Source organism: Dysidea avara, chromosome 6, assembly GCF_963678975.1.
Source record: "Dysidea avara chromosome 6, odDysAvar1.4, whole genome shotgun sequence".
Lineage (NCBI taxonomy): Eukaryota > Metazoa > Porifera > Demospongiae > Dictyoceratida > Dysideidae > Dysidea > Dysidea avara.
The window spans coordinates 32529213-32817570 of record NC_089277.1 but is presented as its reverse complement, the minus strand read 5'-3'; the positions used below and the strand labels follow the sequence as shown (position 1 = coordinate 32817570).

Genomic DNA, 288358 nt, shown 5'->3' with positions numbered 1-288358 from the left:
CCTGTAAACTTGAAATACATTCATGTAATTTAAGCAAAAACAAAGATTTATATGCACCTGTATGGTTGACTGACCATCTACAAATGGGCTTATAGTCTAGTTTAAATTTTCAAAACATGCCCTAAGGCAATGATTTTGACATGGCACGATATCTCTAATGATTTTTTATACCTTACTCAACTTTCACAGAAAATTTGGTGCTTTTATCACAAAGTAAATAATTTCATCAAAATTTGTTGCTTAACCACTCTTACAACATAAAAAGACCAATGGCTTCTGCTCCAATTTTCTCAGCTTTGTGACTAATACATATCAAACATAAGCTGATTGGTCCAGTGGTATACTACTGGTGGAGCAGTAGATGTCTGGGTTGGGCCAGTTTGGATAACAGTTGAAATACTTACAGGTGTATCAAACATCATGGTAAGGTAGTTTATTTGTACTTACGATTTAAAATTAGGTACTGGGCAGTCAGCTCAGCTGCTTTGCCAGGGGATGAAAACCCCAAATGGTACAGTCAAATACATACATACATACAGTTTGATAACTAATTGCTTTGTTGATGTACCAAATCCCAGGAAACATTGTGATGGGCTTTGTTATGTGTTGCAGACATATAGCCATTCAGTAACACTTCAAAGACAATGAAATGTTCAGGTTGAAAGTGATGTGTCAAACAAGAAATAAAAATCATCTTAGCCACCTTTGTTGGTACATTTAATATGATAGACAAAGTACATGTATAAAAAAAACATAATGTATACTTGTGCCTCTTAGTGCATCAACAAAAGTAACAATGTCACGATCTGGGTTGTTGATGCCAACCATAAGGAACGTTTTCTCGATATCTGCCGTGAGAGCAAAGGAACATGATGATTAATATATCTACCCCTTAAATAAGAGCTCCATAGTGTAATGTGACCACAATTTCTACTGGACGACAATAATAAACCTAAACCCACAATTACATGTGATTTGTCACACTATAATTGCAACTGGGCCTGCGAAAATAGGGCATGTGGGCACATGATTTTTGCCCACTTTTTCAAACTTCCATTATACATAACGTTTTTTACCATTATGATATGGCAATGCAGTTTTCAGCTCTTAGTTAGCATTTAACTGGGTTTATGATGCAAGTTACAGAATGCAAATATTCTGTTGCAGCACTGCGATATGACCTGTAGAGTAACAGGGTGTAGTTCGTGCTCACATGCCCTATTTTCGCAGGCCCAGTCACAATTATAAGTTGAGTGTGTAAATGTGTGGAGGATAGGTATAAACCAATAATGGTTTGTGATTGATTCTTGATTTTTATGCCACCTTTGCATTCATATTATGATAATTTTAATATAGTACTTTGTTACCAAACTATTATAGTCAATAATGGTGTTTCATGATCATCTTGCTTTGACTGTTTTATTGAAGGCATCGTAATGTGCATTGGGCGATAGTGCTCATGGAGCAATAAGAAAGTTACATTTAAAGTATTTCTTTTGGAAAGTATACAAATATCCTGTTACAGTTTACACATACTATACAGTGACAAGCTATACACACTTTTCCTTCTATGACTTTCTACCATGCTTGTTGAGCAGTTTTCTTTTATCTTATGGAAAGCTAGCAACCCACCTTAGCAGGGGTGCTGAACAACCCATTTACACAATATACAACTGTTACAAGACTGTCTATTTACAACCTCCAGGACAAGACATTTTCTGTACTGATTTACAAAAGGAATGCACATAAACCTGTTATGCTCTTTGTTTTACTGTACAGTACAAATGGATGTTATAGGCTCCTGATGTAAGAAGTAAAACAATGTGATGTACCAGTGTAGTAGTTGGTGTATCATGTTACCAAGAGGGACCATATTACTGTGCTACTAAGTATTTTCTGCCAGTTTAATTTGTATGCAAATGGTTTCATATAGAGAGGTGCTTGTCTTTATTGATTTTGTTGCCTTGGTTGTATAATTGAAAATGGGGTGCTTAGGCAACCATTTAACCATGTAATCATGATATAAAACACAATATACACATGTGCTTCTGTTAGTAATTTTGCACATCCACTAAGACCTCCATATTGTAACTACATTAAATTGATCTATTCATTATTGTGTTCAAATATATGTGATTGGTGACTCTATATAAGTTGAGTGTGTAATTGCATGTAGGTATCCTAGTTGAGTGTAGGTTGTCTGCCTGCCTGCCTGCCTGCATGCATGCATGCCAATTAAGCATACCACTAAGGTTGGTTTTTACTGTTAAATACATTTGACGGGTACCTTTTTGTATACTGCCACACATCCAATGTATGCATCATGGACTTAACTTTTGTTTTCCTTTATTCTTCTTGCTGAGAGCTCAAGATGTCGATTTGCAGTAGCTAGCTATCACATGATGACCTCCCTATGTTTGTAACAGTAATTGTCCACATTTTGCATACTCACTGAGTTAATTGTAGAGGTTCTTCTCATAATGTTCTTCGTTTTTGATGCTATATGTAATGGGCCAAGCAAAGCTAAAAAACATAGCATAATGGCTACTTTACTTTCTCATAAATTGATGTCACGGGTGCATGTTCAGGTGAAACCATTAACATGTCATAATTCTTTTTATGTGGAATATACACTGGTTTACCAGTCATAACAGAAAGTAAGCAAATAAGTAAGCAAAATTTAGGAATTTTAGGGATATTAAGTAGTAAAACAAGGGAGGTTGCCTATGCACCTGAGGATGTACTAGTGCATGGACAAGTAATCCCTAATTCAGTCCACTAGTATATCTGCAGGTGTAGGTGACCTGCCCTTGCTTCACTGCATTTTATGGCCATGATCATGCTTGTACAAGGTGTGTAATATGAGATAAACGTGTTGTGTTCACCACAACATAATATACTCATAAGGCATACTTCAGTATATAGCCATTAGTCTGAACTGTCGTAGTAATATATTTATGACATTGTACAGTACATTCATCATGTTTCACTATATTATACATAGGACAATAAAACACCACTTGATATTATAGCTAAAACAAGAAAACGTGATAACGTGATACAGCTATTGAAGTCCCATGAACAAAAGGTTAGTGCAGCACCATAATGTATGTAATATCTGTACTGCATGCATGTCTGGTATCTGCATAAGTGCTACTTTGAACCACATATATACAAGTGTACGGTATACTTGTATGACAGTAGTTAAGCATATGCCTCTTCCAAAAATTACTTAATACATACATATACATGTTAATACTACTCCCAACTTACCTACAATATCTCATAAGAAGCTTTGTCAGTTTTGGAACTAACATGGGATTGTTATAACTATGTGTAGCTGGATAATATTTCTTCTAAACAGTTGATCATTTTGTAGCAAAAACCAAAAATCTCTAAATAACACCAGAACTACATAAGCTTTTGGCACTGCAGTATATAATGGTTTCAAAACAGCAATATTTACATAGTAAGCTGGCTAGCTTTATTCTTCCAGTGTTACTAATTTCATTTATACATTCTTATTATAAGTGAGGCAACCCTAACTTGTTTTGCATCAAATGTGAATTTAAAAATTCTACTGGAATAAAACTACATGTAGTACCTTTAACTTTTAAAGCCACATAGGCTAAAGTATCATCGCTATACATGGATGATGGTTGTAAACAAAGCTCTATAAATTTTGATGTGCTTATCCTATGGCTATGCAATCAATGTCATTTTACTCATGTAATAATCATTAAATGATACCTAAGGATTTACACTACAAAAGTATGAAGACCAAAACACACTGTGAATTTAAGTTTCACTTTATAAGCACAGTAATGTCTTATGGTTAGGCACCAGCCTATTATGCTGGCATAAATTTGAGCATAATAGGTGCCTGAAAGCATCAAGCATAATGCTAGCATAATAGGCAGAATAATTGTCATACTGTAAGCAAAAATGCATGCCACAGAAAAAGGTTGACTTACAATAACAGAACAGTCAATGCCAGGCTCATATGGCATTAAGTAGTTATTTGACATGACTGTTATTATAGTTTACAATGTAGCCAAATTCTTAATGCATATAACAAGTACATTTTAGTTGTTCATAAGCCAAAGTTTATCATTATCCATTAGAAAGTAACAAAACATGGGAACTGTAGCAAAAGGTTTGAGCATAATTATGAGCATAATAGGCAAAATAAAAAGCATAATAGGCCGGTGCCTACTTATGATTATTACTGTCATGGAGAGAATTGGACATCAAAACTTATGATTGTGTGTTATATGACTATATACTAAATTAATCCTGTCAAAAATTAATGTGTAGGAATTTGAAGTTACAGATGGAAAATTCACTGATCTGAATCAGTTTATAGTACCCCACATAGAGTTAGTATAAGTACACGATAACATTTACTGTAGCAATATGTGACCTAGTCTGGGAAAACCGGTGTTATTACGTATTTAAAAGTATCAAGAAATGCCAGTTTTAAGTGTTTAGAGTATTGTAACTTGCCAATGGTTGAAGCTATGTGTACCACATTTTCACACATTTTACACATATTCCTTACCTTAGAGAGCATCCACTGTACAAGTAGCCAACAGCTAAGTTTCCTGCCATTTTAAATAATTTTTAAATTGACATGATCACTCAGGCCAGCTCCAAAAGGGGTAGGAGGCAGTGGCTGGAGGAGGGCAAGAGGCTGTTTAAAAGATTAAAGACAAAAGCATAGGGATGAATTAAGCCACGTTATTGGCCATCCAGGTCTCAAACTGGCTAATTTGAAAGGAAACTTATACAGCATAGATTCTTTATTCAATTCCATAGAGTTCTATAGCCACACACAGCCATCCCCAGGCTGACCACAGCTCCATTAAAGCCCCAGACTGCATGTACAGATGTGCAGATCGCCACTGTGCTTGGGAAAAGTAGCATAAAATACAGACCAATCATTGACTCAAGTCTAGCTGTATTTTTTGATAGTTTAATTGTGTATCTTTGTGTTCAATTAATCAAATCTGCTGTCATGGACAATAAGATCAGTTTTCCCAGACCCAGTCACATATGATAATGGTGATACAGGGGGTCTAGCAATAGAAAGTGAAGTCTGATGACAGTCAAAATGTTTTACTTTTGAGGAAAAAAATAATGACAAGGCTGTTATGCTTAGCATGGGCAATGTGCTTAGCATGGGCAAGTAAAAGAATTGTCAATGCAATGATTAGTCTCACACCATATAGCAGGTTTTTATTGCGAGGACTTTAATCTCATGTTTTGAGCACTCTGCAAAATTAAAATTTGTGACATATTTTATCACGTGGAGTTCTGTTTATCACTAGGTTTTTAGCACCTGTAGAACTATAGTGTTCAGCAAACCAGGTGCTTGTTTGTGTACATAACAGCTTACTGATTGTTTTGTAATGGCTTGTTCCCCTACACAACACGTGTTTCTTTACCAAACATCGCTGAATGCGGCTGCCTTACCTGTTTCCTGGCAAACTTCAGGCATCTGCATCAATTCATCGTGGATACAAGCACAGATACAAAGAAACAACAAATTTTACTACTTTCCATCTCGTACGTGAACACTTATTATAATGAGTAATAAATCCATGTGAGGAATTTAATGTCACGAATTTAATGTCACGAATTTGTCACCTCGCGAGATTAAGTGTCACATGATTTTATTTTTGTAAGCAAATTTGTCTGCAGGAAAAATCCGCTATATGGTATTAGATGAGTGACTTACTATAGATATACAGATTATTTGTGTGTAGTATCGAGTTGAAAGGTTTTTTATCCATGGATTAAGGCATTGAAAGCCCCTCTTGAGGGACGATTGCAAAACCATTGCTACATGTAAACAACTTATTGCAGGATTTTTATTTGATGAATCTGACTGCATGACTCAAAATTATATCGCATATTACACACTTTGCCATTCTACTATAATGAGCTGAGCTCTGACAAGTGGCAAGTATATAAATATGCATAATATATTTTCTGCTACAAAAAGTCCAAATGCTTTCTTATTAATGCATGGCACAAGTACTGCTCTAAAATTTTGTGTTCATTATAGTTTTGTGCTCATTATAGTTTTGTGCTTGTAAAAGTTTTGTGTTGTGTGTACTTCATTCATTATGTGCTTCAATGGCAACTACACAGGACAAAAATAATACCCCATAATTGCGTGCAAAAAAAAATGACCAGATCTGTGAAAAGAAATCTTATAGCATTTCTAATAACATGTGCTTGGCAACTCATAACTTGACTTGTGAATGAGGTACCACTGAGATTGAAATTTGGTCATGCTATTTTGCCTAATGTAATTATTTTAAGATGGTTTGTTAAAATGTAAAAGTTTTGATTAGTCAGATTTTGAAATTTTGAAAGGCTAAGACCTCTTTTTGTATATCTAGTTGCAAATATTGTTACGTTAAGTATACAATGTCAGTTCCAATACATCATGTCATATCTTTGCTGATATTCTAGTATTCCTATGTATGTACCATACAGTAAAGTAATATTCCGTAACCATTGTTTCTATAGAGAAGAAATTTGCTTGCATCACTTCAGAAAAGCTTAAATAATGCTAAGAATCAACATGGAAAATACCCGTCCGTTTCATTAAGATTTTACTAACTGGTTCTGGAGCAGCTGGTAAAACAAGTTTTAGTAATTTACTAATGAAGAAACCAATCAATAAAGATCATCACAGTACTAAAGTGGTTCAAAGCAAACATGCCATATCAATCACAAAAGCTGCATTAGTTGAGTCAAAACATACACATGGTCAAGAGATTCTTTGGCTTGAAATGGATGATAATGCTCAGATTACTCACCTGAGACAAGTGCTACTTCCATCAAGCACTCCTGAACACCAGAAACTTCACCCACAGAACACACCACCACAGAAAAGGCATAATGAACCTAAGGTAACTGATAATAGGCAGATAAGTGCAATTGATGCTAATATCAAACAAAAATATGAAATAAAACAAGTCACACAGCTTTCAATCACCCAACGATTTGCTGCTTTGTTTCAAAGTTCAGTGAAAAGTGAAAAATTAGAAAGTTTTAAGGCTTTAGCAAAAAATTCTACTTCTAGTATTAGCACACATACAAGCAATTCCACTCCACTAACATATCACCCTGGAGAAGTGCTGAACATTATCACAATACTTGATACAGGTGGGCAGCCTGAGTATATACATTTATTGCCCACAGTAAATATACACCCAATGATAACATTTATTGTTCATGACTTATCCAGAAATCTTGAAGATCAAGTGTTGGTGGAGTACAGTGAACATGGAAAACACATTTTTGAGCCTTATCATCTCCAATACTCCAACTTTGACATGATCAAATTTCTCATGTCATCAAACAATGATGCTTTGGAAAGACCTACATCACAAGTTCCACAGTTGGTGACAGTACCTGGAAATGATACTAATTCATATCTATGTTGTGTGGGGACTCATGCTGACAAAGTTTGTTCAGATGTTGTTCATAAGATTAACAGTAGGCTGGTAAACATGGTTGAGAAGCTTGACTGTAAAGCTACTGTATGGCGAAACAAAGATAGTGGTGTCTTATTCCCAGTAGACAACACAACTGTTGGAAGGGAGAATACAGAAGACCCAACGGCAAAATTAATTCGCAATGAAATTGAAACATTGTCTTTGAAAAAAGATGTCTATGAATTACCCATTACCTGGATGTTATTAGAACTTGAAATACGTCAGGTGTGCACTGGAAGAGGAACAGCTTACATTTCTTTTCAAGAATGTGTCTCAATTGCTTCACAAAGTAACCTGATCACTGATGTGGAGCAAGTGAGAAGTGCTCTACTCTATCATCACCTGTTAGGAGTTTTGTTGTACTACCCTGAGGTGTCTGGTTTGTGTGATTATATCATCATTGATCACCAGTGGCTTTTTGATAGGCTTAGTAAAATAGTGTGTTTTACCTTTAAGAAATCACTTTCAAACCAGTCAGCTACAAACAAGCTTAAGCACAGTGGAATATTGTCAAAAGAACTTCTACAAAGTTTGCAGTGGGAGGATGACTTGAAACAAGATTATTTTGTTTCTCTTCTTGTTGTAATGAAAATAATATCTCCAATACCAAGAGAAGATGGTGATGGAGAGGATTACTTTATTCCGTATGTTCTACCAACCTACACCAGTCAACCAACAGGTGATCTCATACTATCCCAATATGGATGCCTACAAGGTGAACCACTACTGATTCAGTTTGTTTCTAACCTTCTTCCAAGAGGATTTTTCTGTTGTTTAATAGTTGAGATAATGCAACACTTACCAAGAGGCTGGAGTCATTTATTCACCCAAAATGAAGTTTGCCATTCTTTCAGTAATTTGATAACATTTCGTTTGCCACATGCATACCTTCTGTCACTGCTGGACAAATTGTCATATTTGGAAGTTCAAATACGACATGAAGAAAAAGATTATCATAAAAAGTGTCCTATCCACTTGTCAGTACAGGATATTCTTGCTAGTGCATTAGAGAATGTTTGTGAACAATTAAATTTTAACAATGGTCGACTCCAATATGGATTCCATTGTCAATGTGGAAAGTCAGATGATAAACATATAGCAATACTCACCACTTTGTCTCCTCCATTTGATTATGCTCAGTGCAGTCATGGTAAAGTAACATCCACCAAGTTGCAGCATTCTCACATAGTTTGGCTCACAGAGGTGAAGTGTTACAAATTATGTGTTCACATTATGATAAACTGTTTTTATGCAGAAGTTTGATGAAACAGCAAACAGAGCAGCAGAAGATCAAAATGGTCAGTTATTGGGATGCTATTTATACTAACAAGTACACAGTAGCTATGCATTGTTAAAAGCCTCACACACATTCTATCTCTAAAATGTCCATCTCACATATATACCTCTGACTCTTTAAAATATGAATATATGTACAGTAGGATAGATAAAGGAGCTAGTGTTTATTGGAGCTTGTCTGAAGGTTTTTTCATAACACAATTTCAGAGTACTATCAATAGGATTCAACCTCCATTATAACTTTGATTATGAAATAATTATGATTACGTTTTGGCCATAACATTGCTCAGTATAGAGAATGATATGCAAATAAGGATGTACAGTAATAATGTGACATAAAGAATGAGTATTCATATAACCAGTAGGTATTAATTTTGTGTAATTTTAGTAACAATAGGATTCTGGTACAAAAATAGTGTTAGTATAGTAAATTTTGCATTGTGACTCCAGTATGCAGGCAAGTTATGCATCACTAGTCTTCATATACATATACATACAGTACGCATGATACATTGTATACATGAATGTGTGCAGTACTTATGCATGTATGGTTGTGCATTTACATGTTGCAATGGATATGTACATTGGTGTGATTTCTTTACAGATTATGGATTACCAGAATACAAGGTGTTTACCGACTATTATAGTAAACTAGTGGACACCATACCTGCCTGTGATCTCTCTCATTACTTTGTATCAGAGAATGTGATCTCACTGACAGATCATGAGGAGATCACTAAACCAACAACTCCATCACACAGAACTGCTCAACTGCTACTGAACAAAGTGTTATACATGCTAAAGGAACATAAAAGTGTTGACTGTTTTAACAGGATGGTTTCTATCATGGAACATCATGGTGATAGTGCCACTCGTGCTTTATCACAAGAAATTCAATCAAGACTTTTGAAAATTAATAGTTGTCAACAAGGTATTATACACTGTACTAATCAGCATTATTGAAACTACTTATTGTATGTAATATTTTAGACTTGTTAGAGCCACATTCTACCACTCTGGAAGCAGCTCCTCCACTGAATATTGTTCCAGGCCAACTTATCATCGAAGGTCAGTTTGGTGTGTAACTATACCAGTGTATGTGAAATATTTTGTGGCCAGAATAATGAAATCAAGTATAAATGAGTGTATAAGGTGTATACACACTATAGGTGCTGCGGTTAAAGGTAGAATGTGCACACCACCTTCATTAAATCCACAACTATGACAGTCCATCTATGTGATGTCCATATACTTAATACAGAATAGTTGGTAACACATAGCCATTTCTCCTCTTGTTCAGATATGAAAACTACAGTCAGAGAATTCAACACTTCAACAACCACAAAAATCTCTAGGAGTAGTAATTGATTTTACAGTTCTATTAACCCTTAGTTTCCCACACCATAGAAAAATGGACAAAAATTAATGGGTTTAGTGTTTTTAATAATAATATATATTTATATGAAATAATATTATGTAACGGAAATGGTCATAATAGAATTTCTTTTAATAAACAACAATAATTATACATGTAAGCCATCATTGGCAGTGTTTCTACTACATATTGACCTCTCAGAAATCATAATTAATTTTATCGTATATCCCGTTTTTGGTTCTCCCTTGATCCAGCATTCCATGTACCTTATAGTGTGAACAACCACTTATAGACTTCTGGATTTGACACTGCCTATACATAACTGATGCTTTATGTAGCTAGGAACCAGCCTCTTATGCCTATTTTCTCCTGTTTGCTGTAGTGCTCATAAATTTATACTAAGTATTGTGCTCTCAATACGTATCACATTACGTTTAACGTTCAATGTCTTTAATGCAATATGCAATAAAAGGCAGTTACAGTTCAGAGGTGTTGCCAGGAGTTTCTGGAAGGAGTTCGAGCATGGATGCCTTTGTGGAAAGCCTGAGTGCTTCCCCTGGACCACATTTGAATGAAAATGATGCATACACAAATTGTACCCTTGGGCAGAAAGCGTCTGTTGTCGTATAACTAGCTAAACCTACATACTGTTGTTTATGCAGCTTATAGAAACTATAAACCTATTGTAATACTAATCTTCTCTTCCAAATGGCAACATACTGACAGCCAGCTTCACTGAACTCCTTAGCACAAGGTAGCCCTCCACATTTTAGTCCCTTAGTTGGCAATACTTTCTCTGGGTATATATTAGTCTCAGTCAGTCCTCTTGTTGATGGTCAGCAACTTCACACTTGGCTTGTACTCCAATACTTATTTTAAAGACATCACATGCCTGCAACATGTGACAAATAAAATAAACAAAACATTCATCATGTAAACCAACTATTCACAATTTGTGCTAACCTAACACATGCATAATCTGACCACTCAAGTTCATCGCAGCTGCTGCCTTGTAATATGTCTGAATGGTCATTCATCATTTCCACCGTGAATCACATGTGCAATTGATCACAATACTTGATTCAGCATTAATGCCCTCAAATGTAGCGAATAGCCATGCCAGTGTACAAGTAGTTACCGGAGGGCTCCAGGGCTGCATAAGATTTGCTGTAATCACATAACATGACCACTCAAGTTCATCGCAGCTGCTTCCTTGTAATATGTCTCAATAGTCATTCTCCATTACCACCATGCATCGCGTGTGCAATTGATCACGTGATACAACACTTGATTCATGATTGATTCAGGATTAATGCGACCCTCAAAAGTAGTAAAGAGCTGCGCCAGTGTGCAAGTAGCTACTGGAGGGCTCCAGGACTCCAGGGCTGTATAAAATTGCTGTAATTATTACTTTTAAAAAAAATCTGCTTCTGAACGGGAGTTTGTCCTAACCATCTAAACCCCACTGGCTACACCCTTGCAGTTGCTATGTTTTAGGTTAGAAATTGGTTTATGCACTCAAATTAAACAAATTAGTTGGTTGTTATTTTAAGATAATCGATAATTCTGCAATCAGAGATGCATGTACACAGACTAAGTTTCCTGAAATATTCTAAACATTTTGCAAGCATTATTTTTCATGCTTTCAGGTACCTATTATTGTCAAAAATCTGCCAAAATAATAGGCTGCTTGCTGTATGTGTACATGATTAGTAATTTCTTGTATATTGAGTTGATAATATCAATGTGTGAAAGGCTGTGAATTATTTTGAAAGTATCTGTTTACATTACTTGTGCTGCTAAACTACTGTACCTCAAGAAATATTACATTTATTGTATTTTAAGTGGGTGTTTGGTGAGGACTGTTATAAAGACTGTGAAATAATTGGGTATCCTCAACTCTACTTGTTATAGACCTCCAGTCTCCAGAGTATTTGGTGATCATCAAACACTACAGTAAACTGGTTGATACTCTGACTGCTAAGACACTAAGCCATTACTTTGTGTCACACAAGATCATATCAACAAAAGAGGAGGAAGAAATCACAAAGCCTACTACATCATCAGTACGAGCAGCTACTCTATTGCTCAGTAGGGTGATTAATCCCTTGAGGGCAGGGTTTGAAAATTGTACTGACAATTTTTATATATTTCTTAACATCACTGAGCAATATGGAAATGGGGATATTAGACATCTATCAACAACCATCAGAAAGAAAGTGAATCAGATGAAAACAGAAGCTGAAGTGAAAGGTGTGTATGTGTAATGTGGCCTCAAATCAAGTACCCTGTCATAATTGTTTACTTTCCAATATATTTATTCACAAGCAAGTAAATATACAGTTTGTGTAACCTTTGCATAATCCATGTGGATCCTACCCATCTACCTTTTAAAACTTAAGATTAATTATTGATACTGAACCATTTTAATATCTTCTGGTACAATGCAAATACTTGGTCAATTGTTGGCATATATTTATAAAGAGTCATGTGTATATAGTTTGGTCAGTAACAGAAATTTTGTATAATTGGTTTTAAAATGAAATCTGCTGTCTATTTGTATCTTATATGTGTTGCCACTGTGACAGTATACGATACATCGATAGTAGCGATATAACAAGGTGGTGATATGATATTATATAGCCAGTCATTTATATTGATGGTTGTGCAATAGTGGCGCCGCATAGTATAATAATGTGGGGGAGGCCAGACCTATGGCATTTGGCATTTAATTAAGTTATGTGTTGATGGTGAAGTGTGGCAAACAAGCTAACTCCAAAAGTAAACTAGGAGGTTTTTTAGGTTTCAATGTAATGCCAGCCACTTGTCTCAACTGTAAAGCAGTAAAACCTGATAAACAAGAGTAGCTTTTGCTTGTGGTATACATCCAACTTAAACTTACAATGAAGAGTATGCATATGCAAATGTTACAGTTAGTTCTATATTGTGATATACGTTCATATTGTGACATAAACCTTGGTGATATATGATATAGAGTTTTTCTATATCATGGCAGCACTAATATGCATCATTACAAGTTCACATGTAAAGATCTTTGTCAGGAACAGATTTTGCTTCGCGCCACTGGTTTCCATTACCAAAGCAGAACAGTCGCTGTTTCACTCATGCAAGTCATAACTATGGGAAGCTTTATTAATACATTAAATAACACGATTACCATTTTCGGAGGTGCTTGTACATTGGAAGGTTCTGGGAGAAGGGTAGGTAACGACCAGAAATTCATAGGTCACTTCTGAAATTATTTCTGAAAGATGAAATATTGACTAAAATTTTGTACATTTGAAATATGAAAGTTGTTGAATGGATGTTTGAATGAACGTAACAGGAGTTTACAAAAATGTACAAAAATTTAATTATGAATTTGTATATTTTAAGTATATAAAACAAATGCATGACAGCAATTACTACAATTAGAATCCACAAAACAAACTATACTACAATTAAGAAAATACAACTATGGGGAAAGAGGATCAACACCTTGCAGATCCCAATGTCTTTAAGATTTTGTAATTAACAAATATCTATTTTGGAGTAATGGAGTGAAATGTTCTTGAAGGGTGAAAATGGACACATATCTTTAAAAATTCATAGACGATTTTGGCTCTTTACCTACCTCTTCATTCTGAGCAAAGCAGTTTTGTAGTTATATTTATGAGGTACTTTGTACAATAAGTAATCTGCTGTATTTAGTCATTAACTTAGCCATAGCCAAGAATTTTGGCTTCAAATTGTGTTGACTGTTCTATTAGAGTATATCGATCTTTTCATTGAAATAACTGACTAGTTTCCGGAAATCAGTAAAACTCCTTAGAACTGCACCTGGATAAAACAAATAGCACTTCATTATCTGAGCATTATTCTTGGTATCAAGACACACGGTAGTGTGTTGTGCGGCCAAAGAAGCCGGCGCGCCACACCGTGAGTATATTTACAGGAAGAAAGAAAACTTCATTTTCACACCTTTGTATCTCGGTGATCCCTTATCCGATTGCAACTAAATTTGCTACAGAGTTTCCCGCCAGCCAGGGGAGTCTACATTCTAATTTGAAGGAAATCGCTCCAGCCATTTCCGAGATACGAGCTGCCAAAGTTTCGATTTTTTTCTTGGTTTTTTTTTCTTCATGTTTTCGCACACTTGCAAAAATTGCTATAAAACGCAAACATGTACTCCGATTGCCTTGAAATTTGGCACACAGATAGGCAGTCCAACGGCAAACCTTAGCATCAAATGTGGTGCAAATCTGATGAATGGTTCAGGAGTTATGACCGATTATTCATGTAAAACAACTAATATCAATTTGTTGTCACACCTACAGGGTAAACCGCTTCATGGAATGAGTTTAAAATTGCTATGTAGATGGAGTAACCATCGTAGGAGTGTCTTTTGGTAGTTTGAAAGGAATTGAGATAAAGACCATGGAGATATGACACAAAACCCAACCTGTGTCACAATTACGCAATCGAGTTTTATGAATAAAAAATTATTAGTTTTCACGCCTACTAGGCAAACCGCTTAGAGCAATGAGCTGTAAATCGGTGTATAACTGGATGAATCTTCATAGAAAGTCTTCGCAGTACTACAGAAGAATCAGATCACAAACCACTGAGTTATGATTCGAAAGCCAACTCCGTGTAGCAAATGCGAGATGGACATACTCTAATAGAACAGTCACCCTAATAGAGCATTCAGCTAATTTATTTACTCCATTATAGAATTCTATTGCATTACAAGTTATTCTGTAGGGAGTTCAGCTGCAAACAGTTAATAGACAGTTCAGCAAGAAGCAATTCACCCTGCATGTGGAGAGTTAAGCAAATATATCACTGTAGAGATTCAGAACATTACAAGTCACACTGAAGAGAGTTCAGCTATAAACAAGTCATGCACCCTGTAGAGAATTCAGCTACAATTAAGTCACTCTCTAGAGAATTCAGCTACCCACAAGTCACTGTGGAGAGAGTTCAGCTACAAACAAATTGCCCTGTGGAGAGAGTTCAGCTACAAACAAATTGCCCTGTTGAGAGATCAGCTACAAACAAAACACTTTGCAGAGAGTTCAGCTTACAAACAAATCAACCTTTAGAGCGATCAGCAACAAACAAATCAGCTTGTAGAGAGATCAGATCAACCTGCAGAGAGATCAGCTACAAACAAATCAGCTTGTAGAGAGATCAGTTACACACAAATCAACCTGTAGAGAGATAAGGTAGAAATAAATCACCCTGTAGAGAGTTCAGCTACAAAAAATCACCCTGTAGAGACATCAACTAGAAACTAGACACAATGTAAGGAGTTCAGCTACAAGCAATCACCCTGTAGAGAGTTCAGCTAAAACAAATCAACCTGCAGAGAGATCAGCTACACACAAATCAACTTGTAGAGAAATCAGCTACAAAAAATCACCCTGTAGAGACATCAGCTAGAAACTAGACACAATGTAAGGAGTTCAGCTACAAGCAATCACCCTGTAGAGAGTTCAGCTAAAACAAATCAACCTGCAGAGAGATCAGCTACAAACAAATCACCTTATAGACAGTTCAGCTGCAAAAAAAATTACCTTGTAAAGAGATCGGCTACAAACAAATCAACCTGCAGAGAGATCAGCTACACACAAATCAACTTGTAGAGATATCAGCTACAAACAAATCACCCTGTAGAGAGATCAGCTAGAAACTAGACACAATGTAAGGAGTTCAGCTACAAGCAAATCACCCTGTAGAGAGTTCAGCTACAAGCAAATCAATCTGTAGAGTGATCAGCTAGAAACAAATCACCCTGAAGAGAGGTCAGCTACAAAAAATCACCTTCTAGAGAGATCAACTACAAACAAAACACTTTGCAGAGAGTTCAGCTAAAAACAAATCAACCTTTAGAGCAATCAGCAACAAACAAATCAACTTGTAGAGAGATCATCTATAAACAAATCAACCTGCAGAGAGATCAGCTACACACAAATCAACTTGTAGAGAAATCAGCTACAAACAAATCACCCTGTAGAGAGATCAGCTAGAAACTAGACACAATGTAAGGAGTTCAGCTACAAGTAAATCACCCTGTAGAGAGTTCAGCTAAAACAAATCAACCTGCAGAGAGATCAGCTACAAACACATCACCTTATAGATAGTTCAGCTACAAACAAATTACCCTGTAGAGAGATCGGCTACAAATAAATCAACCTGCAGAGAGATCAGCTACACACAAATCACCTTATAGATAGTTCAGCTACAAACAAATTACCCTGTAGAGAGATCGGCTACAAATAAATCACCCTGTAGAGAGATCAGCTAGAAACTAGACACAATGTAAGGAGTTCAGCTACAAGCAAATCACCCTGTAGAGAGTTCAGCTACAAGCAAATCAATCTGTAGAGCGATCAGCTAGAAACAAATCACCCTGAAGAGAGGTCAGCTACAAAAAATCACCTTCTAGAGAGATCAACTACAAACAAAACACTTTGCAGAGAGTTCAGCTAAAAACAAATCAACCTTTAGAGCAATCAGCAACAAACAAATCAACTTGTAGAGAGATCATCTATAAACAAATCAACCTGAAGAGAGATCAGCTACACACAAATCAACTTGTAGAGATATCAACTACAAACAAATCACCCTGTAGAGAGATCAGCTAGAAACCAGATACAATGTAAGGAGTTCAGCTACAAGCAAATCACCCTTTAGTGAGTTCAGCTACAAACAAATCAACCTGCAGTGAGATCACCTACAAAAAAGCACCTTGTACAGAGTTCAGTTACAAACAAATTACCCCGTAGAGAGATCAGCTAGAAGAATTCACCTTGTAGAGAGTTCAGCAACAAGGAAACCACCATATAGAGAGTTCGGCTGCAAACAAATCACCCTGTAGAAAATTCAGTTACAAACAAATCGCCCAGTAGAAAGATCAGCTAGAAGAAGTTACCTTGTAGAGAGTTCAGCTACAAAGAAACCATTTTGTAAAGAGTTCAGCTGCAAACAAATCACCTGTACAGAATTCAGCTACAAACAAATCACCCTGTAGAGAGATCAGCTGGAAGAAGAGTTATATTTCAGCTGCAAACAATTCACCCTGTAGAGAGATCAGCTAGAAGAAGTCACCTTGTAGAGTGTTAAGTTACAAGGAAACCACCATGCAGAGAGTTCTGTAATAAATATATATATTATATATATAACTTGTGCATTTACTGATAAATTCAGAAATTTTTAAAGTATTTAACATCTGCTTCATCTATTCTCTTCCTGTGGTAAAGAAAAAACGATAGGTTAAAAAAGCCCCAAAGCCAGCCATAGTTGGGGTATACAGATACAAAAAGAAGTGAAATCTAATCCAAAACAGCCAAGCTGTAAAAAAAGTGTGCAGCCCTCAAAAAGGCTATGGAGAAAAAAGATGTGAAATCCAAGGTGGCGGCCAAGAAATGGCTGTGCTGGTAGGTTAATGGTAATAATTTTAATAACTACAATTCAGGTGAATTTTGTGCCAAGACCAAGCGGCATCAAATTCACCTGAATTGTTGTTATTAAAATTTTTAACATTAACCTACCATCACAGCCATTTCTTGGCCGCCACTTTGGATTTCACATCTTTTTCACCATAGCCCTTTTGAGGGCCGCACACTTTTTTACAGCTTGGCTGTTTTGGATTAGTTACATTATATATTATGCAATTAAATGATTGCATGGAAGCCTATAATATTGTTTCCCACAAGTATGTGCTTGTTGAAACATTACATATGCACTAATGATAGTAGGTTTTGTGAAGGTATTCTCAATTATATGTGATCATTGTGTGTTACAGGCAGTGGTGATAAGAGTGCAGTACTAACCAAACAGATGGACAACAAATAATCACAACTGAACAATTTTACACATGTTTACACATTATTTAGTAGTTTAGTTATAAAGGGTTTTTTCCTCAGCTGAGGTTTTTCCCTACAAAAATATATTGTTGTTATAGTAACATATACCTACAGCCCATTGTAATAATTATTTATTGTTTTTCACATAATTATGTTATTGAGTTGCACTTTATATTACAAGTTGGTATTCAAAACTTAAAAATGAAAGAAATCTACTTATGCAGGGAAGATTAAGTGTGGAGGGTGCTTTGGTGATTAAATACCTCAGCCTCTTCAAAAACTTTATTATATGTGAGCATGTAGATATTGGTGATGTATGAGGTCTAGAAAACCTCCTCCAAAACTTTAGCAAGGACGCTACAAGTACAATTACATTTTAAGCATAGCAATGAAATGATGGAGTGGGACCCACAGAGTATGCTGGAATGATTTATAAATATTATAATATAAGTGGCAAGAATAATTCCAGAGCAATAGGACAATTTTCAAAAATAATTTCATAAAATAAATTTTACTTGCATTATAATATCTCTTGAAAATATTTCTCAAACACTGCTATTATAGCATATACGTATATATACCTGAAATAAAAGATTAATCATGAGATACTTACTGCAGCAGAGTGCTGCATGCGAATAAAGTAGTCAACCAAATACAGTGTGACTGCTCTATTAGAGTATCTCAATTTTTAAGCTACAATATGTGAATTTTTGAAAGCCACCCATATTGGCACAGTTGCAAAGCTTTCATGCAATCGACAAAGCATGAAATTGAGAATATACTATATTCAGCTTAATAATTATTTTCTGGAATTATTCACAAAGTTTATTCAGGAACTTACAGCAGCTAATTATAGCAGTTATAATGAAAGGCTAATTGTTATGGCAATATAATATGATATATCATACATGGCATGGGAGAGAAAATCATCAAGCATTATGCCAGTACAATAGACAAATAATTTGAGCATAATAAATTGAATCAACACTTGCAATTATAGTACAATGCATACAACATCTAATATTGTTACCTTTGATCTCTGAACCTTAAACTTCTCTTAAGTGACCTTTGCATTGTATGTGCACAATATATGTAGTAATAGTACCAAACATCCTTGTTTTATTTTGATGTTGAAATTCTAATTCTTATGCTTTGTAAATCTTTATTAAGAGCTTTTGGAATACCTTTCCAAAGGAAACTTATAAAATCTTTCAGTTTTAGCTACATATTAAATTGTTGTGGCTGTTAGTGTGCTTTCATTAACAGCTGTGGCTTCAATGATATAAAGTTGAAGTTTGAGCAGTCTAGGAGTTGGTTATAGGTTAAAGAATATTAATGATGGATGTTCTATTAGTGCAGTTGACTGTTCTATTACAGTATTTCAATGTTTAGCAGTGCACCAGTTTTACCCATGAAATATAATTATTTGTGACCGGGTCTGTGAAACAGGGCATGTGGGCACAAACTATACCCTGTCACTCTACAGGTCCTATCTCAGTACTGGAACAGAATATTTACATTTTGTAACTTGCATCATAAAATCAATTAAATACTTACTATGAACTAAAAATTGCATTGCCATAGCATAATGATACATAAGGTTATGAGTGATGAAAATTTGAAAAAAATCATGTGCCCACATGCCCTATTTTTGAAGGCCCAGTCACATTTGTTCCCCTCTTGTTGAATTCTAGAAAAGATTCTATCATAGTTTTTCTCTCTTTTCACTCTTTCTATCTTTGCAATGCCCATATATGCATATTTTAGCTGCTGTATACTGTAGCTTCTACTATATAGCACATAGTAAAATTTAGGAGGCGTGCTTCAACCCCTACCCATGCTCCCCCTAAATCTGCCCTTGTAATAATGCACCAGTGGTATCAGTGGGATGATTATTAAATCTAATAAGATTTCATTGAATTTGCAAATTGCGTATATATATAATTTAACGTGTATGATTTTATTACAATAGATGCCACTCTACAACTTTTATTGAGAATTTTTGTAGGATTGCTACACCATTAATTTTAGGCACCGGCAGAAAAAGTTATGGACAAAAGATTGTTGTATGATGGTTATACAACAAAACTACTACCATGATGTAGATGAGGGAAATATAAAAAGCTCTTGCTCTAATAGATTTGTATAAAGATTACTGACCCAATAAAATATTATGAATAAAGTTGGTTTCATTCTTAAGTCAAAAAATGTATAGCAGAAACTATTGGTGGGAAAGCATGGGATAATGAACAGAACAGGCACTAGGTGACTAACCGTTCATCATGGTTTATTAGAGCATATATTTTTGATTATCAACTGATTGAAGGTTGGTTAGGTTGATTTGTAGCAATGTAACTATTAAACAGTTGAGATATTATTGTCATCCAAAAAGTGAAGATTTAATAGTCAAACATGAGTAAAAAGTCATAAAATTAATATTGAGCATAATTATGAGCATACAGTGTAATAGACAGGATATTTGAGCACAGGTGAAGGCTTGTGCTTATTTTGAATGCAATCACCTAGTTTTTTTTCTATGTACAGCATACATACCTAATTATGAATGATATAGGTATTTTCTTTTAACCATTGCACATTAAAAATCATAAAATTCTCCAATTCTAAACTGTTGGAACAGGCCAAGTCAATGGCTGGATCTTGTAAATTACACCTGTGATGGCTTGATCTGGATCCTCTTACATATCACTGCAGTTCGAAGTAAGGAATAAGACTATGAAGTTGACCATGTTTCTCAGGGATCAGTGTTGCAAGCCTTTTGTGACAACAGTTGCAGCTGAACCAATCCCATCACAGGAGGAATACATCAATGGAGACAAAGTTCCCCTCAGTCTCCACTTCACTTACTCACTCATGACTCAACATACATACATTATCTTCTTATCTAGTAATTATTGGTTTTCCATACTATAATTATGAATCCATCTCCAAGCAGTAATATATTAATTGTGATCATTATTTCTGTCTTTGTTCTCATGGATAGGCTTAAGCCAATTATACTTTGAAAATAGCCTATTATGCTTTTGAGTAGTCCCGAAATTATCCTTTGAAAATCAAGATTATGCTCTATGGCTGGCTGTATATATCAGCCTTTCCTAACTAGTGTATATTGACTGCGCTATTAGAGTATCTCCATCTTATGGTAAATAATTGACCAAAAAACAATTTCAAACAATGTAAAGTAATATTGCACATTTTCTTGATATGAAATGAAGTAATAATGTGTAGTGTGTATGTATTTTTATTAGTTTTTTTGAATTGTGTATTTTTTATTAAAAATCTATTCCTATTTATAATTATGCTGGCATAATATTAATGCTTGATCCCTATTATGCTCAAAATCATGCCAGCACAATTGGCACAAGTCTATGTACCAAAAATAATTTTGCACTTCTCAATGATAGTGTAAAGGTAATAATAATTATTGTAAAGGCTATAAAATTACTTATATAGGTAAATGATACAATGTAAAATGTAATATTAAAAGGTGAAAGATAATGTTCTCTAATAAAGCATGATCATGTCAACCAACTACCTGAATACTCTATTAGAGTTTTGACTGTTCTATTAGAATAGATTAATCTTTTACCATCAGCCTGTGACATGTACACTCACAGGATAATTGCTAGCATTATGCTGAACACTTAGGCATACACACTATTCTCAAATAGTTTAACCAGCATAATAGGCAGATGTCTAATCATCAAGAGACCTCAGTAGAAGTCATCAAATGTTTGTATTAACTCTAGTTTTATCATGACTACTACATAAAATGTATACAGAACAACAACCATCAACTGTAATACACACAATTGGAGTGTACATGTATTATTGCTGATTATGAAGATTTGATGATGGCCTAACCATCACATAAAGTACAATTGTTGACTATCATTGTATTGTGAAGTATTATTGTTCATCATCACATGTACACTGGCAGAAATAGTTTATTGTATCTATCAAATATTTCTTTTAGGAACAATCTGTGTTTACAACATGTATCAGATGTCTTATAGATTTACTCTACGTACCAAGATTGTACCAAATGCACATTGTTAGGCTTCACCAAAATCATTGTTTTGAGTCTTCTACATGTGTGCATGCATCATTTGCAATGGATGATGGTTAGTTAATGGTTTAGGTAATATTTTGCTTTAAACATTCTGGCCACTATAGCTAATATAACCTGTCTATGATTATTCCTTGTTTACATCAGTAATAATATTATTATAATCTTAGTGTCTTTTCAGCAATATATTTTATCATGTTATGTTTGCTTACAGTATATACATTACCATGCATGTAGCTAGCAGGCTGGTTTAAACAGTTATTGCAGTAAGGAGCTTTACAGACAGATACAAGCAAAATACTTACAAATTAGTACAACAGGAGAGAATTTCAAAGAGTGCGTAACTCAAAGTCAAGGTATAGATGCCACTCTGGTTACTGGAACATTGACTACAAGTTAACCACAACAGCTAGTTACAAATTCAAAAATTTTACATAAGAAAATAATTTCTACTGAACATTTGATCAAATTATTATTTAAATGTGGGAATAATGTTTGAAGAACAATAGGTCTGGGGAATCTATTTCCTAGAATAAAAATGACACTTCAAATTATAGCCGCTATGTACGTAGTATTAACTAGTTGGTAAGGAAAACTACTACTGTAATTGATAAGTAATCAGTCAATATACTGATAACCTATAATTAGTATTATAGAGCTCATGAGATGTTATATATATATAGGTCACATAATTACAGTGATAATGTTCACTTGGATAACTACTGATATAATATACTATAGCTTATGTGCAAGCTATATGGTGCGTACATCATGTGTGTACTATAATAAATAATTCCCATGGCCAGCTTGTGTATTCCAGACCTCCTAGGCTTTAGTTTACAATTTTTTTTCTATTTATTAAGGCTTTACAGCACAAGTTCTGAAGGTCTGTAGAACACATGATCCTACAGCATGTTTAATTGTTACACAATAATTGTTTGGAAAGGAGAAAAAATCCATGACTGGATCTGGGCAGCCTCGAACCTGCAGCCTTCCAATTGTGACTGGATTTGCGAAAAGGTACCTTTTCCACACATTTTACAGGCGAGCAAACAAAACAATGTAATGTTTGACTCCGTATACTGATCAACTTGCTCTTAGTTTCAAAATGTAGCCAGATACATCAGCTACACTCATGGAAAATTTCAGGCAATTTTATGCAATGACTAAAACGTTTTGAAGCTTCAAAGATCAAAAAAGTAGTCAAATTTTGTGTGTGAAAAAGGTACCTTTTTCAGTCACAATTAATGTTTGAATGCTAACAGGAGCCTGCCACGCGGTCAGGATGTTTTCTCCTAGTCAATGAATCTTTCAATAATACAAAGTTAATGTGCAGGCTAGGTAATAGTCTAAAATGGCTTAAATATTTTATTTATATTTTATTATTAAATATTTTATTTATTTTATTTAATTGTTTAAATATTTTATCAGTTTCCACATAAATTTGTACTTTCCAACTAAGGGATAATAGGTGAGTAGCTCCTTAATATTATACCAGGCCACCATGATAATTATTATATGTACCATTATCTCAATATTTATCTATGTCAAAAATACGTATATAGCTATGATATGTGTATAAAGTACATGTATGGCAATTCTATATTCATTTGACTCAATGTCACTATGACATGGGATAAGGTGTTGACAATAATTATAACCCTTTCTGAGGGAAGTATGTACCAAGCTTATAGCTTGTGCATGTGTTAAACCAGTTAAGTATATTAACTGAAAAATATCCTTAGTATCAAGCAACATTGTCGACACTGATTTGCAATTTGTAGCTACGTATATGAATCAGTGCCAATGCTGTTGAGTATCAATTCAACAATTTCAACATTCAAACACATCACTAGGCATTTTCTCTATGAAAATAGTATGAAAATTTGTGTAATGTTCATGGAATATTCATACCACCATAGTATGAATTTTAACAGATTCATGATCACATGCGGCTATCGCAAAATTTTTTATGCAGATTTCATGCAATGCTTGTTATGTATAAAAACATTTCATGGCATCATTTCATACACTTTTATACCATGAAATTACATGAAATGTGTGTCGGTCATATTTCATGTAATTTTCATGGTAAAAGTGTATGAAATGATGCCATGAAAATGTTTTCATACACAACAAGCACGTTGCATGAAATTTGCATGAAAATTAAAATTTTGCAGTGGTGTGAATCTGTGAATTTTCATGCCATTTTCATAGAGAAAATGACTAGTAGTGTGCACATATGTATCTCAATTACAGCTTCTCTGTGCATGTTTTGTATAGTCTCATTCATGGATAGCACATATAGCTACACTTAAGGAGCTGTGACATAGAAGGGGAGAGAAACTATTGCCTTACACTGGATCTGCCTTTGCTCAACAATCATGGGTTCATGGCTTTATCTGTCTAACACAATTTTTCTTGGCAGTAGCTATATATAGTATACATGCAGGCACTTAACAGTACATGTTCTCAACCCCATCATGAATGGGAGGCTATTAAACTTGGACTGGACACTGGACTGGATTTTGGAGACTTGTGATCAAATTGAGTCTCTCACTGTTATTTATGCCTACCAATTATGTGGCTGCTACTTAATCAACATTTCAATTTAATCACCTATATAATTAAGTAGCTATAATATTCACTGAAAATCAGGTTACATTGATAGATAACTCTATTGTAATATAGTTTCCTCAAGCAGCTTCTTGTGTAGCTGTGCTCAACTTGCAATCTATTAAGATGCTTATAATTACTGGTCCTAAGTATACTCTTATAGAGCATGCACTCATGCAACTACTCTAAAACACAAAAGAATTTCTAATGTAGCTAATAGTTTACATATAGTTTCTTCTTGACACTCCACGCAGATTATAATTATTCCTCATTGTCTGTAGGGTACAGCCACAAATGCTTACACAGTATTATATGATTCAGTGCTTTGAATTTGCATGTGTGTACCAAATTTTAGTATATAGCTTCAGAATATTTTGAGGTATAGCTATACACTGTAAAATAAGCAGTGAATACTGTGGCAATTCACTGTAATAACTGAAGTGACCACTGCATGGACACCAAAATGCTGACCTAATATGGACACTACTGGTGATAATGGTGTCCATATTGGGATATTTTGGACACTTCAGTTTTTACAACGTTAGCTAATACTGTACCTTTCTCTGACTGCATGTCATTAAGATTTTGTAGTCACACTCACTATTTGCCACCTAGTATTCACTACGTATTTTTTACAGTGTATAATTGACATTTAAATGCATATAACACTTAACTAATCTAATAGAACACACAAAAAAGTATCACCTGCCATTATAATTGCACTCTTAATTTTCTCAGTTTGCGGCCTCTACATGCATGTCTCTGATTGGTCATGCACCATGCATTTCCATGTGGAGGATACAGCCATGAATGTTGTCACAGCATGCAGCAGCTTATTATGCGTTGTGAATGTGTAAACATGTATATATCAAACTTTAGCATTTAACTTATAAGCTAGTAAAGCGTAATGAAGTTCAAATATAACACATCATGAAGCTGTAGCTATAGCGGCTTCATTCAGAAGCTATTATATAATTGACATTTAAGTTAAATGATTCAACTGCTAAACTTTGATCCCTCAATTATCCCCCTTGGGACCAAGGCATGTTAAAATTTTAATGGATAATCAAAGCCCATTCATTTAGCTATATAGCTAGCTACCGAGCCCAGTTCAAATACCAAGTCAAATACTACTCTAATAGAACATACATCTTAAACAAAATACTGTAATAGAGCAGTCATTTCGATGAACGTGCATTCAAATGTAGCTCGGCTTAACAGCCGGAAAGCTGCTAAGGATGCTGCATGCAACTGCGTGGAGAATCGCAAATAATAAATGTGCAAGAGACAACAAGTCACGTGCTGGCACGTGTGCATCAATCAACAATGAAGAAGCTGCTTCACCGAGTGCTTCACGAAGGAGGTGGCCTCCGGTACGTTCCCTTGTTGCTCTTGTTTGCCGTTCCATCCGTATCAACAGAGATTACCTGTGCTGTATGTCATGTATGTCTTTAGCTCGCTATACCCTCCCCAGTGTTTTGTTTTGGTTAGTCACGGTATTAAACTCATGGAGTTTGGTAACTCGTACTAAGTGATAACACACGAGACCAATGTTGTTAACTTCGTTGTTAACAATGTTTCTGTAATATTCTATTTAGTGCTCACCATGCCGCAGGCGTATTGTGGTTCCTTTAACCCGCGACAGTTCAACCATAGATAGTATACCACAGACAACTGCCATGTCAACTATAAGTGTCAATGATGCTGATTTTCTCTGGTGCATAAATTGTCTACTGAAGCAGAACTTTTGGGAGGCCAAGGACAAGTTAGTAACGGTACCATGTACAGCCAGTGTAATTGTTTGCACACAACAAGTTATTGTATGTTACTCACTGTTCTGTCCTTCAAATGTATTGTAGTTGTGTACATCACATGATATGTTTGTTATAAGTTGAAGGTGGAGGCAGATCATAACTGTTGTTGCTCTTTTGGTACATATCTATAACTACATGTTGTTAGAGGATCACCAGCTGGTCTGTGATGTAGTCAACAGTTTTAGTGTAAAGATTATGACTATCTGTATTAACAGGCTTTAGTGCTGGTCCCTAGTGAGATAACATGTACAACAGGGGCGTAGGAAGCATGGGTGCCGTGGGTGCTTGGGCACCCATAAATAATTCCAGTTACATAACTAATGGGGTGTCAGCACATTGTACTATATATTACTGAAAAGATTGCGATACACTAATAGAGCAGTCAATGACTCTAATACAGGAGTGTTACCTACTACAACTGCCTACTCGTATCTACTGGTAGATACTGATTTGGCAAACACTATACAGTGACACGAGCGTAGACACGGCTTTGTACCTTGTAATTCAAACCTTTGCACATGCGCATACAACGCAGTTCAAATTCCTAGGCACAAAAGTGAATAAGGCCATGTCTACTTGAACTACTGTTGCTACCGTATCATATTCGAACACCATCAATATGTACAGTTGTAGTAGACAACATTCCTCTCGAGATAAATGTAAGAACAATAATGCGCATGTGCGAACATTTGAATTACGGAATTTGCAAGAACTTTGCAAACCCCTGTAAAGCAGTCACACTCGTGACCTTTTTTTTTTTTTTTTTTTTTGGTCTTCAGCTTTATCACTGGACACCCATAAGTTAAATATCTTCCTAAGCCCCTGTACAATATTTCACCAGCCAGGAGCATATTATACTGTAGAACCATTAACTGACACTCCTTGTAACTGACACCACCTTATTATGGACACTATGACATGGTTCTTTGTCACAGTTTCATTGCCTACATTATACAAGTACACTGGTATCCTCTGTACACTGGACACATCTTTGTAATGGTTAATGGACAGCTTACAAGTATCCTGTAATACATACTTTTACCTCAAAATAAATGTAAATTATATAGTGACAGTAATTTATTCGTACTACACAGTACTTGCATTTTTTGTTCAATTTACTGAAATGCTATCAACCTTATTATGCTATAATCTGTGTGTACCTGTACATGTGTGCTTACGTATATCTTTACCTTGTGTTGCTGCTTAGTAGCTAGTATTTGTTTTACAAAATTTCATTGTTGGAAATGCTTTACACACATGTCATTATACAGATTCTTTATGATGATGTTACAAGATGTGTATAATACAGCCAAAGAGCTTGGGGATACAGTATAACCTGTTATAGTGTATCTACTACTATGATGTCATCACTTTATAGCCAGTGCAGTAGGCTTGAGTTGCATCACACTTAGATGTTATGGATAGAGAGGCTCTACCAATAGTTGAGGTGTGTGTGTATGTTGGTGTTTGTTGTTAGAAACTCACATTGCCCCAGTCTACCCAGCTGTTTACGTAAATGGAATCTGATGGCAACCTGGTGGGCTGGTGTTACCCGGCTATAACATCGAAAAGAAGCAAATGCTAACTGTCCATATTTCACATAGTGGGTGAGGTCCTTTGGATGCCCACACTTTACATGTGAGACACGACACAGCCTCATGTGGGTCACTAGTCCTTACTACTTCAAAGCTTTGATGAGTGAAATATCACTACATCTTTGATCTAAACTCCCATATTTTTTTACTAAATAAAGATTTTGTTTATCTTCTCCACTATTTTTACAGTGTAATGTTTACTGTACGTGGTACAGGTGTATTTACAGTGTAATTCAGCAATGTTCACACTGCAGACTAAGGTGGTGAAGATGGGGCAATTGTCAGCACTCAAATCACAACCATCGAGAAGAGATCACTCGGTAACATTAAGGGAGCTACCTCAGGTACATATGTTATATAGTAGCAGTAGTATAAGTGTAAATATAGTTAGATCACAACAAGGTAAAATGCCAATAGATCCTTGTGATGCAATCATGGGTATTAAAAGGATGGTAAAGCCATTGATAATAGAGGGATTTACAACAGTGATGTCACTGCAGACAACACTCAATGGACACTACTTCACTTGGTTGCTTAATTAGTTAAAATACCAACAATCATGTCATGGTCCTTAGTAGTAGCATAACAATATCCAGCTTGAATTATTGCACATGTACCATGCATGTTACATGCAAGCTACAGATCTCCTAAACAACATACATGCTGATGCATGTTTTATGTAACATACATGGATTTGTGACACTTTTTACATGAATACTAACATGTCATGTAACATGCATGGTGTTTGTCATCACTATGGTTACTGCTGTATCTATAGGCTACCACTCTGCTATGTGAAGCATTACTAACTACTTGGGAACACCTACAGTATGTTGAAGAGTAATACAGCTTTGACTTGCTAACTGTTTCTCACCATCATATACAACCCAGTGTCGGTTTTCAGGCTTTCTACATACACCACACCAACATGTACTATACATGATACATGTATGGCACTGGAACATGGTCACTTCACTCATGCTACATCATGTCCCTCTCACTGTAACATGATGACATGTTGCATGATACATGCACCTCACATACATGGAGCACTCATGTTACAGTAAATATGCATAGAAGTCACATGGTACAGTATATGCATGTAACATCAGTTTATAGTTTCAGTATCATTAGTGTTCTTCTCCATATCAATATTATGACGTATGTTTTGTACCAGAAAGTAAGACTATAGTAGTGAGGGTATGTGTGGCCGTCTCAGCAAGACCTGCCTAGTTTGTACAATTTCTGAATTACTTGTTATTGTCTCAGCATTATCTACCATGTCCATTGAATGGGTTATGGTGAGTAGTTTTGAAATTGTAGCAGAAGAGTAAAGAAGTCAACTTGTACAGTAACTACTGAAAATAAACTACAGGCACAGCTGTGGTTTTTGTTTGCATTGATCTAAAAAGATGGGATTTAGTTTAAACTGTTCACCATAGTTTGCAAATAAGATTGTAGTCTTATATTCACTTGTACATATAAATTAAGAAATTGGCATTAGGTACTGAGATATGACCTGTTATGTGATGAGGTGTAGTTTAGTGTTGCACCGATATGCATGTTTTCACATTTACCGATATCGATTATTTTCCAATTCTTATAACCGATATACCGATATTAACTGATATTTCTTCAGGACAAGGAAGGAGGACCAGAAAATCATCTGAACTTCAGTTACTTTTGTAATAATGTGATTAATTGCGTGGGTGGCCAGTTTTTATAATGTTTTCTACAGTTTTGCCACTAACCCCTTTCATAGGAAGAAGTACATGTTATAAAACAGCTAATCAAACAGTGTTTTTAGTGGGATTCCAGACCATTTGTGAAGAAAGATTGACTAATTACATGGGCGGCTGATAAATACGCATAGCCCGCTATAGCCTTGCAGCCATATTTTCGCGAACAAACAAGTCTAAGCAGTTATAAAACATTTGCAGCAAATGAAAGTTGTACCACTTACTGCTGCATTCACTGCTTCACCTGTTCATTGCCGTCATTAATGATTTATTGTGAGTTTTGGTTAGTCAGCAAATTTTCTACTTCGTAACTGATATAGATACTTGTAAAATTAGGTAATATTGGCTGTTACCAATAATTCAACCAATGATCGATGTAACACTAGACTGTAGTTAGTGATGTCCACATATCATGTGGTTGGTTGTATGATATATGTGGGGTACTAGTCCTGTCTCAGTAGGATTTACCTGACAAATATCACCTCTGTAGTGCACAAATGTCCTTATGTTTCTGTGGTGTAAATACAGCAACCAAAGTCTTCACATTCACTGTGGGTGTGCATGCGTGAGTGTATGTGTGTGTCTGTGCGTGCATGTGTGCATGCGTGAGTGTATGTGTGTGTCTGTGCGTGCATGTGTACATGCATGGTTATGTGTCACTTATTAAATTTTGTTGAGGATGCATATACAGTGGAACCTCTAATGTTAAGATATATATACAGCCTAAAAAGTGGATTATAATATATCGAAGTTTGGGTGAGATGAAAGCACAAGGAGGGAGTCTAAAGATTTCTTTTGTCTAACTACCACTTGGTTGTTATCCTTGGGAAGTTATACTGACTTGAATTCATTAAAACTGTTTATCTCGAAACTTCTAATGTGCGATTTAATTGGATCATTTTTCCAAAATCCAGTCACAAATACAGATAGTCATAATGTTTTGCTTTTCATTTTTCTATGTTTCTCACTTCCTGTATTTATAGGCTATCTGTAGCCTTTGTCCCTATTGGGTTAGTAGTGAATATAGACCATATTTACAATGTAATTCATTAATTTAATGTAATTATTGTTATTTACAGTGTAGTTCAATAATATTTACACCCTGAGCGGTCAAGGTGACTGTCAGCAATCAAGATGAAGTGGAGGAAGATTTCAAGAGATGATAGAGATTATCAGTTTGGCTGATTGTAAACATGAGAACATCATGTGATACTTTTGAGTGTTACTAAGGTATGTTGGTATTAAATTATAATTAGACAACAACAAGTTGGTCTCTGGTGATACAAAACATCAAAGTGACAATTTTCACCATACGTCAGGCTGTTGACATGTGGCATCAATCATGATGTAGTTTAACTGTTGTTTGACATGTAGGTTATTGTTCAGCCAGTGAAAAATAATATTCTTTTACCAAGGTAGCTACATGCTAACTCTGTACTTGCTGTTTTTGGCCTGAGAAACAAAATTTAATAATAATATTTTAAAGGATTGTTTAATTACATTTGTGCAAACACAGGGTGCTGTGGTTAGCCATTAAAATGTACAGAAACCATTGAGAAATGGACACAAAATCCATTGTCATGTAAAATCTAAAGAAGATAACCGAGTTTTGAATGTAGCACTGGGTACTACATTGATTTCTCCACCTTATAGTGTTTGTTCGCTGCAAATATGCTAAACCACTAGGAGTTATGACTAGGGCTGAGCAATAGTATCGATAGTGCGATATATCGTGATAGTAAGTCACTATCGTTATCGTGATAGTAGGTATATCACTATCGTGATAGTTATGATAAAGCTCAGATCTGCATAAAAATGGTATCAGCAACCCTTCTATATTGTATTACAGTTAGTATTACCAGCTTTCTTACAAAGGAGTGGCCTGTAAAAGCTATACCAAAAGTCCGTATTCATCGGCCACCCACACAGTTAATTAATAAATGTCCTGTTCATGCAAAATAACTTTCTATATGACTGCAAATCATAGCTATACAACTAAGACTTTGTTAAGAGCAAAGTGTTTCATAAACTATCGGGATAGTATTCACTATTGCGATATTTAATGAGTAACTATCGTGATAGTAAAATTTTTACTATTGCTCAGCAGTAGTTATGACCCACTTCACCTGATAAAAATGTTTTCTAGAGATAAAGGACAAAGCAGCTGCTTGTTTCCATAGTCTAGATGAAGTACAGTACATGAACAAGTGTTAGAATCACCTGTACAGTGTATCTGGGCTTGCTGAACATGCTGTTAGCTTGTTAGCTCATCATGGTGATTGTAGCATTTTTTCTTCAATCAATTCACAACAAACGCTATTGTTGAGATTAGCTGCTGTAGCATTCCTGAATGGTTTTCAGACTCTGAAATTACAAATACAACTATGAAAATCCTTGTCACAGTTTGGTAAATTTTGTAACTTTATGGCTTTATAACTCAGGCTTCTTTCGTTGTATTCACCGCAGGTAACCACGAAACAATAGAGACATCACTATAGTTTCTTTCCATGTACAGATAATTGGAACATACTGTATACTTTGTAAGTAATAAAGATTTTACCGTCAGTTATCATCGTTTTCCCATTGGCTTCAATATATTTTGACATTCAACCACAGCGTCCAGTTGTGATAGCAATTAACGTGTTGATGACTTCTTTAGAGCTTACATGTTGAGATGGCCTTGCAAGCAGTTAGTAAGGTAGTACAAGAGGTGGTCTAAATTAGTTAGACTTCACATCACAGAGTTAGTGATAGTGTTCCACTGATAATCAGATTAGTACTGAATCAGAGCTGATACAGAGGGTAGGACAGGCTCATGTTTGTAATAGTGTTGTGCAAGTACTGAAAGTATTTCACATGAGCTGAATAGACCAATTTACAAAAAAGTAAAGGAAGGGGCTTGATACATATTTTAATTCTATTTAGTTTGTTGTTTGCAGTGGTTTGTTGGAACAACATTGCCATTATAGAGTAATTATACTTACAACGATGATGATGTGTGGTGATCATGACTTTCACAGAAACAGTAACAGTGGTCATCAATGATTACAGTACAATTGTGTGGCATATTTTGCTTTCAACTAGTCCTGAAATGAAGGTCAAATTTTAGCATCCAAAGCTTCTTGCAAGAAAGCTAACTGAAGTTTTGTTGATTATATCATGTTAGTAATTACTCCAATCACAACTGATGGGTGTGTCCTATTCTTTGTTGCAGTTGTACAGTAGTAAGGTTCTGTTTAGACTACAAGTACAGCAAAACTTTATCAATGATAGTTGGATGATTCCAGGATGCACAAGGCTTTTTGACTAACTAGACATGCCAGTATCCATGGTTACGAAGCTTTGGAGGGGTATGTGCAACTACCTTCAAAGGTTTCAAAGCTTTATTCCAACCTTGCTTTTAACAGGTACGTAGTTACATATGACCACGTTTAATAAAAAGTATTCTTGTCAGTGCTTTGTATTGCACATGATCTTGTCCAACCATCCCCCTGGAAGCTAACATATTTGTGGTTTTCTAGTACTTCAATTAATGACCACTTGTCCAAGTATTGTCATCTTATGCTAGAATTATATCAAGCTGGAAATAGCGTTGATTGTAATTATAGCATTACACGTGTATGTGGTGTTTATTACACTGATGGAAGTTGGAGGCGTGTATGTGAACCTAATGGTTTTTTTATTAAAGAATAGCCTCACTTTTCTTTTATGACAGCATAGCAGTATTGATTAGGCATAGTTACACCCTAAAATGCCTTCAGAAAGATCCACAGCCCTTCCAACAAGTTTGTATGAAGTTTAATTTTTATTTTAATGAATTAAAAAACTATCAGTCAAACATTGTTATGACTATATGGCCAGAGTTAAGTTTACATCGTTTCAGCTGCTTCTTGTAAATCAGGGACTTTCCGTAGTCATCCTTTGTGACCCATTTCTTATGCTGTTTAAATGTTGTTGTGTAGTAACATGTCATGGCTACAGTACTGTTTATAATGAGAATAGTGTGTAATTTCCATAGTAACTAGATTGATTACAGAGACACTTTTCATACTGTCCTTCACTAGTAACAGTGTATAACAGGTGGTAGATAACTGATAATGAAGTGAAATAGTCACTTTGTGCTGTTTAGTAATTGTTATCAGGAGACATATTCGGTCACACAACAACTAGTTGTTATAATGTGTTTGGTGTCTTCTGGTGTGGTATGTACTGGTTACCAGTAATGAATCATGTTGTTACAAAATGTAAACAAACAAGTATATAATAAAAAAGTTGATGTTGTGCTACTTCTAAAAGCCAGATGTTAGTTGTATAGCTGGAAATGCATTTTACCTAAGGCTTCTGTTTTGTAATAATACAATTATGCATAGATAGTGTAATATAAGATTGGTGGATTGTTTTGTGATTCTCTAATTACATTGCTATATATGCATTGCTAAATGAAGAGCATCGAACAACTTTCAACAGCCTACTTTATTCCACAGACTGGATTCATGGACTGATCTGGAACAGCTTTTAAGCAATAATCCAGGTATTATCCATCTCTTGCAACAATGGAGACACTGCCATCAAACTACAACTGCTGGTACTGCTCTTTCTCACAAATCATGAAACTAGCACGTGTACTAATTAATTAGAATACACTTACGATACATGTATACTAGCAGTGATATAGCATGATAGAGGCTTCCTTTGTTGCTTTAGCACTATCTAGTGTTACAGCTGTAGAGATAAACCAGTAATTATTCTTAGCAGGTAGCTAGGTGGCACCACCAGGCAAGGTAATGGGGCTTTGTGAATAAACTGGCTCATCACTATAGCCCTAACGCTAGCTAGTGTTAAGTGCTCAAGCAACAAAGGAAAACATCTATGCTACAACAATATCCTTTATCACGCTTTATCACTGTGAGTACATGTGCATGCGCTAGTGTCGTATCCATATGACTTGTAAGGAAGAGCAGTACCAGCAATTGTAGTTTGATAGTGGTGTCTCCAGTGTTACAAGAGATGGATAATTCCTGAATTATTGAATGAAGTAGGCCGCTTTCAACAACTTATTATGCACAGAAGTATCTTCTGAACAGTTTTATAGTTTGTCTATAGTGTCTTTTCCTGCAAATTCTCTACAAAACCTCAAGGCTACCCTTCATTTTTGTTTGCATATGTAGGAACACACCCCTTTTGAGTCGAAGAGATACAAATATCCTAGTAGCCTATGAGGCCTGCTATGGTGTTTTTTGGTAGTTAAATACATGAAGAGCCCAATGGGAAGGTGGTTCACAAAGTTCGTAGATAGTTGCTACGTCCATATTTCAAACTGCCTTAGTGTAAATTATCTTTGGTGCAAATGCTGCTTCTGCCCAAGTTTAATACAGGTTTCATTTAGTGTTCGATTTCATAGGCTGACTGCTCTTACCACTAAAACAATTTTCTCACGTGGGTGTGTACGGATAAACATAGATAGGTAGATAGCACACACATGTTGGTATGAAAAGAATTTCAGTAAACCAAGCATGTGCCAACAGCCGTAGCCTTTTGGCCAGCTGTGGGAACATGCCTGGTTTAAAAACAATGAAATAAGGGAGGTCACCTATACCTGCAGGTATACTGGTGGACATTTAGTTATAGACTATTTTTCCATATTCCGAGTGGTAACTTGTTATTGTTACTACCAAGAGTAAATAATAGTAATAGCCACACTGTCATCTAACACACAGGATGAGTTCAAGTCAGGGACCTGGTGATATAAGGAGCTATGTACATAACATTTAATGGGAGATGTGTAGCTTGGTAAGTTGTTCTGCATTCGTTTGAAGGAAGTTTAGTTTGGTAGTCTACCCACTGTATAGCATTAAGTTATTATTGCATTAGATTTTTGACTGTGTCAATTTTCAGACTGGAATTTTACCACTTTCTAATGTTGCAATTCTCCTTGTAGTTGATTTCAGCATAACACCTGTCTGATATAACAGCACAGATGTCTCACATGTAATGAAGAGAAAAAATGTTACTAGTGAGTATTAATTAGAGTATTGGTGAGTATTAATTAGAGTAATTCTGAATATGTATATACATGTTGTAGTGTTTGTGGTTTGGTCACATGTCAGAATAAGTTCAACCCCAACACCTCAGGTAGTCTGGTATAGAACTCATTATCAATATCAAGTATTCTAATATGTAAATTACATGTCATAATTGTTGTATGAGTCTCACAAACCTTCCTAAATGACATTACCACTGTAGTTAGAAATCCTTTGTACAGTGTAACCTCCCTTATCTGGACCTCTATTATTGGGGCACCTCTACAGCCCAGACAGCCCAAATTGGTCATGTGGCTTGTAGTTTATTAACCATAATGAAGTTTGTTTAGATGAAAGCACAAGGAGGGAGTCTAAAGGTTACTGTTTACCTGTTTGGTGGCTTGTTTATTTTACTAATAATAACTACCACTTGGTTGCTAGGTGATAATGCATTTTTACAGCCCAGGGGAGTGATCATGAATGCTCTGTAGTGACTTTCCCCTCTGCCCACTAAACTGCATAGCATTAACTGACAGCAATTATAACAATTTAAGTTAGTCACTTTAGCACATTAGCATGTTATTGTTAGTTACAGACATTTCTGGAATACAGACAGTGGATATATACCAGACCACCCAGATAAGAAAAGTTCCACTGTACTTTACATATGAATCATGCCCCTGGTGATGTGATACAACATGTCTTGCTATAATATGGCACTTGAAATGGCTGCAGTAGAGAAGAAAAGATCAACTTGTTACCAATGGGTAAGTGTTTGTGTTTGTTTACCATATTTACTAGCTTGTATGCACTCACGAATACATAGTACCACAGTGTGCATGGCAGTGTGGTACTATTTGAAGGGTTATATCTTAGTTTCTAAAAATAATTTATATTGTACCAGACCCTCGAATAGTACCGCACTGTACTTTAAATACTCATTACTAGTGTTCTCGTATCTATATGGTATTAATCTCTATGTTGATTTAAGTAAATAAGTGTCCTGGTAAACTTAAAGCCCACAACCATGCTCATACCCCATGCAACCATTATACAACTCAAATGCTATAAGAAATGTCGAAAATAAAGTGTAAAGATGTATTAATTACCTAGCAACCAAGGGGAAAAGAAGCCACCTAAAAGGTAAACAATAACCTTTACCTCCTTGTGCTCATACTTCCTTGTGCTTTCATCTCACCCATCTTCAATATACAACCAACTTGACTAATTTAGTACATCTCAATATGAGAGGTTCCTCTATATAGACATCCTTTCAAATGACGCACACACACACACACACACACACTAGCACACACACACACTAGCACACACACACACACACACACACACACACACACACACACACACACACACACACACACACACACACACACACACACTAGCACACACACACACTAGCACACACACACACTAGCACACACACACACTAGCACACACACACACACTAGCACACACACACACACTAGCACACACACACACTAGCACACACACACACTAGCACACACACACACACTAGCACACACACTAGCACACACACTAGCACACACACACACACACTAGCACACACACACACACTAGCACACACACACACACACTAGCACACACACACACTAGCACACACACACACACACTAGCACACACACACACACACTAGCATACACACACACACTAGCACACACACACACACTAGCACACACACACACACACACACACACACACACACACACACACACACACACACACACACACACACACACACACACACACACACACACACACACTGAGCAAATGTGAAGCTTCGGTTGCCATATACACATTCACAGAAACACTTGTGCACTACTGAGGAGTCAAGAGTCAGTCTAGGTAAATCCGTCAGGAGCAAGACTGGTATCCCGCTTATATGACCTCCCGCATATGACATGTGGACATCACTAAACTACACCTCATCACATAACAGGTCATATCTCAATGCCTAATGCAATATCTGTAACTTGTAATGTATAGCCAAATGGTAGGCTAATAAGAGCATAGCAATGTGTAGTGTAATGGTATAAAAACAAAATGGTCTTAGCTCTGAGGAGATGTCCTTTAATTACAGAGGTGTGGTTAACATGTTAACAAGTGATCTGATTGGTTAATTGTTTGGTATACATTTTGACTGGAATAGTACTACAGTGGTCCCTCGATTATCCGGCCATTGATTAACCGAACTTTCGGTTATCCGAACTGTAGCGATGACTGCTCTATTAGAGTATTTTATATAAAGTGTGCGTTCTATTAGAGTAATTGAGCAAGGCTCTGTATATAAATGAATGGGCTTTGATTGAACTTTTCGATTATCTGAACATACCCAGGGCCCAATAAGTTCGGATAATCGAGGGGTTACTGTACTAACCATTGTAAGATAGAAGCCATATGCATGCCTTTTAGAATGAGCCTACAAAGTTTTTAGTGACCCGATGACATTGTGGCAAGCGCTACCCACATCATCAAAGGAGCACTAAATAGTGTAGAAACTGACGTTGGCTCATTCTAAGTAGTTAGGAAATTTCTTTGAGCAAAGCAGGCAAAGAAAGATTGAGAGAAAGTGACACTGGATACTAGCATCGAGATTTATCCTTAGAGGTGCCAGCACCACACCATAGTAGCTACTATGCTTCGATGAGTACCAATGACACTTGTCTAGTATAGAGAGTAAGCTATAAGAAGTGGAAAAATGGCTGCTAGCATAGAGAGATACCCTTCGAGGTCATTAATTGTGTCAGCGCACACTAATATTGCAGCATGGTGTATAGTAGCTGTACTGAAGCGGTGTGTCGGCTCGTTCTAAGTAGTTTAGAAACTTTGTCTGAGTGAAGCAAGTACAGAAAGAGTGAAAGAAACTAGCAAACTGGCATCAAGATCCACTTTTTGAGTTGATGGTGTCAGCACCACAACTTGTGGTACTAGTGCATTGGCCCAAATGATGCGTGTCTTGTCCAGAAAGTAAGCTAACAGTAAGGCTATTGTGTATTTGCTTTTGCCAATGCTCGTTTGATCAGTGTAGTAAACGACCATGAGCTAGACCACAGGTTACTTAGTAACCCTGCTACAGGTTTATATTGGATTTAATACCCTCATTAAGCCGCTAGACATCAAAGGAAATTATGTGTAAAATTTCTAATCATACAGTAACACAACAGTACTGTAGGATTTTTATTCTGCCAAAAAGTATTAACCAAAGGCCAACTATCCTTCACAACAGCTTGGCAGTGTGGTTAGGCATCATCAAGCCCAAACATGTATAACTGACTATCAAACTGATGCTTTCACCGATGCACAGGTATATACATTTATTCACTGTATCAACTTAAGACAAATAATTTGAGCGTAATAAAAAAAGGAAATCTAAAGTAGTTATACGAGCACTATAATGTTTGCTGCATGGAAACAGCTCCTGTGTCTTACTTCTTGTAACAAAAGTAACACTCCTATAGATTGGTGTGGAAGTGGTGCAATCATTGCATGCATCAGTCAGTATCAGATGCAATACCAACGTCAGTAAGTAGAGTAAAGATCATACTGTATACGCTGTACTAAAATCAGTTTTTTACTAGGAGATGGTAATAATTTTGCTAGCTGAGGATGTTTTGATGGATAGTATACATCATGCTAGTATTCCAAAAATTCTTGTGTCCATTACAGAGAGGTTACACTGTCATACAATATGGATTACTATGACTTGACTATGCATACATCAACAGTGACACATTTGAACACCCGTGTGCCAAGTTACAAATTAAAAGTTACAAATTAGTGAATTTGTTCAGATAGATAAAGACCCGAGCTCAGTTAGATTACTCTAATAGAACATACACTAACATTGTGAACATGTAGCAAATACTCTTATAGAACAGTCACATCAACTGTTCCGATAATGTGTGTGTGTACATACGCACATGAGTATTGTTTTTGTGTACAAAGCTACAGATATTCCATTAGGTACTGAGATATGACTTGTTATGTGATGAGGTGTAGTTTAGTGATGTCCACGTGGCTAGTTATATCATAGTGGATAATATGTGGGGTATTAGTCCTGTCCCAGGAGGATTTACCTGACACATATCACCTTGGTAGTGCACAAATGTCCCTATGTTTCTGTGGTGTGAATACAGCAACCAAAGTCTTCACAATCGCTGGGCCGGTTCTTCTTCATTAAAAAATTGGGGATGGAGTGTTTTATCACTACTAATTTCGGGCAGTTACTTGTGATTGATGGCTGGTATAAGCAAGTGTAGCAGAAAGAACTTATAGTGTTGTAGCGATTGTGTAGTAAAGTGTAATAGAAAGTAGTGTAGCTTAGTTAGGTTATTCTAAAGTGGTTAGTTTTGTGCTTGTTGTACTTAAAGATCACCCTGAGGATCGCCTTAGTGCTGCCTGCCATTGTGATTGCATTCTGGGCAGAATTGCTATGAGGTGAGTATTGTATAAATGCTATAGACAGTATAAATAATAGTAAAATGTTAAGAATGTGACTTTTGCTTATTCCGCTGTTCCGTTATTCCGGGTTTTACTGCTCCTCAAGTGTGCTGTATTCACCCAATTAGCTGCATAACTGTTCTGTATGACTCATACAGTACAGTTATGCAGCTAATTAGTACTGTGTGGACAATATGGTACGCAGTATTGCTTTGATCCTCCCATGCAAACTACAATATGGTATACTGACGTTTGGAGCACAAGGAGGGAGTTTAAAGGTTTCTTTTGTCTAACTACCACTTGGTTGCTAGGTGATATTTTACAGCCCAGGGGAGTGAACATGAATACTCTCCTCCACTAGCAATAACAACATTACTTGTATTCAAATTTGTATGCATTTCTTATTTGTGGACATTTCTGGGAAAAGCACTAAGGTTTTCATCAGCGTTTGAGTTTCATAAAGATTGTATGGGGCATGAGCATGATGGTAGGCTTTGATCATTGCCACAAAACGTTGAGTTTGCCCATTACTGCATTACTCTAACCACTATGCCATCGTACACGTCATTACGCCCATTGAAACACTGATGAAAACATTAGTATTGTAGTATACTCCAGACTGCTCAAATAAGAGAGAAGTTTCACTGTACTGTCACAGTGACCGGTACACTCATAGTTCATGCCTCCACAATATATTCTCCTTACGCGTCATCATGCCATGATATGGTTATATTCTCCTCATACATTACCTGTGTGATTTCTAGCATTTGTGTATAGTGTTAAAAGGTTTCACTGTATGTATATTTGTACTGTGTTTTGGAGGTACATGCACTGTATACTCTGCAAGTAACTTAATGGTTATTAATAGTAATGATCAGTAACTTAATGGTTATTAATAGTAATGATCAAGGAATTTCAAGACAAGATACAATCACTTGAGCTAGAGAGGCAGAGGAGTTCCATCATTTTGGTCAAAAACAACATGAAACTAAACATTGCTTCTAAGTTGTCTGCTGATGGTAAGTGTGTATATTGTGTAGTGTGTGTAGTACAGCATGTGACATGTGTAGTACAAGATGTGACATGTGTAGTACAAGATGTGACATGTGTAGTATGTGTCTATATAAGGGCATCTAACTATAAGGTGAGCATACAACATAAACTATGTGCCATATTCCTTCCACATGTGACCTGTTGATTTTGATTTCAATTTCCCAGGCACTAAACAGTAGCAGCAGCTACCACACACAGGTACAAGGTTGACACATTAATCTATGAGACCAAAGTTCATGACTAACCTTAGAAAATGCTATGCATAGTATGCTTTGATCTTTGGCAGATAATGAGGTCTTTAAAAACCATGAAGAAACCTGCTAGTAGGTTTCTAAAATGGTTAGAAACCTGCTAGCAGATAGACCTCAGCATTGCAAATCTCACTTTTGATCATTGATTTGCTATGCATGCTCTGCAATGCATATACAGGCTAAGAGCCCATAGACCAACAGAGTTTGACCTTCTCCATTCCTTTTATAAGCACACCTACGCCAATTCGATTATGGGAGCTAGACTATAACGTTGTAGGTACATTTGCTATCATAAGCGGAGAATTCCAGAAATATAACAGAGTTCTATTTAATGCCCGTCAATGTTTCAAGTCTGTTTAATATGCTTTTACTGTACTTTAAGCGGACTCCCTATTAAAAGAACTAAATAGGTAAGCTTTCTTGTAGAATGTTTATTTGTTTCTTGTAAAAAAAAAGTTATTTAGGTGTGAAATCGTGTATATACTGGTTTAGTCACAGAAGGCCTAGCGCCAGACCAAGTATTATTAACCATTGACAACAATGTTACCACTTACTTTAAACCCTTGGTAGTGCTGGCTTTAACTTTATTGTCACAGCTAGTAGCTATCACTCTTTGTTTGATCCACCAGCTAACAGAAGCAGTGATAATGTAGCTAGTTACAAGCTTTAATTCGAAAACACGTTCAATCTTTTCTACTGGCCATGGTCGCATGATTTGTTTTAACACTGTGACGATTTTGAAACGACATATAACTCAATCCCACAATGGTTCCACCTACATAGCGATATATATAACGCCCGCATTTTCTAAGTTGGTTAGGAACCAAGCCCTCGGCTCTTCGTGTTTTAAAAACTACGAAGAGCCTTGGTCTAGGTTCCTAACCTATACTTAGAGAGTAGCAGCTTCCTTAGAATCTCTTCATACCTTTGCTCCATAATGTTTCTTGACATATTAAAGTATTAATTCTGTATGTTCTTGGATTATTAAAGGATGCATAGGATGTTTTTTTCACTTCATTGTTTATGGTACTACACTAGAAACATTAGACTGTTCGAGGGAGGGGTGGAGAAAGGGAGGTTATGAAGGCTAAAAGTTGAGTTTGAGACTGTAATTATCATTGTCTAAGTCAGTGTTGTTAAATGTTAGAGTGCCTTTAGAAAGGGTATAGGTTGCCAGTATACATAATTATTTTAGAATTCTGTATAGTACAAGTGTTTATCACATTTGTGAGTAAGATTACCATCTGTGACTGTTGAGACAACAGATGTGCTAGGTATTTGTGTTTAATTGTTGTATCACTACAAGTGTAGCTCCCACTACTTTTGGTATGACAACAATTCCACTATATTATATTCATACAAGTTGTGATGGTACCTTACATGACTGTGTTCTACTGTAGTGAACAACAAGAGTTGGTAAGGATGTTACAAGAGACAAGTGGAGTCCTGAGGAACTATCACAACTAAAGATGAATTGTATAAGATTGAAGTCAGACTGACTAGTAAGGCTGAACACATCAAAATCATCAACACTCAGTTTAAACATCATCAATACAAACGTCTTGCCACTCATCGTAGAAGCTCTTCAGTCACCATTCCTGCTGATGGAGAGGTAGAAATTATAACAACAGTTAAACCAAAACAGTCATCCTGCCCTACTACTAAGAAAAATCGCAAACTTTTGTACAACGTAAAATCTATACAGATAACAATGCAACGAGATGACCTCAGCTGGAACTAGACCATCAACTCTTCCATGTACAACACATATGTTCATGTATATTTTGGCTGTTACGGGTTGGGGATATTACCATTGATATTGTAGCTTATCAAATATAGCAGCTTATCAAACGTTTTCCAGGCCATTTGTAAAGAGTGATCAACAAATTCCATGGGAGGCCAATAAATATTATACACAGCTGCTATATAGCCTTGCAGCCATATTTTGCGCAAACAAACAAGCCTAAAAATTTATACAACAGTTATAGCAAATAAATACTTACTGCTGCATTCACCGTTTTCTTTACTTTTACATGTTGATTGCTGTCATTAATGACTGATTGCGTGTTTCGGTTAATCGGCAAATTTTTCCACTTTGTAACCACTACCGATACTTGTAAAATTAGCTGATATCGGCTGTTATCAATAATTCAACCAATTATCAGTGCAAAACTAGTGTAGCTAGTGATGTCCACATGTCATGTGGCTGGTTGTATATAGTGGAGAATATGTGGGGTAGTAGTCCGGTCCCAGGAGGATTTACCTGACATATCACCTCTGTAATGCACAAATGTCCTTATGTTTCTGTGGTGTGAATACAACAACCAAAGCCTTCACATTCACTCTGGGTGTGCATGTGTGAGTGTGCATGTGTGAGTGTACATGTGTGTGTGTGTGTGTGTGTGTGTGTGTGTGTGTGTGTGTGTGTGTGTGTGTGTGTGTGTGTGTGTGTGTGTGTGTGTGTGTGTGTATTCTTGTGTGTCACTTAATAAATTTTGTTCAGGATGCCTATACAGTGGAACCTCTCATATTAAGATATATATGCAGCCTAAAAAGTGGATTATAGTATTTTGAAGTTTGGGTGAGATGAAAGCACAAGGAGAGTTTCTTTTGTCTAACTACAACTTAGTTGCTAGGTGATAATACATTTTTAGAGCCCAGGGGATGGACCATGAATGCTCTCTTCCACTAGCAATAACAACTTTACATTTCTTAGTTGTGGACGTTTCTGAGAAATGTACTGAAATTTTCATCAGTATTCAAACAACTGTAACGATCGCATGGGCGTGAGCTTATTGTAAGCTTTGATTGTTGAGTTTTCCATTACTGCATTATGCTAACCACATCAAAGTCATGCACATCATTGCACTCATTCGAACACTGATAAAAGCATCAGTGTAGTAGTAGTGTACACCAGTTTGCTCAAATAGGTACTGTACTGTCACTCTGACTTGTACACTCGAGGTTCATTCCTCCATCCCTACGGGGTGGCAAATGTCATTATCCCATAGTATAATTTTGTATTCTTCATATACGTACATTACTCGTATGATTTCTAGGATTTGTGTATAGCAATGTCCCAGGTTCCACTGTCTGCATTTTTGTAAGTGTTTTGGAAGTCTATAACTTAATAGATACATGTAATAGCAGAGATCACTTGAGGCATATATGATCACTTGCGCTATAAAGGCTGAGAAGTTCTGTCATCCTGGTCAGCAAGTTGTTGAACAAAGTAAACATTGACAACAACACGTCAAAGGGAAACTAAACAACTCATCTCAATTGCTTCTGAAAAGGGGATATACAGCCTTGCAACTAATTGTTGTGTTTGTTTGTGTGAGGTTGTGTGTGTGTGAGAGTGAGTGTGTTATGTATACATTTGTATGGGTATGTACATGCGTGTGTACATGCATAACGTGTGTGTAACCTGATATGTGTGTGTGCACGCTCTATAGCTTATTTGTTAAATTTAGGATGCCTGTACAGGTACCTCTCATATCGAGATGTACAGTACATTAGATCCAAATTAGTCGAGTGGCTTGTTAGTGAAGTTAGGATGAGATGAAAGCACAGAGGGAGTCTAAGAGTTGTTGTTTACTGGTTAAGTGACTTGTTTATTCTACATAGTAATTATACTAAATACCTCTTGGTTGCTAGGGGTTTCACTATACTGTCACAGTGACTCGTACACTCATGATTCATGTCTCCATGATATACTGTATTCTCCCTACAAGATGTTATGATGCCATCATGCCACGGTATGATTATATTCTCCTCATATATTGCCAGAGTATTTGTGTATACCAATTACCTGGGATCCACTGTGTGAATATTTGTACATGTGTTTTGGAAGTATGTAACTTAATGAAATTAATACTGTAGCAATGATCAAGGTGTTTGTTGAAGACATTACTGTAACAAGACAAGATACAGTCACTTAAAGTAGAGAGGACAGCTGCTGAAATTAAGTTCTATTGTCTTCGTCAACAAGCTGAACAGCGTAAACAGTCAAAACAAGTCACCTCAGTGTTGGATTGCTTTCTTTTTATAGTATTCTAATGGTAAGTATGTATATTGTGTAGTGTATGTACAGGATGTGACACGTGTCTATTAGGGATCATGTAAATTAGGGATCATGTATGTAAATTAGGGATCATGGAGATTTGGTCCAAAAATCACCCAACACCAGCTTCACAATATCATCCTGGTAGCACCGGGCAGTATTGGTTAGGTACGTAAGTCACACCCCTAGTCTAAGTGCTGTTCCTTAGTTACAACTTTGCTCAGTGTTCTTATACTGTTGTGTTTCTGTTTTTGTAACTACGTATAGTTGTTGTCTAGTGAAACTGTTTGTGTTTCAAGCTTTTATGTAATGCTCAAGGCTAGTAAGGTTGTGGCACACTTTGCTCAAAGGTTCTAGTCTCTCTTTCACTAAACCTGCAAAACTCTATCAATGCCACTAAACTTACAAATTAAAAGATGGCTATTTCTAGCATGTGATGCTATTTCCAGTCCCTATTGAGAGTCATATATCTATGCTGCATTACCACCATTTATCTGAGCTCAGTGATTGTATAAGTCTTCTAAGTGCATGTTATTACATGAGCAGTTCTGCTTTCTATTTATGGTGCTACCATAATTTATGATACAATGTGGCCACATTGTTGTATTAGCAACAGTCGTGTTGGCACTAAGTGGATTGTGTGTGTTTGTTAATATTTGCTATATAATTATTACAAAGAGTGATTACTATATCTCTGTTTCTTTACAAGTTGGGCTTTGATACAGGTGGCCAATTCCACTGTATATTACAATACACCAAATAATGTTTACTATTACAATACACCAAATAATGTTTACTATTACAATACACCAAATAATGTTTACTATTACAATACACCAAATAATGTTTACTATTACAATACACCAAATAATGTTTACAGTATGCACCAAAGTGTGTGATTTACACATGTACATTACATGTGTAATTTGTATATTTCCAGAGACAACATCAAGAGGTATAGAAGGGTCTGATAAGCTGGTCCTGAGGGACAACCTGAGGCCAAGTTATTGGATGAAGAATTAACTTACAAAGACACTCAGACAGTTAGATGAAGAAACATCAATGAAGAGAACAGGAGAGACCATGTTAAAAGTGAGTAGGTACTGAACAACACAAACTATTAAAACATGAGATGAGTTCGTGTTAAACATGAGAACTGTTTTACATGAGCTATTTATGTGACATGTAATAGTGTCATGTATAGGCAAACAGCCAGCCATACAACATGAAGTGAGTATTTGATATTTGGCCCAGTGTTTAGATATCAAGTCATTTCTTCCCACCCATTAAACCACAACAGCTACATACCTCCATACACTGTATATGTGACCTAATATTAGAAAACCATCGATTACACACAATAGTACTTTTGTAATAAAACACATTTAAAAACAATGGGTAAAAACTCAAGATTCAGAAAAAAAATTGCATAACTTTATCACCTTGCTGATTTGTGAAGTGACACTCCAGTGGATAAATCCTGGGCATCATTGTGTTCCCCTATAGGGAGTTCAAAAATCCTTGTTTAATCTTCATACACAGATGGATTTCTGAGATGTTTTTTTTTTTTAAATTTATTGTTATTATCATTTTTTTTTTACATTGCGGTGACGAAAGACTTTATGACAATCTTTCTTCAATGAATTCACCTTTCTTCCTGATTACAGAAAAATACCTTTGGCAAAAACTATACCTTAGTGGATTCACAAATTCATGACGAATACAATGAGCAGATTCAACTCCATACGCCATTGTATCAGTAAGTTATGATGGCTTATAAGCGCCTGTAGATTATTTTCTGGATATCTTCTGTACATATTGATTTATTCACTCGTCCAGCTGTCTACTGCTGTATTTCCCACACTGCTCATCTCGTGAAGCTGAAACTTAGCCAGTCCATTCCTCTGTCCCTGTAGACAGCAAAGAACCAATTAAATGGATTTTGATAAAATAATGTGTGTATATCAATAGTTTTCTAAAATTAGGTCACATATGAGGTGGGTATTAATATACAACATCAACATATTACCTGGTAATCATTTTTGTTTTGTTTCTCCTTAGTAAAACATATTCTCTGCAGATTGAAGGCCGCAGAATGTTTTTCACTACATTCCTTATGGCACTGTAGAAAACATGGCTGCACTGGCTCTAGGTCTGTTGTAATCTTCTCCTATAGATTACTGACACTTACGGTACCGCTCAAATGCAACATAGCACTTGCTCGAGAGTTGATTGCAAGTGGTTTACAAATCAGATACAAACCTCATGGGTGTGTTACAACTAGTGCATAAACAAATGTACTGCATTCTTTCAATGGTTCGAAGTGTGCATCATTTGAATGACATAAGTGAAGTTCGAATTTTGTTAATGCGCAACCTGATCATATTAGCGAGCAGAAGACCGTAAGAATCCAACTGCTCATCACACCATGAATAATTTTCACTATGGGTAGTTATGCTTGAGACTCTGGAAAGTATTAATGGAAGGTGGTTGTACTAGGTGTCTAACAAATTAATTAGCTCGCAGCATGAGTGGCCATGCCCACCACTAATCGCGAAGTGCAGTTGGGACAAGCTGTAGAGGAAGAATATTGAGTTGTGTACTACTGTAAGGTCTTTTAGCAGTAGCTACATCTTGTTTTGTGTTTTCTTCAGCTGCTATATCTTGTTAAACAGACAAATAATGGTGAAAAAATTTCGTTTGCCAAAGGGAGCCAAAACAAAAACTGCATTAAGCTACAATACACTTAAAATTATGCCACCTACATAATATGTAGCTATAGCACCATAAAATATTCATCAAATCTTTGAATGTTGCATTCAAACCTTTGAAGCATAAAATTGATATGCAATAGTTACGTACAACTAGATATAACTTAGAGACCTACAATCTGGTTCAGTTAGCTATAGGGTAAAATAATAATGGATATCAGTTTAACCTAAAAAGTGGGAATAGGTACAACACTAGCTCATTTTTTTCTTAGGCAACTGTACATTAGTCCCCAAAATAACATGGCTATTTTGTGCTTGTGACATCATTGTGGATGAAGTCCACATATACATGGGAGACATTAGCGTGTACCTTCAATTTGAGGCTAATTAGAAGTGATGATGTGCACATGTTGTCAGTATTAGGTGACTACATTACCAGACCCTTGCTGAAAGTTCACCTATGTACTAAGAGAGAGTGGAACCATCCTTTGAAATCCTGGCTAAGTGGTCCCAATATGTCTACATACAATTATATACAATACACTATGCTTGTTATGTATTGGCATGACACAAATCACAAACATACAGTTTTAATGTGATCAGTCTATGTTGTTATAGTGTACAGAAGAGGTTGAAGATGATGGAGGACAAGTTACTAGAGAAGAAACACCAGATAGTTATTACATCACTGTAATGAACAGGTATGTACTGTATATTGTGTGTATTGTGTGTGTATGTACCAACGTTGAAACCGGGTCGGGTCGACCAGGTCACGTTTTCTCCAGGTCATCGGGATCCGACCCGGTTTACAAATTATCCGGGTCTGACCTGGATGGATCATGCGAGACGAAATCGTTCATATGATGATGTGGAAACTTACAAACATTAATCACGTAGCTCTTTCGTGAGCCACTCCCACTTATCGCGTTACAAACATATGCTCAGCTACACCCATTTATTAGTAAGTGCAGTCTGTAACACAAAACTGTGTCTGTTGCTGTCTGCAAGCTTACGTGGAGCCACGCCCACTAATTGATTATTGTACAAGTTGTATATAGTCTAGTCTTGCAGCAGGGTAAGTACTTTTGTGAGCCACACCCACTTTAATAGATTGGGAAATTGTAATACTAGGTATGCACGAAGCCACACCCAATTGCTATCTGTAAATTTGTAGTAGCTACGTGGAACCAAACCCACTGACTGATTTTAAATTATAAACTTTAATACCGGCTTACTCTATATTACATTACTACTCGTTTACTCAACACGAATCAAACGCTCAAAATGTAGTCTCACTTGCTCGAGACTACCCAAAACATAGCTCTTATCGCACGCCTTGGCTTTAATTAATCTGGGTCACATCCGAGTCTGACCTGGATTGCTATCTGGGACAGTGGGTCATCTGGGTCAGCAGTAGTGACCCGGTTTCAATGCTGGTATGTACATACATGACATACTACTATTTGTATCAGTACTGTATAGTAGGGAGAGTGATGGTTTGTTCCCACCAAACAAACAAATAACAAACTAAACAGATGTACACTGTATTGTTCCAGTCTATAAATGTATGAAATGGCCTTTTCCCAGTGAGACTTGCAAAAATCTGCAAAATTGTGGATATTTCTACTAGACTGACTCAATTCACTCACTCATTGTTGCATCTAGAAATCACTACAGTATAAATTACTACGTGCCCAAAAGAAGATTGTTGCTTACAATTGAAAAGCGGCATTCCAAAGGAATACTGTGTACTTGTGCAAATGTTGCTACTTTCGTATCTCATATTTTTTGTATCCCTGGAAGCATTTATTTTTCAAAAGTGCCTATGGCTTTACCCTGGGTGACCAAGTAAACATAATTCAGCTAAGCATAGGGTGGAGCTATTTTCACTAAATGTCAGGTTGAGGTGGTAAGTTGTGCACTTTGCGCTTTGTACAGAATTTGTTTAAATTTTATGTACTATTACAATGATTGGGTATAAAGGTACAGTAGATAAACAAATACATGGAAGGGAAAACTGAGTAATTTTACAACCTAGTAGTGATCAGTTGTTATAACAAATCATCACCTGATGATGTGCAAATTTAATTCTTACATTACCCATACCACTGATATATTGACATTTACGGATTAAATTTAGATAGCGTAAGCAACCAATTAAAAGAATATTTAATCCCGCCACACGTTCCTTCTCATCAGAACATTCCTGGAGCATTATTCTTGGCAGAGGTATTCCACTTGATTTCATCTTCCTGTGTATATACCAAGTTTGTTGTCAAAAGGTGCTCCTCCTGACCAGTAACAGCTGAAAATGTGAAAAGTTGAAGTAACCATTTATCGGAACAATGGCTCAATCACCAGAACTCCATAGGCTTGTGTGTTTCACTTATCAAACAATAGTGCAAAGCTGGTCATGGCCTTGTGTTGGGACCTCACAAAAATCTGAAAGAAATTTCTGTATATTTATGAAGGTCTAACTGACATCCATGTAAAATTTCAGCACGTCAGATCACGTAATGTATGAGCTATGATTTTTGTTGTTGTAAAAATGCACACATAAATTGCTTGATAATTGAACACACAATGGTCCTTTAATGACTGCTGGCTTTGATCATGGCTTGTCTTTTTTCCTTTATTGTTTGGTGACTAACACTGAAGTAGAAATTAACAGTAGACTGCCATGGGCTTTCAAAGTGACGAAGAAAAAGTGCTAGGCTGAACTCGCTTCTGAAAACAGCCCCAAATCTACAGCACGGAAGTTATACGAACAGTTAATCTTTGTCCATTCCTTTATCACTAGAATTACAACCTTTAACAAACAACACACTCTTTGTCAACCATGTCTCTTCTTGGTACCACGGAATTCCACCGTTTTATTAGTATAACACCCGTCCAATAACTGAAGCATGTATTTCCGGTAATTGAGCCCATCCGATAAATGGTTACTTATACACTATTCATAGTATCTATAGTTTCTTCACTTTATTGTAACAGTCCCTACTAGACTGCAAAATATTTTTCCTTCCACTTGTGCTTTGCATATATGCAGATGTATTTGTTCATTAGTTGTTGTCCACAGTACAATGGTCATCACTAACAATAGAAGACGCTAAAATCAACTCAATTCCATCAGCACCAACATTGTCACTACCTGTTCAGAAGAAGAGACATAGATGAAAGGTACATGTACATTAACTTTTATGTTTTCCTTCATACTATTATAACACTTTACAGAAGGTCACACACAGACCACATTCTACCCTACTTGTTCCACTACACACTGTAGAGCAAGATGTGCTGTTTGTAGTAAAGAGGCAAATCTACTGCTGGTATATAAACTGTAATGATACGAATATTTTTTCACTTTAAAATAATTGTATGCAACTTTTACTTTCAATGCTATTATTATTATTCAGAAATAGAATTTGCAAACTAGTCAATATGTTGCTTAGCAATGTCACAAGACAATATCATCACAGGGGAACACCCAGGTGGTTTCATTATGTATAAAATTTTACGCATAATTGGAATGTTAATCAGAGATCCACCATGAAAAGGGTCAACAGGACACACTTCATACCCAGTAAAGCAATGTTTTTTAAACATTGCGCCAATATCAGTTTAGTGTTGGGAGTGTATAAACAGTGGAATGGACTACTGGAATGGTGGAATGGAATTTTTTAAAGTTCATTGTCAGTTTTTACATCCAAATAAGTACAACTCCTCTCCTTAAGTAAGCAAATAAATAGTATTCCCCATTGAAGTCAGCTAATTTAGCATACTTTTCCTCACCACAACACTTGTATGACTTATAACTCAATACTTTATTACTTGTCTGAAACTAACTGTCTTAATGAAGGTTCAGTTCAGTGTGCAATGTGGCACTGCCACAATGAACTTTGGATTAAATTTTGTTTTTCGACAATTGTGGAAAAGGCTCATTGTAGATGCTTACAAGATAGTCTTTCACTTTACCCAAAGATTTATGCTTAGGCTCCTAGGACAGTAGTACCGCTCTGCCTTCTGTTTCGTTTTCACCCTCCAGTGCCTAACTGGTAAAGTTGAAACTATATGAATGAATAATTCGAATGTACTTTTACAATGGGTACAGCTGTACATGTAATCAGCTAGCTACAGTAGCTAACTTTTTATCATTTGTGAACAAGTGTTAAGTCAGGAGTCTTCTTGGTATTCCCAATAACTGCTATGGTGCATGTTCATAACTGACTTTACAGTACATTGCATCGGTAAACTTTGTCTGTGGTGAGGTGAAGTATGCTAAAAGAGCTGACTTCAAGGGGAATCCTATTTATTTGCTTACTTAAGGGGTAGAGTTGTACTTATTTGGATGTAAAAACTGATATTGAACCTTAAAAAATTCCATTCCAGTAGTCCATTCCACTGTTTATACACTCCCCACCAGATCTGGCAAGGTCGATTTCTTGAACTTGACACACTTAAGCAGCGCAATGTATTGAGTGTTAAAAAACAGAGCGTTCCCAAACAAACACTACCTTTTTCTCCAATTAAAGAACATCAAATGTGTGAGCTTGCAAAACTGCTGCTCTGTCTATGAAGACCTACAAGATGCAAAAGGGTATAGTTTTTAGGTTTTTTACACACAAAATATTCGAGAGGAAAACATTCGCGGTTGGCAGCATAATCGCGAATGCTTTCTCCTTCAAAAGTTTGCCATATACAGTAATGTCCTATCAAAGGAGCCCAAAAATCCCAGAGTGTGCATATTTGGTTTACTATTTACTAATAGTAGCTGTCTCTTGGTTGCTAGGAAATTAAACATTCAAGCCACCCAAGAGAGTAACCATAAGTGTACTAATGTCAACCTCTCTGCTGTACAGAAACCTCACAAAATCATAATAGTGTCTCAACACATCGTGTTTATAGCTAGAGTGCTTTACATCAAAGAATGCCTACTACAGGCAGTGTTATAGGCCACCTGTGTCCATGCAAAGTATAAGTGTCCTGCCAAGTTTGGATTTGTCCTAACACTTAAGAATTCTTATTGGGAGCACTGATGTATAGCATTGGAATTTGGCTTAATACTGAAATGAAACTTTTTAATTGAATAAATGGGCTGTATCATGCATTACAGTAAACACCTTTTAATAATTTAATTACAATGTTATACTGAGATATTAGGCCACAAATATGTCACAAGACAAAGAACCAGAAGTACTGTTATTAGACATTTTACAATGGGAAAGGTAGTGAAAGTCTAATGTGCAGGTGGCAATCAGGGGCGTAGCCAGGATTTTTTGAAGGGGGTTCCAGCACCAGTATTGAGTTACTAGAAGCAGGGGTCTGGGGGCGCAGCCCCAGCCGCTGAGAGACTTTCAATATTTTAATAAATCAAAACTCAGCAAATTGCTATATTTTATGCAAAAAGTACATTAATTATGATGCATTAAGTGCCCCTGGGATGACGGTAGTACTAGATAAAGTCACCTAGTGGAAACAAACAGCATAACACATAGAGACACATATAGTAATCTGTAAGTGATGGTTATATCTCACTGTGGTATAGGAGCCATGAATCCACTGATACAAATGGCAATCAAAACAATATAACTATACAAATATGCATAGCATGAATTCATTTTGCATAACACCAGTGATAAATTACTGGAGCTCTATATCTTTAAACACTGCACACCAAAGCTAAGCTATAGCAGTATAAGGTCATGCTAAGTTTTGCATTTAATGTTGGAATGTCTGAAAAACTTCATATGGACATGGATATTTACATGCATATGCATGTTCTATTAGAGTATACCCGACTGCTCTATTAGAGTATATACCTGACTGCTCTATTAGAGTATATACCTGACTGCTCTATTAGAGTATATCGATCTTTTTAACAAATTTTGAAGAGGGCTCATGTTACCTCTGTAAATCCTTCCCTGAGAGATGAATGTAAGTTTTATCAATTGTTGTGCTGTGCCATTATACTATATTGCTCACTCATTTTGTCCTGCCACACTAAATGATGTGTTAGGATCCTGCTTGCAGAAATCTAAATTTTACAGGGGGGGTTCCTGAACCCCCCGAACCCCCCTCCCTACGCCCCTGGCAATACCAAGCTCTATCTCCTTTTCAACTTTATAGTGTTCCAAGCTTAAGATTACTTGAATGTTTTGCTGGAAAACAACTACTTGTGTAGTTGCTTGTAGCTTAACTTGTAGTGCTTCACAATATCAAAGCTCACTGGCTTCATTATGCTTCACTGAAATAAGATCAGTTCAGTTTGTTTACAAAGCTGGGTTAGCAGTACCATGAAACAAACAATGGTATCAATGTTACACTTTCCTGAGTCACTTCTCCACCTGGTAAGACCAGCGTAAATTCACTATCTCTTTTAGACTTGTAACTGGATGTAGCAGAAGTTCTTAATGCATTTCGAGTTGTAGATATAATGTGAAACTAAATTGAATCTATACCAGTACATGCACACTTCTGTCACTTTTAATAGAACCTCACGCATACTAAAGTTTCTTTTTCTGATGTGTTATGACATAATATAGTTGACTATAGCGACATTTCATACCAAATCAACAAAAAAAGAATCCTGACCTCTTTGGATTTTCATGAAATTTGGCATAGACATGGACTCTACTAAGAAACTTTCTCACACCAAAATTTGGCCGATTCTATTGATCTCCCTTTAAGATAATTATGACCACTCCAAGTTTATTGCAAAATACTACACTGGTTTAATAAAATGGCCATAACTTTGTCAGTGATTATCACAAAACCTTTCTGTTTAGAGTTTTGGAATGCTTATTAAATTCTCTTTCAAGTGATATATAATTCATTATAATTACTCAAAAGAAAAGGTCAAACCACAAAAATGTGACTTTTTCCTTTGATCTTACATTTTTCAAAAAAGGATATTTCATTTTTTGTTCAAATTTTCTTCTAATATCCTTCTTTCATGACAGTAAGTTTGAAGTTGGGATGGAAAGTAGATCATGAGTTGTGGCTACATACATAATTTTACATGCTACCGGGAGTATAAGTATGAACACTACTATAACAATACAAACTTTTAAATTAAATTATAGTATGGAATCTCATCAGAACATGACCAAGTTGCAATACACATACAGTTGGAGGCATAGTAAAGAAGTATCATAAGGTGATTAAACAGAAGTATCAATACTCACCATTGTTGAAGACACACGTACCAATATCCCCTGTTGTTATGCATATTGATGCAGTTATGATAACATCATGATTTTGGTGCAAACATCATCAGGAGTCCATAATAGAGATTTTATGAACTCCTGATGCCATATAATGGGAGGGCTTAGTAGCAAATTATCTTATGAAAGGTTTAACAAAATTGTGAAAACTTCACATTAGCATTATGAAGTCGGAGGGTAAATCATTCCTTATTCACCAAATTCGCAAATTCTTCAGCTGTTATTCTGTTGGACATCTGTACATGTCAGCAGACACTACATAATAACAGAAGTTTGGTGGAGAAAATATTTGGTAGAGAATTAGTGAATAAGGAACGATTTACATTGGGACCTATCTAAAGCCTTGGGCCAGTCACCTTCAGGCAGGTGGCTGCTTTTGAAAGGTGGAATAGTGTATAGATATCTCATTTGGAGAATTTATAGTTGGCCCTTATAAAGTGGTATTTCTATACAGTCACTGTACCAAACCAACTTCATAATTGAGGCCTATTGTGAAGTTTCCACAATTCTGCTTAACCTTTCTCTTATAAAACTTGCAGTATCATAAGATAATTTGCTACTAAGCCCTCCCACTATATGGCATCAGGAGTTCATAAAATCTCTATTATGGACTCCTGATGGTGTTTGCACCAAAATCATGTTATTATCAAAGCTGCATCGATATACATAGCAATAGGGGTTATTGTATAATTGGTGTAGCTTCAGCAATGGTGAGTATTGATACTTCTGTTTAATCACCTTATGATACTTCTATACTATGCCTCCAACTGTATGTGTATTGCAACTTGGTCATGTTCTGATGAGATTCCATACTATAATTTAATTTAAAAGTTTGTATTGTTATAGTAGTGTTCATACTTATACTCCCGGTAGCATGTAAAATTACGTATGTAGCCACAACTCATGATCTACATGCCATCCCAACTTCAAACTTACTATCATGAAAGAAGGATATTAGAAGAATATTTGAACAAAAAATGAAAGTAATTGAAATATCCTTTTTTTGAAAAATATAAGATCAAAGGAAAAAGTCACATTTTTGTGGTTTGACCTTTTCCTTTGAGTAATTATAATGAATTATATATCACTTGAAAGAGAATTTAATAAGCATTCTACAACTCTAAACAGAAAGGTTTTGTGATAATCACTGACAAAGTTATGGCCATTTTATTAAACCAGTGTAGTATTTTGCAATAAACTTGGAGTGGTCATAATTATCTTAAAGGGAGATCAATAGAATCGGCCAAATTTTGGTGTGAGAAAGTTTCTTAGTAGAGTCCATGTCTATGCCAAATTTCATGAAAATCCAAAGGGGTCAGGATTTATTTATTTATTTATTTTTTGATTTGGCATGGAATGACCCTATAACCACAATACACTATAGAAAACAAAATCTGACTAAATCACATGCACCAACCTATCCTACTAGTAGCAAGGACTGATAATAGCCAAAGTGTATTTTACTATTTCAGTGGATCTTTCACCTTTAAAATGTGACTGGATCTGCAAGAACCCTATATGTAGCGCACTTGTCAAAGTTTCAGCTCTAGAAGCCCAAGAACTTTTGAAGTTACAGAACTACGAAGTCGCAACAACAGAAAAATCAATTCGTAGGGTGACAATATGAGAAATGATATGTATTTAATTAGATGATCATAGCTTACAAATGCAGTCCAACTTTTTAATTTTTTTTTGACAGTGAACCACATCTCATACTCAACAACTAAATACATACAGGTGTATAGTCATTATTATTAAAATGTCTTAAGTATAGTTCTCCATCCATCCCTCTCTCCATGTAATAATAAATCTGCAGGAAGTTAGCTGCAACTTGCCAGCTACGTATTAGTGGTGTGCGATATCAGGATTTTTATTTCGATATGTTATCAATACGATATTTGGGGTAAAAATCGAAATTTCGATACGATTTTCGATAATCTTTGTGTGGGTGGTGTAATTGCGTGGGCGGCCGATATTATAAATATGCTTGAAATACAATTTACACACAAACTATTGCATAAAACTAATAATAAGCCCAGGAAACTGGTAGACAAGTTTTCAAAGTGGCTAGATAGTACAGAATCAACCTTCATTTCTAGCGTGATTTCGCAATCACACACTAAATACTGTAGATTTATCGAAATATTCTTCGATATTTCGATAATTATCGCAAAATATTACCTTTTCGATAAATATCGAAATCTGCTAAAGCAGTGTCGAAAATCGATACGATAACGATATCGACAAAATTATCGCGAAATCGATATTTTTTCGATGTATCGCACATCACTACTACGTATGAAACGATCTAAGGATTTAAAGTCAAAATGGTTCTGAAATCTTAACTGGTTACAGGGTCATAATCATGAAGTCACTGTGATCTTCTTGTGGTAGTGGTGACAAATTTAGGACTAAAGGTCAATAGATTACCTTGTCCTTCACCAGCTAACAGGCGACATACAACTTACACCATCAGATTCTCCATGAACAGGCAAATCCATTGTGTCTTCCTATACCAGGGCAAAGGCGAAAATGTGAGGAAAAAAAAGCAATAGTGAATCGCTTGTCCAATGCAAAGCAGATTAATGCCCATATCTTCCATCTCATTGTGAGCCTATTACTAACATGTAACAAAGATTTTGGAACTCCTCTTGCTTTTGGGATTACAATGCTACCAAGGTTTTTGGCATTATTACCTTCTTTCATTGTGAAACAGGGCTTAAAAATTTATGGATATTTTTACGATTTTGTAAATAATTTACCCATTGCATTTATTGCATTCTATACTGTAAAATTAGGCTTGCACGAACATATGGGATTCTTGCACAAATGTCCTCCATTCATTGAAAAATTAGTAAAAATATCTTAGAAACTCGCACATACACATGTATGAAGGTGGTTTTATTGAAGAGATGACGACAAACTTCTTTACGTCTACCACATACACATGCCATTGGGGCTACAGAAAGATAAGCAGGCAAATAAATTATGATAACTACAGTTTAACTGGTTTGAGACTGACATCCCTGAGCAATGGTTTAATTAAAACTGGTGTATTTTCTTTGTTTAAAAAATGTGCTTTTAGCACTATACTGTGACAGTGTATGGATGGCTAACCACTACAGTGTTATCAATCAATTATACTATGGTCTGGTTTTTCCAATAATTATTATATTAGAAGTTTGACATGCTCACAAAGCCAGAGGCCAATTTACAGTTTCCATTGTGTTGTTTTCCTTATCTAGGTATGAAAAAAGTAGAATAGGCTTTCCACACTAACTCACGAGTAGACCTGTTTGAAAGCGGTTTCACCAAAAAGCAGACTGGCCATACTCTTACACTTCTAGTATATTAGTACCTGATATTAGGAAATTATCAATACCACATGGAGTTCTTTGGCTGATAGCTATATAGTTACTCTACAACAAGACAATATGAAATGCACAATTTTCTGGTACCCAGATTTGAAGGTTTTCAAGTAGAGAAAAGAAATTTTTAAAAAGCATCCTATTCACTAGTCTGTTTTAGACCACAGCAAGATGAAATGCTAGAATTTCATTGGCTACTTACAGGTATCTAAATCCTTCAGATCCCTTGTTTATGTCTCACTAGATCCCTGTCTCTGGGGCGATATAAAAGATGGCTATTACGCACCTGTAACATTGGCAACACCTGTAACATTGGCTACACATGGACATTTAACTGGATAGCAAGTGCCATAACATGAGTAGCAAGCATTACAAGGTACAGGTAGTCTCACGTGGCCAGGCTTTGTGACCTCTATGGTCTATGGTCAAGATAGGGTCTGGCCACATGAAACTAAGGTACAGGGAGAAGTGTATTGAGTTACATTTCTCATGTCACAAGCAGCTGTGAGGGTACAACAAGCAGCAATGAAGGTACAACAAGCTGTAGTCTAAATTAGTTAGACATCAAAACAAAATACAGGGTTCTACAGAATTTATAAACCCTCAGGCCCTAGCACCCTCGCTTCGCTCGTGTGCCTCAACACAGGGCCTTTAGGGTTTCTAAATTCCTTAGAACTCTGTGTTTTGATGTCCAACTATTATATAGACCCTATGCACACTAGTGATGCTATGATATGAAATGTCACAATATCATGGGATATAATCATGATAGTGAAAATATTAATGAATTGAATGTGTTAACACCAGTCATTCTACATAATACTTAGTTATAACAATGATGTGACAAAGTTGACACTTGTTTTTTAATGCATCACTACATGTTGCCAGAGAAATATCCTCATGTTTTGCAAACAGCAAATCATTTTTCAATAAAATTAATGATTTGTGTATTTATATATATCATGATAATTATTCGTTTTTCTCTATCATGATTATCATAAAACGTTTCTATAATGATTATCGCGATGTACGATGATAGTAAGGCTACTTCAAGTAATCTTTTGTTTCTTGGGCCCGACCAACCCTATTTTTCAGGACAAAAACAACCATGTTAATCACATGATCATCTTGCAAGCGGTGAGAATGCCATGAAGGGGTTGCAAAGTTACTTTTAAGCTGTCATAAAAGTAAGTAATACTCAATACCTAATCATATAGCTGCCTACTAACAAGTGATACAGCAATCATGATGTACCTTAGCCACTGTTTGACTTGCAAAATCATTCTTCAGCTGGCAAAAATAATTTATCTGACCCTGTACTTGGCTGAATTTAGCCTGAAAAAGGAAAAAAGTGACCTAACTTACTTTGTTAACATGCCAAGCCTTTGTGTGCACATGGTCTATATAGACTTTTGTAGTAGTCTGACAGGGGACATTGGAAACAGTGGAAATTGAAAACTGAAACTGAAAAACTGAAACGGAAACACTAAAATTGGTCAAAACTTCATATTAACAGCTACCTCTTAACAAAGACCACCTCTATAATAAGACCACCTCTATAATAAGACCACCTCTAAAATAAGACCACCTCATAGTAGTTATGTCAAATAGGTCCAAAAATATAGCTAAGGTGTACTCATAATGTAATCAAGTATCAATCAATCAGACAGTACTTAAAAGTTGAAATGACAGCTGCAGGGTTGTACAAAAGGATATACTATCTTATCATGCCAAGACCTAAAGTCCATGGTCATGTCACAAATGAAAATGGAGCAATTGCATGCATAATTGAATTTGATAATGGATTTCTCATGAATATTATTGTGCATGATTTAGGAGTTGCATAGTTACAAAATCAACATTAATGATTCTTGACTTTGTGTCTTAATAATTGTTAGGCACATGTAATAAGCATCCTCGAAGATTTAAAAACCTGAGGTGACATCAGTAATTACCTAGGTGCAGGTAATTATTAACAGGTTTTTAAATCCTCGAAGACACCTATCATGAGTGTCTAACTATTACCAAGACACAAAGTCCAAGATCATTAATTTAACTATGCAACTCTTAAATCATGCACAGTTCATGAGAAATCCAGTATCAGCAGAGTAATTGTGCATGCAATTACCCCATTTTCATTGTGACATAACCATGGACTTTAGGTCTTGGTATGGTAAGATAGTATATCCTTATGTACAACCCAGCAGCTGTCGTTTTAACTTTTAAGTACTGTCTGATTAATTGATACTTTATAACATTATGAGTACACCTAATGACCTTTTTGTTGGACCTACTTGACATAACTACTATAATGAGGTGGTCTTATTAGAGGCGGTCTTATTATACAGGTGGTCTTATTACAGAGGTGGTCTTTGTTAAGAGGTAGCTGTTAATATGAAGTTTTGACCAATTTTAGTTTTTCAGTTTCAGTTTTTCCGTTTCAGTTTTTCAGTTTCAGCTTTCAGTTTTCAATTTCCACTGTTTCCAATGTACTGTCTGACAGGTCACATGAAGTTTAGATTAACAACAATAATACCAAAGAAGTCTCACACACAAAATTTTCCTGTGGGGGCATGCCCCCAAACCTTCCCGAACTCCCCTAGTTACAGCATGCCGAGTGTGCTTCACCAGACCTTCCAACTCACCTGCATTCCGCAGGTGACACCAGCATTTAGGGTGTTTCACCAGCTCACCTGCATAATTGAATTATCACCCACATGCCAGTCAGAAACTCACTAAAGACTTCTTCTAAAACACAAGAGCATTCAGGACCTACTGAAACTACATCAGATGAGACACTATTATATATGTGACCTAATTTTGGAAAACCATCCTTTTTGTTACATTGGTCAATTTTCTGTTTTGTAGCTAAAATGATGCACTGGGTGTTTATCCATCTTGTGTCAAAATTTCAGCTTGATATCTTAAAGGGTTCCAGAGATATGGTCACTTTACTGTTTAATAGTGTGTGTGATTAAGTGTGACAAATTGTGACAAATCACTTTGTTTACAAATAATTCCATTCCTACTGTCTAAAAGTATTATAAAGAGACTTCTGATAGTTAAATCAAGTGTTCCTGGTCCCTTTATTCAATTATTGTCTAAGACTTAGTTTTAACCATTCTAGCACCTGAACAAATCACCCCATTTGTAGTGTCCCTGAAATCACTACATGGTCTGATAAAATCATCCATATCTCCTAGCAGAAAGAAGATTTGGTTGTGAAATTTCACAGCAAGAAGGTTTAATAGTTGCTTTATCCAAATGTGCAAAAAAATTAATTTAAAAAATATTGCTGAAATTTTTAATTGAGCTTTCCTGCAAATTTTGCATGTGCCCAAAGGATGGTTTTCCAAAATTGGGTCACATATGATTGTGGGTTTAAATTGCAATCACAAGAGAAGATGTCAAACAGAGTACCAGTGGTGGGAGTTGTTTAAGATGATGATATTCTGGTCGATTATTCTACTGTTCTGTGTTTGATGTGATTTTGTGTGAGTATTAATACTGAGAGGAATTCTAACAAAGGAAAGTGCAGATGTGAGCTGTGACCAGTCTCTGAAGCACTTTGTGTTAAAAGCATAAGGGTCATTCCATACCAAATCAACAAAAAAAAATCCGGACCCTTTTTGATTTTCGTGAAATTTGGCACACACATGGACCTTTTCAAGAACCTTTCTCACACCAAAATTTGGCTCATTTCATAGGTCTCCCTTTAAGTTATGACCACTTAAAGTTTCTGCTGAAAAATTTATATTGCTTACATGTCTTCAATAAAATGGCCATAACTTTGCTTGTGATTGACGTAGAAACACCTGGTTTAGCGTTTTGAAATGCTTATTAAATTCTCTTTCAGGTGATATATAATATTTTATAATTGCTCAAAGGAAAAGGTCAAACCACAAAAATGAGGCCTTTTCCTTTGATCTTAATTTTCTAAAATAAATATTCTTTAATTAAATTTATTTTTGGTTTACATGTTGCTCTAATACCTACCATTCATCATTGCGAGTTTAAAGTTGGGACCAATAGTAGATCATGAGTTATAAGTGTTAATGTGTAGCCTTGTAATCACTGCTGTTTATATGGTTCAAATACGCTAAGATGCAATACCAATTGCAAGTAACTTTATATAATAGTACATCACAATTATTTTATACATTGTTGGTTTGTAAGTAAAATTAATTTGTTTATGTTTTGTAAGAAAACCCAGTAAAAGCTTATACTTAAATACATATACTCAAGTAATTTACCCCTTATCCAGCTTGTATATATTGTTTCTGATTATGACACCAAGTCTATTGTATAGAAGTGAAATATTGAACTTGATGACATTTTCACTAGCTACAGTAACTGCTACTGCTACTGTTAGCATTTAATACTGATTGTTGATATGCAAGTACGTATTTTGATACACAAATGTAGCTATAGTGGAAACTGTCTAAGCCAGTAAGGCCAATTTTTTTTGGCCTTAATAATGTAGGTGGCTATTTATATAGTTTGATGTGTACAAATCTCTTACTTGAAGAATTTAAAGTTGGCCCTTAATAGAAAGGTGGCCTTTCATTACAGGTGGCTGCTAAGACAAGTTCCACTGTAATTTGAAACACTTACAAATAAAACAATGTTATGTAGCTGCAGTCACACAGGCATGAATGTTTCAATATTGTAATCTACTAGAGCTTTTCTAACAAGTAGAAATGAAAGACTGATAGGGACTCGCCGATTATGCTCATTATTTTACCTATTATGCTATGCTGCACTGCTCAAAAATTTACCTATTATGCTTAAATTAATGCTCAATATTTACCTATTATGCTCAACATTTTTACCTCAGTTCCATGTTTTCTAATAACTTTGCACTTTATGGAAAAGCAGTAAGTGGTTGAAGCACAGACTCTAACAATCCTTGCTTGTCAAAATGCATGTCACAGAAAAGATCGATATACTCTAATAGAACAGTCAGCTACCTGATAATTATATTAGAGTTACTGACTGTTCTATTAGAGTATATCGATCTTCTTGTCGGATATGTATTTTGATAAGCAAGAATTTATAGCATTGCACAAGTTTTCTTCCTATTATGCTAGCATTATGCTCAATGCTTTCAGGCATCTATTATGCTCATTATTATGCCAGCATAATCGGCGGGTCCCTAACGACTGATGTTGTATTAACAGTCTTTTCCTTCAAAATTCAATTGTGTACTGATATCAATGTATCAAGTTTCCATGTGAATGATTGTAGAGACTGTCATGCAATATGCACCAGTTTCAGTCTCAACGTTTACTATAACACTTTGATTTAACTTTGAAGTTAGTTGCCTTGACCCTTTCTTTGATCGATTGTTGATGCATTTCACTTAAAGCTATAGATATGCATCAGTGTGCAATTGCTGTAGTGAACCTTTGTACAATGTAATTTCTATGGAACATTTCTATGATTCTATGATTCTCAATTATAGAATCAAATTATGAGCTACATTGCTATTTTTATCATGATACAGTTGATGTATGGAGTTTAAAAGCCAGTTACCTTAGGGCCAAAATTTATGGGCCTTAATGTGCAGGTAGCTGCTTAATACATTTGCATAAGTGTACAGTAACAATTTAAAATTGGTGTTATTGGAGTGGTGGCCTTTCTATACAGGTGGCCACTTTCCACTCTATTCCATCAAATTTTTAATTTGACGAGTAAGACAATGCATTGTGGTTTTAGAAGTGTACATTTTTCCAGCAAAGACATTATTTATAGGTTCAAACATATAAAGGTGGCCTTTAAAGTGGCCATGCAGTAGTAGGCATTCACTTTCAGAGTATGATTCAGAGTGATATACAGTGTAACATATCTTAGCAGCTACCTTAAAGGCCACCATTTTATAAAGGCCAGCTTAAAATAGAATATGTCTACTCTAATGCAACTATACAAAGCAGCTATCTAAGTATTAAGACCAAGAAACTTTGGATATCACTAAGACATGACATTTCGATTCCACTTTACATGTACATATGTATGAATAACTGTCGTTTGCATCCATTATGCACGCGTATAAGATTGGAAACTATCATCATAATCTGTGGCCGAATATTAAGTAAAATTGAAAGAATACATTGGAATATCATTAGTTATACAGTAAATCCTTTATAAATATAGCTACCTCTATAATAAGACCACCTCTATTTTATAGGACACTGAACTTACAGCAAAAACATAATCAGTGATTCTTTTATTAGGCAGCCTTATTATTGCTCCAACTTTCTTGGCTTTAAAAGTGGCTCTGTTAGTATGGTTTCAGTGTAGTGAGCCCTTGTCAATACAAACCCTAACTATTTTAATGCATAAAATGATTTTTGACATACTAATATAAGGTAACTTGCAATTGGTATTGGAAATTACACTGAAAAATACCATACAAATGGCAGTGATTACAAGGCTACACATTAACACTTATAACTCATGATCTACTATTGGTCCCAACTTTAAACTCACAGTGGTGAATGATGGGTATTAGAGCAACATGTAAACCAAAAATAAATTTAATCAAAGAATATATATTTTTGAAAATTAAGATCAAAGGAAAAAGCTACATTTTTGTGGTTTGACCTTTTCCTTTGAGCAATTATAAAACATTATATATCACCTGAAAGTGAATTTAATAAGCATTTAAAAAATCTAAACCAGATGTTTCTACATCAATCACAAGCAAAGTTATTGCCATTTTATTGAAGGCATGTAAGCAAAATAAAATTTTCAGCAGAAACTTTGAGTGGTCATAACTTAAAGGGAGACCTATGAAATGAGCCAGATTTTGGTGTGAGAAAGTTTCTTGAAAGGGGCCATGTTTGTGCCAAATTTCATGAAAATTGAAAGGGGTCCGGATTTTTTTTGTTGATTTTGTATGGAATGACCCATAACAGGAATATTACCTGGTGAGGGGAGTTGATAAAGGTGAAAGTCCAGCCATATCTACATCACATGATGCAAACTGGACATACATGGCAGATGTGTATAGCTATGTTAAGTCATCCAGTAGTTAATAAGCTGCAGTTACAGCAGTGTATAGGTTTAGCTAGGGGCAATACACTTTAACCAATACTAATTGTGTATGATGAATACTTGTTTTTGAGCCCTTATGAATGTGGACTCTGCATACACTTTGTTAACTACAGGGTAGATTCACGCACACAAAGCTATTCAGATATTGGAAAGTCTGGCTTCACACACCTGTTCACATAAGAATATCCTAGATCTCAGGCCTGCCAACCCTCATGGATTTACCGTGAGACTCACAACTTCACTACCAAGCTCAAGGTCCCACAAGTAGTAACTCTAAACCCACAAATTTTTAGTTAAGCCTTCCAATTCTCATGGGTCATCACTGTAAAACTCACGATTTCTTTCAAGCTCAGGCCAGAGTCAAAGCTCTCAGAATTTTCCATGCGAAATGCCCTTTTCCAACCTGTTCCAGTTCTTGAAGGATTTCCCCGGGTTTATAATTGTGGCACAACTAATAATAGAGGCAAGATCACATGATTATAAAGGTGGGAATTGTTGCAAGAACTCACCTTTGGTCTTCTATTTAATTGGAGAGTATTTGGAGCAAGAACTGGAGTTGATTTTAAGCTGTCAGAACTTTGATCAGAGTATACCAACCTGCTTGGTTTGCACACTACACAAGAGGCAAGAGCACCTACTTTTGTGGGTTTGTAGTCTAATGGTACATACTATCATAGGCGGCGGAAAGGGAGGGGCTAGGGGGCTAAAGCCCCCCTCAGAATGATACCACGCCGAAGTTATCCTTCTTGAAGTGGGGCTGAAAACCCGCGATAAATATCGAGATACTCTAATAGAGCAGTCAGTCTAATAAAGCAGTCGCAGTATTAGAGCAGTGTGTAGCGAGCTATGTAAGGATTTTAATGTAGTTTATCAGCTATGAATGCGTAGCTGGTGAGGTGGGCAGCTATTGTCAGCTGATTGCGACCTTTTTTTTGATCTCACCATACCAAACCAGAGACTAAGTCTGGGTCAGCCCAGCCCCCCATCATATCAACTACTTCCTCCGCCCCTGCATACTATGTGTTTGGTTAGTATTTATGACCGGGCCTGTGAAAACAGGCATGTGGACACAAACTACATCCTGTTATGCTACAGGTCATATCTCAGTTTCTGTAACTTGCATCATAAAGCCAATTAAATGCTTACTAAGAACTGAAAATTGCCACCATGGCATTTTGGTAAAAAAGTTATAAGTGATGAAAGTTTGAAAAGGTAAGTAAAAATCATGTGCCCACATTCCCTATTTTCACAGGCCCAGTCACATTTTATTTGCTTTCAGCCTCTAGGATGAAACTAATACATCTCTAAGTCATCATATGATATTATAAGCGCCTAGTGGCTTATATTGAGAATGTTCCATATCCAGTCACATGTTACAATTTCACAGCCATAAAGAGCATAGATAGTATATTCTAGTAGTGCTGTCTATGAAAACAGTAACTGTTTCAACACATAGTGGCTTCTGAGTAAGTACATTTAGCTGGTGAAATAAGACTCTTATGAACACATTAAATTTTACTGCAGGTCTAGCTATTCCAAGCATAGACTAGTGACACACAACACGTTTTAAATGCTAATACAAATGGGTAGCCACTTCAATACTGTCTGCTGAAACACTTGTGACTGGGGTCAAGATTCAATCAAGCAATCAAGGGTGTTTTGTACAGTGAATCAACCAATCAAGATGTCCGCAAAAGGGATGATAAAGCACCTTTGAAAGCTAACTTTTAGCATACACGAGATTTTACTAGTATTTTATATTTTACAGTAGACTATCAAGAATCAAGGCTCTTTTATAGGTAAAATCAAGTGATCAAAGCAAAATTTCGACAATCAAAATTCTCAAGTGATTCCGGTTGCAAGTGTATCAACTGGCAGTTTGGAAATGACTACCACTTGCCATATGAAGATGGGCATGTGTATAATTGGATGGTAAAGGTGGCCTACCTGCCCATTGTATGGGCATGGGGGCTGTGCTGTGTCTGCCTATAATAATGTGCAGATAGTGTGGATGTATAAAGACCAAGTTTAAAGGTTTTTCTGTCTCCTAGGCTGGCAGGCTGAGATCTACCTTTGTCGCCTAAGCCTGAACTCCTTTGAAATTTGTAGATCCGCCATTGATTTAATAAGTACAAACTACAAAAAGTTGAAAACAGCTAGCTATGCAAACATTATACACAAATTTACAGGTGCAACTGTAATTTAAATCGAGTGAACATGCAGTGGCGGATCTAGAGGGGTTTCTCTTTTAAATTTAGCTCAGTGGCAGTCTAAATTTATAAGCATTGTTGCACTGATAAGTTGTCATAGCAGACTATATACTACTGTATTTCATGCATACAGTTGCACTTAACCGACATCATTTATAGCTATTAAACCCTCAGCAACATTTTACCTTTTTCTCCCACAGCATTAAAAACGATCGAGATACTCTAATAGAGCAGTCATGTAGTTACTCTAATAGAGCAATCAAAGCTACAGCTTGTGGTCACCATATTTGCCTGTAGTTAGCTATATAGTATTTACAGTTTAAAGCATTGGATTTATTGCAATTAGTAACTAAAAAATAGCCTAAAATCCGATCTCAGAGCTTCTAAAATCTCAAAATTTTCCCGAGAAATGTCATCAGAAACTCTATTCAGCTATACCTATTCAAAACCCCCCTTTTAAAAATCCTAGATCCTCCACTGACATGTACCTAGCGTAACTAACCTGGCGCACAAGTGATATCATAGAACCTCCTCCATCGTCACATCCAGTCGAAACGTAAGCGTCATAATAACCAGGTTTAATTGCGTGCTGTATCCCACGCAAGCTGACTTGCGGTTGCTGCTACTGTGAGCATGCTCTCACTTTAATTAGCTGTAAGTTCCGTTTCCTGTATGGTATGGCTTCATAACTTGGAAGACATGAAAAGCAATTAAAGGGCTTTAAATTGACACCACACATGTGGGGTTGCGAGCAAGTATCAATCGGAACAAATGAGCAAGATAAGAATCTTGCACTTCATTTTCAGCAGTGGTACAAAATCGTTTCTGCACGTCAATCGCTCTACAAAGCTTATCACTTCTTAGATCAACATAACAAGCCATTAGAATTAAGTGTCCAGCTGTCGCGTAAAGAGTTATACACTGACAACTAACATTACATAAATATTTGATTTAAACAATATTATTATGTATTTGCAGCTGCTGCTGCATAGATCATCTAATGCCACTGATGAAGTCCATAACAGTGCCAGCACTTCTGAAGGTAGTACTCCCAAGCAGTGTATCCTGTGTGGAAGTAAGGATAAGCGAATGACACAATATGGCAACTGGGGATCAAAGGAGCAAAAATTTCTCTTGCTCCATTTAGACTCACCTCCTACTGACAGCAGTTCCATATATGTAAGTCTCACTTCATAGAGGCTCAACGACACCACAATGACCCTTACTTTAAGTGGAAATCCAAATCACCAAGACCTGTTAGAAAGTGCAGTAATCCAAAGTGTAATGAGCCACTTCAAGCAAAACTTATCAAACCTGCATTTGTGACTTCCAATGAGCTCGAGAAGCTGATAGGGGTAAGTCCATCAATAGATAAACCGATTGTATTATGTCAGCACTGTTATAACGCACTATATCGCCAGTTTCATCCACCTAATCCCTGTGCTTCTTGTGGGGCTACACCAAAAGGGAATAAAACATTTTGTCGACATAGTCCAAATGCTTCAGCTGTAAGCAAACATATAACAAATACAGCTGGAATAGCCATGCACCTTTAAGACAATGACTACATATGCACTACTTGTTACAAAATGCACTGCCGTGTAATTAAATCACTGGAAAGGAAACAAAATCCTTAATGGGTCGGATGATGATTCAATAGCAATTTGGAAGCACACGTGTGAGAACACAGCAGATACTGTAACTGAGCCAACAGTTGCTGCTGTTCTGTATGTTGCTAAGCATCTGTTAGTAGGAAAGGCTGTGTTGTTACCTTGGGTTTGTAGGATATTTTTGGAGTCTTATGGGTGGACTGACAGTGGCAATGTTAATTCACTAGAACTGTCCCTGGAGTTAGGTGAAACCAGTGTACAGTTTTCATCTAGGTAGCTGTTACATCAGCTAATAGTTTATCTGGAATCACATTTACTTTACAACTGCGTACACAAAAAAAATTGGCACCGTACTTTACCGTAGTGGGGTAGATCCCATCATCAGTCTTTCATGGGCCTTAAGTACATTGCAGACAAGCAATAGCTGCTACAATGAACCTGCTACAATGAACCTGCTACGTATGATAAATCACTGCTAAGCAAGGAGCAAGTACTAACTTACGCAGGGTGCATTGTCAATGACATGGTACATGAGGAGAACAAGACACAGTCATCTGCCAGCTCACTTATTGATCCATCACAATTTAGCATATTTGAATGTCTCCAGAATGTACATCCACTATTAGTCAAGTTTCTTTTGACAGCCACCAGTACAGCACGTGAATGTCAACACTGCCATATAAGTGAACAGACAAAATTAGCATGTACATTTTTTATAATATGCCTTTTACAATTTAGCACCAACAAGAAACAACCAACCTTCTTTCATCATCTTCTTTCTGATGTAGTTGAAGTATGCAGTGGTTCGTGCCAGTTGATGAGAATTCTAAACAGACTTGGTTGTGTCAGCTCACCAGACACTCATGACAGGTTTGTCACTGAACATGCCCAGCTGAAGCGTCAGACTAGCATATGAAACAAAATCTCTCCAAACGTTTTCACAGTAGCATCAGTGGACAATTTTGACATGCTTCAAAGCTATTTACTGTGGGGATCAGCAACGTAGCTTTCATGGAACAACAGTTGCAAGTGGTCCAACCTGATCCAAATGGCATATTCAGTAGTCAAGGTGCATGTCCATCAATAAACCAGTTGAAGATTCTACAGTGAGTGGTGAAAACAGTGAATCACAGATGGTAAACATTAACAATTCTACATCAGTAAGTAGCATTACAATTACAAACACAAACCTACAAATACTGTTACAAGAAGATCCAGATCAGTGCACTACTAGAAAGCAACAGCATCTAGACAGACTATCGCCATCTAACTCTCCTCACAAGCTAGGAAAAGTGGGACCAAAACGTCCAAGAACAATCCCCGTTAAAAATCTATGTAAGTCTTTACATGAAGCGGTTTCTACTCCATTAGCAGTACTGTCTGTAGTACTCTCACAATTGAAAACTTTAAAGAAAATTCTGAAGAAAAGAATGAGCAAGATGCGTTAAAAACCAAACTTCAATCATATATTGTTCAAAAGTGTATTATGTGACTATTACCCTGAAACAATAACAAAAGATAATTCACTGAGTGAAATGAGGCAGTTTTTATATGAAGAATTGTACACTGGCTTACAGACTCCATCTAATATACATTACCTTGAACTGGTGGACAAAAACCCAGACAGCAGTGAAACAATGTGTGTTATAGCTGAAGACATGCTCGATAAATGTAACGACAAATGTCAGAATGGCTGGGTGCTGCTGGTAGGTGACTGAAAGACATTCAAACTTTTGATGCATATCAAGACACAATACAGTTCAGTGCTACAAAAACTCTAATATTTCCCGGAGATTGGCACATTTAAAAAAACTTTCAACCTATCTTAATGAAAATTTGTTACAATGCTGGACTTAAGGAAATTGCTAGTTCATCAGGTTACCATGGTGCCACATTAAAGTCTCTTGAACACAGCTCAAACTTTAAAAGAACTCACCATTTTCTACTTCAGGTATGGGAAGCCATGTACAGAGAACTTTTTAATACCTACTTTCTTAACAACAGCAAAGATGTACTTGTGAATGGCAAATGTATTCTGTCTAATAGCATCACTGAACAACATTCCCCATGCCACCTAATGGGCAGAATAACACAACTGCTAGAAGATGACCACACTCACAATAAGTTTAAATCATACATTGAACAATTGGCCCTCAATGACAAAACAATAAAATTTTGGTACCAGTTTGTATTCATAGATTGTTTTAGCTACTTGTGCTTATACCTGGCAATCAGAAGCAGCAATTGGAATTTACATTTATCAAGCCTTAAAATGATGAGTCCATTATTTTCAGCATTTAACAGGGACTTTTATGAAAGAATTATACCTTACCATATAGCTGACATTGAGAGCTTTCCATCAGAAGTTTTGCAATGCCTTATAAATGATGGTTTTACTGTCAGTATGTCTGGATGCAGGTGGTGTGCTATTGCATTAGGCGAAGCACATGAAATGTATATAAACAAGGACCTGAAAGCTGCTGTTACACATCCCACAAAGTCAGAACTTCAGAAAACATTATTTTTTAACGACCATAATTAAGGCTTATAAGAATATCATCCATGAGTCATTTCCAGAAAGAAAGAGTAATCAACCACCTTCAAATGCCATCTTAGACAGTACCCCACAAATCTACCAAAGTGAGGAAAATATCAAGCAAATGTGTTCCCTTATTAGAACTAATAATTTATTGACTATAACACATCACACAATAGAGGAATTTTAAATGTTTTTAGTGGAGAAAAGGCTACCCTTGAACAAGAAACGGACATGCTGAACTTTCATCAAATTGGCACACAAGCTTATCTTGACCATATAGAACATCACATTACACCAACCAAGTTCAGTAAAAGCACCACTGAGACGACACAGACTGTTGACGATGAAACCTGCAAAATGTAAAGCTAAGAGAAGAAATCCAAAAGAGCAAGAACAGAAACATTTAATAAAGTGCCTGCATTGTCAGTTAACATGGTGTAAACACTCAAATTTACAATATGATACATTGAATGGTCAGTTTTCAGTGTTACCTCGGGCTATTGCAAATGAAGATGGATACCCTCATAAGGCCAGTAAGAGTAAATGGACTGGTAAATTAACTAGTAGGTATATATCAGCTGATCCTCCAGTTTTTACATCTTACCTACCCTTATCCCCACAGGTTGTTATAATTGATGCCATGTTTATAATTAACACCCGGCCACTACGTCAAACAAAGACTATTTTACATTATACCAAACTACTTTGTAATCAATCTGTTTTGTCCCACTATAAGGCTTATGTTGACGAAGTGCACTTGATATTTGATAAGCCTGGACGACAAAAATTTAATCCTAAACAGTTTGAGCAACACAAGAGGTCCTTACAGCATAAAACAATCAGCGAGTATCAACACATCTCATTGATGCCCCAATCAACTATACCTAGTGGGTGGCAAAACTTTTTGGAATGCAGACAGTGCAAACGATCAATTGTTGAGGCAATTGGTCTGTCAATAATGCAACAAGGCAGATTCTTGTTAAAGAACCACCAACGTTTAGTGGTTGCTGGCTGAACAGGAAATAATGAAGATTTAGCTTGGATCATATGTGCAGATGAAATTATAGCAGATAGCCTATCACAGTATTACTCAAATGTAGAAGAAGCAGACCACAGGATCTGGAGGCACGCCACACAGTCTAGTGCCAACAAATATTTTAATATACTCACCAGACACAGATGTTTATAACATTGGTCTACACCTTGTAAGTCAACCATCAAAGAACTATATCATTCAACTAAATGTACCACACTCATCAGACACGAAGTATCTTTCTATGAGTAACCTGAAAACTGCATTTATGCATGACCCTGATCTAAGTATTGTGCCCAAAGAAAATCTTGGAGCCATTATGCAAACACTTTTTATTAGTACAGGATGTGATTATATCATAGTTTAAGACATTAGGTAAAGCTACTATCCTTAACACATTTTTTTAACACGCAAAGTTTATAAGTGGAAGAGACATGCCAGGTAAGTTATTTGACACCAGTAGGACTACGAAGTACAGTGGATATTTACCCTTTGTACTGTAGTGTCACGGAATATATTATAGTTAAAAGTCTTTATAGCAATATAACAACGGCAATGAATGCAGGGTACAACGCAACTCTATTTATACTACAACAAGAATACATACGAGTATACATGTTTACAAAAGTGCTAGTGGGTATATTACAAAAACAACTGTGTTTACCTATTACAAGATAACCATAAAATAGTGTGTTAATACATGTGTAAATTACAACCCAATTATGCATACACAGTAAACAGTGTGTGTTGCAGGTTTCTATGTAATCAGTGTGTGCATTATGCCACATCTCCCTCCTGAGCTTAGTCATACGTCAATCTGTTAGGAGGTCTAATGTCAGTACCTGTTTGAGTTCTAGTCATGATTCTGTTTCTTGGAGGCTCTGTAGTATGAGGCGATGTTGATGTAATGGAATCATCAGGAATGTCTTGGGCATTGTCATTTGCTGTGTTCAGTCTACGGTTAAGGTGCTGTCTGTTTCTACGCACTTGTCCAGAAGGGGTAGATACAACATAAGATCTTGGAGTGCCAGCATTGGACACAACTCTTCCTGATGTTTGATTGTTACCAGTTCTCACCCACACTGATGAATTGTCAGGTAATGTGTCAGCTGGTCTCACACGATGTTGGCGGTCATAGTTCCTTTTCTGTTTGTCTTTAAAGTCCCTGTCTTTTTGTTGAAAGTCAGGTATGAAGTGCCATTGTGGAGTTAATTGGCTGGCTGTCCGGGGTATGTCAGTCTTGACTTTTCTTCCCATCAACAGCTCTGCAGGACTGTAATTGCACCATGGCAGTGGTGTAGATCGGTAGCTAAGCAATGCCATATATGGATCAGCAGTATGTTTTAGCAAACCTTTCATTGTCTTCACTGTTCTTTCTGCCAGACCATTGCTCTGTGGATAGCGAGGGCTGCTTGTGATATGTCGGAAAGCATAAGTGTTGGCAAACTCTTTCATATCACTGGAATCAAATTGTGGCCCATTATCACTTATTAGCACTGAGGGAACACCATGGCGAGAAAAGATTGCTTTCAGACTAGAGATCACAGCTTTAGATGTGGTAGAATTGAGCTTTATCACTTCAGGGTACCTTGAGAAGTAGTCCACAACTAAAAGGTAGGTTGAGTTATTCAGCTGAAACAAATCGGTTGCTACTTTTTCCCAAAGATGTTTTGGTAAAGGAGTAGGCATCAGCGGTTCCCTGGGGTTGGGAGTCAACTTAACACATTCAGGACATTGTTGTACAAAGTGTTCTAGTTATTTTGAAATACCTGGCCACCAAACTGAAGAAACTGCTCTAAGGCGACATCGCACAATTCCTTGATGACCAGTGTGTATCTTCTGAACGGTTTCTTTTTGTAACTGCTTTGGAACCACTATTCTTCCTCCATATAGTAATAGCTCATCATGAAGGGTAAGGTTACCTTTGACAGTCCAGTAGGGCTTTACTTCAGGATCATTGCAGCTTTTCGGCCATCCTGACTTGCAGTAAGTGATAACTCTGGAGCAAACTGGATCTGCTGCTTGAGCCTTCTGGTACACTTGAAGTCGCTGTTGGCTAGCTGGCAATTGGGAAGTAATGGTGTTAATGAATGACTCTACCTCAGATTGTCTCTGTAAGGTTTGAGTATCATACTCTTCTCTCAGTGGAGCTCTGGAGAGTGTGTCAGCAGTATACAGAAGTTTCCCTGGAACATGTTGAATTGAGTAGCTGAATCGCATCAGTCTCAAACGGAATCTCAACACTCTTGGTGGGAGGTTGTCAAGATGCTTGTTTCCCAATAGTGGAACTAGAGGTTTGTGATCAGTCTTGATACTGATATGTTTTCCAAGGATGTAGGTAGAGAATTTCTCACATGCCCATGTGATAGCAAGAGCTTCTTTCTCAATCTGAGCATATCTAGTTTCTGTCTCTGACATAGATCTAGAAGCATAGGCAACTGGTTGCCATTCTTTCTTTTGATTTTGTAGCAGTACAGCACCAAGTCCATGAGAAGAGGCATCAGCAGAAATTTTTGTATCTGCCTGTGGGTCATACAACGCCAAAACTGTGTGTGCTGTTAGTTCAGCTTTCACCTTGACAAATGATTCTTCTTGAGCTGGCCCCCAGTTCCAGGCTCGTTTGCTGCTGAGTAGTTCTCTCATTGGCTTTGAAAGCTCAGCAATTCGGGGAGAAAATTTTCCCAGTTGATTGACCATCCCCATGAAACGTCTTAGCTCAGAGGTAGACTTGGGTGAAGCCATCTTGTTGATTGCTGCTGTTTTCTGAGGATCAGGAGAGATTCCTTTTCCATCAATAGTGTGACCTAGGAAAGTTAATGAGGTTTTATTGAACTCACACTTGTCCTTGTTGAGTGTCACACCAGCTGCTTGGATTCTTTCCAAGGCTGTTGTCAGTCTAACATCATGTTCCTTCTGGTCTTTCCCAAAGATGAGAATGTCGTCCATCAAGCACAGGACACCTACTAGACCATCAAGAATGGTGCTCATTCTTTTCTGAAAATGTTCTGGAGCACTTGAAATACCAAATGGTAATTTATTAAAACAGTATCGCCTGAATGGCGTAATAAATGTGGTCAACTCACGGGACTCCTTAGCCAGTGGTATCTGCCAGAATCCACTGTTGGCATCTAGTTTGCTCATCACAGTAGCTCCTGTTAGCTGTGCCAGTGTCTCATCTACTCCAGGTAGTGGATGTGTTTCTCTGAGCACACTTTCATTGAGTGGTTTCAAGTCAACACAAATTCTGACATCACCAGATTTCTTGGGAACCACCACCATTCCAGCACACCAAAGGGTTGGTTTGTCCATTTTGGATATAACCCCTAACTTCTCCATGCGTTCCAACTCCTGTTTGACTTTCCCACGGAGTGGTATTGGAACATTTCGTGCAGTGTAGAGAGCATAAGGCTTAGCATCTGGCTTCAATTGGATCTGGTAGTCTCCTTTGAGGGTACCCAGACCTTGAAATAGTTTAGGAAAGCTCTGCTGAACATTCCCGGGCTGTATGCTATCAACCTTAATGAGGAGTTGTAAGGCTGTGATTGCTGGTAGTCCAAGTAAATTGTTTTTCAAGTCCTTTATCACATAGATAGACTGGTTGCAGGATCTCCCATTGTAGGTGAGTTGGACAGATGTTTGGCCCAATACTTTCAGTGGTTGGTTGTTTGGTCCACACAAAACTTTAGCTGACTGCTGTAGCTGAATGCTTTTGAGGGTTTTGAATGTCTTCATCGACACTGCAGTAGCCTCGGCTCCAGTATCAAGCTTAAACACTATCTCCTGGCCATTTATTTTGATAGGAGCAGTCCATGAAGTCCCCTTTGTTTCATGGATAGTGTCTAGAAAACCATTGTCCACTGGTGATTCTTCGGAAAGTGTAGCAACTGCTTTGCTGCGACAAACTGAGCTGTAGTGACCCTTCTTCTTGCATTTGTGACAGATCACGTCCCTGGCTGGGCAGGACTGCTTAGGGTGAGGCCCTTTTCCACAGTAGGAGCACTTTTGACCACGGTTGACTGGCTGCGGCCTGGGTGTTTAGTGGTGAAGGCTTCGGCTATTTGCGGGTCGCTTGAGTGGCTTCCGTGACGTGAAAGCTTGGACGGAAGTTTCCCCATCTGGTTTGCTCAGGATCGCCTGTTGTCCTCTCACAGCTTCTTGTTGCCGAACCAATCGTTTTGCCTTTTCAAGGGTAAGCTCTGAGTCCATCTGCAGCTTTGCTGAGAGTGAGGAATCTCGGATGCCCACGACAATTCGGTCACGGATCAGCTGTTCTTTGAGCACGCCAAATTCACAGTCTGCTGCTAGGCTGTACAAGGAAGTAATGAACTGTTCTGCAGTTTCTGATTCTCCTTGAGAGCGTTGGTTGAACCGGGCCCTTTCGAAGATCACATTCTTCCGGACTTTAAAGAATTCGTCAAATTTCTGTATGACGTCTGCATATTTCTTCCGACTTTCTTGGGTAATGTTCGTTGAGGTCAGCACATCATCGGCTTCTTCCCCAAGACAGTAAAGCAGAGTGCTCACTTGGCGTTCGTCCTTCTCTTTGTCGAGACCTGAAGCTACTCGGTACTGTTCGAAGCGTCTCTTCCACTTCGGCCACTCATCAAGTGAGTTAAACGTGAATGAGGCAGGAGTCTGCAGAATAGCTGCTGGGTATGCCATTTGACCACGTCTCTCAGCTTCTGACACCATGTAGTGTCACGGAATATATTATAGTTAAAAGTCTTTATAGCAATATAACAACGGCAATGAATGCAGGGTACAACGCAACTCTATTTATACTACAACAAGAATACATACGAGTATACATGTTTACAAAAGTGCTAGTGGGTATATTACAAAAACAACTGTGTTTACCTATTACAAGATAACCATAAAATAGTGTGTTAATACATGTGTAAATTACAACCCAATTATGCATACACAGTAAACAGTGTGTGTTGCAGGTTTCTATGTAATCAGTGTGTGCATTATGCCACATGTACGACTTGTGGGCACATGCTACTTCAAAAAAATCTATCTGCATTTAAAGTTAATAGTGACAGCCACCAGGTTCCATTTCACCTTTACAATTCCATAGACTCCACCTTACCTAGTAGAAATAAACACGAACTTTGGCTAACAGAAATCCATAAAGTGGTAGGTGGAAGAATACTGAATGAAGAAGACAGAGTTCCATCTATCACGGCGCTGTGGAGACATTGGCTCCGTTCATGCTGGACTAGTCAGTTGTGGCATAATTCATCAGTAGATGTGTACACATCATTGCCAATACCTGAAGAAAGTGGCTGGAATGAATCACATGATGGGTACACATTTGACTGGGAAGCTCCTGAAATATAGAGTAGAGTTCAAGAGTCAATAGACCGTTTGATGAAGGGGTATAGGGGCAAAAAAGGGGTGTAGCTGCAAAAAAGGGGTGTAGAACAGCTAATTGTGGTTGCAGGAAGAAAGCGAGGCATTGCGGACCAGCTTGTTTGTGTCAAGAATTTTCTAACCTACAAACTGAGACTCCTATTACCAACATAGATGATGAAGACACAAACAGTGACAGTGAAGAACATGAAACTGAAAACAGTGATTTAGATGTAGAAGAGTACAATGTAGAAGAAGAGATTATAACTGAGGACTTTCTAGATGCATGTTATGACATAATATAGGTACACTACATTTTCACATAACTTGTAAACAATAGAAAAAATTTGTTTTGCAGTGTGTGATTGGCTAATTTTACTTACATGTATTACTGATACCCAGCACAACGTTTCTGCGAAGTCCGTCTTCTTTATTCGCTGGATTTTCAGCATGACAACGGCATTACGCAATTCAACTTTCTACTCTAGTACGAGACAATCTCTTCCGGCTCAGTAGAAAACGAATCAGGTTAGAAAACAAACTTCTTTTCTTGCATTTTCCGGCTTAGACTTCAAAAAATAGTAAGAAATGTTCACACTACGAGATACATTACACTGAGTCCATGTTACGCCATTTTAATTGTAACCTTCGCGAAGTTTTAAGGCACTTGCGTTTCGACTGACATCCTTTTCAGTAAATCACGTGAAAATGTGAAATTCATCGCTGGGCGTGGCACGTATATAAAAGCAACTCTCCTTCCGCTGCTTATGCTTCATACAACATGGCGAAAAGAGAGGTTAGACTTTTACGTAACTCTAATAGTATTTGTACAAAGGGTAGCCTGCATGCGTGCAAAAATATGTGTAGCTCAACAAGTACAGTATATTAATTCACTCCAGAATCATTCTATTGATCATACGTTTCCACATATGTCAAATGTAAGGAGTTGTCACTAGCTAGGTCAATGGTCATGCAAGGCAACAAAATCATTCTACATGCATTACTTGTGGGCCGGATGTATCCAAACCCCACAATCAGAAACTATGTCAGTGTGAGTTTACAGGAATTATAATGCAACTCACAAGAAGTAAGGATCTCCAACAAGATCTTTCAAAGTTCCAGCAGATAACAAGTTGCTATGATTGTAATTATGTTTCTTCATAGCTGTTGGGAACACATACCAAGAAAGTAGTTGGTATGTGACCAGACCTGTGAAAATACTATAGGGTGGGCACAAACTACATCCTGCCACACAATCAGTCATATCTTAGTATATAGAATATTTGCATTCTGTAACTTGTATCAAATAGCCATTTAAACATTTAATAAGGGCCGGCAGAAGAGTGCATGACCATAGCATGATATAATAAAAAAAGTTTTGAGTAATGGAAGTTTGAAATGTAGGCAAATTTTATGTCTTATTTTTGCAAGCCCACACTTGTTATGGTACAAGTGCCAATACACATTGGGAAATAAGAAATCAGTAAAGAATTTAAGTCAAACACCGAAACATTTTAAGACACACGAAGTCAAGGTGAATTTTTGCCCAGTCAAGACCTTGACTGTAGTTGCAGATCAACTTGCGTATGTCACATGTGTTGCTATTGGCTATGTGAAGTTAAATTAAATGTCTATTAACTTCAAGGAGAGCATGCGATCCATCTCAGGTTAATAATAAAGTTAAATATTCAAGATGACCAGCACCATGAATCTGATAAGAATCTGAACTAAAATAATTAAATTGCATTATTCCTATGGAATGGTGGAGTTTCTGGCTCAACCAAAAAAACACAGGACAGCGAATTTTGGACTAATTTTACCTTCTCTATACATACTCACTACCTAGTGACGTAGCTAGACTTTTGCCATATGCCAGAGTGGACAGTCATGCAACACACACACACACACATGTATGGACATTTTTACATCACTACGTACTTTGCCTACGCTGCTGACTAATATAACTGAATGCTGCATGTGTCTTAATGTCCAACAAGGAAGAATCTTGAATTAAAGCACAAGGCACTTAACTATAGTGTGGTGACTGCACTGACCACTAAAGCTTTTAGCCTACAAACAAACAAGAAAGAAAATAATTGCTAACTGAACAACCAGTATACCTACTTCATATCATTTGAACTGTCACTAAGTAATATCCACACTACTAGACTGGTACACATGTGTCTAATACTTCTAGGCTACTTCACTCTGATCCCACACTGATACATAACACAAGTGTGGCAGTGCTTTAAAGTGCTTTCTGGTCATCTTAATTTGGAGTGTTCATTTTGTATCCATTAAATATTTGCCCATGAAAGTGTTATACAACACATTAAGGCTTGTGTATAGGAAAAGTGAGTGTCTTGAGGCAAACACAGCACTTGGATTCACCTCATATATACCAGTGGCAGTGGAAGGTGGGTGCTAGAGAGGCTGGAACCCTCCACAACTTTCAGATGAGAGAGGCAGGAGAGCTCCTCTAATAATTACCTTGTGTAACATTATGAGTGTATCATGTGATGAAATATCGGCGTGGTTTCAAAACCTCTATTGTAGAAGGATTCATTGTACATAATTATGTTGTACCTGAAAGATTTTAATTGACAATACTTTGTAAAAATTGCCACCAGATTCAATCTCGTAGTACCTATTTTTCAAAAAATGTTCTGGGGAGCATGTCCCCAGATCCTGGAGTGTGTTTTGCATGTTGAGTGTGTTTTGCACAATGTTGTAATCCCTGCAACCATGAAAAAGCCTCCAGCTATCATACAAGTGTCAGTTCAAAAATTTTTTGAGCCCCCCAAATTTTCTATTTTCTACCTTCCTCAGCCTCTACATACTGTATTAGTCTCTTGATATACTCCTTCCTGTTGTATTCTCTGTACACATACAGTGGTGCTTTAAATATAAGATAATGTTTTCAAGTAAGGACAGAGGTCAAATAGTGACCTCTGGAAATGTCACTCATACTACAATTGATACCATACAATGTAATCATTTGAGGTGGAAAACGTTTGTGGTTGATACATGTTATGAAGGTTCACAGTAAAAACATTCATGGTTGTAAGTAAAACCACAAAATACACAAAAGTTTCCCCCACAGTCTGGATGTGTTGTGTGTTAATACTTTTCTATTTGGATACCTTAGTCATGTGTATTCAATATGTTATGTTATTTTATCATCTCCCATTATGTGTGGGGTAGTCATCCACTTGTTATAGGGATAAAAATTACACCTCTAACTCACCCCACCATGTTGTGTATTGTGTCCAGTAGTGTAGCTGTATAGTACATGACATGTTATTTGTTACATTATATGTACACTATAGTATACCATTGTGGGATTATGTGTTGCTGCTAATAATGGCAGACTCAGTGATGTACAACAACACCTACAGAATGGTGTGGATGTAAATGGGAAATATGTGAGTTGATACAATGTGTAGTGTGTTGGCTTGTATACAAAGTGTTCCCATAAGCATTACCATATATGGTCATGTTTAGTACATATTAATTGGCTATCATTTAAATGGCTAGTATTATATATTTAGTGTAGTATTCACAAATTAACTATAATGTACCATTCAACATGAGATCCAGGTAGTGTGTTGATGAGTTGATATTGTACAAGTAATGTTGTACCAATAGTGTAATACAGTAACAACAGTGACATTGTTGACAATTTGTCACTGTATACTGGTGTTGTGTGTATTTGAAATAATGATTTCTCAATTAAACTTTGGAATTTTGAAGAAGGAATTAGCTATAATTATCACAACTTACATAACTTTTTCCAAATTTCCCAAGTACAATGTTACTATTTACATGTACTATTTAAACCAGGTGTACACACTTGTTAGTGACCACAGGCTGGTTGTTGGTAATACAATTGTGTACACATAACATCACATTGATGAGTACCTATAGTATGTACAAGGTAAGCTGGATCCTAAAAAATAACTAAAAATTAAAGGTGTATTTTTTTTCTCAAGAGAGTAAACATTTCAGTCAACTAGATAATTAATAGTGACAGCCAAGGTGTCAATAACAGACACATGCCGTTTGGCTCCATTACAAGTTCGAAAAGGGCCGTAAGCATTTTATGGCTTCCCAATAGGAAATGTATGCATGGAGAAAATTTTGATTGGCTGTAAATATTATGTCAGACATTTGAACAAAAGATATTGAAATATTTTTTAGCGGGTCAAGAAGCACTACAAATGAGCCTAATTTCAAGATCATGTGTAATTGCATCCATGAGTTACTAAATGTTTTTGGGGACTCAGCTCAACACGTACATACTTATAATACTATTAATGTACTTGACTGTTAGTACCAACATGGATAAAACATTTTATGTATGCTACAGTGAACATGTGAAAAATGTTGGCTGCATTAGCACTGAAAAGACTCTGTAACATTTCTATAACTCTCTATAATGGTGTTGTACTGAAAGTATAACAGCATTCACTGCAAATGACATTGTTAGCTTCATAAACCATCAGAAAGAACATTGGTTGAAATAGGGAATGTCATGAATGTGTGTTTACGACTTAGCAATATCCTTGAGATGTTTATTGAGGTGAGGCTGAGAGAGCCCCACACTAGTCAAAAGATGGTAACGTCAATCCATTCACGTACAATAACAATATTACACAGACAACTTATGAAGCTTATAATACAGTTCATTGTAGGCTGGAAAACTCTTTGTACATTTCCCTATACAACTAGTGCTCACCCTCAACCAAACAAGTATTAGATGCCATACAGAGTGACTGTCTGTGTGTTTGCAATAAGTCGAATGTAACATTGTCAGCTGTCAAGCTTGTTAACACTTGTCTTGTTTGTGTAATGAAAATGACCATATTAAAGTTATATGAATTTGTACAAAGTCTATTATGTGACCAGATTTTACAGAACTGATCCAAATTCCACATCAGGCAAAATCAAACTAACACCACCAGTGGATAGCCACACTATCATACTGCTAGCTTTGATACTCAGTAGTACTCAAACGACTCGAGGCTGGTTTTAAAAGATGTGTTTTCTGGGTGGTGTAGAGATTTTGAATGGTGGTGTCTGGTCTTGTTAAGGGTCTAGCTTGACAAGAATCAGTGGTTAGCTGGTGGATGGACTAAAAATGTTGGCCAGACATTTTTTCTGTTGATTTTGCTACATATCATCTACAAAGGAGCCAGTACAGCCCTGTATTCTCATGTGTGGAGTCTGGACTCCAATCAAGGTCTTCCTCCATTTTGAAGTCTATCCCTTGCCCACCCTGCCACTCCCCACCCTCCACTCCTTTGTGAGTACTCGTGGTACTACTTTGTGGCACGTCAGCTTCTTGGGCTGCACGACACACTATCGTGTGTCTTGATTTGATCTTGTGACCTATCATGTTATACAGGTAGCTATCTAGTACCAGTACCTCCATACAGTGGCACAGTCTAAGCGCCATAAATAATCTTGAGGTGTCTATTATGCTGCTTAAAGAAAGTGTTGATACAGAAATTAATGCCTCGATATGATTTCGTTGTATGAAGAAGACGACAAGCAGCCTGATTGAAGATAAAAGGTGCAGAGGACCTATACTCGTCAGAACCTCAACGGGCACATCTCATTGGTGAGTTTGTTATTGTGTCATAAAATGGAGACCATGCGCTGCTTTGTTTGGCCTCTAGTCTTGTGATTGTAGTCAGTGAGAGAGTGAGGCTAAAATTCGAGTTTGGCGATTGCTAAAAAATTTTATATCCGGTCACCTGTAAGTGTTTCTTGTATTTGATGCTGTTTTATTTATTATATGGACTAGTACTATTCCATAAAGGTGATTTTGATTTCGTAAAATATCTCTAGGGTGATTTTTAAAGGCAGGATTTTGGGCAGCACACAAAAGTTTCACTGCAATCCCTACTTGAATGTAGTGATGTGCGATATGGCTTTTTATGTATATTGCATATTGCGATTATTGCATGCAAAATTATCGCGATTACGATAATTATCACGATAATTAACATTGTTGCATTCATGTAAGTCTATTGATTAATACTGAACACACAAGTTTGAATTACATAGTACAAAACTGTAAACTTGGAAAAAAACAAACCACATTGCTGCTACAAAGTATTAATCACGACAATTGTACCAATGGTTGTACAGCAGACACTGTTACAAAGCATAGAAACTGTGTGTAAGAACAATACAGAAAAAGTATTCACTAAATCATAAAAAATACTAATCAAATAACTGTTTCTGTAAGTTAAACAACATACCTGTACCGAGAGTGTAGTCTGATACAGTCATGGCCACTCGTTAGCATGTAAAAACACCAACATGTTTACATGTTCAGGTAAGAGTCGATTCCTTTTGAGAGTAAGGATGTTGCCAGCTGTTGAAAATATCTCCTCTGATCTCACGCTGGATGCAGGTAGGGATCACATTCTTTGGACTTGTGCTGACAGATTAGGGTAAGTTTCACTCTTTACCTTCCACCACTCTAGAGGGTCACACTCAAGGTCTAGGATTTCCTCGTGACTATACCACAATAACTTGGTCTCAACCTTTTCTCTGTTAGTAAGTGATTGTCCTGTTGGTATGTCATTGTCATCATCGTTAAACAGTATGTTGAGTGCAGTTTTCTTCTTCTTAGGTGGCTGAGCACCAGTGGATTCGCAGAACTGATGTTGCTCCACTTCACTGCAGGACTGATGAGGCTCCGCTTCACTGAACTCACATGACAAAGACTCGTCTGATGCTGCAAGTAACATCTTCACTTTCATTCTTTCAATTGTATCTCTTCTTTCATCATCAGACAGAAAATTAAGTTGCTTAAATCTAGGGTCAAGAAATGCCGTTTCTTGCAACAGTTTAGCAGTGTCTCCTACATAACGCTCCTTTAGGTCTGACTGAATCGCCACCGTAATCTGCTTTAAATTCTCGCTGTCACCTTCTTTCCTATCAAGGTTTGAGCAAAGCTTGTGAATAAGAGGAGAGACAATGCTTATAGTGCCATAGGATGGCCCACTTAGCAACGTAGTAGCAAGAGCAAAAGGCTTCAATATGACCATCAACTCTTCAATCACACTCCATTCTGCTCCATCAGGAAGTAAACTACGTACAATCCTGTCTTGACTATCCAGCAATACAGCACAAAGTGCTTGTTGCTGCTCTACTACCCTTTCCAGCATAGCAAATGTTGAACTCAATCTTGTTTCACATTGCTGTACAAGAGTGTGCTCAGCTACTCCTAACAACTTCTGTTTCTGTCGCAAAGCATATGTGGCCTTAGTTGACTTGTGGAAATGTTCCACAAGTTTGCAAACACGCCCCAAAACACGTGAGACAAACCCAAGCTGTAGTCCTCTATTAATTCTCAGCTGGAGGGTATGCCAATGCATCCAAAGTGAGTGAACTCCAAACTATCCACATCATTCTTAACATTTCTAGCATTATCAGTGATGATTCCAATAACTTTGGTGTCCAATCTCCATTCAGCTATAACAGCCGACAGCTCAGCAGCTATATTGTCGGCAGTGTGAACACTGTTAACCTCACGAATAGCAAGACAAAAACTCTTCATCTCCCAGTCATCACTGACAATATGAGCAGTCACGGCCATGTAGGAGCGGCTATGGCACCCAGTCCACATATCTGTAGTCAGTGAACAGCAGCTAGCATTACTTATTGTATCTGTCACAGAGGCCTTAACACTTTCGTACTTGGCAGGTAATAGTACTCGAGTAAAATGGGCACGAGAGGAAGGCTTGTATCTTGTATCCAGTGTCTGTAGTAGTCGAAGAAACGGAACGCTGTCAACTGTTGTAAGTGGTTCCATGTCTTTGCACACATACTCCATCACCGACTCCTCACATTGCTTAAAACACTGGCTTCCTCGAGTGTAAAGACCTTTCACAAAATAATCCATCGTTTGTTCTTTTTTCTTCGACTTTGGCGTTGATGGAGACGGAGTTGACTTAGCAAGAAGCGAGTACTCTTCATCGTGACTATGCTTAAGGTGGTGAGTTAAGTTTGTCGTATTTCCCGAGTACGGTAAAGTCTGCAAGCAAACCTTGCATACCACTTCTCTTCTGTTCAAAATTGTTCCAGTTCCATCAGTTCTAAATCCGAAATAGCACCACACTTTGCTCTTGCCACTGGGGAGCGGAATTAAGTTAGACGTCATTTTTCCATTGTTCATGAAACGTGATTAGGGCGCATGCGCATGCAGTACCATATCGCGATATAAGCTGTTGGTTAATTGTCATCACGATATTTAAAATATGTCGATATAATCGATTAATCGATTTTATCGCGCATCACTACTTGAATGGTACTACATTGTACTGTTTGATTCAGTTGTACACCCATAATGTCATTGTAATATTATTCAGAAGCATCAAAAAAAATGTTTCTTAAGTTATATCTATAATTAATGGCATAAAAAATAATTAGCTATGAGAGAAAATCTCAAATTGGCATTGTAACATTGTGGGAAAATGCCCAAGTTAGCATGTTTATCTTTTCAGTGCCAAACTAGAGATTTTCCCACATTGCTACAATGTAGAGATTTTCCCTCATGACTTCCATCACATATTGTTTCACTACTTTATATCGTTGGAACCTAACTTAGTTCATAAACTTTTGTTAGAGTATAGCTATAAAATACATACGTGGTTGTGAGGAGAGAAAGCCATTAATCCTTAAATATGACAGTGTTATACAGTATAACTTAAATAACACATGTGAGACCTCAGACACGTGTAGCAATGGGTACAGTCCTTATGTAAGGGTATGGGTATGGTAAGGGTGTAAAAGTAAGTGAAGTTGGCAATTACATAGAGGTTTACAACTAGTCAAAATCTTTTCTTGGAGGCTATGATACTTTGGTAGGCAGCATCATCTAAACATTTTTAAACAGATGACTTGAATGTGCAATCACTTTACAAGCCCTGCGTAATTGCTACCCAATGCTATCACAAGGATACTACAGTCCATTAAGTACCTAAAATATAATTTTGTATAATCTAAATAAATGCTCTCTCTCATTTAAGGAAAGTTTTGATATGGAAAAATAATTCCTTTGTAGCTGGCATGAAGGATGAGATGACTATTTAATTGAAGATAAAAGGAATGGGAAAACACAGAAGGCAGATATTTGTTAAAAGGCACTTCCACCTCTGATGAGTTTATTGCTGTAATGGTGCTAATTGGTGGTAGTGCTACAAATATGAGTCAAGTTATGTTGAAGACCTAATTATTGAGCACATGTTTGCAATGCTATTAAAATGTGACCAGATTTTACAAAACCAATCCAAATTGCACATCATGCAAAATCCAACTACGTAACACCACCATTAAATAGCCACACTATTGTACTAGTTTTCACCCTCAGTACTACTCAAGCTACTTGAGACTGGTTTTAACAGACGTCTTTTCTGGGTGGTATAGAGATGTCGAATGGCAGTATCTGGCCTTGTGAAGGGTCTGGCTTAGCAAGAATCAGTGGTTGGCCAGACATTTTTTCTGTTGATTTTGCTGCATATCAGCCACTAAGGAGACAGCACAGCCCTGTAATCTCATGTCTGGACTCCAATCGTGGTCTTCCTCCATTTTGAACTTTCCCTCCCTGCCAACTCCTCCCTCCACTCCTTTGTGAGCACTCGTAATACTACTTCGATCGTCCAACTGCTCAGATTTCTATCTTATTTGGCAGGAAGCTGTGCAAGCAGCTACAAGTACTGGAAGTGGTCTGAAAGGTAATAGATTGATGCACCTTTTTTGAAAATTTCATATGTGTGCTTACTATCCTTGGCAAGTTATGCTTGAATTCTTTAAAATTATTTATCTTGAACTTCTAAGATACGATTTGGATTGTTTTTCCAAAATCCAGTCACAAATGTGGTCTTACTAATAAGGTAAGATTTTAAAAGTATTTTTTATGTATGTAAATACCTCATTAACAATTTAATAAAATTTTGTATTGTACAGTATGTTAACAGTACCACTTACAGGAATACAACTTGTATGCACCAAATATTGTAAACCCAAACCCACAATTAAATGTGATTTGTCACACTATATAAGTTGAGAGGTTAAATGTGTCAAGGTTAATTAGGTATGGCACTATTATGTGCTGTTTAGAAATATTTTAATGTTTTATGATTCTTCAATTATATTCACAAAACAACTTTATCTTTACTTATTTTCTCTGTTAGTGTATCTATTGCCTAGTATGAGAGATTGTTCTATTAAGGTGTTTCATTTTCATATTGTTTTGATTGTTCTATTAGAGTACTTCAAAGTTACAACAACTAACTTCATGACTATTCTATTAGAGTATGATCTTACAATGTACAAATCTACAAAAAGTGTGGCTTTATGATTATGTATTTAATACTTTTACCAGTGTATGTATCACATTATGTTGAGATAGTTTTATTTGGTATTAAACCTGTTAGTACAGATCACATGATATCTGTACAGTGTGTATGTACTATTACTATCAGTGTGATACATTGTAGACTACATACAAAAGAGATGAAACCAGAAACTAGAAACAACATTACAAGCCCTCTATTATCTTTGGTACCACTCCTCCAGCTTAATCCACTGCATAACTGAGTAGTGAGATTGAGATAATCTAATACAGCAGTCACAACAACAGTGTATTTTATAGCTATGATCTAACAAAAAGAGTTAACAAATTAGTACAACAAAATTTAATAATTATTGATTTAATAATGAAGTAGGGTTCTAGTGATTAAAGTAGTAGTGTAACAAGAGATGATGATAGATATGAGGGAAAATCCCTACTTGGTATTGTAGTTCCACATTGCTACAACACCATGTAGAGGTTTTCACTCATATCTACCGACATCTCTTGTTTCAATACTGTTTATCACTGAAACCCTACTTCATTTTTAATTTAAGATTTTTTTGTTATACTAGTTTATAAACTTTTTTCATAGACGGATCTAGGAGATACTGCTACAAGGGATGAGGGGGGGCAAAAGATAGAATAGTGTTTATTCCATTATGAGAATAATGGAACTCTAGTGCACAAGTTACCTTAGAGTCGGGTTGTTAAGCTCAAGCACTTATAATTTCCATAGTAAACTTTTATAAAAATAATACTATCTTGTAAGGCATGTACGCCTAATAAATAATTATGGTGTTTTTAACACTGAATCGCTACGTTGTAATAGAGTACACTGTAGTTCATGGTAACTGTGCTAGTGTATAAGAATATTTGACTCCATTTCTAGGTGAAATCCTTGGTGATGACAAGAATTATCACAATTCAGAACACTGATTTGCTGTATACAAAGCCAGAGACATAAGCACTCAAGGAGAGATTACTTTTCCAGCATTCTTCCTGTGCATAGCTTTGTCACATGTAAGCCTTGCATTGGGCCATGTGCGCTTATCAGTCATTGTTATTCACAAGAAATATGTATGAGCTTAACAAATAATATGCACTTAATAGACACATGTGCTTAACATTCCAACTCTATGGTATATTCATTTGCATAACTTTGTCTGGCATAACTAGCTGGATGAATGAAAGGAATACACTTTCTAAGACTCTAGTTGGATATCTTCTGAGAAAAAATTTAAAATTAGCCCTCCTATGCTTGAATTCGGGAGCATTTTTGATAGCTATTTAGCTAACATAATGCATGTTTTACAAGGCATACAAAATTGATTATATCAACCTGTTTGATGGTAGAGTGTACTAAACAAAATAAGGTAGTAGCTACTGTTACAAAAATTGTCAGTTAATAGCATTAGAATCGTGTTTGTTCTATTTAAAGTGGTGACTGCTCTATTATTAGAGTATCTCAATCTTTATCACAAAAAACATCGAATTTATTTATCTCATTTTATTCACAGTGTATAGTTTATAACTATTAAGTTGCTTTATATAACTGTTTTCTTCTATTTGCTTGTTGGCTTTCTGTACTTCTGAATATGGTTTGAATAGATGATTCCTGTTTCTAGTGCCAATATAGTCTTGTAAGTCCAAGGAGGGAAAGAGAAGGACCAGAGGGGCAAAGCCCCCTTGGCCCCCTCAGATCCACCACCTATGACCTTTTTGTTAGAGCATAGCTATAAAATACACTGTTGCCATGACTGCTATACTAGAATATCTTGATGTCATTACTCAGTTGCACAGTAGATTAAGTTTGGGGCATGGTACCACAGATAATAAAGGGTGTGTGAAGTTGTTTACTATGTTTGGTGGTATCTTTTCTATGGAGCTGGATCATTTAGGGGCGTAACCTCAACAAGTGGTGTCATGAAGTCTTCTGATCATTTCAGGGGGCATGGTCTAATGCTATTATTACAGTATATCAGCTACTATGGTACTTTGTGTCTATATACACTCCTTCAAGTAAAGTGTTGATACAGAAATTACTGCCTTTGTATGGTTTCCTGGCATGAAGAAGTAGATGACAATTTAATTGAGAATAGCAAAGTACACAGATGTTAGACATTCACTGTTACCAGTACAAAAGGTGCATCCTACCCATGAGTTTTTTGTTGTGACTTAAAGTGGTGGTGGGTGTGAGTTGCTTCATATGGCCTGTAGTTTTGTGAATGTGGTTATGCAGTGAGGCAGTCAGGTGGAGGTGGTCAACACTATACTAAGTAGTGGAGCTAACATATGTGACCAGGTCTGCAAAAACCCCATGTTAGTGCATTTTTTGAATTCCATTTTATTACATTTTCTTTATCTAGATAGCCAAAGGGATGGTCAACTAAAGTTTCAGCTCTAGAAGGCAAGAAACTTCAAAGTTACAGTGCTACAAAGTGGCAACAACAGAAATTGATTCATACAGTGCCAATATGGAAAATAAACTATAGGTGCTTAAGTAAACAATTATAACTTACAATTACAGTCTCTACCAAGATGCAACTTTCATCATTGGGTTCTCCATGAACAGGTGAATCCATTGCTGCCTTTCCTATGACCAGGGCAAAGCAAAAACGTGAGAAGAAATGATTGTGAACCATTCATCCAATACAAGGAAGACTGACACAAAACAAAGATTTTGGAACTACTCTTGCTTTATGCTATCAAAGTTTAAGCATTTATCACTTTCCTTCAGTGTGAAAAAGTGCTTAAAATTTACGGAAATATTATTATGATTTCATAAATACTCCACATTTTTTTTGCATTCTACTATAAAATTAGACTTGTGCGAACATATGGGATTCTTGCAGATCCAGTCACATTATCAGCTGCTACTCCTGTAGGTAGTACAGTAACCACTATAATCACTGCTTGATGTTTGGTCAACAACTGTCACTTAATTACCACAAGACACTACATTCTTATCACCCAAAGTGAAAGTTGAAAAACTAAAATTGAAAAGCTGAAATTGGGTAAATCTTGTAGAACAGGTACTAGTACTCACCTCTGGTTAATTGAGATGTCTATGAGACTAACATAACTATGATTTGGTCTCAGTTAATGAGATCTTTACTTGATGTATACCGTTTAGATCTTTTTATGGCCAAATTCTGTATAATGAAGTGATGTTATTAACAAAATTATATGCACGTGTTGAGCTGAATCCTCAAAAACAATTAATAACTCACGATTGTTACATTGCATGTGTTTCCTGTATTGCTCGATAAGTAGCACCTCTCAATCAGCTAAGAATGTATTAAAGGTGCTTCATTTGAATGTAAGAGACTCCAGTTATGACACTGTAAACTTTTGCCATACACTTCGATGGGGAAGCCTCTAAAGTGCAGCCCTTTGGTGTTCATGTTGACACATGTTTGTGGTGAACTCAGATGTCACACTCCCACCCTCAACACACATAATTTCACTATCTGTTATGTAAGAGGCTGTAATACACTTTTGCAAGAAAATAAACCAGTTTTTGTGTGTGTAAAACAGAGTTGCATGAGTAGAAGAGCTGAGGCCACTGTTGCATTGTATTCAGAAGATAAATGGCCTACTTACATTCAGGGAAAAGAACTTCTTCAGCCAAAATCTGTTATACAGCATTGGTGTACCTGCAAGTGAGCTGCACAACATGTATTTTACTTCACATTTATCACACAGCTGCCCATCATCTTTTATTGTGAATTTGTCATTTTAATCCTTTTCTCATTACTTCGTCACACATGTACACAACTTTTCCAGCCAGCATTTTGTTTTTGAAGTCACATTCCCACAAAACTCTAAAAGTTTCAACAAACGAAATAATACTGTTTGTATGAATTTGGGCTGATAGTACCAATAGTGACTTCCAAACACTCCTGCAGTGATCAAATATACAAGGGATGGTATGTTCAACTTCTGCTAGCATAATAAAGCAATAATATTTTTTTATTAAAGTGCACACACTTACACTTCATCTGTATTTTCAAGTACTTCACAGAGTTTACTTGAGGCATCATCAAGTTGCAACACCATTGCTACAAATATCAAACAATCTTACATCATATGAAGTGAGGTCAGAAGACTTGGACCCACTGCTGCTGCTAGTAGAAGAGTCATCGCTATCACTGTTGATTTGGATGAGGAATTGCTCTAGAAGTTCTTCGTTACCCAAATCTCATCCAAGTACACAACTGGTCTTCCTTCAGTTCTGTTGCACTTCATTCATGATAAATATTTATGACGTTGATGGACTATGCAGGGCTGCTCATAGTATACCCTGTGTATATGTGTAGTGACATAAAGCACAAACTGTTACAATGCTAACCTCTTGTCATTAATCGTCTTGTACTTAAATCCCATATCACTCAACCTATGTTCTACCCCCAGAGAAACACCATCATTCTTAAGTTTGGCCTAAGACACAGTATGTGACAAAGTTCCAGGGTTCAAAATTTAACTTACCGAAATCTTTTAGAGTGATAGATTTGCCTTCCTTCCTACAATGAATGGATCTTCCATCTGATGGCATCTCGGTTGAAACTGTCTGCATCAACACAGACTTGTGAACGTTTGTACCTGGCGATTCCATTGAGCAGGCTTGTGCAAAGTGCTTTTTGTACCTTTACTTGGCATAGATAAGCCTCCTTTCTTGTGGTACTCCATTCTAACCCTTACAATGGATATCTTTGAAATCCTTGTGTGGCATAATGTATGCCAAGACCCAGCAAAGAAGGTATTATTGGTGACCTCTGAGATTCTCTCCTTGATGTTGGCAGAAAAGTTACACTTCTTCGCTCCTTGTTTAAGGTACTCCCATAGTTTCATAAGTAGATGCTTCGTTTGGCTGTTTAACCTCTTTCCAAGGGAGTTTAATTTCGCACTCGCTGATGCTGCACTGGATGACATATTCTCAACAATTAAGTGTGCACCTGTAGCATGAGCTTACAAATAAATGCATCATGAACATCATGTTTAAAGCCTTTGATCTTGTATGGCTTCTTAATCAACAACCCAGGATTCATCTCAAATCGTACGTACTATAGCTAGCTAGCTATCTTATCATAGCAAAGAAATGACTAGCACAAAGCTAATCCACCAGATCCTTTAATCGACATGACAGACATGTGAGGCTATGTGCATTAATGTAATTAACTAGATATCCTCATGAGTCAGTATGATGGTCCCAAAACACACTTCATGGTCTTGTAAATTGTGACCATGTGCTGTTTTCGTTGGTGTTTCTGCAATGTATGCATTACACATCAATTCATGAAATTAAGGAACATCAGCCCCATGAAAAATTTTTTAAATTATCTATCCAGATTAATCATTGAGACTGTTTTATATGTGGTCATGATTCTTAGAAGTGGTCTTAATATAAAGGTGGTCCTTGTAAAGAGGTACTCATTATTAGTAATTTATATACTTTGACCCCACAATTTCATTTTTCAATTTCTAGTGCTTCCAATAGGCCTTTCAATGTCCCACACATACATCAATTGATAAGTACCTGTCTATTCATGTATACGTGTCTGATAGCACAAAAATACTGTAGATAAAACATTTTATTTGCAGTACATTATTAAACATGTGAAATAAACTACTGCAATTTGCTTTATTTTTGTGCAAAAGTATATATTTTTGTATAAGAACAACTGCTCTATTAGAGTTGTTTGATCTTGTGTAAAAATTTTGGTGCAAGAGATTTTCAGACAAATTTTTCATCCAAAAATTATTTTACAATGGAAAAAAAGTAAATTAAGGTAACACTTAAATAATAGTTATACGGGCACAATGTGGAGTCTATGAAATTTATAAACCCAAAGGCCCGGGCTGTAGCGCACGAGCGAAGCGAGGGCGCTACTAAACTAAGGGCCTGAGGGTTTATAAATTTCATAGACTCCACATTGTGCCCATATAACTGCTTTAGACTCTATTTCACATTACACTCAGATTACTTACCTCATCCACGGTTGTTTCTGCTGTAGGCTCTGCAAAAGCGGCTGGTTTTCTTACGATAATACTAGCGCCATGGCAACTAGACGTCCTCACGTGACAAAATAATCGCGCTTGTTAAATCACCGCACGTCAACAACGCATAGCGATTGGACAAACCGGATTTTGAACATATGTTATATTGTGCCTGAAGGCGTGGAGTATATTAGAAAACAAGGTGGAGTATATGAGATTTATTACCCATCCAAAACAGCCTAAATAGAGTCTAATTATAGTTAGAGTTTCTGAGTTCTGAACTGTTAATATTATCTAATCCAAAACAGCCAAGCTGTAAAAAAAGAGTGCGGCCCTGAGAAAGGCTATGGTGAAAAAAGATGTGAAATCCAAGGTGGCGGCCAAGAAATGGCTGTGATGGTAGGTTAATGGTAAAAATTTTGATAACGACAATTCAGGTGAATTTTGTGCCAAGACCAAGCGGCACTAAACTCACCTGAATTGTTGTTATTAAAATTTTTACCATTAACCTACCATCACAGCCATTTCTTGGCCGCCACCTTGGATTTCACATCTTTTTTCACCATAGCCTTTCTGAGGGCCGCACTATTTTTTTACAGCTTGGCTGTTTTGGATTAGATTTCACTTCTTTTTGTATTTGTATACCCCAAAGCCGGCCTATGGCTTGCTTTAGGGCTTTTTAACCTGTCATTGTTTCTTTACTACAGGAAGAAGAAAAGGTGAAGCAGGATGATTTCTTTGTAGCTGACCTCTCTGCAAGGTGATCCTTCTAGCTGATCTTTCTACCGGATGACTTGCTTGTAGCTGAACTCTCTACAGAGTGATTTGTTTCTAGCTGATCTCTCTACAGTGTAACTTGTTTCTAGCTAAACTCTCTACAGGGTGTTTTGTTTGTCTCTACAGGGCAATTTGTTTGCAGCCGAACTCTCTACATGGTAGTTTCTTTGTAGCTGAAGTCTCTACAATGTAACTTCTTCTAGCTGAACTCTCTACAGGGTAACTTGTTTCTAGCTGAACTCTCTACAGGGTGATTTGTTTGTAGCTGAACTCTCTACAAGGTAACTTCTTCTAGCTGATCTTTCTACAGGGTGATTTGTTTGTCTCTACAGGGCAATTTGTTTGCAGCTGAATTCTCTACATGGTAGTTTCTTTGTAGCTGAACTGTCTATAATGTAACTTCTTCTAGCTGATCTTTCTACAGGGTAATTTGTTTGTAGCTGAATTCTCTACAGGGCAATTTGTTTGCAGCTGAACTCTCTACATGGTAGTTTCTTTGTAGCTGAACTCTCTACAATGTGACTTCTTCTAGCTGAACTCTCTACAGGGTGACTTGTTTCTAGCTGATCTCTCTACAGTGTAACTTGTTTCTAGCTGAACTCTCTACAGGTTGATTTGTTTGTAACTGAATTCTCTACAAGGTAACTTCTTCTAGCTGATCTTTCTACAGGGTGATTTGTTTGTAGCTGAATTCTCTACAGGGCAATTTGTTTGCAGCTGAACTCTCTACAATGTAACTTCTTCTAGCTGATCTCTCTACAATGTACCTTCTTCTAGCTGAACTCTCTACAGGGTGACTTGTTTGTAGTTGAACCCTCTACAGGGTGATTTGTTTGTAGCTGAACTCTCTACAAGGTAACTTCTTCTAGCTGATCTTTCTACAGGGTGATTTGTTTGTCTCTACAGGGCAATTTGTTTGTCTCTACAGGGCAATTTGTTTGCAGCTGAACTCTCTACAATGTAACTTCTTCTAGCTGAACTCTCTACAGGGTGACTTGTTTCTAGCTGATCTCTCTACAGTGTAACTTGTTTCTAGCTAAACTCTCTACAGGGTGATTTGTTTGTCTCTACAGGGCAATTTGTTTGCAGCTGAACTCTCTACATGGCAGTTTCTTTGTAGCTGAACTCTCTACAATGTAAATTCTTCTAGCTGAACTCTCTACAGGGTAACTTGTTTCTAGCTGAACTCTCTACAGGGTGATTTGTTTGTAGCTGGACTCTCTACAAGGTAACTTCTAGCTGATCTTCTTCTAGCTGAACTCTCTACAGGGTGACTTGTTTGTAGTTGAACCCTCTACAGGGTGATTTGTTTGTAGCTGAACTCTTTGCATGATTGTTTCTTTGTAACTGAACTCTCTACAATGTGACTTCTTCTAGCTGATCTCTCTACAGGATGACTTGTTTCTAACTGAACTCTCTATAGTGTGATCTGTTCATAGCGGAACTTTCTACTGGGTGATTTGTTTGCAGCTAAACTCTTTGCATGATTGTTTCTTTGTAACTGAACTCTCTACAAGGTAACTTCTTCTAGCTGATCTTTCTACAGGGTGATTTGTTTGTCTCTACAGGGCAATTTGTTTGTCTCTACAGGGCAATTTGTTTGCAGCTGAACTCTCTACATGGTAGTTTCTTTGTAGCTGAACTCTCTACAATGTAACTTCTTCTAGCTGAACTCTCTACAGGGTGACTTGTTTCTAGCTGATCTCTCTACAGTGTAACTTGTTTCTAGCTAAACTCTCTACAGGGTGATTTGTTTGTCTCTACAGGGCAATTTGTTTGCAGCTGAACTCTCTACATGGCAGTTTCTTTGTAGCTGAACTCTCTACAATGTAAATTCTTCTAGCTGAACTCTCTACAGGGTAACTTGTTTCTAGCTGAACTCTCTACAGGGTGATTTGTTTGTAGCTGGACTCTCTACAAGGTAACTTCTAGCTGATCTTCTTCTAGCTGAACTCTCTACAGGGTGACTTGTTTGTAGTTGAACCCTCTACAGGGTGATTTGTTTGTAGCTGAACTCTTTGCATGATTGTTTCTTTGTAACTGAACTCTCTACAAGGTAACTTATTCTAGCTGATCTCTCTACAGGGCAATTTGTTTGTAGCTGAATTCTCTACAGGGTGATTTATTTGAGCTGAACTCTCTACATGATGGCTTCTTTGTAGCTGAACTCTGTATTAGGTATCTTCTTCTAGCTGATCTGACTACAGGGTGACTTGTTTGTAGCTGAATTCCCTACAGAATAACTTGCAATGTAATATAACTGTGTAAATTATACATCCAGCTGAATGCTTTATTAGGGTGACTGTTCTATTAGAGTATCTCGAACTCGCATTTGCTGCACGTAGTTGCCTTTCGAATCATAACTCAGTGATTTGTAATCCGATTCTTCTGTACTACTGCAAGAACTTTCTATGATGATTATTCCAGCTACATACTGATTTTCAGTTCATTGCTCTAAGTGGTTTGCCCGGTAGACACGAAAACTAATAGTTTTTTTATTCATAAAAATCGATCGCGTAATTTTGACACAGGTTGGGTTTTGTGTCATATCTCCATGGTCTTTATCCCGATTCCTTTCAAACCACAAAAAGGCACTCCTACGATGGTTGCTCCATCTACATATCAATTTTCAACTGATTCCTCCAAGGGGTTTACCCTGTAGGCGTGACAGACCTACGACCTTATTTTACGCAAATAATCGGTAATACCTCCGTGAATGTTCATCGGATTCCTACCAAAGTTGGTACGGAGATCCGCCTTAATGAGCCCTTTAAGTGTGCCAAATTTCAGCCCAATCCGAGCATGCATTCGTGTTTTATGGCGAATTTTGCGAAGTGTGCGAAATGAAGAAGATGAAGAAGAAAAAAACGAAGAAATTAAAACGAAATTTTGTTCGCTCGTATCTCGGAAATGGCTGGACCGATTTTCTTCAAATTTGGTATGTAGACTCCCCGAACTGGGCGGCACGTCTCTAGCAAATTTCATTCCAATCGGATAAGGGATCACAGAGCTACATAGGTGTGAAAATTGCGTTTTCTTTCTTCCTGTTAATATACTCACGGTGTGGCGCGCCGGCTTCTTGGGCCGCACGACACACTATCGTGTGTCTTGATAGAGTAGGGCTGGGACGAATATTGAAATTTACCTTCGAATAGTCGCTAATAAAATGTTCGAACATTCGAAGCTTCGGTGCTGGCTTTCAAGTTACAGGTTTTCTTGCATTTATGCACATCCTTCTTAAGTTTTACCTATTTAATAAGTTTGTAATCTCTTCATTGGTTTTGTTCAGTATGTGAATCTACAATGCTCACTAAGCTCTCAAATTCCAAAAGTAAATCACCTGGCCCTCAAGGTATTACTAATGAATGTGAGGTTGTTAATACCATAAGTAATGGAATAACAGAACCACTTAAGAACATGATGGAAAACTTAGTAAAGCCAATTATTGAGGGCCTTCAAAACCTGCACAAGCTGACGCACCAATGGAGACGAATACAACGTCTGGTGATTCCAGACCTTCAGTAATGAAAGACGCTCCTGCACAAATCATTGATGAATATATAGATCGAGAAAATAGAAAATGTAATGTTATTGTTCATAATATGGGTGAAGAGTCTTCCACTAAGGATCACGAAAAGGTTTATTCGCTATTTGAAACAGAATTCAATGTACCTAAGTCAAGTGTAACTAATGTGCTGCGGCTTGGAAAGCCAGGTGGTAGTAAAGCAAGATTACTTTTAGTAACACTAAGTGATGAGCACCACAAGCGCTTAGTTATGAAACAGGCTTCTAAACTCCGAGCAACTGAAAGATGGAATAACATCTATGTAACACCAGATTTAACAATTAAGGAGCGGGAAACCAATAAAGCACTTAGAGAAGAACTAAAACGACGCAAGGACAATGGCGAAAAGAACCTAATAATCAAGAGGGGAAGAATAGTAACAAAGAAAGGTGCTTCCCAGTCTTCCAATTGACTAGATAGCAACAGTAATAATATAGCTAATCATAACTTAGAAATTCTTGATTTATGCCTCCAAGTAATTTCCACTAATGATCATAACCACTCATGCATTAAAATTACAAAGTCTAATAAGTGCAGATCTCTTAACATACTATCACCCAATCATTTAACGAAGGGATCCTTCCTAGTAACTGGCTCCAAGCTAATATCGTACCTGTTTATAAGAAAGGGGATTGATCCATGCCAGTAAATTATAGACCCATCTCACTGACATCTGTATGCTGTAAGGTGATGGAACACATAATTTTCCATTCTATAATGTCACACCTAGAGAAGAATAACATACTTAACTCTTTCCAACATGGATTCAGATCAGGACACTCATGCACCACCCAGCTGCTTACCATTATTGAAGAATTAGCTAATAGTATAGATAGCCACGAACAAGTTGATGTACTTTTCTTAGATTTTGCTAAGACTTTCGACACTGTACCCCACCAACGCCTGCTTAAGAAATTGCAATATTATGGAATTAACGACAGGATACATTGCTGGATTTCTGAATAACTGACAAAACAAACACAAAAAGTACTGGTGAATGGTAACAAATCTGATTTTGTTTCAGTTATTTCTGGTGTCCCACAAGGTAGTGTATTAGGGCCTCTTTTGTTCTTACTATATATAAACGATATTAACAGTAACATTTTGTCATCTATTCGACTTTTTGCGGATGATTGTGTCGTCTGCCGAACAATTAGTAATGAAGATGACGTGGTTCTGTTGCAGAAAGATATTGATGAAATTTCTAGATGGGCACAGAGGTGGCAGATGAAGTTTAATATCAACAAATGTGTCTTACTGAGATTTATGAGACGTCATCTACCTCTCATAAAATAACTATACTTTAAACAACCAGACCATCAAATCCAGCAGCACATATAAGTATTTAGGGATACTTCTAGACAATTCACTCTCATGGGCACCTCACATTAATAACATTACAAACAAAGCCACCAGGATGCTGAATTTTATAAAAAGAAATCTAAGTAAATGTAACAGTAAGGTTAAATCAGACGCTTACACAACACTTGTGCGACCAATTCTTGAATATGCCACTCAAGTCTGGGATCCACATCAACAGAACTTAATTTACAAACTTGAAATGGTTCAGGGGAGAGCAGCAAGGTGGGTGCAGTCAGATTACAGTTTTAAGAGTAGTGTAACAACAATGTTAGATAATCTTAATTGGACCACACTGGAACAGAGACGTGAAGCATCTAGATTATCTTTATTTCACAGAATTACTCACCAGCAGGAGCCAGCATTACAAATACCCAATTACTTTCTGCCACAATCCACCAGCACAAGACAATACCACCCACTCAGACTCATACTGCCAGCAGCCAACACCAACAAATACCAAATGAATTATTTTTACAGAACTATTAAAGAATGGAACAATCTACCCTCCTTATGCTATGACAAAGACTTTGTAATAAATGGACACACTCTAGCTAGTTATCTGTAAATATCCCCAAACCATTTTTATATCTCTTTTCTTTTATTGGATGTAATCAGCATTTTGTTGCCTTCCAATTATCATAATCATAATCATTGGAAAGTGCATAGCAGCAGTACTGAATGACGCGATCGATCGATTGCAAATGGGCGTGTCCGCTACACTGCAATCGTGCATAGGTAAACACCAAGTAATGGCTAAAAGTACGCTTTCCGTGCATTATGTATCACTTTATAAGGTGTTTTAAGGCTGCAAATATGGTAGCAAGCTGAACTGCGATGGTTTTTAAAGTGGGCGTGGCACATGAAGATCGATCGCGAAGAGACGAACATTGATCACGCAAGAGGATAAAGCAGCTGCAATAAAGTAGACGATGTATATTTGTAATTCTTTCGTAGACAATGAGTGCATTACAAAGCTTCGAAGGATACTTTTATAATTCGAAGTTTACTTAACCTTCGAACCCACGAAGTATTCGAAGCTTCGTCTCAGCCCTATTATAGAGTACTATAATATCAAACTTTAAAGATTGTTCAACCTTACTGTGATGTTACACTAGTATAGAGTATGTTTGACATGTTGTGATTGTACTACGTAATTGTTATCATTTTTGCTAGACTGGATGGACTGCACTACATCATGCCAGTGCTTATGGATACCTGGAGGTGGTCAACGCTCTACTAAGTAGTGGAGCTAACATATTAGCTACTAATGATGTAAGTAGTACAGTTACCACCAGTATTATTATGTACTTCTCACATGATCACTACTTCATATTTTGTTGCTAACTGTCACTACATTACCAGAGGACACTATGTTCTTATCACCCAAGTTGGATAGAGTGAAAATTAAATAAAACTGAAATTGAAAAGCTGAAATGGGGTAAATCTTGTAGAAAAGGTACTAGTGCTCACCTCTGGTTATCTGAGATGTCTATGAGACAAACATATTATGGTTTGGTCTCAATTAATGAGATCTTGACTTGATGTTCACTGTATAGTTCTTTTTAGGGCCAAATTCTGTATAATTAAGTGACGTTATTAACAAAGTGAGCTAGCTAGCTAATACCTTATCAGAGCAAATGATATTGTTGGCTTCATAAACCACCAGGAAGAACATTGTTTGAAATAGAGAATGGCATGAATTTGTGTTTACAAATTGTAACAATTGTACTTGAGATATTATGGTGAGCCTGAGCTAGCCCTACACCAGTCAGAAGATTGTATGGTTGATTCATCTATAGGGACAAGAACAATATTACTCAGACAACTTACAAAGCTTATAGTAGAGCTGTTCATTATAGGCTGGCAAAGCCTTTGTACATTGCCCTATGTATGGTACTGTCAAGCGCATCATCATCATCAAGAGTTCAAGTGATCAAAAAAACTTGCTAATTAAAGGGTACAGCACCTGTTTTACTCACAAGAATGAATGAATGATTTACAGCTAACCATCAAAACTCCTTGCATGTCTGCACCTAATATTTATGTTAAATGCAATACTGAGTGTGCAAAAATAGTTAGATCAATTTATCAGATGTGATAAGATAAAGTACAGAAAACAAAACATGTGAAAAATAAAAGTTGCATTGAACCTGTTTAAACAATCGTAGTGTCGTGAAGGAACATTACAATTCATGAATACACCATTTACGTACTGTAGTTTCTGTGACATTATGTATATAACTCCTGCTAACCTGTTTTGGACAGTGAAGTGATTCCTGATGAGTAGTAACAATGCGCTACAGTATTAGGAATAATGTTACTCTCAACAAAATGAATGTTTTTCTAGGGTCAGACATGCAGCTAGTACAATGTTTAGTACTATGTATAAAGTGTTATAGCAAAATAATAATTATAGCTAGAGTTTGTGAGTTCTGAACTGTTAATATTATAGAGTATTATAATATCGAATTTTAATGATTGTTTCAACCTTACTGTGATGTTACACTAGTATAGAGTATGTTATGACATGTTGTGATTGTACTATGTAATTGTTATCATTTTTTCTAGGCTGGATGGACTGCACTACATTGTGCTAGTGCTCGTAGTCGCCTGGAGGTGGTCAACACTCTACTAAGTAGTGGAGCTAACATATTAGCTACTGATAATGTAAGTAGTACAGTTACCACCAGTATTATTATGTACTTCTCACATGATCACTACTTCATATTTTATTGCTAACTGTCACTACATTACCAGAGGACACTATGTTCTTATCACCCAAGTTGGATAGAGTGAAAATTAAGAAAAACTGAAATTGAAAAGCTGAAATGGGGTAAATCTTGTAGAAAAGGTACTAGTGCTCACCTCTGGTTATCTGAGATGTCTATGAGACAAACATATTATGGTTTGGTCTCAATTAATGAGATCTTGACTTGATGTTCACTGCATAGTTCTTTTTAGGGCCAAATTCTGTATAATTAAGTGACGTTATTAACAAAGTGAGCTAGCTAGCTAATACCTTATCAGAGCAAATGATATTGTTGGCTTCATAAACCACCAGGAAGAACATTGTTTGAAATAGAGAATGGCATGAATTTGTGTTTACAAATTGTAACAATTGTACTTGAGATATTATGGTGAGCCTGATCTAGCCCTACACCAGTCAGAAGATTGTATGGTTGATTCATCTATAGGGACAAGAACAATATTACTCAGACAACTTACAAAGCTTATAGTAGAGCTGTTCATTATAGGCTGGCAAAGCCTTTGTACATTGCCCTATGTATGGTACCGTCAAGCGCATCATCATCTTTCAAGAGTTCAAGTGATCAAAAAAACTTGCTAATTAAAGGGTACGACACCTGTTTTACTCACAAGAATGAATGAATGATCTACTTTAATAGCTAACCATCAAAACTCCTTACATGTCTGCACATTATATTTATGTTAAATGCAATACTGAGTGTGTAAAATTAGTTAGATCAATTTATCAGATGTGATAAGAAAAAGTACAGAAAACAAAACATGTGAAAAATAAAAGTTGTGTTGGACCTGTTTAAACCATCGTAGTGTCATGAAGGAATGTTACAATTCGTGAATACACCATTTACGTACTGTAGTTTTTTTATGACATCAGCATTCTGAAAATCTAAATTGCATGTCTTTGTGATTTTCTGTATATGATATATCCAGGGGCATAGTCAGAATTTTCTGGAAGAAGGTTTGGATTTGAAGTGGAATATATTTGGTGGAAGGCCTGGGTGCTTCCCATACACCATGTTTAAATAGAAATGATGCACACACTAAATGTGCCCTTAGGCAGTAACATTAAAAGCTGTTGTTTGTACATCCAACTACTTCACACTGCTGTTTATGCAGCTTATAGAAACTGAAAAGCTTATATAAATTTGTACGTAATCTTTAGTTCCAGACAACATATTGACAGCCAACTTCCTAGCACGTAGGAGGTCTCCACACTTGAGTACTTTAGTTTACAAAACTTTCTTCCAAAGTATTATTATTCTTGACTGGTCCTCCTATTGATGGTCAGTACTTGGCTATATGTATATTCTAGACATCATGTGCCCACAACATGTGACAAATAAACTAAACATTCATCAGATAAATATTCATCAACTCAAGCATCAACTATTCACAGTGTGTGCTAACCCAACACATGTATTTATTTATTAATGCTTTACAGCACAAGTGCTGAAGGTCTGTAGGACACCTGGTCCTACAGCCTGCCCAAAGACTTTAGCTACATTTGGTGTGTTTGAAAAGTTTTAGAAGGGAGAAAAACCCATGACTGGACCTAGGTAGCCTCGAACCTGCAGCCATCCAATTTACGCTCGAATGCTTACAGGAGTCTACCAGGTGGTTAGGATGTTTTCTCCTTGTTATTTTCATGTAATTATATTCATAGGAATTCTAGAACAACCACTCAAGGATATCGCAGCTGCTTCCTTGTAATAAACCTCAACCTATACAGTCCTTCACCATTTCCACCATGCATCATGTGCACAATTAATCACATGATGCAATCATAGGCGATTCTAAGGGGGGGCCAAGGCCCCCCCTGTTAAAAAATAACTTTTAAAAAATCTTGGGGGAAAGTTGCTGTATAGATTGGCATTGTTATTTTTAGCATTTTTCATGTTTTTAGAACAAATTTTAGGCTGTTTTCAAGCCTTTAAATTGCAAAAATCCAGCAGCTTCTGGGGGTTGCACCCCCAGACCCCCCTGAAAATTCTACTTTATACTATAGCCAAACAACAATAGTTATGCTATTCCCTACTGGGCCCCCCCTGTAGGCCAGGTCTAGAATCACCACTGGATGCAATACTGGTTATTTGATTGCTGTAATGCGTGTGACTCTCAGTAGTATAAATTGCTTCACATTACTTCACATTGTGAGGTGCATTGGAAGTTTGTGCTCATGATGCACACTAAGGAAAGTATATTATACAAACTGACCAGGGAATTAGTAATTCTCTGCGTTCCCATCATTATGTTTCAGTCTTATAGCTCATGGTTACATATTAAACCATAGCCAGGGTCAATTACTTGAATGTGCTACTCAGGAAAAGAAGCTACAGTAGAACCTGTATTAACGGTCACCTGAATTAAGCAGTCAGCCATGGTTACAAGGTCTCAAATATTTAGCCATACACAAATGTATGCATGTGTGTTAAGTCTAACATGTGTAATGGCCAGCAACAACTAGTACCAGTGTTGAAACTGGGTCACTACTGCTGACCTGGATGACCCATTGACCCGGATGATAATTATAGCTGAGGCGTGTGATAAGATCTATGTTCCTGTTGAGTAAACGAACAGTTATGTGATAACTAAACCAGTATAAGTTTTAATATAATTTAAAATCAGTCAGTGGGTTTGATTCCACATAGCTACTGTGAGTTTACAGACAGTAATTGGGTGTGGCTCCATGCATACCTAATATTACAATTTCCTGATATATTAAAATGGGTGTGGCTCGAAAAAGTACTTATCCTGCTGTAAGACTAGGCTATATGCAACTCATACAACAATCGATTAGTGGGCGTGGCTCCACGTAAGCTTGCAGACAGCAACGGACACATTTCCACATCGTGAAATGAATAATTTCGTTTCTCATGTTATCCAATCCGGGTCAGGCCCGGATGACCCTGAGAAAATGTGACCCGAATGACCCGACCTTGTTTCAACACTGACTGGTACAACAGGAGCATCAATGCATTAGAATTGAGTCTCATACAGTGGTCAGAATATACATAACTAGCTACAGTATCTGCAGAGAAGAGCTCTTTTTAGTTTTAAAACATGCATTTGATGTCCAAATCTTTAAGGAATTTCTAGTACAATTCCTGCACCATTATTGTAATGTTCTTCTGTTATAATATTTCACAATATGTTACATCTTCATCGTGGTTCAAGAAATTAAAAGCCATTCTTGAAGATATTGTTTGGTACATGACCAGCAGTGCAGCCATCTTGATGATATCAACTAGATGTTTGTCATGACAATTATTCTGCTCCTGTTTAACAACCAACACTTCACCAATGCTAGGTATCCATAGATGTTGATTTGCATGGTAACCACAAAAAACTGAACTAAAATGAATGATTTGCTTGTACTGACAATCCATATTGTCCAGTCACGAGAAATACAGCTGCTAATAACGAGATGGTAGACTCATCTACTTTACAGCTAAGAGTAGAAACACTTTGTCTTTGAAGGACATGGATGTACTTAGACTACGTACTAAAATATCACCCCAAGTAGACATCTAGAGAATTAGCAAAAGCGTTCAATTGTGCAGGCGATACTGAAGACAAAGGATGAAAAACTGAGGATTACAAGTGAAATAAATACAACCATCCTCAGGCTAAGGCCCGACACTCCACGTACAGATCACCACTGGCTTGGAAAAAGTAGCCAGCAAAACCAGACCACTCAAGTCTAGCTGATTTTGATTGTGAAATTAGTTAGTTTATTCATGTAACTTTGTGTTCTTGGTGAAAATTGAATCTGCTGACATGAGCGATAAGACCAGTTTTCCCAGATCCAGTCACATTGGTGACTGACAGTAAATGTAGTACTCTAATGAATGCAAGGACATCAGAGTAGGCATGACCAAAGAGGCCAGCACTTCACCACTTTTTTGATCAGTGTCCAGTTTTATTATTACGCACCTAGCTAGCTAGCTAGTTAACAGTAGCTAGTACTTTGCACAGCCCAAAATTAGTATCTCAAAGTAATTCTCAAAATTTCCTTGATGCATACCCTCAGATCCACCTACACTAAGCCTTATTTACTACTTTCACTTTTACTCTGACACCCCTAAATGACAATAATAACTGTTCATATTATTGTTATATAGCTCTATGATAATATGTTTCACCTGCTCAATAACTGTACAATACACAGTCCTAGTAGTGTAACAACTATTTTGTGTACTGTTGTAGTTAAGCATTAATTGAAATATTTCACCACATGTCATAAGGTATCTGGTATAGTTACATATCAGTGTACAACATTAGGTGGTTATGATTATGTACTCTATATACAGTATGCAGTATCAAGTGTGGTTAGTTAGTGGTACATGTGATAATTGTTTATTGTTATAGGATGGGAATACTCCACTACACTTGGCTGCCTACAATAATAAGTATGATGTGTGTTTAATACTGCTACAACATGGTTCCAGTATGGAAATGAGGAACAAAGTAATTAATGTGTTAGTTTGTTACATATATCACTGTGTGACCTTATTTATGACATCATCAGTTAATTAATGTGTTGAAATTAATTTTTAAATAATGTGCTTACCTGCACTCAGTACTGATAACAGTGTCATTATTGAACAAAGGGTTGTATGTTTAGCATGTATCTCACTAATCACAAAAGGAGATATACCATGTTTGAAGCCAATGAAGAGGTAATAAACATGTTTCTAGTAAATTTGTTAACTTGGAAGTCTTGTCGGTTTGTTATTGTTGAGAGCCTTAGCATGAGATATGTAGTCTAGTAGCTGCTGTAGTACTGAACTTCCGTATTTTATTTATTTATCTCCTTATTTTTCTGTATTTGTTTGTAATGGAAATACATGATACAAGGTGTTGTGCAATTAGTTGGATGGTGTAATGTAGCAAAAGCTATGTAGCTGTTGTACAATCCACTACATGTGAGGAGTTGTTTGATCTGGTGAACATTATTGTTGTTTAGTAGCCTTACAAAAACAGTGGAATTTAGTATTACAATTTTAATCAAGAATGGTTTGTGGTGGCCATACAAGCAAACTTTAGCACTAGCCTACATGTGCTTGTCAGTTATGAAAGTGCAAAATGTATTCATAACCATGTTTTGCCAGTATTATATTTGACTTGAGGGATGCATGAAGCTTTATTAATAGCTTAAAGCATCTGTTTTACTGCTGTATGTACATACTTGAGTAGAAACAATGTCTACATTGTGTTATGACATTGTAACCTTCTTTTGTGTTCACGCATTACCCTGGTGTATGGTTCAAACTAAAAAAATCTGATCAGTTACAATTGTGATAAGAATAGTGAAGCATCTGAGTACACAATACAATGTGAACTTTAAAAAATTAATGAGTAAGGTAAAAGGATGAGTTAGGCCCAAGTTCTATTCAGGCCTCAAGACTAGCTAAAATAAAAGGAAATCCACAGCACAGGTCTTTATTCAACACGACAACACCGTTGAGCTGTGTGGTCACATACAGCCACTGACGAGAGCTCCATTATGGCCCCAGACCACATGTATGGATTACTACCATGCTTGGAAAAAGCAGACCATTCATGTTTAGCTGATTTTAATAATGAAATTTCATAATTTAATCATGTGACTGTGTTCTCTTGGTGAAAAAAAACAAATCTGTTGTCATGGGCGATATCCAGTTGCAATGGCCTACACATCATGATCTAGATATTAGGTCTGCACCAATTCTAGTATTGGTATCGGTATTGGGCCGATACTGCTGTTTTCATGAAGTATCGGAATCGGCCATTATATTGTTGCAAATACCGATTCTTATCACATGCGAGAATAAAATAACGTTTGTTTGTACTTGCTTATTTTACTAGCACAGTGGACGCCTAAAAGCATCAAGTATAACACTAATAGCTAACTACCGGCAAAATCACTGATCTGTGCTGAAACCTACGTGTGAAAATGCTTTACTGAGAAAAAGATCAATATATTCTAATAGAACAGTCAATAACTCTAATAGAGCAATCAGGTAAAAGTGACTTTCAGTATTCTTTTGTAAGCACCATTATGATATTATTATCTACACTTCTCCCAAAGAATACTGGAATATCCACTGGTTTGCATTTCAGTGACTTCCTTTTTTGTGAATCTGATTGGCTACTTCATTATAAACATGAACCATACTGAAAACGTGTACAAGAATACCATGAAATGCAATATATACAGGGCCGCCCAGAGAAATTAAGGGGCCTAGGGCAAAGAGTTAAAGTGGGGCCCCAGAGGCAAGGAAGTTTCCATTCTGAATCACAACTTCACCCAAGCTGTAAGTTGAAGACCAAGGAAAAAAAAAAAAAAAAGGTCACAACCTGCTGACAATGCCAATAACTACCCATCACCAACCATATCTCCTTATCTATAAACTTGCTACACTGCTCCTCTGAAGAATACTGTGACTGCTCTATTAGAGTATTTAGATCTGACTGCTCTATTAGAGTATTTCGATCTTTTAAACAGGTATTCAGGGGGCCTTTCATGGGGCCTCCTGGGGCCCCTTTCAGGCTGGGGCCCAGGGAAAAATTCCCCAGTTGCCCCCCCTGTGGGTGGCCCTGAATATATAATAAATATGTGCACTATGAAGTAACTACTTTAAGGTACTTGGTATCGGTACTTGTACTTGCAGATACTTCCCAGCTGAGTACTTGGTATTTGAAGTATCGGTAAAAAGTGGAATCAGTGCAGCCCTACTAGATATATCTCCCTTCACCACAGTCAATTTACCTGAAAAATAAACACCTTCTCTATATCTAAATATTATTTTCAAAACAATCTATGCATATTTGTAATACACGTGAGGTATACCATGAGCATGCATATCACCTAGTCATAACTTATGTGTAGCTACATCATTTCAATTGGGCTTCTGGAAAACATCATTGAATGACAGTCAATGTGTCACTGTACTAAGTGTGTAAATATGAAGACAAATGTATCATAATGTAATTTATTTAGGAGTATCTTGATATGTAGCCATGATTCTGAACCAGAAATAGTGTGCATATGTATCTGTTGATGTGTAATAAATGTCCATCTCTATTTCATAATGTAGGACAACAAAACACCACTTGATTATGCTAAAACTAAAGGACATCATAAGGTGGTACAGTTGTTGGAGTCATATTCACAAAAGGTTTGTACAGCATAATCATATATTGTATACAACTGAACCTCTGATCTTTTCATTTGGACACCTCTGTTGTCCAGTCAGCTCAAATTAATAATTGGCTGACCCTGACAGTAATAAAGTTTGAATGAGGTCAAAGCACAAGGAGGAAGCCTAAAGGATGCTGTTTACCTGTTAGGTGGCTTGTTTATTTAATAACTAACATTTGATTGCTGGGTGATGACACAGTACACTTTACAGCTCAAAGGAGTGCGACAACAACTATTTTGTAGTAACTTTCACACTGCCTAGTAAAGTGCATAGCACTAACTGAGACAGATATACTTATAGTCTGTTCACGTTCACCTGAGCCCTTGTTTCTTGTTAATAACTCTTATTACATTAGCCAGCTGCCCAAACATTTAGTAGTGTTGTGAAGCTACTGGAACTGTTAATCAAAAAAGTGGTTTGAGAACAAGTGAGTTATGAGGCTTTAAAAATATCCCATAATTTAGTATGGATGATTCAGGCACACAAACATGTTTACAACATGGAAACATGCTTGTTCCAGTACAAAACTATTGGGAGTGAACACATGTTCACCTCTTTGATATTACTATATTTGGCGGGCACAGGTGACAGGTGAATGCGTACTGACTATAGTGTACAGTATTTAGCATGTATGTCTTAGTTATGGACATTTTTGAGGTGTAGACTACAACAATGAGAGAGGTTCCACTATATACATGTGATCCTTGTGCTGTGTGTCTGACACTTGATGTTGTAATAATTATGTATTTGTTTAAACCATGTTCATATATTATATTATGTGTCTATCTTGGCAAAAGTTTACACCACTTCTGAATTTCTTTACATATTTTATCTATTGTGTCCAAAGAATAGATCACTAAAGTTTCAACTTGTTGTGATACACTGTTAGTGGTTTTGAATTATAGTGCTAGACAGTAGGAAGAGCAACAAAATCAATTTGTACTGTGACTATACTTAAAATAACCTACAGGCACTTACATTCATAGCTGTAACTTCTAGTCTACAGCATTAGGATGGATTGGCAGACAAAAAAAGCTTAGTTCTAGCCTCTACGTAGTCACTGATGCATATACATTATGAAGGCTTTTCTTTGAAGAAATACGTGACAATCTGTTTATGTTTATCCAAATGCATGTGAAATGTATATCAATACTGCTATATACAAAACAATTTAAAACAAAGCTTTTTGAGCTGTCAATGAGCAGGTAAATAAGATGGTGTACTGTACATGTTATTCTGGGAAATAATTGCTCAAACATGGAAAGATACCAACCTACCCAATTTGGGATATTTTGCACATGCATTGCAGCTTGTTGTGTGTGATGGTGTGTTGTCTCAAAGAACTGTAATTGATGTCCTTACCATATGTGACCGGGCCTGCGAAAACAAGGCATGTGGGCACAAACTATACCCTGTCTCATATCAGGTCATATCTCAGTTCTGGAGAAGAATATTTGTATTCTGTAACTTGCATCATAAAGCCAATTAAATGCTTACTAAGACCTAAAAATTGCATTGCCATAGCATAATGATATAAAAAGTTCTGAGTGATGGAAGCTTGCAAAATAGGCACAAATCATGTTCCCACATGCCCTATTATTGCAGGCCCAGTCACATATGTAGAAGCACTGCTGGCCAATTATTAAAGAATTTAGGCTTGAGCCAATTACACATCGAAAATATCATTCTTTTAGCAGTGCTGACATACCCTATCACAGCCACCTTCAGATGAGATAGAAGGAAATAAACTATGGCTTTTAGCTCTAAGTGATGGTGTTGGTAGTAAGTCATCAGTATAATTACTGGTAGGTGTCCACGAATCATGAAATTTGTCCAAGAATACAGGACTTCAAGCAGCGACTTTGATCCGGTCTAGTACAACAACCAAATAAGAATTAAGGCACAAACTTGGGAGATTAGTTGGGCTTTATGCCAGGTATTTCTACACCAATTTTCGCATGATTCCACTTAGAAGATTATGAGAATGAGTGTCCGAGTATGCATGATGTCAAAGAATGGATAGTTTACTTTACTAGTGAACTAGTGAATAAATTTAAGCTATGCATGATGTACTCAGATATGACATGTGCAAAGTGTGTTATCTCGTGTATACTGCTACCTGTGTTTTGCTGTTTTCTTGTATGTACACTAGCTTGTTACTGACCACACTCAGCCATTATTTTTCCACGGCACTTCAATAATAGCTGTTCTGTATTGTGATCATTTTCCTAGGAAAAAATGGTTAAAGAGAGAAGTAAAAAAAAATTGACTGAGCCCCGAAATTAAACAGGACATAAAATTCTTCTTCTTTTCCAAACTTTCATGACTCATAACTTTATAGCTACATATGCCATCTTGCTATGGTAATTTATTTCAGCCCTTATCTAACTCTTAATAAGCCTCACAATACAAACTACAGGATACAAATACTCTAATCCAACACTGTGATATGACCTGTTGTGTGACAGTGTGCACGTGTAGTTTGTACTCATGTATCCTGTTTTTGTAGCTCTAATCATAAACAAGCATTGACTCTTTCCTTCCACAAGAAACTGCACTTGTCTATTGACTAAACTATAAAAAAGTTCAGTAAAACTCGAGTATAATTCTTGTGTTGCACCGATATCCAAATTAGTCGATTATTCCAATAACCAGTATTAAGCAACAGAATTAGCTGATACCAATAACCGATCCAATATACACTAACACTCATCCTCATCATTATTAAATGACTCATATTAGTGACATAAGTATTGATATACAGCTCATTCTAGGCTAAAGTGTAAAGTTAGATGTATACCACAAGTAAACGTTACTCATGGTAAACAGGGTTTAAATACATTTTACGACTGCTATACAGCTGAGACAAGTGGCTGGTACTAAAACCTCAGTTTACTGTTGAGCATAGCCTAAACCCTGACAGTTTATTATGGGCATGGCTTGTAGTCACCACTAAACCATCAACACATAACGTAATTAAAATGTCAAATAACTTATGTCTAGCCTCCCCCACATCATTATACTACACAGTGCAGTGGAAATTAACATCAGCTTTGATTTAATCAAAACTGATTAATCAGCTAGTAGCCAATATCGGCAGATACACAGATACACGAGTACTGAACCAATTATCAGTGCAACACTAATAATTCTAAAGTACCATTCATGTTGAAAATTATTTTCTTGACTTTTGGCTTTAACTGAGTATGAATATTGGAGTAAAAGTTAGTAGACATACAAACACTAAACCCACCTTAATTGCATTTATGTAATAAATTTTTCTATGCTTGTACTTTATAATTCACAGTAGATAGCCAAATCACTCTTATTCTATCATGGTGCCTTGCATGATGCCTGAATTAGAAACTACTCTGAAAAAGAACTTCATGTACTGCTTAGCATAGGTCACACATTCTGCAGCTGGTGGTATTAATCAAGGGCATGGCTTGACATGATGCATGAAGTGAGGCATGTAGTCTGTTTGTCAAGCTACTGGTGTAACGTGCATAAATTACTTCACTAAAACTATTTCCCTAGAATACTTGCTTGCACAAAGTCTCTGAACTTTAGTAGCTAGGCCACTTATATTAGACTAGTGTGATCATTGTACAGCACAAGTGGCCTAATGCATGTAATGCAGTTAGTTGTAGACAATTTTATAGAGGAGTTTATAATTCTAATTAATAGAAACATCATGTAAGGCACACCATGATGGAGAAATCTTTGCAGGACTAGTTGCTGTAACATGCAGAGATGTCCAGTTCAAGTATAGTATGTACAAACATCATAAAGTACATAATTCCATGAGACGTTGGATCCCAGTTACAGTGGCGCATCCAGAGGGCACATGCTCCCCCCCACCCTCCCAATCCCTTTCAAAAAAATTGCATATAAGATCGAGATACTCTAATAGAGCAGTCAATCACTCTAATAAAGCAGTCACAGTGTTCACAAGGCAGTGTAACTTACTTAGCTATGAACAAGGATCTGAATAAGGTTCTTTATATACTTTATAGTATACTAGCACTGGTACCTGCCCTACGTGCAGGACACTTTCACATTAACCACCATCATGTAAGCTTATTAATTTAAACACTAAGCAGCAGATTTGCATGTAAGCTAAACCAATAATTATCCCAATTATGTGGTGCTGTCCTATCAGGCAGGCATTGTAATAACATGTTGAGTATTTAAAGTAGTACTAATAATTTTCTTGTAGCTATACTGCAAGCTGAGGTTTGAGCAAAATTAACAGTTGCACATCTACTGGCTATAATTTAGGCAAGTAGTTATTATAGCATCACAAAGAATTGGAGTTACAAAGACAAGGCACTTACTCTAATAAAACACACAGAGAAACAAACATTCACCCAATTGGCCTGCCCTATACCTATCAAATGTGCTACTGTATTCTTTTTCCAATATTCCATATGCTGTGAAGTAATGTCAGGATGCTACGAACTTTGGTACTTTGAGAAAAAAGTACCTGCCCTACGTGCAGGATCATTTCACATACCATATCAACTACAATAACATGAATCAATGCATTGGGAATGAAACATTAAAAATCATGTCCTAAAGTAGCATGCATGTACCTTATTCCACCATCATGCAAGCCTAATAATTAAAGTGATGTGAACATGCAGGTTAACTAAACAGCAGAATTGCATGTAAGCTAAACCAATAATTATCAAGACATGTGCAAATTATGTGGTGCTGTCCTTTCATACAGGCACTGTAATAACATGATCAACATAGAATATTTAAAGCAGTACTATTAATTTTGTTGTAGCTATACTGCAAGCAAAGGTTTATACTTAATACACAGGTACACACTTCCTGGCTATAATTTAGGAAAGTAATTAAAATCACAAAGAATTGGAGTTACAAAGAGAAGGAACTTACTCTAATAGGACACATGGGACAAACACACAGACAAACATTCACCCAATTTGCCTGCCCATGCCTACCCTATACCTATCAAATGTGCTACAGTATACTTTTCCGACAGTTCATATACTGTGATGCAATACCAGGATTATAAACTTACTATGAGAAAAGAAGGTTGAGTAAGAAAAGTATGCACCAAATTTGTCACAGGCGGGAATCAAACCCACACCCTTAACCACAACAACTTCAGGGAGATGCTTTACCAGCTGAGCTGTTAATTGTGTGTTTAGCAATGGAATACAACTAAAGTTTTCTCTACATCATGGCCTTCAACGTGCTGTAGCAGACAACAGGATGCACATAGAAGCTTGCAATAAACTTTGCAATGTAGCCAGATGGTGGGCATTTCATTTTGCGTGTGAATTCTGTCAATATATGCACAGACTGCCAAGTAATTGTCGTCAATAGCTGACATATGAAAAAGTGTGTCATGAAAAGGAAAAAGTTATCATGGGCAGGAATAGAACCCCGGACCTTTGGGTTATTAACAGCTCTACGTGCTAACACTTTGGCTGTTTGTTTGTGGTTTTGACAGGAATGTAACTCAAGTTTTCCTCTACATCATTGCCTTCAACCCTTTATAGAGAACAAATGCAAGCACATAGCGATATTTAACAACAAACGTGGTGTTGCCAAATAATGAGCACTTACGTTAAAGTCCTGTGTGGATACATACTTTGGTTGTCAAGTTTGCGGAGTTAGAGGAAAGAATGCAGACAGACAGACAGCTTTATATATAGATACATTTGGTGAAGGACAGCCATTATTGCTGTGACCTTTTTTTTGCTCTTTAACTTTCAGCAAAGTGTATCCCCTTCCAAACTCTGCATCCACCCCTGAGTTAATCCCTGGGCTCCCAGATCGTTGGACCCAAGTCCACTGTTTATACCAACCCACAGCCTAAATGGTGTTTTATGTTAGTTTCCCTATTTATTTTACTGATAATAACTACCATGTCGTTGCTAGGTGTGATGATAGTACACTTTACAACTCAGAGGGGTTCATAGCTATGAATGTTTCGTAGAAAAATTTACACTAGTTACTAAATTACATAGCGCCAAATGGTAGCAATACACTTTAACATACAATATGTAGCTTGTATTTCTTAGTTAGGGAAATTTCTGAGGATTGCTAAATATATATGGCCTACAATAATAATGAAGTTTGTACTTCAGTTGATGATTCCCCTCATTTAATGCTGCAGTGATTAGCTCTGCTTTGCTTAATTGTGCTTAGCTGTAGCTTGCAATTAGTTTTAATTTTTAGCTATGATTAATTGTGTGTCTTTATCTATTAGGTCATGCTTCTAATATTTTTGAAAGTGCTTTTCTTAAAATTTATTGTAGTGTGTAGGTACTATTTCAACTCTATAGCAACAAATTTTGTTGCCAGTTATATTAGAGTGATTGTTTGATAACTCAAGTTTACTGTTTGCAACTAATTTACAAACTCAGACAATCATACAGAGAGTGCGAGGGGTATATATAGAGTTCAAGTTCTTGCATAAAATCATCACACATCATTAGTGATTGAGGTAGATCGTTCCATAATTTTGCTGCTAAAGTCGTGCAAGAAAGAATGTAAATATGTTTCAGTTCTAATTGGTGGACTGATAGCATAATGACGAGAGTGACCACAAGTACATGAGGTTAAGGGAGTTAGAGTAATTGATGAGACTTCAGCAAGACCGTGAATCAATTTAAAGAGCATGAGTAGTTTAAGACATTTTCTTCTTTTGTTCTAAAGTTGGCCAGGATAGGTGGTCCAGCATGCTGCTGAATCAAGTAAAGTCATTCATAATGAATAGGCTGTACTCTTCTGGACTTTATCTAATTGATATATTTGATATTGTACTAAGACATTATACAATTGCCATTCTGTTTGCAAAACACTCTGATCTAATGCAGCAGTCACTGTTACTTTGGCCACCAAAGTTGGGAGAGATCTGTGCTCTGTTACCCCTTCAATTACAAATGAAGAGTGTTCTGCAGCGAAGGAATTCCATTATCCACCCATTTCTTGTTTCCCGTTTCCTATTTCTCTGTTCCTGGTTTTACCATTACCCTTTTACCAGTGTATGTATCACATTATGTTGAGACTGTTTTATTTGGTATCAAACCTGTTAGTACAGATCACATGATATCTGTACAGTGTGTATGTACTATTACTATCAGTGTGATACATTGTAGACTACATACAAAAAAGATGAAACCAGAAATTAGAAACAACTTTACGAGCCCTGTATTATCTCTGGTACCACACCTCCAGCTTAATCCATTGCATACCTGAGTAGTGAGATCAAGATGCTTTAATACAGCAGTCACAACAACAGTGTATTTTACAATGTATAACAGTGTATAAATGTTTTTTTGATGACAAGTCACCAACCTCATTTGTCATTAATCCTTTTAGATGCTTTACTTAGTGTCCTTGTTTAGCCAGGTAGTCACTAATAGTTAGTTCATGTTCACCTCTCTGTATGCGTTTTCTTTCTTCCTGTCAATATACGGTGTTGGGTGATGGCTTCTTAGCTGCACAACATAGATGTTCACTTCTCCATACCAAAATAGTAATATCAAAGAGGCGAATGTGTTCACTTCCAATAGTTTTGTACTGCATCAAACATGCTATCTGGTAGTCTCATACTGAGATCCCACCCACTGCATTAAATAGAGACTTCTGCAAACTGGTGACTTAGGTTTATGGATCAGCCTCTGCCATAATTGTTTACACATTTTACATATGTGATACGAAAAAGTACAGAAAACAAAACATGTGAAAAATAAAAGTTGCATTAAACCTGTTTAAACCATCGTATTGTCGTGAAGGAACATTACAATTTGTGAATACACCATTTACATACTGTAGTTTTTTTATGACATCAGCATTCTGAAATTCTAAATTACATGTGTTTGTGATTTTCTTTATATGATATATCCAGGGGCATAGTCAGAATTTTCTGGAAGAAGGTTTGGATTTGAAGTGGAATATATTTGGTGGAAGGTCTGGGTGCTTCCCATACACCATGTCTAAATAGAAATGATGCATACACTAAATGTGCCCATAGGCAGTAGCATTAAAAGCTGTGTTTGTGCATCCAACTACTTCACACTGCTGTTTATGCAGCTTGTAGAAACTGAAAAGCTTATATAAATTTATACATAATACTAACTAATCTTTAGTTCCAGACAACATATTGACAGCCAGCTTCCTAGCCCATGAGAGGCCTCCACACTCGAGTGCTTTAGTTTACAAAACTTTCTTCCAAAGTATTATTATTTTTGACCGGTCCTCCTATTGATGGTCAGTACTTGGCTGTTTGTATATTCTAGACATCATGTGCCCACAACATGTTACAAATAAACTAAACATTCATCAAGTAAATATTCATCAACTCGAGCATCAACTATTCACAGTGTGTGCTAACCCAACACATGTATAACACAGCCACTCAAGGTTATCGCAACTGCTACTTTGTAATAAACCTCAACCTATACAGTCCTTCACCATTTCCACCATGCATTATGTGTACAATTAATCACATGATGCAATACTGGTTATTTGATTGCTGTAATGCATGTGACTCTCAGTAGTATAAATTGCTTCACATTATTTCACATTGCGAGCACTGCTTGAAGTTTCTTAGTTTACTAGAGTGGTATATCCCCAGTATATGGAACAGTTAATTGTTTGGAATTTTAGTAGCTTTTCAGTAAACCTGCATTCACTGATGTTTACTGAGAGTTTAAAACTTAGTAAAACAATTATGTTCCATATACTTAAAGTTACTGACATTTTACTATCAGTATAACTGGGCACAACTACAGTAAAGCAGCTTAACAAATTAGTAAACTAAGAACCTTCAAGCAGTGGAGGTGCATTGGGAGTTTGTGCTCATGGTGCACACTAAGGAAAGTATATTATACAAACTGACCAGAGAATTAGTAATTCTCTGCATGCCTGTCATTATGTTTCAGTCTTATAGCTCCTGGTTACATATTAAACTATAGCCAGAGTCAAAATTACTTGAATGTGCTACTCAGGAAAAGAAAATACAGTAGAACCTGTATTAACGGTCACCTGAACTAAGCAGTCAGCCATGGTTACAAGGTCTCAAATATTTAGCCATACACAAATGTATGCATGTGTTTTAAGACTAACATGTGTAATGGCCAGCAACAACTGGTACAACAGGAGCATCAAATGCATTAGAATTGAGTCTCATACAGTGGTCAGAATATACATAACTAGCTACAGTATCTGCAGAGAAGAGTTCTTTTTAGTTTAAAACATGCATTCGATGTCCAAATCTTTAAAAAATTTCTAGTACAAGTCCCCTGCACCATTATTGTAATGTTCTTCTGTTATTTCACAATATATTACGTACATCTTCATCGTGGTTCAAGAAATTAAAAGCCGTTCTTGAAGATATTGTTTGGTACATGACCAACAGTGCAGCCATCCTTGATGATATCAACTACATGTTTGTCATGACAATTATTCTGCTCCTGTTTAACAACCAACACTTCACCAATGCTAGTTGTCCATAGATGTTGATATTCATGGTAACCACAAAAAACTGAACTAAAATGAATGATTTGCTCGTACTGACGATTTGGCTATCCATATTGTCCAGTTACGAGAAGTACAGCTACTAATAACGAGATGGTAGACTCATCTACTTTACAGCTTAGAGTAGAAACACTTTGTCATTGAAGGACATGGATGTACATAGACTACGTACTAAAATATCACCCTAAGTAGACATCTAGAGAATTAGCAAAAGTGTTCAATGGTACAGGCGATACTGAAGAAAAGGGATGAAAAGCTGAGGATTACAAGTGAAATGATGCAGCATTACATTGAAAGCAGAACAGAGAATCTGGCAATGGTGATCTTAATGATGCCGTTAGTAAATGGTTCACATTAGCTAGGTAGTGGTGAGTGGTCCCATGATACAAAACTAATTGCTGCTAAGTATAGTGAGTTAAGGCTTCGAATGGATGGCTTGAAAGTTTTAAGAGATGACACAACATAAAACAGTTTACTGTCTGGTGAAGCAGCAGACATATCAGAAGATACTGTATAAAGTTGGCATGAAAGAATCAAGCATATAATGCAGGTTCAAACCTGAGGATGTTTGGAATATTGATGAACAGGATACTCTTCTAAGAAAACCCTTGCTGAAAAGCACAGCAAATGCCGGTTTTAAGTATTTAGTGTGTTGTAGCTTGCCAATATTTGAAGCTATGTGTGCCAAGTTTTTACACGTTTTGCACCAATTCCTACCTTCCAGAGAATCCACTGTGCAAGTAATCAGCAGTTAAGTTTTCTGCCATTTTAGATAGTACTAAAACCAAGATTGGCTATATCAGGCGAGCTCCAAAAGGGGAGGGAGGTGGGGGTTTGGAAGGAGAACAAGAGGCTGTTAAAAATTAAAAAGGAAGGTGTAGAGATGATCTAGGTCAGATTCAGGTCTCAAAACTGACTTAAATGAAATGAAATTCACAGCACAGGTGCTTGTTCAACTCCAAGGAGCTGCACAGCCACATACAACCATCCTCAGGCTGACCAGGGGTCCATTAAGGCCCGACACTCCACGTACAGATCACCACTGGCTTGGGAAAAGCAGCCAGCAAAACCAGACCACTCAAGTCTAGCTAATTTTGATTGTGAAATTAGTTAGTTTATTCGCGTAACTTTGTGTTCTTGGTGAAAAATTGAATCTGCTGACATGGGCGATATTACCAGTTTTCCCAGATCCAGTCACATTGGTGACTCACAGTAAATGTAGTACTCTAATGATTGCAAGGACATCAGAATAGGCATGGACAATGAGTCCAGCACTTCACCACTTATTTGATCAGTGTCCAGTTTTATTATTAAGCACCTAGCTAGCTAGCTAGCTAACAGTAGCTAGTACTTTGCATAGCCCAAAATTAGTATCTCAAAAGTAATGCTCAAAATTTCCTTGATGCATACCATCAGATCCTCCTAGACTGAGTCTTATTTACTACTTTCACTTTTACTCTGACTCTCCTAAATGAATGTAATAACTGTTCATGTTATTGTTATATACCTCTCTGATAATATGTTTCATCTGTTCAATAACTGTACAATACACAGTCCTAGTAGTGTAACAACTATTTTGTGTACTGTTGTAGTTGGAGCATTTATTGAAATATTTCACCACATGTCATAAGGTATCTGGTATAGTTATCTCACAAGCAAGAATCAACTCGTACTTATTTTCCTTTTTACTATCCACTATTAAATTATGGAACACTGCCAGAAGATGTGGTCAATCAGCCATCTATAAACTGTTTTAAGGACGTTTTGTTAAACCATCTGAATTTACTTTGTATCTGTGTGTTATACTACTTGATGGAGTCCTACACAGTAATAAATAAAAAATAAATAAATAAACAATAGTTCCATATCAGTGTACAACATTAGGTGGTTATGATTATGTACTCTATATACAGTATACAGTATCAAGTGTGGTAGTTAGTGGTAATGTGATAATTGTTTATTGTTATAGGATGGGGATACTCCACTACACTTGGCTGCCTTCTATAATAAGTATGATATGTGTTTAGTATTGCTACAACATGGTGCCAGTGTGGAAATGGAGAACAAAGTAATTAATGTGTTAGTTTGTTACATATATCACTGTATGATCTTATTTATGACATCATCAGTTTCTTCCAATTAATTAATGTGTTGAAATTAATTTTTAAATAATGTGCTTACCTGCACTCAGTACTGATAATAGTGTCATTATTGAACAAAACAATATAAAAATAATTTAGGGTTGTATGTTTAGCATGCAGTGTTGGGAGTAACGCGTTACGTAATATTATTACTTTTGTGGTAACAAAGTAATATAACGAAATACGCTATGAAAACAGGTAATATAACGCAAGATACTTTACTTACAAACGTAACGCGTTACCTAAGTAATATAATTACTGTAACGAGTCTAATATGACGTAATATTATTACTAAAAGTAACGAAGTTACTAATCTCGTTAGTAATCCTCTGAGTAACGCCTGACCACAATGAAGTAACGAGGCCTACTGAATGAAGCTTATTCACTAGCTTCTTACTTATAACCAAGATTAGCACATTGTCCAACAACACAATCATGTCACGTGATAAGGTGGTAGTTTCACACGTGACAGTTTAAGGCTGTGGACACAAAGTAATATAATATGTAATATTATTACAGTTACTTTATTTTATGGGTAATATGTAACTGTAACTAAATAGTTCTGTTGCAAGTAATATGTAATATGTAACTAGTTACTTTTACAAAGTAACATGCCCAACACTGTTAGCATGTATCTCACTAATCAGAAAAGGAGATATAACATGTTTGAAGCCAATGAAGAGGTAATAAACATGTTTCTAGTAAATTTGTCAACTTGGAAGTCTTGTGGGTTTGTTATTGTTGAGAGCCTTAGCCTGAGATATGTAATCTAGTAGCTGATGTAGTACTGAACTTCCATATTTATTTATTTATCTCTTTATTTTTCTGTATTTGTTTGTAATGGAAGTGCATGATACAAGGTGTTGTACAATTAGTTGGATGATGTAATACAGCAAAAGCTATGTAACTGTTGTACAATCCACTACATGTGAGGAGTTGTTTGATCTGGTGAATATTATTGTTGTTCAACAACACTAGTAGCCTTACAAAAGCAGTGGAATTTAGAAAAGCAGTCCTAGTAGTGTAACAACTATTTTGTGTACTGTTGTAGTTGTAGCATTAATTGAAATATTTCATCACATGTCATAAGGTATCTGGTATGGTTACATATTAGTGTACAACATTAGGTGGTTATGATTATGTACTCTATATACAGTATACAGTATCAAGTGTGGTAATTAGCGGTACATGTGATAATTGTTTATTGTTATAGGATGGAGAAACTCCACTACACAAGGCTGCCTACCATGGTAGTTATGATGTATGTTTAATACTGTTACAACATGGTGCCAGTGTGGATACAAAGAACAAAGTAATTATTTTGTCAGTTTGCTATTATATCACTGTGTGAGCTTATTAGTGACATTAGCAGATTCTTCCAATGGATTAATGTGTTAAAATTCTATTTAAATAATGTGATTACCTGCACTCAGTACTGATCATTGTGTCATTATTGAACAAAACAGTATAAAAATAAATCAGGGTTAGATGTTTAGCATTTATCATACAATAAGATCATAGTACTGTAATGAAGGTGTGGGTGTGGCCCACAATAAAATATTACCCAAAAATCTTCCTTGATTTCCCCTCATGATGACATGGCAGTATTGCAGTTGGTTAAAATCTAACCCAAAAGTTCTTTCTGATTAACTCAAAATGTATTTTGTCAGGTTGCTACAAAATTATAAACAAGTTGAATTCTAAAAACCAGGCACCTTGCAGCTTGCTAAGTCATCTGGAATTAACCAACTATGTATTATTATTGTAACAAATAGGGTTTTTGATTGTGTAATAATACATTTATTATTAGTGTGCAATTCTCATATTTTGTAATTCATGAAATGTTCATATTTCTTTTACTTACGTTGCTATGCACTGCTAAGGAAACACTTGTTAAGCAAACCACTTTAGAAGTATCTTCTAAACTGTTATATAGTTTGACTATTGTGTTTTCCCACAAATTCTCTCTACAAAACCTCAAGGCTACGCTTTTTTTCCCATACAGATATGTATAGGGACACACCCATTTTCTAGTCAAAGAGATATGCATTTCCTAGTAGCCTAAGAGGCACGCTATGGTGTTTTTTGGTAGTTAAATACATGAAGAGCCCAATGGGATGGTAGTTCATGAAGTTTGTAGAGAGTTGCTACACCCGTATTTCAAACCAGCAAAAAGAAACCGCCTCAGTGCAAAAGTTGTCTATGCTCAAGTTTAATACGGGCTTCATTTAGTGTTTAATTTTCATAGCTGACTGCTGCACTATAAGGATTTGCTCACATGGGTGTGTATGGACAAACATAGATATAGGTAGATAGATAGATAGATAGATTGGTACACACACACACATTTTACTAAAACAATTTCAATAAACTAGGCGCATGCCCGTAGCCGGCCTTTGGCTTTTGTGTCTGGTTTAAAAAATATTCAACAGAGTTTTCTACTGCCTGCCTGCCTGATGCGTTCAGGTTAGCACAGCGGAAAAGTGGCTACAGTTACAATCCTACTTACACAGAAGCGGTTTGAATTCACTAAAGAAGAAACCTTTGGCATATTAATATCCATACAATACTTGCACTATTATTCTACTTTTAACCTTCCATATAGCAGTGAGATGTACTGCTTTTGTAATGGTATATATGTACAAACATATATATGAAAGTAGACTATTGTAAGTGAGTTACATAGTCTGGCATAGCTGCATGTATATATATATAGGTGAACTAGTCTGGTGGCTATGTCGACCTTGGTGCATCAGTAATACATAGGTGCAGCTGGAATGCAAGTGAACAGCCCATAAGCTTTTAGGAATATAATTATTAGATTCGAGATTGCTGCAGATCATAATCTCACTCATGAATATGAGAATTGTAGCTAGCTTTTAATAAGTAGTTCACAAACAAGTTTAATAAAAGTTAAATTTTAAATTGGAGTAGGGACAATGTAGTACCACTGCAATAAAAAATTACCAAAACAAGCTACATCGGAGTAGTACATAATGTACAAATACTGTAAAACAATAAGAAGTGAATTTCCCTACTGTGCATTTTGATTGTAGAATCTCTGTAGCACAGTAGGGATATTCACTTCTTATTGTTTTACAGTATCTGTGCATTATGTACTACTTTGATGTGGCTCAGTTTCAGTATTTTTTATTGCAGCAGTACTACTACTCTAGTTTAAAATTCCTAACTTATTTCTTTACTTGTCTCACTAATCATAAATTAAAATACATAAACACATTTGAAGCCAATGAATAGCTAATAAACATTTTTATGTGATATTTTAAAGCTTGGAGGTCATGTGGGTTTGTTATTGTTGAGAGCCTTAGCATGAGGCAAGTAATCTAGTAGTGTAGTTTTGAAGTTTCTGTATATTTTTATTTAGTTGCACATGTAGCCACAACATTTGTCTGCAAGTGAAGTGCATGATGCAAGGTGTTGTGCAATGTGTTGGATGATGTAATGCAGCAAGGGTTGTTGTACAATCCACTACATGTGATGAGTCTTTTTATCTGGCCAACTTCATTGTTGTTCAAAAACAATAGCCGCCTTACAAAGTAGTGGTGGTATTTATTATTTTATTAAGAAATTTGTTGATGGTTTATGAAGGCCATACAAACAAACTGTGAGTATCAGTCTACTTATGCCTATCAGCCAGGAAAAGGTATCTGGTATAGTTATCCCACAGCAAGAATCAACTCGTACTTATTTTCCTTGTTACCATCCACTATTAAATTATGGAACACTGCCAGAAGATGTGGTCAATCAGCCATCTATAAACTGTTTTAAGGACGTTTTGTTAAACCATCTGAACTTACTTTGATTGTTTTGTATCTGTGTGATATACTCCTTGATGGAATCCTACACAGTAATAAATAAAAAATAAATAAATAAAAAATAGTTACATATCAGTGTGCAACATAGGTGGTTATGATTATGTACTCTATATACAGTATACAGTATCAAGTGTGGTAGTTAGTGGTACATGTTATAATTGTTTATTGTTATACAAGTGTGGTAGTTAGTGGTACATGTGATAATTGTTTATTGTTATAGGATGGGGAAACTCCACTACACAAGGCTGCCTACCATCATAGTTATGATGTATGTTTAATACTGTTACAACATGGTGCCAGTGTGGATACAAAGAACAAAGTAATTATTTTGTCAGTTTGCTATTATATCACTGTGTGAGCTTATTAGTGACATTAGCAGATTCTTCCAATGGATTAATGTGTTAAAATTCTATTTAAATAATGTGATTACCTGCATTCAGTACTGATCATTGTGTCATTATTGAACAAAACAGTATAAAAATAAATCAGGGTTAGATGTTTAGCATTTATCATATAATAAGATAGTACTGTAATGAAGGTGTGTGTGTGGCCCACAATAAAATATTACCCAAAAACCTTCCTTGATTTCCCCTCATGATGACATGGCAGTATTGCAGTTGGTTAAAATCTAATCCAAAACAGCCAAGCTGTAAAAAAAAGAGTGCGGCCCTGAGAAAGGCTATGGTGAAAAAAGATGTGAAATCCAAGGTGGCGGCCAACAAATGGCTGTGATGGTAGGTTAATGGTAAAAATTTTAATAACGACAATTCAGGTGAATTTTGTGCCAAGACCAAGAGGCACCAAATTCACCTGAATTGTTGTTATTAAAATTTTTACCATTAACCTACCATCACAGCCATTTCTTGGCCGCCACCTTGGATTTCACATCTTTTTTCACCATAGCCTTTCTCAGGGCCGCACTCTTTTTTTACAGCTTGGCTGTTTTGGATTAGATTTCACTTCTTTTTGTATTTGTATGCCCCAAAGCCGGCCTATGGCCGGCTTTAGGGCTTTTTAACCTGTTATTTTTTCTTTACTACAGGAAGAAGAAAAGATGAAGCAGGGTGATTTCTTTGTAGCTGACCTCTCTGCAAGGTGACCCTTCTAGCTGATCTCTCTACCGGATGATTTGTTTGTAGCTGAACTCTCTACAGGGTGGTTTGTTTGTAGCTGAACTCTCTACAAGGTAACTTCTTCTAGCTGATCTTTCTACAGGGTGATTTGTTTGTAGCTGAATTCTCTACAGGGCGATTTGTTGCAGCTAAACTGCTGAACTCTCTACAATGTAACTTCTTCTAGCTGAACTCTCTACGGGTGGCTTGTTTCTAGCTGATCTCTCTACAGGGTGATTTGTTTCTAGCTGAACTCTCTACAGGGTGATTTGTTTGTAGCTGAACTCTCTACAAGGTAACTTCTTCTAGCTGATCTTTCTACAGGGTGATTTGTTTGTAGCTGAATTCTCTACAAGGCAATTTGTTTGCAGCTGAACTCTCTACATGGTAGTTTCTTTGTAGCTGAACTCTCTACAATGTGACTTCTTCTAGCTGAACTTTCTACAGGGTGACTTGTTTCTAGCTGATCTCTCTACAGTGTAACTTGTTTCTAGCTGAACTCTCTACAGGGTGATTTGTTTGTAGCTGAATTCTCTACAAGGTAACTTCTTCTAGCTGATCTTTCTACAGGGTGATTTGTTTGTAGCTGAATTCTCTACAGGCCAATTTGTTTGCAGCTGAACTCTCTACATGGTAGTTTCTTTGTAGCTGAACTCTCTACAATGTAACTTCTTCTAGCTGAACTCTCTACAGGGTGACTTGTTTGTAGTTGAACCCTCTACAGGGTGATTTGTTTGTAGCTGAACTCTCTACAAGGTAGCTTCTTCTAGCTGATCTTTCTACAGGATGATTTGTTTGTCTCTACAGGGCAATTTGTTTGCAACTGAACTCTCTACAAGGTAGTTTCTTTGTAGCTGAACTCTCTACAACGTAATTTCTTATAGCTGAACTCTCTACAGGGTGACTTGTTTCTAACTGAACTCTCTACAGGGTGATTTGTTTGTAGCTGAACTCTCTACAAGGTAACTTCTTCTAGTTGATCTTTCTACAGGGGGATTTGTTTGTAGCTGAATTCTCTACAGGGCAATTTGTTTGCAGCCGAACTCTCTACATGGTAGTTTCTTTGTAACTGAACTCTCTACAATGTAACTTGTTCTAGCTGAACTCTTTACAGGGTGACTTGTTTCTAGCTGATCTCTCTACAGGGTGACTTGTTTCTAGCTGAACTCTCTACAGGGTAATTTGTTTGCAGCTGAGCTCTATACAAGGTAACTTCTTCTAGCTGATCTTTCTACAAGGAGATTTGTTTGTAGCTGAATTCTCTACAGGGCAATTTGTTTGCTGCTGAACTCTCTACATTGTAGTTTCTTGTAGCTGAACTCTCTACAATGTAACTTCTTCTAGCTGAACTCTCTACAGGGTGACTTGTTTGTAGCTGAACCCTCTACAGGATGATTTGTTTCTAGCTGAACTCTCTACAAGGTAACTTCTTCTAGCTGATCTTTCTACAGGGTGATTTGTTTGTAGCTGAATTCTCTACAGGGCGATTTGTTTGCAACTGAACTCTCTACATGGTAGTTTCTTTGTAGCTGAACTCTCTACAATGTAACTTCTTCTAACTGAACTCTCTACGGGTGACTTGTTTCTAGCTGATCTCTCTACAGGGTGACTTGTTTCTAGCTGAACTATCTACAGGGTGATTTGTTTGTAGCTGAACTCTACAATGTAACTTCTTCTAGCTGAACTCTCTACAGGGTGACTTGTTTGTAGTTGAACCCTCTACAGGGTGATTTGTTTCTAGCTGAACTCTCTACAAGGTAACTTCTTCTAGCTGATCTTTCTACAGGATGATTTGTTTGTCTCTACAGGGCAATTTGTTTGCAGCTAAACTCTCTACATGGTAGTTTCTTTGTAGCTGAACTCTCTACAACGTAATTTCTTCTAGCTGAACTCTCTACAGGGTGATTTGTTTCTAACTGAACTCTCTACAGGATGATTTGTTTGTAGCTGAACTCTCTACAAGGTAACTTCTTCTAGACGATCTTTCTACAGGGTAATTTGTTTGTAGCTGAATTCTCTACAAGGCAATTTGTTTGCAGCTGAACTCTGTACATGGTAGTTTCTTTGTAGCTGAACTCTTTACAATGTAACTTCTTCTAGCTGAACTCTCTACAGGGTGACTTGTTTCTAGCTGATCTCTCTACAGGGTGACTTGTTTCAAGCTGAACTCTCTACAGGGTGATTTGTTTGTAGCTGAATTCTCTACAAGGTAACTTCTTCTAGCTGATCTTTCTACAGGGTGATTTGAATTCTCTACAGGGCAATTTGTTTGCAGCTGAACTCTCTACATGGTAGTTTCTTTGTAGCTGAACTCTCTACAATGTAACTTCTTCTAGCTGAACTCTCTACAGGGTGACTTGTTTGTAGTTGAACCCTCTACAGGGTGATTTGTTTGTAGCTGAACTCTCTACAAGGTAGCTTCTTCTAGCTGATCTTTCTACAGGATGATTTGTTTGTTTCTACAGGGCAATTTGTTTGCAGCTGAACTCTCTACATGGTAGTTTCTTTGTAGCTGAACTCTCTACAATGTAACTTCTTCTAGCTGATCTTTGTACAGGGTGATTTGCTTGTAGCTGAACTCTCTACAATGTAACTTCTTCTAGCTGAACTCTCTACAGGATGACTTGTTTGTAGCTGAACCCTCTACATGGTGATTTGTTTCTAGCTGAACTCTCTACAAGGTAACGTCTTCTAGCTGATTTTTCTACAAGGTGATTTGTTTGTAGCTGAATTCTCTACAGGGTGATTTGTTTGCTGCTGAACTCTCTACATGGTAGTTTCTTTGTGCATTCTGAATATGGTGTGAATACATGATTCTTGTTTCTAGTGCCAATATAGTCTTGTAAGTACAAGGAGGGCAAGAGAAGGACCAGAGGAGCAAAGCTCTCCTTGGCCCCCTCAAATCCACCACTTATGACCTTTTTTTAGAGCATAGCTGTAAAATACACTGTTGCCATGACTGCTATATTAGAGCATCTTGATGTCACTACTCAGTTACACAGTAGATTAAGATTGGGGCATGGTACCACAGATAATAAAGGGTGTGTGAAGTTGTTTACTATGTTTGGTGGTATATTTTCTATGGAACTAGATCATTTAGGGGTGTAACCTCAACAAGAGGTGTCATGAAGTGTTCTGATTATTACAGTATATCAGCTACTATGGTACTTTGTGTCTATATACACTCCTTCAAGTAAATTGTTGATACAGAAATTACTGCCTTTGTATGGTTTACTGGCATGAAGAAGTAGATGACAATTAACGTAATTGAGAATAGCAAAGTACACAAAAGTTAGATATTCACTGTTACCACCACAAAAGGTGCATCCCACCCATGAGTTTTTTGTTGTGACTTAAAGTGGTGGTGGGTGTGAGCTGCTTATATGGTCTGTAGTTTTGTGAATGTGGTTATGCAGTGAGGCAGTCAGTTGGAGGTAGTCAACACTCTACTAAGTAGTGGAGCTAACATACGTGACCGGATCTGCAAAAACCCCATGTTAGTGCATTTTTCGAATTCCGTTTTATTACATTTTCTTTATCTAGATAGCCAAAGAGATGGTCAACCAAAGTTTCAGCTCTAGAAAGAAAGAACCTTCAAAGGTACAGTGCTACAAAGTGGCAACAACAGAAATTGATTTATACAGTGCCAATATGGAAAATAAACTACAGGTGCTTAAGTAAACAATTATAACTTACAATTACAGTCTCTACCAAAATGTAACTTTCATCATTGGGTTCTCCATGAACAGGTGAATCCATTGCTGCCTTTCCCATGACCAGGGCAAAGCAAAAACGTGAGAAGAAGTGATTGTGAACCACTCATCCAACACAAGGCAGACTGACATAAAACAAAGATTTTGGAACTTCTCTTGCTTTATGCTATCAAAGTTTAAGCATTTATCACTTTCCTTCAGTGTGAAAAAGTGCTTAAAATTTACGGTAATATTATTTTATGATTTCATAAATACTACATTTTTTTTGCATTCTACTATAAAATTATGCTTGTGCGAACATATGGGATTCTTGCAGATCCAGTCACATTATCAGCTGCTACTCCTGTAGGTAGTACAGTAACCACTATAATCACTGCTTGATGTTTGGTCAACAACTGTCACTTAATTACCACAAGACACTACATTCTTATCACCCAAAGCAAAAGTAGAAAAACTGAAATTGAAAAGCTGAAATCGGGTAAATCTTGTAGAATAGGTACTAGTGTTCACCTCTGGTTAATTGAGATGTCTATGAGACTAACATAACTATGATTTGGTCTCAGTTAATGAGATCTTTACTTGATGTACACTGTTTAGATCTTTTTATGGCCAAATTCTGTATAATGAAGGGATGTTATTAACAAAATTATAGTATGTACGTGTTGAGCTGAATCCTCAAAAACGATTAATAACTCACGATTGTTACATTGCATGTGTTTCCTGTATTGCTCGATAAGTAGCACCTCTCAATCAGCTAAGAATGTATTAAAGGTGCTTCATTTGAATGTAAGAGACTCCAGTTATGACACTGTAAACTTTTGCCATACACTTCGATGGGGAAGCCTCTAAAGTGCAGCCCTTTGGTGTTCATGTTGACACATGTTTGTGGTGAACTCAGATGTCACACTCCCACACTCAACACAGATGATTTCACTATCTGTTATGTAAGAGGCTGTAATAAACTTTTGCAAGAAAATAAACCAGTTTTTGTGTGTGTAAAACAGAGTTGCATGAGTAGAAGAGCTGGGGCCACTGTTGCATTGTATTTAGAAGATAAATGGCCTACTTATGTTCAGGGAAAAAACTTCTTCAGCCTTTCAAGAGGAAAACTCCAAATTATAACAGCTCAAAATCTGTTATGCAGCATTGGTGTACCTGCAAGTGAGCCGAACAACATGTATTTTACTTCACATTTACAACAAAGCTACCCATCATCTTCTACTCCCATTTAGTGAATTTGTCGTTTTAATCCTTTTCTCATCACTTCGTCACAGATGTACACAACTTTTCCAGCCAGCATTTTGTTTTTGAAGTCACATTCCCACAAAACTCTAAAAGTTTCAACAAGCGAAATAACACTGTTTGTATGAGTTTGGGCTGATAGTACCAATAGTGACTTCCAAACACTCCTGCACTGATCAAATATACAAGGGATGGTATGTTCAACTTCTGCTAGCATATAGTAAAGCAATAATTTTTTTTTTATCAAAGTGCACACACTTACACTTCATCTGTATTTTCATGTACTTCACAGAGTTTTATCCCAGTTACCTGAGGCATCATCAAGTTGCAACACCATTGCTGCAAATATCAAACAATCTTACATCATATGAAGTGAGGTCAGAAGACTTGGACCCACTGCTGCTGCTAGTAGAAGAGTCATCACTATCACTGTTGATTTGGATGAGGAATTGCTCTAGAAGTTCTTCATTACCCAAGTCTCATCCAAGTACACAACTGGTCTTCCTTCAGTTCTGTTGCACTTCATTCATGATAAATATGTATGACGCTGATGGACTATGCAGAGCTGCTCATAGTATACCCTGTGTATATGTGTAGTGACATAAAGCACAAACTGTTGCAATGCTAACCTCTTGTCATTAGTCGTCTTGTACTTAAATCCCATATCACTCAACACTCTTTTAAGCTATGTTCTACCCCCAGAGAAAACACCATCATTCTTAAGTTTGGCCTAAGACGGAGTATGTGACAAAGTTCCAGGGTTCAAAATTTAACTTACCTACCTAAATCTGTCAGAGTGATAGATTTTCCTTCCTTCCTAAAATGAATGGATCTTCCATCTGATGGCATCTCGGTTGGAACTGTCTGCATCAACACAGACTTGTGAACATTTGTACCTGTCGATTCAATTGAGCAGACTTGTGCAAAGTGGTTTTTGTACCTTTACTTGGCATAGATAAGCCGCCTTTCTTGTGGTACTCCATTCTAACCCTTACAATGGATATCTTTGAAATCCTTTTGTGGCATAATGTATGCCAAAACCCAGCAAAGAAGGTATTATTGGTGACCTATGAGATTCTCTCCTTGATGTTGGTAGAAAATTTACACTTCTTTGCTCCTTGTTTAAGGTACTCCCATAGTTTCATAAGTAGATGCTTCGTTTGGCTGTTTAACCTCTTTCCAAGGGGGTTTAATTCGCACTCGCTGATTCTGCACTGGATGCCATATTCTCAACAATTAAGTGTGCACCTGTAACATGAGCTTACAAATAAATGCATCATGAACATCATGTTTAAAGCCTTTGATCTTGTATGGCTTCTGAATCAACAACCCAGGATTCATCTCAAATCGTACGTACTATAGCTAGCTAGCTATCTTATCATAGCAAAGAAATGACTAGCACAAAGCTAATCCACCAGACCCTTTAATCGACAAGACAGACATGTGAGGCTATGTACATTAATGTAATTAACTAGATATCCTCATGAGTCATTATGATGGTCCCAAAACACACTTCATGGTCTTGTAAATTGTGACCATGTGCTGTTTTCATTGGTGTTTCTGCAATGTATGTACTACACATCAATTCATGAAATTAAAGAACATCAGCCCCATGAAGTATTTTTTAAATTATCTATCCAGACTAATCATTGAGATTGTTTTATATGTGGTCATGATTCTTAGAAGTGGTCTTAATATAAAGGTGGTCCTTGTAAAGAGGTACTCATTATTAGTAATTTATATGTTTTGACCCCACAATTTCATTTTTCAATTTCTAGTGCTTCCAATAGGCCTTTCAATGTCCCACACATACATCAATTGATAAGTACCTGTCTATTCATGTATACGTGTCTGATAGCACCAAAATACTGTAGATAAAACATTTTATTTGCAGTACATTATTAAACATGTGAAATGAACTACTGCAATTTGCTTTATTTTTGTGCAAAGTATATATTTTTGTATAATAACAACTGCTCTATTAGAGTTGTTTGATCTTGTGTAAAAATTTTGGTGCAAGATATTTTCAGACAAATTTTGCATCCAAAAATTATTTTACAATGGAAAAAAAGTAAATTAAGGTAACACTTAATGATACTTAGTGCTTAATATGTAAGGAGGTACTGATTAGATAATGTTTGGACCAATTTCAGTTTTAAATTTCCACTGTTTACACTTCTCCAAGACAAGTTATAAATAAACATACAGTATTGTACATACAGTACTGTATGTACAATTCTTGTGTTTACATGTGTCATTAGTTTTCTTTTACATATATAGCTAATCAATTAATTGGAATAAGAATAAAGTAGGCTTGTATTGATTATGCCGGCATCATTTTGGGCATAATAGGTGATGAAAAGCATAAATTAATCACCTAGCATAATGGAGCATAATGGAAAAATTTCTGTGACATGTATATAACTCCTGCTAACCTGTTTTGGACAGTGAAGTGATTCCTGATGAGTAGTAACAATGCACTACAGTATTAGGAATAATGTTACTCTCGACAAAATGAATGTTTTTCTAGGGTCAGACATGCAGCTAGTACAATGTTTAGTACTATGTATAAAGTGTTATAGCAAAGTTATAATTATAGCTAGAGTTTGTGAGTTCTGAACTGTTAATATTATAGAGTAGGGCTGGGACGAATATTGAAATTTACCTTCGAATATTCGCTAATAAAATGTTCGAACATTCGAAGCTTCGGTGCTGGCTTTCAAGTTACAGGTTTTCGTGCATTTATGCACATCCTTCTTAAGTTTTACCTATTTAATAAGTTTGTAATCTCTTCATTGGTTTTGTTCAGTATGTGAATCTACAATGCTCACTAAGCTCTCAAATTCCAAAAGTAAATCACCTGGCCCTCAAGGTATTACTAATGAATGTGAGGTTGCTAATACCATAATTAATGGAATAACAGAACCACTTAAGAACATGATGGAAAACTTAGTAAAGCCAATTATTGAGAGTCTTGAACTATTAAGAGGGTCTTCAAGACCTGCACAAGCTGACGCACCAATGGAGACGAATAAAACGTCTGGTGATTCCAGACCTTCAGTAATGAAAGACACTCCTGCACAAATCATTGATGAATAAATAGATCGAGAACATAGAAAATGTAATGTTATTGTTCATAATATGGGTGAAGAGTCTTCCACTAAGGATCACGAAAAGGTTCATTCGCTATTTGAAACAGAATTCAATGTACCAAAGTCAAGTGTAACTAATGTGCTGCGGCTTGGAAAGCCAGGTGGTAGTAAAGCAAGATTACTTTTAGTAACACTAAGTGATGAGCACCACAAGCGCTTAGTTATGAAACAGGCTTCTAAACTCTGAGCAACTGAAAGATGGAATAACATCTATGTAACACCAGATTTAACAATTAAGGAGCGGGAAACCAATAAGGCACTTAGAGAAGAACTAAAACGACGCAAGGACAACGGCAAAAAGAACTTAACATACTATCACCCAATCATTTAACGAAGGGATCCTTCCTAGTAACTGGCTCCAAGCTAATATCGTACCTGTTTATAAGAAAGGGGATTGATCCATGCCAGTAAATTATAGACCCATCTCACTGACATCTGTATGCTGTAAGGTGATGGAACACATAATTTTCCATTCTATAATGTCACACTTAGAGAAGAATAACTTACTTAACTCTTTCCAACATGGATTCAGATCAGGACACTCATGCACCACCCAGCTGCTTACCATTATTGAAGAATTAGCTAATAGTATAGATAGCCACGAACAAGTTGATGTACTTTTCTTAGATTTTGCTAAGACTTTCGACACTGTACCCCACCAACGCCTGCTTAAGAAATTGCAATATTATGGAATTAACGACAGGATACATTGCTGGATTTCTGAATAGCTGACAAAACAAACACAAAGAGTACTGGTGAATGGTAACGAATCTGATTTTGTTTCAGTTATTTCTGGTGTCCCACAAGGTACTGTATTAGGGCCTCTTATGTTCTTACTATATATAAACGATATTATAACAGTAACATCTTGTCATCTATTCGACTTTTTGCGGATGATTGTGTTGTCTGCCGAACGATTAGTAATGAAGATGACGTGGTTCTGTTGCAGAAAGATATTGATGAAATTTCTAGATGGGCACAGAGGTGGCAGATGAAGTTTAATATCAACAAATGTGTCTTACTGAGATTTATGAGACGTCATCTACCTCTCATAAAATAACTATACTTTAAACAACCAGACGATCAAATCCAGCAGCACATATAAGTATTTAGGGATACTTCTAGACAATTCACTCTCATGGGCACCTCACATTAATAACATTACAAACAAAGCCACCAGGATGCTGAATTTTATAAAAAGAAATCTAAGTAAATGTAACAGTAAGGTTAAATCAGACGCTTACACAACACTTGTGCGACCAATTCTTGAATATGCCACTCAAGTCTGGGATCCACATCAACAGAACTTAATTTACAAACTTGAAATGGTTCAGGGGAGAGCAGTGAGGTGGGTGCAGTCAGATTACAGTTTTAAGAGTAGTGTAACAACAATGTTAGATAATCTTAATTGGACCACACTGGAACAGAGACGTGAAACATCTAGATTATCTTTATTTCACAGAATTACTCACCAGCAGGAGCCAGCATTACAAATACCCAATTACTTCTGCCACAATCCACCAGCACAAGACCACCCACTCAGACTCACACTGCCAGCAGCCAACACCAACAAATACCAAATGAATTATTTTTACAGAACTATTAAAGAATGGAACAATCTACCCTCCTTATGCTATGACAAAGACTTTGTAATAAATGCACACACTCTAGCTAGTTATCTGTAAATATCCCCGAACCATTTTTATATCTTTTTTCTTTTATTGGATGTAATCAGCATTTTGTTGCCTTCCAATTATCATAATCATAATCATTGGAAAGTGCATAGCAGCAGTACTGAATGACGCGATCGATCGATTGCAAATGGGCGTGTCCGCTACACTGCAATCGTGCATAGGTAAACACCAAGTAATGGCTAAAAGTACGCTTTCCGTGCATTATGTATCACTTTATAAGGTGTTTTAAGGCTGCAAATATGGTAACAAGCTGAACTGCGATGGTTTTAAAAGTGGGCGTGGCACATGAAGATGGATCGCGAAGAGACGAACATTGATCACGCAAGAGGATAAAGCAGCTGCAATAAAGAAGACGATGTATATTTGTAATTCTTTCGTAGACTATGAGTGCATTACGAAGCTTCGAAGGATACTTTTATAATTCGAAGTTTACTTAACCTTCGAACCCACGAAGCATTCGAAGCTTCGTCCCAGCCCTATTATAGAGTACTATAATATCGAACTTTAAAGATTGTTCAATCTTACTGTGATGTTACACTAATATAGAGTATGTTTGACATGTTGTGATTGTACTACGTAATTGTTATCATTTTTTCTAGTATGGATGGACTGCACTACATCATGCCAGTGCTGGTGGACACCTGGAGGTGGTCAACACTCTACTAAGTAGTGGAGCTAACATATTAGCTACTAATGATGTAAGTAGTACAGTTACCACCAGTATTATTATGTACTTCTCACATGATCACTACTTAATATTTTGTTGCTAACTGTCACTACATTACCAGAGGACTCTACATTCTTATCACCCAAGTTGGATAGAGTGAAAATTGAACTTGAAAAGCTGAAATGGGGTAAATCTTGTAGATTTGGTACTAGTGCTCACCTCTGGTTATCTGAGATGTCTATGAGACTAACATAATTATGGTTTGGTCTCAATTAATGAGATCTTGACCAGGAATGGGGCGAAGTACTTTGGTACTTGTACTTAAGTGTACTTAAGCACACCTTTTAGAGTACTTGTACTTATACTTAAATACTTTTTGTACAAATGTAATGTACTTGTATTTATACTTAAGTTCCAAGCAATGTACTTAAAGTACTTAATGTACTTAGAAGTACTTATAAGTACTTTGAAGTACAATGAAGTACATTTACATGTATACAAACCATGCAAGTGAATAAGTTGTATATTGGCTCAAAGATAATAATTATGTTCCTGGATATGGGATTTTTAACATGGTCAGCTTTTGCTTGAAGTTACCTGCCACTTGCTGAGTTTGCTTTGAAACAGTGTTTAAAAGGTTTTCCATCCAGCCTTCCCCCATCATTTCTCTGATGATCTTGGAAATAGTGGGACTGCTGTTGGACTGTCAGAGTTAATTTTATTAAGAAGCAGGCAGCTATGGCAGCTATGTCAGCTAAGAAGAAGGTTCCAGCTGTGCTCAAGCACTATGAAGTACCTAAAGTCTTGCCAGCAGAGAATTTTAAGGCTAAGTGCAAGTATTGCACCAAGGAAATCACTGGATCTGTTAGGACTACTACAAATTGGTGGAAGCATATGGTAAGAATGCTGTTTATTGTACTTGCCCATTTTAAAATCTTTTAATAGAGACGAGTACACGCAACTCTCTTGAAAGAACAACAGGATAAAGATGAATCACAGTCAAATTCACAGCAAACATTGACACATTTACTGCATCCCTAAAGAAAATACAGCTCACTACACCCAAAGCAGATTTTAGTAACTGATGCAGTAGTCGATTTCGTTGCAGATGACCTCATTCCTCTATCTGTAGTAGAGAGCAAGCGATTCAAATCACTGTTAAGGATCTTAGATTCTCAGTACCAGGTGCCAAGCCGTAAACAATTGTCCACAGTTTTGTTGAAGAAGAAATATGATAAGTTAAAAAGTAGTGTACTAGACAAGCTGAAGAAGACTGATACCATCAACCTAACAATTGATCTCTGGTCAAATCAACAAATGTGATCTTATTTGGGCATTACTGGGCACTATATTTCAGATGACTGGAACCTTGAGTCAGTTATGCTTGCATGCAATCTAGTCAGTGGAAGACATACTGGTGATAACATTATGATGTGGTATGATGAAATCATTTCTGATTTTGGTGTGAGGGAAAAAGTGAAGCACATGCATAATTACTGACAGTGCATCCAATGTAAAGAAGGCGTTTTTGACTCTTCCAGGTTATGAAGATGTTGAAGATCATACAGCCAGTGATGATAGTGAGGCTGAAGGCGAGTCAGAGTTTGAGAGGTGTGATAATGTTTCCCTTGATGAGAGCCAAGTCTTATTTGAACATCATGCCTGTTTTGCACATGTGTTGCAGCTAGTGGTAAAAGATGGTATGGCAAAGGCAGGTCCTGCAGATCAACACAGTCATCAAAAGGTGCTCTAGTTTGGTATCATTTGTGCGCAGGTCAACAGTAGCAGCTGATGTCCTTAAGGATGAAACTAGGCTACAAGCTGAAAATACAACTAGATGGAATTCTCAGCTTAAAATGATACGATCAGTGCTTGCTGTTTCAGATTCGGTGTTGTCACAACTTAAAAATGCTCCCAAGTTAACTACTCATCACATTGAAAACATGGTGTCCAAATACCACTCTGGATTAGTTCATGGACTTAAACAATCATTACATAGGCGTATGCCATATTACGAGGAAAATGAAACATACATTGTAGCTTGTATCCTAGACCCCCGTTTCAAGCTTAGGTGGTGTTCTGATGATGCTGAAAGAGAAAGATCTTTGGATTTGCTTAAAGCAGCGTTAGAAAGATTATCTCCTGCTGCGTCAACTGTAGCTGTCCTTATGTATATGATGTCTAGAATATACATAAGGACAGCCCATAAGCTTTTAGGAATATAATTATTAGATTCGTGATTGCTGCAGATCATAATCTCACTCATGAATATGAGAATTGTAGCTAGCTTTTAATAAGTAGTTCACAAACAAGTTTAATAAAAGTTAAATTTTAAATTGGAGTAGGGACAATGTAGTACCACTGCAATAAAAAATTACCAAAACAAGCTACATCGGAGTACTACATAATGTACAAATACTGTAAAACAATAAGAAGTGAATATCCCTACTGTGCATTTTGATTGTAGAATCTCTGTAGCACAGTAGGGATATTCACTTCTTATTGTTTTACAGTATCTGTGCATTATGTACTACTTTGATGTGGCTCAGTTTCAGTATTTTTTATTGCAGCAGTACTACTACTCTAGCTTAAAATTCCTAACTTATTTCTTTTACTTGTCTCACTAATCATAAATTAAAATACGTTAACACGTTTGAAGCCAATGAATAGCTAATAAACATTTTTATGTGATATTGTAAAGCTTGGAGGTCATGTGGGTTTGTTATTGTTGAGAGCCTTAGCATGAGGCAAGTAATCTAGTAGTGTAGTTTTGAAGTTTCTGTATATTTTTATTTAGTTGCACATAAAGCCACAGCATTTGTCTGCAATGGAAGTGCATGATGCAAGGTGTTGTGCAATGTGTTGGATGATGTAATGCAGCAAGGGTTGTTGTACAATCCACTACATGTGATGAGTCTTTTTATCTGGCCAACTTCATTGTTGTTCAAAAACAATAGCTGCCTTACAAAGTAGTGGTGGTATTTATTATTTTATTAAGAAATTTGTTGATAGTTTATGAAGGCCATACAAACAAACTGTGAGTATCAGTCTACTTATGCCTATCAGCCAGGAAAAGGTATCTGGTATAGTTATCCCACAAGCAAGAATCAACTCGTACTTATTTTCCTTTTTACCATCCACTATTAAATTATGGAACACTGCCAGAAGATGTGGTCAATCAGCCATCTATAAACTGTTTTAAGGACGTTTTGTTAAACCATCTGAATTTACTTTGATTGTTTTGTATCTGTGTGTTAATCTCCTTGATGGAGTCCTACACAGTAATAAATAAAAAATAAATAAATAAAAAATAGTTACATATCAGTGTACAACATTAGGTGGTTATGATTATGTACTCTATATACAGTATACAGTATCAAGTGTGGTAGTTAGTGGTACATGTGATAATTGTTTATTGTTACGTATAGGATGGGGATACTCCACTACACTTGGCTGCCTTCGATAATCAGTATGATGTGTGTTTAGTATTGCTACAACATAGTGCCAGTGTGGAAATGAAGAACAAAGTAATCAATGTGTTAGTTTGTTACATATATCACTGTATGATCTTATTTATGACATCATCAGTTTCTTCCAATTAATTAATGAGTTGAAATTAATTTTTAAATAATGTGCTTACCTGCACTCAGTACTGATAATAGTGTCATTATTGAACATAACAATATAAAAATAATTTAGGGTTGTATGTTTAGCATGTATCTCACTAATCATAAAAGGAGATATAACATGTTTGAAGCCAATGAAGAGGTAATAAACATGTTTCTAGTAAATTTGTCAACTTAGAAGTCTTGTGGGTTTGTTATTGTTGAGAGCCTTAGCCTGAGATATGTAATCTAGTAGCTGATGTAGTACTGAACTTCCATATTTTATTTATTTATCTCTTTATTTTTCTGTATTTGTTTGTAATGGAAGTGCATGATACAAGGTGTTGTACAATTAGTTGGATGATGTAATACAGCAAAAGCTATGTAACTGTTGTACAATCCACTACATGTGAGGAGTTGTTTGATCTGGTGAATATTATCTAATCCAAAACAGCCAAGCTGTAAAAAAAGAGTGCGGCCCTGAGAAAGGCTATGGTGAAAAAAGATGTAAAATCCAAGGTGGCGGCCAAGAAATGGCTGTGATGGTAGGTTAATGGTAAAAATTTTAATAACGACAATTCAGGTGAATTTTGTGCCAAGACCAAGCGGCACCAAATTCACCTGAATTGTTTTTATTAAAATTTTTACCATTAACCTACCATCACAGCCATCACTGCTTGAAGTATCTTAGTTTACTACAGTGGTATATCCCCAGTATATGGAACAGTTAATTGTTTGTTATTTTAGTAGTTTTTCAGTAAACCCGCATTCACTGATGTTTTACTGAGAGTTTAAAACTTAGTAAAATAATTATGTTCCATATACTTATGTTTACTGACACTTTACTATCATTATAACTACAGTAAGGCATCTTAACAAATTAGTAAACTAAGAACCTTCAAGCAGTGCATTTCTTGGCCGCCACCTTGGATTTCACATCTTTTTTCACCATAGCCTTTCTCAGGGCCGCACTCTTTTTTTACAGCTTGGCTGTTTTGGATTAGATTTCACTTCTTTTTGTATTTGTATACCCCAAAAGCCGGCGGCTTTTTAACCTGTCATTTTTTCTTTACTACAGGAAGAAGAAAAGATGAAGCAGGGTGATTTCTTTGTAGCTGACCCCTCTGCAAGGTGACCCTTCTAGCTGATCTCTCTACCGGATGACTTGTTTGTAGCTGAACTCTCTACAAGGTGGTTTGTTTGTAGCTGAACTCTCTACAAGGTAACTTCTTCCAGCTGATCTTTCTACAGGGTGATTTGTTTGTAGCTGAATTCTCTACAGGGCGATTTGTTTGCAGCTAAACTGCTGAACTCTCTACAATGTAACTTCTTCTAGCTGAACTGTCTACGGGTGGCTTGTTTCTAGCTGAACTCTCTACAGGGTGATTTGTTTGTAGCTGAACTCTCTACAAGGTAACTTCTTCTAGCTGATCTTTCTACAGGGTGATTTGTTTGTAGCTGAATTCTCTACGAGGCAATTTGTTTGCAGCTGAACTCTGTACATGGTAGTTTCTTTGTAGCTGAACTCTCTACAATGTGACTTCTTCTAGCTGAACTCTCTACAGGGTGACTTGTTTGTAGCTGATCTCTCTACAGTGTAACTTGTTTCTAGCTGAACTCTCTACAGGGTGATTTGTTTGGAGCTGAATTCTCTACAAGGCAACTTCTTCTAGCTGATCTTTCTACAGGGTGGTTTGTTTGTAGCTGAATTCTCTACAGGGCAATTTGTTTGCAGCTGAACTCTCTACATGGTAGTTTCTTTGTAGCTGAACTCTCTACAATGTAACTTCTTCTAGCTGAACTCTCTACAGGGTGACTTGTTTGTAGTTGAACCCTCTACCGGGTGATTTGTTTGTAGCTGAACTCTCTACAAGGTAACTTCTTCTAGCTGATCTTTCTACAGGATGATTTGTTTGTCTCTACAGGTCAATTTGTTTGCAGCTGAACTCTGTACATGGTAGTTTCTTTGTAGCTGAACTCTCTACAACGTAATTTCTTCTAGCTGAACTCTCTACAGGGTGACTTGTTTCTAACTGAACTCTCTACAGGGTGATTTGTTTGTAGCTGAACTCTCTACAATGTAACTTCTTCTAGCTGAACTCTCTACAGGGTGACTTGTTTCTAGCTGATCTCTCTACAGGGTGACTTGTTTCTAGCTAAACTCTCTACAGGGTGATTTGTTTGTAGCTGAACTCTCTACAAGGTAACTTCTTCTAGCTGATCTTTCTACAAGGTGATTTGTCTGTAGCTGAATTCTCTACAGGGCAATTTGTTTGTTCCTTAACTCTCTACATGGTAGTTTCTTGTAGCTGAACTCTCTACAATGTAACTCCTTCTAGCTGAACTCTCTACCGGTGACTTGTTTCTAGCTGATCTCTCTACAGGGTGACTTGTTTCTAGCTGAACTATCTACAGGGTGATTTGTTTGTAGCTGAACTCTCTACAAAGTGACTTCTTCTAGCTGATCTATCTACAGGATGACTTGTTTCTAACTGAACTCTCTACAGTGTGGTCTGTTCATAGCGGAACTTTTTACTGGGTGATTTGTTTGCAGCTAAACTCTTTGCATGATTGTTTCTTTGTAACTGAACTCTCTACAAGGTAACTTCTTCTAGTTGATCTCTCTACAAGATGACTTGTTTCTAACTGAACTCTCTACAGTGTGATCTGCTCATAGCGGAACTTTTTACTGGGTGATTTGTTTGCAGCTAAACTCTTTGCATGATTGTTTCTTTGTAACTGAACTCTCTACAATGTGACTTCTTCTAGCTGATCTCTCTACAGGATGACTTGTTTCTAACTGAACAAGTCATCCTGTAGAGAGATCAGCTGAAAAAATTGTTCACTTTTTTGATAAAATTGTTCACTTTTGATAAAAGCACCAAACTTGGTGCAACATTAATGTTTGCTTAATTCATATTATTTCATATCAGATGTGTTGCCATTAAAATTACCAATATCATGCTCAAAGAACCTGCAAAGTAAAAATTAATGTGACCAAATTTTAGAAAACCGATCCAAATTGCAAATCAGGCAAAATCAAGCTAACACCACCAGTAGATAGCCACACTGTCATACTACTAGTTTTGACCTTAAGTACTACTCAAACTACTCGAGGTTGGTTTTAACAGATGTCTTGTCCGGGTGGTGTGGAGAGCTCCAATGATGGTTTTTGGCCTTGTAAACTGTCTGGCTTGGCAGGAACCAGCAGTTTACTGATGGGTGGCCTGATATTGTAGGCCAAATGATTTTTCTGTTGATTTCGCTACATATCAGCCACTAAGAAACCTTGTAATCTTGTGTCTGGACTCCAATCGTGGTCTGTCTCCATTTTCTTGCCCACCTCTCCTCCTCCCCTTTGTGAGCACTCATGGTACTAATTTACTCATCCAACTGTAAATTTCATATGTGTGCTTGCTATCCTTGGAAAGTTATGCTGACTTGAATTCTTTAAAACAGTTTATCTCGAAACTTCTAATGTTCTATTTGGAACCCTTTTTCCAAAATTCAGTCCAAATCATAGAAAATGTATTGGAAAAATCATAAAAGTGATAAATAGTAAATAATATTTAAATTTTCATCAGAAAATACGAGAGAGGTATAGTTATGTCCGAAAACTGATCAAGGAAGGTGTCCATCCAGGTCTTTAGCTTGCCATATTAAAGGTATAATATACAGAGCCATAGATGTGCATTATGTTGTTTTTATTGGATCATGTCTGTATTTTTAACACTTAAATATTGGCTCTATTAGAAGCATTTAAATACAGGGTATTTTATCACATTTTGTAGGATTTTCTGATTGCACCTGTAAACTTGAAATGCATTCATGCGATTTAAGCAAAAACAAAGATTTTATATGCACCTGTATGGTTGACTGACCAGCTACAAATGGGCTTATAGTCTAGTTTAAATTTTCAAAATATGCCCTAAGGCAATGAATTTGACATGGCACGATATCTCTAATGATTTGTTATACCTTACTCAACTTTCACAGAAAATTTGGTGCTTTTATCACAAAGTAAATAATTTCATCAAAATTTGTTGCTTAACCACTCTTACAACAGTTTGAACATAAAAAGACCAATGGCTTCTGCTCTAATTTTCTCAGCTTTGTGACTAACACATATCAAACATAAGCTGATTGGCCCAGTGGTATACTACTGGTGGAGCAATAGATCTCTGGGTTGGGCCAGTTTGGATAACAGTTGAAATACTTACAGGTGTATCAAACATCATGGTGAGGTAGTTTATTTGTACTTACAATTTAAGATAAGGTACTGAGCAGTCAGCTCAGCTGGTTTGCCAGGGGGTGAAAACCCCACATGGTACAGTCAAATACATCTAATCCAAAACAGCCAAGCTGTAAAAAAAGTGTGCGGCCCTCAGAAAGGCTATGGTGAAAAAAGATGTGAAATCCAAGGTGGCGGCCAAGAAATGGCTGTGATAGTAGGTTAATGGTAAAAATTTTAATAATGACAATTCAGGTAAATTTTGTGAAGCGGCACAAAAATTCACCTGAATTGTCGTTATTAAAATTTTTACCATTAACCTACCATCACAGCCATTTCTTGGCCGCCACCTTGGATTTCACATCTTTTTTCACCATAGCCTTTCTGAGGGCCGCACACTTTTTTTACAGCTTGGCTGTTTTGGATTAGATTTCATTTCTTTTTGTATTTGTATACCCCAAAGCCGGCCTATGGCCAGCTTTGGGACTTTTTTAACCCATGTTTTTTTTCTTTACTACAGGAAGAAGTAAAGATGAAGTAGATAAACTTTAAATATTTTATCAGTAAATGTACAAATTATATATAAAATACATATGTGACCGGATTTGCAAAAAGGGGCCTTCCACACACATCCAATTTGCCAACTTTGACAATTGATAACTTCAGATTGGAAAGAGCTATTGTCTTGAAATTTGGGCAGTGGTGATTTCTTTGCAGCTGAACTCTCCACATGATGGTTTCTTTGTAGCTGAACTCTCTACAAGGTAACTTTTGCTAGCTGATCTCTCTACAGGGTGATTTGTTTGTAGCTGAATTCTGTACAGGTGATTTGTTTGCAGATGAGCTCTTAACAAAATGGTTTCTTTGTAGCTGAATTCTCTACAAGGTAACTTCTTCTAACTGACCTTTCTACAGGGCAATTTGTTTGTGGCAGAATTTTCTACAGGGTGATTTCTTTGCAGCTGAACTCTCTACATGGTGGTTTCTTTGTAGCTGAACTCTCTACAAGGTAACTTCTTCTAGCTGATCTCTCTACAGGGTGATTAGTTTGTAGCTGAACGATCTACAAGGTAACTTCTTCTAGCTGATCTCTCTACAGGGTGGTTTCTTTGTAGCTGAACTCTCTAAAAGGTAACTTCTTCTAACTGATCTTTCTACAGGGCAATTTGTTTGTGGCTGTATTTTCTACAGGGTGATTTGTTTGCAGCTGAACTCTCTACATGGTGGTTTCTTTGTAGCTGAACTCTCTACAAAGTAATTTCTTCTAGCTGATCTCTCTACGCGGTGATTTGTTTGTAGCTGAATTCTGTACAGGTTATTTGTTTGCAGCTGAGCTCTTTACAGAATGGTTTCTTTGTAGCTGAACTCTCTACAAGGTAACTTCTTCTAACTGATCTTTCTACAGGGCAATTTGTTCGTGGCAGAATTTTATACAGGGTGATTTCTTTGCAGCTGAACTCTCTACATGGTGGTTTCTTTGTAGCTGAACTCTCTACAAGGTAACTTCTTCTAGCTGATCTATCTACAGGGTGATTTGTTTGTAGCTGAACTCTCTACAGGTGATTTGTTTGAAGCTGAACTCTCTAAATGATGGTTTCTTTGTAGCTGAACTCTCTACAAGTTAACTTCTTCTAGCTGATCCCTCTACATGGTGATTTGTTTATAGCTGAATTCTGTATAGGTGATTTGTTTGCAGCTGAGCTCTTTAAATAATGGTTTCTTTGTAGCTGAACTCTCTCAAGGTAACTTCTTCTAGCTGATGTCTTTATAGGGTCACTAGTTTGTAGCTGAATTCTCTACATGGTGGTTTCTTTGTAACTAAACTCTCTACATGGTAACTTTTTCTAGCTCATCTTTCTACAGGGTGATTTATTTGTAGCTGAATTCTTTACAGGTGATTTGTTTGCAGCTGAGCTCTTTAAAGAATGGTTTCTTTGTAGCTGAACTCTCTACAAGGTACCTTCTTCTAGCTGATGTCTCTACAAGGTCACTAGTTTGTAGCTGAGCTCTCTACATGGTGGTTTTTTTTGTAACTGAACTCTCTACAAGGTGACCTCTTCTAGCTGATCTTTCTACAGTGTGATTTGTTTGAAGCCGAACTCTCTACAAGGTAACTTCTTCTAGCTGATCTCTCTACAGGGAGATTTGTTTGTAGCTGAACTCTCTACATGATGGTTTCTTTGTAGCTGAACTCTCTACAAGGTAACTTCTTCTAGCTAATCTCTCTACAGGGAGATTTGTTTGTAGCTGAACTCTCTACATGATGGTTTCTTTGTAGCTGAACTCTCTGCAAGGTAACTTCTTCTATTGATCTCTCCACAGGGCGATTTGTTTGTAGCTGAACTCTCTACATGGTGGTTTCCTTGTAGCTGAACTCTGCAAGGTGATTTTTTCTAGCTGAACTATCTCTTTCCATAGTTGCATGAACTCCCTACAAGGTAACTTCTTCTAGCTGATCTCTCTACAGGGTGACTTGTGTGTAGCTGATCTCTATACAGGTTTCTTATTTCTAGCTGATCTCTTGAATTCTCTTCAGGGTGACTGCTCTATTAGGATGACTGCTCTATTAGAGTATCTCGATCTCGCACTTGTCGCACCAAGTTGGATTTCGTGTTATAACTCCGTAGCTTTAAGTCTGATTCTTCTACACCATTTATGAGCCTTTCTAAGATGATTACTCCATCTGTATAACGATTTTCAAAGCATTACCCTAAGCGGTTTATCTGGTAGGCGTGGCAAGCAGTCGTTTTTTTTTTATTAGCTGATTTCGATTGCGTAATTGTTACACACTGTTGGTTTTTTCGTTGTATCTTCCTGGTTTTTAGCTCGATTTCTTTCAAACCACAAAAGGTTTGAGGTTCAATAGTTAACCTATTCACCCACCGATTTTCAGCTTCTTCCCATACGCGGTTTACCCTGTAGGCGTGACAACATATTGGTGTTATTTTTCGTGAATAATCGCTCATAACTCTTTGCCTGTTTATCGTATTTCAGCCAAAGTTGGTACCAAGATGCGCCTTTATATCCCCCTTCTGTGTGCGAAATTTCAAGGCAATCGGATATGGCGTTCGAGTTTTATAGCAGTTTTTGTAAGTGTGCGACAAGAAAAAGAAAAAAACGAAGAAACTGAGCCGATTTTTGAAGTCGCATATCTCGGGAACGCGCGAAGCGATTTCGCTCAAATTTGGAATGTGGAGTGCTGCAGTTGGAGGGAATGTCCACAGCAAAAATCGTCTTGTTTCATCAAGGAAGCACAGAGCTACGGAGGTGCGAAAATTGCGTTTTCTTTCTTCCTGTCAATATACTCACGGGTGTTACGCGCCGGCTTCTTGGGCCGCACGACACACTACCGTGTGTCTTGATACATACATACATACAGTTCGATAACTAATTGCTTTGTTGATGTACCAAATCCCAGGAAACATTGTGATGGGCTTTGTTATGTGTTGCAGACATATAACCATTCAGTAACACTTCAAAGACAATGAAATATTCAGGTTGAAAGTGATGTGTCAAACAAGAAATAAAAATCATCTTAGCCACCTTTGTTGGTACATTTAATATGATAGACAAAGTACACGTATAAAAAAACATAATGTATGCTTGTGCCTCTTAGTGCATCAACAAAAGTAACAATGTCACGATCTGGGTTGTTGATGCCAACCATAAGGAACGTTTTCTCGATATCTGCCGTGAGAGCAAAGGAACATGATGATTAATACATCTACCCCTTAAATAAGAGCTCCATAGTGTAATGTGACCACAATTCCTACTGGATGACAATAATAAACCTAAACCCACAATTACATGTGATTTGTCACACTATAATTGCAACTGGGCCTGCAAAAATAGGGCATGTGGGCACATGATTTTTGCCCACTTTTTCAAACTTCCATTATATGTAAGGTTTTTTACCATTATGATAAGGCAATGCAGTTTTCAGCTCTTAGTTAGCATTTAATTGGCTTTATGATGCAAGTTACATAATGCAAATATTCTGTTGCAGCACTGCAATATGACCTGTAGAGTAACAGGGTGTGGTTCATGCTCACATGCCCTATTTTCACAGGCCCGGTCACAATTATAAGTTGAGTGTGTAAATGTGTGGAGGATAGGTATAGCTAAACCAACAATGGTTTGTGATTGATTCTTGATTTTTATGCTACCTTTGCATTCATATTACGATAATTTTAATATAGTACTTTGTTACCAAACTATTATAGTCAATAATGGTGTTTCATGATCATCTTGCTTGGACTGTTTTATTGAAGGCATCATAATGTGCATTGGGCGATAGTGCTCATGGAGCAATAAGAAAGTTACATTTAAAGTATTTCTTTTGAAAAGTATACAAATATCCTGTTACAGTTTACACATACTATACAGTGACAAGCTATGCACACTTTTCCTTCTATGACTTTCTACCATGCTCAATGGCGGATCCAGGATGGGGCATTTGGGGCAAATTCCCCCCCTCCCCTTCAAGAAATTGCATACAAGATCGAGATACTCTAATAGAGCAGTCAATTACTCTAATAAAGCAGTCACAATGTTCATGAGGCAGTGTAGCTTACCTATGAAGCTATAAATAGGATTTTATATAACAGACGTGATATAGTTGGTAAGGATAACTAGCTATTATTGTCGTGACCTTTTTTTTTTTTTTTTTTTTTTTTTTGGTCTTCAACTGGTTTTCAGCAAGTTTTTTTGGTCTTCAACTGTTTTTCAGAAAGGTGCCCCCCCCTCTTTCCAAACTCTGGATCTGCCCCTGATGATTGTTGAGCAGTTTTCTTTTATCTTATGGAAAGCTAGCAACCCACCTTAGCAGGGGTGCTGAACAACCCATTTACACAATATACAACTGTTACAAGACTGTCTATTTACAACCTCCAGGACAAGACATTTCTGTATTTACGAAAGGAATGCACATAAACCTGTTGTGCTCTCTGTTTTACTGTACAGTACAAATGGATGTTATAGGCTCCTGATGTAAGAAGTCAAACAATGTGATGTACCAGTGTAGTAGCTGGTGTATCATGTTACCAAGAGGGACCATGGTACTGTGCTACTAAGTATTTTCTGCCAGTTTAATTTGTATGCAAATGGTTTCATATGGAGAGGTGCTTGTCTTTATTGATTTTGTTGCCTTGGTTGTATAATTGAAAATGGGGTGCTTAGGCAACCATTTAACCATGTAATCATGATATAAAACACAATATACACATGTGCTTCTGTTAGTAATTTTGTACATCCACTAAGACCTCCATAGTGTAACTACATTAAATTGATCTATCCATTATTGTGTTTAAATATATGTGATTGGTGACTCTATATAAGTTGAGTGTGTAATTGCATGTAGGTATCCTAGTTGAGTGTAGGTTGTCTGCCTGCCTGCCTGCATGCATGCATGCCAATTAAGCATACCACTAAGGTTGGTTTTTACTGTTAAATGCATCTGACGGGTACCTTTTTGTATACTGCCACACATCCAATGTATGCATCATGGACTTAACTTTTGTTTTCCTTTATTATTCTTGCTGAGAGCTCAAGATGTCGATTTGCAGTAGCTAGCTATCACATGATGACCTCCCTATGTTTGTAACAGTAATTGTCCACATTTTGCATACTCACTGAGGTAATTGTAGAGGTTCTTCTCATAACGTTCTTCTTTTTTGATGCTATATGTAATGGGCCAAGCAAAGCTAAAAAACATAGCATAATGGCTACTTTACTTTTTCATAAATTGATATCATGGGTGCATGTTCAGGTGAAACCATTAACATGTCATAATTCTTTTTATGTGGAATATACCAGTCATAACAGAAAGTAAGCAAATAAGTAAGCAAAATTTAGGAATTTTAGGGATATTAAGTAGTGAAACAAGGGAGGTTGCCTATGCACCTAAGGATTTACTAGTGCATGGACAAGTAATCCCTAATTCAGTCCACTAGTATATCTGCAGGTGTAGGTGACCTGCCCTTGCTTCACTGCATTTTATGGCCATGATCTTAAAATTCCTATGCTTGTACAAGGTGTGTAATATGAGATAAATGTGTTGTGTTCACCACAACATAATATACTCATAAGACATACCTCAGTATATAGCCATTAGTCTGAACTGTAGTAGTAATATATTTATAACATTGTACAGTACATTCATCATGTTTCACTGTATTATACAAAGGACAATAAAACACCACTTGATATAGCAAAAACAGAAAAACATGATAACGTGATACAGCTATTGAAGTCCCATGAACAAAAGGTTAGTGCAGTACCATAATGTATGTAATATCTGTACTGCATGCATGTCTGGTATGTGTATAAGTGCTACTTTGAACCACATACTTATACAAGTCTACGGTATACTGTGTATGACTGTAGTTAAGCATATGCCTCTTCCAAAAATTACTTAATAATTATGTACATATACATGTTAATACTACTCCCAACTTGTCTGCAATATCTCATAAGAACTTTGTCTGTTTTGGAACTAACGTGGGAGTGTTATAACTATGGATAATATAATTATACTTCTTCTGAAAAGTTGATCGTTTTGTAGCAAAGACCAAAAATCGCTAAATAACACCAGAACTACATAAGCTTTTGGCACTTCAGTATATAATAGTTTCAAAACAGCAATATTTACGTAGCAAGCTGACTAGCTTTATTCTTCCAGTGTTACTAATTTCATTAATACATTCTTATTGTAAGTGAGACAACCCTAGCTTGTTTTGCATCAAGTGTGAATTTAAAAATTCTACTGGAATAAAACTACATGTAGTATCTTTAACTTTTAAAGCCACATAGGCTAAAGTATCATCGCTATACATAGATGATGGTTGTAAACAAAGCTCTATAAATTTTGATGTGCTTATCCTATGGCTATGCAATCATAGTCATTTTACTCATGTAATAATCATTAAATGATGCCTAGGGATTTACACTACAAAAGTATGAAGACCAAAACACACTGTAAATTTAAGTTTCACTTTATAAGTACAGTAACGTCTTATGATTATTACTGTCATGGAGAGAATTGGACATCAAAACTTGTGATTGTGTGTTATATGACTATATACTAAATTAATCCTGTCAAAAATTAATGTGTAGGAATTTGAAGTTACAGATGACAAATTCACTGATCTGAATCAGTTTATAGTACCCTACATAGAGTTAGTATAAGTATACGATAACATTTATTGTAGCAATATGTGACCTAGTCTGGGAAAACCGGTGTTATTGTCAATTTAAAAGTATCCAGTTTTAAGTGTTTAGAGTATTGTAACTTGCCAATGGTTGAAGCTATGTGTACCATATTATCACACATTTTACACATATTCCCTACTTTACAGAGCATCCACTGTACAAGTAGCCAACAGCTAAGTTTCCTGCCATTTTAAATAATTTTTAAATTGACATGATCACTCAGGCCAGCTCCAAAAGGGGTAGGAGGCAGTGGCTGGAGGAGGTCAAGAGACTGTTTAAAAGATTAAAGACAAAAGCATAGGGATGAATTAAGCCACGTTATTGGCCATCCAGGTCTCAAACTGGCTAATTTGAAAGGATACTTATACAGCACAGATTCTTTATTCAATTACATAGAGTTCTACAGCCACACACAGCCATCCCCAGGCTGACCACAGCTCCGTTAAAGTCCCAGACTGCATGTACAGATGTACAGATCGCCACTGTGCTTGGGAAAAGTAGCATAAAATACAGACCAATCATTGACTCAAGTCTAGCTGTATTTTTTGATAGTTTAATTGTGTATCTTTGTGTTCAATTAATCAAATCTGCTGTCATGGACAATAAGATCAGTTTTCCTAGACCCAGTCACATATGATAATGGTGATACAGGGGGTCTAGCAATAGAAAGTGAAGTCTGACGACAGTAAATATGTTTTACTTTTGAGGAATAAAAATTAATAATGACAAGGCTGTTATGCTTAGAATGGGCAATGTGCTTAGCATGGGCAAGTAAAAAAATTGTCAAAGCAATGATTAGCCTCACACCGTATAGCGGGTTTTTATCGTGTGGACTTTAATCCCACGTTTTGAGCACTTTGCAACATTAAAATTCGCAACATATTTTATCACGTGGAGTTTTGTTTATCACTAGATTTTTAGCACCTGTAGAACTATAGTGTTCAGCAAAACAGGTGCTTGTTCATGTACATAACAGCTTGCTGGTTGTTTTGTAATGGCTTGTTCCCCTACACAACACGTGTTTCTTCACCAAACATCGCTGAATGCGGCTGCCCTACCTGTTTCCTGGAAAACTTCAGGCATCTGCATCAATTCATTGTGAATACAAGCACAGATACAAAGAAACAACAAATTTCGCTACTTTCCATCTTGTACATGAACACTTATTATAATGAGTAATAAATTTGTGTGAGGAATTTAATGTCACAAATTTGTCACCTTGCAAGATTAAGTGTCACATGATTTTATTTTCGTAAGCAAATTTGTCTGCAGGAAAAATCTGCTATATGGTATTAGATGAGTGACTTACTATAGATATACATATTATTTGTGTGTAGTATCGAGTTGAAAGGTTTTTTATCCATGGATTAAGGCATTAAAAGCCCCTCTTGAGTGACGATTGCAAAATCATTGCTACATGTAAACAACTTATTGCAGGATTTTTATTTGATGAATCTGACTGCATGACTCAAAATTATATCGCATATTACACACTTTGCCATTCTACTATAATGAGCTGAGCTCTGACAAGTGGCAAGTACATACATATGCATAATATATTTTCTGCTACAAAAAGTCCAAATGCTTTCTTATTAATGCATGGCACAAGTACTGCTCTAAAATTTTGTGTTCATTATAGTTTTGTGCTCATTATAGTTTTGTGCTCGTAAAAGTTTTGTGTTGTAGTTACTTCATTCATTATGTGCTTCAATGGCAACTACACAGGACAAAAATAATACCCCATAATTGCGTGCAAAAAAAATGACCAGATCTGTGAAAAGAAATCTTATAGCATTTCTAATAACATGTGCTTGGCAACTCATAACTTGACTTGTGAATGAGGTACCACTGAGATTGAAATTTGGTCATGTTATTTTGCCTAATGTAATTATTTTAAGATGGTTTGTTAAAATGTAAAAGTTTTGATTAGTCAGATTTTGAAATTTTGAAAGGCTAAGACCTCTTTTTGTACATCTAGTTGCAAATATTGTTACATTAAGTATACAATGTCAGTTCCAATACATTATGTCATATCTTTGCTGATATTCTAGTATTCCTATGTATGTACCATACAGTAAAGTAATATTCCGTAATCATTGTTTCTATAGAGAAGAAATTTGCTTGCATCACTTCAGAAAAGCCTTCAGAAAAGCTTAAATAATGCTAAGAATCAACATGGAAAAATACCCGTCCGTTTTATTAAGATTTTACTAACTGGTTCTGGAGCAGCTGGTAAAACAAGTTTCAGTAATTTACTAATGAAGAAACCAATCAATAAAGATCATCACAGTACTAAAGTGGTTCAAAGCAAACATGCCATATCAATCACAAAAGCTGCATTAGTTGAGTCAAAACATACACATGGTCAAGAGATTCTTTGGCTTGAAATGGATGATAATGCTCAGATTACTCACCTGAGACAAGTGTTACTTCCATCAAGCACTCCTGAACACCAGAAACTTCACCCACAGAACACACCACCACAGAAAAGGCATAATGAACCTAAGGTAACTGATAATAGGCAGATAAGTGCAATTGATGCTAATATCAAACAAAAATATGAAATAAAACAAGTCACACAGCTTTCAATCACCCAACGATTTGCTGCTTTGTTTCAAAGTTCAGTGAAAAGTGAAAAATTAGAAAGTTTTAAGGCTTTAGCAAAAAATTCTACTTCTAGTATTAGCACACACATAAGCAATTCCACTCCACTAACATATCACCCTGGAGAAGTGCTGAACATTATCACAATACTTGATACAGGTGGGCAGCCTGAGTATATACATTTATTGCCCACAGTAAATATACACCCAATGATAACATTTATTGTTCATGACTTATCCAGAAATCTTGAAGATCAAGTGTTGGTGGAGTACAGTGAACATGGAAAATACATTTTTGAGCCTTATCATCTCCAATACTCCAACTTTGACATGATCAAATTTCTCATGTCATCAAACAATGATGCTTTGGAAAGACCTACATCACAAGTTCCACGGTTGGTGACAGTACCTGGAAATGATACTAATTCATATCTATGTTGTGTGGGGACTCATGCTGACAAAGTTTGTTCAGATGTTGTTCATAAGATTAACAGTAGGCTGGTAAACATGGTTGAGAAGCTTGACTGTAAAGCTACTGTATGGCGAAACAAAGATAGTGGTGTCTTATTCCCAGTAGACAACACAACTGCTGGAAGGGAGAATACAGAAGACCCAACGGCAAAATTAATTCGCAATGAAATTGAAACATTGTCTTTGAAAAAAGATGTCTATGAATTACCCATTACCTGGATGTTATTAGAACTTGAAATACGTCAGGTGTGCACTGGAAGAGGAACAGCTTATATTTCTTTTCAAGAATGTGTCTCAATTGCTTCACAAAGTAACCTGATCACTGATGTGGAGCAAGTGAGAAGTGCTCTACTCTATCATCACCTGTTAGGAGTTTTGTTGTACTACCCTGAGGTGTCTGGTTTGTGTGATTATATCATAATTGATCACCAGTGGCTTTTTGATAGGCTTAGTAAAATAGTGTGTTTTACCTTTAAGAAATCACTTTCAAACCAGTCAGCTACAAACAAGCTTAAGCACAGTGGAATATTGTCAAAAGAACTTCTACAAAGTTTGCAGTGGGAGGATGACTTGAAACAAGATTATTTTGTTTCTCTTCTTGTTGTAATGAAAATAATATCTCCAATACCAAGAGAAGATGGTGATGGAGAGGATTACTTTATTCCGTATGTTCTACCAACCTACACCAGTCAACCAACAGGTGATCTCATACTATCCCAATATGGATGCCTACAAGGTGAACCACTACTGATTCAGTTTGTTTCTAACCTTCTTCCAAGAGGATTTTTCTGTTGTTTAATAGTTGAGATAATGCAACACTTACCAAGAGGCTGGAGTCATTTATTCACCCAAAATGAAGTTTGCCATTCTTTCAGTAATTTGATAACATTTCGTTTGCCACATGCATACCTTCTGTCACTGCTGGACAAATTGTCATATTTGGAAGTTCAAATACGACATGAAGAAAACGATTATCATAAAAAGTGTCCTATCCACTTGTCAGTACAGGATATTCTTGCTAGTGCATTAGAGAATGTTTGTGAGCAATTAAATTTTAACAATGGTCGACTCCAATATGGATTCCATTGTCACTGTGGAAAGTCAGATGACAAACATATAGCAATACTCACCACTTTGTCTCCTCCATTTGATTATGCTCAGTGCAGTCATGGTAGAGTAACATCCACCAAGTTGCAGCATTCTCACATAGTTTGGCTCACAGAGGTGAAGTGTTACAAATTATGTGTTCACATTATTATAAACTGTTTTTTTATGCAGAAGTTTGATGAAACAGCAAACAGAGCAGCAGAAGATCAAAATGGTCAGTTATTGGGATGCTATTTATACTAACAAGTACACAGTAGCTATGCATTGTTAAAAGCCTCACACACATTCTATCTCTAAAATGTCCATCTCACATATATACCTCTGACTCTTTAAAATATGAATACATGTACAGTAGGATAGATAAAGGAGCTAGTGTTTATTGGAGCTTGTCTGAAGGTTTTTTCATAACACAATTTCAGAGTACTATCAATAGGATTCAACCTCCATTATAACTTTGATTATGAAATAATTATGATTACGTTTTGGCCATAACATTGCTCAGTATAGAGAATGATATGCAAATAAGGATGTACAGTAATAATGTGACATAAAGAATGAGTATTCATATAACCAGTAGGTATTAATTTTGTGTAATTTTAGTAACAATAGGATTCTGGTACAAAAATAGTGTTAGTATAGTAAATTTTGCATTGTGATTCCAGTATTCAGGCAAGTTATGCAGCACTAGTCTCCATATACATATACATACAGTACGTACGATACATTGTATACCTGAATGTGTGCAGTACTTATGCATGTATGGTTGTGCATTTACATGTTGCAATGGATATGTACATTGGTGTGATTTCTTTACAGATTATGGATTACCAGAATACAAGGTGTTTACCGACTATTATAGTAAACTAGTGGACACCATACCTGCCTGTGATCTCTCTCATTACTTTGTATCAGAGAATGTGATCTCACTGACAGATCATGAGGAGATTATTAAACCAACAACTCCATCACACAGAGCTGCTCAACTGCTACTGAACAAAGTGTTATACATGCTAAAGGAACAGAAAAGTGTTGACTGTTTTAACAGGATGATTTCTATCATGGAACATCATGGTGATGGTGCCACTCGTGCTTTATCACAAGAAATTCAATCAAGACTTTTGAAAATTAATAGTTGTCAACAAGGTATTATACACTGTACTAATCAGCATTATTGAAACTACTTATTGTATGTAATATTTTAGACTTGTTAGAGCCACATTCTACCACTCTGGAAGCAGCTCCTCCACTGAATATTGTTCCAGGCCAACTTATCATCGAAGGTCAGTTTGGTGTGTAACTATACCAGTGTATGTGAAATATTTTGTGGCCAGAATAATGAAATCAAGTATAAATGAGTGTATAAGGTGTATACACACTATAGGTGCTGTGGTTACAGGTAGAATGTGCACACCACCTTCATTAAATCCACAACTATGACAGTCCATCTATGTGATGTCCATATACTTAATACAGAATAGTTGGTAACACATAGCCATTTCTCCTCTTGTTCAGATATGAAAACTACAGTCAGAGAATTCAACACTTCAACAACCACAAAAATCTCTATGAGCAGTAATTGATTTTACAGTTTCTATTAACCCTTAGTTTCCCACACCATAGAAAAATGGACAAAAATTAATGGGTTTAGTGTTTTTAATAATAATATATATTTATATGAAATAATATTATGTAACGGAAATGGTCATAATAGAAGTTCTTTTAATAAACATGTAATCCATCATTGGCAGTGTTTCTACTACATATTGACCTCTCAGAAATCATAATTAATTTTATCGTATATCCCGTTTTTGGTTCTCCCTTGATCCAGCATTCCATGTACCTTATAGTGTGAACAACCACTTATAGACTTCTGGATTTGACACTGCCTATACATAACTGATGCTTTATGTAGCTAGGAACCAGCCTCTTATGCCTATTTTCTCCTGTTTGCTGTAGTGCTCATAAATTTATACTAAGTATTGTGCTCTCAATACGTATCACATTACGTTTAACGTTCAATGTCTTTAATGCAATATGCAATAAAAGGCAGTTACAGTTCAGAGGTGTTGCCAGGAGTTTCTGGAAGGAGTTCGAGCATGGATGCCTTTGTGGAAAGCCTGAGTGCTTCCCCTGGACCACATTTGAATGAAAATGATGCATACACAAATTGTACCCTTGGGCAGAAAGCGTCTGTTGTCGTATAACTAGCTAAACCTACATACTGTTGTTTATGCAGCTTATAGAAACTATAAACCTATTGTAATACTAATCTTCTCTTCCAAATGGCAACATACTGACAGCCAGCTTCACTGAACTCCTTAGCACAAGGTAGCCCTCTACATTTCAGTCCCTTAGTTGGCAATACTTTCTTCTGGGTATATATTAGTCCAGTCCTCTTGTTGATGGTCAGCAACTTCACACTTGGCTTGTATTCCAATACTTATTTTAAAGACATCACGTGCCTGCAACATGTGACAAATAAAATAAACAAAACATTCATCATGTAAACCAACTATTCACAATTTGTGCTAACCTAACACACGCATAATCTGACCACTCAAGTTCATCGCAGCTGCATGCTGCCTTGTAATATGTCTGAATGGTCATTCATCATTTCCACCGTGAATCACATGTGCAATTGATCACAATACTTGATTCAGCATTAATGCCCTCAAAAGTAGCGAATAGCCATGCCAGTGTACAAGTAGTTACCGGAGGGCTCCAGGGCTGCATAAGATTTTAATCACATAACATGACCACTCAAGTTCATCGCAGCTGTTGCCTTGTAATATGTCTCAATAGTCATTCTCCATTACCACCATGCATCGCGTGTGCAATTGATCACGTGATACAATACTTGATTCGTGATTGATTCAGGATTAATGTGACCCTCAAAAGTAGTAAAGAGCTGCGCCAGTGTGCAAGTAGCTACTGGAGGGCTCCAGGACTCCAGGGCTGTATAAAATTGCTGTAATTATTACTTTTTTTAAAAATCTGCTTCTTAACGGGGGTTTGTCCTAACCATCTAAACCCCACTGGCTACACCCTTGCAGTTGCTATGTTTTAGGTTAGAAATTGGTTTATGCACTCAAATTAAACAAATTAGTTGGTTGTTATTTTAAGATAATCGATAATTCTGCAATCAGAGATGCATGTACACAGACTATCATAGTATGTTTCCTGAAATATTCTAAATATTTTGCAAGCATTATTTTTCATGCTTTCAGGTACGTATTATTCTCAAAAATCTGCCAAAATAATAGGCTGCTTGCTGTATGTGTACATGATTAGTAATTTCTTGTATATTGAGTTGATAATATCAATGTGTGCAAGGCTGTGAATTATTTTGAAAGTATCTGTTTACATTACTTGTGCTGCTAAACTACTGTACCTCAAGAAATATTACATTTGTTGTATTTTAAGTGGGTGTTTGGTGAGGACTGTTGTAAAGACTGAAATAATTGGGTATCCTCAACTCTACTTGTTATAGACCTCCAGTCTCCAGAGTATTTGGTGATCATCAAACACTACAGTAAACTGGTTGATACTCTGACTGCTAAGACACTAAGCCATTACTTTGTGTCACACAAGATCATATCAACAAAAGAAGAGGAAGAAATCACAAAGCCTACTACATCATCAGTACGAGCAGCTACTCTATTGCTCAGTAGGGTGATTAATCCCTTGAGGGCAGGGTTTGAAAATTGTACTGACAATTTTTATATATTTCTTAACATCACTGAGCAATATGGAAATGGGGATATTAGACATCTATCAACAACCATCAGAAAGAAAGTAAATCAGATGAAAACAGAAGCTGAAGTGAAAGGTGTGTATGTGTAATGTGGCCTCAAATCAAGTACCCTGTCATAATTGTTTACTTTCCAATATATTTATTCACAAGCAAGTAAATATACAGTTTGTGTAACCTTTGCATAATCCATGTGGATCTTACCCATCTACCTTTTAAAACTTAAGATTAATTATTGATACTGAACCATTTTAATATCTTCTGGTACAATGCAAATACTTGGTCAATTGTTAGCATATATTTATGAAGAGTCATGTGTATATAGTTTGGTCAGTAACAGAAATTTTGTATAATTGGTTTTAAAATGAAATCTGCTGTCTTTTTGTATCTTATAATATGTGTTGCCACTGTGACAGTATACGATACATCGATAGTAGCGATATAACAAGGTGGTGATATGATATTATATAGCCAGTCATTTATATTGATGGTTGTGCAATAGTGGCGCTGCATAGTATAATAATGTGGGGGAGGCCAGACCTATGGCATTTGGCATTTAATTAAGTTATGTGTTGATGGTGAAGTGTGGTAAACAAGCTAACTCCAAAAGTAAACTAGGAGGTTTTTTAGGTTTCAATGTAATGCCAGCCACTTGTCTCAACTGTAAAGCAGTAAAACCTGATAAACAAGAGTAGCTTTTGCTTGTGGTATACATCCAACTTAAACTTACAATGAAGAGTATGTATATGCAAATGTTACAGTTAGTTCTATATTGTGATATACGTTCATATTGTGACATAAACCTTGGTGATATATGATATAGAGTTTTTCTATATCATGGCAGCACTAATATGCATCATTACAAGTTCACATGTAAAGATCTTTGTCAGGAACAGATTTTGCTTCACTCACTGGTTTCCATTACCAAAGCAGAACAGTCGCTGTTTCACTCATGCAAGTCATAACTATGGGAAGCTTTATTAATACATTAAATAACACGATTACCATTTCAGAGGTGCTTGTACATTGGAAGGTTCTGGGAGAAGGGTAGGTAATGACCTGAAATTCATAGGTCACTTCTGAAATTATTTCTGAAAGATGAAATATTGACTGAAATTTTGTACATTTGAAATATGAAAGTTGTTGAATGGATGTTTGAATGAATGTAACGGGAGTTTACAAAAATCTACAAAAATTTAATTATGAATTTGTACTTTTTAAGTATATACAACAAGTGCATGACAGCAATTACTACAATTAGAATCCACAAAACAAACTATACTACAATTAAGAAAATACAACTATAGGGAAAGAGGATCAACACCTTGCAGAGCCCAATGTCTTTAAGATTTTGTAATTAACAAATATCTATTTTGGAGTAATGGAGCAAGATGAACTGAAATGTTCTTGAAGGGTGAAAATGGACACCTATCTTTAAAAATTCATAGACGATTTTGGCTCTTTACCTACCTCTTCATTCTGAGCAAAGCAGTTTTGTAGTTATATTTATGAGGTACTTTGTACCATAAGTAATCTGCTGTATTTAGTCATTAACTTTGCCATAGCCAAGAATTTTGGCTTCAAATTGTGTTGACTGTTCTATTAGAGTATATCGATCTTTTCATTGAAATAGCTGACTAGTTTCCGGAAATCAGTAAAACTCCTTAGAATTGCACCTGGATAGAACAAATAGCACTTCATTATCTGAGCATTATTCGTGATATCAAGACACACGGTAGTGTGTCGTGCGGCCAAAGAAGCCGGCGCGCCACACCGTGAGTATATTTACAGGAAGAAAACTTCATTTTCACACCTTTGTATCTCGGTGATCCCTTATCCGATTGCAACCAAATTTGCTACAGAGTTTCCCGCCAGCCAGGGGAGTCTACATTCCAATTTGAAGGAAATCGCTCCAGCCATTTCCGAGATACGAGCTGCCAAAGTTTCGATTTTTTTCTTGGTTTTTTTTTCATGTTTTCGCACACTTGCAAAAATTGCTATAAAACGCAAACACATACTCCGATCGCCTTAAAATTTGGCACACAGAAAGGGAGTCCAAAGGCAAACCTTAGCATCAAATGTGGTGCAAATCCAATGAATGGTTCAGGAGTTATGACCAATTATTCGCGTAAAACAACTAAGATCAATTTTTTGTCATGCCTACAGGGTAAACCGCTTCATGGAATGAGTTGAAAATTGCTATGTAGATGGAGTAACCATCGTAGGAGTGCCTTTTGGTAGTTAGAAAGGAATTGAGATAAAGACCATGGAGATATGACACAAAACCCAACCTGTGTCACAATTACACGATCGATTTTTATGAATAAAAAAGTATTAGTTTTCACCCCTACTAGGCAAACCGCTTAGAGCAATGAGCTGTAAATCGGTGTATAACTGGAATAATCTTCATAGAAAGTCCTCGCAGTACTACAGAAGAATCAGATCACAAACCACTGAGTTATGATTCGAAAGCCAACTCCGTGTAGCAAATGCGAGATGGACATACTCTAATAGAACAGTCACCCTAATAGAGCATTCGGCTAATTTATTTACTCCATTATAGAATTCTATTACATTACAAGTTATTCTGTAGGGAGTTCGGCTGCAAACAGTTAATCTTATAGACAGTTCAGCAAGAAGCAATTCACCCTGCATGTGGAGAGTTAAGCAAATATATCACTGTAGAGATTCAGAACATTACAAGTCACACTGAAGAGAGTTCAGCTATAAACAAGTCATGCACCCTGTAGAGAATTCAGCTACAATTAAGTCACTCTCTAGAGAATTCAGCTACACACAAGTCACTGTGGAGAGAGTTCAGCTACAAACAAATTGCCCTGTTGAGAGATCAGCTACAAACAAAACACTTTGCAGAGAGTTCAGCTACAAACAAATCAACCTTTAGAGCGATCAGCAACAAACAAATCAGCTTGTAGAGAAATCAGATCAACCTGCAGAGAGATCAGCTACAAACAAATCAGCTTGTAGAGAGATCAGTTACACACAAATCAACCTGTAGAGAGATAAGGTAGAAACAAATCACCCTGTAGAGAGTTCAGCTACAAAAAATCACCCTGTAGAGACATCAGCTAGAAACTAGACACAACGTAAGGAGTTCAGCTACAAGCAATCACCCTGTAGAGAGTTCAGCTAAAACAAATCAACCTGCAGAGAGATCAGCTACAAACAAATCACCTTATAGAGAGTTCAGCTACAAACAAATTACCCTGTAGAGAGATCGGCTACAAACAAATCAACCTGCAGAGAGATCAGCTACACACAAATCAACTTGTAGAGAGATCAGCTACAAACAAATCACCCTGTAGAGAGATCAGCTAGAAACTAGACACAATGTAAGGAGTTCAGCTACAAATAAATCACCCTGTAGAGAGTTCAGCTAAAACAAATCAACGTGCAGAGAGATCAGCTACAAACAAATCACCTTATAGATAGTTCAGCTACAAACAAATTACCCTGTAGAGAGATTGGCTACAAATAAATCAACCTGCAGAGAGATCAGCTACACACAAATCAACTTGTAGAGAGATCATCTATAAACAAATCAACCTGAAGAGAGATCAGCTACACACAAATCAACTTGTAGAGATATCAACTACAAACAAATCACCCTGTAGAGAGATCAGCTAGAAACCAGATACAATGTAAGGAGTTCAGCTACAAGCAAATCACCCTTTAGTGAGTTCAGCTACAAACAAATCAACCTGCAGTGAGATCACCTACAAAAAAGCACCTTGTACAGAGTTCAGTTACAAACAAATTACCCCGTAGAGAGATCAGCTAGAAGAATTCACCTTGTAGAGAGTTCAGCAATGAAGAAACCACCATGTAGAGAGTTCAGCTGCAAACAAATCACCCTGCAGAAAATTCAGTTACAAACAAATCGCCCAGTAGAAAGATCAGCTAGAAGAAGTTACCTTGTAGAGAGTTCAGCTACAAAGAAACCATTTTGTAAAGAGTTCAGCTGCAAACAAATCACCTGCACAGAATTCAGCTACAAACAAATCACCCTGTAGAGAGATCAGCTAGAAGAAGTTACCTTGTAGACAGTTCAGCTACAAACAATTCACCCCGTACAGAGATCAGTTAGAAGCAGTTTCCTTGTAGAGAGTTCAGCTACAAACAAATCACCCTGTAGAAAGATCAGCTAGATTAATTCACCTTGCAGAGATTTCAACTACAAAGAAACCACCATGTAGAGAGTTCAGCTGCAAACAAGTCACCCTGTAGAAAATTCAGCTACAAACAAATCACCCAGTAGAAAGATCAGCTAGAAGAAGTTACCTTGTAGAGAGTTCAGCTACAAAGAAACCATTCTGTAAAGAGCTCAGCTGCAAACAAATCACCTGCACAGAATTCAGCTACAAACAAACCACCCAGTAGAGAGATCAGCTAGAAGAAGTTACCTAGTAGATATTTCAGCTAACCCTGTAGAGAGATCAGCTAGAAGAAGTCACCTTGTACATAGTTCAGGTACAAACAAATCACCCTGTAGAGAGATCAGCTAGAAGAAGTCACCTTGTAGAGTGTTAAGTTACAAAGAAACCACCATGCAGAGAGTTCTGTAATAAATATATGTATTATATATATAACTTGTACATTTACTGATAAATTCAGAAATTTTTAAAGTATTTAACATCTGCTTCATCTTTACTTCTTCCTGTGGTAAAGAAAAAACGATAGGTTAAAAAAGCCCAAAGCCGGCCTATGGCCGGCTTTGGGGTATACAGATACAAAAAGAAGTGAAATCTAATCCAAAACAGCCAAGCTGTAAAAAAAGTGTGCAGACCTCAAAAAGGCTATGGAGAAAAAAGATGTGAAATCCAAGGTGGCGGCCAAGAAATGGCTGTGCTGGTAGGTTAATGGTAATAATTTTAAGAACGACAATTCAGGTGAATTTTGTTCCAAGACCAAGCGGCACCAAATTCACCTGAATTGTTGTTATTAAAATTTTTAACATTAACCTACCATCACAGCCATTTCTTGGCCGCCACCTTGGATTTCACATCTTTTTCACCATAGCCCTTTTGAGGGCCGCACACTTTTTTACAGCTTGGCTGTTTTGGATTAGATTTAATGTTACATTATATATTATGCAATTAAATGATTGCATGGAAGCCTATAATATTGTTTCCCACAAGTATGTGCTTGTTGAAACATTACATATGCACTAATGATAGTAGGTTTTGTGAAGATATTCTCAACTATATGTGATCATTGTGTGTTACAGGTAGTGGTGATAAGAGTGCATTACTAACCACACAGATGGACAACAAATAATCACAACTGAACAATTTTACACATGTTTACACATTATTTAGTAGTTTAGTTATAAAGGGTTTTTTCCTCAGCTGAGGTTTTTCCCTACAAAAATATATTGTTGTTATAGTAACATATACCTACAACCCATTATAGTAATTATTTATTGTTTTTCACATAATTATGTTATTGAGTTGCACTTTATTACAAGTTGTGTATCTATATCAAAACTTAAAATGAAAGAAATCTACGTATGCAGGGAAGATTTAGTGTGGAGGGTGCTTTGGTGATTAAATACCTCAGCCTCTTCAAAAACTTTATTATACGTGAGCTGGTAGATATTGGTGATGTATGAGGTCTAGAAAACCTCCTCCAAAACTTTAGCAAGGACGCTAAAAGTGCAATTACATTTTAAGCATGGCAATGAAATGATGGAGTGGGACCCACAGAGTATGCTGGAATGATTTATAAATATTATAATATAAATGGCAAGAATAATTCCAGAGCAATAGGACAATTTTCAAAAATAATTTCATAAAATAAATTTTACTTGCATTATAATATCTCTTGAAAATATTTCTCAAACACTGCTATTATAGCATATATATACCTGAAATAAAAAGATTAATCATGAGATACTTACTGCAGCAGAGCGCTGCATGCGAATAAAGTAGTCAACCAAATACAGTGTGAGTGCTCTATTAGAGTATCTCAATTTTTAAGCTACAATATGTGAATTTTTGAAAGCCACCCATATTGGCACAGTTGCAGAGCTTTCATGCAATCGACAAAGCATGAAATTGAGAATATACTATATATATTCAGCTTAATAATTATTTTCTGGAATTATTCACAAAGTTTCTTCAGGAACTTACAGCAGCTAATTGTAGCAGTTATAATGAAAGGCTAGTTGCTATGGCAATATAATATGATATATCATACATGGCATGGGAGAGAAAATCATCAAGCATTATGCCAGTACAATAGACAAATAATTTGAGCATAATAAATTGAATCAGCACTTGCAATTATATAGTACAATGCATACAACATCTAATATTGTTACCTTTGATCTCTGAACCTTAAACTTCTCTTAACTGACCTTTGCATTGTATGTGCACAATATATGTAGTAATAGTACCAAACATCCTTGTTTTATTTTGATGTTGAAATTCTAATTCTTATGCTTTGTAAATCTTTATTAAGAGCTTTTGGAATACCGTTCCAAAGGAAACTTATAAAATCTTTCAGTTTTAGCTACATATTAAATTGTGGTGGCTGTTAGTGTGCTTTCATTAACAGCTGCAGCTTCAATGATATAAAGTTGAAGTTCAAGCGGTCTAGGAGTTGGTTATAGCAAGTGTAAATAATGGAAGAGAGAGTATCCAACTGCTGTATACTGCATCAAAAATGAGAATGTCAAGTAGAGAAGCCACCCTGTAGTGCTTTCAAAGGGAAGTGATAAACACCTTCTAGCTCAGACTGTTTGACTTCAAATCATGCCTGGACACTTCAAACAGTCTGACACTGTGAAAAAAAGGGATATAAGATGGTATTTCCAGTGGCTTATTGAATACAAAAAAGCTTGATATAACCTGTATTATACTAACAATCTCTTGTAAGACTTCAGTTAATGTGTTAAATATACTGAAACCATATATGTGATGGTATAGTGTGGACATTATATTAGATATAAGCTATTTCAGGTAATGTGATAAGTAAACTGAAACCATATATGCAATAGTATAGTATGGATTATACTAAAGTATAAAAATAGTATAATACAGGATTTATATTAAGGCTTATTTGTATTCAATAAGCCACTGGAAATACCATCCTATATCCCACTTTTTGCACAGTGTGAGCTAGCAGGTGTTTATTACTTCATTCAACACTGCCTTTGAAAGCACTACAGGATGGCTTCTCTACTTGATGTGCTCATTTTGATTCAGTATATGGCAGTTGGATACTCTCTCTTCCATTATTTACTCTTGGTTATAGGTTAAAGAATATTAATGATGGATGTTCTATTAGTACAGTTGACTGTTCTATTACAGTATTTCAATGTTTAGCAGTGCACCAGTTTTACCCATGAAATATAATTTGTGACCAGGTCTGTGAAACAGGGCATGTGGGCACAAACTACACCCTGTCACTCTACAGGTCCTATCTCAGTACTGGAACAGAATATTTACATTCTGTAACTTGCATCATAAAATCAATTAAATATACTTACTATGAACTAAACATTGCATTGCCATAGCATAATGATACATAACGTTATGAGTTATGAACGTTTGAAAAAATCATGTGCCCACATGCCCTATTTTTGAAGGCCCAGTCACATTTGTTCCCCTCTTGTTGAATTCTAGAAGAGATTCTATCATAGTTTTTCTCTCTTTTCACTCTTTCTATCTTTGCAATGTCCATATATGCATATTTTAGCTGCTGTATACTGTAGCTTCTACTATATAGCACATAGTAAAATTTAGGAGGGGTGCTTCAACCCCTACCCATGCTCCCCCTAAATCTGCCCTTGTAATAATGCACCAGTGGTATCAGTGGGATGATTATTAAATCTAATAAGATTTCATTGAATTTGCAAATTGGGTATATATATATAATTTAACGTGTATGCTTTTATTACAATAGATGCCACTCTACAACTTTTATTGAGAATTTTTGTAGAATTGCTACACCATTAATTTTAGGCACAGGCAGAAAAAGTTATGGACAAAAGATTGTTGTATGATGGTTATACAACAAAACTACTACCATGATGTAGATGAGGGAAATATAAAAAGCTCTTGCTCTAATAGATTTGTATAAAGATTGCTGACCCAATAAAATATTATGAATAAAGTTGGTTTCATTCTTAAGTCAAAAAATGTATAGCAGAAACTATTGGTGGGAAAGCATGGGATAATGAACAGAACAGGCACTAGGTGACTAACCATTCATCATGGTTTATTAGAGCATATTTTTTTGATTATCAACTGATTGAAGGTTAGTTAGGTTGATTTGTAGCAATGTAACTATTAAACAGTTGCAATATTATTGTCATTCAAAAAGTGCAGATTTAATAGTCAAACATGAGTAAAAAGTCATAAAATTAATATTGAGCATAATTATGAGCATACAGTGTAATAGACAGGATATTTGAGCACAGGTGAAGGCTTGTGCTTATTTTGAATGCAATCACCTAGTTTTTTTTCTATGTACAGCATACATACCTAATTATGAATGATATAGGCATTTTCTTTTAACCATTGCACATTAAAAATCATAAAATTCTCCAATTCCAAACTGTTGGAACAGGCCAAGTCAATGGCTGGATCTTGTAAATTACACCTGTGATGGCTTGATCTGGATCCTCTTACATATCACTGCAGACCGAAGTAAGGAATAAGACTATAAAGTTGACGATGTTTCTCAGGAATCAGTGTTGCAAGCCTTTTGTGACAACAGTTGCAGCTGAACCAATCCCATCACAGGAGGAATACATCAATGGAGACAAAGTTCCCCTCAGTCTCCACTTCACTTACTTACTCATGACTCAACATACATACATTATCTTCTTATCTAGTAATTATTTGTTTTCCATACTATAATTATGAATCCATCTCCGTGCAGTATTATATTAATTATGATCATTATTTCTGTCTTTGTTCTCATGGATAGGCTTAAGCCAATTATGCTTTGAAAATAACCTATTATACTTTTGAGTAGTCCAGCATAGCCCGAAATTATACTTTGAAAATCAAGATTATGCTCTATGGCTGGCTGTATATATCAGCCTTTCCTAACTAGTGTATATTGACTGCTCTATCAGAGTATCTCCATCTTATGTTGAATAATTGACCAAAAAACAATTTCAAACAATGTAAAGTAATATTGCACATTTTCTTGATATGCAATGAAGTAATAATGTGTAGTGTGTATGTATTTTTATTAGTTTTTTGGCATTGTGTATTTTTTATTAAAAATCTATTCCTATTTATAATTATGCTGGCATAATATTAATGCTTGATCCCTATTATGCTCAAAATCATGCCAGCACAATTGGCACAAGTCTATGTACTAAAAATAATTTTGCACTTCTCAATGATAGTGTAAAGGTAATAATCATTATTGTAAAAGCTATAAAATTACGTATATAGGTAAATGATACAATGTAAAATGTAATATTAAAAGGTGAAAGGTAATGTTCTCTAATAAAGCATGATCATGTCAACCAACTACCTGAATACTCTATTAGAGTTTTGACTGTTCTATTAGAGTAGATTAATCTTTTACCATCAGCCTGTGACATGCACACTCACAGGATAATTGCTAGCATTATGCTGAACACTTAGGCATACACAGTATTCTCAAATAGTTTAACCAGCATAATAGGCAGATGTCTAATCATCAGGAGACCTCAGTAGAAGTCATCAAATGTTTGTATTAACTCTAGTTTTATCATGACTACTACATAAAATGTATACAGAACAACAACCATCAACTGTAATACACACAATTGGAGTGTACATGTATCATTGCTGATTTATGAATTTAAGATTTGATGATGGCCTAACCATCACATAAAGCACAATTGTTGACCATCATTGTATTGTGAAGTATTATTGTTCATCATCACATGTACACTGTCAGAAATAGTTTATTGTATCTATCAAATATTTCTTTTAGGAACAATCTGTGTTTACAACATGTATCAGATGTCTTATAGATTTACTCTACGTACCAGGATTGTACCAAATGCACATTGTTAGGCTTCACCAAAATCATTGTTTTGAGTCTTCTACATGTGTGCATGCATCATTTGCCATGGATGATGGATAGTTAATGGTTTATGTAGTATTTTGCTTTAAACATTCTGGCCACTATAGCTAATATAACCTATCTATGATTATTCCTTGTTTACATCTGTAATAATATTATTATAATCTTAGTGTCTTTTCAGCAATATATTTTATCACGTTATGTTTGCTTACAGTATATACATTACCATGCATGTAGCTAGCAGGTTGGTTTAAACAGTTATTGCAGTAAGGAGCTTTACAGACAGATATATATACAAGCAAAATACTTATAAATTAGTACAACAGGAGAGAATTTCAAAGAGTGCGTAACTCAAAGTCAAGGTATAGATGCCACTCTGGTTACTGGAACATTGACTACAAGTTAACCACAACAGCTAATTACAAATTCAAAAATATTACATAAGAAATAATTTCTACTGAACATTTGATCAAATTATTATTTAAATGTGGGAATAATGTTTGAAGAACAATAGGTCTGGGGAATCTATTTCCTAGAATAAAAATGACACTTCAAATTATAGCCGCTATGCACGTATGATTAACTAGTTGGTAAGGAAAACTACTACTGTAATTGATAAGCAATCAGTCAATATACTGATAACCTATAATTAGTATTATAGAGCTCATGAGATGTTATATATACATAGGTCACATAATTACAGTGATAATGTTCACTTGGATAACTACTGATATAATATACTATAGCTTATGTGCAAGCTATATGGTGCGTACATCATGTGTGTACTATAATAAATAATTCCCATGGCCAGCTTGTGTATTCCAGACCTCCTAGGCTTTATTATACAATTTTTTTTCTATTTATTAAGGCTTTACAGCACAAGTTCTGAAGGTCTGTAGAACACATGATCCTACAGCATGTTTAATTGTTACACAATAATTGTTTGGAAAGGAGAAAAAATCCATGACTGGATCTGGGCAGCCTCGAACCTGCAGCCTTCCAATTGTGACTGGATTTGCGAAAAGGTACCTTTTCCACACATTTTACAGGCGAGCAAACAAAACAATGTAACGTTTGACTCCGCATACTGATCAACTTGCTCTTAGTTTCAAAATGTAGCCAGATACATCAGCTACACTTATGGAAAAATTCAGGCAATTTTATGCAATGACTAAAACGTTTTGAAGCTTCAAAGATCACAAAATGAGTCAAATTTTGTGTGTGAAAAAGGTACCTTTTTCAGTCACAATTAATGTTTGAATGCTAACAGGAGCCTGCCTAGTCAATGAATCTTTCGATAATACAAAGCTAATGTGCAGTCTAGGTAATAGTCTAAAATGGCTTAAATATTTTATTTATATTTTATTATTAAATATTTTATTTATTTTATTTAATTGTTTAAATATTTTATCCATTTCCACATAAATTTGTACTTTCCAACTAAGGGATAATAGGTGAGTAGCTCCTTAATATTATACCAGGCCACCATGATAATTATTATATATACCATTATCTCAATATTTATCTATGTCAAAAATACGTATATAGCTATGATATGTGTATAAAGTACATGTATGGCAATTCTATATTCATTTGACTCAATGTCACTATGACATGGGATAAGGTGTTGACAATAATTATAACCCTTTCTGAGGGAAGTATGTACCAAGCTTATAGCTTGTGCATGTGTTAAACCAGTTAAGTATAACTGAAAAATATCCTTAGTATCCACCATCAAGCAACATTGTCGACACTGATTTGCAATTTGTAGCTACGTATATGAATCAGTGCCAATGCTGTTGAGTATCAATTCAACAATTTCAACATTCAAACACATCACTAGGCATTTTCTCTATGAAAATAGTATGAAAATTCGTGTAATGTTCATGGAATATTCATACCGCCATAGTATGAATTTTAACAGATTCATGATCACATGCGGCTATCGCAAAATTTTTTGTGCAGATTTCATGCAACGCTTGTTGTGTATAAATACATTTTCATGGCATCATTTCATACACTTTTATACCATGAAATTACATGAAATGTGGTCGGTCATATTTCATGTAATTTTCATGGTAAAAGTGTATGAAATGATGCCATGAAAATGTTTTCATACACAACAAGCACATTGCATTAAATTTGCATGAAAATTAAAATTTTGCAGTGGTATGAATCTGTGAATTTTCATGCTATTTTCATAGAGAAAATGACTAGTAGTGTGCACATGTATCTCAATTACAGCTTCTCTGTGCATGTTTTGTATACTTTCATTCATGGATAGCACATAGCTACATTAAAGGAGCTGTAACATAGAAGGGGAGAGAAACTATTGCCTTACACTGGATCTGCCTTTACTCAACAATCATGGGTTCATGGCTTTATCTGTCTAACACAATTTTTCTTGGCAGCAGCTATATATAGCAGTGGTGGATCCAGAGGGGTTTCTGGGGTTTCGACATAAACCCCCTTTTAAATTTTTGCTTAGTGGCATTTTCAATACATAAACATTGTTGTACTAACAATTTGTCATAGCAAACAACTATATACCAGTATATAGCATGCACACAGTTGCACTTAACTGACACCATTTATAGCTATTAAACTCTCAGCAACATTTCACTTTTCATCTCCCACTGCATTAAAAACGATCGAGATACTCTAATAGAGAAGTCAAGTAACTACTCTAATAGATCAATCAAAGCTACAGCTCGTAGTCACCATATTTGCCCTATATATATAGGTAGCTATAGTATTTAGTTACTATATACAGTTTATAGCATTGAATTTGTAATTGCTAACTAAAAATAGCCTAAAATCTGATCTCAGAGCTTTTAAAATCTCAAAATTTTCCTGAGAATTGTCATCAGATGCCTTATTAGCTATACTAATCTTCAGAAAACCCCTTTTAAAAATCCTAGATCCGCCACTGTATAGTATGCATGCAGGCACTTAACAGTACATGTTCTCAACCCCATCATGAATGGGAGGCTATTAAACTTGGACTGGACACTGGACTGGATTTTGGAGATTTGTGATCAAATTGAGTCTCTCGCTGTTATTTATGCCTACCAATTATGTGGCTGCTACTTAATCAACATTTCAATTTAATCACCTATATAATTAAGTAGCTATAATATTCACTGAAAATCAGGTTACATTGATATATAACTCTATTGTAATATAGTTTCCTCAAGCAGCTTCTTGTGTAGCTGTGCTCAACTTGCAATCTATTAAGATGCTTATAATTACTGGTCCTATAAGTATACTCTTATAGAGCATGCACTCATGCAACTACTCTAACACACAAAAGAATTTCTAATGTAGCTAATAGTTTACATATAGTTTCTTCTTGACTCTACACGCAGATTATAATTATTCCTCATTGTCTGGAGGGTACAGCCACAAATGCTTACACAGTATTATATGATTCAGTGCTTTGAATTTGCATGTGTGTACCAAACTTTAGCATATAGCTTCAGAATATATTCGAGGTATAGCTATACACTGTAAAATAAGTAGTGAATACTGTGGCAATTCACTGTAATAACTGAAGTGACCACTGCATGGACACCAAAATGTTGACCTAATATGGACACTACTGGTGATAATGGTGTCCATATTGGGATATTTTGGGCACTTCAGTTTTTACAATGTTAGCTAATACTGTACCTTTCTCTGACTGCATGTCATTAAGATTTTGTAGTCACACTCACTATTTGCCACCTAGTATTTACTACTTATTTTTTACAGTGTATAATTGACATTTAAATGCATATAACACTTGACTAATCTAATAGAACACACAAAAAAGTATCACCTGCTATTATAATTGCACTCTTAATTTTCTCAGTTTGCGGCCTCTACATGCATGTCTCTGATTGGTCATGCACCATGCATTTCCATGTGGAGGATACAGCCATGAATGTTGTCACAGCATGCAGCAGCTTATTATGCATTGTGAATGTGTAAACATGTATATATCAAACTTTAGCATTTAACTTATAAGCTAGTAAAGCGTAATGAAGTTCAAATATAACACATTATGAAGCTGTAGCTATAGCGGCTTCATTCAGAAGCTATTATATAATTGACATTTAAGTTAAATGATTCAACTGCTAAACTTTGATCCCTCAATTATCCCCCTTGGGACCAAGGCATGTTAAAATTTTTTTGGATAATCAAAGCCCATTAATTTAGCTATATAGCTAGCTACCGAGCCCTGTTCAAATACCAAGTCAAATACTACTCTAATAGAACATACATCTTAGACAAAATACTGTAATAGAGCAGTCATTTCGATGAACGTACATTCAAATGTAGCTCGGCTTAACAGCCGGAAAGCTGCTAAGGATGCTGCATGCAACTGCGTGGAGAATCGCAAATAATAAATGTGCAAGAGACAACAAGTCACGTGCTGGCACGTGTGCATCAATCAACAATGAAGAAGCTGCTTCACCGAGTGCTTCACGAAGGAGGTGGCCTCCGGTACGTTCCCTTGTTGCTCTTGTTTGCCGTTCCATCCGTATCAACAGAGATTACCTGTGCTGTATGTCATGTATGTCTTTAGCTCGCTATACCCTCCCCAGTGTTTTGTTTTGGTTAGTCACGGTATTAAACTCATGGAGTTTGGTAACTCGCACTAAGTGATAACACACAAGACCAATGTTGTTAACTTCGTTGTTAATGTTTCTGTAATATTCTATTTAGTGCTCACCATGCCGCAGGCGTATTGTGGTTCCTTTAACCCGCGACAGTTCAACCATAGATAGTATACCACAGACAATTGCCATGTCAACTATAAGTGTCAATGATGCTGATTTTCTCTGGTACATAAATTGTCTACTGAAGTAGAACTTTTGGGAGACCAAGGACAAGTTAGTAACGGTACCATGTACAGCCAGTGTAATTGTTTGCACACAACAAGTTATTGTATGCTACTCACTGTTCTGTCCTTCAAATGTATTGTAGTTGTGTACATCACATGATATGTTTGTTATAAGTTGAAGGTGGAGGCAGCTCCAGATCATAACTGTTGTGGCTCTTTTGGTACATATCTATAACTACATGTTGTTAGAGGATCACCAGCTGGTCTGTGATGTAGTCAACAGTTTTAGTGTAAAGATTATGACTATCTGTATTAACAGGCTTTAGTGCTAGTCCCTAGTGAGATAACATGTACAACAGGGGCGTAGGAAGCATGGGTGCCGTGGGTGCTTGGGCACCCATAAATAATTCCAGTTGCATAACTAATGGGGTGTCAGCACATTGTACTATATATTACTGAAAAGATTGCGATACGCTAATAGAGCAGTCAATGACTCTAATACAGGAGTGTTACCTACTACAACTGCCTACTCGTATCTACTGGTAGATACTGATTCGGCAAACACTATAGAGTGACACGAGCGTAGACACGGCTTTGTACCTTGTAATTCAAACTTTTGCACATGCGCATACAACGCAGTTCAAATTCCTAGGCACAAAAGTGAATAAGGCCATGTCTACTTGAACTACTGTTGCTACCGTATCATATTCGAACACCATCAATATGTACAGTTGTAGTAGACAACATTCCTCTCGAGATAAATGTAAGAACAATAACGCGCATGTGCGAACATTTGAATTACGGAATTTGCAAGAACTTTGCAAACCCCTGTAAAGCAGTCACACCCGTGACCCTTTTTTTTTTTTTTTTTTTTTTTTTTTTGGTCTTCAGCTTTACCACTGGACACCCATAAGTTAAATATCTTCCTAAGCCCCTGTACAATATTTCACCAGCCAGGAGCATATTATACTGTAGAACCATTAACTGACACTCCTTGTAACTGACACCACCTTATTATGGACACTATGACATGGTTCTTTGTCACAGTTTTATTGCCTACATTATACAAGTACACTGGTATCCTCTGTACTCCAGACACATCTTTGTAATGGTTAATGGACAGCTTACAAGTATCCTGTAATACATACTTTTACCTCAAAATAAATGTAAATTATATAGTGACAGTAATTTATTCGTACCACACAGTACTTGCATTTTTTGTTCAATTTACTGAAATGCTATCAACCTTATTATGCTATAATCTGTGTACCTGTACATGTGTGCTTACGTATATCTTTACCTTGTGTTGCTACTTAGTAGCTAGTATTTGTTTTACAAAATTTCATTGTTGGAAATGCTTTACACACATGTCATTATACAGATTCTTTATGATGATGTTACAAGATGTGTATAATACAGCCAAAGAGCTTGGGGATACAGTATAACCTGTTATAGTGTATCTACTACTATGATGTCATCACTTTATAGCCAGTGCAGTAGGCTTGAGTCGCATCATACTTAGATGTTATGGATAGAGAGGCTCTACCAATAGTTGAGGTGTGTGTGTATGTTGGTGTTTGTTGGTGTTTGTTGTTAGAAACTCACATTGCCCCAGTCTACCCAGCTGTTTACGTAAATGGAATCTGATGGCAACCTGGTGGGCTGGTGTTACCCGGCTATAACATCGAAAAGAAGCAAATGCTAACTGTCCATATTTCACATAGTGGGTGAGGTCCTTTGGATGCCCACACTTTACCTGTGAGACACGACACAGCCTCATGTGGGTCACTAGTCCTTACTACTTCAAAGCTTTGATGAGTGAAATATCACCGCATCTTTGATCTAAACTCCCATATTTTTTTTACTAAATAAAGATTTTGTTTATCTTCTCCACTATTTTTACAGTGTAATGTTTACTGTACATGGTACAGGTATATTTACAGTGTAATTCAACAATGTTCACACTGCAGACTAAGGTGGTGAAGATGGGGCAATTGTCAGCACTCAAATCACAACCATCGAGAAGAGATCACTCGGTAACATTAAGGGAGCTACCTCAGGTACATATGTTATATAGTAGCAGTAGTATAAGTGTAAATATAGTTAGATCACAACAAGGTAAAATGCCAATAGATCCTTGTGATGCAATCATGGGTATTAAAAGGATGGTAAAGCCATTGATAATAGAGGGATTTACAACAGTGATGTCACTGCAGACAACACTCAATGGACACTACTTCACTTGGTTGCTTAATTAGTTAAAATACCAACAATCATGTCATGGTCCTTAGTAGTAGCATGACAATATCCAGCTTGAATTATTGCACATGTAAAGCTACAGATCTCCTAAACAACATACATGCTGATGCATGTTTTATGTAACATACATGGATTTGTGACACTTTTTGCATGAATACTAACATGTCATGTAACATGCATGGTGTTTGTCATCACTATGGTTACTGCTGTATCTAATGGCTACCACTCTGCTATGTGAAGCATTACTAACTACTTGGGAACACCTACAGTATGTAGAAGAGTCATACAGCTTTGACTTGATAACTGTTTCTCACCATCATATACAACCCAGTGTCGGTTTTCAGGCTTTCTACATACACCACACCAACATGTACTATACATGATACATGTATGGCACTGGAACATGGTCACTTCACTCATGCTACATCATGTCCCTCTCACTGTAACATGATGACATGTTGCATGATACATGCACCTCACATACATGGAGCACTCATGTTACAGTAAATATGCATAGAAGTCACATGGTACAGTATATGCATGTAACATCAGTTTATAGTTTCAGTATCATTAGTGTTCTTATCCATATCAATATTATGACGTATGTTTTGTACCAGAAAGTAAGACTATAGTAGTGAGGGTATGTGTGGCCGTCTCAGCAAGACCTGCCTAGTTTGTACAATTTCTGAATTACTTGTTATTGTCTCAGCATTATCTACCATGTCCATTGAATGGGTTATGGTGAGTAGTTTTGAAATTGTAGCAGAAGAGTAAAGAAGTCAACTTGTACAGTGACTACTGAAAATAAACTACAGGCACAGCTGTGGTTTTTGTTAGCATTGATTTAAAAAGATGGGATTTAGTTTAAACTGTTCACCATAGTTGGCAAATAAGATTGTAGTCTTATATTCACTTGTACATATAAATTAAGAAATTGGCATTAGGTACTGAGATATGACCTGTTATGTGATGAGGTGTAGTTTAGTGTTGCACCGATATGCATGTTTTCGCATTTACCGATATCGATTATTTTCCAATTCTTATAACCGATATACCGATATTAACTGATATTTCTTCAGGACAAGGAAGGAGGACCAGAAAATCATCTGAACTTCAGTTACTTTTGTAATAGTGTGATTAATTGCGTGGGTGGCCAGTTTTTATAACGTTTTCTACAGTTTTGCCACTAACCCCTTTCATAGGAAGAAGTACATGTTATAAAACAGCTAATCAAACAGTGTTTTTAGTGGGATTCCAGACCATTTGTGAAGAATGATCAACTAATTACATGGGCGGCTGATAAATATGCATAGCCCGCTATAGCCTTGCAGCCATATTTTCGCGAACAAACAAGTCTAAACAGTTATAAAACATTTGCAGCAAATGAAAATTGTACCACTTACTGCTGCATTCACTGCTTCACCTGTTCATTGCCGTCATTAATGATTTATTGTGAGTTTTGGTTAGTCAGCAAATTTTCTACTTTGTAACTGATATAGATACTTGTAAAATTAGGTAATATTGGCTGTTACCAATAATTCAACCAATGATCGATATAACACTAGAGTGTAGTTAGTGATGTCCACATATCATGTGGTTGGTTGTATGATACATGTTGGGTACTAGTCCTGTCTCAGTAGGATTTACCTGACAAATATCACCTCTGTAGTGCACAAATGTCCTTATGTTTCTGTGGTGTGAATACAGCAACCAAAGTCTTCACATTCACTGTGGGTGTGCATGCGTGAGTGTATGTGTGTGTCTGTGCGTGCATGTGTGAGTGTATGTGTGTGTCTGTGCGTACATGTGTGCATGTATGGTTATGTGTCACTTATTAAATTTTGTTGAGGATGCATATACAGTGGAACCTCTAATGTTAAGATATATATACAGCCTAAAAAGTGGATTATAGTATATCGAAGTTTGGGTGAGATGAAAGCACAAGGAGGGAGTCTAAAGATTTCTTTTGTCTAACTACCACTTGGTTGTTATCCTTGGGAAGTTATACTGACTTGAATTCATTAAAACCTTTATCTCGAAACTTCTAATGTGCGATTTAATTGGATCATTTTTCCAAAATCCAGTCACAAATACAGATAGTCATAATGTTTTGCTTTTCATTTTTCTATGTTTCTCACTTCCTGTATTTATAGGCTATCTGTAGCCTTTGTCCCTATTGGGTTAGTAGTGAATATAGACCATATTTACAATGTAATTCATTAATTTATTGTAATTATTGTTATTTACAGTGTAGTTCAACAATATTTACACCCGGAGCGGTCAAGGTGACTGTCAGCAATCAAGATGAAGTGGAGGAAGATTTCAAGAGATGATAGAGATTATCAGTTTGGCTGATTGTAAACATGAGAACATCATGTGATACTTTTGAGTGTTACTAAGGTATGTTGGTATTAAATTATAATTAGACCACAACAAGTTGGTCTCTGGTGATACTAAACATCAAAGTGACAATTTTCACCATACATCAGGCTGTTGACATGTGGCATCAATCATGATGTAGTTTAACTGTTGTTTGACATGTAGGTTATTGTTCAGCCAGTGAAAAATAATAAATTTCTTTAACCAAGGTAGCTACATGCTAACTCTGTACTTGCTGTTTTTGGCCTGAGAAACAAAATTTATTAATAATATTTTAAAGGATTGTTTAATTACATTTGTGCAAACACAGGGTGCTGTGGTTAGCCATTAAAATGTACAGAAACCATTGAGAAATGGACACAAAATCCATTGTCATGGAGAATCTAAAGAAGATATCCGAGTTTTGAATGCAGCACTGGGTACTACATTGATTTCTCCACCTTATAGTGTTTGTTCACTGCAAATATGCTAAACCACTAGGAGTTATGACCAACTTCACCTGATAAAAATGTTTTCTAGAGATGAAGGACAAAGCAGCTGCTTGTTTCCATAGTCTAGATGATGTACAGTACATGAACAAGTGTTAAAATCACCTGTACAGTGTATCTGGGCTTGCTGAACATGCTGTTAGCTTGTTAGCTCATCATGGTGATTGTAGCATTTTTTCTTTAATCAATTCACAACAAACGCTATTGTTGAGATTAGCTACTGTAGCATTCCTGAATGGTTTTCGGACTCTAAAATTGCAAATACAACTATGAAAATCCATGTCACACTTTGGTAAATTTTCTAACTTTATGGCTCTATAACTCGGGCATCTTTCGTTGTATTCACAGCAGATAACCATGAAACAATAGAGACATCACTATAGTTTCTTTCCATGTACAGATAATTAGAACATACTGTATACTTTGTAAGTAACAAAGATTTTACCATCAGTTATCATCGTTTTCCCATTGGCTTCAATACATTTTGACATTCAACCACAGCATCCAGTTGTGACTTCTTTAGAGCTTGCATGTTGAGATGGCCTTGCAAGCAGTTAGTAAGGTAGTACAAGAGGTGGTCTAAATTAGTTAGACTTCACAGCACAGAGTTAGTGATAGTGTTCCACTGATAATCAGATTAGTACTGAATCAGAGCTGATACAGAGGGTAGGATAGGCTCATGTTTGTAATAGTGTTGTGCAAGTACTGAAAGTATTTTGCAACAGCTGAATAGACCAATTTACAAAAAAGTAGAGGAGGGGCTTGATACATCTTATAATTCTATTTAGTTTGTTGTTTGCAGTGGTTTGTTGGAACAACATTGCCATTATAGAGTAATTATACTTACAACGATGATGATGTGTGGTGATCATGACTTTCACAGAAACAGTAACAGTGGTCATCAATGATTACAGTACAATTGTGTGGCATATTTTGCTTTCAACTAGTCCTGAAATGAAGGTCAAATTTTAGCCTCCAAAGCTTCTTGCAAGAAAGCTAACTGAAGCTTTGTTGATTATATCATGTTAGTAATTACTCCAATCACAACTGATGGGTGTGTCCTATTCTTTGTTGCAGTTGTACAGTAGTAAGGTTCTGTTTAGACTACAAGTACAGCAAAACTTTATCAATGATAGTTGCATGATTCCAGGATGCACAAGGCTTTTTGACTAACTAGACATGCCAGTATCCATGGTTACGAAGCTTTGGAGGGGTATGTGCAACTACCTTCAAAGGTTTCAAAGCTTTATTCCAACCTTGCTTTTAACAGGTACGTAGTTACATATGACCACGTTTAATAAAAAGTATTCTTGTCAGTGCTTTGTATTGCACATGATCTTGTCCAACCCTCCCCCTGGAAGCTAACATATTTGTGGTTTTCTAGTACTTCAATTAATGACCACTTGTCCAAGTATTGTCATCTTATGCTAGAATTATATCAAGCTGGAAATAGCGTTGATTGTAATTATAGCATTACACGTGTATGTGGTGTTTATTACACTGATGGAAGTTGGAGGCGTGTATGTGAACCTAATGGTTTTTTATTAAAGAATAGCCTCACTTTTCTTTTATGACAGCATAGCAGTATTGGTTAGGCATAGTCACACCCTAAAATGCCTTCAGAAAGATCCACAACCCTTCCAACAAGTTTTTATGAAGTTTAAATTTAATTTTAATGAATTAAAAAACTATCAGTCAAACATTGTTATGTCTATATGGCCAGAGTTAAGTTTACATCGTTTCAGCTGCTTCTTGTAAATCAGGGACTTTCCGTAGTCATCCTTTGTGACCCATTTCTTATGCTGTTTAAATGTTGTTGTGTAGTAACATGTCATGGCTACAGTACTGTTTATAATGAGAATAGTGTGTAATTTCCATAGTAACTGGATTGATTACAGAGACACTTGTCATACTGTCCTTCACTAGTAACAGTGTATAACAGGTGGTAGATAACTGATAATGAAGTGAAATAGTCACTTTGTGCTGTTTAGTAATTGTTATCAGGAGACATATTCAGTCACACAACAACTAGTTGTTATAATGTGTCTGGTGTCTTCTGGTATGGTATGTACTGGTTACCAGTAATGAATCATGTTGTTACAAAATGTAAACAAACAAGTATATAATAAAAAAAAGTTGATGTTGTGCTACTTCTAAAAGCCAGGTGTTAGTTGTATAGCTGGAAATGCATTTTACCTAAGGCTTCTGTTTTGTGATAATACAATTATGCATAGATAGTGTAATATAAGATTGGTGGATTGTTTTGTGATTCTCTAATTACATTGCTATATATGCATTGCTAAATGAAGAGCATCGAACAAACTGCTTTCAACAGCCTACTTTATTCCACAGACTGGATTCATGGACTGATCTGGAACAGCTTTTAAGCAATAATCCAGGTATTATCCATCTCTTGCAACAATGGAGACACTGCCATCAAACTACAACTGCTGGTACTGCTCTTTCTCACAATTCATGAAACTAGCACATGTACTAATTAATTAGAATACACTTACAATACATGTACACTAGCAGTGATATAGCGTGATAGTGTTACAGCTGTAGAGATGAACCAGTAATTATTCTTAGCAGGTAGCTAGGTGGCACCACCAGGCAAGGTAATGGGGCTTTGTGAATAAACTGGCTCATCACTATAGCCCTAACGCTAGCTAGTGTTAAGTACTGACGCAACAAAGGAAAACATCTATGCTACAACAATATCCTTTATCACGCTTTATCACTGTGAGTACATGTGCATGCGCTAGTGTTGTATTGTATTGTATTAATGCTTTACAGTGACCAGCACTGAAGGTCTGCAGCAACATGTGCTGCAGCCTTAGGATTACCTAACCTAATTTCAAGGACTTAGACTTAGTGACTTATAGCTGAAAAGATGTAAAAGAAAAGTGGCTAAAGTAAGGAAAAAAAATCCCTCCAACCCCAGGAATCGAACTGCAGGTCACCCAATGTCTAGTCGGGGCCACACTCAGTCTCCTCCAGGAGGGACGGATTTTCTTCCTTAATCCTAACGTATTTATTGTATTAATGCTTTACAGTGACCAGCACTGAAGGTCTACAGCAACATGTGCTGCAGCCTTAGGATTACCTAACCTAATTTCAAGGACTTAGACTTAGTGACTTATAGCTGAAAAGGTGTAACAGAAAAGGGGCCAAAGTAAGGAAAAAAAATCCCTCCAACCCGTATCCATATGACTTGTAAGGAAGAGCAGTACCGGCAATTGTAGTTTGATAGTGGTGTCTCCAGTGTTACAAGAGATGGATAATTCCTGAATTATTGAATGAAGTAGGCCGCTTTCAACAACTTATTATGCATAGAAGTATCTTCTGAACAGTTTTATAGTTTGTCTATAGTGTCTTTTCCTGCAAATTCTCTACAAAACCTCAAGGCTACCCTTCATTTTTGTTTGCATATGTAGGAACACACCCCTTTTGAGTTGAAGAGATACAAATATCCTAGTAGCCTATGAGGCCTGCTATGGTGTTTTTTGGTAGTTAAATACATGAAGAGCCCAATGGGAAGGTGGTTCACAAAGTTCGTAGGTAGTTGCTACGTCCATATTTCAAACTGCCTTAGTGTAAATTATCTGTGGTGTAAATGCTGCTTCTGCCCAAGTTTAATACAGGTTTCATTTAGTGTTTGATTTCATAGGCTCACTGCTCTTACCACTAAAACAATTTTCTCACGTGGGTGTGTACGGATAAACATAGATAGGTAGATAGCACACACATGTTGGTATGAAAAGAATTTCAGTATACCAAGCATGTGCCAACAGCCGTAGCCTTTTGGCCAGCTGTGGGAACATGCCTGGTTTAAAAACAATGAAATAAGGGAGGTCAACTATACCTGCAGGTATACTGGTGGACATTTAGTTATAGACTATTTTTCCATATCCCGAGTGGTAACTTGTTATCGTTACTACCAAGAGTAAATAATAGTAATAGCCACACTGTCATCTAACACACAGGATGAGTTCAAGTCAGGGACCTGGTGATATAAGGAGCTATGTACATAACATTTAATGGGAGATGTGTAGCTTGGTAAGCTGTTCTGTGTTTGTTTGAAGAAGTTTAGTTTGGTAGTCTACCCCCTGTATAAAGTTATTATTGCATTAGATTTTTGACTGTGTCAATTTTCAGTCTGGAATTTTACCACTTTCTAATGTTACAATTCTCCTTGTAGTTAATTTTAGCACAACGCCTGTCTGATATAACAGCACAGATGTCTCACATGTAATGAAGAGAAAATTGTTACTGGTGAGTATTAATTAGAGTATTGATGAGTATTAATTAGAGTATTTCTGAATATGTATATACATGTTGTAGTGTTTGTGGTTTGGTCGCATGTCAGAATGAGTCAACCCCAACACCTCAGGTAGTCTGGTATAGACCTCAGTATCAATATCAAGTATTCTAATATGTGAATTACATGTCATAATTGTTGTATGAGTCTCATGAACCTTCCTAAATGACATTACCACTGTAGTTAGAAATCCTTTGTACAGTGTAACCTCCCTTATCTGGACTTCTATTATTGGGGCACCTCCATAGTCCAGACAGCCCAAATTGGTCATGTGGCTTGTAGTTTATTAACCATAATGAAGTTTGTTTAGATGAAAGCACAAGGAGGGAGCCTAAAGGTTACTGTTTACCTGTTTGGTGGCTTGTTTATTTTACTAATAATAACTACCACTTGGTTGTTAGGTGATAATGTATTTTTACAGCCCTGGGGAGTGATCATGAATGCTCTGTAGTGACTTTCCCCTCTGCCCACTAAACTGCATAGCATTAACTGACAGCAATTATAACATTTAAGTTAGTCACTTTAGCACATTAGCATGTTATTGTTAGTTACAGACATTTCTGGAATACAGACAGTGGATATATACCAGACCACCCAGATAAGAAAAGTTCCACTGTACTTTACATATGAATCATGCCCCTGGTGATGTGATACAACATGTCTTGCTACAATATGGCACTTGAAATTGCTGCAGTAGAGAAGAAAAGAGCAACTTGTTACCAATGGGTAAGTGTTTGTGTTTGTTTACCATATTTACTAGCTTGTATGCACTCGCGAATACATAGTACCGCAGCGTGCATGGCAGTGTGGTACTATTTGAAGGGTTATATCTTAGTTTCTAAAAATAATTTATATTGTACCAGACCCTCGAATAGTACCGCACTGTACTTTAAATACTCATTACTAGTGTTCTCGTATCTATATGGTATTAATCTCTATGTTGATTTAAGTAAATAAGTGTCCGGTAAACTTAAAGCCCACAATCATGCTCACACCCCATGCAACCATTATACAACTCAAATGCTACAAGAAATGTCGAAAATAAAGTGTAAAGATGTATTAATTACCTAGCAACCAAGGGGAAAAGAAGCCACCTAAAAGGTAAACAATAACCTTTACCTCCTTGTGCTCATACTTCCTTGTGCTTTCATCTCACCCATCTTCAATATACAACCAACTTGACTAATTTAGTACATCTCATTATGAGAGGTTCCTCTATATAGACATCCTTTCAAATGACGCACACACACACACACACACACACACACTAGCACACACACACACACTAGCACACACACACACACTAGCACACACACACACACACTAGCACACACACACACACACACTAGCACACACACACACACACACACACACACACGCACACACACACACACACACACACACACACACACTGAGCAAATGTGAAGCTTCGGTTGCCATATACACATTCACAGAAACACTTGTGCACTACTGAGGAGTCAAGAGTCAGTCTAGGTAAATCTGTCAGGAGCAAGACTGGTATCCCGCTTATATGACCATCCGCATATGACATGTGGACATCACTAAACTACACCTCATCACATAACAGGTCATATCTCAATGCCTAATGCAATATCTGTAACTTGTAATGTATAGCCAAATGGTAGGCTAATAAGAGCATAGCAACGTGTAGTGTAATGGTATAAAAACAAAATGGTCTTAGCTCTGAGGAGATGTCCTTTAATTACAGAGGTGTGGTTAACATGTTAACAAGTGATCTGATTGGTTAATTGTTTGGTATCATTTTGACTGGAATAGTACTACAGTGGTCCCTCGATTATCCGGCCACTGATTAACCGAACTTTCGGTTATCCGAACTGTAGCGATGACTGCTCTATTAGAGTATTTTATATAAAGTGTGCGTTCTATTAGAGTAATTGAGCAAGGCTCTGTATATAAATGAATGGGCTTTGATTGAACTTTTCGATTATCTGAACATACCCAGGGCCCAATAAGTTCGGATAATCGAGGGGTTACTGTACTAACCATTGTAAGATAGAAGCCATATTCATGCCTTTTAGAATGAGCCTACAAAGTTTCTACGCTATTTAGTGACCCGATGACATTGTGGCAAGCGCTACCCACATCATCAAAGGAGCACTAAATAGTGTAGAAACTGACGTTGGCTCATTTTAAGTAGTTAGGAAATTTCTTTGAGCAAAGCAGGCAAAGAAAGATTGAGAGAAAGTGGCACTGTGGATACTAGCATCGAGATTTATCCTTAGAGGTGCCAGCACCACAACATAGTAGCTACTATGCTTGGATGAGCACCAATGACACTTGTCTAGTATAGAGAGTAAGCTATAACAAGTGGAAAAATGGCTGCTAGCATAGAGAGATACCCTTCGAGGTTATTAATTGTGTCAGCGCACACTAACATTGCAGCATGGTGTATAGTAGCAGTACTGAAGCGATGTGTCGGCTCGTTCTAAGTAGTTTAGAAACTTTGTCTGAGTGAAGCAAGTACAGAAAGAGTGAAAGAAACTAGCAAACTGGCATCAAGATCCACTTTTTGAGTTGATGGTGTCAGCACCACAACTTGTGGCACTAGTGCATTGGCCCAAATGATGCGTTCCTTGTCCAGAAAGTAAGTTAACAGTAAGGCTATTGTGTATTTGGCTTTGCCAATGCTCGTTTGATCAGTGTAGTAAACAACCATGAGCTAGACCACAGGTTACTTAGAAACCCTACTACAGGTTTCTATTGCATTTAGTACCCTCATTAAGCCTCTAGACATCAAAGGAAATTATGTGTAAAATTTCTAATCATACAGTAACACAACAGTACTGTAGGATTTTTATTCTGCCAAAAAGTATTAACCAAAGGCCAACTATCCTTCACAACAGCTTGGCAGTGTGGTTAGGCATCGTCAAGCCCAAACATGTATAACTGACCAACAAACTGATGCTTTCACTGATGCACAGGTATATACATTTATGCACTGTATCAACTTAAGACAAATAATCTGAGTGTAATAAAAAAAGTAAATCTAAATAGTTATACGAGCACTATAATGTTTGCTGCATGGAAACAGCTCCTGTGTCTTACTTCTTGTAACAAAAGTAACACTCCTATAGATTGGTGTGGAAGTGGTGCAATCATTGCATGCATCAGTCAGTATCAGATGCAATACCAAAGTCAGTAAGTAGAGTAAAGATCATACTGTATACGCTGTACTAAACAGTTTTTACTAGGAGATGGTAATAATTTTGCTAACTGAGGATGTTTTGATGGATAGTATACATCATGCTAGTATTCCAATATTCTTGTGTCCATTACAGAGAGGTTACACTGTCATACAATATGGATTACTATGACTTGACTATACATACATCAACAGTGACACATTTGAACACCCGTGGGCCAAGTTACAAATTACAAGTTACAAATTAGTGAATTTGTTCAGATAGATAAAGACCAGAGCTCAGTTAGATTACTCTAATAGAACATACACTAACATTGTAAACATGTAACAAATACTCTAATAGAACAGTCACATCAACTGTTCCGATAATGTGTGTGTGTACATACGCACATGAGTATTGTTTTTGTGTACAAAGCTACAGATATTCCATTAGGTACTGAGATATGACTTGTTATGTGATGAGGTGTAGTTTAGTGATGTCGACGTGGCTAGTTATAGCATAGTGGATAATATGTGGGGTATTAGTCCTGTCCCAGGAGGATTTACCTGACACATATCACCTTGGTAGTGCACAAATGTCCCTATGTTTCTGTGGTGTGAATACAGCAACCAAAGTCTTCACAATCGCTGTGGGTGTACATGCGTGAGTGTATGAGTTTGTGTGTCTGTGTGTATGTGCATGCATTCTTGTGTATCACTTATTAAATTTTGTTAAATGTAGGATGTTTAAACAGTGGAACCTGTCATATTGAGATGTACAGTGTACATACAGCCTAAAAAGTGGCTTATGTTATAGTTAAAGCACTGCTGATTGTGTGTACGGACAATACAGCACGAGGGAGTGTGCTGAGGGGCTAATACAGCACGAGGCGAAGCCAAGTGCTATATTTGCCTCGAGGCACCCCCGAGTACTGTGTTTTTCGTACACACAAGCATAGGCAGTGCTTTAAGTGTTATATTGTACTTCCTGGTCGTCTGGCTAGGAGCGATTTTCTCTAGTCATCAAATTGCTGTGATTTTTGGTGATGAGAATATCAGTAAGTGTTCATATAATCTATTTCTAGTCGTAGAACGAACTAACTGGATTAGTTTGAATAGTTTTACTGATTTACAATGTCTTAGTGGAGTTGTGTTTAAAGAACTTTGTGATTATACGATCGGTAAGTGTATTTCTAGCCGTAGAACAAACTTGTAGGATTAGTTTGGTTGGTTTTAGCATTGCATTGTTTTTACAACATTCCTTAAATAGATTCTCATCATAACTGTAATGTATTTGCCCAAGTGTGCTGGAAAGCAGTAAAACCCAGAATATGGGAAAACGGAATAAGCGAAAGTTACATTCTTAACATTTTAATATTATTTATATTGTCTACAGCATTTATACAATACTCACCTCGTAGCAATTCCACCAAGAATACAATCACGCTGGTAGACAACACTAAGGCGATCCTCAGGGCGATCTTTAAATAGAACGAGCACAAAACTAACGACTCTAGAATAACCTGTCTAAGCTAAACTACTTTCTAATACACTTTACTACACAATCGCTACAAACACTATAAGTTCTTTCTGTTACACTTGCTTATACCAGTCATCACACTAGTCTGGCGCCGCCCGCCCCTTCGCAAAAAGTAAGGGTCTGGTGAAATACAAATACCTAATCATTTCAAAAGGAATTCGATTAGACAGTGCACGTAATGCTTGTTACGTCAGATGATTGCACTTCAATTCGAACAAAAGCATTGTGTTGCCAAGGCGATTTCTGTGTGAACGTCATTGGCATGCACTAATTGGCTAGCGCCGAATCTGGGCGCTAGAAATGATTTAGTATCTGTATTTCACCAGACCCTTACTTTATGCGAAGGGGCGGGCGGCGCCAGACTATCATCACACACGAGTAAACTGCCCGAATTTATTAGAATCGTACAGCATAAGGTGATGGGAGCTAAACACAGCACTTAACTCTTCGAGTTTATATTAAACTTGTTTGGCGATGGATAACTAACAAATCTGAGGAAGGTTAGCTAAAGTAGATTATTTCAGAGTAGATTTCTAGGTGTAGGGATAGGTTAAACTTATTTTATAGAACATCTTAGCATACAGTAGAGTGTGGTAGATGGGAGTGCCAACTAGGGCCAGTTCTTCTTCATTAAAAAATTTGGGGATGGAGTGTTTTATCACTACTAATTTCGGGCAGTTACTTGTGATTGATGGCTGGTATAAGCAAGTGTAGCAGAAAGAACTTATAGTGTTGTAGCAATTGTGTAGTAAAGTGTAATAGAAAGTAGTGTAGCTTAGTTAGGTTATTCTAGAGTGGTTAGTTTTGTGCTTGTTGTATTTAAAGATCGCCCTGAGGATCGCCTTAGTGCTGCCTGCCATTGTGATTGCATTCTGGGCGGAATTGCTATGAGGTGAGTATTGTATAAATGCTATAGACAGTATAAATAATAGTAAAATGTTAAGAATGTGACTTTTGCTTATTCCGCTGTTCCGTTATTCCGGGTTTTACTGCTCCTCAAGTGTGCTGTATTCACCCAATTAGCTGCATAACTGTTCTATATGACTCATGCAGTACAGTTATGCAGCTAATTAGTACTGTGTGGACAATATGGTACGCAGTATTGCTTTGATCCTCCCATGCAAACTACAATATGGTATACTGACGTTTGGAGCACAAGGAGGGAGTTTAAAGGTTTCTTTTGTCTAACTACCACTTGGTTGCTAGGTGATATTTTACAGCCCAGGTGAGTGACCATGAATACTCTCCTCCACTAGCAATAACAACATTACTTGTATTCAAATTTGTATGTGTTTCTTATTTGTGGACATTTCTGGGAAAAGCACTAAGGTTTTCATCAGCGTTTGAGTTGCATAAAGATTGTATGGGGCATGAGCATGATGGTAGGCTTTGATCATTGCCACAAAATGTTGAGTTTGCCCATTACTGCATTACTCTAACCACTATGCCATCGTACACGTCATTACGCCCATTGAAACACTGATGAAAACATTAGTATTGTAGTATACTCCAGACTGCTCAAATAAGAGAGAAGTTTCACTGTACTGTCACAGTGACCGGTACACTCATAGTTCATGCCTCCACGATATATTCTCCTTACGCGTCATCATGCCATGATATGGTTATATTCTCCTCATACATTACCTGTGTGATTTCTAGCATTTGTGTTGTGTATAGTGTTAAAAGGTTTCACTGTATGTATATTTGTACTGTGTTTTGGAGGTACATGCACTGTATACTCTGCAAGTAACTTAATGGTTATTAACAGTAATGATCAAGGAATTTCAAGACAAGATACAATCACTTGAGCTAGAGAGGCAGAGAAGTTCCATCATTTTGGTCAAAAACAACATGAAACTAAACATTGCTTCTAAGTTGTCTGCTGATGGTAAGTGTGTATATTGTGTAGTGTGTGTAGTACAGCATGTGACATGTGTAGTACAAGATGTGACATGTGTAGTATGTGTCTATATAAGGGCATCTAACTATAAGGTGAGCATACAACATAAACTATGTACCATATTCCTTCCACATGTGACCTGTTGATTTTGATTTCAATTTCCCAGGCACTAAACAGTAGCAGCAGCTACCACACACAGGTACAAGGTTGACACATTAATCTACGAGACCAAAGTTCATGACTAATCTTAGAAAATGCTATGCATAGTATGCTTTGATCTTTGGCAGATAATGAGGTCTTTAAAAACCATGAGGAAACCTGCTAGTAGGTTTCTAAAATGGTTAGAAACCTGCTAGCAGATAGACCTCAGCATTGCAAATCTCACTTTTGATCATTGATTTGCTATGCATGCTCTGCAAAGCATATACAGGCTAAGAGACCATAGACCAACAGAGCTTGACCTACTCCATTCCTTTTATAAGCACACCTACGCCAATTCGATTATGGGAGCTAGACTATAACATTGTAGTTATGTTTGCTATCATAAGCGGAGAATTCCAGAAATATAACGGAGTTCTATTTAATGCCCGTCAATGTTTCAAGTCTGTTTAATATGCTTTTACTGTACTTTAAGCGGACTCCCTATTAAAAGAACTAAATAGGTAAGCTTTCTTGTAGAATGTTTATTTGTTTCTTGTAAAAAAAAAGTTATGTAGGTGTGAAATCGTGTATATACTGGTTTAGTCACAGAAGGCCTAGCGCCAGACCAAGTATTATTAACCATTGACAACAATGTTACCACTTACTTTAAACCCTTGGTAGTGCTGGCTTTAACTTTATTGTCACAGCTAGTAGCTATCACTCTTTGTTTGATCCACCAGCTAACAGAAGCAGCGATAATGTAGCTAGTTACAAGTTTTAATTCGAAAACACGTTCAATCTTTTCCACTGGCCATGGTCGCATGACTTGTTTTAACACTGTGACGATTTTGAAACGACATATAACTCAATCCCACAATGGTTCCACCTACATAGCGATATATATAACGCCCGCATTTTCTAAGTCGGTTAGGAACCACGCCCTCGGCTCTTCGTGTTTTAAAAACCACGAAGAGCCTCGGTCTAGGTTCCTAACCTATACTTAGAGAGTAGCAGCTTCCTTAGAATCTCTTCATACCTTTGCTCCATAATGTTTCTTGACATATTAAAGTATTAATTCTGTACGTTCTTGGATTATTAAAGAATGCATAGGATGTTTTTTTCACTTCATTGTTTATGGTACTACACTAGAAACATTAAACTGTTCGAGGGAGGGGTGGAGAAAGGGAGGTTATGAAGGCTAAAAGTTGAGTTTGAGACTGTAATTATCATTGTCTAAGTCAGTGTTGTTAAATGTTAGAGTGCCTTTAGAAAGGGTATAGGTTGCCAGTATACATAATTATTTTAGAATTCTGTATAGTACAAGTGTTTATCACATTTGTGAGTAAGATTACCATCTGACAACAGATGTGCTAGGTATTTGTGTTTAATTGTTGTATCACTACAAGTGTAGCTCCCACTACTTTTGGTATGACAACAATTCCACTATATTATATTCATACAAGTTGTGATGGTACATTACATGACTGTGTTCTACTGTAGTGAACAACAAGAGACAAGTGGAGTCCTGAGGAACTATCACAACTAAAGATGAATTGTATAAGATTGAAGTCAGACTGACTAGTAAGGCTGAACACAGCAAAATCATAAACACTCAGTTTAAACATCATCAATACAAACGTCTTGCCACTCATCGTAGAAGCTCTTCAGTCACCATTCCTGCTGATGGAGAGGTAGAAATTATAACAACAGTTAAACCAAAACAGTCATCCTGCCCTACTACTAAGAAGAATCGCAAACTTTTGTACAATATAAAATCTATACAGAAAACAATGCAATGAGATGACCTCAGCTGGAACTAGACCATCAACTCTTCCATGTACAACACATATGTTCATGTATATTTTGGCTGTTACGGGTTGGGGATATTACCATTGATATTGTAGCTTATCAAATATAGCAGCTTATCAAACGTTTTCCAGGCCATTTGTAAAGAGTGATCAACTACTTCCATGGGAGGCTAATAAATATTATGCACAGCTGCTATATAGCCTTGCAGCCATATTTTGCGCAAACAAACAAGCCTAAAAATTTATACAACAGTTATAGCAAATAAATACTTACTGCTGCATTCACCGTTTTCTTTACTTTTACATGTTGATTGCTGTCATTAATGACTGATTGCGTGTTTCGGTTAATCGGCAAATTTTTCCACTTTGTAACCACTACCGATACTTGTAAAATTATCTGATATCGGCTGTTATCAATAATTCAACCGATTATCAGTGCAAAACTAGTGTAGCTAGTGATGTCCACATGTCATGTGGCTGGTTGTATATAGTGAAGAATATGTGGGGTAGTATAGTATGTTCACGTTGAGTTGAATCCTGAAAAACAGCTAAAAATTTAAAGTGGATTTTTTCTCAACAGAGTTAACATTTCAGCCAACCAGATGATTATTGGTAACAGCAAAGGTGTCAACAACAGACATGTACAGTTTGGCTCCATTACAAGTTCGGGAAAGGGCTGTAATGGACACTGTACTTATATGGCTTCCCCATAGGAAATGTATTGTGAAAACTTTGATTGGCGTAAATATTATGTCAAACATTCGAACAAAAAGATTTCAAAATATTTTTAGCGGATCAAGCAGTACTACAAATGAGCCAAATTTCAAGATCATGTGTAATTGCATCCATGAGTTATTAAATGTTTTTGAGGATTCAGCTCAACGTGAACATACTATAGTCTGGTCCCAGGAGGATTTACCTGACATATCACCTCTGTAATGCACAAATGTCCTTATGTTTCTGTGGTGTGAATACAACAACCAAAGCCTTCACATTCACTCTGGGTGTGCATGTGTGAGTGTACATGTGTGTGCTTGTGTGTGTGTGTGTGTGTGTGTGTGTGTGTGTGTGTGTGTGTGTGTGTGTGTGTGTGTGTGTGTGTGTGTGTGTGTGTGTGTGTGTGTGTGTGTGTGTGTGTGTGTGTGTGTGTGTGTGTGTGTGTGTGTGTGTGTGTGTGTGTGTGTGTGTGTGTGTGTGTGTGTGTGTGTGTGTGTGTGTGTGTGTGTGTGTGTGTGTGTCACTTAATAAATTTTGTTCAGGATGCCTATACAGTGGAACCTCTCATATTAAGATATATATACAGCCTAAAAAGTGGATTATAGTATTTTGAAGTTTGGGTGAGATGAAAGCACAAGGAGAGTTTCTTTTGTCTAACTACAACTTGGTTGCTAGGTGATAATACATTTTTAGAGCCCAGGGGATGGACCATGTATACTCTCTTCCACTAGCAATAACAACTTTACATTTCTTAGTTGTGGACGTTTCTGAGAAATGTACTGAAATTTTCATCAGTGTTCAAACAACTGTAATGATTGCATGGGCGTGAGCTTATTGTAAGCTTTGATTGTTGAGTTTTCCATTACTGCATTATGCTAACCACATCAAAAGTCATGCACATCATTATGCTCATTCGAACACTGATGAAAGCATCAGTGTAGTAGTAGTGTACACCAGTTTGCTCAAATAGGTACTGTACTGTCACTCTGACTTGTACACTCGAGGTTCATTCCTCCATCCCTACAGGGTGGCAAATGTCATTATCCCATAGTATAATTGTATTCTTCATATACATACATTACTCGTATGATTTCTAGGATTTGTGTATAGCAATGTCCCAGGTTCCACTGTCTGCATTTTTGTAAGTGTTTTGGTAGTCTATAACTTAATAGATAATAGCAGAGATCACTTGAGGCATATATGATCACTTGCACTATAAAGGCTGAGAAGTTCTGTCATCCTGGTTAGCAAGTTGTTGAACAAAGTAAACAATGACAACAACACGTCAAAGGGAAACTAAACAACTCATCTCAATTGCTTCTGAAAAGGGGATATACAGCCTTGCAACCAATTGTTGTGTTTGTTTGTGTGAGGTTGTGTGTGTGTGTGAGAGTGAGTGTGTTACGTATACATTTGTATGGGTATGTACATGCGTGTGTACATGCATAACGTGTGTGTAACCTGATATGTGTGTGTGCACGCTCTATAGCTTATTTGTTAAATTTAGGATGCCTGTACAGGTACCTCTCATATCGAGATGTACATTAGATCCAAATTAGTCGAGTGGCTTGTTAGTGAAGTTAAGATGAGATGAAAGCACAGAGGGAGTCTAAAAGTTGTTGTTTACTGGTTAAGTGACTTGTTTATTCTACAGAGTAATTATACTAAATACCTCTTGGTTGCTAGGGGTTTCACTATACTGTCACAGTGACTCGTACACTCATGATTCATGTCTCCATGATATATTCTCCCTACAAGATGTTATGATGCCATCATGCCATGGTATGATTATATTCTCCTCATATATTGCCGGAGTATTTGTGTATACCAATTACCTGGGATCAACTGTGTGAAAATTTGTACATGTGTTTTGGAAGTATGTAACTTAATGATATTAATACTGTAGCAATGATCAAGGTGTTGAAGACATTACTGTAACAAGACAAGATACATTCACTTAAAGTAGAGAGGACAGCTGCTGAAATTAAGTTCTATTGTCTTCGTCAACAAGCTGAACAGCGTAAACAGTCAAAACAAGTCACCAGCTTCACAATATCATCCTTGTAGCACCAGGCAGTATTGGTTAGGTACGTAAGTCACACCCCTAGTCTAAGTGCTGTTCCTTAGTTACAACTTTGCTCAGTGTTCTTATACTGTTGTGTTTCTGTTTTTGTAACTACGTACAGTTGTTGTCTAGTGAAACTGTTTGTGTTTCAAGCTTTTATGTAATGCTCAAGGCTAGTAAGGTTGTGGCACACTTTGCTCAAAGGTTCTAGTCTCTCTCTCACTAAACCTGCAAAACTCTATCAATGCCACTAAACTTACAAATTAAAAGACGGCTATTTCTAGCATGTGATGCTATTTCCAGTCCCTATTGAGAGTCATATATCTATGCTGCATTTTCGCCATTTATCTGAGCTCAGTGATTGTATAAGTCTTCTAAGTGCATGTTATTACATGAGCAGTTCTGCTTTCTATTTATGGTGCTACCATAATTTATGATACAATGTGGCCACATTGTTGTATTAGCAACAGTCGTGTTGGCACTAAGTGGATTGTGTGTGTTTGTTAATATTTGCTATATAATTATTACAAAGAGTGATTACTATATCTCTGTTTCTTTACAAGTTGGGCTTTGATACAGGTGGCCAATTCCACTGTATATTACAATACACCAAATAGTGTTTACTATTACAATACACCAAATAATGTTTACTATTACAATACACCAAATAATGTTTACTATTACAATACACCAAATAATGTTTACAGTATGCACCAAAGTGTGTGATTTACATGTGTACATTACATGTGTAATTTGTATATTTCCAGAGACAACATCAAGAGGTATAGAAGGATCTGATAAGCTGGTCCTAAGGGACAACTTGAGGCCAAGTTATTGGATAAATAATTAACTTACAAAGACGTAGCTTAAAACTCAGACAGTTAGATGAAGAAACAACAATGAAGAGAACAGGAGAGACCATGTTAAAAGTGAGCAGGTACTGAACAACACAAACTATTAAATCATGAGGTGAGTTCATGTTAAACATGAGAACTGTTTTACATGAGCTATTTATGTGACATGTAATAGTGTCTAGGCAGGCAGCCAGCCATACAACATGAAATGGGTATTTGATATTTGGCCCAGTGTTTAGATATCAAGTCATTTCTTCCCACCAATTAAACCACAACAGCTATATACCTCCATACACTGTATATGTGACCTAATATTAGAAAACCATCGATTACACACAATAGTACTTTTGTAATAAAACACATTTAAAAACAATGGGTAACTCAAGATTCAGAAAAAAAATTACATAACTTTATCACCTTGCTGATTTGTGAAGTGACACTCCAGTGGATAAATCCTGGGCATCATTGTGTTCCCCTATAGGGAGTTCAAAAATCCTTGTTTAATCTTCATACACAGATGGATTTCTGAGATGTTTTTTTTTTTTTAATTTATTGTTATTATCATTTTTTTTACATTGCGGTGATGAAAGACTTTATGATGATCTTTCTTCAATGAATTCACCTTTCTTCCTGATGACAGAAAAATACCTTTGGCAAAAACAGTGGATTCACAAATTCATGATGAATACAATGAGCAGATTCAACTCCATACGCCATTGTATCAGTAAGTTATGATGGCTTATAAGCGCCTGTAGATTATTTTCTGGACATCTTCTGTACATATTGATTTATTCACTCGTCCAGCTGTCTACTGCTGTATTTCCCACACTGCTCATCTTGTGAAGCTGAAACTTAGCCAGTCCATTCCTCTGTCCCTGTAGACAGCAAAGAACGGATTAAATGGATTTTGATAAAATAATGTGTGTATACAGTATCAATAGTTTTCTAAAATTAGGTCACATATGAGGTGGGTATTAATATACAACTTCAACATATTCCCTGGTAATCATTTTTGTTTTGTTTCTCCTTAGTAAACATATTCTCTGCAGATTGAAGGCCGCAGAAAGTTTTTCACTGCATTCCTTATGGCACTGTAGAAAACATGGCTGCACTGGCTCTAGGTCTGTTGTAATCTTCTCCTATAGATTACTGACACTTACGGTACCGCTCAAATGCAACATAGCACTTGCTCGAGAGTTGATTGCAAGTGGTTTACAAATCAGATACAAACCTCATGGGTGTGTTACAACTAGTGCATAAACAAATGTACTGCATTCTTTCAATGGTTCGAAGTGTGCATCATTTGAATGACATAAGTGAAGTTCGAATTTTGTTAATGCGCAACCTGATCATATTAGCGAGCAGAAGACCGTAAGAATCCAACTGCTCATCACACCATGAATAATTTTCACCATGGGTAGTTATGCTTGAGACACTAGAAAGTATTAATGGAAGGTGGTTGTACTAGGTGTCTAACAAATTAATTAGCTCGCAGCATGAGTGGCCATGCCCACCACTAATCGCGAAGTGCAGTTGGGACAAGTTGTAGAGGAAGAATATTGAGTTGTGTACTACTGTAGGGTCTTTTAGCAGTAGCTACATCTTGTTTTGTATTTTCTCCAGCTGCTATATCTTGTTAAACAGACAAATAATGGTGAAAAAATTTTGTTTGCCAAAGGGAGCCAAGACAAAAACTGCATTAAGCTACAATACACTTAAAATTATGCCACTATAATATGTAGCTATAGCACCATAAAATATTCATCAAATCTTTGAATGTTGCATTCAAACCTTTGAAACATAAAATTGAAGTTCGTTTATGCACTAGTTACGTACAACTATATATAACTTAGAGACCTACAATCTGGTTCAGTTAGCTATAGGGTAAAATAATAATGGATATCAGTTTAACCTAAAAAGTGGGAATAGGTACAACACTAGCTCATTTTTTTCTTAGGCAACTGTACATTAGTCCCCAAAATAACATGGCTATTTCGTGCTTGTGACATCATTGTGGATGAAGTTCACATATACATGGGAGACATTAGTGTGTACCTTCAATTTGAGGCTAATTAGAAGTGATGATGTGTACGTGTTGTCAGTATTAGGTGACTACATTACCAGACCCTTGCTGAAAGTTCACCTATGTACTAAGAGAGAGTGGAACCATCCTTTGAAATTCCTGGCTAAGTGGTCCCAATATGTCTACATACAATTATGTACAATACACTATGCTTGTTATGTATTGGCATGACACAAATCACAAACATACAGTTTTAATGTGATCAGTCTATGTTGTTATAGTGTACAGAAGAGGTTGAAGATGATGGAGGACAAGTTACTAGAGAAGAAACACCAGATAGTTATTACATCACTGTAATGAACAGGTATGTACTGTATATTGTGTGTAGTGTACACATGTGTAATAGATATCATTCAGCTTCAACAATATAACAGCTTACAATCAACTGAAGAAGAGAGAGCTGGTGACCAGCTCCAGCCTTTTTATCCAATCTCTAAGGTCAAGGTTACACATAACAACAACAAATTAAGAGTTCTCATAACAATTCTAATTGTTCATATCTATTATTTACAGTTCTAATTATCCATATGTATTACATCTCCCCGCTCTTAGATCAGATGTCCCCATCTTTCTGTCTTGGTCTTAGGCGACTTTTCCAGGAGTTGGTTTCCTCATGTGGTAGCACAGTTGGTGATGCTCCCTCCTGTTGTTGGTCTTCAACATCATCATCAATTGAGCTGTCAGGGGTTGAGCCTTGGATTCCCTCAGCCAGGTTAGTAACACCTTCAATATTTCGTGAAATCGGCCTCTTATCACATTTATTCCCACTGCCAGTAGTTCTTGTTGGCCAAAACTTATCAGGTAATAATTCAGAGCAATATCTCACCCTGTCATAAGCTACTCTAAATGATTTTGCTTGTGGCCTATCCACCGGACGAACAACCACTCCAGTTTCATCCTGTGCTATTATTCGATAGGGCCCATGAAATGGCCTAGCAAACTTGTAAGACTTACATGCTTTTGCAGCCGGCATGTACACCATCACTCTATCACCAACTTTAAAATTAGGTGGCTTAGATCGCTGATCATGATATAATTTCTGATTTTTCTGGGCTTTCTTAATATTGCTTCTCGCCAATTCCCATGCTTCATCCATCTTAATTGTTATTTCTCCCTTGTAAGTGTCCACATCCACTTCCTGCTTAGAGCCACCGTCCATATCCAATACTCTTGGCAATCTGGGATCCCGCCCATAGAGCAAGTAAAATGGAGACTCTCTCACTGACTCCTGGACAAGCCCCCAAATGTAATAGATATCATTCAGCTTCAACAATATAACAGCTTACAATCAACTGAAGAAGAGAGAGCTGGTGACCAGCTCCAGCCTTTTTATCCAATCTCTAAGGTCAAGGTTACACATAACAACAACAAATTAAGAGTTCTCATAACAATTCTAATTGTTCATATCTATTATTTACAGTTCTAATTATCCATATGTATTACACATGTGTATTGTGTGTGTATGTACCAGCGTTGAAACCGGGTCGGGTCGACCAGGTCACATTTTCTCCAGGTCATCGGGGTCCGACCCGGTTTACAAATTATCCGGGTCTGACCTGGATGGATCATGCGAGGCGAAATCATTCATATGATGATGTGGAAACTTATAAACATTAATCACGTAGCTCTTTCGTGAGCCACTCCCACTTATCGCGTTACAAACATATGCTCAGCTACACCCATTTATTAGTAAGTGCAGTCTGTAACACAAAACTGTGTCTGTTGCTGTCTGCAAGCTTACGTGGAGCCACGCCCACTAATTGATTATTGTACAAGTTGTATATAGTCTAGTCTTGCAGCAGGGTAAGTACTTTTGTGAGCCACACCCACTTTAATAGATTGGGAAATTGTAATACTAGGTATGCACGAAGCCACACCCAACTGCTATCTGTAAACTCACAGTAGCTACGTGGAACCAAACCCACTGACTGATTTTAAATTATAAACTTTAATACCGGCTTACTCTATATTACATTACTACTCGTTTACTCAACACGAATCAAACGCTCAAAATGTAGTCTCACTCGCTCGAGACTACCCAAAACATAGCTCTTATCGCATGCCTTGGTTTTAATTAATCTGGGTCACATCCGGGTCTGACTTGGATTGCTATCTGGGACAGTGGGTCATCCGGGTCAGCAGTAGTGACCCGGTTTCAACGCTGGTATGTACATACACGACATGCTACTATTTGTATCAGTACTGTATAGTAGGGAGAGTGATGGTTTGTTCCCACCAAACAAACAAATAACAAACTAAACACCATGTACAGATGTACACTGTATTGTTCCAGTATATAAATGTATGAAATGGCCTTTACCCAGTGAGACTTGTATATATCAAACTTTAGCATTTAACTTATAAGTTAGTAAAACGTAATGAAGTTCAAATATAACACATTATGAAGCTGTAGCTATAGCGGCTTCATTCAGAAGCTATTATATAATTGACATTTAAGTTAAATGATTCAACTGCTAAACTTTGATCCCTCAATTATCCCCCTTGGGACCAAGGCATGTTAAAATTTTTTTTGGATAATCAAAGCCCATTCATTTAGCTATATAGCTAGCTACCGAGCCCTGTTCAAATACCAAGTCAAATACTACTCTAATAGAACATACATCTTAGACAAAATACTGTAATAGAGCAGTCATTTCGATGAACGTGTATTCAAATGTAGCTCGGCTTAACAGCCGGAAAGCTGCTAAGGATGCTGCATGCAACTGCGTGGAGAATCGCAAATAATAAATGTGCAAGAGACAACAAGTCACGTGCTGGTACGTGTGAATCAATCAACAATGAAGAAGCTGCTTCACCGAGTGCTTCACGACGGAGGTGGCCTCCGGTACGTTCCCTTGTTGCTCTTGTTTGCCGTTCCATCCGTATCAACAGAGATTACCTGTGCTGTATGTCATGTATGTCTTTAGCTCGCTATACCCTCCCCAGTGTTTTGTTTTGGTTAGTCACGGTATTAAACTCATGGAGTTTGGTAACTCGTACTAAGTGATAACACACGAGACCAATGTTGTTAACTTCGTTGTTAACAATGTTTCTGTAATATTCTATTTAGTGCTCACCATGCCGCAGGCGTATTGTGGTTCCTTTAACCCGCGACAGTTCAACTGCCATGTCAACTATAAGTGTCAATGATGCTGATTTTCTCTGGTGCATAAATTGTCTACTGAAGCAGAACTTTTGGGAGACCAAGGACAAGTTAGTAACGGTACCATGTACAGCCAGTGTAATTGTTTGCACACAACAAGTTATTGTATCCTACTCACTGTTCTGTCCTTCAAATGTATTGTAGTTGTGTACATCACATGATATGTTTGTTATAAGTTGAAGGTGGAGGCAGCTCCAGATCATAACTGTTGTGGCTCTTTTGGTACATATCTATAACTACATGTTGTTAGAGGATCACCAGCTGGTCTGTGATGTAGTCAACAGTTTTAGTGTAAAGATTATGACTATCTGTATTAACAGGCTTTAGTGCTAGTCCCTAGTGAGATAACATGTACAACAGGGGCGTAGGAAGCATGGGTGCCGTGGGTGCTGGGCACCAATAAATAATTCCAGTTGCATAACTAATGGGGTGTCAGCACATTGTACTATATATTACTGAAAAGATTGCGATACGCTAATAGAGCAGTCAATGACTCTAATACAGGAGTGTTACCTACTACAACTGCCTACTCGTATCTACTGGTAGATACTGATTCGGCAAACACTATACAGTGACACGAGCGTAGACACGGCTTTGTACCTTGTAATTCAAACTTTTGCACATGCGCATACAACGCAGTTCAAATTCCTAGGCACAAAAGTGAATAAGGCCATGTCTACTTGAACTACTGTTGCTACCGTATCATATTCGAACACCATCAATATGTACAGTTGTAGTAGACAACATTCCTCTCGAGATAAATGTAAGAACAATAACACGCATGTGCGAACATTTGAATTACGGAATTTGCAAGAACTTTGCAAACCCCTGTAAAGCAGTCACACTTGTGACCTTTTTTTTTGTTTTGTTTTGTTTTTTTGTTTTTTTGGTCTTCAGCTTTCCCACTGGACACCCATAAGTTAAATATCTTCCTAAGCCCCTGTACAATATTTCACCAGCCAGGAGCATATTATACTTGTAGAACCATTAACTAACACTCCTTGTAACTGACACCACCTTATTATGGACACTATGACATGGTTCTTTGTCACAGTTTCATTGCCTACATTATACAAGTACACTGGTATCCTCTGTACACCAGACACATCTTTGTAATGGTTAATGGACAGCTTACAAGTATCCTGTAATGCATACTTTTACCTCAAAATAAATGTAAATTATATAGTGACAGTAATTTATTCGTACCACACAGTACTTGCATTTTTTGTTCAATTTACTGAAATGCTATCAACCTTATTATGCTATAATCTGTGTGTACCTGTACATATGTGCTTACGTATATCTTTACCTTGTGTTACTACTTAGTAGCTAGTATATGTTTTACAAATTTCATTGTTGGAAATACTTTATACACATGTCATTATACAGATTCTTTATGATGATGTTACAAGATGTGTATAATACAGCCAAAGAGCTTGGGGATACAGTATAACCTGTTATAGTGTATCTACTACTATGATGTCATCACTTTATAGCCAGTACAGTAGGCTTGAGTCGCATCACACTTAGATGTTATGGATAGAGAGGCTCTACCAATAGTTGAGGTGTGTGTGTATGTTGGTGTTTGTTGGTGATTGTTGTTAGAAACTCACATTGCCCCAGTCTACCCAGCTGTTTACGTAAATGGAATCTGATGGCAACCTGGTGGGCTGGCGTTACCCGGCTTAACATTGAAAAGAAGCAAATGCTAACTGTCCATATTTCACATAGTGGGTGAGGTCCTTTGGATGCCCACACTTTACCTGTGAGACACGACACAGCCTCATGTGGGTCACTAGTCCTTACTACTTCAAAGCTTTGATGAGTGAAATATCACCACATCTTTGATCTAAACTCCCATATTTTTTTTAGTAAATAAAGATTTTGTTTATCTTCTCCACTATTTTTACAGTGTAATGTTTACTGTACATGGTACAGGTGTATTTACAGTGTAATTCAGCAATGTTCACACTGCAGACTAAGGTGGTGAAGATGGGGCAATTGTCAGCACTCAAATCACAACCATCGAGAAGAGATCACTCGGTAACATTAAGGGAGCTACCTCAGGTACATATGTTATATAGTAGCAGTAGTATAAGTATAAATATAGTTAGATCAGAACAAGGTAAAATGCCAATAGATCCTTGTGATGCAATCATGGGTATTAAAAGGATGGTAAAGCCATTGATAATAGAGGGATTTACAACAGTGATGTCACTGCAGACAACACTCAATGGACACTACTTCACTTGGTTGCTTAATTAGTTAAAATACCAACGATCATGTCATGGTCCTTAGTAGTAGCATGACAATATCCAGCTTGAATTATTGCACATGTAAAGCTACAGATCACCTAAACAACATACATGCTGATGCATGTTTTATGTAATATACATGGATTTGTGACACTTTTTACATGAATACTAACATGTCATGTAACATGCATGGTGTTTGTCATCACTATGGTTACTGCTGTATCTAATGGCTACCACTCTGCTATGTGAAGCATTACTAACTACTTGGGAACACCTACAGTATGTAGAAGAGTCATACAGCTTTGACTTGCTAACTGTTTCTCACCATCATATACAACCCAGTGTCGGTTTTCAGGCTTTCTACATACACCACACCAACATGTACTATACATGATACATGTATGATGGTCACTTCACTCATGCTACATCATGTCCCTCTCACTGTAACATGATGACATGTTGTATGATACATGCACCTCACACACATGGAGCACTCATGTTACAGTAAATATGCATAGAAGTCACATGGTACAGTATATGCATGTAACATCAGTTTATAGTTTCAGTATCATTAGTGTTCTTATCCATATCAATATTATGACGTATGTTTTGTACCAGAAAGTAAGACTATAGTAGTGAGGGTATGTGTGGCCGTCTCAGCAAGACCTGCCTACTTTGTACAATTTCTGAATTACTTGTTATTGTCTCAGCATTATCTACCATGTCCATTGAATGGGTTATGGTGAGTAGTTTTGAAATTGTAGCAGAAGAATAAAGAAGTCAACTTGTACAGTGGCTACTGAAAATAAACTACAGGCACAGCTGTGGTTTTTGTTTGCATTGATCTAAAAAGATGGAATTTAGTTTAAACGGTTCACCATAGTTGGCAAATAAGATTGTAGTCTTGTGTTCACTTGTACATATAAATTAAGAAATTGGCATTAGGTACTGAGATATGACCTGTTATGTGATGAGGTGTAGTTTAGTGTTGCACCGATATGCATGTTTTCACATTTACCGATATCGATTATTTTCCAATTCTTATAACCGATATACCGATATTAACTGATATTTCTTCAGGACAAGGAAGGAGGACCAGAAAATCATATGAACTTCAGTTACTTTTGTAATAATGTGATTAATTACGTGGGTGGCCAGTTTTTATAACGTTTTCTACAGTTTTGCCACTAACCCCTTTCATAGGAAGAAGTACATGTTATAAAACAGCTAATCAAACAGTGTTTTTAGTGGGATTCCAGACCATTTGTGAAGAATGATTGACTAACTACATGGGCGGCTGATAAATATGCATAGCCCGCTATAGCCTTGCAGCCATATTTTCACAAACAAACAAGTCTAAACAGTTATAAAACATTTGCAGCAAATGAAAATTGTACCACTTACTGCTGCATTCACTGCTTCACCTGTTCATTGCCGTCATTAATGATTTATTGTGAGTTTTGGTTAGTCAGCAAATTTTCTACTTCGTAACTGATATAGATACTTGTAAAATTAGGTAATATTGGCTGTTACCAATAATTCAACCAATGATCGATGTAACACTAGAGTGTAGTTAGTGATGTCCACATATCATGTGGTTGGTTGTATGATACATGTGGGGTACTAGTCCTGTCTCAGTAGGATTTACCTGACAAATATCACCTCTGTAGTGCACAAATGTCCTTATGTTTCTGTGGTGTGAATACAGCAACCGAAGTCTTCACATTCACTGTGGGTGTGCATGCGTGAGTGTATGTGTGTGTCTGTGCAAGCGTGAGTGTATGTGTATGTGTGTGTCTGTGCGTGCATGTGTGCATGCATGGTTATGTGTCACTTATTAAATTTTGTTGAGGATGCATATACAGTGGAACCTCTAATGTTAAGATATATATACAGCCTAAAAAGTGGATTATAGTATATCGAAGTTTGGGTGAGATGAAAGCACAAGGAGGGAGTCTAAAGATTTCTTTTGTCTAACTACCACTTGGTTGTTATCCTTGGGAAGTTATACTGACTTGAATTCATTAAAACCGTTTATCTCGAAACTTCTAATGTGCGATTTAATTGGATCATTTTTCCAAAATCCAGTCACAAATACAGATAGTCATAATGTTTTGCTTTTCATTTTTCTATGTTTCTCACTTCCTGTATTTATAGGCTATCTGTAGCCTTTGTCCCTATTGGGTTAGTAGTGAATATAGACCATATTTACAATGTAATTCATTAATTTAATGTAATTATTGTTATTTACAGTGTAGTTCAATAATATTTACACCCTGAGCGGTCAAGGTGACTGTCAGCAATCAAGATGAAGTGGAGGAAGATTTCAAGAGATGATAGAGATTATCAGTTTGGCTGATTGTAAACATGAGAACATCATGTGATACTTTTGAGTGTTACTAAGGTATGTTGGTATTAAATTATAATTAGACCACAACAAGTTGGTCTCTGGTGATACAAAACATCAAAGTGACAATTTTCACCATACATCAGGCTGTTGACATGTTGCATCAATCATGATGTAGTTTAACTGTTGTTTGACATGTAGGTTATTGTTCAGCCAGTGAAAAATAATAAATTTCTTTTACCAAGGTAGCTACATACTAACTCTGTACTTGCTGTTTTTGGCCTGAGAAACAAAATTTAATAATAATATTTTAAAGGATTGTTTAATTACATTTGTGCAAACACAGGGTGCTGTGGTTAGCCATTAAAATGTACAGAAACCATTGAGAAATGGACACAAAATCCATTGTCATGGAGAATCTAAAGAAGATATCCGAGTTTTGAATGCAGCACTGGGTACTACATTGATTTCTCCACCTTATAGTGTTTGTTCACTGCAAATATGCTAAACCACTAGGAGTTATGACTTGGGCTGAGCAATAGTATCGATAGTGCGATATATCGTGATAGTAAGTCACTATCGTTATCGCGATAGTAGGTATATCACTATCGTGATAGTTATGATAAAGCTCAGATCTGCATAAAAATGGTATCAACAACCCTTCTATATTGTATTACAGTTAGTATTACCAGCTTTCTTACAAAGGAGTGGCCTGTAAAAGCTATACCAAAAGTCCGTATTCATCGGCCGCCCACGCAGTTAATTAATAAATGTCCTGTGCATGCAAAATAACTTTTTATATGACTGCAAATCATAGTTATACAACTAAGACTTTGTTAAGAGCAAAGTGTTTCATAAACTATCGGGATAGTATTCACTATCGCGATATTTAATGAGTAACTATCGTGATAGTAAAATTTTTACTATCGCTCAGCACTAGTTATGACCCACTTCACCTGATAAAAATGTTTTCTAGAGATAAAGGACAAAGTAGCTGCTTGTTTCCATAGTCTAGATGACGTACAGTACATGAACAAGTGTTAGAATCACCTGTACAGTGTATCTGGGCTTGCTGAACATACTGTTAGCTTGTTAGCTCATCATGGTGATTGTAGCATTTTTTCTTCAATCAATTCACAACAAATGCTATTGTTGAGATTAGCTACTGTAGCATTCCTGAATGGTTTTCAGACTCTGAAATTACAAATACAACTATGAAAATCCTTCTCACAGTTTGGTAAATTTTGTAACTTTATGGCTTTATAACTCGGGCTTCTTTCGTTGTATTCACAGCAGATAACCACGAAACAATAGAGACATCACTATAGTTTCTTTCCATGTACAGATAATTGGAACATACTGTATACTTTGTAAGTAACAAAGATTTTACCATCAGTTATCATCGTTTTCCCATTGGCTTCAATACATTTTGACATTCAACCACAGCGTCCAGTTGTGATAGCAATTAACGTGTTGATGACTTCTTTAGAGCTTACATGTTGAGATGGCCTTGCAAGCAGTTAGTAAGGTAGTACAAGAGGTGGTCTAAATTAGTTAGACTTCACAGCACAGAGTTAGTGATAGTGTTCCACTGATAATCAGATTAGTACTGAATCACAGAGAGTAGGACAGGCTCATGTTTGTAATAGTGTTGTGCAAGTACTGAAAGTATTTCACATGAGCTGAATAGACCAATTTACAAAAAAGTAGAGGAGGGGCTTGATACATCTTATAATTCTATTTAGTTTGTTGTTTGCAGTGGTTTGTTGGAACAACATTGCCATTATAGAGTAATTATACTTACAACGATGATGATGTGTGGTGATCATGACTTTCACAGAAACAGTAACAGTGGTCATCAATGATTACAGTACAATTGTGTGGCATATTTTGCTTTCAACTAGTCCTGAAATGAAGGTCAAATTTTAGCCTCCAAAGCTTCTTGCAAGAAAGCTAACTGAAGCTTTGTTGATTATATCATGTTAGTAATTACTCCAATCACAACTGATGGGTGTGTCCTATTCTTTGTTGCAGTTGTACAGTAGTAAGGTTCTGTTTAGACTACAAGTACAGCAAAACTTTATCAATGATAGTTGCATGATTCCAGGATGCACAAGGCTTTTTGACTAACTAGACATGCCAGTATCCATGGTTACGAAGCTTTGGAGGGGTATGTGCAACTACCTTCAAAGATTTCAAAGTTTTATTCCAACCTTGCTTTTAACAGGTACGTAGTTACATATGACCACGTTTAATAAAAAGTATTCTTGTCAGTGTATTGCACATGATCTTGTCCAACCCTCCCCCTGGAAGCTAACATATTTGTGGTTTTCTAGTACTTCAATTAATGACCACTTGTCCAAGTATTGTCATCTTATGCTAGAATTATATCAAGCTGGAAATAGCGTTGATTGTAATTATAGCATTACACGTGTATGTGGTGTTTATTACACTGATGGAAGTTGGAGGCGTGTATGTGAACCTAATGGTTTTTTATTAAAGAATAGCCTCACTTTTCCTTTATGACAGCATAGCAGCATTGGTTAGGCATAGTCACACCCTAAAATGCCTTCAGAAAGATCCACAGCCCTTCCAACAAGTTTGTATGAAGTTTAATTTTTATTTTAATGAATTAAAAAACTATCAGTCAAACATTGTTATGACTATATGGCCAGAGTTAAGTTTACATCGTTTCAGCTGCTTCTTGTAAATCAGGGACTTTCCGTAGTCATCCTTTGTGACCCATTTCTTATGCTGTTTAAATGTTGTTGTGTAGTAACATGTCATGGCTACAGTACTGTTTATAATGAGAATAGTGTGTAATTTCCATAGTAACTGGATTGATTACAGAGACACTTTTCATACTGTCCTTCACTAGTAACAGTGTATAACAGGTGGTAGATAACTGAAAATGAAGTGAAATAGTCACTTTGTGCTGTTTAGTGATTGTTATCAGGAGACATATTCAGTCACACAACAACTAGTTGTTATAATGTGTTTGGTGTCTTCTGGTGTGGTATGTACTGTTTACCAGTAATGAGTCATGTTGTTACAAAATGTAAACAAACAAGTATATAATAAAAAAAGTTGATGTTGTGCTACTTCTAAAAGCCAGATGTTAGTTGTATAGCTGGAAATGCATTTTACCTAAGGCTTCTGTTTTGTAATAATACAATTATGCATAGATAGTGTAATATAAGATTGGTGGATTGTTTTGTGATTCTCTAATTACATTGCTATATATGCATTGCTAAATGAAGAGCATCGAACAAACTGCTTTCAACAGCCTACTTTATTCCACAGACTGGATTCATGGACTGATCTGGAACAGCTTTTAAGCAATAATCCAGGTATTATCTATCTCTTGCAACAATGGAGACACTGCCATCAAACTACAACTGCTGGTACTGCTCTTTCTCACAAATCATGAAACTAGCACATGTACTAATTAATTAGAATACACTTATAATACATGTACACTAGCAGTGATATAGCGTGATAGAGGCTTCCTTTGTTGCTTTAGCACTATCTAGTGTTACAGCTGTAGAGATGAACCAGTAATTATTCTTAGCAGGTAGCTAGGTGGCACCACCAGGCAAGGTAATGGGGCTTTGTGAATAAACTGGCTCATCACTACAGCCCTAACGCTAGCTAGTGTTAAGTACTGAAGCAACAAAGGAAAACATCTATGCTACAACAATATCCTTTATCACGCTTTATCACTGTGAGTACATGTGCATGCGCTAGTGTCGTATCCATATGACTTGTAAGGAAGAGCAGTACCGGCAATTGTAGTTTGATTGTGGTGTCTCCAGTGTTACAAGAGATGGATAATTCCTGAATTATTGAATGAAGTAGGCTGCTTTCAACAACTTATTATGCACAGAAGTATCTTCTGAACAGTTTTATAGTTTGTCTATAGTGTCTTTTCCTGCAAATTCTCTACAAAACCTCAAGGCTACCCTTCATTTTTGTTTGCATATGTAGGAACACACCCCTTTTGAGTCGAAGAGATACAAATTTCCTAGTAGCCTATGAGGCCTGCTATGGTGTTTTTTGGTGGTTAAATACATGAAGAGCCCAATGGGAAGGTGGTTCACAAAGTTCGTAGATAGTTGCTACATCCATATTTCAAATTGCCTTAGTGTAAATTATCTGTGGTGCAAATGCTGCTTCTGCCCAAGTTTAATACAGGTTTCATTTAGTGTTTGATTTTATAGGCTGACTGCTCTTACCACTGAAACAATTTTCTCACGTGGGTGTGTACGGATAAACATAGATAGGTAGATAGCACACACATGTTGGTATGAAAAGAATTTCAGTAAACCAAGCATGTGTCCACAGCTGTAGCCTTTTGGCCAGCTGTGGGAACATGCCTGGTTTAAAAACAATGAAATAAGGGAGGTCAACTATACCTGCAGGTATACTGGTGGACATTTAGTTATAGACTATTTTTCCATATCCCGAGTGGTAACTTGTTATCGTTACTACCAAGAGTAAATAATAGTAATAGCCACACTGTCATCTAACACACAGGATGAGTTCAAGTCAGGGACCTGGTGATATAAGGAGCTATGTACATAACATTTAATGGGAGATGTGTAGCTTGGTAAGCTGTTCTGTGTTTGTTTGAAGAAGTTTAGTTTGGTAGTCTACCCCCTGTATAGCATTAAGTTATTACTGCATTAGATTTTTGACTGTGTCAATTTTCAGCCTGGAATTTTACCACTTTCTAATGTTGCAATTCTCCTTGTAGTTGATTTCAGCATAACACCTGTCTGATATAACAGCACAAATGTCTCACACGTAATGAAGAGAAAAAATGTTACTGGCGAGTATTAATTAGAGTATTTCTGTAATATGTATACCGTACAGCGTAATAATTCGACGGGGGGAAATTTTGACTAATTCATTATTGTCAAATATTTACAAGGAAAATTTTGACGAATGTGCTAACTTCAGTATTCTAATTAACCAGTCACGTGAGCTTTGACAAGGAAAAATTTGACGAATTGCAACAACCCGCCAAATTCGTCAAAATTTCCCCCGTTAAATTATTACGCTGTACAGTATACATGTTGTAGTGTTTGTGGTTTGGTCACATGTCAGAATAAGGTCAACCCCAACACCTCAGGTGGTCTGGTATAGACCTCAGTATCACTATCAAGTATTCTAATATGTAAATTACTTGTCATAATTGTTGTATGAGTCTCACAAACCTTCCTAAATGACATTACTACTGTAGTTAAAAATCCTTTGTACAGTGTAACCTCCCTTATCTGGACCTCTATTATTGGGGCACCTCCATAGTCCAGACAGCCCAAATTGGTCATATGGCTTGTAGTTTATTAACCATAATGAAGTTTGTTTAGATGAAATCACAAGGAGGGAGCCTAAAGGTTACTGTTTACCTGTTTGGTCGCTTGTTTATTTACTAATAATAACTACCACTTGGTTGCTAGGTGATAATGCATTTTTACAGCCCAGGGGAGTGATCATGAATGCTCTGTAGTGACTTTCCCCTATGCCCATTAAACTGCATAGCATTAACTGACAGCAATTATAACATTTAAGTTAGTCACTTTAGCACATTAGCATGTTATTGTTAGTTACAGACATTTCTGGAATACAGACAGTGGATATATACCAGACCACCCAGATAAGAAAAGTTCCACTGTACTTTACATATGAATCATGCCCCTAGTGATGTGATACAACATGTCTTGCTATAATATGGCACTTGAAATGGCTGCAATAGAGAAGAAAAGAGCAACTTGTTACCAATGGGTAAGTGTTTGTGTTTGTTTACCATATTTACTAGCTTGTATGCTCTCGCGAATACATAGTACCGCAGCGTGCATGGCAGTGTGGTACTATTTGAAGGGTTATATCTTAGTTTCTAAAAATAATTTATATTGTACCAGACCCTCGAATAGTACCGCACTGTACTTTAAATACTCATTACTAGTGTTCTCGTATCTATATGGTATTAATCTCTATGTTGATTTAAGTAAATAAGTGTCCGGTAAACTTAAAGCCCACAATCATGCTCACACCCCATGCAACCATTATACAACTCAAATGCTATAAGAAATGTCGAGAATAAAGTGTAAAGATGTATTAATTACCTAGCAACCAAGGGGAAAAGAAGCCACCTAAAAGGTAAACAATAACCTTTAGACTCCTTCCTTGTGCTCATAATTCCTTGTGCTTTCATCTCACCTAATCTTCAATATACAACCAATTTGACTAATTTAGGTTGAATGTGCATCTCAATATGAGAGGTTCCTCTATATAGGCATCCTTTCAAATGACACACACACACACACACACACACACACACACATACACTAACACACACACACATACACTAGCACACACACACACACTGAGCAAATGTGAAGCTTCGGTTGCCGTATACACATTCACAGAAACACTTGTGCACTACTGAGGAGTCAAAAGTCAGTCTAGGTAAATCCGTCAGGAGCAAGACTGGTATCCCGCTTATATGACCATCCGCATATGACATGTGGACATCACTAAACTACACCTCATCACATAACAGGTCATATCTCAATGCCCAATGCAATATCTGTAACTTGTAATGTATAGCCAAATGGTAGGCTAATAAGAGCATAGCAACGTGTAGTGTAATGGTATAAAAACAAAATGGTCTTAGCTCTGAGGAGATGTCCTTTAATTACAGAGGTGTGGTTAACATGTTAACCAGTGATCTGATTGGTTAATTGTTTGGTATACATTTTGACTGGAATAGTACTACAGTGGTGCCTCGATTATCCGGCCACTGATTAACCGAACTTTCAGTTATCCGAACTGTAGCGATGACTGCTCTATTAGAGTATTTTATATAAAGTGTGCGTTCTATTAGAGTAATTGAGCAAGGCTCTGTATATAAATGAATGGGCTTTGATTATCCGAACTTTTCGATTATCTGAACACACCCAGGGCCCAATAAGTTCGGATAATCGAGGGGTTACTGTACTAACCATTGTAAGATAGAAGCCATATTCATGCCTTTTAGAATGAGCCTACAAAGTTTCTACGCTATTTAGTGACCCGATGACATTGTGGCAAGCGCTACCCACATCATCAAAGGAGCACTAAATAGTGTAGAAACTGACGTTGGCTCATTCTAAGTAGTTAGGAAATTTCTTTGAGCAAAGCAGGCAAAGAAAGATTGAGAGAAAGTGGCACTGTGGATACTAGCATCGAGATTTATCCTTAGAGGTACCAGCACCACACCATAGTAGCTACTATGCTTGGATGAGTACCAATGACACTTGTCTAGTATAGAGAGTAAGCTATAACAAGTGGAAAAATGGCTGCTAGCATAGAGAGATACCCTTCGAGGTTATTAATTGTGTCAGCGCACACTAACATTGCAGCATGGTGTATAGTAGCTGTACTGAAGCGGTGTGTCGGCAGTTTAGAAACTTTGTCTGAGTGAAGCAAGTACAGAAAGAGTGAAAGAAACTAGCAAACTGGCATCAAGATCCACTCTTCAAGTTGATGGTATCAGCACCACAACTTGTGGCACTAGTGCATTGGCCCAAATGATGTGAGCCTTGTCCAGAAAGTAAGCTAACAGTAATGATATTGTGTATTTGGCTTTGCCAATGCTCGTTTGATCAGTGTAGTAAACAACCATGAGCTAGACCACAGGTTACTTAGAAACCCTGCTACAGGTTTCTATTGGATTTAGTACCCTCATTAAGCCTCTAGACATCAAAGGAAATTATGTGTAAAATTTCTAATCATACAGTAACACAACAGTACTGTAGGATTTTTATTCTACCAAAAAGTATTAAGCAAAGGCCAACTATCCTTCACAACAGCTTGGCAGTGTGGTTAGGCATCATCAAGCCCAAACATGTATAACTGACCAACAAACTGATGCTTTCACCAATGCACAGTTATATACATTTATTCACTGTATCAACTTAAGACAAATAATCTGAGTGTAATAAAAAAAGTAAATCTAAAGTAGTTATACGGACACTATAATGTTTGCTGCATGGAAACAGCTCCTGTGTCTTACTTCTTGTAACAAAAGTAACACTCCTATAGATTGATGTGGAAGTGGTGCAATGACTGCATGCGTCAATCAGTATCAGATGCAATACTAAAGTCAGTAAGTAGAGTAAAGATCATACTGTATATGCTGTACTAAAATCAGTTTTCACTAGGAGATGGTAATAATTTTGCTAGCTGAGGATGTTTTGATGGATAGTATCAGAGATTTTTCTAGAAAATAAATTGAGGGAGGCAATCCAAGTTTTTCAGAAATTGAAGGGAGGGGGGGGGGGGCAGAACTTAAATTAGGCTAAATCACCTGTTTACTCAGGCTGGTTGAGGCAGAGTTCAGGGGGGGCAAAATGCCCCCCTTGCCCCCCCATAGAAAATCCCTGATAGTATACATCATGCTAGTATTCCAAAAATTATTGTGTCCATTACAGAGAAGTTACATTGTAATACAATATGGATTACTATGACTTGACTATACATACATCAACAGTGACACATTTGAACACCCGTGTGCCAAGTTACAAATTAGTGAATTTGTTCAGATAGATAAAGACCCGAGCTCAGTTAGATTACTCTAATAGAACATACACTAACATTGTAAACATGTAACAAAGACTCTAATAGAACAGTCACATCAACTGTTCAGATTGTGTGTGTGTGTGTGTGTGTGTGTGTGTGTGTGTGTGTGTGTGTGTGTGTGTGTGTGTGTGTGTGTGTGTGTGTGTGTGTGTGTGTGTGTGTGTGTGTACATGCGCATGTGAGTATTGTTTTTGTGTACAAAGCTACAGATATTCCATTAGGTACTGAGATATAACTTGTTATGTGATGAGGTGTAGTTTAGTGATGTCCACGTGGCTGGTTATATCATAGTGGATAATATGTGGGGTATTAGTCCTGTCCCAGGAGGATTTACCTTATCACCTTGGTAGTGCACAAATCTCCCTATGTTTCTGTGGTGTGAATACAGCAACCAAAGTCTTCACAATCGCTGTGGGTGTGCATGCGTGAGTGTATGAGTTTGTGTGTCTGTGTGTACGTGCATGCATTCTTGTGTATTACTTATTAAATTTTGTTAAATGTAGTATGTTTAAACAGTGGAACCTGTCATATTGAGATGTACGGTGTACATACAGCCTAAAAAGTAGCTTATGTTATAGTTAAAGCACTGCTGTTTGTGTGTACGGACAATACAGCATGAGGGAGTGTGCTGAGAGACTAATACAGCACGAGGTGAAGCCAAGTGCTATGTTTGCCTCGAGGCACCCCCAAGTGCTGTATTTTTCGTACACACAAGCATAGGCAGTGCTTTAAGTGTTATATTGTACTTCCTGGTCGTCTGGCTCGGAGCGATTTTCTCTAGTCATCAAATTGCTGTGATTTTTGGTGATGAGAATATCAGTAAGTGTTCATATAATCTATTTCTAGTCGTAGAATGAACTAACTGGATTAGTTTGAATAGTTTTAGTGATTTACAATGTCACGCACATGATCAACCATGCTGTCTTAGTGGAGTTGTGTTTAAAGAGCTTTGTGATAGACGATCAGTAAGTGTATTCCTAACCATAGAACGAACTTGTAGAATTAGTTTAGTTGTTTTAGCAAGTTACATTGTGTTGTTTTTGCAGCATTCCTTAAATAAATTCTCCTCATAACTGTACCGTATTTGCCCAAGTGTGCTGGGAAGCAGTAAAACCCGGAATATGGAATAACGGAATCAGCGAAAGTTATATTCTTAACATTTTAATATTATTTATACTGTCTACAGCATTTCTACAATACTTACCTCATAGCAATTCCACCGAGAATGTGATCACGTTGGCAGACAACACTAAGGCGATCCTCAGGGTGATCTTTAAATAGAACAAGCACAAAACTAACCACTCTAGAATAACCTATCTAAGCTAAACTACTTTCTAATACAGTTTACTAAACAATCGCTACAACACTATAAGTTCTTTCTGTTATGCTTGCTTATACCAGCCATCACACACGAGTAACTGCCTGAATTTATTAGAATCATACTGCATAAGGTGATGGGAGCTAAACACACTTAACCCTTCGAGTTTATATTAAACTTGTTTGGCGATGGATAACTAACAAATATGAGGAAGGTTAGCTAAAGTAGATTATCTCAGAGTAGATTTCTAGGTGTAGAGATAGGTTAAACTTATTTGAGGGAGGCTGTTAAGACTAAAAGTTGAGTTTGAGACCGTAATTATCATTGTCTAAGTCGGTGTTGTTAAATGTTGGCGTACGTTTAGAAAAGAGTATAGGTTGCCTGTATACATAATTATTTTAGAAATCTGTATAGTACAAGTGTTTATCACATTTGTGAATAAGATTATCATCTGTGAATGTTGAGGCAACAGGTGTGCTAGGTATTTGTGTTTAATTGTTGTATCACTACAAGTGTAGCTCCCACTACTTTTGGTATGACAACAATTCCACAATATTATATTCATACAAGTTGTGATGGTACATTACATGACTGTGTTCTACTGTAGTGAACAACAAGAGTTGGTAAGGATGTTACAAGAAACAAGCGGAGTCCTGAAGAACTATTACAACTAAAGATGAATTGTATTATTACATTGAAGCCAGACTGACTAGCAAGGCTGAACACATCAAGATCATCAACACTCAGTATAAATGTCGTCAACACAAACGTCCTGCCACTCATCATAGAAGCTCTTCAGTCACCATTCTGCTGATGGAGGGGTAGAAATTATAACAACAGTTAAACCAAAACAGTCATCCTGCCCAACTACTCTTAAGAAAAATTGTAAACTTTTGTACGACATGAAATCTCTACAGAACACATTACAATGAGATGACCTCAGCTGGAACTAGACCATCAACTCTTCCATGTACAACATGTATGAAATGTTTTGTATCTGATCATCGGTAAGATGTGTGGAATTATGTCAGTATAGTGTGATAATGTTGAAGTTGTCTAGTCATTCCCAGTATTATGTTGTGTCTTTTCATATTAACATGATTTGTTCCTTGCTCATGGTCAGAAGATTCAACTATCATACATTTCATTACATGTGTTACTCATAATGGAGAATGGTTATGACCATAACAATTTTCACAGTTAGTAGAAGTAGTTTATTACATTACATTTCAAATAATCCTGTATACAGAATACTACTTGTAGAGTCTATAGCAGTACTTGTTGTGAATAGCAAGTACAAGTTAGTGCTAGCAGATCTTGTGATATCATGTATGAATGAATTGTTAGTTGAAGAGGTGTGTAGCTATGGACTACATTAGTGATGTGCGACAATAAGTTTGCAACTATATCGATTGATCACGATAATTGCATCACGATACGATAGTTATCACGATAGTAAATCCAAATGATAAGATGCATAATGCAGCACTAATTTTACCTATTTTCTATGAATACCGGTAAAGGCACATCCTGTGTACCCGGATGCATATATGTCCTGCCAAAATACAGCAAAGTTCAATCTAAGAAAACAGTTAGAATACATAATTGAATAAACAAATGAATGTTTTAATTTTTTGAGTAATCCCGGCAAGGTAAGAATGCATAATATTGGTGCTCACGATAATCACAAGCTATTATCATATCACGATAATGAACCACTGCGATTCGATTATCACACTATCAATATTACTGTACATCACTAGACTACATGCAACTGATCCTCTTCTGTTCGCATAATATGTTTATGTACGTTTTGGCTGTTACAGGTTGGGGATATTACCATTGATATTGTATGTTATATGCAATTATACGTAGATTTTTTTTGGTAGTTGGAGACTACTCTAATAGAACAGTCACTGTATAGTTTGGCATTCAAGTATAAAATAATAGTGCTCGTATAACTGATGTACAGTCAAACCTCTCTAATCCTATACTCAATGGGAGAGGTTGTTGGATTTTGAAGTCGCTTCTGTAATCTGACATTGTACAGTGTCTAGAATTATGTCAGATTATGTAGTAAATTACAGGTAAAACACACAATTTCTTAAATTTTAGAATTTTCAAGTATTACAGCTTTTAGAAACTGTTTTCTACACAAAGGTGTTGGTAAATAACATTACAGACTAAATAGGATTCTGGATTATGCAGATGTCTGATTTGAGAGATTCTACTGTGATATACGTACTGAATTGTTAGTATAAACGAAGCAACATGTAAGAATTTTTTTTTGTACAGGAATTTCTTTGTAGTGGTTTGTGAAGCATGTGGTTTTGTCATGTTTGATTGTGGTTAATTTAGTGGTCAAACATGTTGTAACAGGTATTAGTGACATCATCACTACTCTTTTGTCTGTTGCGGTGGTGAATTTATAAACCAATTAAGTTTATTCTACAATTGATATCCCATAATATCAGAGGCTGTAAAGTGTAAAACACTAGTAGGTCCTGTTTAGACTGACCACATTATACCAACATGTTAGTTAGTTCAGGTAGTGGAAAGAATATCAAACAATTTCATTTAATTTCCCAGTATATAGACTGCCTTTTCTAACTACCCATCACCAGCTGGTCTGTGATGTAGTCAACAGTTTTAGGTTCTTAATTAAACAACATTACTCTGTAGCCTTCTTGCTGGTCCCCTAGTTGCATAATTGACCCATACTAAAATATAAGATTTCATGCTGGATTACATTAACAGTTTTTATGCTAACAGTGTCACCCCATGTGTCAAAACAGCTTTCTTACATTAATATCTGGACTTTAACCTGCCATTTTTGTAGTCTATCTCCTGTCACTCCTCACGGTACTACTTCACTTGTCCACCTGCTCAGATTTTCTATGTTATATGGCAGGAAACTCTACAAGTAACCACAAGTACTGGAAGTGGTCTGAAAGGAAATAGATTGATGCATCTTTTGTGTATATTTCATATAAATGATTGTTATCCTTGGTAAGTTATACTGACTTGAATTCTTTAAAACTGTTTATCTCATATCTTCTAATGTGGGATTTAATTAGATTATTATTCCGATATTTTTCTTAATTCCTGTATTTACAGGGTATCTGTTGCCTTTGTCCCTACTAGGTTAGTGGTGGATATAGACTAAGGTTGAGACAAATAGTTCGAAGCTTCGTTCGGTCTCATAACATTTGGATGCTGTTATACTCCACCAAAGCTTTGTTACCATGGATATCAACATGTTAAACCAGTTGCACAAGTATTGTCACTCCTTGTGGAAGCTGCCATTTGCATATTTTTTGATGTAATTGTTAAACAATGGTTATACTGGAGCTTTAACAAAGTGTAGGAGTTTGTGCTACAGTGTACACCCTAAGAACCATCAATTGTGGTCATTAATAGTTGACATGACATTTGCAACAAAGCTTCGGTAAAATTTTGAAAAGATGCTTTGGAGGATGTATTTGTACATTCGTTCTAACCCTAATATAGACCATATAGACAATTTAATTCATTAATTTAATGTAATTATTGATATTTACGGTGTAGTTCAACACCCTGAGTGGTCAAGGTGACTGTCAGCAATCAAGATGAAGCTGTGGAAGATTTCAATGTCATCTAAGGGATCATAGAGATTGCCAGTTTGGCTGATTGTAAACATGAGAACATCATGTTGATACTTTGGGTGTTACTAAGGTGTGTTGGTAGCATACTTAGACCACAACAATTCAATCTCGGGTGATACAAAACATCAAAATGACAATTTTCACTGTACATCAGGCTGTTGACATGTGGCATAACAATCATGATGTAACTTAGCTGCTGTTTGACATGTAGCTTATTGTTCAGCCAGTGAAAAATGATAATTTTATTTTACTAAGCTACATACCAACTCTGTACTTGCTGTTTCTGGCCTGAGAAACATAAAATTTAGTTGAGATGACCTTGCAAACAACTGGTAAGGTAATACATGAAGTGGTCTAAATTAGTTAGACTTCACAGCACAGAGTTAGTGATAGTATTCCACTGATAATCAGATTAGTACTGAATCAGAGCTGATACAGAGGGTAGGACAGGCCCATGTTTGTAATAGTGTTGTGCAAGTACTGCCGAAAGTGTTTCACATGAGCTGAATAGACCATGAGTGGAGGCCTAAAATGCCTTCAGAGTGATCCAAAGCTCTTCCAACAAGTTTGTATGAAATTTTTTATTTGACTGAGTTTTTGGTAACTGATACTATCTGCCAAATGTAGCTCAACTTTGGTTGTGGCTACAGAATTAAGTTTGACGTCGCTTCAGCCCGAGATGTGCTCCTTGTAATCATGCATCAGGGACTTCCCTTAGTCATCCTTTGTGACCCATTTCTTATACTGTTTAAGTGTTGATGTGTAGTAACATGTCATGGCTTCAGTACTGTTTATAATGAGAATAGTGTGTAATTTCCATAGTAACTGGATTGATTACAGAGACACTTGTCATACTGTCCTTCACTAGTAACAGTGTATAACAGGTGGTAGATAACTGATAATGAAGTGAAATAGTCACTTTGTGCTGTTTAGTAATTGTTATCAGGAGACATATTCAGTCACACAACAACTAGTTGTTATGATGTGTCTAGTGTCATTCTTTCCTTCTGTTGTGGTCCACCAGTAGTACAAAAGTAAACAGATAAGTATACACTGTATAAAAAAAATATCACATTTGAATAGGGATCATAGAAATAAAAAGCAATGAAATAAGATAGGTCATCTACGTACACCTGTTGGTGGCGGTTTAATCAATAGCTATAGACTATTATTTTTTCCTTATCCTGGGTGGGTTACTTGTTGCTATCACTACTAATAGCCACACATCCTGGGTGGGTTACTTGTTGTTATCACTACTAATAGCCACACTGTTATCTAACACACAGGGTAGAAAAGACACACGAAGAGGGACCTGACATTTGATGGAGATGTGTAGCTTTGGTAAGCTGTTCTGTCATGTGAAGAGGTGTAGTAGTTTGCTAGTCTATGACAGCATTAGATTTTTGACTGTATCCATTTTCAGTCAGGCATTTCACTGCTTTGTAATGTTACAATTCTCCTTGCAATTGATTTCAGCATATCACCTGTCTGAAATAAAACTGCACAGATGTCTCAATTGCTATGGAGAAAAGTTCTTCATTGGAACTTCTTACTGGTGAGTATTAATTTTTGTGTATGTACATGTTGTAGTGTTTGTGGTTTGGTCACAAAGTTTAATCCCAACACCTCACTATCACGAACCTTCCTAAATGACATTAATTTTTTATGTGTGAATGTCACAAACAATTGATATACATAAGTCATATGTTGAGTAGCTTTGAGCCACAACTGACAAGGTGGTTTGTACTGTAATTCTGAAGTTTTCCAAATCCTTGTAATATGGAGAGAGCATAATATGGTCGATAGTTCACTGTATCACTTATTGCCTTTTTCACAAAGGCAACATTGTTTCACATAGGGCTGGGATAAATATTGAAATTTATCTTTGAACGTTCGCTAAGAAAATGTTCGAACATTTGAAGCGTCGGTGTTAGGTTTCAAATTACAGGTTTTCTTGTATTTATGCTCATTCTTCTTAAGTTTTATCTTTCTAATCCTATTTAATAAGTTTTGGAAAGTTCACAGCAGCAGTACTGAATGACGCAATTGATAGATTGCAAATGGGCATGTCCACTATACTACAATTGTGCATAGGTAAACACCAACTAATATCTAAATGGACATTTTTCACTTTATAAGGTGTACTTGGTATAGGCAGGTGGAGCATGACAATAGTGCAGCTGGGACGTTAATTACAATGAATAAATGCATTAACTTATGCATCAGTGAAGGAATCAGTTTGCCCATGTAACCAATACTGTCAAGCTGTTATGAAGTTTTTAGTTGATACTTTTGGCAGAAAATACATCACTACTATTGTGTTACTGTATGATTAGTTTGTGTAGGACAATATCCTTATAAGGAGTAACAGAGGATAAGGTTAAGTAGTAGTATGACTTCAATCTTACCATATTTAGTAGTATTATTCCAGTCATGTACACTAACCATTAACCAATCAAATCAATTGTTTACATGTTAGCCTATGTTCATTAAGGACCATCTCCTAAGACCACTTTGTTCTCATGCCGTTACACTATAGGTTGCTATGTTCTTCAATCTTACCATACATAACCGGATCTGTGAAAACCTGGCAGAATAGCGCAAGCCTAAATTTCCAGTATAAAGCATTGAAAACAATGGGTGAAATATTTGTGCATTATTGAAAATTTTTTGTAAATTTTTTGAACACGTCTTTCTTAGTGAAGGAAGGGACTAATAAAAACCTGGATATCATCCTATTCGCCTACTCATGAGGAGTTGGAAAATCTTTGTTTCGTTGCAGTAGACCCAAGGATACGCAAGTTATGAGCATTTGTTTATGTCACGTCAAAGCAATAGTACGCAATCGATTTTTCTTCACAAATTTCACCTTTGTATGCAGTGAAGAAAGGTGATAGAAGGACAAATATAAATGATTCTCCTATCCATGGCGAACACGATGGTGAAAAATTCACCCCAGTACGACAATTCATTCGTAAGTTAAAACCGTTTTAGTAAGCGCCCATAATTCATTTTCCCTGTATACTCCTGTACAAATCGATATTTCTGTTGTTGCTACTTTGTAGGGCTGTAACTCTGAAAGTTATTGGCACGTGAGGCTGAAACTTTGCCAGAAGGTACACTTGACTAATTAGATTACAAACATTTATTAAACAGTAATTCGAAATTGTGCTATTGTGTTGGGGGGTTTGCAGATCCGGTCACATATTTAGTAGTAATATTCCAGAACAAATAATCAATGAAATCACTTGTTTACATGTTAGTCTCATAAGAGACCCTGTTCATTAAGGACCATCTCCTCTGAATTAAGACCACTTTATTTTCATACCATTACACTATACGTTGCTATGCTCTTATTAGCCTACCAATTACAGGTTACACTGAGATATTCCATTAGGTACTCAGATATGACCTGTTATGTGATGAAGTGTAGTTTTGTGTTGCACTGATATGCATTTTTTCACATTTACCAATACCGATTATTTGCGTATTCCTGTAACCGATATGTCGATATTAACCGATATTTCTTCAATTCTTCAGAACAGGGGAGGAGGAATATGAAAAAACAACAATGCAAGTGAAAAGGCAAGTTTTCAAAAATAATGCAAAAAAAAAAAAAAACAATGAAAAAATAACAATACAAGTTTTCGCTAACCCCTTTCATGCAATAGGAAGCCAAGTAGTTATAAAGCAGCTTATCAAACATTTTAGTGGGATTCCAGGCCATTTATGAAGAGTGATCAACTTATTGCATGGGTGGTCGATAAATTTACACAGCCTGCTATAGCCTTGCAGCCATATGTTTGCAAACAAACAAGCCTAAAGTTATACAACAGTTACAGCAAATTAATGTTGTACCACTTACTGTTGCTTTCACTACTTTCTTTACTTTCATCTGTTCATTGCTGTCATTAATGATTGATTGTGGGTTTCTGTTAATCGGCAAATTTTTTTACTTCATAACCGATACCAATACTTGTAAAATTAGCTAATATCAGCTGTTATTGATAATTCAACCGATTATCGGTAGTGTAGTTAGTGATGTCCACATGTCATGTGGCTGGTTGTATATAGTGGAGAATATGTGGGGTAGTCCTGTCCCAGGATTTACCTGATACTTATCACCTTGGTAGTGCACAAATGTCCCTATGTATGTTTCTGTGGTGTGAATACAGCAACCAAAGCCTTCACATTCACTGTGGGTGTGCATGCATGAGTGTATGTGTGTGTCTCTGTGTGTGTGCATGCGTGCATGCTTGTGTGTCACTTATTAAATAATAGTTATACGGGCACAATGTGGAGTCTATGAAATCTATAAACCCTCAGGCCCTTAGTAGCGCCCTCGCTTCGCTCGTGCGCTACAGCCCGGGCCTTCGGATTTATAAATTTCATAGACTCCACATTGTGCCTGTATAACTGCTTTAGACTCTATTTCACATTACACTCAGATTACTTACCTCATCCATGGCTGTTTCTGCTGTAGGCTCGGCAAAAGCGGCTGGTTTTCTTGAGATAATACTAGCACCATGGCAATTATGCGTCCTCACGTGACAAAATAATAGCGCTCGTTAAATCACTGCACGTGAACAGTGCGTAGCGATTGGATAAGCCTAGATTTTGAGCATATGTATTATTGTGCCTGAAGGCGTATATTAGAAAACAAGGTGGAGTATATGAGATTTATTACCCACCCAAAACAGCCTAAATAGAGTTTAAATGTAGGGTGCCTATACAATGGAAACTCTCATATCAATATGTACATATATACAGCCTAAAAAGTGGGTTATAGTACATATTGAAGTTTGGATGAGATGAAAGCACAAGGAGGAAGTCTAAAGGTTTCTTCTGTCTAACTACCACTTGGTTGCTAAGTGATAATACATTTTTACAGCCCAGGGGAGTGACCATGAATGCTCTCCTCCACTAGCAATAACAACTTTACATTTCTTAGTTGTAGACATTTCTGGGAAATACACTGAAGTTTTCATCAGTGTTCAAACAACTGTAATGATTGCATGAGGAGTGAGCGTTATCGTAAGCTTTGATCCATTACTGCATAATGCTAACCACATCAAAGTCATGCACGTAATTGAACACTGATGAAAATATCAGTGTAGTAGTAGTAGTATATACCAGTTTGCTCAAATAGGTACTATACTGTCACTCTGACTCGTACACTCGAGGTTCATGTCTCCAATATATACAAGTACACAGAAAAATTTGGAATTTTCAACTAGAATAGGGACCATAGCACATCAATAAAAAGTACTGAAACAAGCTGGAGTAGTGCACAATATTAAATCACAGTAAAACAATAAGTTATAGTTATATCCCGGTACGAGTGTAATAACAATGATATCATCCGAGTATACGGGATATAACTGTTTTATATCCCAGTGCGCGGGAGTACGCAGAAGTTTACGGATAGTAAATTAAGTTCCGGTTTGAGTTCCTGTCACTGTGCTCAAGATTTCGTCCGAATTGTGTGGAGATTCTACTTCGTAGCCACAAGAGAGACCTTACATACTGCCTACAAACTGTAGCGAAGGGCGGTGTTATGAAGTAGTGGTTCCAGGTACGATTCGCCTTCGTCAGAAATTGGTATAGTGTTGTCGCGTGGTGTGCAAGAGAAAAATAAAGACCAACCAGTGGCTACCATAGTCCAAGATAGAACGATGAAGCTAGAGGAAGTTAGTTCTTCACCATAGTGACCGTTGGGAGTGATTGCTGGAGCGAAAATCGTCACGTACTATTCTTGACATTTGTTAAACTATCGTATTGGTAACTTGTAGTGTTATTGTGTAAAGGATTAACAGTTTCCTTGTAAGATTTAGCTAGTTTTAAGTGCTGTATTGGTGTGTTTTGTATCAATATTTCCTTATTTGGCTCTTTGTTCCATCGGTATACAATGCCATTCGCGGTTATTATGATGTCACGAAAGAGACTGAGTGGCTCCGCAACAGGGTGATAAGTTAGTTATCACTGGGTGATAACTAATATATCGCACAGTAGCAGCGCCGCTCTGTCTAGCTGTATGGTAGTTATAACCCGGCGCGGCGCTTTGATACTCCCACGCACTGGGGTTTAACCCTTTATTACCGAAGTTTTTTTTATAAAACCGCAAGTGTGAAAACTTTTATGGCTTGTGTGAAATGTGGGCGATACGAGTGGACCCCACCCATTAATTAACCCATCAAGCTATATACCGTTTGATAGCCAACTCTCTCTTCTACCAACACAGCTAGAATACTTACAGATCACACACACAACTCACGCGCTATGAAGCGAAGAAAGCGTATCTTCTCCGTATCGCCATGGCATTGAAAGATGGGCGCCGCCATCTTACTAATCAACGCGATGACATCACACTATTTATTTTTAGAATCCTTATCACGTGGGGAATGGAGTAACTCCAACTAAAGCCTCCTAGTAGCAGGGAGAAGGCGAACATGGAGTTTTAAACAGGTATTATTGTTTTGTATACGCTGTTTTATATTGCCAAGTGCCATAACTTGCCCATGCTTCTTCCTATCGCCGAACGGTAAACTTCATTAAAAACGCCCGGTCCTTCTGAGCAGTTTGGTAGCAATTTCAGCTTCGTAGCCCCTAGGAAAAAGGAGTTATGGCTCCGTTTATAAAGGGCACTCGTTATGGCAATATATTAGCCATTCGATAATAAAGGGTTAAGAAGTGTTATATCCCTACTGTGCTCTGTGCTCATGATACCATAATGGAAATGCACAGTAGGGATATAACACTTCTTATTGTTTTACTGTGATCTAATATCATGCACTACTCCAGCTTGTTTCAGTACTTTTTATCGATGTGTTATGGTCCCTACTCTAGTTGAAAATTCCAAATTTTTCTGTGTACTTGTATGTTAACTTTTTTTTGTAAATAATTATTATGACTGGTGAACCCACGTATACCGCATCTAAAATGGCACCGTGCACCCCAATTATCGTCTGAAAAGTGAAGTATCCATTACACTTCGTTGTCAGCTTTGTTGAACCCGTTACGCAGCATTTCGAGTTCAAAAAGCACCTCTGCAATCCACGCATACCGAAAGAAATGGTGCCGCGTGCCCCGGTTATATCAATTATCATCTGAAAAGTGAAGTATCCATTACGCTTCGTTGTCGGTTATGTTCAACCCGTTACACAGCAGTATGAATCAAGAACTGTTTGAAAAGCACCTCTACTATATATCAAAATAGCCACTATGACAAATACAGACGATTTCCGTTACGAAGGGAAGCCATCATGTGCTATCATCAAATCGACACTTTTCGCTGTAAGCAAAGATGAATGAGACACAAAGGAGTACACTGGTAAGTCCATGAAGAATGCATTGTACATACTGCAGTATGCCAAAAGGCACTTGTCGGGCTGAAGCAATGTTGAACAGTGAAAAAATCAAGCCCGTAGCCTTAGCCGTTGTCGAGTTACGCTTGTCTGAAGGAATCAGTCAGTCAGTTACTCAATCAGTCACTAGAAAATTCTGTTAAATAAATTATTTTTAAAATTCCATAGCAACTTGTTGAAAGTGTCGCAACCAATTGCTGTGTTTGTTTGTGTTAGGTTGTTTGTGTGTGGGTGGGTGGGTGGTACGTACATGCATACATGTGTGTGCATGCGTTGTTATCACTTATTAAATTTAGGATGCCTATACCTCTCATCTTGAGATGTACATACAGTTCAAATTAGTCAAGTGGCTTGTTAGTGAAGTTAGGATGAGATGAAAACACAAGGGGGAGTCTAAAAGTTGTTATTTACTGGTTAGGTGGCTTGTTTATTCTACGTAGTAATTATACTAAATACCTCTTGATTGCTAGGGTACATTTCACTATACTGTCACAGTGACTTGTACACTCATGATTCATGTCTCCATGATATATTCTCCCTACAAGATGTTATGATGTCACACACCATGGTATGATATATTCTCCTCATATATTGCCGGAGTATTTGTGTATACCAATTACCTGGGATCCACTGTGTGAATATTTGTACATGTGTTTTGGAAGTATGTAACTCAATGATATTAATACTGTAGCAATGATCAAGGTGTTGAAGACATTACAAGACAAGGTACAATCACTTGAAGTAGAGAGGACAGCTGTTGAAATATAGTTCCAACAAGCTGAACAAAGTAAACAGCAACACTCTGTCTAAACAATTCACCTCAGTGTTGGATCACTTCTAGTGTTCTAATGATGGTAAGTGTGTATATTGTGTAGTGTATGTACAGGATGTGACGTGTCTATTAGGGATCATGTAAAATAGGGATCATGGAGATTTGGGTTTTCCAAAAATCACCCAACACCAGCTTCATGATATCATCCTGGCAGCACCTGGCAGTATTGGTTAGGTACGTAAGTCACACCCCTAGTCTAAGTGCTGTTCCTTAGTTACAACTTTTCTCAGTGTTCTTATATTGTTCTGTTTCTGTTTTTGTAACTACGTACAGTTGTTATCTAGTGAAAGTGTTTGTGTTTCAAGCTTTTATGTAATGCTCAAGGGGTTAAACAAGCTAGTAAGGTGGTGGCATACTTTGCTCAAAGGTTCTGGTCCCTCTCACTAAACCTGCAAAACTCTGCTTTGGAAGCTGTACTATTAGTGGGTATGCACAAGTGTAACTTGTAGACACCTACAATCAGGTATCAGTTGGCTATAGGATAAACTAATAATGGATATCAATTAAGTGGGAATCAGTACAACACTAGCTCAATTTCTCCATAGGCAACTGTACATTACTCCCCTTAATCACATAGTGGTTTAATTTGCCATACATTAGTCCCAATAGTAGGAGTGCAATTAATCCCAAATCGCACGGCCTTGTTTCTGTAATTGCACGGCCTTGTTTCTGTAATTGCACTGTAAAGTAGCCAATAAAATAGCAGAATAACAGAAGCCTTTTAAGTGCAACAAGAAAGTGATATAATGAATAGCCAATCAAATAAGCTGACAATAGAAGCCTTTTAAGTGCAACATATGTAGACATTTTGAGTAGCCAATCAGAATTGCTGACACGTGAAGCCTTTTAAGTGCAACAACAAATGATGTAATACAAAGAAGGATGATGCAATCACCTGGTAGAAGTTAATGGCCACACAGAACTGGATAGATGTGTACTACAGGGTGGTCACTATGTGATTAGTAGGCAATCACACGCATTTTCGTGCAATTATGGAATAATTGTACTCGTAACAGCCAAAATTGCACGAGGCGAAAATTGCACTCGGCTTCGCCTCGTGCAATTTTGACTGTTACTCGTACAATTATTCCCTAATTGCACTCAAATGTGTGTGATTACCTATACAAATAACTTGGCCATTTTGTACTCATGATGTCATTGTGGATAAAGTCCACATATACATGGGAGACATTAGTGTGTACCTCAATTTGAGGCCAATTAAAAGTGTTGAAGTGTACGTGTTGTCAGCATCAGGTGGCTATATCACCAGACCCTTGCTGAAAGTTCACCTACGTACTAAGAGTGGAACCATCCTTTGAAATTCCTGGCTAAGTGGCCCATGTACAATTACATACAATACACTATGCTTGCTTTGTATTGGCATGACACAAATCACAAACATAGTTTTAATGTGATCAGTCTATATTGCAGTGTACAGAAGAGGTTGAAGATGATGGAGGACAAGTTACTAGAGAAGAAACACCAGATAGTTATTACATCACTGTAATGAACAGGTATGTACTGTATATTATGTGTAGTGTACATGTGTGTATTGTATGTGTATGTACCAGCATTGAAACCAGGTCGGGTCAACCAGGTCACATTTTCTCCAGGTCATCCGGGTCTGACCCGGTTTACAAATTATCCCGGTCTGACCCTGATGGATCATGCGAGACGAAATCATTTGTTTGACAACATGGAAACTTATAAACGCTAATCACGTAGCTCTTTCGTAAGCCATGCCCACTTATCACGTTACAAACATATGCTCAGCTACACCCATTTATTAGTAAGTGCAGTCTGTAACACAAAACTGTGTCTGTTGCTGTCTGCAAGCTTATGTGGAGCCACGCCCACTAATTGATTATTGTACGAGTTGTATATAAGCTAGTCTTGCAGCAGGGTAAGTACTTTTGTGAGCCACACCCACTTTAATAGATTGGGAAATTGTAATACTAGGTATGCATGAAGCCACACCCAATTGCTGTCTGTAAACTCACAGTAGCTACGTGGAACCAAACCCACTGACTGATTTTAAATTATAAACTTTAATACCGGCTTACTCTATATTACATTACTACTCGTTTACTCAACACGAATCGAACGTTCAAAATGTAGCCTCACTCGCTCGAGACTACCCAAAACATAGCTCTTATCGCATGCCTTGGCTTTATTTATTCCGGTTCACATCCGGGTCAGTGGGTCATCCGGATCAGCAGTAGTGACCCAGTTTCAACGCTGGTATGTACATACATGATATACTATTTGTATCAGTACTGTATAGTAGGGAGAGTGATGGTTTGCTCCCACCAAACAAACAAATAACAAACTAAACACCATATACAGATGTACACTGTATTGTTCCAGTCTATAAATGCATGAAATGGCTTTTTCCCAGTGAGAGTTGCAAAAATCTGCAAAATTGTGGATATTTCTACTAGACTGACACTCTCTGTTGCATCTAGAAAGCACTACAGTATAAACTACGACGTGCCCAAGAGAAGATTGTTGCTTGCAATTGAAAAGTGGCATTCCGAAGGAATACAGTGCACTTGTGCAAATGTTGCTACTTTCGTATCTCATATTTTTTTGTATCCCTGGAAGCATTTATTTTTCAAAAGTGCCTATGGCTTTACCCTGGGTGACCAAGTAAACATAATTCAGCTAAGCATAGGGTGGAGCTATTTTCACTAATACAATGAAGTCAGGTTGAGGTGGTAAGTTGTGTACTTGCACTTTAAAATAAAACACAATATGTTTAAATTTTATGTACTACTACAATGATTGGGTATAAAGGTACAGACAGTAGACAGACAAATACATGGAAGGGAAAACTGAGTAATTTTGTAACCTATTATATAATTAGTGATCAATTGTTACAACAAATCATCACCTGATGATGTGCAAATTTAATCCTTACATTACCCATACCACTGATATACTGACATTTATGGATTAAATTTAGATAGTGTAAGCAACCAATTAACGGAATGTTTATCCCCGCCACACGTCCCTTCTCGTAAGAACATTCCTGGAGCACAATTTTAAGCGGAGGTATTCCACTTGATTTCATCTTCCTGTGTACAAAGTTTGGTATCAAAAGGTGCTTCTCCTGACCGGTAATGGCTGAAAACGTGAAAAGTTGTAGTAACCATGTATCAGAACCACTCCGGAACTCCATAGGCTTGCGTGTTTCACTTATCAGACAATAGTGCAATGACTGGTCATGGCCTTGCACTGGAACCTCACAAAAATCTGAAAAAAATCCTGTATATTTATGAAGGTCTAACCGACTAATTTCAGCACGTCAGATCGTGTGATGTATGAGCTACAATTTTGTTGTTGTAAAAAATGCACACATAAATTGCTTGATAATTGAACACACAATGGTCCTTTAAGGGCTCTATAGTATTTAATAGTGGAACAACTAGCTCCCAACCAACTGTACATCCTTCTGTTGGTTCTGTCCTTGATCTCTTGGTGGGGAAAGCATGGTGGCATACGTACTTGAACTTCAGTCGTGGAGATGAATATTAAGTTTCTTACACTTCTCAACAGTTGGCCAGATGGCAAGACACTATTTTGGACTACATTCTCACCAATCTCTGCCTTCATTACAGCCACCATGTCATCATAAATTATGCCAGTTCAACTGGCAAGTTCGACACTAGCTGTACCATATTTTTCTGTGGAAGCTCCAGTGACTGCTGCTTTGATCATGGCTTGTCTTTTTCCTTTATTGTTTGGTGACTAACATTGAAGTAGAAATTAACAGTAGACTGCCATGGGCTTTCAAAGTGATGAAGAAAAAGTGCCAGGCTGAACTCGCTTCTGAAAACAGCCCCAAATCTACAGCACGGAAGTTATACAAACAGTTAATCTTTGTCCATTCCTTTATCAGTAGAATTACAACCTTTAACAAACAACACACTCTTTGTCAACCATGCCTCTTCTTGGTACCATGGAATTCCTCCGTTTTTATTAGTATAATACCTGTCCGATAATTGAAGCATGTATTTCCGATAATTGAGCCCATCCGATAAATGGTTGCTTATACACTATTCATAGTATCTATAGTTTCTTCACTTTATTGTAACAGTCCCCACTAGACTGCAAAATAATTTTTCTTCCACTTGTGTTTTGCATATAATTATGTCAGATGTATTTGTTCATTACTTGTTGTCCACAGTACAATGGTCATCACTAGCAATAGAAGACACTAAAATCAACTCAATTCCATCAGCACCAACATTGTCACTACCTGCTCAGAAGAAGAGACATAGATGAAAGGTACATGTACATTAACTTTTATGTTTTTCTTCATACTATTATAACACTTTACAGAAGGTCACACACAGACCACATTCTACTCTACTTGTTCCACTATACACTATAGAGCAAGATGTGCCGTTTGTAGTAAAGAGGCAAATCTACTGCTGGTATATAAACTGTAATGATACAAATATTTTTTTCACTTTAAAATAATTGTACGCAACTTTTTCTATTTCAATGTTATAATTATTATTATTATTCAGAAATAGAATTTGCAAACTAGTCAATATTTTGCTTAGCAATGTCACAAGACAATATCATCACAGGGGAACACCCAGGTGGTTTCATTATGTAAAAAATAATTTGCACATAATTGGAATGTTAATCAGAGATCCACCATGAAAAAGGGTCAACAGGACACACTTCATACCCAGTAAAGCAATGTTTTTTTAGAACATTGTGCCAACATCACTTTAGTATTAGTGCTATTTGGAATAATCTTACATTCACAGCCACAACATCTGCTATACCCTGTATGTACAATGCTCCAGCTAATGGTCAGGCAACAGACAATTTCTGGACAAATTAGCCAATGTCTGACCATAATTGTATTTGGCAGGACATAATGTCCTATCAAAGGAGCCCAAAAATCCCAGAGTGTGCATATTTGGTTTACTGTTTACTAAAGCAGGAGCTTATAAGGGCTGAAGCTCCTGCTATATAGTAGCTGTCTCTTGGTTGCTAGGAGATTAAACATTAAAGCCATCTAAGAGAGTAACCACAAATGTACCAATGCCCTGTACAGAAACCTCACAAAATCATAATAGTGTCTCAACACATCATGTTTATGGCTAGAGTGCCTTACATCAAAGAATGCCTACTACAGGCAGTGTTATAGGCCACCTGTGTCCACACAATTAAGTGTAATGTGTCCAGCCAAGTTTGGATTTGTCCTGGCACTTAAGAATTCTTATTGGGAGCACTGATGTATAGCATTGGAATTTGGCTTAATACTGAAATGGAACTTTTTAATTGAATAAATGGGCTGTATCATTGTTATACTGAGATATTAAGCCATATTTTATTAAGCCACAGATATGTCACAAGACAAAGAACCAGAAGTACTGTTACTAGACATTTTACAATGGGAAAGGTAGTGAAAATCTAATGTGCAGGTGGCAATACCAAGCTTTATCTCCTTTTCAACTTTAGGGAGTGTATAAACTGTGGAATGGAATACTGGAATGGTGGATGGAATTTTTTAAAGTTCAATATCATCTTTTACATCCAAATAAGTACAACTCCTCCCCTTGTGTAAGCAAACAAATAGGATTCCCCTTGAAGTCAGCTCTTAGCATAATTCACCTCACCATAGACAAAGTTTACCAATATTTTGTAGTGTAAAGTCAGTTATGAACATACACAGCATACCAAGAAGACTCCTGACTTAACCCTTGTTCCCAAATGATAAAAAGTTAGCTAGCTAGCTGAGTACATGAATGCATTGTAAAAGTACATTCACTGTACAATGAAGTATTCATTTATTATCAACTTTACCAGGAGGGCGAACACAGAAGGCAGAGCCTGTATGAGGTGTTTACCACTAACCTAGGAACCTAAGTGAAAATCATTGGGAAAAGTGAAATGCGACTATCTTGTAAGCATTTACAATGAGCCTTTTCCACAATTATGTCAGAAAACAAAATTTAAGCTAAAGTTCATTGTGGCAGTGCCATGTTGTACACTGAACTGAACCTTCAGACAGTTATAAAGTATTGAGTTATAAGTCATACAAGTGTTGTGGTGAGGAAAAGTATGCCGACTTCAAAGGGAATCCTATTTATTTGCTTACTTAAGGAGAGGAGTTGTACTTATTTGGATGTAAAAACTGATATTGAACTTTAAAAAATTCCATTCCACCATTCCAGTAGTCCATTCCACTGTTTATACACTCCCTCAACTTTATAGTGTTCCAAGCTTAAGATTACTTGAATGTTCTGCTGGAAAACAACTAATTGTGTAGTTGCTTGTAGCTCAACTTGTAGTGCTTCACAATATCAAAGCTCACTGGCTTCATTATGCTTCACTGAAATAAGATTAGTTCGGTTTGTTTACAAAGCTGGGTTAGCAGTACCATGAAACAAACAATGGTATCAATGTTACACTTTCCTGAATCACTTCTCTACTTGGTAGGGATAATATCTCATGCATATCTTGCCAGTGGTGCCATTGCAATTGGTCAATTTACTGTTTATATATAAGTGTGACAACTTGTGACAAATCACTTTGTTTACAAATAATTCTATTCCTACTGTCTAAAAGTATTATAAAGAGACTTCTGATAGTTAAATCAAGTGTTCCTGGTCCTTTTCTTCAATTAAATGCCATGTATCATTGTCTAAGACTTAGTTGTAACCACTGTAGCACCAGAACAAATCACCCCATTTGTAGTGTCCCTGAAATCACTACATGGTCTGATAAAATCATCCATATCTCCTAGCAGAAAGAAGCTTTGGTTGTGAAATTTCACAGCAAGAAGGTTTAATAGTTGCTTTATCCAAATGTGCAAAAAAATATTGCTGAAATTTTTAATTGAGTTTTCCTGCAAATTTTGCAGGATGATTTTCCAAAATTGGGTCACATGTGATTGTGGGTTTAAATTGCAATCACATGAGAAGATGTTAAACAGAGTACCAGTGGTGGGAGTTGTTTAGGATGATGATATTCTGGTCGATTATTCTACTGTTCTGTGTTTGATGTGATTTTGTGAGTATTAATACTGAGAGGAATTCTAACAAAGGAAAGTGCAGGTGTGAGCTGTGACCAGTCTCTGAAGCACTTTGTGTTAAAAGCATAACAGGAATATTACCTGGTGAGGGGAGTTGATAAAGGTGAAAGTCCAGTCATATCTACATCACATGATGCAAACTGGACATACATGGCAGATGAGTATAGCTATGTTAAGTCATCCAGTAGTTAATAAGCTGCAGTTACAGCAGTGTATAGGTTTAGCTAGGGGCAATACACTTTAACCAATACTAATTGTGTATGATGAATACTTGTTTTTGAGCCCTCATGAATGTGGACTCTGCATACACTTTGCTAACTACAGGGAGTTAAGGGTAGATTCATGCACACAAAACTATTCAGATATTGGAAAGTCTGGCTTCACATACCTGTTCACATAAGAATATCCTAGATCTCAGGCCTGCCAACCCTCATGGATTTACCGTGAGACTCACAATTTCACTACCAAATTCAAGGTCCCACAAGCAGTAACTCTAAACCCACAAATTTTTAGTTAAGCCTACCAATTCTCATGGGTCATCACTATAAAACTCACGATTTCTTTCAAGCTCAGGCCAGAGTCAAAGCTCTCAGGATTCCCCAAGCAAAATGCCCTTTTCCAACCTGTTCCAGTTCTTGAAGGATTTCCCCAGGTATAGAATTGTGACACAACTAATAATAGAGGCAAGATCACATGATTATAAAGGCGGGAATTGTTGCAAGAACTCACCTTTGGTCTTCTATTTAATTGGAGAGTATTTGGAGCAAGAACTGGAGTTGATTTTAAGCAGTCAGAACTCTGATCAGAATATACCAACCCTGAAGTGCTTAATTGGTTTGCACATTACACAAGAGGCAAGAACACTTGCTTTCATGGGTTTGTAGTTTATACAAATGGTACGTACTATGTGTTTGGTTAGTATTTGTGATCGGACCTGCGAAAACAGGGCATGTGGACACAAACTACATCCTGTTATGCTACAGGTCATATCTCAGTATTGGAACAGAATATTTGCATTCTGTAACTTGCATCATAAAGCCACTGGATTACATGCTTACTAAGACCTGAAAATTGCCACCATGGCATTTTGGTAAAAAGTTATGAGTGATGAAAGTTTGAAAAAGTAAGTAAAAATCATGTGCCCACGTGCACATGCCCTATTTTCACAGGCCCAGTCACATTTTATTTGCTTTCAGCCTCTAGGATGAAACTAATACATCTCTAAGTCATCACATGATATTATAAGCACTTAGTGGCTTATATTGAGAATGTTCCATATCCAGTCACATGTTACAATTTCACAGCAATAAAGAGCATGGATATAGTGTGACTGAATTTTGGAAAATCACCCATATGGGCGCATTTGACACTTAAAGTTTTTAATGACCAAATAACAAGCTTTGTAGTGCAAATCTACTCGTTGATGGTTTTAAGCCATTCTCAATACCTTAAATTCTAATTATTTCATGCGCACCCATATGGGTGAATTTCCAAAATTCGGTCACATAGTATATTCTATGTAGTAGCTACTATCTATGAAAAGAGTAACTGTTTCAACACATAGTGGCTTCCGAGTAAGTACATTTAGCTAGTGAAATAAGACTCATATGCACACATTTACTGCAGGTCTAGCTATTCCAAGCATAGACTAGTGACACACAACATGTTTTAAATGCTAATCCAAGGGGTAGTCACTTCAATACAGTCTGTTGAAACACTTGTGACTGGGGTCAAGATTCAATCAAGCAATCAAGGGTGTTTTGTACAGTGAATCAACCAATCAAGATGTCCACAAAAGGGATGATAAAGCACCTTTGAAAGTTAACTTTTAGCATACACGAGGATTTACTAGTATTTTACAGTAGACTATCAAGAATCAAGGCTCTTTTATAGGTGAAATCAAGTGACCAAGGCAAAGTTTCGACAATCAAAATTCTCAGTGATTCCGGTTGCAAGTGTATCAACTGGCAGTATGGAAGTGACTACCACTTGCCATATGAAGATGGGCATGTGTATAATTGCATGGCAAAGGTGGCCTACCTGCCCATTGTATGGGCATGGCGGCTGTGCTGTGTCTGCCTATAATAATGTGCAGATACTGTGGATGTAAAGACCAAGTTTAAAATTAAAGGTTTTTCTGTCTCCTAGGCTGGCAGGCTGAGATCTACCCTTGTCGCCTAAGCCTGAACCCCCTTTGAAATTTCTAGATCCGCCATTGATTTATATAATTAATAAGCACAAACTACAAAAAGTTGAAAACAGCTAGCTATGCAAAATTATACACAAATTTACCAGTGCAACTGTAATTTAAATCGAGTGAACATGTATCTTGCGTAACTAACCTGGCGCACAAGTGATATCATAGAACCCAGGGACGGTGGAGCAGGCCAAAGAGTGAGGGGGCCAGGCTGCCAGGCCAGCTGTAAGTTGAAGACCAAAAAAAGTCACAGCCTGCTGACAATAGCTGCTCTCCACCAATTATATCTCCTTATTACACATTCGTAGCTAAGTAACTTGCTACACTGCTTCTCTGAATACTGTGACTGCTCTATTAGAGTACCCAGATCCTCACTGTTCTATTAGAGTATCTCGATCTTTTCAATTCTTGCAAACAGTGGAGCATCAATCAGAACAATTGAGCAAGGTAAGAATCTTGGGGGCTTGCACTTCATTTTCAGCAGTGGTACAAAATCGTTTCTGCACATCAATCGCTCTATAAAGCTTATCACTTATTAAACAGTCTTAGATCAACATAACAAGCCATTAGAATTAAGTGTCCAGCTGTCGCGTAAAGAGTTATACACTGATAACTAACATTACATAAATATTTGATTTAAACAATATTAGGCCCCTATTCGGTGATTATTAGTTTCTCATCCAGCCTTTCTAATTATTATGATGCGGGCGGGAGGGTATTACCATTATGCCATTATTTTATAATATTAACACACTGATGTACAGACCTTGTCCAAATTGTCTTTCTTTCTTACTACAAACATTTCCTTCACCAGCTGATTCTACTTTTCGTTATCGCCAACTGTTTTTAGACAGTCAACTGAAAGCCTGCTTTGATGAAGTCGATAGAACACGATTGCAACTGGCACTGCAGCAATTTGCTAAGGAAAACAACAGTTCTCCTGGCGATACATAGCGCATTGTAGCGTTCATCAACCAAAAATTATAACAGTTTGGTATCAAGTGTTCTTCTGAGCATGCACAGAGTAAATAATGGCTTACCATGCGGTAGCTTAAGAAGGATGCGGGCGGTGGATGAGAAACTAATAATCACCAAATAGGGGCCTTATTATGTATTTGCAGCTGCTGCTGCATAGATCATCTAATGCCACTGATGAAGTCCATAACAGTGCCAGCACTTCTGAAGGTACCGTATAGCGGAAAATTTTGGCAGGAGAAAATTTTGGCGAATTTAGCGAGTATGCATGGATTCGCCAAAATTTTATTCGCCATTTTTATAAACACTGAAAGTGCAGTAGACGCTGTTCATCGGTGAGTGAATTAATTTATTCTGTTAATACTGTTACAGCGGTGAGTGGTTAATCTTTCGCAAGTATCCACAGCCAGTATTAGACTAATAGCTCAGGCAGATGGGCAATTCACCAGCTCAGTGCCCATCATGTGCAAATGCCTTGCCTCGCTTGCCACATGCCAGCGCTCCAGTCTCGATTACTGACTTTGCACGTTGTTTTTATTTCAGCTAGCTATTTACATAACAGTGCGTCGATTCGAATCAGAGGCATTGAACTGTAGACATCGCAAAGCTTCGTCGCCAACGCTGTCAGATTAAAATTGCGTGGGCAAAGTAATGCCATGCATTCGCCAAAATATTATTCGCCAATTTCTGCCAATGATCAATTCGCCAAAATTTTCTCCCGCCAAAATTTTCCGCTATACAGTAGTACTCCCAAGCAGTGTATCCTGTGTGGAAGTAAGGATAAGCGAATGACACAGTATGGCAACTGGGGATCAAAGGAGCAAAAATTTCTCTTGCTCCATTTAGACTCACCCCCTACTGACAGCAGTTCCATATGTAAGTCTCACTTCATAGAGGCTCAACGACACCACAATGACCCTTACTTTATGCCAAAGTGGAAATCCAAATCACCAAGACCTGTTAGAAAGTGCAGTAATCCAAAGTGTAATGAGCCACTTCAAGCAAAACTTATCAAACCTGCATTTGTTATTTCCAATGAGCTTGAGAAGCTGTTAGGGGTAAGTCCATCAGTAGATAAACCGATTGTATTATGTCAGCACTGTTATAACACACTATATCGCCAGTTTCATACACCTAATCCCTGTGCTTCTTGTGGGGCTACACCAAAAGGGAATAAAACATTTTGTCTACATAGCCCAAATGCTTCAGCTGTAAGCAAACATATAACAATATACAGCTGGAATAGCCATGCACCTTTAAGACAATGACTACATATACACTACCTGTTACAAAATGCACTGCAGTGTAATTAAATCACTGGAAAGGGAACAAAATGGGTCGGATGATGATTCAATAGCAATTTGGAAGCACACGTGTGAGAACACAGCAGATACTGTAACTAAGCCAACAGTTGCTGCTGTTCTGTATGTTGCTAAGCATCTGTTAGTAGGAAAGGCACCTTGGGTTTGTAGGATATTTTTGGAGTCTTATGGGTTGACTGACAGTGGCAATGTTAATTCACTAGTACTGTCCCTGGAGTTAGGTGAAACCAGTGTACAGTTTTCATCTAGGTGGCTGTTACATCAGCTAATAGTTTATCTGGAATCATATTTACTTTACAAATGCGTACACAAAAAAATTGGCACCGTACTTTACCATAGTGGGGTAGATCCCATCATCAGTCTTTCATGGGCCTTAAGTACATTGCAGGCAAGCAATAGCTGCTACAATGAACCTGCTAAGCATGATAAATCACTGCTAAGCAAGGAGCAAGTACTAACTTACGCAGGGTGCATTGTCAATGACATGGTACATGAGGAGAACAAGAAACAGTCATTTGCCAGCTCACTTATCAATCAATCACAATTTAGAATATCTTAATGTCTCCAGAATGTAAATCCACTCTTAGTCAAGTTTCTTTTGACAGCCACCAGTACAGCACGTGAACGTCAACACTGCCATATAAGTGAACAGACAAAATTAGCATGTACCTTTTTTTTAAATATGCCTTTTACAATTTAGCACCAACACGAAACAACCAACCATCTTTCACCATCTGCTTTCTGATGTAGTTGAAGTATGCAGTGGTTCACGCCAGTTGATGAGAATTCTAAACAGACTTGGTTGTGTCAGCTCACCAGACACTCACAACAGGTTTGTCACTGGACATGCCCAGCTGAAGCATCAGACTAGCATATGAAACAAAATCTCTCCAAACATTTTCACAGTAGCATCAGTGGACAATTTTGACATGCTTCAAAGTTATTTACTGTGGGGATCAGCAACGTAGCTTTCATGGAACAACAGTTGCAACTGGTCCAACCTGATCCAAAAATGGCATATTCAGTAGTCAAGGTAACAGCATGTCCATCAATAAACTAGTTGAAGATTCTACAGTGAGTGGTGAAAACAGTGAATCACAGATGGTAAACATTAACAATTCTACATCAGTAAGTAACATTACAATTACAAACACAAACCTACAAATTCCGTTACAAGAAGATCCAGATCAGTGCACTACTAGAAAGCAACACCATCTAGACAGACTATCGCCATCTAACTCTCCTCACAAGCTAGGAAAAGTAGGACCAAAACGTCCAAGAACAATTCCCATTAAGAATCTATGTAAGTCTTTACATGAAGCGGTTTCTACTCCATTAGCAGTACTGTCTGTAGTACTCTCACAATTGAAAACTTTAAATAAAGAAAATTCTGAAGAAAAGAATGAGCAAGATGCATTAAAAACCAAACTTCAATCATATATTGTTCAAAAGTGTATATGTGACTATTATCCTGAGACAATAACAAATCATAGATTGAACAATTGGCCTTCAATGACAACACAATAAAATTTTGGTACCAGTTTGTATTCATAGATTGTTTTAGCTACTTGTCCTTATACCTGGCAATCAGAAGCAGCAATTGGAATTTACGTTTATCCAGCCTTAAAATAATGAGTCCATTATTTTCAGCATTTAACAGGGACTTTTATGAAAGAATTATACCTTACCATATAGCTGACATTGAGAGCTTTCCGTCAGAAGTTTTGCAGTGCCTTAGAAATGGTGGTTTTACTGTCAGTATGTCTGGACGCAGGCGGTGTACTATTGCACTAGACGAAGCACACGAAATGTGTATAAACAAGGACCTGAAAGCTGCTGTTACACATCCCACAAAGTCAAACCTTCAGAAACAAAATATTATTTTTAACTACCACATTAAGGCTCATAAGAATATCATCCATGAGTTATTTCCAGAAAGAAAGAGTAATCAACCACCTTCAAACGCCATCTTAGACAGTACCCCACAAATCTACCAAAGTAAGGGAAATGTCAAGCAAATGTGTTCCCTTGTTAGAACTAATAATTTATTGACTATAACACCATCACACAATAGAGGAATTTTAAATGTTTTTAGTGGAGAAAAAGCTACCCTTGAACAAGAAACGGACATGCTGAACTTTCATCAAATTGGCACACAAGCTTATCTTGACCATATAGAACATCACATTACACCAACCAAGTTTCAGTAAAAGCACCACTGAGACAACATAGACTGTTGACGATGAAATCTGCAAAATGTAAAGCCAAGAGAAGAAATCCAAAAGAGCAAGAACAGAAGTATTTAATAAAGTGCCTGCATTGTCAGTTAGCATGGTGTAAACACTCAAATTTACAATATGATACATTGAATACTCAGTTTTCAGTGTTACCTCGGGCTATTGCAGATGAAGATGGATACCCTCATAAGGCCAGTAAGAGTAAATGGACTGGTAAATTAACTAGTAGGTATATATCAGCTGATCCTCCAGTTTTTACATCCTACCTACCCTTATCCCCACAGGTTGTTATAATTGATGCCATGTTTATAATTAACACCCGGCCACTACGTCAAACAAAGACTATTTTACATTATACCAAACTGCTTTTTAATCAATCTGTTTTGTCCCACTATAAGGCTTATGCTGACGAAGTGCACTTGATATTTGATAAGCCTGGACGACAAAAATTTAATCCTAAACAGTTTGAGCAACACAAGAGGTCCTTACAGCATAAAACAATCAGCGAGCATCAGCTCATCTCATTCATGCACCAATCAACTACACCTAGTGGGTGGCAAATTTTTTTGGAATGCAGACAGTGCAAACGATCAATTGTTGAGGCAATCGGTCTGTCAATAATGCAACAAGGCAGATTCTTGTTAAAGAACCACCAACGTTTAGTGGTTGCTGGCCGCTTCACAGGAAATAATGAAGATTTAGCTTGGATCATATGTGTAGATGAAATTATAGCAGATAGCCTATCACAGTATTACTCAAATGCAGAAGAAGCAGACCACAGGATCTGGAGGCATGCCACACAGTCTAGTGCCAACAATATTTTAATATACTCACCAGACACAGATGTTTATTAACATTGGTCTACACCTTGTAAGTCAACCACCAAAGAACTATATCATTCAACTAAATGTACCACACTCATCAGACACGAAGTATCTTTCTATGAGTAACCTGAAACTGCATTTATGCATGACCCTGATCTAAGTATTGTGCCCAAAGAAAATCTCGGAGCCATTATGCAAACACTTTTTATTAGTACAGGATGTGATTATATATCATATTTTAAGACATTAGGTAAAGCTACTATCCTTAACATATTTTTTCAACATGCAAAGTTTATAAGTGGAAGAGACATGCCAGGTAAGTTATTTGACACCAGTAGGACTACGAAGGACAGTGAATTTTTATCCTTTGTAAGACTCAGTTGTGGGCACATACTACTTCAAAAAAAATCTATCTGCATTTAAAGCTATTAATGACAGCCACCAGGTTCCATTTCACCTTTACAATTCCATAGACTCCACCTTACCTAGTAGAAATAAACACGAACTTTGGCTAACAGAAATCTGTGAAGTGGTAAGTGGAGAATACTGAATGAAGAAGACAGAGTTCCATCTATCATGGCGCCGTGGAGACATTGGCTCCGTTCATGCTGGACTAGTCAGTTGTGACATAATTCATCAGAAGATGTGTACACATCATTGCCAATACCTGAAGAAAGTGGCTGGAATAAATCACATGATGGGTACACATTTGACTGGGAAGCTCCTGAAATACAGAGTAGAGTTCAAGAGTCAGTAGACTTTTTGATGAAGGGGTGTAGCTGCAAAAAGGACTGTAGAACAGCTAATTGTGGTTGCAGGAAGAGAGGCATTGTGGACCAGCTTGTTTGTGTCAAGAATGCCGGTTCTAACCTACAAACTGAGACTCCTATTACCAACATAGATGATGAAGACACAAACAGTGACAGTGAAGAACATGAAACCAAAAACAGTGATTTAGATGTAGAAGAGTACAGTGTAGAAGAAGATATTATAACTGAGGACTTTCTAGATACATGTTATGACATAATATAGGTACAGTACATCTACACCTAACTTGTAAACAATGGAACAAATTTGTTTTGCAGTGTGCGATTGGCTAATTTTACTTACATGTATTACTGATACCCAGCACAACGTTTCTGCGAAGTCCAATTCACTGTACCACTTAGCCTATCTTCTTTATTCGCTGGATTTTCAGCATGACAACGACATTACGCAATTCAACTTTCTACTCGAGTCAGTGCGAGACGATTTCTTCCTCAGCAGAAAAGGAATCAGGTTAGAAAACAAACTTCTTTTCTTGCATTTTCCGACTTAAATGCTTCAAAAAATAGTAAGAAATATTCACACTACGAGATACATTACCGCCCATATCCATCCGCCTGCCATTCACGTGAAATTCATCGCTGGGCGTGGCGCGTATCTAAAAGCAACTCTCCTTCCGCTGCTTATGCTTCATACAACATGGCGAAAAGAAAGGTTAGACTTTTACGTAACTCTAATAGTAAATGTTTGTACAGTATTTGTGCAAGGGATAGCCTGCGTGCAAAAATATGTGTAGCTCAACAAGTACAGGGTGAAGTATAATAATTCACTCCAGAATCATTCTATTGATCATACGTTTGATCATACTATTATTATTATTATTATCAATTTTGTCAAAAGACCGGGTTGTACAAAAGGACAAGCCTGATACGTTACCACATATGTCAAATGTAAGGGATTGTCACTAGCTTTTGACTGTACTTAGGTAGGTCAATGGTCATACAAGGCAACAAAATCATTCTACATGCATTAGTTGTGGGCCGGATGTATTCAAAACCCACAATCAAAAGCTATATGTGAGTTTACAGGAATTATAATGCAACCTAAGAATCTCCAACAAGATCTTTCAAAATTCCAGCAGATAATAAGTTGCTATGATTGTAATGATGTTTCTTCGTAGCTGTTGGGAACACACACCAAGAAATTAGCTGGTATTTGACTGGACCTGTGAAAATACTATAGGGTGGGCACAAACTACATCCTGCCACGCAACCGGTCATATCTTAGTATATAGAATATTTTCATTCTGTAACTTGTATCAAATAGCCATTTAAACATTTAATAAGGGCCGGCAGAAGAGTACATGACCATAGCATGATACAATCAAAAAGTTTTGAGTAATGGAAGTTTGAAAATGTAGGCAAATTTTATGCCCTATTTTTGCAAGCCCACACTTGTTATGGTACAAGTGCCAGTACACATTGGAAAATAAGAAATAAAGCAGTCAAACACTGAAACATTTTAAGACACACAAAGTCAAGGTGAATTTTTGCCCAGTCAAGACCTTGACTGTAGTTGCATTTGAACTTGAATATGTCACATGTGTTGCTATTGGCTTATGAAGTTAAATTAAATGTCTATTAACTTCAAGGAGGACATGCAATCCACCTCAGGTTAAATATTCAAGATAACCAGCACCATGAATCTGATAAGAATCTGAACTAAAATAATTAAATTACATCACTCTATGGAATCGTGGAGTTTCTGGTTCAACCAAAAAAACATAGGACAGTAAATTTTGGACTGATTTTACCTTCTCTATACATCCTCACTACCTAGTGATGTAGCTAGACTTTTGCCATATGCCAGAGTGGACAGTCATGCAACACACACACACATGTATGGACATTTTTACATCACTACATACTTTGCCTACGCTGCTGACTAATGTAACTTACTTTATGTGAATGCTGCATGTGTCTTAATATCCAACTAGGAAGAATCTTGAATTAAAGCACAAGGCACTTAACTATAGTGTTCTATCATTTGATGACTGCACTGGCCACTAAAGTTTTTCACCTACAAACAAACAAGAAAGAAAATAATATTGTTAACTGAACAACCAGTACCTACTTCATATCGTTTGAACTGTCACTAAGCAGTATCCACACTACTAGACTGGTGCACATGTGTCTAATACTTCTAGGCTACTTCACTCTGATCCCACACTGATACATAACACAAGTGTGGTGGTGCTTTAAAGTGCTTTCTGGTCGTCTTAATTTGGAGTGTTCATTTTGTATCCATTAAATATTTGCCCATGAAAGTGTTATACAACACATTAAGGCTTGTGTATAGGAAAAGTACAGCACTCAGTGAGTGTCTTGAGGCAAACACAACACTTGGTTTCACCTCATATATACCAGTGGTGGTGGAAGGTGGGGGCTAGAGAGGCTGGAACCCTCCACAACTTTCAGATGAGAGGGGCAGAGCTCCTCTAATAATTACCTTGTGTAACATTACGGATGTATCACATGATTAAATATCGTTGTGGTTTCAAAACCAGCAGCTCTATAGTGGAAGGATTCATTGTACATTTGTTGTACCTGAAAGATTTTAATTGACAATACTTTACCACCAGTTTCAATCTCGTAGTACCTATTTTTCAAAAAATATTCTGGGGGGGCATGTCCCCAGACCCTGAACTATGCTTTGCATGTTGAGTGTGCTTTGCACAATGTTGTAATCCCTGCAACCATGAACAAGCCTTCATTTCATACAAGTGTCAGTTCAAAAAATTTTGAGCCCCCCTTCCCAAATTTTCTACCTTCCTCTGCCTCTACATACTGTATTAGCCTCTTGATATACTCCTTCCTGCTGTATTGTACACATACAGTGGTGCTTTAAATATAAGACAATGTTTTCAAGTAAGGACAAATGTCAAATAGTGACCTCTGAAAATGTCACTCATACTACAATTGATACCATACAATGTAATCATTTGAGGTGGATAACTTTTTGTGGTTGATACATGTTATGAAGGTTCACAGTAAAAACATTCATGGTTGTAAGCAAAATCACAAAATACACAAAAGTTTCCCCACAGTCTGGATGTGTTGTGTGTTAATACTTTTCTATTTGGATACCTTAGTCATGTGTATTCAATATGTTATGTTATTTTATCATCTCCCATTATGTGTGGGGTAGTCATCCACTTGTTATAGGGATAAAAATTACACCTCTAACTCATCCCACCATGTTGTGTATTGTGTCCAGTAGTGTAGCTTTATAGTACATGACATGTTATTAATTTTGTTACATCTACACTATAGTATACCATTTGGGGATTATGTGATGCTGCTATACAAGGCAGACTCAGTGATGTACAACAACACCTACAGAATGGTGTGGATGTGAATGGGAGGGATGGGGTGAGTTGATACAATGTGTAGTGTGTTGACTTGTATACAAAGTGTTCCCATAAGTGTAACCATATATGGTCATGTTTAGCACATACTAATTGGCTATCATTTAAATGGTTAGTATTATATATTTAGTGTAGTGTTCACAAATTAACTACAATGTACCATTCAACATGAGATCCAGGTAGTGTGTTGATGAGTTGATATTGTACAAGTAATGTTGTACCAATAGTGTAATACAGTAACAACAGTGACATTGTTGACAATTTGTCACTGTATACTGGTGTTGTGTGTATTTGAAATAATGATTTCTCAATTAAACTTTGGAATTTTGAAGAATGAATTAGTTATAATTGTCACAACTTACATAACTTTTTCCAAATTTCCCAAGTACAATGTTACTATTTACATGTACTATTTAAACCAGGTGTACACCTTGTTAGTGACCACAGGCTGGTTGTTGGTAATACAATTGTGTACACATTACATCACATTGATGAGTACCTATAGTATGTACAAGGTAAGCTGGATCCTAAAAAATAACTAAAAATTAAAAGTGGATTTTTTCTCAAGAGAGTAAACATTTCAGTCAACTAGATAATTAATAGTGACAGCCAAGATGTCAATAACAGACACATGCCGTTTGGCTCCATTACAAGTTTGGAAAGGGACATAAGCATTTTATGGCTTCCCAATAGGAAATGTATGCATGGAGAAAATTTTGATTGGTTGTAAATATTATGTCAAACATTTGAACAAAAGATATTGAAATATTTTTAGCGGGTCAAGTAGCACTACAAATGAGCCTAATTTCAAGATCATGTGTAATTGCATCCATGAGTTACTAAATGTTTTTGGGGACTCAGCTCAACACGTACATACTTATAATACTATCAATGTACTTGACTGTTAGTACCAACATGGATAAAACATTTTATGTATGCTACAGTGAACATGTGAAAAATGCATGTTGGCTGTATTGACACTGAAAAGACTCTGTAATATTTCTATAACTCTCTATAATGGTATTGTACTGAAAGTATAACAGCATTCACTGCAAATGACATTGTTAGCTTCATAAACCGTCAGAAAGAACATTGGTTGAAATAGGAAGTGTGTTTACGACTTCGCAATATCCTTGAGATGTTTATTGAGGTGAGGCTGAGAGAGCCCCACACTAGTCAAAAGATGGTAACGTCAGTCCATTCACGTACAATAATAATATTACACAGACAACTTATGAAGCTTATAATACAGTTCATTGTAGGCTGGCAAACTCTTTGTACATTGCCCTATACAACTAGTGCTCACCCTCAACCAAACAAGTATTAGCTGCCCTACAGAGTGACTGTCGTATGTTTGCAATAAGTCTAATGTGACATTGTCAGCTGTCAAGCTTGTTAACACTTGTCATGTTTGTGTAATGAAAAATGACCATATTAAAGTTATATGAATTTGTACAAAGTCTATTATGTGACCAGAGTTTACAGAACTGATCCAAATGGCACATTAGGTAAAATCAAACTAACACCACCAGTGGATAGCCACACTATCATACTGCTAGTTTTGACACTCAGTACTACTCAGACGACTCGAGGCTGGTTTTAAAAGATGTATTTTCTGGGTGGTGTAGAGATCTCGAATGGCGGTGTCTGGCCTTGTTAAGAGTCTAGCTTGACAAGAATCAGTGGTTAACTGGTGGATGGACTAAAAATGTTGGCCAGACATTTTTCTGTTGATTTTGTTACATATCAGCTACTAAGGAGCCAGTACAGCCCTGTATTCTCATGTGTGGAGTCTGGACTCCAACCAAGGTCTTCTTCCATTTTGAAGTCTATCCCTTGCCCATCCTGCCACTCCCCACCCTCCACTCCTTTGTGAGTACTCGTGGTGCACGTCAGCTTCTAGGGCTGCACGACACACTATCGTGTGTCTTGATTTGATCTTGTGACCTATCATGTTATACAGGTAGCTATCTAGTACCAGTACCTCCATACAGTGGCACAGTCTAAGTGCCGTAAATAATCTTGAGGCGTCTATTATGCTGCTTAAAGAAAGTGTTGATACAGAAATTAATGCCTCGATATGATTTCGTTGTATGAAGAAGAAGACAAGCAGCCTGATTGAAGATAAAAGGCACAGAGGACCTATACTCGTCAGAACCCCAACGGGCACATCTCATTGGTGAGTTTGTTATTGTGTCATAAAATGGAGGCCATGCACTGCTTTGTTTGGCCTCTAGTCTTGTGATTGCAGTCAGTGAGGGAGTGAGGCTAAAATTCGAGTTTTGGCGATTGTTAAAAAATTTTATATTTGGTCACCTGTAAGTGTTTCTTGTATTTGATGCTGTTTTATTTATTATATGGACTAGTACTATTCCATAAAGGTGATTTTGTTTTCATAAAATGTCTCTAGGGTGATTTTTAAAGGCAGAATTTTGGGCAGCACACAAAAGTTTCACTGCAATCCCTACTTGAATGTAGTGATGTGCGATATGGCTTTTTATGTATATTGCATATTGCGATTATTGCATGCAAAATTATCACGATTACGATAATTATCACGATAATTAACATTGTTGCATTCACGTAAGTCTATTGATTAATACTGAACACACAAGTTTGAATTACATAGTACAAAACTGTAAACAAACAAACCACATTGCTGCTACAAAGTATTAATCACGACAATTGTACCAATGGTTGTACAGCAGACACTGTTACAAAGCATAGAAACTGTGTGTAAGAACAATACAGAAAAAGTATTCACTAAATCATAAAAAATACTAATCAAATAACTGTTTCTGAAAGTTAAACAACATACCGAGAGTGTAGTCTGATACAGTCATGGCCACTCGTTAGCATGTAAAAACACCAACACGTTTACATGTTCAGGTAAGAGTCGATTCCTTTTGAGAGTAAGGATGTTGCCAGCTGTTGAAAATATCTCCTCTGATCTCACGCTGGATGCAGGTATAGACCACATTCTTTGGACTTGTGCTGACAGATTAGGGTAAGTTGCACCTCTTTACCTCCCACCACTCTAGAGGGTCACACTCAAGGTCTAGGGTTTCCTCGTGACTATACCACAATAACTCGGTCTCAACCTTTTCTCTGTTAGTAAGTGATTGTCCTGTTGGTATGTCATTGTCATCATCGTTAAACAGTATGTCGAGTGCAGTTTTCTTCTTCTTAGGTGGCTGAGCACCAGTGGATTCGCAGAACTGATGATGCTCCACTTCACTGCAGGACTGATGAGGCTCCGCTTCACTGAACTCACATGACAAAGACTCGTCTGATGCTGCAAGTAACATCTTCACTTTCATTCTTTCAATTGTATCTCTTCTTTCATCATCAGACATCAGACAGAAAATTAAGTTGCTTAAATCTAGGGTCAAGAAATGCCGCTTCTTGCAACAGTTTAGCAGTGTCTCCTACATAACACTCCTTTAGGTCTGACTGAATTTCCACCTTAATCTGCTTTAAATTCTCGCTGTCATCTTCTTTCCTATCAAAACTTGTGAATAAGAGGAGAGACAATGCTTATAGTGCCATAGGATGACCCACTTAGCACCGTAGTACCAAGAGCAAAAGGCTTCAATATGACCATCAACTCTTCAATCACACTCCATTCTGCTCCATCAGGAAGTAAACTACGTACAACCCTGTCTTGACTATCCAGCAATACAGCACAAAGTGCTTGTTGCTGCTCTACTACCCTTTCCAGCATAGCAAATGTTGAACTCCATCTTGTTTCACATTGCTGTACAAGAGTGTGCTCAGCTACTCCTAACAACTTCTGTTTCTGTCGCAAAGCATATATGGCTTTAGTTGACTTGTGGAAATGTTCCACAAGTTTGCGAACACGCCCCAAAACATGTGAGACAAACCCAAGCTGTAGTCCTCTATTAATTTTCAGCTGGAGGGTATGCCCAATGCATCCAAAGTGAGTGAACTCCAAACTATCCACAGCATTCTTAACATTTCTAACATTATCAGTGGTGATTCCAATAACTTTGGTGTCCAATTTCCATTCAGCTATAACAGCCGACAGCTCAGCAGCTATATTGTCGGCAGTGTGAGCACTGGTAACCGCACGAGTAGCAAGACAAAAACTCTTCATCTCCCAGTCATCACTGACAATATGAGCAGTCACGGCCATGTAGGAGCGGCTATGGCACCCAGTCCACATATCTGTAGTCAGTGAACAGCAGCTAGTATTACTTATTGTATCTGTCACAGAGGCCTTAACACTTTCGTACTTGGCAGGTAATAGTACTCGAGTAAAGTGGGCACGAGAAGAAGGCTTGTATCTCGGATCCAGTGTCTGTAGTAGTCGAAGAAACGGAACGCTGTCCAGAGCCTGAAATTATGGTTGGACATCTGCCATTTTCCGACCATTTTTGGCTAATGTCTGTACACTTTCAGAATTTTTTTGTACAGTACAATTGAGTATGACTGACCAAATAGCAGGATTTGTCAGATCATTTCCAAAACATAATTTCAGGCCCTGCCTGTCAACTGTTGTAAGTGGTTCCATGTCTTTGCACACATACTCCATCACCGACTCCTCACATTGCTTAAAACGCTGGCTTCCTCGAGTGTAAAGACCTTTCACAAAATAATCCATCATTTGTTCTTTTACTCTTCGACTTTGGCGTTGATGGAGACGGAGTTGACTTAGCAAGAAGCGAGTACTCTTCATCGTGACTATGCTTAAGGTGGTGAATTAAGTTCGTCATATTTCCCGAGTACGGTAAAGTCCGCGAGCAAACCTTGCATACCACTTCTCTTCTGTTCAAAATTGTTCCAGTTCCATCAGTTCTAAATCCGAAATAGCGCCACACTTTGCTCTTGCCACTGGGGAGCGGAATTAAGTTAGACGCCATTTTTCCATTGTTCATGAAACGTGATTAGGGCGCATGCGCATGCAGTACCATATCACGATATAAGCTGTTGGTTAATTGTCATCACAATATTTAAAATATATCGATATTTAAAATATATCGATATAATCGATTTTATCGCACATCACTACTTGAATGGTACTACATTGTACTGTTTGATTCAGTTGTACACCCATAATGTCATTGTAATATTATTCAGAAGCATCAACAAAAAATTTTCATAAGTTATATCTATAATTAATGGTATAAAAAATAATTAGCTATGAGAGAAAATCCCGAATTGGCATTGTAACAATGTGGGAAAATGCCCAAGTTAGCATGTTTATCTATTCAGTGCCAAACTAGAGATTTTCCCACATTGCCACAATTAGAGATTTTCCCTCATGACTTCCATCACATATTGTTTCACTACTTTATATCGTTGGAACCTAACTTAGTTCATAAACTTTGTTAGATAAAATACACATGTGGTTGTGAGGAGAGAAAGCCATTAATCCTTACATATGTGACTGTCTCTGGGAAAACCGTTCTTATCGCCCATTTAAAAGTATCGAGAAACGTCAGTTTTAAATATTCTGTGTGTTGTAGCTGGCCAATGGTGGTAGCTACGCATACCAAATTTTCACACGTTTCACAACAATTTCTTACCTTCCTGATCATCCACTGAAGAAGTAGTCAACAGCTAAGTTTCCCGCCATTTTAGATAGTTTTTAAACCGAGGTTGTCTGTATCAGGCGAACTCCAGAAGGGGTGGGAGGCGGGGGCCCTGGAAGGCGGGCAAGATGGTGTTCAAAAATTGAAAAGAGACGTGCTAGGATGAATTAGGCCAAGTTATAGGCCATTCAGGGCTCAGAACTGGCTAAAATGAAAGGAAATTTACAGCACAGGTCATTGTCCAACACCACAGAGCTGTACAGCCACACACAGCCATCTCCTGGTCGGCCAGGGCTCCATCAAGATCCCAGACCACTTGTACGGCTCGCCACTGTGCTCTAGAAAAGCAGCCAGCAAAAGCAGACCACTTTACTCTGGTCAACTGTGGCAGTGAAACTTGATAGTGCATTCATTAAGCTTTGTGTTTGTGTGAAAAAAATCAAACTTCCTGTCTTGGGCGATAAGAACGGTTTTCGTAGATCCAGTCACATAATATGACAGTTTTATACATTATAACTTAAATAACACATGTGAGACCTCAGACACATGTAGCAATGGGTACAGTCCTTATGTAAGGGTGTGGGTATGGTAAGGGTGTGGGTATGGTAAGGGTGTAAAAGTAAGTGAAGTTGGCAATTACATAGAGGTTTACAACTAGTCAAAATCTTTTCTCGGAGGCTATGATACTTTGGTAGGCAGCATCATCTAAACATTTTTAAACAGATGACTTGAATGTGGCCCATTGCAATCACTTTACAAGCCCTGCGTAATTGCTACCCAATGCTATCACAAGGATACTACAGTCCGTTAAGTACCTAAAATATAATTTTGTATAATCTAAATAAATGCTCTCTCTCATTTAAGGAAAGTATTGATATGGAAAAATAATGCCTTTGTAGCTGGCATGAAGGATAAGATGACTAATTGAAGATAAAAGGAATGGGAAAACACAGAAGGCAGATATTTGTTAAAAGGCACATCCACCTCTGATGAGTTTATTGCTGTAATGGTGCTAATTGGTGGCAGTGCTACAAATATGAGTCAAGTTATGTTGAAGACCTAATTATTGAGCACATATTTGCAATGTTATTAAAATGTGACCAGATTTTACAAAACCAATCCAAATTGCACATCATGCAAAATCAAACTAACACCACCAGTAAATAGCCACACTATTGTACTAGTTTTCACCCTCAGTACTACTCAAACTACTTGAGACTGGTTTTAACAGGCGTCTTTTCTGGGTGGTATAGAGATGTCAAATAGTAGTATCTGGCCTTGTGAAGGGTCTGGCTTAGCAAGAATCAGTGGTTGGCCTGGTAATGTTGGCCAGACATTTTTTCTGTTGATTTTGCTACATATCAGCCACTAAGGAGAGAGCACAGCCCTGTAATCTCATGTCTGTACTCCAATCGTGGTCTGCCTCCATTTTGAACTTGCCCTCCCCGCCGCCTCCTCCCTTCACTCCTTTGTGAGCACTCGTAATACTACTTCGGTCATCCAACTGCTCAGATTTCTATCTTATTTGGCAGGAAGTTCTGCAAGCAGCTACAAGTACTGGAAGTGGTCTGAAAGATAATAGATTGATGCACCTTTTTTGAAAATTTCATATGCGTGCTTACTATCCTTGGCAAGTTATGCTTGAATTCTTTAAAACTATTTATCTTGAACTTCTAATATGCGATTTGGATTGTTTTTCCAAAATCCAGTCACAAATGTCGTCTTATTAATGTGGTAAGATTTTTAAAAGATTTTTTATGTATGTAAATACCTCATTAACAATTTAATAAAATTTTGTATGTTAACAGTACCACTTACAGGAACACAACTTGTATGCACCAAATATTGTAAACCCAAACCCACAATTAAATGTGATTTGTCACACTATATAAGTTGAGAAGTTAAATGTGTCAAGGTTAATTAGGTATGGCACTATTATGTGTTGTTTAGAAATATTTTAATGTTTTATGATTCTTCAATTATATTCACAAAACAACTTTATCTTTACTTGTTTTCTCTGTTAGTGTATCTATATTGCCAAGTATGAGAGATTGTTCTATTAAGGTGTTTCATATTCATATTGTTTTGATTGTTCTATTAGAGTACTTCAGAGTTACAACAACTAACTTCATGACTATTCTATTAGAGTATCATCTTAAAATGTACAAATCTACAAAAAGTGTGTCTATATGATGCTGGTACTATACTTAATACTTTTACCAGTGTATGTATCACATTATGTTGAGATAGTTTTATTTGGTATCAAACCTGTTAGTACAGATCACATGATATCTGTACAGTGTGTATGTACTATTACTATCAGTGTGATACATTGTAGACTACATACAAATAATATGAAACCAGAAACTAGAAACAGCTTTATGAGCCCTCTATTATCTTTGGTACCACACCTCCAGCTTAATCCACTGCATAACTGAGTAGTGAGATTGAGATACTCTAATACAGCAGTCACAACAACAGTGTATTTTATAGCTATGCTCTAACAATAAGAGTTAACAAATTAATACAACAAAATTTAATAATTATTGATTTAATAATGAAGTAGGGTTCCAGTGATTAAAGTAGTAGTGTAACAATAGATGATGATAAATATGAGGGAAAATCCCTACTTGGTATTGTAGTTCCACATTGCTACAACACCATGTAGAGGTTTTCACTCATAGCTACCGACATCTCTTGCTTGAATACTGTTTATCACTGAAACCCTACTTCATTTTTAATTTAAGAATTTTTGTTATACTAGTTTATAAACTTTTTTCATGGACGGATCTAGGAGATACTACTACAAGGGATGAGGGGGGCAAAAGATAGAACAGTGTTTATTCCATTATGAGAATAATGGAACTCTAGTGCACAAGTTACCATAGAGTCGCGTTGTTAAACTCAAGCACTTATAATTTCCATAGTAAACTTTTATAAAAATAATACTATCTTGTAAGGCATGTACGCCTAATAAATAATTATGGTGTTTTTAACACTGAATCACCACGTTGTAATAGTACTAGTACACTGTAGTGCATGGTAACTGTGCTAGTGTATAAGAATATTTGACTCCATTTCTAGGTGAAATCCTTCATGATGACAAGAATTATCACAATTCAGAAGACTGATTTGCTGTATACAAAGCCAGAGACATAAGCACTACTCAAGGAGAGATTACTTTTCCAGTATTCTTCCTGTGCATAGCTTTGTCACATGTAAGCCTTGCGTTGGGCCATGTGTGCTTATCAGTCATGGTTATTCACAAGAAATATGTATGAGCTTAACAAATAATATGCACTTAATAGACACATACGCTTAACAATCCAACTCTACGTTATATTCATTTGCATAACTCTGTCTGGTATAGCTAGCTGGATGAACGAAAGGAATACAGTTTCTAAGACTCTAGTTGGATATCTTCTGAGAAAAAAATTTAAAATTAGCCCTCTTATGCTTGAATTCGGGAGCATTGTTGATAGCTATTTAGCTAACATAATGCATGCTTTACAAGGCATACAAAATTGATTAGATAAAACCTGTTTGATGGTAGAGTGTACCAAACAAAATAAGGTAGTAGCTACTGTTACAAAAATTGTCAGTTAATAGCATTAGAATTGTGTTTGTTCTATTTAAAGTGGTGACTGCTCTATTATTAGAGTATCTCAATCTTTATCACTAAAAACATCAAATTTATTTATCTCATTTTATTCACAGTGTAGCTACAGTTTATAACTATTAAGTTGCTTTATATAACTGTTTTCTTCTATTTGCTTGTTGGCTTTCTGTATTTCTGAATATGGTTTGAATAGATGATTCCTGTTTCTAGTGCTAATATAGTCTTGTAAGTCCAAGGAGGGAAAGAGAAGGACCAGAGGGGCAAAACCCCCTTGGCCCCCTCAGATCCACCACCTATGACCTTTTTATTAGAGCATAGCTATAAAATACATTGTTTCCATGACTGCTATACTAGAATATCTTGATGTCATTACTCAGTTGCACAGTAGATTAAGTTTGGAGCATGGTACCACAGATAATAAAGGGTGTGTGAAGTTGTTTACTATGTTTGGTGATATCTTTTCTATGGAGCTAGATCATTTAGGGGCGTAACCTCAACAAGTGGTGTCATGAAGTGTTCTGATCATTTCAGGGGGCATGGTCTAATGCTATTATTACAGTATATCAGCTACTATGGTACTTTTTGTCTATATACACTCCTTCAAGTAAAGTGTTAATACGGAAATTACTGCCTTTGTATGGTTTCCTGGCATGAAGAAGTAGATGACAATTTAATTGAGAATAGCAAAGTACACAGATGTTAGACATTCACTGTTACCAGTACAAAAGGTGCATCCCACCCATGAGTTTTTTGTTGTGACTTAAAGTGGTGGTGGGTGTGAGTTGCTTCATATGGCCTGTAGTTTTGTGAATGTGGTTATGCAGTGAGGCAGTCAGGTGGAGGTGGTCAACACTCTACTAAGTAGTGGAGCTAACATATGTGACCAGATCTGCAAAAACCCCATGTTAGTGCATTTTTTGAATTCCATTTTATTACATTTTCTTTATCTAGATAGCCAAAGGGATGGTCAACTAAAGTTTCAGCTCTAGAAGGCAAGAAACTTCAAAGTTATAGTGCTACAAAGTGGCAACAACAGAAATTGATTTATACAGTGCCAATATGGAAAATAACTATAGGTGCTTAAGTAAACAATTATAACTTCCAATTACAGTCTCTACCAAGATGCAACTTTCATCATTGGGTTCTCCATGAACAGGTGAATCCATTGCTGCCTTTCCTATGACCAGGGCAAAGCAAAAACGTGAGAAGAAATGATTGTGAACCATTCATCCAATACAAGGCAGACTGACACAAAACAAAGATTTTGGAACTACTCTTGCTTTATGCTATCAAAGTTTAAGCATTTATCACTTTCCTTCAGTGTGAAAAAGTGCTTAAAATTTACGGAAATATTATTTTATGATTTCATAAATACTCCGCATTTTTTTTGCATTCTATTATAAAATTAGGCTTGTGCGAACATATGGGATTCTTGCAGATCCAGTCACATTATCAGCTGCTACTCCTATAGGTATACAGTAACCACTATAATCACTGCTTGATGTTTGGTCAACAACTGTCACTTAATTACCACAAGACACTACATTCTTATCACCCAAAGTGAAAGTTGAAGAACTAAAATTGAATAGCTGAAACTGGGTAAATCTTGTAGAACAGGTACTAGTACTCACCTCTGGTTAATTGAGATGTCTACGAGACTAACATAACTATGATTTGCATGGTCTCAGTTAATGAGATCTTTACTTGATGTACACCGTTTAGATCTTTTTATGGCCAAATTCTGTGTAATGAAGTGATGTTATTAACAAAATTATAGTATGTACGTGTTGAGCTGAATCCTCAAAAACAATTAATAACTCACGATTGTTACATTGCATGTGTTTCCTGTATTGCTCGATAAGTAGCACCTCTCAATCAGCTAAGAATGTATTAAAGGTGCTTCATTTGAATGTAAGAGACTCCAGTTATGACACTGTAAACTTTTGCCATACACTTCGATGGGGAAGCCTCTAAAGTGCAGCCCATTGGTGTTCATGTTGACACATGTTTGTGGTGAACTCAGATGTCACACTCCCACCCTCAACACACATGATTTCACTATCTGTTATGTAAGAGGCTGTAATACACTTTTGCAAGAAAATAAACCAGTTTTTGTGTGTGTAAAACAGAGTTGCATGAGTAGAAGAGCTGGGGCCACTGTTGCATTGTATTCAGAAGACAAATGGCCTACTTACATTCAGGGAAAATAACTTCTTCAGTCAAAATCTGTTATACAGCATTGGTGTACCTGCAAGTGAGCTGCACAACATGTATTTTACTTCACATTTATCACACAGCTGCCCATCATCTTCTATTGTGAATTTGTCATTTTAATCCTTTTCTCATTACTTCGTCACACATGTACACAACTTTTCCAGCCAGCATTTTGTTTTTGAAGTCACATTCCCACAAAACTCTAAAAGTTTCAACAAGCGAAATAACACTGTTTGTATGAATTTGGGCTGATAGTACCAATAGTGACTTCCAAACACTCCTGCACTGATCAAATATACAAGGGATGGTATGTTCAACTTCTGCTAGCATAATAAAGCAATAATTTTTTTTTATTAAAGTGCACACACTTACACTTCATCTGTATTTTCAGGTACTTCACAGAGTTTACCTGAGGCATCATCAAGTTGCAACACCATTGCTGCAAATATTAAACAATCTTACATCATATGAAGTGAGGTCAGAAGACTTGGACCCGCTGCTGCTGCTAGTAGAAGAGGCATCGCTATCACTGTTGATTTGGATGAGGAATTGCTCTAGAAGTTCTTCATTACCCAAGTCTCATCCAAGTACACAACTGGTCTTCCTTCAGTTCTGTTGCACTTCATTCATGATAAATATTTATGACGTTGATGGACTATGCAGGGCTGCTCATAGTATACCCTGTGTATATGTGTAGTGACATAAAACACAAACTGTTGCAATGCTAACCTCTTGTCATTAATCGTCTTGTACTTAAATCCCATATCACTCAACACTCTTTTAAGCTATGTTCTACCCCAGAGAAACACCATCATTCTTAAGTTTGGCCTAAGATGGAGTATGTGACAAAGTTCCAGGGTTCAAAATTTAACTTACCAAAATCTTTTAGAGTTATAGATTTTCCTTCCTTCCTACAATGAATGGATCTTCCATCTGATGGCATCTCGGTTGAAACTGTCTGCATCAACACAGACTTGTGAACGTTTGTACCTGGCGATTCCATTGAGCAGGCTTGTGCAAAGTACTTTTTGTACCTTTACTTGGCATAGATAAGCCGCCTTTCTTGTGGTACTCCATTCTAACCCTTACAATGGATATCTTTGAAATCCCTGTGTGGCATAATGTATGCCAAGACCCAGCAAAGAAGGTATTATTGGTGACCTCTGAGATTCTCTCCTTGATGTTGGCAGAAAAGTTACACTTCTTCGCTCCTTATTTAAGGTACTCCCATAGTTTCATAAGTAGATGCTTCGTTTGGCTGTTTAACCTCTTTCGAAGGGAGTTTAATTCGCACTCGCTGATGCTGCACTGGATGACATATTCTCAACAATTAAGTGTGCACCTGTAACATGAGTTTACAAATAAATGCATCATGAACATCATTTTTAAAGTCTTTGATCTTGTATGGCTTCTTAATCAACAACCCAGGATTCATCTCAAATCGTACGTACTATAGCTAGCTAGCTACAGGGATTTTACGGAATCTTGCAATGATATCGAAAACTCAATACTAAGTTGCCAAGGTAACCTTTAAAAATCACGTGGAAATTGGCGCGAAACATGTCGAAAGAAGCCAGTGGTAAAGCAGGGAGTGCGGGAGTTGGATTCCCAAATCTTCTGGGTTTAAATGCGCTTCAACTGTTGCCACTCCTAAATAACCAGAACCTCGGAAACCAGCTGACCTTCAATTTAAATGGTGGTGGTTCAGTAGCTTCACGTCAAGCCGAGAGTCCTGTGCCTAGAGCAACAGCTACGTACAAGTATAATGTGAAGATTTTTAATCCAGCCTCTTCAGCAGCTAAGTCTCCAAAATTCATAGTTCGTCAACTACATAATTTTCAAGAGAAATTTGTCGATTTAGCTGCGGTAAAGACGAAGATAATTACGACATTCTGTACAGATGTACATTCTGTCAGCAAAATCAGTGCAGTTGGCTATTTCGAAGGAAAGCAGAAGCGATGGTTATGCGATGATATTGACGTACAAATGATGTACAAAGTGTTTACTGGTGCTAATTGTGAGATACAGTTGTGGTGTGAAAGGTCGGTGGTTAAGGAGTCAACAGGTAACAATAATAACAAACGTGTACCATCTAAGAGAGATCGACATGAAGAGGAAGTGAGCGATATTTTTGAAGATTTGAAGATGAAGCACAAGGAAATGGAACTGCCAAAACTGAGGTTATGGGCAAGAATGATTGCTAATGGTGTCCACGAGTCAACAGAGGAGCCACCTAATGTACCGATGATCACAGGTACAGTGCCCAAACGTGCAAAGCGAGAGTCATTACATGATGTTGTAGTAGACGCTGCTAAAGCAATGGCACAGGCATTCACAGGATCGCCTTCAACATCACAGCATGTTGCTGTACATAATTCATCTGCTGCGGCATGTACCACAGCTGCCACTCAACCAACAGTGACCACTTCCACCGCCACATCTGTAGCCGCAATTTCCCCATCTCGATTGGCAGATGTCAGAATGAAGCACTATGAGCAATTACGGTATTTACACAAGATGTTTGATGATGGTATTCTAAGTGAGGAAGAATTCCTAGAGCAGAAAGGGAAGATTATGGACTCATTGAGGTTATTGTAGACTTACATTATACTGATCAGATTATAAATTTTGATTCACTTCTACTTGTCATGAACAGCAACCATTAGTTAGCTGTATACTGTTTGTTACTATTAGTTTTGTGTTATAATGGTGTTTCACTTACTTTTCAACAAAAGTTATTTCAAAAACTTAGCTAGATACTAAATACAATGCCTTATCTAACTATGATTAAAAAATCAGTTATCCATAAATCTGGCAATGATGTACATATTGTTGACAATCATCAGGAGTGACAGAAGCAATAGCTGCAGCTATGCATGTCTCTAGGTCAACAACACCACTATGCAATGTACTCTCCATACATTTCAAAACGGTCTTGACTTTAGAGAAAGCCTCTTCTATGGGGTTATAGTCAGGAGAATATGGTGGCAGAAAGTGTACCATAACCCCAACTTCTCTCAACAATCCTGTAACATCACTACAATGGTGAATTGCACAATTATCCATAATAACAATGCTATTTGGATTTGTTCCATTGAAATTCATCAGCATCGGAAGTAAACCTTCAATGAAGTCCTTGAATTCATCGGAATCTACTGTGTCCTTAGTAAGTTTGTAATCCAGAATACCAGTGGTCGTCATCGCTACAATGGCTGATACACGTTGACCACGACATGTAAGTTTGTGTGAAGTGATCGGTTTACCCCTGACACTGTATCCATATTTCCTTAAACTATCCCTCATATCTGTACCAGTTTCATCCACAAACACCAACATACTTGAATCATACAAACTTACATCTACTGCAAATGTTTCCCTTAAATGTTTATCTTGCCTGGCAGATACAATCTTCATTTTCTGTCTGGTAAATCCACTCTTCTTTAAAAACTGACACAACGTAGACTGGTGTACATTGACACCATACACACGACTTAATTCTTCCTGTACTTCCCTCAAATACGCACCTGGCTTATGCATCAACATGTTTAATATAACTGCTTCCACAGGCTTGGTTAGCTTTAACACTCGGCAGTCCTTTGGATATTCTTTCTTACTTACACTACCGCCACTTGCATTGAACCGTTTCATGATTCTAAACACAGTTGAAGGGTCTACGCAGAGATTGGAAGCGGTGGATTTATCATCCATCCCTAAAGCCAACTTATGCCACACGATCCTCCATCGTAGATCATCCGAGTAAGCAGAGCACCTGCTTCTTTCAATAGACATTATCACGTGACAATTCAAATGTTTCCTTGGTAACTTGGTTTTCGTTTTTAAGTTTATTGCAAGATTCCGTAAAATCCCTGTATCTTGTCATAGCAAAGAAATGACTAGCACAAAGCTAATCCACCAGACCCTTTAATCGACATGACAGACATGTGAGGCTATGTACATTAATGTAATTAACTAGATATCCTCATGAGTCAGTATGATGGTCCCAAAACACACTTCATGGTCTTGTAAATTGTGACCATGTGCTGTTTTCATTGGTGTTTCTGCAATGTATGTACTACACATCGATTCATGAAAATTAATTAAGGAACATCAGCCCCATGAAATATTTTTTAAATTATCTATCCAGATTAATCATTGAGACTGTTTTATATGTGGTCATGATTCTTAGAAGTGGTCTTAATATAAAGGTGGTCCTTGTAAAGAGGTACTCATTATTAGTAATTTATATGCTTTGACCCCACAATTTCATTTTTCAATTTCTAGTGCTTCCAATAGGCCTTTCAATGTCCCACACATACATCAATTGATAAGTACCTGTCTATTCATGTATACGTGTCTGATAGCACCAAAATACTGTAGATAACACATTTTATGTGCAGTACATCATTAAGCATGTGAAATAAACTACTGCAATTTGCTTTATTTTTGTGCAAAAGTATATATTATTGTATAATAACAACTGCTCTATTAGAGTTGTTTGATCTTATGTAAAAATTTTGGTGCAAGAGATTTTCAGACAAATTTTGCATCCAAAAATTATTTTACAATGGAAAAAAAGTAAATTAAGGCAAATGATACTTAGTGCTTAATATGTAAGGAGGTACTGATTAGATAATGTTTGGACCAATTTCAGTTTTAAATTTCCACTGTTTACACTTCTCCAAGACAAGTTATAAAACACACAGTATTGTACATACAGTACTGTATGTACTTTTCTTGTGTTTACATGTGTCATTAGTTTTCTTGTACATATATAGCTAATCAATTAATTGGAATAAGAATAAAGTAGGCTTGCATTGATTATGTCGGCATCATTTTGGGCATAATAGGTGATGAAAAGTATAAATTAATCACCTAGCATAATGGAGCATAATGGGAAAATCTCTGTGACATTATGTATATAACTCCTGCTAACCTGTTTTGGACAGTGAAGTGATTCCTGATGAGTAGTAACAATGCACTACAGTATTAGGAATAATGTTACTCTCGACAAAATGAATGTTTTTCTAGGGTCAGACATGTAGCTAGTACAATGTTTAGTACTATGTATAAAGTGTTATGGCAAAATAACAATTATAGCTAGAGTTTGTGAGTTCTGAACTGTTAATATTATAGAGTAGGGCTGGGACGAATATTGAAATTTACCTTCGAATATTTGCTAATAAAATGTTCGAACATTCGAAGCTTCGGTGCTGGCTTTCAAGTTACAGGTTTACTTGCATTTATGCACATCCTTCTTAAGTTTTACCTATTTAATAAGTTTGTAATCTCTTCATTGGTTTTGTTCAGTATGTGAATCTACAATGCTCACTAAGCTCTCAAATTCCAAAAGTAAATCACCTGGCCCTCAAGGTATTATTAATGAATGTGAGGTTGCTAATACCATAATTAATGGAATAACAGAACCACTTAAGAACATGATGGAAAACTTAATAAAGCCAATTATTGAGAGTCTTGAACTATTAAGAGGGCCTTCAAGACCTGCACAAGCTGACACACCAATGGAGACGAATACAACGTCTGGTGATGCCAGACCTTCAGTAATGAAAGACACTCCTGCACAAATCATTGATGGATCGAGAACATAGAAAATGTAATGTTATTGTTCATAATATGGGTGAAGAGTCTTCCGCTAAGGATCACGAAAAGGTTCATTCGCTATTTGAAACAGAATTCAATGTACCAAAGTCAAGTGTAACTAATGTGCTGCGGCTTGGAAAGCCAGGTGGTAGTAAAGCAAGATTACTTTTAGTAACACTAAGTGATGAGCACCACAAGCACTTAGTTATGAAACAGGCTTCTAAACTCCGAGCAACTGAAAGATGGAATAACATCTATGTAACACCAGATTTAACAATTAAGGAGCGGGAAACCACTAAGGCACTTAGAGAAGAACTAAAATGACGCAAGGACAACGGCGAAAAAAACCTAATAATCAAGAGGGGAAGAATAGTAACAAAGAATGGTGCTTCCCAGTCTTCCAATTGACTAGATAGCAACAGTAATAATATAGCTAATCATAACTTAGAAATTCTTGATTTATGCCTCCAAGTAATTTCCACTAATGATCATAACCACTCATGTATTAAAATTACAAAGTCTAATAAGTGCAGATCTCTTAACATACTATCACCCAATCATTTAACGAAGGGATCCTTCCTAGTAACTGGCTCCAAGCTAATATCGTACCTGTTTATAAGAAAGGGGATTGATCCATGCCAGTAAATTATAGACCCATCTCACTGACATCTGTATGCTGTAAGGTGATGGAACACATAATTTTCCATTCTATAATGTCACACCTAGAGAAGAATAACATACTTTCCAACATGGATTCAGATCAGGACACTCATGCACCACCCAGCTGCTTACCATTATTGAAGAATTAGCTAATAGTATAGATAGCCACGAACAAGTTGATGTACTTTTCTTAGATTTTGCTAAGACTTTCGACACTGTACCCCACCAACGCCTACTTAAGAAATTGCAATATTATGGAATTAACGACAGGATACATTGCTGGATTTCTGAATAGCTGACAAAACAAACACAAAGAGTACTGGTGAATAGTAACGAATCTGATTTTGTTTCAGTTATTTCTGGTGTCCCACAAGGTACTGTATTAGAGCCTCTTTTGTTCTTACTATATATAAACGATATTAACAGTAACATCTTGTCATCTATTCGACTTTTGCGGATGATTGTGTTGTCTGCCGAACAATTAGTAATGAAGAAGATGTGGTTCTGTTGCAGAAAGATATTGATGAAATTTCTAGATGGGCACAGAGGTGGCAGATGAAGTTTAATATCAACAAATGTGTCTTACTGAGATTTACGAGACGTCATCTACCTCTCATAAAATAACTATACTTTAAACAACCAGACCATCAAATCCAGCATCACATATAAGTATTTAGGGATACTTCTAGACAATTCACTCTCATGGGCACCTCACATTAATAACATTACAAACAAAACCACCAGGATGCTGAATTTTATAAAAAGAAATCTAAGTAAATGTAACAGTAAGGTTAAATCAGACGCTTACACAACACTTGTGCGACCAATTCTTGAATATGCCACTCAAGTCTGGGATCCACATCAACAGAACTTAATTTACAAACTTGAAATGGTTCAGGGGAGAGCAGCGAGGTGGGTGCAGTCAGATTACAGTTTTAAGAGTAGTGTAACAACAATGTTAATTGGACTACACTGGAACAGAGACGTGAAGCATCTAGATTATCTTTATTTCACACAATTACTCACCAGCAGGAGCCAGCATTACAAATACCCAATTACTTTCTGCTACAATCCACCAGCACAAGACAATACCACCCACTCAGACTCATACTGCCAGCAGCCAACACCAACAAATACCAAATGAATTATTTTTACAGAACTATTAAAGAATGGAACAATCTACCCTCCTTATGCTATGACAAAGACTTTGTAATAAATGCACACACTCTAGCTAGTTATCTGTAAATATCCCCAAACCATTTTTATATCTCTTTTTTTTATTGGATGTAATCAGCATTTTGCTGCCTTCCAATTATCATAATCATAAGCATTTGGAAAGTGCATAGCAGCAGTACTGAATGACGCGATCGATCGATTGTAAATGGGCGTGTCCGCTACACTGCAATCGTGCATAGGTAAACACCGAGTAATGGCTAAAAGTACGCTTTCCGTGCATTATCTATCACTTTATAAGGTGTTTTAAGGCTGCAAATATGGTAGCAAGCTGAACTGCGATGGTTTTAAAAGTGGGCGTAGCACATGAAGATCGATCGCGAAGAGACGAACATTGATCACGCAAGAGGATTAAGCAGCTGCAATAAAGAAGACGACGTATATTTGTAATTCTTTCGTAGACTATGAGTGCATTACGAAGCTTCGAAGGATACTTTTATAATTCGAAGTTTACTTAACCTTCGAACCCACGAAGCATTCGAAGCTTCGTCCCAGCCCTATTATAGAGTACTATAATATCGAACTTTAAAGACTGTTTCAACCTTACTGTGATGTTACACTAGTATAGAGTATGTTATGATATGATTATACTATGTAATTGTTATCATTTTTTCTAGGATGGAGATACTGCACTACATTATGCCAGTGATCGTGGACACCTGGAGGTGGTCAACACTCTACTAAGTAGTGGAGCTAACATATTAGCTACTAATTATGTAAGTAGTACAGTTACCACCAGTATAATTATGTACTTCTCACATGATCACTACTTCATATTTTGTTGCTAACTGTCACTACATTACCAGAGGACACTATGTTCTTATCACCCAAGTTGGATAGAGTGATAATTGACAAAACTGAAATTGAAAAGCTGAAATGGGGTAAATCTTGTAGAATAGGTACTAGTGCTCACCTCTGGTTATCTGAGATGTCTACGAGACTAACATAATTATGGTTTGGTCTCAATTAATGCGATCTTGACTTAATGTTCACTGTATAGATCATTTTAGGGCCAAATTCTGTATAATTAAGTGACGTTATTAACAAAATGAGCTAGCTAGCTAATACCTTATCAGAGCAAATGATATTGTTGGCTTCATAAGCTACCATTCTCTATTTCAACCAATTGAAATAGAGAATGTCATGAATGTGTGTCTACAGATTGTAACAATTGTACTTGGGATATTATGGTGAGCCTGAGTTAGCCCTACACCAGTCAGAAGATTGTACAGTTGATTCATTTATAGGGTCAAGAACAATATTACACGGACAACTTACAAAGCTTATAGTATAGCTGTTCATTGTAGGCTGGCAAGGTCTTTGTACATTGCCCTATGTATGGTACCGTCAAGCGCATCATCATCTTTCAAGAGTTCAAGCGATCAAAAAAACTTGCTAATTAAAGAGTACAGCACCTGTTTTGCTCACAAGAATGAATGATCTACTTTAATAGCTAACCATCAAAACTCCTTGCATGTCTGTACCTTATATTTATGTTAAATGCAATACTGAGTGTGCAAAAATAGTTAGATCAATTTATCAGATGTGATAAGAAGAAGTACAGAAAACAAAACATGTGAAAAATATAAGTTGCATTGAACCTGTTTAAACCATCGTAGTGTCATGAAGGAACATTACAATTCATGAATACACCATTTACGTACTGTATAGTTTCTGTGACATTATGTATATAACTCCTGCTAACCTGTTTTGGACAGTGAAGTGATTCCTGATGAGTAGTAACAATGCACTACAGTATTAGGTATAATGTTACTCTCAACAAAATGAATGTTTTTCTAGGGTCAGACATGCAGCTAGTACAATGTTTAGTACTATGTATAAAGTGTTACAGCAAAATAACAATTATAGCTAGAGTTTGTGAGTTCTGAACTGTTAATATTATAGAGTATTATAATATCGAATTTTAAAGATTGTTTCAACCTTACTATGATGTTACACTAGTATAGAGTATATTTGACATGTTGTGATTGTACTACATAATTGTTATCATTTTTTCTAGTATGGATGGACTGCACTACATTGTGCCAGTGATCGTGGACACCTGGAGGTTGTCAACACTCTACTAAGTAGTGGAGCTAACATATTAGCTACTGATAATGTAAGTAGTACAGTTACCACCAGTATTATTATGTACTTCTCACATGATCACTACTTCATATTTTGTTGCTATAACTGTCACTACATTACCAGAGGACACTACATTCTTATCACCCAAGTTGGATAGAGTGAAAATTGCAAAAAAACTGAAATTGAAAGCTGAAATTGGGTAAATCTTGTAGAAAAGGTACTAGTGCTCACCTCTGGTTATCTGAGATGTCTATGAGACAAACATATTATGGTTTGGTCTCAATTAATGAGATCTTGACTTGATGTTCACTGTATAGTTCTTTTTAGGGCCAAATTCTGTATAATTAAGTGACGTTATTAACAAAATGAGCTAGCTAGCTAATACCTTATCAGAGCAAATGATATTGTTTGCTTTATAAACCACCTGGAAGAACATTGGTTGAAATAGAGAGTGGCATGAATTTGTGTTTACAAATTGTAACAATTGTACTTGAGATATGGTGAGCCTGAGCTAGCCCTACACCAGTCAGAAGATTGTATGGTTGATTCATTTATAGGGACAAGAACAATATTACTCAGACAACTTACAAAGCTTATAGTAGAGCTGTTCATTATAGGCTGGCAAAGCCTTTGTACATTGCCCTATGTATGGTACCGCCAAGCGCATCATCATCTTTCAAGAGTTCAAGTGATCAAAAAAACTTGCTAATTAAAGGGTACGACACCTGTTTTACTCACAAGAATGAATGAATGATCTACTTTAATAGCTAACCATCAAAACTCCCTGGATGGCTGCACATTATATTTATGTTAAATGCAATACTAAGTGTGTAAAAATAGTAAGATCAATTTATCAGATGTGATAAGAAAAAGTACAGAAAACAAAACATGTGAAAAATAAAAGTTGTGTTGGACCTGTTTAAACCATCGTAGTGTCATGAAGGAATGTTACAATTCGTGAATACACCATTTACATACTGTAGTTTTTATGACATCAGCATTCTGAAAATTTGAATTGCATGTGTTTGTGATTTTCTGTATATGATATATCCAGGGGTATAGTCAGAATTTTCTGGAAGAAGGTTTGGATTTGAAGTGAAATATATTTGGTGGAAGGCCTGGGTGCTTCCCATGCACCATGTTTAAATAGAAATGATGCACACACTAAATGTGCCCTTAGGCAGTAACGTTAAAAGCTGTTGTTTGTGCATCCAACTACTTCACACTGCTGTTTATGCAGCTTATAGAAACTGAAAAGCTTATATAAATTTGTACGTAATCTTTAGTTCCAGACAACATATTGACAGCCAACTTCCTAGCACGTAGGAGGTCTCCACACTTGAGTACTTTAGTTTACAAAACTTTCTTCCAAAGTATTATTATTCTTGACCGGTCCTCCTATTGATGATCAGTACTTGGCTATATGTATATTCTAGACTTCATGTGCCACAACATGTGACAAATAAACTAAACATTCATCAGGTAAATATTCATCAACTCAAGCATCAACTATTCACAGTGTGTGCTAACCCAACACATGTATAACACAACCACTCAAGGTTATCGCAGCTGCTGCCTTGTAATAAACCTCAACCTATACAGTCCTTCACCATTTCCACCATGCATCATGTGTACAATTAATCACATGATGCAATACTGGTTATTTGATTGCTGTAATGCGTGTGACTCTTCACATTACTTCACATTGCGAGGTGCATTGGGAGTTTGTGTTCATGGTGCACACTAAGGAAAGTATATTATACAAACTGACCAGGGAATTAGCAATTCTCTGCATGCCCATCATTATGTTTCAGTCTTATAGCTCATGGTTACATATTAAACCATAGCCAGGGTCAATTACTTGAATTTGCTACTCAGGAAAAGAAGCTACAGTAGAACCTGTATTAACGGTCACCTGAATTAAGCAGTCAGCCATGGTTACAAGGTCTCAAATACTGTATTTAGCCATACACAAATGTATGCATGTGTTTTAAGTCTAACATGTGTAATGGCCAGCAACAACTGGTACAACAGGAGCATCAAATGTATTAGAATTGAGTCTCATACAGTGGTCAGAATATACATAACTAGCTACAGTATCTGCAGAGAAGAGCTCTTTTTAGTTTTAAAACATGCATTCGATGTCCAAATCTTTAAGGAATTTCTAGTACAATTCCTGCACCATTATTGTAATGTTCTTCTGTTATAATATTTCACAATATGTTACATCTTCATCGTGGTTCAAGAAATTAAAAGCCATTCTTGAAGATATTGTTTGGTACATGACCAGCAGTGCAGCCATCTTGATGATATCAACTACATGTTTGTCATGACAATTATTCTGCTCCTGTTTAACAACCAACACTTCACCAATGCTAGGTATCCATAGATGTTGATTTGCATGGTAACCACAAAAAACTGAACTAAAATGAATGATTTGCTTGTACTGACAATCCATATTGTCCAGTCACGAGAAATACAGCTGCTAATAACGAGATGGTAGACTCATTTACTTTACGGCTAAGAGTAGAAACTGTTTGTCATTGAAGGACATGGATGTACTTAGACTACATACTAAAATATCACATAAAGTAGACATCTAGAGAATTAGCAAAAGCATTCAATTGTGCAGGCAATACTGAAGACAAAGGATGAAAAACTGAGGATTACAAGTGAAATGAATACAACCATCCTCAGGCTAAGGCCCGACACTCCACATACAGATCACCACTGGCTTGGGAAAAGTAGCCAGCAAAACCATACCACTCAAGTCTAGCTGATTTTGATTGTGAAATTAGTTAGTTTATTCATGTAACTTTGTGTTCTTGGTGAAAAATTGAATCTGCTGACACGAGCGATAAGACCAGTTTTCCCAGATCCAGTCACATTGGTGACTCACAGTAAATGTAGTACTCTAATGAATGCAAGGACATCAGAGTAGGCATGACCAATGAGGCCAGCACTTCACCACTTCTTTGAGCAGTGTCCAGTTTTATTTATTATTATTTTTATTTATTATTAGCACTTTACAGTGACCAGCACTGAAGGTCTGACAGCAACATGTGCTGCAGCCTTAGGATTACCTAACCTAATTTCAGGGACTTAGATCTAATGACTTGACTTACCGACGGACTGATAAGGTGTAACAGAAAAGGGGACGAAGTAAGGAAAAAAATCCCTCCAGCCCCAGGATTCGAACTGCAGGTCACCCAATGTCTATTATTAAGCACCTAGCTAACTAGCTAACAGTAGCTCGTACTTTGCACAGCCCAAAATTAGTATATCAAAAGTAATTCTCAAAATTTCCTTGATGCATACCCTCAGATCCTCCTACACTAAGCCTTATTTACTACTTTCACTTTTACTCTGACACCCCTAAATGACTGTAATAACTGTTCATATTATTGTTATGTAGCTCTCTGATAATATGTTTCACGTGCTCAATAACTGTACAATACACAGTCCTAGTAGTGTAACAACTATTTTGTGTACTGTTGTAGTTAAAGCATTAATTGAAATATTTCACCACATGTCATAAGGTATCTGGTATAGTTACATATCAGTGTACAACATTAGGTGGTTATGATTATGTACTCTATATACAGTATCAAGTGTGGTAGTTAGTGGTACATGTGATAATTGTTTATTGTTATAGGGTGGGGATACTCCACTACACTTGGCTGCCATCTATAATCGGTATGATGTGTGTTTAATACTGCTACAACATGGTTCCAGTGTGAAAATGAGGAACAAAGTAATTAATGTGTTAGTTTGTTACATATATCTCTGTGTGACCTTATTTATGACATCATCAGTTTCTTCCAATTAATTAATGTGTTGAAATAAATTTTTAAATAATGTGCTTACCTGCACTCAGTACTGATAACAGTGTCATTATTGAACAAAATAATATTAAAATAATTTAGGGTTGTATGTTTAGCATGTATCTCACTAATCATAAAAGGAGATATACCATGTTTGAAGCCAATGAAGAGGTAATAAACATGTTTCTAGTAAATTTGTTAACTTGGAAGTCTTGTCGGTTTGTTATTGTTGAGAGCCTTAGCATGAGATATGTAGTCTAGTAGCTGCTGTAGTACTGAACTTCCGTATTTTATTTATTTATCTCCTTATTTTTCTGTATTTGTTTGTAATGGAAATACATGATACAAGGTGTTGTGCAATTAGTTGGATGGTGTAATGTAGCAAAAGCTATGTAGCTGTTGTACAATCCACTACACGTGAGGAGTTGTTTGATCTGGTGAACATTATTGTTGTTTAGTAGCCTTACAAAAACAGTGGAATTTAGTATTACAATTTTAATCAAGGATGGTTTGTGGTGGCCATACAAGCAAACTTTCAGTGCTAGCCTACATGTGCTTGTCAGTTATGAAAGTGCAAAATGTATTTATTACCATGTTTTGCCAGTATTATATTTGACGTGAGGGATGCATGAAGTTTTATTAATAGCTTAAAGCATCTGTTTTACTGCTGTATGTACATACTTGAGTAGAAACAATGTCTACATTGTGTTATGACATTGTAACCTTCTTTTGTGTTCACGCATTACCCTGGTGTATGGTTCAAACTAAAAAAATCTGATCAGTTACAATTGTGATAAGAATAGTGAAGCATCTGAGTACACAATACAATGTGAACTTTAAAAGATTAATGAGTAAGGTAAAAGGATGAGTTAGGCCCAAGTTCTATTCAGGCCTCAAGACTAGCTAAAATAAAAGGAAATCCACAGCACAGGTCTTTATTCAACACGACAACACCGTTCAGCTGTGTGGTCACATACAGCCACTGACGAGAGCTCCATTATGGCCCCAGACCACATGTATGGATTACTACTATGCTTGGAAAAAGCAGACCATTCATGTTTAGCTGATTTTAATAATGAAATTTCATAATTTAATCATGTGACTTTGTGTTCTCTTGGTGAAAAAAAGCAAATCTGTTGTCATGGGCGATATCCAGTTGCAATGGCCTACACATCATGATCTAGATATTAGGGCTGCACCAATTCTAGTATTGGTATCGGTATTGGGCTGATACTGCTGTTTTCATGAAGTATCGGAATCGGCCATTATATTGTTGCAAATACCGATTCTTATCACGTGCGAGAATAAAATAACGTTTGTTTGTACTTGCTTATTTTACTAGCACAGTGGACGCCTAAAAGCATCAAGTATAACACTAATAGCTAACTACCGGCAAAATCACTGATCTGTGCTGAAACCTACGTGTGAAAATGCTTTACTGAGAAAAAGATCGATATACTCTAATAGAACATTCAATAACTCTAATAGAGCAATCAGGTAAAAGTGACTTTCAGTATTTTTTTTGTAAGCACCATTATGATATTATTATCTACACTTCTCCCAAAGAATACTGGAATATCCACTGGTTTGCATTTCAGTGACTTCCTTCTTTGTGAATCTGATTGGCTACTTCATTATAAACATGAACCATACTGAAAACGTGTACAAGAATACCATGAAATGCAATATATACAGGGCCGCCCAGAGAAATTAAGGGGCCCAGGGCAAAGAGTTAAAGTGGGGCCCCAGAGGCAAGGAGGTTTCCATTCTGAATCACAACTTCACCCAAGCTGTAAGTTGAAGACCAAGGAAAAAAAGAAAAGGTCACAACCTGCTGACAATGCCAATAACTACCCATCACCAACCATATCTCCTTATCTATAAACTTGCTACACTGCTCCTCTGAAGAATACTGTGACTGCTCTATTAGAGTATTTAGATCTGACTGCTCTATTAGAGTATTTCGATCTTTTAAACAGGTATTTAGGGGGGCTTTCATGGAGCCTCCTGGGGCCCCTTTCAGGCTGGGGCCCAGGGTAAAATGCCCCAGTGCCCCCCTGTGGGTGGCCCTGAATATATAATAAATATGTGCACTATGAAGTAACTACTTTAAGGTACTTGGTATCGGTACTTGTACTTGCAGATACTTCCCAGCTGAGTACTTGGTATTTGAAGTATCGGTAAAAAGTGGAATCAGTGCAGCCCTACCAGATATATCCCCCTTCACCACAGTCAATTTACCTGAAAAATAAACACCTTCTCTATATCTAAATATTATTTTCAAAACAATCTATGCATATTTGTAATACACGTGAGGTATACCATGAGCATGCATATCACCTAGTCATAACTTATGTGTAACTACATCAGTTTCAATTGGGCTTCTGGAGAACATCATTGAATGACAGTGAATGTGTCACTGTACTAAGTGTGTAAATATGAAGATGAATGTATCATAATGTATTTATTTAGGAATGTCTCAATATGTAGCCATGATTCTGAACCAGAAATAGTGTGTATATGTATCTGTTGATGTGTAATAAATGTCCATCTCTATTTCATAATGTAGAGAAACAAAACACCACTTGACATTGCTAAAACTATGGGACATCATGAGGTGGTACAGTTGTTGGAGTCATATCCACAAAAGGTTTGTACAGCATAATCATATATTGTATACAACTGAACCTCTGATCTTTTCATTTGGACACCTCTGTTGTCCAGTCAGCTCAAATTAATAATTGGCTGACCCTGACAGTAATAAAGTTTGAATGAGATCAAAGCACAAGGAGGAAGCCTAAAGGATGCTGTTTACCTGTTAGGTGGCTTGTTTATTTAATAACTAACATTTGATTGCTGGGTGATGACACAGTACACTTTACAGCTCAAAGGAGTGCGACAACAATTATTTTGTAGTAACTTTCACACTGCCTAGTAAAGTGCATAGCACTAACTGAGAGATATATACTTATAGTCTGTTCACGTTCACTTGAGCCCTTGTTTCTTGTTAATAACTCTTATTACATTAGCCAGCTGCCTAAACCTTTAGTAGTGTTGTGAAGCTACTGGAACTGTTAATCAAAAATGTGGTTTGAGAACAAGTGAGTTATGAGGCTTTAAAAATATCCCATAATTTAGTATGGACGATTCAGGCACACAAACATGTTTACAACATGGAAACATGCTTGTTCCAGTACAAAACTATTGGGAGTGAACACATGTTCACCTCTTTGATATTACTATATTTGGCGGGCACAGGTGACAGGTGAACCCATACTGACTATAGTGTACAGTATTTAGCATGTATGTCTTAGTTATGGACATTTTTGAGGTGTAGATTACAACAATGAGAGAGGTTCCACTATATACATGTGATCCTTGTGCTGTGTGTCTGACACTTGATGTTGTAATAATTATGTATTTGTTTAAACCATGTTCATATATTATGTGTCTATCTTGGCAAAAGTTTACACCACTTCTGAATTTCTTTACATATTTTATCTATTGTGTCCAAAGAATAGATCACTAAAGTTTCAACTTGTTGTGATACACTGTTAGTGGTTTTGAATTATAGTGCTAGACAGTAGGAAGAACAACAAAATCAATTTGTACTGTGGCTATACTTAAAATAACCTACTGGCAGTTACATTCATAGCTGTAACTTCTAGTCTACAGCATTGGGATGGATTGGCAGACAAAAAAAGCTTAGTTTTAGCCTCTACGTAGTCACTGGTGCATATACATTATGAGGGCTTTTCTTTGAAGAAATACGTGACAATCTGTTTATGTTTATCCAAATGCATGTGAAATGTATATCATTACTGCTATATACAAAACAATTTAAAACAAAGCTTTTTGAGCTGTCAATGAGCAGGTAAATAAGATGGTGTACTGTACATGTTATTCTGGGAAATAATTGCTCAAACATGGAAAGATGCCAACCTACCCAATTTGGGATATTTTGCACATGCATTGCAGCTTGTTGTGTGTGATGGTGTGTTGTCTCAAAGAACTGTAATTGATGTCCTTACCATATGTGACCGGACCTGTAAAAACAGGGCATGTGGGCACAAACTATATCCTGTCACATATCAGGTCATATCTCAGTACTGGGGAAGAATATTTGCATTCTGTAACTTGCATCATAAAGCCAATTAAATGCTTACTAAGACCTAAAAATTGCATTGCCATAGCATAATGATATAAAAAGTTCTGAGTAATGAAAGCTTGCAAAATAGGCAAAGCACTGCTGGCCAATTATTTACACATCGAATTATCATTCTTTTAGCAGTGCTGACATACCCTATCACAGCCACCTGCAGATGAGATAGAAGGAAATAAACTATGGCTTTTAGCTCTAAGTGATGGTGTTGGTAGTAAGTCATCAGTATGATTACTGGTAGGTGTTCACGAATCATGAAATTTGTCCAAGAATACAGGACTTCAAGCAGCGACTTTGATCCGGTCTAGTACAACAACCATTAAGGTACAAACTTGGGAGATTAGTTGGGCTTTATGCCAGGTATTTCTACACCAATTTTCACATGATTCCACTTAGAAGTTTATGAGAATGAGTGTCCGAGTATGCATGATGTCAAAGAATGGATAGTTTACTTTACTAGTGAACTAGTGAATAAATTTAAGCTATGCATGATGTACTCAGACATGACATGTGCAAAGTATGTTATCTCGTGTATACTGTCACCTGTGTTTTGCTGTTTTCTTGTATGTACACTAGCTTGTTACTGACCACACTCAGCCATTATTATTCCACGGCACTTCAATAATAGCTGTTCTGTATTGTGATCATTTTCCTAGGAAAAATGGTTAAAGAGAGAAGTAAAAAAAAATTGACTGAGCCCCGAAATTAAACAGGACATAAAATTCTTCTTCTTTTCCCTTTCATGACTCATAACTTTATAGCTACATATGCCATCTTGCTATGGTAATTTATTTCAGCCCTTATCTAACTCTTAATAAGCCTCACAATACAAACTACAGGATACAAATACTCTAATCCAACACTGTGATATGACCTGTTGTGTGACAGTGTGCACGTGTAGTTTGTACTCATGTATCCTGTTTTTGTAGCTCTAATTATAAACAAGCATTGACTCTTTCCTTCCACAAGAAACTGCACTTGTCTATTGACCAAACTATAAAAAAGTTCAGTAAAACTCGAGTATAATTCTTGTGTTGCACCGATATCCAAATTAGTCGATTATTCCAATAACCAGTATTAAGCAACAGAATTAGCTGATACCAATAACCGATCCAATATACACTAACACTCATCCTCATCATTATTAAATGACTCATATTAGTGACATAAGTATTGATATACAGCTCATTCTAGGCTAAAATGTAAAGTTAGATGTATACCACAAGTAAACATTACTCATGGTAAACAGGGTATAAATACATTTTACTACTGCTATACAGCTGAGACAAGTGGCTGGTACTAAAACCTCAGTTTACTGTTGAGCATGGCCTAAACCCTGACAGTTTATTATGGGCATGGCTTGTAGTCACCACTAAACCATCAACACATAACTTAATTAAAATGTCAAATAACTTATGTCTAGCCTCCCCCACATCATTATACTACACAGTGCAGTGGAAATTAACATTAGCTTTGATTTAATCAAAACTGATTAATCAGCTAGTAGCCAATATCAGCAGATACACAGATACACACATACACAGATACACTGATTACTGAACCAATTATCAGTGCAACACTAATAATTCTAAAGTACCATTCATGTTGAAAATTATTTTCTTGACTTTGGCTTTAACCGAGTATGAATATTGGAGTAAAAGTTAGTAGACATACAAACACTAAACCCACCTTAATTGCATTTATGTAATAAATTTTTCTATGCTTGTACTTTATAATTCACAGTAGATAGCCAAATCACTCTTATTCTATCATGGTGCCTTGCATGATGCCTGAATTAGAAACTACTCTGAAAAAGAACTTCATGTACTGCTTAGCATAGGTCACTCATTCTGCAGCTGGTGGTATTAATCAAGGGCATGGCTTGACATGATGCATGAAGTGAGGCATGTAGTCTGTTTGTCAAGCTACTGGTGTAACGTGCATAAATTACTTCACTAAAACTATTTCCCTAGAATACTTGCTTGCACAAAGTCTCTGAACTTTAGTAGCTAGGCCACTTATATTAGACTAGTGTGATCATTGTACAGCACAAGTGGCCTAATGCATGTAATGCAGTCAGTTGTAGACAATTTTATAGAGGAGTTTATAATTCTAATTAATAGAAACATCATGTAAGGCATACCATGATGGAGAAATCTTTGCAGGACTAGTTGCTGTAACATGCAGAGATGTCCAGTTGAAGTATAGTATGTACAAAGATCACAAAGTACATAATTCCATGAGACGTTGGATCCCAGTTACAGTGGCGCATCCAGAGGGCACATGCTCCCCCCCACCCTCCCAATCCCTTTCAAAAAAATTGCATACAAGATTGAGATACTCTAATAGAGCAGTCAATCACTCTAATAAAGCAGTCACAGTGTTCACAAGGCAGTGTAACTTACTTAGCTATGAACAAGGATCTGAATAAGGTTCTTTATATACTTTATAGTATACTAGCATTGTTACCTGCCCTACGTGCAGGACACTTTCACATTAACCACCATCATGTAAGCTTATCAATTTAAACACTGAACAGCAGATTTGCATGTAAGCTAAACCAATAATTATCCCAATTATGTGGTGCTGTCCTATCAGGCAGCTGCAGGCATTGTAATAACATGTTGAGTATTTAAAGTAGTACTAATAATTTTCTTGTAGCTATACTGCAAGCAAAGGTTTGAGCAAAATTAATAGTTGCACATTTACTGGCTATAATTTAGGCAAGTAGTTATTATAGCATCACAAAGAATTGGAATTACAAAGACAAGGCACTTACTCTAATAAAACACACAGAGAAACGAACATTCACCCAATTGGCCTGCCCTATACCTATCAAATGTGCTACTGTATACTTTTTCCAATATTCCATATGCTGTGAAGTAATGTCAGGATGCTACGAACTTTGGTACTTTGAGAAAAAAGTACCTGCCCTACGTGCAGGATCATTTCACATACCATATCAACTACAATAACATGAATCAATGCATTGGGAATGAAACATTAAAAATCATGTCCTAAAGTAGCATGCATGTACCTTATTCCACCATCATGCAAGCCTAATAGTTAAAGTGATGTGAACATGCAGGTTAACTAAACAGCAGAATTGCATGTAAGCTAAACCAATAATTATCAAGACATGTGCAAATTATGTGGTGCTGTCCTTTCATGCAGGCACTGTAATAACATGATCAACATAGAATATTTAAAGCAGTACTATTAATTTTGTTGTAGCTATACTGCAAGCAAAGGTTTGTACTTAATACACAGGTACACACTTCCTGGCTATAATTTAGGCAAGTAATTAACATCACAAAGAATTGGAGTTACACAGAGAAGGAACTTACTCTAATAGGACACATGGGACAAACACACAGACAAACATTCACCCAATTGGCCTGCCCATGCCTACCCTATACCTATCAAATGTGCTACGGTATACTTTTCCGACAGTTCATATACTGTGATGCAATACCAGGATTATAAACTTACTATGAGAAAAGAAGGTTGAGGTAGAAAAGTATGCACCAAAAAGGTATATATAACGAAAAAAAAGTTTTGTCACAGGCGGGAATCAAACCCACACCCTATACACAGCAGTAACCACAACAACTTTTGGGAGGTGCTTTACTAGCTGAGCTGTTAATTGTGTGGTTAGTAATGGAATGCAACTGAAGTTTTCTCTACATCATGGCCTTCAACGTGCTGTAGCAGACAAAGGGATGCACAAAGAAGCTTGCAATAAACTTTGCAATGTAGCCAGATGGTGAGCATTTCATTTTGTGTGTGAATTGTGTCGATATATGCACAGACTGCCAAGTAATTGTCGTTAGTAGCTGACATATGAAAAAGTGTGTCATGAAAGGAAAAGTTATCATGGGCAGGAATAGAACCCCAGACCTTTGGGTTAACAGCTCTACGTGCTAGCACTTTGGCTGTTTGTTTGTGGTTTTGACAGGAATGTAACTCAAGTTTTCCTCTACATCATTGCCTTCGAGAACAAATGGAAACACATAGCGATATGTAACAACAAACTTGGTGTTGCTAAATGATGAGCGCTTAAGTTAAAGTCCTAGCTGTGTGGATACATGCTTTGGTTGTCAAGTTTGCAGTGTTACGAGGAAAGAATGCAGACAGACAGACAGCTTTATATATAGATACATTTGGTAAAGTATAGCCATTAATGCTGTGACCTTTTTTTGCTCTTTAACTTTCAGCAAAGTGTACCCCTTCCACACTCTGCATCCACCCTGGAGTTAATCCCTGGGCTCCCAGATCCTTGGTCCCAAGTCCACTGTTTATACCAACCCACAGCCTAAATGGTGTTTTATGTTAGTTGCCCTATTTAATTTACTGATAATAACTACCATTTCATTGCTAGGTGTGATGATAGTACACTTTACAACTCAGAGGGGTTCAGTACACTTTACAACTCAGAGGGGTTCATAGCTATGAATGTTTCGTAGAAAAGTTTACACTAGTTACTAAATTACATAGCACTAAATGGTAGCAATACACTTTAACATACAATATGTAGCTTGTATTTCTTAGTTTTGGAAATTTCTGAGGATTGCTATATATATATGGCCTACAATAATAATGAAGTTTGTACTTCAGTTGATGATTCCCTTCATTTAATGCTGCAGTGATTAGCTCTGCTTTGCTTAATTGTGCTTAGCTGTAGCTTGCAATTAGTTTTAATTTTTAGCTATGATTAATTGTGTGTCTTTTTCTATTAGGGCATGCTTCTAATATTTTTGAAAGTGCTTTTCTTAAAATTTATTGTAGTGTGTACATAGGCGGCGGAAAGGGGGGGCTAGGGGGCTAAAGCCCCCCCTCGGTCTGCTGAGGGGGGGCTTAGCCCCCCCCTCAAATTAAGTAGTCAGTGTGTAGCGAGCTATATGTAAGGATTTTTATGTAGTTTATCAGCTAGAGAGTAGCTGGTGAGGTGGAAAGCTCTTGTCAGTTGGTTGTGACCTTTTTTTTGTTTTTTTTTTTTTGTTTTTTTGGTCTCACCTTACCAAACTATAGAAATAAGTCTGGGTCAGCTTAGCGGAGCCCCCCCTCATATCAACTACTTCCTCCGCCGCTGAGTGTGTAGGTACTATTCCAACTCTATAGCAACAAATTTTGTTGCCAGTTATATTAGAGTGATTGTTTGATAACTCAAGTTTATTGTTTGCAACTAACTTCAGCAATACAGAGTGTATATGTAATAACAATACTTTAATTGCAAGTGTAATATATCCAATAGTGCCATTAAAAATTAGTAATGTAAGAATGAAGTAGGATTCTGGTGATAAAATGTATTGAAACAAGCTAATGTAGCTATAACTACGTATGTTGATACTATAAGGTAAAAAAAAAATTTTGGAATTAAAATTTGTGATCTTAAAAATGAATAGGGCTCAAGTGATAGAATATAGTAGAACAAGATTAGCTATCATTTACACATGTGATTGCTCATAGATGAGACTGCTTTATTTGAGTATTTCAATCTTGCTAAATGCTGCTGATATCATGTGTGTTACCATGCCTTGTTTTCTGCAGCAGAACGTCAAATTCAGCTCATTGCAGTTAGATTACTATAAGGGTTATGGTCACTATGCTCTGTTCGCTTAAAGCATGGTCACTATATGCTTTGATCATGTTTTCTTGTTTTACACTCTTCCATGATGTGTTTTCCATATTGTATGATATTTGACGGCTTTTATAATAGCAGCATTTTGGCAGCACTGTTTATTATAGAGGGAAACCCCCTAACCAGTGATAAAGATCATGCAATAAAAGGAAAAGTTAAATTTATAAATGTATAAGAATAAGCGTAGAACTAAAAATGATGTATAAACTAAAATGAAAAATTTTGCTTCTTGTATATTTTTTGTGTAGAAAACTTCAGTGCAGCAGCAAGATCAACGTGTGCAGGAATTAGAGAGACAATTACAAAGTTTGAGGGAAGAAAAAAATCTCATTGTTACACAAAAACAACAGCTATTAGAAGATAACCAGAATCTCCAGCAACGAATACATGGACAAGAAGCAGAATTACAGAATCTTAGACAAGAAAAGCAAGAAAATCAAAGACTGCTGCAGCAGCAGAGGCAAGAGATTCAACATTTACAACAACAACAACAGCTTTCAAATACATTGCAACAACAACAGACATGGCTTGTAAACAGAAATGAAATAAACCTAAAGGAGAAAGAGCTAGGGAGAGGAGCATATGGTTGGGTGAAAGAAGCAACTTTCCATGGCTGTAAAGTGGCTGTGAAATGTCTTCATAATGAGTTGATCTCTGACTACAATTTACATGTGTTTGACAGAGAGATGACAATGGCAGCACGATGTCGTCATCCTAACCTTTTGCAGTTCATAGGAGCCACAAATGAGGGAGTTCCCCTTATTGTTACAGAAATGATGCACACCAGTCTCAGAAAGGTATTGGAACGTGGTCAACTCTCCAGTGACCAGATTATTCCTATTGCTGCTGGAATAGCATTTGGACTAAACTACCTTCATAAGACCACCCCATCCCCCATACTCCATCGAGATGTTAGCAGTGCTAATGTTCTTCTCAACCCACTACCAGATAATCAGTGGCTTCCAAAGTTGTCTGACTTTGGCTCTTTTAATTTTATGAGGGAAAGTCAAACAGTGAATGCAGGAAATCCAGTGTATGCTGCCCCAGAAGCTCTTGATCCAAGCAAAGGTCCCCATACCCCAGCTATGGACACTTTCAGCCTTGGAGTGTTGCTGTATGAGATGTGTTCCCGGAGACTACCATCAGGTGTGTTTAGTGTTTCAATGTTGCAACGAGTTAACTGGAGAGTACCAGAGAGTAATATGATACCCCTCATTGCTGCTTGTGTTGATCAAATGATCCAGAGACGTCCTAATATGGATAGAGTGATTGCACAACTGAACAGTAATATGTAAGGAGTTATAGCTGTAAGGCTATTTAAGCCAGTAACTTGCAACATTTTTTTGAAATTATCATTACATTGATACTATTATTTTTGTGTTATAACTTTTAGGCTAAGTTTGGTAATTGTTTTTGCAAAAAAAGTGTATTTTTGAGTTGCTGTCAATTAGGCATTATGAATTGTTAAATTAATTATTATTTAGAAAGCATATTATTTAATTAGCATAGTTTGATACCCTATTATTTTTTGATTACATTGTATACATTTACGTATACACTTGTACACGTTTATTCTAAATTTTATATTATAATAAATGTGTAGTTATTGAGAGTATATCTAACTTCTGTAGTGTATTACTAGATGCATATAAATTGTGACCGGGCCTGCGATAATAGGGCATGTGGGCACATGATTTTTGCCTACTTTTTCACATTTTCACATTTTCATCTATGGTATTGAAATTTTCAGCTCTTTGTAAGCATTTACGTGGCATCATGATGCGAGTTACAGAATGCAAATATACTATTCCAGTACTGAGATATGACCTATAGATTGATGGGGTGTAGTTTGTGCCCACATGCCCTGTTTTCGCAGGCCCGGTCACAATTAATGGTTTAGTTATTTTTTGTACTTTATTTATTAAGGCTTCACAGCACAAGTGCTCAAGGTCTGTAGAACACCTGGTCCTACAGTCTGTTAAAGTTATTGCATAAAGTGTGTCTGGAAAGGTATAGAAAGGAGAAAAACTCCAGATCCATGACTGGAATTGGGAAGGCTTGAACCTGCAGCCATTCGATTAATACCAAATCAATATACCGATCTTGTAAATCACACCCGTGATGGCTTGATCTGGACCCTCTTATACACATCACTGCAGAATGAAGTATAACGAATAAGAAGTTTATATCTGATCCAAAACTGTGTCTGACTATAATGATAACCACAATTCTCAGAAAGAAGTGTTGTGAGCCTTTTGTCACAACAGCAACATCTGACACAATCCCATCGAAGCAGGAAAACACCAATTGAGCGAAGTTCCCCTGTCCACCTCACTTATTCGCTCATCATACATTCTCTTCTTATCCAGTGATTATTTAGGTCATGGCTTTATGTTAATACACTAGTACTACCAAGTACTCTTGGTACTACCTACATGCAGCAAACCACGTGATTATTGTTTTGTGTATTATAATACTATCCCAATAAAGCATCCACATAGAATAAAATAATTATGAAATACTGTAATATAGCAACCAACTAAGTTTAATAGAATATTGCATGAAGCTAAAACATCAATGTAAATGGTCTGATAAATTGACATTATTTCCCAAAATTATGTCACATAAAAAAATAATAGGCATTTCTCAAAAGCACAATAGATGGTTTTGAGAGTAGTGCTCAAAAGCTTAATTTTATGTATAATTATTATGCCTATATAATTGGGGTGTTCCTATAGGCTTTCTAGCCTCCTACTCTCCCCAGTGAATTTTTCACAAATTAATAATAACCACATCATATAATTATTACCATAATCAATATAAACTCCATGATGCTTTTTTGTGAAGTGTGAATACTCTGAAATAACTAAAGAATATAATTATTTTGGTAACAACATGGACTCTGCAGTTTGCCTCAAGATGTTATTTTGTTAAATGTGACCTGGCCTGCGAAAACAGGGCATGTGGACACAAACTACATCCTGTCACTCTACAGGTCATATCTCAGTAGTGGAACAGAATATTTGCATTCTGTAACTTTTATCATAAACCCAAATAAATGCTTACTAAATGCTGAAAATTTCATTGCCATAGCATAATGGTACAAAAAGGTATGAATGATGAAAGTCAAAAAAGTAGGCAAAGTCAATATAGCTGGTGAGCAACTCTGTATTGTTAATAGGCACCTACTAACCTCAACATTTAGATATCATAATAGGTGGGTACCTAGTCAATAGAAAATTGATGTCATCAATTTTTAATTAAAGGCCTTAATTAGTAGCTAGGTCCTACACTAATTACTATAGCTACAATATTGAAGCATAATATGTTCATATCATAGATAGCTCTATTAGGTCTTAATTGTGGCCTGGGGGTCTAATGGCCTTTTCAATTACATACACTTGGAAACCTAGCGTGTAACTTGACTTGTGAATGTGCTATCACCCTGAAATTTTGTCACCTCATACCCGTGACATAGTACTATGGATTGGTGTAATATGAAGGTGCTAGGTTGAAAAAATGAGGAGTTATGATTAGTCAACCTTGATAATTTGGAAAGGCTATAAGACCCAACTGGGTCACGATTAATGTGTCAATGGGTTGAGTGTACATAATTAGCTACTCTAATAGAACAAATAGATCAGGGGCAGGTCCAGGATTTGGAAAGGAGGAGGGTACACCAAGGTAGTAGATATATAGATCATGGAGCAGGGGAGTCTGGGGGACAGCCCCCTCCAGAAGCTAAAGTCGGTTATGTCATATGTTTCAAGACTGAAAATAAAATGTATAGAATGGCTTATTTACAAAAATATCTTAATCACACTGCATTCTAAGCTAGTGGACTAAGAGTTGTGGATCAGTGACAAATCCAGGGGGCTCATGCTCCCTCCCCCCATCTCAAACATTATAACAAGATTGAGATACTCTAATAGAGCAGTCAGTAAAATACTCTAATAGAGCAGTCACCACACAAAACACAATTCAGAATCCTCCATAGCTACCAAGTATGTCACAGTCATGAGTAGTTCAGCTATACCTAACTGTATAATTATTAGCCTAAAGAATGGCATAGACAAGGCCACGTACATTTCATTTACAAAATTTTAGCAGGCTAAATGTTCCCATGCATGGGATAGTGTTTCAGATGCTAGTTTTCATATTCAGCTACTATATATGGAGGATTCTGAATAGTGATTTGTGTGGTGACTGTTCTATAAGAGTATTTGACTGACTGCTATCTCAATCTTGTTATAATGTTTGAGATTGGGAGAGGGAGCAGAAGCCCCTGTACCCTCCTGGATTTGTCACTAGATGATTCCCAAATAAAATTCTATACCCTATCATGTATATGATTTACATGAGATTGACATACACCAGCTACAAAAATCTCTAACAAACCGTACATCATGATCACATGATTGTTGTTTAAATAGACAAGTGATTTTGTTGAAGCTAATAGCAACAGGCACTATATTATAGTGTACATTCATCATATGACTGTAAGAGTGTATTATGCTGCAATATGACAATATGGTTATGTCAGTGATATTTAGTATATTTCATTCACTTTAGCTGCTTGTGAGGATATTAATCATTAATCATATAGCACGATATTAATAAAATACCTGTCTATAGTAGTAGCACACGTTCTCAAATCGTATAACAGTTGAGTATGGTTGTTCTAAGACTTCTTAAGCTAGCAATGTATACATCGGTCTTGAGAAATCTAAGGAGTTATTGGAGTTACCATTATAGCATATACTCCGTAAAGCCATCCTTGTATTTATATTATACATGCATAGTATAATTATGTATATCATAATTAAATATCACAGCGCTATAGGTGCTTAATAATTGTTAAGTCTCCATCTCAGGTCAAACAACAATGCAAGTATCTAATTATATAAATATTATTAGTTGATTAAGTTTGTGCACAAAACACTGATTTATAAAGATTTGATTATTTTTATCACAAAAACTGAATTGTTTACCTGTTCTATCATCGCATGTTAAGTACCGTATTATTGTTCTTCATACATGTGCATCTGACTACACTGTCAAAAATAAAGAGTAACCACCACTCTGAAGAGTTCTCAGTGTAGGGAGGATTTAACACCCCATGGAGAGTAACCAACACTCTGAAGAGAATAACCATTACTATGAAGAGTAAGTGACACCATCTTCAGAGCATGTGTTACTCCCCAGTTACTCCTTTAGAGTAATGGTTACTCTCCGGTAGGCATGATGCTATTATGCTCCAAAGTATTTTGATTCTAGCAGCTTTTAAAGTAAAACTTACTCCAAAAGTATCATTTTGAACCCTTCTTAGTAATTTGTGGATAAGATTAGCTATTCCCCTTCCTCTTTCCATCTTTTTATTGCCCATACATGTCCTTAAAATGCAACTGTATCTGTACTACAGCTTCTAGAAGCTTCCTAGCTTGCTCATTGTAACATTTTGGAGGGGGGTGCTTCAGCCCCCCCAAGCACCCCCTAAATCCGCCCTTGTGTAAGCTTACATACAACAAATATAGCCAAAATCCAGATGCAAAATCAACTCAGAATACAACTAAAACAATAATCGTAGACAATGGCCAGAAGATTTAAAGTTAAATAATTGTCATTGGATCTTTCATTGAATTATGCAATCACATGAAATAAGTCTTTTGTTGAGGGAAATGACATTATGCTAGTGGAATAAATCTGTTGGAGAATCTGACACTTATTACATGTATTGAGATTTTGCTCTGAAAACAATTATTATCTACACAGTTAAAATGAAGAGTAACCACAACTCTCAAAGAATTCCCAGTGTAGGGACGATTTAACACCCCTGAAGAGTAGGGATGC

At 36.8% G+C, this 288358-nt stretch overlaps 6 protein-coding genes, 4 long non-coding RNA genes and 1 pseudogene across 46 annotated transcripts; 7 read left to right on the top strand and 4 right to left on the bottom strand.

Moving 5' to 3' along the window:
• The first annotated feature begins 6650 nt into the window (after nt 1–6650).
• On the top strand, nt 6651–18168 carry LOC136257995 (uncharacterized). The gene is made up of 6 exons (XM_066051295.1): nt 6651–8717; nt 8770–8812; nt 9415–9741; nt 9801–9878; nt 12100–12438; nt 17996–18168. Exons 1-6 carry the CDS (start codon nt 6678–6680, stop codon nt 18043–18045), a joined length of 2877 nt encoding a protein of 958 aa, XP_065907367.1. The 5' UTR covers nt 6651–6677; the 3' UTR covers nt 18046–18168.
• Nucleotides 18169–26037: 7869 nt separating this feature from the next.
• LOC136257942 (uncharacterized) lies at nt 26038–51903 on the top strand. 24 transcript variants are annotated; one of them, XR_010702407.1, is made up of 19 exons: nt 26038–26132; nt 26358–26524; nt 27845–28020; nt 28069–28180; nt 28423–28512; nt 28947–28996; nt 30987–31137; nt 35625–35697; nt 35846–35920; nt 36517–36694; nt 41306–41425; nt 42749–43322; nt 45368–45468; nt 45593–45771; nt 45841–45941; nt 46714–46865; nt 49103–49185; nt 51564–51664; nt 51719–51903. It is a non-coding gene; the product is annotated as an uncharacterized lncRNA (long non-coding RNA). The 24 variants fall into 24 exon arrangements; XR_010702409.1 differs by lacking the exons at nt 28069–28180; nt 28947–28996 and adding an exon at nt 40337–40403 and having other exon boundaries at nt 43111–43322; XR_010702402.1 differs by lacking the exons at nt 28069–28180; nt 28947–28996 and adding an exon at nt 47835–47925 and having other exon boundaries at nt 51719–51902.
• A 17282-nt stretch (nt 51904–69185) lies between these two features.
• On the bottom strand, nt 69186–245182 carry LOC136257947 (uncharacterized). 11 transcript variants are annotated; one of them, XR_010702434.1, is made up of 8 exons: nt 244833–245181; nt 241820–242051; nt 241125–241730; nt 240991–241074; nt 240623–240938; nt 240192–240497; nt 232001–233368; nt 230413–230575 (listed from the first exon to the last, which is right to left on the bottom strand). It is a non-coding gene; the product is annotated as an uncharacterized lncRNA (long non-coding RNA). The 11 variants fall into 11 exon arrangements; XR_010702440.1 differs by lacking the exon at nt 241820–242051 and having other exon boundaries at nt 230414–230575; nt 241125–241294; nt 241383–241730; nt 244833–245180; XR_010702436.1 differs by lacking the exon at nt 241820–242051 and having other exon boundaries at nt 230414–230575; nt 240192–240296; nt 240357–240497; nt 244833–245178.
• On the top strand, nt 130709–133312 carry LOC136258777 (uncharacterized). The gene is made up of 3 exons (XR_010702990.1): nt 130709–131005; nt 131053–131178; nt 131259–133312. It is a non-coding gene; the product is annotated as an uncharacterized lncRNA (long non-coding RNA).
• Nucleotides 131456–134361, bottom strand: LOC136258776 (uncharacterized). 3 transcript variants are annotated; one of them, XR_010702987.1, is made up of 6 exons: nt 133405–134361; nt 133243–133360; nt 133094–133194; nt 132827–133045; nt 132727–132773; nt 131456–132671 (listed from the first exon to the last, which is right to left on the bottom strand). It is a non-coding gene; the product is annotated as an uncharacterized lncRNA (long non-coding RNA). The 3 variants fall into 3 exon arrangements; XR_010702989.1 differs by having other exon boundaries at nt 133247–133360; XR_010702988.1 differs by having other exon boundaries at nt 131457–132553; nt 132729–132773.
• LOC136258367 (uncharacterized) lies at nt 138715–166423 on the top strand (annotated as a pseudogene).
• Nucleotides 245183–251419: 6237 nt separating the features above from the next.
• On the bottom strand, nt 251420–252797 carry LOC136259415 (E3 SUMO-protein ligase ZBED1-like). Its single transcript, XM_066052903.1, has 2 exons — nt 252554–252797; nt 251420–252102 (listed from the first exon to the last, which is right to left on the bottom strand). Exons 1-2 carry the CDS (start codon nt 252795–252797, stop codon nt 251420–251422), a joined length of 927 nt encoding a protein of 308 aa, XP_065908975.1.
• An 8065-nt stretch (nt 252798–260862) lies between these two features.
• On the top strand, nt 260863–262078 carry LOC136259414 (uncharacterized). Its single transcript, XM_066052902.1, has 2 exons — nt 260863–261556; nt 261608–262078. Exons 1-2 carry the CDS (start codon nt 260863–260865, stop codon nt 261898–261900), a joined length of 987 nt encoding a protein of 328 aa, XP_065908974.1. The 3' UTR covers nt 261901–262078.
• Nucleotides 262079–262101: 23 nt separating this feature from the next.
• Nucleotides 262102–263091, bottom strand: LOC136259413 (uncharacterized). The gene has a single exon (XM_066052901.1). The coding sequence runs from the start codon at nt 263089–263091 to the stop codon at nt 262102–262104; it is 990 nt and encodes a 329-aa protein (XP_065908973.1).
• Nucleotides 263092–264933: 1842 nt separating this feature from the next.
• On the top strand, nt 264934–275218 carry LOC136259411 (ankyrin repeat domain-containing protein 39-like). Its single transcript, XM_066052900.1, has 7 exons — nt 264934–265158; nt 267411–267509; nt 268814–268912; nt 272487–272492; nt 272537–272635; nt 275076–275133; nt 275178–275218. Exons 1-7 carry the CDS (start codon nt 264934–264936, stop codon nt 275216–275218), a joined length of 627 nt encoding a protein of 208 aa, XP_065908972.1.
• A 65-nt stretch (nt 275219–275283) lies between these two features.
• On the top strand, nt 275284–284118 carry LOC136257929 (probable serine/threonine-protein kinase DDB_G0271682). 2 transcript variants are annotated; one of them, XM_066051257.1, is made up of 2 exons: nt 275284–275355; nt 282757–284118. In XM_066051257.1, exons 1-2 carry the CDS (start codon nt 275308–275310, stop codon nt 283801–283803), a joined length of 1095 nt encoding a protein of 364 aa, XP_065907329.1. In that variant the 5' UTR covers nt 275284–275307; the 3' UTR covers nt 283804–284118. The 2 variants fall into 2 exon arrangements, with proteins under 2 accessions (XP_065907329.1, XP_065907330.1); XM_066051258.1 differs by lacking the exon at nt 275284–275355 and adding an exon at nt 280430–280633.
• The last annotated feature ends 4240 nt before the right edge of the window (nt 284119–288358 follow it).

Coding starts and splice junctions, on each gene's coding strand:
- LOC136257929 (XM_066051257.1), top strand. CDS start 275,308: ATGGGACATCATGAGGTGGTACAGTTGTTGGAGTCATATCCACAAAAG. Junction 275,356..282,756: donor TGGAGTCATATCCACAAAAG/GTTTGTACAGCA, acceptor TTTTTTGTGTAG/AAAACTTCAGTGCAGCAGCA.
- LOC136259411 (XM_066052900.1), top strand. CDS start 264,934: ATGGGTGAAGAGTCTTCCGCTAAGGATCACGAAAAGGTTCATTCGCTA. Junction 265,159..267,410: donor AAAGATGGAATAACATCTAT/GTAACACCAGAT, acceptor CATTTTTTCTAG/GATGGAGATACTGCACTACA. Junction 272,636..275,075: donor GTGTGAAAATGAGGAACAAA/GTAATTAATGTG, acceptor TAACTACATCAG/TTTCAATTGGGCTTCTGGAG.
- LOC136259414 (XM_066052902.1), top strand. CDS start 260,863: ATGTCGAAAGAAGCCAGTGGTAAAGCAGGGAGTGCGGGAGTTGGATTC. Junction 261,557..261,607: donor TAATGTACCGATGATCACAG/GTACAGTGCCCA, acceptor ATGTTGTAGTAG/ACGCTGCTAAAGCAATGGCA.
- LOC136259415 (XM_066052903.1), bottom strand. CDS start 252,797: ATGGCGTCTAACTTAATTCCGCTCCCCAGTGGCAAGAGCAAAGTGTGG. Junction 252,103..252,553: donor ATCAACGCCAAAGTCGAAGA/GTAAAAGAACAA, acceptor CACTGACTACAG/ATATGTGGACTGGGTGCCAT.
- LOC136259413 (XM_066052901.1), bottom strand. CDS start 263,091: ATGTCTATTGAAAGAAGCAGGTGCTCTGCTTACTCGGATGATCTACGA.
- LOC136257995 (XM_066051295.1), top strand. CDS start 6,678: ATGAAGAAACCAATCAATAAAGATCATCACAGTACTAAAGTGGTTCAA. Junction 8,718..8,769: donor ACATAGTTTGGCTCACAGAG/GTGAAGTGTTAC, acceptor GTTTTTATGCAG/AAGTTTGATGAAACAGCAAA. Junction 8,813..9,414: donor AGCAGCAGAAGATCAAAATG/GTCAGTTATTGG, acceptor ATTTCTTTACAG/ATTATGGATTACCAGAATAC.